General features: G+C 49.4%; 1 protein-coding gene across 9 annotated transcripts; it reads right to left on the minus strand.

Moving 5' to 3' along the window:
* Positions 1–77,542: 77,542 nt before the first annotated feature.
* SEPTIN9 (septin 9) lies at positions 77,543–221,780 on the minus strand. Of its 9 annotated transcripts, none has more exons than XM_033002224.2 (12): positions 221,634–221,780; positions 195,807–195,863; positions 137,587–138,246; positions 98,000–98,191; positions 93,872–94,000; positions 93,370–93,451; positions 92,407–92,544; positions 85,729–85,846; positions 83,201–83,296; positions 82,224–82,320; positions 80,622–80,673; positions 77,543–79,749 (listed from the first exon to the last, which is right to left on the minus strand). In XM_033002224.2, the coding sequence occupies exons 1-12, from the start codon at positions 221,653–221,655 to the stop codon at positions 79,614–79,616; spliced, it is 1,779 nt and encodes a 592-aa protein (XP_032858115.2). In that variant the 5' UTR covers positions 221,656–221,780; the 3' UTR covers positions 77,543–79,613. The 9 variants fall into 9 exon arrangements, with proteins under 9 accessions (XP_032858115.2, XP_032858117.2, XP_042658414.1 ...); XM_033002226.2 differs by lacking the exon at positions 221,634–221,780 and adding an exon at positions 206,370–206,400; XM_042802480.1 differs by lacking the exons at positions 195,807–195,863; positions 221,634–221,780 and adding an exon at positions 182,187–182,964.
* Positions 221,781–251,677: the final 29,897 nt, after the last annotated feature.

Genomic DNA, 251,677 nt, shown 5'->3' on the forward strand with positions numbered 1-251,677 from the left:
TATGGGGGAGGGAAGTATAACAAACCACATTTTTCAGCCAACCACACAGGGACTCTCTAGGCCAGCTGGTAAAGAAACTTAAACACAAGAGGCAGGAAAATTAGCTTGGAAATATAAGAACCTTTTCACCAAAACAGGATTCATTTTTAGAATCAGCTGCTGCCTATTTTTTTCTCTTTGTACCTTAAAAACAAAGTATCAGGTATCTGGTATTACAGAATTTCTCATTCAATATAGCAAAGTCCACGGGTCAGATATCTATATATTTATAACTCTCTTTTCCTAGTGAAGCGACCAGGCCAAATTTGCATGGGAAGAAAACACACCAAGTTTCTGTGAAATGGGAAGTACTAGAATTTGAATGCTCAGCTCAACTCAAGAGGAATAGCGCGGTTATCTTCAAGGTCACCCACAACAGCCCAGCACCGCACAGACACTCCTGAGGCAAGATATTCCCCCCAACTCGAAGCTTCTTTAGGCTAAATTTTGAAGTTCTCTAGGGTCACTGGACACTGAACTGGGAGCAAGAGCTGTTTGTTGAGACACTGCTGGCCACAGTGGGTGTCTGAGGTCCAAATTTAGGTATCTGACTTGGATGATTTAAATTTGACAGAGAGAATACCCCCCACTGTGCTAATTTTGGAGGTTCTTTGCCTAAATCCCCTGGGCAATGCTTCTTTGCCTCTTTGTGGTCCATTCCTTTGAAAAGATGCTGCCTAAGAATAAGGCTGCAAGTTTTGAATATGCAAAGCAGGAATATTCCCCATCAGATATTCTTTTGCTTTATTCATATGATTGAAACTCTTGCTATGGTTCTTGCAAATCCAAGGAAATGTGTTTACAGTCTCATCAACTGAAAAGAATTGGATTCCCACGTTGCGGCTCAGGGGATTTTCTGGGGTTTCTATCAAACACAGTGACTCTGGCAGTAGAAGACTACTTTAATAAGCACCTATATTGCAGTTTCATATTAGAATACACAATTAAAACCAGACGAGATAAAAAATACACAAGCTTTCACTCTCCCTTCAGGAGAAACTCCAGAAATCTGGGGAGTGGGGGAAAACCGATTCCTCCCAACAACCCTAAGTTCTCTCCTGTGTTTCTTTTGCCCTTGATGCTGTGAAGCTTTCATCCCCAGCCCTGAAAGACCTCTCTGGTTACACACGCCAAGGTACGGGAGAGGCTGGCAGAGGAGAAGGGAGCTCTGCAGCAGCACTGCATCTTCACTGCAGCCTCGATCTTCACTCACACTGGGAGTGAAGCAGAAAAGGGAGAGGAGCAACCTCTTGCTCTCCAGACACCATAGACCGGTGTTACAAACACCTTTCTGAGGGATAAAGTTAATGCACAAAGCAGCTGCTTGGAGCACACGGCTTCCTCATCCCGAGCATTTCCCCTCCTGCTGCAGTACTGGCACAAGCAGGAGACACATTAGAGGCTTGGCAGGTGCCAGCCTGTGCAGGGCACAAGTCGTCAGCTTTCCCCAGTACCGTGAGCACTTGTCTTACAAAATGTAGGCAGTCGGTGGCACGCAGCACAGATGAGGTACGCATGGCACAGGACCGGGCAGCTGAGCCCATTTAACACGTTTCATCTTTTGGCAATGTCTCCCCCCTCTCCCTTGACTGGGGACAATGAGCTCTGGACTCATGGCCCTGAAGATATGCCAGGAGGATCCAGGCATTGGTTAAGCTGCAAATGCACTAGTGATTGCACACGCCTTACCTACGTGAGACACAATTCAAAATGTGGCTACGTAAGTTCGGCCTGGGACAACCTGATTTTTCCTACATGCACTATTCCTTTGGCCAACAAACCTATTTGTGTCATTACCAATCAACATCCCCAAGCGAGGTAGCATATGTTCAGTGAGGATGGCTGGGAAAAATATGAGTGCCGGGACTAAATAAGGACCAACTTGGCACTGTAAATATCCTGCAAAGATGTTGAGTTTTGCTTCCAGTTGCCTTACAGCAGAGAAGTGGGAGCCTCACACCCTCCTCCCTGACCAGCACCAGGGGATCTTGTTATTCCCAGCCAAGAACCACCTTGGGCTTTTCAGCCTCAACATACATGATATAGGTCCTCTGGCCTTACACAAGAATTTCATGCTCAGTCAGGGAATTTAGACAACCCACTAGGAACATCCCCTCCAAACACACACCACTACTTTGGGAGCTTTCCTCTCTTTCTGCTTTATAGCCTGTAAACAGATCAGGCTTTTTCTGGTGATACAAAACCACAACTATAGTTGTGTGATAGAGGAGCTGCTCTCAGAACAAACGTAACTCAGCCTAAAACGTAGTTTCAGTGACTTTCATCTACAAATCACGAACTACTTTTAGGTGGCAGGTAACAGTCACCCCTTTGATGCAGGGGCCTGCAGCACGCAGAGATGCTCGAATCACCACTGTTGGGAAGGGCAGAGCTGGAGCTCAGGTTTCACAGCTCTCAGTGCATCCAGCTCCTGTTTGCTTTTCACTTTCTCTGTTCCCAAGTCATAAACAGAGGCGGCATTTTTGACAGGTATATCAAGCTCTTGCTGGGTTCACTCTTTCCATTTAAGGAGTCATTGGCAGCAATTCACCCATCTCTAATTCAAAGCAGCAGCTTGTTTGCTACCCGCTACGTGCTGCCTCTGTTCTCATGCAGAGAGCCCCAGCTCAACACTGCCCACGACAGGGTGGGCTTCTGAGCACAGGCAGCGACCCTGGCAGAAGAAACAGCGTTGGGATAAGGAGAGATGCTCACACTGAGATGTAGCCATGGCAACATGCTTTTGCAGAGCAGGAGGCATATCTGCCAAGGCTCAGAGATTTGCCATTTGATCGCATGGATTTCCATGCTCTGGATGCGATCACATCACACAAAATCCAGGTCAGGCTTGATGCCTTGAATAATTCTTTACCCTCAGGGGCACAGAACTGATGTAGGGAGCTGCGTCTCATGAAGGATATGGTAGGATTAAACAGATTATCTTTTTGGCCAAAAACAAAGGTGAGCTGTGCAAATGAAGAGACGCCCAGTTCTGCTTTTGTTGCACAGGAGGCAGTGGGGAACCGGCAGAACCTCAGAGCTGTGTGTGGAAATCTGCACTTCCCAGGGAGAAGATAAAGCAAAAGTCTCTAGATCCAGGGTACGATCCTTCAAACTGAAAATCCCCATCTTCCGCTTCACCTTGTCACTGTTATCCAAAGATAGGAGTCACCACTTTCCAAACTCACAACAGTCACAGCATCAGTTTCTAGCTTTTCACTCAAGGCTGCCTCTGAACAACCCATCTGGGCTGGGCAGGCTCCCGGCAGGCGTTTGTCAAACCATGGGTGCAGACCTTCCCCTGGTCTCCAGCACTTGCCAACAGCCACAGAGGTGACAGCGCTGGCAGCCCAGTGCCCACCCAGCAGCAGTCCTCCAGCTCTGGGGAGCCGGCATCCTCACCCTGCGTGCAGAGTCCCTCCTGCAGCCCTCTGCAAAGACAGGAACCAGCAAAAGAGCAGAGCTACGGCATGGCAGAGAAACAGCCTGCACCAGCACACGTTGGGATGGCAAGGAGAACATGAAGCTCTAAGAGGAAAAGGCAAGGTGAAAGAGAAAGAGAGAAACCACAAACTCTTCAAGGCTTCAGGAGATTTGTGGCAAAGCCTGGGATGAAAATATTCTCTCTTGGGTTCTGCCACTGAACCAGACCTGCAGATTGGCAAGGGCTATATTTACTCTGATATGTGTCTGTGCAAATCATGAAAGCCAGGTCTGAAGCCCAGAAAGAACAGGCAGCTTGAGAGCAAACAGCACAGAGCAAGCAAAGGATGTGCCAAGGATTTTGATCTGAGCAAGTCTGCAAAAGCTGCTGCGAACTCCATGAGCCTCTTTGGGTTGGTGGAGAGAAAAAAGGGGGAAGGAAGAGCCAGAGCTCTGTGTGGCATGGCTCAACCTTCTTTGCTCTGATGTAGTCTCCATCACCTGATCCTGGGAAAGGACAGTGATGGAAGAAACCACAGCTCTACTGACTGGCTCTACACTGTCTGTGATCATGTGTGCATGGAGGTCTCTATAGGGGGAAGGGCAAGTATAAAGAAAAACATCAAACTCAGGTGAAAGTGGGAGTCTCATCTGAGTCAGAACTCAGCTGTGTTGGGAAAAAAAAAAAAAAAAAAAATAGAACCAAAGGCTTATTTCACATCTTGAAGATATTTTTCTCACTTTTATGCTAGCAAACCTGAAACCCCTAGAAATCTAGATGTTCTTCACCTGGTACCTTTTAAAGAGCATACCCTCCCCTCCATAGCTCCAGGGCTTTAACCTTTTGAAAACAACAGATCCCGAGACATTGAAGGGAAAAGCCAGCAAATCAGAGATCATCCTCCATTAGAGCAGGAACTGGGCAGGAGGGGGGATTTATCCCAGAAATATGAGTCCTTTGTAGAGGTTTAATTCACTCCCATGTCAGGTCCTTTCCTTCCCGCTCTCCCCACCCCAAGATCCCTCTGAACCAGTCTTCCTGTCCCTTGCTTTTCACCTCTGTATGTTTGAGCACGAGATAAACATGCCCTAATTATTTTCCTCTTGCACAGCTGAGCCCTGCAGCCCTTCATTTCCTTACCTGAATGCTCTCACTTCAAGTGGGTTATATACGACAAAGCCTTTCGAGTATATTTGCAGTGCGGCAGAACTCGGGTGTCACACAAGCATCTGAAAACCCTCTTTTCCCCGGCACAGGCTGATAGAGGACATGAATTACTTGGACTTCTTACAGTCTAGAGGGCCAAAAGACTATGGGAGGGAAGAAACAGGATCACAGATCCTTCTGCTGACAGACAAATAGCATGAATACCTCTCTGGTTGATAGAGATTAAAACTTGTCTCCAGTTTTGTGCTCAGTTGTGCAGCAGATGAAGAGCTTGATTGCATTGCAACTGCCTTAACCATAATATCCTCCATCTCAGCAGGCATTTTGCTGGCAGCTTCTGAAAAGGGCAGGGAGCAGTGGGAACAGCCATTGTCTGTCCCATGGGGTGACCCTAGGAGAGGGCGGCTTCTGCTCCGAACCAAGACAAAATCAACACGCTGCTGGGCAGTGCAAGGGAAGCTGGTGCTTTTGCTGCATTTGTTATGCCATTTTCAGCACACTTTTACAAGTGCGGAGATCTGAAGTCTCCCATCATGACTGCTGCCTCCTTGTACCAAGCACAGACCGCCAGCACAAAGCTCCACCAGGCAGACACCATCCCCGCTTTCACGTACAAATACCAAGTGCGGCATGTAGATAGAAAGAGGCATTGAAGGTCAAAGGACACCCAAACCTTTCTTTTTGCAGCTAAAGTATAGTAGAAAAAAACATCACCTAGAATATCCGCTTGAATACAGGTCTTTGAACCACTTCTATACCAGTACTAGGTACAGAGCTCAAAGAGATGGGACATATTGGTCAACACAGAGTAACTGTCTTTCAAAATGTTCTGACCCTCGGGAGGCCTCAATAGCAGTTAACAGTCTTGTCACCTTACATGTCATAGGAACACGCAAACCTTTCACAGTGATTCCCCAAGTCCTCCCTTTCCTTAGAGAGTCCTGTTTCAAGATGACTTCTTCATGAGGTCAAGAAATACAACCCCAAAAAGCACAGAAGCTGCAAAGGTCCTGCGTTAATGATGCTAATAATAGCAATATCACACCAGGGGCATTACCAAGAGATTAATTTCATAACACAGACCAAGTGACAGAGGTCACCATGACTTTTGGCCACGGGGTAAGGTCAGCTGGAGTGCCTGGTTTGGGACCACATTAGCATAGAGAGCAGTGCTGGCATGAGGGCTGTGGGGCAATGTAGGAGGGAGCTGGTCAGCAGAGATGTTGGAAGTTCACTGGCAGCTGACCCTACAACCCAGCCAGACATTCTGCTGCTCCCCATCCTGTAACACAGCAGCACGGAAGCATCTCAACCCTAATTCTGCTTCCAGAGCTCCCTTTCCATGCCATGTCTCTCCCAACTCTGTGCAGATTTTGCAGTGTGGCTTGTAAGATCAAAAAGGTTGGCTGGGCTTCGACCCAGCCCCCCTCTCTGCTTTGAACTTCTAATTATTTTGCTAATTCTGAGTCTAGCACTAAGATGCTCTGAGCACACCTAAAACCTTCCCCACAAAAATCAAGCTGCAAAATGTCTCCCAGGATCTAATCCCCAATGAGAAATATTCTAACCTTTCCCAGTAACCAAGAGCAGAGCTTGTCTAGTCATTTGCAATTAAGTTCCTGAGCTAATGAAGCTGCTCTAAAAAAAAAAAAAAAAAGAAAGAAAACAGGAGAAAAAGAAAAAACCCAACAACCTCAGGTCAGTCTAATTAAGAAATGTTGTACCTTGCAATCCCAGTGTATCTTGTGGCAAACAGCTGTGCATGCTTTCAGCTTTGACAGCAGAAAAGGTGTGATTATTTATTTATTACATGAATGCAGAGAAGCTTCAGGAGTATGAGATGCCTATGCTGTAAGGGAGCTGGAAGTATAGAGAAAAGAAATGACATTCAGCTGGAACCTGTAATTATGAGAGGGGACATTGACCATATAAAATGCAATTTTGTAATGAATACTTATGCATTAGTTTTTCTTTGAGATTAAAAGTACACAATCGAATCAAGGCCAAAGTGGAGCTTGCCCTCAAGGAAAGACAGTTTGGAAGATAAAAGCAATTATGTCATTGCCATTTGCAATGCTACAGAAAGTGGCTGAGGAAACCTCATGAAAAAAAGTCTTAGAGAAAAAACTGTTTGGAAACAATTTTGTTCCTGATTTGAGTCTCTCCCCTTGTTAAGGGAAGGGATCTTTGCTGCTAGCTATGGGCTCACGTAAACAGGAGCTTGCCAGCTAACATCTGCTCCCAACGCGCGTTACCTATCTTACATCAGCAAACACCCATCTTCCCTCTGCTTTTGTTTCGATTGAATAAGATTTATGCTGCAAGAACTAGATCTGATCTGCAAGAGCAAAATTTTAATTAAGTGCCTCACCAGGAAAAAAAAGCAACACCTAATTTTAGGAGCCAGTCCACCACACTCTCCTATTTCCCTACTTTCTTCCATCCCTCTGCCCGTGTCTCCGTGCTGCCTTAGCTCACAGCCCTTCGGGACTCTGCCTGCCTGTACAGAGCGCTGCACGACGGGATCCCAAATTTCCCAAGCATCCATCAAGCCACTGGTAGGTGTCAGCGGCGGCTGAAATGCTGACTCCCTGAGCTTGGTGGTCTTTACCCAACAAGCAAGGAATGACAAGGTGTTAAGCAACAGAAATTGTATTTAAGCCTATCTTTCTTTTTTAGCCAATTAGATCAATTTTACAATCTGCAGAAGACACCAAGGTTAGAGGGTAGCTGCCAGCACTGCTCGGGCACAGCTCATCTTGATCGGTTATTAAAATTCTGCTTGTTAGCTGGTGAGAAGAGTCGCATCCAAAGTGACCTCACGCTGCCGAGAAACCCATTGAATCATCTCCATGGCTGAACGGAGCATTTGCACAGAGTCTCAATACCAAAAAAAAAAAAAAAAAAAGAAAACAGAAAACCCCCGAAATGAAAACATCCCAGAAAAAAACTCAAATCTTTTCTGGATTATTCTAGAGATTATTTTATACTAGAGATTATCTATGGCCATAGTTAATGGAGGGGCACTGTTGGGTTCACAGCTACAGCTTCCCAGGAGCAAACACCAGATCCTCAGCGGGAGGCTCGGTTTGCAGCAAGCCATCACTGCCTGGCTGAGCAAGGGCTTCACTGCAGCAGGCACAGTGTCCAGCTCAAATAAGCCTCCCCAAAACAGCCGACACACATAACCACCCTGTAACAACAGAATGACGAGCACAGACTATGCACATTGGACTCATGAGATTGACTGACACTAATGACCAACCTCCGAACTCACTTGAACAGTGGGAAAAAGCCCCATACCACATCTCTGATCATCATAACCTTCAACCCTGAGCTATCCTACAGCCTGAGAGCTCAGCAAAACCCCTGAAGTTACTGATCAGCAAGGATGCACAAAGGGACTTGAGAGGGAGGGAGGAGACAAATTGCAGGGAGAAGATAGACTCCCAAAACCAGCACATCATGAGGGTTGAGGGATGGAGGAAAAAATAAAATTTATAAAGAAGTGAAGCAGCCAAATGTGGGAAAAAGGAGGGAAGAGTGGGGGAAAAAAAAAAGATCTCGAGAGCATCCACTTAAGATTTGAATTGCCTGGCTTTGTCTCTGCTTTATACAATGGAAACGTACAGTAGCAACAGACAGATGCTGAGAGCTGGTTTGCTTCTCATCTGCAATTCCAAACACCCTGTCAGGAACAAATATTTGAAAAGACATCTATCCAACCATTAACGTATCTAGTGGGGCAATTTTTTTTTCTTTTCTTTTTTTTTTTTTTTAAAGAAAAATAATTCTGCATTCATCACAAAGATGATCACGCAGAGGGATGCCAACAGAACCACCAGAGGGATAAGCAAAGTTTCAGGTCTTTTTTTAGGGCTGAAGACAGCTCGCTATCGAGTTGAGAAGGTGCAGCTGGTTAAGTAGTTGCAGTAGAGGGAAAGGGGAAAAAAAAATAAAAAAAATCAGACAGCTGTATTTTTAACTGATCATGTGCTTGCTTCTGTTTCGTAAGATTTATTCCCTCATTAATCACTGCCCTCCCTTCATTCATGTTAAATATAAAAATGATTAGGAAAGATCCTCATCATGGTTAAAAAAATAATTAGCTGCTACATCATGTTGCACACATTCAGACAGAAAGGAGTGATTAAATTAGGAATATTAAAACCCCATTAATCTGTGCTCAACTTAAGCTCTGCTTGTTCATCTCACTGTGGCACTTATTATTTCTGACACTGAAAGATATTTGAATTACTAGCTGAAACAAGGTCACTATCAGAAAGATGTCAGGTCAGCAATTAGTCAAAGGTGGGAGAAGCTACCAGAACTGAGCTGTGCTTGACATGCCACGAATGTGTCAAGAAGTCTCCCCTCCCCAGTGTCACTTGGATGAGCAGGTCAGCGCCGGGACCCCACCGGCGGGCGGCTGCGGATCAGCCCTGCTGTTGCCTCCCCGCTTGTCCCAGGGCTGCCACATCCCCCGGGCACCACCTTAACTCCTAAGGTTGCCCCAAACCCCTGCGCTCCAGCCTTTGGGAGGAAGGCTGGGGCAATGGGTACAATTTGAAGCCCACATCTGGAGCTGCGCCCCGTGCCCGGGCTGAAGGCTGAGCTCAGCGCGGCGGCGGGCGGCCGGGCAGCCCAACAGCAGCCCCCCGGCACGAGGGCTGGCAGGGCACGGGCTGTGACGGGAAGGACGGAATCAATGCGAGGAGAACAAAGCTTTAAATCTATGCCAATAGCATTGATTTCAATATAATTAACTAGCTTGTTCACCACTTGCACTAATGCCTGTGGGCAGGAGCACTTATTGTTCACATAACAAAGCGCTCTGAGATGTTTTCTCCCTTTCAAGAAGCTAATAACCTCACTTCTATTTTGGCTTATGAAGCAAAAGCAGCAAGCCCGGCATGAGAGAGATGGTGACAGATGCAATAGAAAGACCCAGAAAAAAATACCTCCTCCGGGGGTATGTGTGCAAGCATACAGTCATTTGATGGCAACCAGAGAAGATAGCCACAGATCTGTGTGGTTCATGGACTTGTATTTAAGAAGTGGTTTGGAGGAAAGGCCACTGCACAGAACTGGCATTCACTGCAAGTGAATCCTCATCATTTGCCTGCCGTTGTTGAGGCGGGAACATAACGTGAGCCAGATCCCATATGGGCAGTTAACCCCTATGTTGAAGTTCTCCAGTGCTTCCAGTCTCCAGTGCTTCCAGATCCCCATTCAAAGAGCAATAAACCACATTTGCTCAGTGCCCAGGATAGGGCAGTCCACATTTACCACAGAACTGCAATAGCAATAACTGCAAATTTTATATTCAAATTCAAGAACAACAAAAAAAAAGTAGTGGTTTTTTTAAATAGAACTACTGGCTGAAGTTTGTGGAGAGCCCCAGCAATGTTGCATGGGGACCTGTAGACTACAACAGGGGGTCTCTCTCATTGCTGCAGGTCCTATTCACCATTCCCACCATGCTGAGCAAAACCCTTTACGACTTGTTACTGGGAGCCAGATGTTTTCTGCCACCACATAAAGGAAGATGCAAGCACAGGAGGACAAAAAGAAAGCTGACAAGTGAGTCACATCTTACAGACAAGTTCCTAGGCTGCTTTTCCAGCCACAGGTGGACTCAGGTGCTTGGTGGTTGATACCTTTGATATATTTGCTACGTTTGCTCTCATTAAGGGGAAAAAAAAAAGCAGCACACAAACAGAAATTTTCATCCACAGATCTCCAAAAGTCTTTCCTAAGCACAATGTTCAAGTATACAAACTATTTACTGTATACTTCATTCAGCACTGACAAAACCACCTCTGAGCCTCTTTAAAAAGGAAACAGATAATAAACCAGCTAACAAGCCTGCACTCTAATTGACAGCACAGAAAGGAGGAAAAGATGCTGCATCTACTTGCAACTGCAGGAAGAACTTTAGAGAAGCAGTATATAATTAATCGAGTTGGGATTTCACTAAGATCCCCTGGTCTTGTGAAAAATGCCATAAGACATTTAATGACCACAGGTGTGGGGAATCTTGGGTTTACATCTCATTTGAAACTGAGAATGCAGAATATAAAGTGTTCTAACACCACCCCCAAACCACACACAAATTATTCTTTCCACTTTTCTGTTTGCCTTTGGACAACCCTGCAGCACTCCCTCCATGAGCTGTGGGATCTCCTTTTGAATGGGATGAACAAAACTGCACCTTGTGACCACTCCAATAACTACTCAGGGGAAAAATTAGCTGAATATGAATCTCTCTACCATCTCACTGCTACTTCCTTTTAGAAGAATGCATCTGGGATGGGAAAAAAGGAAAAAGTCAAAGCAACAAAAATGTCTTTGCTAAAATATTTATTTACTATCAATACTTTAGTATGTGTTTTGTTTAGGCAGCAGCCACAACACACCAGCAAGACATCCTGACTTCACCCACCACGGGTGAGATTTTCAGCTAGACACAATAGCAGCTTATTGTTACCCTTGAAGGCAAGCAGAGGTTTGCCATTGACTTCACCAAGAAAAGAACTGAGCCAGCAAAATGCTTTCAGAAATCCTCCCTACTAATAATAGTGTAGACACTACGGGGCGGCAAAGTATTTAACAGGCAAGATCTGCTATACCTTTTACTTCATTTGAAATGACTTTGAGGCTCACCTATATGAAAAAGAAATCCAATGTGGCTATTACAGACCCATAGCAATCCTTAATCATCAACATCAGGGAGCTTTATTTAAGAAGTAAGGAAAACTAGGAGCAAACCCTGGGAACTCCCACTGAAATACAGTGGCTGGTAAGGTGGGTGGCCAGCAGAAGCAGAGATTTGCTTGGTGACTGAAATTACTGTGCCAGCATGGCCCTACCCTTTGCCCAACGCAGTCTTAATGACAGAGCAATGACTACATTTAAAAGCATATTTTTATTCTAAATGTTGGTTGGAGATGAGGGAGCTGGACAGAGTGAATCTGTAGCTTTAGGTGTTCATTCATTTGGCACCTCTACATCTGGTAATTTGGGAACTATGTTGTGTGCGCATCATTGATCCTGTTGCACAATTACTTATTATTTTTTTTCAAATACAAATATAATATTCTAAATACCAATAACTGGGAAGACTAAGAACATATCCAAATGATGGGAGTTATTTCAGCCACTGAGAAGCAAGCAAGCACTCCCCTGCCCCAAGTACTGTGGAATTAAGACACTCATAAATCCTTGCCCAGCAAGCCCTGGAGAAATAAAAGAGGCTTTAAATATAATCTAGCCTACCACTTCATATAGCAAGGGAAGCAGCAGAACTGAAGGTAAGCAGAGATCAGCAGAAGAAAGGACAAACATAATTGCTGGAGTCAAACAGAGAAAATTGCAGGTAAATGCCAGCTAGCTGTGATTCCAAAAAACTTCCCCAAAGCCTGAAGTGGCTCCATGGTTAACACCCAGCTCTGTGCGGCCGCAGCCACGTGTGGTGAGGGAAAGGGACTGCTGACACGTAGGTCAAGCAGAGCTGTAAAAGGCATCGCTAAATGCACGATAGCTTGTTAATCGGAGCCGTGCCATTGAGACTCCATTGCTGGATAAGCTTTTATACAGCTTTGACACTTCAAAATGGTGTTAGGAAATGCAGAGCTTGCCAGCTCTTTAGGACTTCAGCCAGCACAATGAATGGCATTTGTAGTACCTCTTCCAACTTGCTGGCACAACATTTTGCCACACGTTCACACGTGCGCCCCGTGGCAGAGACTCACAAGCAGAGACCTGGAAGAGAGGAGACTCAAAATGACAGATCTGGCAGGGAGGAAATTCAGCCGGAATGGACTTCTAAAAGGAAAAATAATAATAAAAAAAATTAAATCCACCAACAGCTGCACCAGTGTAACTCATCCTTTTGCTTCCCAGTCCAGGTCTGTACCAACAGTAGTGGTTCCCATTGCTTCTGGGCAGCATTTGCTGTCTCAGCAGCTCAGAGCGGGTATTTTGGGGCAGGGAAGGGCAATCCAAGAGCAGTCACATCGCAAGAACTTCGTGTTGCCAAGGAAACAGCTTACTTGGTAATGGAAGCATCATTCTGGGGTTATTTTTCTCTCCTCATTGGTTTTGTATCCCCATAGCATCAGCTAACTTAATCAAGCCCCAGACACAGGATATAAAGCAACCTGCAGCAAACCAGCAGAGCCCAAGACAGAGCAAGCAAGAAGCAAAGGGTGCACACCAGTACTAGAGCCACCAGGCAGAGATGAGCAAGGTTTTTTTCTTTGATACATGGAGAACTGCCAAACATTGTTATTAAATGAATCCTCAATAAGCAATAAACAAAACCAGGCTGTATCTTCAACAACCAAGACACCAATTCCCAAATCCAGCTCCCTACAACCAAATAAACCCCGTGCCCTCTCCTCTTGCCAATCTGCCACCCCTCAGCGAAGGGAGAGGCCGTTCAGGACCCTTCCCAGCACTTCCCCATTCCTGTTGCCCCATGCTAAAAATGACACTGCCACGTTCACACTGCTCTGAACATCCTTATGTTTAATCACGATGCTATTACCTGTCATGGTTGCAAAGGCCACGTTGAAAGTGGAGGACGAGTCTTGCAGCCCTCGAGTGAGGGAGCAAACCACACTCACCACCTTGAGCAAGGTTTAATCAGACACGGGAGTGATAGGCAATGCAGAGAGGAGCCTGCACACTCCTCACCAGTTCAGCACAAGCTCCCACGGTTGCGGCCTGGGGCAACATCTGAGAGAGACAGACAGCATTCATTTTCAGTTCATTGAAGATAACACAAAACCTAAGGAACTTGACACTAAGCTTCAATAAAGGACAACCCAGTGCAAGAAGTCCTCTCCTGGGAGTTACCTGGGCTGGGAACTGTACAGTATACTGCGTGAGAATGGGAAGACAAGCAGCATCTTTGTCTTGGTGAGCAGGGCTTGCTTAACTTACTCTGCTGGCAGGGCCTAAAAAAGTATAATTTCTGCATTTTTCCCTGCTCCCAGACTGATCCCAGTAAAGTTTCCCATCCACTGGACTGTAAGGAGCTCCTCACAGGGATGATATCCCACAGGGCAGAAGCCAGCCAGCCCCTTGGTGACCCAAGTGCTTCAAACCTTCTTGGACATGCATGTGATCAAGCAGTGACCCTCGGATAAAAAAATAAATCTGAGAAGATAAGAGAACAGGTAAAATTCACCAATGCTTTCTAACATCTTCCTTGGTGGAGAACATCTCTCAGATAGCATGATGCATATCAAGAGGAAAGCCAATCTCATAGGGGACCCCTTCAAAAGCAAACTTCAGACGTGTTATGTGCTGCTGGCCCCCACTGCCAGAACAGGGACCAAGTGGGCAGACCACTGCAATCAGAAACTTTCCGTTTTAATGATTCTGAAATTGTCAGACCGAGAGTTGTTTAAACTGGAGTTATTTTTCATGTGGGTCAAGATTTGGGGGATTTCCAGAGCATTTCAGCTGAGGCTTCTCTAAGCAAAAAAGAGACAAAGTTTTACAAGCTCAGCTTGCCACTCCTACACACGTCGGTAAGCGAGCCATGGCTACAGTGGTACTTGGCCCAGTCCAGTTCCCAAACTGCTCCAGCCTGCCCGTCTCCCCCTCTGAGCCTCCGCAGAGCACCCTGCGGGGAGGGAGCTGGATGTGACCTGCTGCAGCAGAGGGGTTGCTGCTCCCCAAAGTTTGCAGAGCTGGATGCCTGCAGGCAGTGGTACGAGGCTGCATTATCCGTGAGCTCCCAGCTGTTTTCAGGCCACCAAATGGCTCCAGTTTCCTTGGAGGGAGGAGGAGGAGACAGTCTGGGATGGAGGAGAAAGTTTTGAGCTTTCTTCCTACCTTTAAGTTATGTAAAATAATTTCTCATGGCTAATTTCAATGCAGTCAACTCCTCCAATGAAGTGGCTCAAACCACAGGGAGCAACACCAGAGGGGATATTGCAGCCCTTCCTCCAACTTAGGGGTAACTCAGGAGCTTGCAATTACCAAAGTAACAAAGCTTTGGTGTTTCCACCCCCCCCCCAGGGCTCACCACAAATATCTCACTGCAGGGACCCCCACCCGGGGAAGGAGCCGCTTTGGGGGGGTGACCACATCCTGGGTGGTGCAGAGCCTGGGCACCAGTAGCTGCAACAACAGGGAGGGAATGGGGGGCGTGTGGCCAAGTCACCCCCAGCACCACAGGATGGGGCAAAAAGCCTTTTCCGGGAAAAGCCACCCTCCCGTCTCCTATCAACCCCAGCACGGGGCAAGCAGCACGAGCAGGCTCCAACCTCTCCTCGCCAACTCCATTCCTTCACACAATCAACATGCAAAATTTGCACTGCTGCCATGGCTCGGGTCCTCTACAGGTGCAGAGGGCGTGCAGACCTCCCAGTAAAGCCCAAACAGTGCAAATCTGCCCTGCCACCACAGCAAAGTAATTTCTCCTCCCTGATGTGTTTTATTATCCAACAGAAGGAAACCCATATTTTTGAAAATTGAATTACACTTTCTTGAATATTAAGAGAAAAAGTTATTCCCTTCACTGAGCCACATTAATAACATCCCTGTTCTACAGCTTGCAGGGAGGGAACAAACTACATTTTCTCATGGTGACTTTCAGTTCTCAAGCTGAGACCCAGAGCGTTGATCTGCTACTCGCAGTGACAGCAAACTGCTTGAGGAGGCTGCATCAAAACAGCCAGAGAGGAGGCACCCAGGGCACGTGGAAAATGTCAGATTTTTAGAAGCAAGACAGAATCTGGAGAACATCTTTTGAACCAGTGGCATCAGGACACTTGTACCCAGGGACTCTGGTCACAGATTCAACTTTTAAAGAAATGAGTAAACAAACAGAAGAAACCCTCGCCTTATCTTCCCAATGCAATTTTGAGTTTTTACCAAGGAAAAAGGGTCTTTGTCTTTACTTGGTGCAAGAGCTTTTACCAGGCAAATGGGTAGTATAAAAAGGATTTTTCTTGCAACAAGGACAACACCTCTTCCCCCTCGCCCCTTATATATTTGGATTAAGTATCTTAAAACAAATCATCTTTCAGAATTTCATCTTGATTTCAGAGTTTTCATACATCTGCTTTCTGGCAGAGGAGGCAACTCACCACCACATCTTATTAAGGAAATTGGGCCTTCACAGAGAGGTCTTTATCTTTTTTTTTTTTTTTCTTTTTTCCTATGGCCTAAATTTCTTACATCACAACTTTTATTAAACCCCAGCATGGTGCAGATCACAGTCATAATTCTTTTTCCCCCACCTTCCCACCACAAATCCATTCAAAGTGAGTGACATTTGCAAAGTGTATTTTCACAGCCCTCCGTAATCCCTTCAGAATATTAAGACTGCATTACTTTGTCTTTGGTTACATTAACTTCAATTTTCCTTATGAGTAAGTATTTGGCTAAAAATTAATATAGTGAAGTTGAAAAGAATCTTATGATAGGAAAAAGACTAATTTCATCTCTGGCTGCTCAGATACCAGAGTACACTGGGGTTAATGTAATTAACTTACAATTTTAGCCTAGGTTGTGTACATACACTGAATCTCCCTGCTGGAAACAAGATTAGATTTTATTACACTATATATCCTGGTTATCTTCACCATGCCTCCAATATTACTTCCCTCAATGACTTCAAGGCTCTCTGCTGCAATGAAAATGCAGAACCATCTGGTATTGAGCCCATGCAGTTTATTTAAGGATTTAATTAAATGCTCTAAATGGAGAGCTTCTTTGAATTAACATTTTAAATGTGACTTATTGCAGGTTTAATATTGTCTTAATGCCAACCTGGGAAACTCCATAGCCAAGTTGTTGACGTTTAAATTGAATTCATTTGGGTGGCTCCAGGGGGACTCATTAATTAATCTAAACAACTAATGGGGATTGGTTCTGACTTTTGATGAAGATTATTTACAGAGACAATTTGCAGTGAATAAAGAGTCACAGTAGGCAAATGTTTAATTGAATTAAAAAAAAAAAAAAGGACATCTCATTGTGTTCCATATCAAGGATGCATCTTGCAAGTAAGCTTTGAAATACCAAGAAAGGAATGATTGCTTGAAGCTTCCTAGCTGCAACACTAATAACAAAGAGAATGGGTAATTACATTTGTCTGTGTAATTTGCAGCTTGTAAGAGGACAACAGGTCTGTCTGGTTTACTGTACACATACAGGAAATATTCTGTATTATGAAGACCAAGTTGCCCCACTCTTACTCACATACCAGGGAAGGGCATTTTCCAACCAATCATTGGCTGGAAAAAGAGAGCCAACTCCTCTTACTTGCAGTTGTTCTGGGTTTTTGCAAATGTAATGATCTCAGTAGAGCTGTTTTAATTTACAGCAACTTAACCTGTAACATCCAATCTTCTTTTATTCTTTGATTATATCAACTTTGGAATCTATTATTTGCACCTCTGAGTGCTCCATGAGCCCTGTGTGCACTAACATCTAGTTAGGTGGTTAGTTTTCAGTAAGCCACAGTAGCAAAACAGTACCTGCTTCCCTGTGTATCTGCACTCATTAAAGCAAATCATCCTGTAGCATTTTTCCACTGTTATTATCATTATCCCATTTCATCTTGAAGTTACCAGTAACACCAGGGGTTGCCACCAAAGCAAGGAAACCCGATCTGCTAAACACTGTGCACACTCCCATTCACAGCTCCTGCCCTGCAGCCCCAGCTCCTGAGGGCACAAACACCTCTAAATATCTGTGATTTCAACCCTGAATTCTTGAAGAGCAGTTGTGTGTTTAAAACAAAGCACACATGTTACTGGCAAGCATTCCAAGGAAGCGCAGCAGACCAAGGAGCAAGACAGAGAGGTAGATGACGGGGTAAAGATGTCAACAGCAGGTTGAGGCTCTTTTGCCTGATGCACCCTCTCCTATGTGATTTCTACTCTTGCTTTTTATGGATTGTCCTTAACCTAAAGCCAAAATGATTTTAGATTTAAAAACACAGCATTGAAGGGCAAGAGAGATGAAGGACAAAGAAAAAGGAGGACACTGAGAAGAAAAAGCATCATGCCACAAGTGCTACATTTCTATAGTGTGGCCATTAACCGTGCAGAGAACTTTGATGGAAAAATCATCCAGCACCTTAAACATTCACATAATTGGGAAACATATCAACTACCAAAGATACCCAGTGGAGACCAGAGCAGCACACACTGACTCTTCTCTTCACAGCAGTGTGACTGCCCCTCCCTCAAAGGGGTACCAGTTACCTGGGAGACACACATCGCTTGGTCTGCTTTAATCCAGCCACGAAGGACCCCAGCTGTGGTCAGATCTCTCAAGGAGCCTCATTCACACAAAACAGGCCATATCTCAGAGCGGGCATCTAAAAGCCATGAAGCAGGCAGTGGCCATCCAATGCTACTGATTTTATCACCCACAAAAGTCAGTCCAAACGTTCAATGTTTTGAACTCGTGTGCTGCGTCCAGCTCTAACCACCAACTGCACGTCAGCCAGCGCACTCCCTTTCTCCACGACTGGGGCATGACAGGAGCCCTGCTCCATGCTAGCATTGCTCAGATGGTTAAACCACCGCTGAGGACTGTTATCAGGGGGTGTAGACAAGACAAAACCGCTGTGAACGTGTTTCACCTCATGCCAAAGGCAAGGCTGAACCCAGGCTGGGCTCATGGTGCTGAGTAGAACTGTACGAGGCAAGGCCACCGTCTTCTCCACGTGCCCCGGTCTGCCTTGCAGGAGCCCAACCAGAGCCCAGGACTGAGCCCACACTCTCCTCTAATCTCTCTGTCATATTTGCATTTTATTTTCAAAAATATCACAACCTGTCTTATCTGAATCAAAGAGGTTCCAAACTTCTTTTCTTTCAAAGGCTGGACACATCCTGCATGCTAATTTAGGCGGCAATTGAGGGGGAGGGTACATTAAGAAAATGCACATAGCCATTAAGCCAGGGAGACTAAAGCATCCTGCCTCGATCAGCACTGCTGGATACTGTCTAGAGCATTGCCAGCTGCTCTCAGATACCTATAGTGGAGCTCTTTTATGCAAACACCTCTAGTAACAGCTTTTGTGGATCTGACAGAGTGGTTAAAAATTAGGCATTCAGTGGGTATCCAGTGGAGAGACATTGTACAGCACATCTGAAGAGGGGAGTAACACTCAAAAAGGAAATTCTGAATTGTCTGAAGGGGAAAGGCTGCTCAGGCAGGCAGGATGGATCCCGGCAGCAGATCAAGCTGTGCTGTGAGTATCACCCATGTCGTCCCTCCCCATCTCCCCAGGGATCCCAGCTCCCATGAACGTGGATTCACAGACGGAAGACAGTGACATCGCAGAAGAAGCAACCGAGGTGGATATTCACTGCAAATGGGAGGATGAAGGGATTATGGTGTTTTCCCCATCAACTCTCAAAATTTCCTACAGAACCTCTTCTGCTTTTTATTTTTTTTAATCATCAACTCACTCAGGGCTCTCTCAAGGTGAGGTAGATGTTTAATGTATTTTATTTTCCCCAGGATTGCTCGCTCACAGTGTGAAAAGTGTCAGTTATTTTGGGAAACCTGAAATCAAGTGGGCGAGCAAAGGAATTATTCATGAGGGCACCATCAGGAGGAAGGTTACCTCCTTCACCCTGACTGGAGGCTGATAGCTCAGCCATCATTTCAGGCTCAAAATGAAGAGGCACAAGTTTCTGCCCCCTTGAACCTGGATGAGGTATTAGGAGCTGAAATTACAGGGAAAGGCACAGCTGGTCTATCACCAGAGCAGCAAGGGGAGCTATGGCAACACTTGAGGGTCCTTTCAGCCCTGTGCATCTAAGTCTTAGTAAAAATCATGCACACATTGCAACATTCATTAGGTTTGAGCACCTACAAGGACATAAAGCTGGTGCTTGCTTAGTCTGCAGGGCTGTGTCCTGCTTTAAACGCCTGCCCTCCCTTCCCAGAACAGGCACCCTCCCATTTCACCCCTGAGAGCCAACGTTTCTCTCATGCTGATGAGGTGGAGAAGCGTGGCTTAAAGCAATTCTTGTCTTCTAAAGCTTCTCTTAGATGTAATGCTATTTTTCTACTTGGAGCAACCAACTCGTCTGCACCTGCCTGTGAAAACGGTGCTCATTACAGATAACCTTCTTAATAAAAGGTGCTAAGTTTGACATGCACAGGACAAACACAAGAGCTTTATTAAACAACTTCTCTTTCCAAGGCCTTTAAGAAAACAGTCCTTTAACAGCACCGCCTCACCTCAGCTCTTTCATTACACAAAAGCTACACTAAAAGCCATTAAACCATAATTTCTGGCTTGCAGCACTGACAAACCAGAGGGTTTGGCTCAATTCATGATAGCAAGGTCAATGATGGCAGAGAAGTCACCTACCCCGCTGAGGCAGCTGGCTGTAGAGGGGTCACTGGAATAAATGAAACATTATTTGAGCAAAAATGGTTCAGATTTTATTTACTTTTTTTAACGGAAATCCTGGATCTTCTAGGGCCATCCTTACTTCAGTAATGATTTCTGATGTTCATTGCATTTTCTTTTGAAAAGCCTTGTTGCTGTTGGGAATACCAGATGCTCTGGCTATGCTGCTATTTCCTAGGGACAACCTTCACATATTTTGTTTGATTTTTCTACTTCGTCTATCATCAAACCAAAATGTCTCACCCAAACTTCCATGGACTCCTGCGGGCTTTGGTACCAACCTTTAAAAGCAACTGCTAAGGGGTAACCATGCTGTTCCTGCCCAGGGAAGGAACCAAATAGCCAAGACGGAGAGCTGATAGATTTGGGATTGCCAATTAGATTACTGCAAAATACATATCTAAATAATATACATATATATTTAATATTTTTATGTATAAATAGATCAAGAATGTATATGCACACACAAACTACTTAAAAAACCTAAAATCTCCCCCAGTGATGCTGTGAAAAACCCTAGTATGCAGCGTATTCTAACTGAAGGCTGGTGAAACAAAAATGCATGTGTAGAAACAAACTTTGACAGAACAGCTAAAGGGCCTTCTAGGGAAGAAGAGCTGATTAAAAACAGTAAACTAAATTTGGAAGCAAGGTGATAGAAACTGGTACATGGAAATGCATTTTCTTCCTTATTCTCCTTTACACTCCTCTGTTATAAATAAGGCTGTTCTGACAAAAAAAAAAAAAAAAAGTTGTAACGTTGAAATGTTGGACAGCAAAACTATCACCTTTGTCGCTGTTTGGATTAAAATGCATCTTTCTCCATCCCACTTGCAAATTGAATATAAACAGTAAAAACCAAACATATAAACAAAAGCTACATGAAGAGCCTGTAACAGAATATGATCCTGAACCTGAGTTTCAAGTAAAGCTGAGCTTGGGTTTTATACCTGGGACCAGCATCAAAAACATCATCCCTGTCTGACTACCTCTGTCATAGTTCATCTCAGCAATGATAAAGATGAATTCTTGCCAACCAGGGTACACATTTTTCTTTTGTAAAGCAGAAGACATCAACATAATCAGTCTCAAGAAGCATGGTTTAGTTTTGGATTAAACAAAGCTAAAAGACTGACCTTCTGTCTATCACCAAGATCTTGATTGTCTTTGGTATTAAATTCACAGGAAGAAGCTTCCATGTCCTGAGGGGAGGGAAATATAGAAAATTTAATTTGTTATTCCCAAATTTTATATTCATGTTTATTCCAACAGTATTTACACAGCACATAGAAAGATAGCTTCAACTTTGTGCTCAGTGTTTCTGGCAGGTCAGGTGCAGGAGGGACCAGAAATGAAGAAATAAAAGTTTCCAGTTTTATAACTGCTATGGATATACGGCAAAAGACTGTCCCCTATGAATGGGATGGCTAAGTGTTTGGAAACACAGAGAAAAAGCCTTCAAAAAATAAACAAATTACATTCCTGTCTAAACTTTACCTTAAAAAAAAGAAAAAGAAGACTACAAAATTTGAGGTATCTGCCACCTTCTGTAGCAAGAAGTGGGACGTTTTTTCTTAAAACTTTTAAAATCTGACATTTCTTCAAAGCTTGTGTAGCTGTTAACAGCTAAGGATGCTCTGCAGTTCTGCAGCCTCCATTCTCCCAAAGCCTTCCCCCTCACCCTATCCATTCCCCTGTTAGTGCCAATATCCCTATTTTAGCGAGATGCCAGCACATACAGAAAGAGCTATTTTGCCTGAAGACCCCAGCAGGTAACAGCAGACTCTAGAGCAGAGCCTGGAGCTGCAGAAAAGCCACCCCATCTCTGCTAGAAAATCCTTGAAGCTTTGAGGAAAAAAACAAAGGTGACAGCAGGAAGGCTCCAGAAAAGGCATGGGGAATCGAGTCCACTATAGCAACAATATCTCTGTAAATTGTTCTCCTGGTGAAAAGCCAGTATGGTGCTAAAAACCACAGTCTTACATTGTTACCCAGAGCATGAAATAACGTCCCCATTGAGGGCTGCAGGCTCGTAAAGCATAACTGAGAGTCATGAATGAGATTTCCAAAGGTACCCGAATGCTTTTCAATAAGGCTGAACTCCTAAATTATTGAGGTACTTTAGAAAAATCCCACTTCATAGAAGTAAATCCACAAGATATCAGTAACCCCATCAGTCCTCATGGACTTTGTGGTTACAGAATAAACGCCCTAACAAAACATCAGCTGGTAAATTACTGTGTGATTGCTGATGCCTGAGGATAATGTCAGGAGGGTGGCCAGGCTCTCCTCACTTAATTCTTCATTTTGCCTTTGAAAATATCAGCAAGCTGCTCCAGAGTCAGCTTAGCTTCCTCAAAATTTGTGTAATGCTTATATTTGTTGGACATATTCCTCAGGCAGAGCAAAGAAAGCTACTAAAAGAACATGAGGCAGGCTTTCAAAAATAACAAATCTGTCAAAAATATTGTTTCTACAGTCTGCACATGTTTTCCTTCACTGTGCACGTGGATGGACATCTATTTTGTAGACAGTCGATACAGGCTGCGGCAGGAGGCAGCTGCACACATTCAGGGTTTGGGCAGAGGATTTCCCCTTGATCTCCTGGTAAATAAAGTTTAATGTGATAGAAGATAAGTCTTGGCTGTTTATATTCAGAGTATCTAACAGTAAGAGAATTGCTATATGTCAACTGAGGTACCTTAAATACCAGATTAACACACAAGCAACAAAAACTCTGAATTAGATGTCAGGGTGTAAGAGACAAGGCTGGCTCAGCTCTGCCTTGGCCAAAAGCTAGGAAATCCAGACCCAAAGTCCTGTTTCATGCACACAAGAACTGGTAAAATTAGGTCTGTGCTTATGTTGTTTAGTAACTAAATTATCATCCACTCCCTTTTCAGCCTTCTGTGCTGAACTACCCAGGGCAGCAAATTAAGGGAAAGGGAACATGCAAAGTGGAAATTCATCAGCATTTGTTTCTGGAGAAGACGACCGAAAGATGGGAAAACAGAATTAGAAAGATGCAGCTCTGAAAGACAAAGCATACCAAGACAAATGCCCGTTACTCAGCACAGTGTTCTACTGCTTTCTTAGCAACACACGTCACTTGGATTAATTTTCTGAAAGAAAACAGACTGTCTCGACAGCAGCCTGATGGTCTCAGCAATTCGCTTTACAATTACTCACTAAACTACCTTGATTTAATTATTCAAGAAGAATCTCACTGCCACTGATAACTACTTAATTAAAAACACAACTTTAGAGCAATAAGAGAGTCGCATTATATTGCATTTGAAATAGATTTCTTGCTGAAAACACGCGCAGTTCATTTTAACTGGCTTAATGTGCCAATATATTTAGAGTCCCAAGGATTTTAAGAATGGCTCAAGCAACAGTGATCATCCAGGGGCTGCAAACAACACTCATAAGCTTGTTCTCCTTCGGAGCAATTCCAGTAAAATCAAATTAAGAAAAGCGTCACTGCAACAGAGCTAGTCTAGAGCATAAGCAAGCTTTACGCACAGGGAAGTCAGCAGCTGAGAGGTCAGGACAAGCTCCTGCCCCGCTCAGGTCTGGCTGCCCCTTTCCCCAGCACCTCACCGCCCTCTGCCCCTGCAGCCAGACGCCCACGGGTGAAGTCGCACATCCCCAGCTGGGGCTGCCCTTTGCATTCCCACCAGCAGAGGAGGATCCACCCTGGTCCCAGCTGGGGCAAATACCGGTGATTTCACCTCTCTCAGCCCCTGCTGTGACCTCTTCTCTCTGGTATTGCTCTGTTACACGCCAAAGATGGGAAACTTGTGCTCATTCTGTAAAAGCGCCCTTGGCCCTGACAGCTCTTCAGCCCTGCCTTCAGCTCAAAGCACTGCAAAGGCACAGACATCAAGTGTCCAGGCTGTCCGACTCCCATGCCTGAACCTCAGCCCTGAAAGTCCCCAGGCTCTCCCCCGACAGCATCATCTGCCTCTGCCCCAGCCCCTGTGCACGGCGGGGACACCCAGGCTTTTCCTCTGTGCCCCCCATGTCAGCGTGGTGGGAGCAGCTCAGATCCTCCAGGTTGGAGGTCTCTGACTGAGAGCAGCTGCCTGTAAGAAATTCTAATTTTTTTGTGAATCTTAGCATTTTAATGGGTATCAAGGATGGGTATCCTTGCAAGAGTCAAGAGCAGTCTTTGATAACTTGGGTTTTTTTAACCTGTGACAGAAGGGGTTGTGAATTAATTAGCTCAATTGCCAGGGTGATAGAGACAGAGACAGCCTTTGAGGGACAGAGCTGCTGGTTTTCCGTGGTGAGACAGGGCGGGGGCAAGCAGGGGTAACTGTGTACACTGGCACAACCCATGCAGCGCTTTCTGAGAGCACCGGCTAGATTTAGACTGTGCCAAATGATGTAGGAAAGCCTCCCAAATTACGAGCATGCCATTTCCTATTTAGTTGGTTAAAGGATCTCTCCTTCCCCTTAGCAATGAGGTACTGGCTCTTTCAGTTTTAATACAGTTTCAGTACAGCTGAAACTATATATGTATTTATATACGAAAAAAATTAAATGACTGCCTTCTTGAATATTATCTTCCTGGTTTATTGTGTGCCCTCTCTCCCCTTCTCTTTCCAGAGAGACCAACCATCACATGAAAATGCTTTTCATCATCTGCAAAATTTGATGCCCAAAATAGCCCCACGGTTGCCCTAGCAACTAGCATTTATTCCCCCTCCCCCAGCATCCCCCCCTTTGCATATTGCTGCATATTTCTATCATCTCTTTCCAGGCACAGTTCATAAACACGGCTGCATAATAAAGAATGTTATCACCAATGACTTACAGCCCAGCTGCTGCAAATAAGATATGAAGTGGCAGGGAAATACAATTTCATGCAGCTAGGACAACAGATTGATTGGGTGCCCTTCAAATTTGATGCCACTTCTTTAAGTCTGTCCAAATTCAAAAAAAAAAAAAAAAGTTAGTTTCCCCACCTCCCCATCTTTCCATGGTAGCAACAGACAATAAAAGTAGGAGATAATTCACTAGGACACTCATTATGTCTGCAGCAACCTTGCCCTGAGAGATTGACAATTTTAAGAGATGTGCTTCTTTCCTCTGCCACCTCCTCTACTTTTTCCCCAGCCACCCTTCTTCATCAAAAGTCTTATTCCTCCAGTTTAGTTGCCTGTTTAATTTAATTATATTCCCTTTCAAATTATTATTTCTGTTTGGATTACTAGCCAGAAGGTTGCTATAGACAGAGACAAGCAAGCCCCTTAATTTCATTACCACGATCTCAAAAATTTTATCCTTATTTTTATTTAGTTTTGGCAGAACAATATGGAAAGCCTCCCTCCCCTAGCACTTCTATCAAAGAACACCCCAGCAAGGACAAAAAGAGGTGTGCTTTTAAATTCTTCTTCCCCCTGTCACTTCTGATGATTTTCAGGGATACGGGGATCTGCTTTGGAGGCTGACCCGGGCGTGCAGAGATCGCCCTGTGATCCGTGGTGCCAAAGTGCAACACAGGCCGACCTGTGCCGTGCAGATGCAGGCAGGGTGCTCCTGCTCGTGGGAGAGCGAGCACCTCTGGGTGCAGGCAGAGGCAACCCCAGCACATCGCTGCAGCCCAGGGTTTCTCTCCTGTACTCACTTCTCCTTTCCGTCCCCTTCTGCCCCCCTCACTGCTAATAGCTGTTTACTGAACTCTTCTACACCCTCGGGTGTTGCCCAGGGCAAGCTTGTGGTGCCTGTTTCTTTGAGGCACTGATCCTTCCTCCCTCCCACTCAGGGGCAAGTGGCATCCCAGGTGGGCTATTCCTTTCATGGAAAGGATGCATGGAGCAGTGCTGGCAAGGATGGGGTCATTCTGTAACGAGGATCCTGGCACTGACCTCAGACACTGCAACTGTCGGTAGAAAAGCAGGACACAAGATGCGTAATGGGTACACAGAGATCTCACCGTTTAGAAATTCGCAGCAAAAGAAAATCCAGTTTATTCCAATTTAATGAAGAGAAGAGAGACCCATCATATGTGTTGTGCAGCCTCTGGCTCTAAATCATCTCTAGGATTAGTTAACACTAATTAATCACAAACATCCAAATCAGCCACAGAGGGAAGAAATCAATCCCTGCAGAAGCTGTTCTCTTATTGCTCAACAGCAGCAATAACACCAAAATTTCCCACAGAGTCCTGAACTAACTCATATGTGTCTGGAGACAACACGAAGGTTGTCATCTCTTCAGCATCTCCAGTGAGCATTTCTCATAGCCAGAGATTGCAATTGCCAGGCTGACCTGCTATCAGCTCTTCCTGCCCAAGAGCCTGAAGATTTGGGGATGGGTTGCTCCTTGACCTGATTGTATTCAGTGTGTGACCTGCAAGATCCAGGTTGCTTCTCAGTTCATCCTTTCCCATCTGTATGTTGCAATAATGAATCTAAACCAAGGTTTCAAATGCAAACAGCTCTGATTTGTGCAATGAACTGGATCTGAATTCTGGCAGTTTGCATCTGTTGGTCGTAGAATATTGTGATGCTTAAGTGTGAAGGACATTTATCAGGTCTTCAGATGGAAAACATGAAAGCAGTTCGGAATAGGATTGTTATTATTGTTGTTGTTGTTATTATTATCATTATCACTATTATTATTGAGAGATGAGGTTTTAAACCCGAAACTGCAGGTCAGGAAAAGTTAAAATCATTTTCCATCCTGAAATACGTTCAACAATGGAAAACTGAAGCCAGCATTAAAACAATATTCATGGCTCACACAGAAGAATGTGTTTAGAAGTAGTAGTAGAAGATACCACAACAAAGTTGGTGTATTTTGTTTTGTTTTTCTTTTTTTTTTTTGGTGGTAGTTCTAGTAGGAAAAAAAGTAGAGATGAGGAGAAGCAGAAAATGTGTAATATGAGAAGGAAGGATTTTTACAAACTAATTTCTACCATCTCTTCCGAGGCATGAGCAGTTCTTTAATCTAAGGGTCATTTCTGTGTCATTTTTCTGCCCTAAGTGGAAGCCAAGTTCAAGAGGACTATGCTTCCTTTAATTTCCTTTGGATTCAAGTACTTAGATACAGAATCCCATTTATCTTTCTTGACTCAAATAAATAAATTAAAAAAAAAAAAAAAAACAACCCACCAACTTTGTGTGTCCTATAAATACCCCATAATATACAGGATCCAACATCACTTTTTTTTTTTTTGCACCTAAAACCTTAAACCCTACTGACACCATAAAACATCAGTGTTACCCATCCCATGATTGTTTCCCATAATCTAGAAGAACATTAAAAAAGAAAAATTGTACTGAAAAATGACATCTTATCTATTTCCTCCCTTCCTGCTACCACTCCATGTTTTTGTCATTGCAGGTCAGACACCTGCTCCCCACGTTATAATCTCTGGATGTGATAAATGCGCATAGGCAGTGATTACGAGTGGCCGTATTCACTTGGTGTCAATCCGGAAAGTGGCACATTCGCTCAGTTGTCATTCTTTGCCCTGCCAACAAGGCCAAAAAGCAGGGAAAAAAAGGCAAAAAAAAAAAAAAAAAAAAAGGAACTGAAAGGAACTGACAGTTTTTCTCTCCCTCCTTGTCCCTGGAGGAGAGAGCTACTGCCAGGCCCAGATGTTACATAAACCCCCGTGCTGGAGAGGGGACGCTGCAACTATGAGCACTCTTACAAGTTCTTATGAGACTGGGGGATAAGGAGGATAATTTACATGAGCTGGGATCTCCTGGATTTGGCCATGACCTCCGCATCACTATGGATATATTTAACATAGCAAGACAAATAGGCAGTGAGCCAAATTGCAACATAACCTGGCAAAGCCCAGTTTAATCATCGTTGCACCAGCAACGGGCAGCCCCCTGATTGATCGACCTTTCCTGCTGCTGGGCTGTATCACATCCTCATTTAAGCAGACCTTGGGCCACCCTGTCAGAGTTGAACAGGTCAAGGAAGAAAAGCCTCGTTTGGCTTTTCCCTGCCCTGTCATTGCAGCCTATGGCTGCATCCTGCTTCCAAAGGAGTGGCTGCAGTAAATACATTGAACGTTCCCTCTGGAACAAGCACAGCCCATATTCTGCATGTTATAGTCTTACCATTGACCTTCGTCCTTCCTTTTGGGACTCCTTTTGGTGATTGAATCCTTCAGTGGCCACTGAAACCTGTGCTATGCCACATGGGCTCTACCCTGCACATCCCCTGTAGTGCTTATGTCCAGCCTTAAAACACAACGTATTTTACGGCACCTCAGAGGTACCTGGTGAGCCTCTGCCCAGGTAGGGGAGCCCTGCAGTCACTGTCTGTAAAGCGGATTCCATTTTTCTTACTACTCTCCAACATCTTCCCCTATAGCTCAGGTACTGCTCTCAAGCAGATATTAAAGAATTCACACCTTCTCTACTAAATTACATCAGGGCAGTGGTGGGGCCACAGAAAGGCTCAGAGCTGAGGCAGGAGCCAGACTCCCAGCCCAGCTGTAACCCCTGCGGGACGCCGTCCTTTCTCCTTTCTGGCAATGCTCTGTATCAACCCCAGCTCCTCGGGCAAAGCCTGTGCAACACCATGCTTCCAGAAAACACAATGCTGGGGCCGATGACAATGCAGGGAGAGACAAAGTCAGTACTTTAGGGAGTGGTTTTCAACAAGGAATGCTGTCTTATGCTACTTATGTTATTTCCAGCCACAGTATTCAAAGTGAAAAAGCTGTTATACAGATGCAGCTGTAGAATCTACAATCTTGCAGGCCATGGAGGAAACTAAAATGAAAAGCCACGCTCCTGCCCTAGCTAGTGTGATCACAGGCAAGTTGTGTCATACCCTCCTTTTGTAAAGGCACACTTAGGAACAGAGAAGAAATAAGAGAAGATTTAGCTATCCCATTCCACAGAATGGGTCCCCAGGGCAGATGGGATATAGGCACTAGCTAAAAGGACCACCATTTACCATGAAAAGGTCACAGTGTGCCACTTCACAACCAAAAATTACTCTTTAAGAAGAAGCAACACCCACACTTAGTTCAAATTTGTTTAAGGTAATGCAAATACCAAAAACAGCTCATGGGGAAAAGTGCAGAGGATGCTTCATAAGGTACAGGTAAAACCCTTTTGGCTTTCAGAGGTAACACTCCCAGTTTTGTAACACAACAATGGTCCAAAATATTCTGTATTTCACATGAATGGTTAATCTGCCCCTTTCGTGAGGGTCTGGTTGTACTGCAGTAGGATAGACGACAACACAAAAGTGCATCACAGACCTTGTCTGAAGCATGTGGCTTCCTAGACTTTGCCGTCTAGTTGAAGGAGGCATTGTTCATTGGGCAAGTAGTATTTATCTTGCTACAACACACACTTTTGTTGCAACAGCCTGCCCACACAACAGTTTTAGGTAGGTGGGGAAGACTTATAGGATTATACTGATGTCAGGAAATGGCATCTTTATGCTGAAGCACACTTTCTGGAACAAGCCTAGGGTTAATGATGCTAAGCACAGTGGGACAGAGAAATAAAAGCAGTTTACTACATTAGAAATCAAGTATTTTAATTAATTCTAAGTGGAAATAGCTGGAAACAAAAGCCATGCCCAGATGGTAGATATAAGGAAGGGTAGAAATACACTATGGAGATCAGGCTTCAACACTAAGATACAGGAACCCAGAAGCACTGATGACCACCTCTGTTCACAACAACCCCTCCGTCCTCCAAGTTGGAGATGGGTACTGGCACCTCTGCATGGTTTTGTTTTAGCAAGTAGGCAAGTACAGAGCGATATGGCATGCCTGAGCACAGGGTGAGTGGAGCCTCCCCAGGGCCAACAGACCTTTAACACATCCTTTTTGCATTTGAATTAGCAAAGTAGGAGTGAAGCCCTTATCGCAGCATCTGCCAGCTCCCCAGATCACTCCATCACTTTACCGGTGGGGAGGACACATCCCAGGAACCGCCTTTAGAGTCCTCAATTATGCTATGGCTCCACAGTGCAATTATTCATAAATATTTATACACACACACACACCCTTTGTTCTGCTTTTGTGTGACATAGAGGGGAATTTTGGCTCTGTTCACTCTCCCTCACCTGGATTTGCTCTGCCCTTCCTGCTGGATACAAGGGATTTGATTGAATTAACTTAATTGGCAAATGTATTGTTCAGACAGCTGTGACAGAAATGACTTCGTGCATTAGTCAGAAGGTTAAGTAGCTCATGGCAGCTCCCAACACCTTTTTTGCTGCCAGACACCTCTGTACCAACTCTGAATCATTGTGTTTCACAGCAGGTTTAGAGGTCAGATCTGCTGTGTTGTACATCACGTTTGGGTGCGGAGAGGCAGCATGGTCAGAAATGCCTACACGTCTGGCTACCTGCCACACTCCCAGCCATTTGCCATGCCAGGTGCATTGGAAATTGTATCTGCATGGCATTTTTCTCAAAAATAGGGCAAGCCTGTGTCTGGAAATCAGCCCTGCCATGCAGGCCAGTGTTTCTGCCTTGTCTTTTTCTTACATATTATGGTTGAACTTGGCCTGTCTTGCAGACCTCAAAGCCCTGCAGGAAGGCTCTGCATGCCCATGCCCTGCTCTGGTGATGCTCTGTGGTGCTGATACCCTCACCCCATCACCTCACTCTTGCAGCCTGAGTTCCTCCCACGTAACTTGCCATTAGACCACAGTCACCCAGGGATCCCTCCACAGAAAACAGAGCAAGAAACATCTCCAGACACACATCCAGGTCAGGATGACTTGTCCTTGGGCAGACCTTCCTCTCTCCCATCTGACTCTCCAGTAGCTGAGCTGATGAGACTCATAATTTCAGCGCCTCAGCTAAATGCCTAAAATGGACTAGTCAGCAGCCCTTTTCCTTCTCCCTTGAACTGTTGCCTGTTACTTACTGCGTTTTGCACAAATCACATAAGTTTACAGCTTGGAAACCCATTATATGCATGTGATCTTCCATGACAGTGTCAATACCTTGGCCTCTTGTGGATTCCTGCGACTAGAACAAAAGCCAAGAAGAGGTAAGTCAGCAGTCCAGGGAAGCAAAAGGGGAACTTGATAGCTGGGAATGCTGTGAGATAGGCCAGGACATAAAATGGGAAAGATATTTTTCACTCTTCTTCTCATGGGCTGCACCACTCAAGGTGGAGCCAGGCCCTGCTGTACGACATTGCTATATATGCACAAAAGCTGTTGCTAATCCAGTGGAAACAGGCTGTCACCTTGGGTCACTGACAGCAGCAGTGGCTGCACTACAGAGGCTGAAGGACACTTCCAGCACACGGGTAAGGCAAGCGACGCTTTGGGATGTAACTGCTGCCTGTACCACAGCTCGGGATTAAAGCATCTCCTCTGCTCACAGCCCTGGGGGCCCGCAGCCTTCACTGTTCTCCAACACTCCCTCCAGTCACTGGCAGCAGACACGGCCAAGCGTGGGTGATGTAAAGCCAGGTGTCCCCAGCCATGACCTGGGCAGGCTCACATCCCCACGTGACACAGGCAATGCCTGAAGCCCCACAGATCTGCAGTGACTTTGTGGGTGCAAGGAAAGACAGCGTCATTAATCCTGATGTCACCCAAGAAGTGGCTCTGTCCCAGCCATGACCTTCACTGAATACTGCCAGCACTCAGTCGAGACTGAATTGCCCTTTCATGCATGGAGGACATCACCTCTAGATCACCGGCAAGGCAAAGTGCAGGAGAAGCCCATATTTGCCACTGCTTTGCACCCTGAGCACCCTCTGGACAGGCAGTCGTCCATCACCCAGGGCAGGCAGGACAACACTTCCGCATCACCATGGGCATTTGAAAAACACATTTAAAGCTTATTCTCTGCATATACAGTCATAGAAAGAATGGGAAATTTTCATAACGATTTTGATTTTCACTAACTGAAGCCCATGTAAATCTCTGCTTTTTATGAATCTCACTTACATTTCGTGCCTGACTTGCACATAAAACTTCCACAGATTTACACAAGCTAACTCCATAAGTCATCCCCTTCCCAATCGGGCCCTATATCTTGATGACCTTTTAGAAACCAATGACTGCTTTCCTGTTGTTATCCATAATTGGAAAAGCACTGGAGATAAGAAAATTTATAGCAATGAGTGATCTACCTGCGAGAGACAATAAAGAACGCTGGGCGGTGAAAGAACAGGGAAGAAAAATCCCACACACAGAGATGCGCAGGCGCACAGGCACACACAGACACACACTCAGCTCAAGCTGAACTTTCCCTGTTTTTACTAAACCTCTCAGCTCCCCAGTCCTTGAGCCCTTGACTCCCCTGACCATGCAGCTTCCACTCCGCAGGACAGATGCACCTCTGCCAAGCATCTGCTCTGACTTCAATTTTCTTGGAATTTACTTGCAAACCTTTTGGTTTAATGTGAATGAAGCAATATATAGGAACTTGCCTTTGCTCCTAAAGTGAATAATCCCACCACACACCACGGCTCTCTAGGAAAGCAAGCCAGGACTGTACTGTATATACTGCTATAGGTATAACTCACAGGGAGACAGGCTGGATAGACCTCAGTGCTCATCACACACGCACATGGATTTGGGGTCAATCACAAAGACACATTAATCACCTCACCATCATTCACGGTGATCTCTGCCAGTGGGAATCATTCCACACGACAGGATCACTGAACTGCTCCTGGACATCTAAAGACCCATTCCCAGAGTGAATCTTATTTTGTTTTGAAACAAAGGCAGAAGGTCTTGTGCTGCCACATTCCTTCTCTGGGACTGAACCAACAAATTGAGATGCAGCACTCCTATTTGTAAGAAATGGGAGTTGTCTGTAAGGCAGCGGTCCCGATCTTGGTTGTACCCAAGAAATCCAGGACATGCCAAAACTCAAGAAGGGAAACAGTTCCAGTCACATCTACTTTCAAGTCAGAGTAACCCAGATGACATTCTTGTCTATAGGAGGAGCTGTGAAGGAAAAAAAGTGTTTTTTAGTTCAAGGGTAAGAAAACATACACCAGCAGTATTAATAAGTCTGAGCATGGAGGGGCTGTCTAAGGTTTGCAAAGCAGAGGGATGAAAATCTACATGCAAATAACGTGTCCAACCTTACAGTAAAGATTGCTTTCAACTTTCCTGCAAGAGCAGGAGGCTCCTACAAGAAGCAGCCGAGACTCAGGAGCACTACAGGGGACAAAAGTAGGGATTCCTTAATTAGATATAACACACATGCAAGTAGCCTTCAGGAAATTATCTAGCCCTTTCAGGTCTCCATGTCTTCTGATGAAAAGTGGCAATAAAGGGGCAGTACTCCTATTGAGGGAGCAGTTTCAGATAGTTGGACAAGGGTAGAAAGAAGCTTATCCAAGAGCTTGAGGGTGGGAAGGCTCTATAGAGGGATCTGGACAAGCTGGATCGACGGGCTGAGGCCAATAGTATGATCTTCAACAAGGCTCAGTGCCAGGTCCTGCTCTTGGGTCACAATAACCCCGTGCAATGCTACCGGCGTGAGGAAGAGTGGCTGGAAAGCTGAATATGAGCCAGCAGTGTGCCCAGGTAGCCAAGAAGGCCAACAGCATCCTGGCTTGAATCGAAATAGTGTGGCCAGCAGAACTAGGGCAGTGATCGTGCCCCCGTACTCGGCCCAGGTGAGGCCACACCTCAAATACTGGGTTCAGTCTGGGGCTCCTCACTACAAGAAAGACATTGAGGTGCTGGACCATGTCCAAAGGGGGGCAACAAAGCTGGTGAAAGGTCTGGAGCACAAGTCTTATGAGGAGCAGCTGAGGGAACTGGGGTTGTTTAGTCTGGAGAAAAGGAGGCTCAGGGGAGACCTTATCGCTCCCTACAACTGAGAGGAGGTTGTAGCGAGGTGAGTGTCGGTCTCTTCTCCCAAGTAGCAAGCGATAGGTCAAGAGGAAATGGCCTCAAGTTGAGCCAGGGGAGGTTTAGATTGGATATTAGGAAAAATTTTTTCACCAAAAGGGTTGTCAAACATTGGAACAGGCTGCCCAGGGAAGCGGTTGAGTCATCATCCCTGGAGATATTTAAAAGATGTGTAGATGTGGTGCTTAGGGACATGGTTTAGTGGTGGGCTTGGCAGTGTCAGATTAACAATTGGATTCTATGATCTTAATGGTCTTTTCCAACTTAAACAATTCTATAATTCTATAATGAGATTTGATAGCACAGTAAAAAAAAGTGACTTTCAAAACCACCATTCTCACTGAAGACATGCAGATGTAAGCAATCTGCACCCACTCCGATTGCTGTACAAGCATTTTTACGCACCCCTGAAGCCTGCCCTGGCTTAAAATGGATCCCAGTCACAGGTCCATACCTTAGTTCAGCTTTCTTTTTTTTTGCAGTCAGATTACGCAGAGCTATCTGTAATAATTAACTCTCAAGGGCAAAGTTACAGTAAAACCAGTAAGAGCGAGCTGCTCAGAACCAGGGAAAAAAAAAAAAAAACCAAACAAAAAAAACACAAACAAACAAAACAAAACAAAAAAAAAAAAAACAAAACAAAAAAAAACCAAACCAAAACCAACCAACCAACCAACCCCAAAAAACTTCAAACAAATTTCTGGCAGGGGCTGGGATGAGGAAAGGCAAACAGAAAGCAGCAGTTGTCATTGAGGAAACCCTGGCAGCTCTCCCTTACCAACACTCAACCCTTGCAAATAAAGATCTCTGCAGCTTCAGCGAAGGGTTTTGTGTGCAATGTGAGGCTGCTCCAGGTGTACCCCATTTACAGATTTTGAACTGGCTCCTGGTAAGCTCTGCCCAAGGCTTTTTTAGGGAAATGAGGTGGTGCCATCTCAGCTCAGGGCTGAACACCCCACCTTGCTGGGGTCTTCTCCAGTTCTGCTGAATTCAGTCTATGCTGAGGATATTTCCTGCAGACATCCGTATTTTCGGGTTATTCATTATGAATTGATTAGTTCATCCCACAGTCACCCCGATCATATTCTTCCTATGTACTAACATCTCAATGAATGAGCAGTCAAGTAGAAAATGAATGCATTAGTGCCTGATTGTATTACTAAGCTCTTGTATATGCTAACTAATGCAGCAGGGTTTAATTCAGGCAAATAAACAGGTAGCTACAGAGTTAAACAGCACAAGTATCCAAACAAGAGTAAAACATCAAAAAAACTCTTAATACCTCTTGGATTTAGCATTCAAATTAGCTTTGGACATGAGCATTCGTTTGAGAAGAATTCTTTTGTCTGGGTATAGATACATTTTCCTGCTAGTATTTTCCTAGTTATGATACTGAACTAGCCACTTTCATCCTTGCCAGGGTAGAATTGATTACAAACCACCTAGTTAATTAAAACAACAACCTGCATTCAGAGCTGCTTTTTAGCAAGAACTAAGCTCAGAAAATTATTTTTTGTAACGCCATTGGTACTGCTATTTGCAATTCAATATGCAAGATAAATTTCTCTGTTGGGAACAGAGAAATGCAACTCTTTTTTTTTCTTCTTTCAAAAAAATAATCACCCACTGTATGAGATAATTTCCTATTTCCATTCACAAGCAACTACAATTGTATATATGAAAAAGAAAAGATCAGAGAAAGCCCACTCATCTCAAAAGAAATGGGTACATTTTCTAAGCAGGTTGGCCAGTTAGGAACTTTGTTCTTGTTACACTGACTTACTGCATAATACAGAGAATAGCAACTCTCTGGATCACAATGTATTCATCAAAACTTTATGAGCAATAGATGAAAAAGTCTGGAAAATTTCCACATAGGCCAAGATTCAAGTTGGACTCCTGTCCTGGGTTGAGTGAATGGTGGAGTTTTTTTGGTGGCAGGGGAGGGGGCTATCGGGGAGGCCCCCTGTGAGAAGCTTCTCGAAGCTCCCCCAGCTCCACGTCAGCTCCACTTCTGTTTGGGAAATTGAGCCAATCGGCTGCGCCTCTGCGATAACGTATTTAAGAAGGGACGTGGTGACGGGCAGTGGGACTTGTGAGGAGGAGTTGCTGCAGCTGCGTGAACACCAAGGTCAGTGGAGGAATGGAGGAAGAAAGGAGGGGGGAGGTGTGCCGGAGCAGAGACCCCCCTGTATCCTGTGGTGAGACGGCAGGGCGGCCCCCCCCGCCACCCATGAAGATCTATGGTGGAGCAGACATTGGTTTATGGCCTGTGGCTCCTGCTCAGATGATCAAGGTGTCTGTGCCCGAAGAAGGCCGGGGTCTCATGGGAAAAGGTAGCCCCGCTGCTGTAATTCAGTGCTGGGAGGATTGCAGCATGCGGGGGTGTCCCACGCCGGAGCAGCTCGGGAAGGGCTGCAGCCGTGGGAGAGAATCCAGTCGGAGGAATTTAGTGACCCATGACGGAGCAGCGTGGGGAATGCTGCAGCCCATGGGAGGAATTCAAGTCGGAGAAAGTTTGTGGAGGACTGTCTCCTGTGAGAAGGGGACCACGATGGAGCAGGAGGAACAAATTTCGGACACTCCCCTCACCGAAGATAAGGCAAGTGGCAGCGCTGACTGCACCCCCCATTCCCTGCCCCTGCGCCACTGGGGGAGGAGGTAGAGATATCGGGAGCAGAGCTGAGCCCGGGAAGAAGGGAGGGGTGGGGGGAAGGTGTTCTCAAGATGTGGTAATGCTTCTCACTGTCCTACTCTGTTATGTGTTGTTAGTGTCTGTAATAAATGTATGTTCTTTTTTTCTTCCCCTAACGAGTCTGCCTTTTGCTCGTGACAATAAAGGGGAATTTTTCCCCATCCCAGTCCTATCTCGAACCCCAAGCCTGGCTCTCTGTCCCTTCTCATTGCCGGAGGGGAAGGGAGAGAGAGGTGCTGCATTGTGGTTGGCTGCCAACCAGGCCTAAACCACAACTCCCTTGTTTACAACAGATGAGTATTTCTGCAGACACGTAAAGCCATGTAGTCTGAGCACACCCGCCACTACTGCATTCAGTGGGCACTGGGCACACAGACCTACTCATGCTCCTCAAATTTACAAGGATATTTATTCAGTGAGTTTTCATAAGGATTGACAGACAGGCTCAGGTTGTGCAAGCAGCCAGCATCTGAATAGGTCCATGTTATACCTCATATCAGGCAGTTATTAAAATGTAACAGGGGCAGTATTGAAAAAAAAAATAGTTCTTCCTTCTTAGCAAGAAAAGGATCAGCTACAACACCAAAGATGCTGTGATACTGTTCGTCCAAGGCTTGGGCAGCATCCGCTTTCACAAAAATGTGGGCACTGACCCCTCTAGAGCCCATCAGGTTGACAATTCAGAAGAGCAACGGCTGTGTCCAGCATGACCTGAATACAGCAACGTGATTCAGATGTGAGGCTGCTGGCTTATTGGCTTGCACAAAAATCCCTAAGAAATCCCTACTGGATTTTACTCCTCTTGACATTTTTTCTAAAAGAGAAAGCAATATGCAGCAACATTGCCGAGAGGCCCTGGGCAGGGCGAGCTGCTCCATTAGAATGCTTTTGGACCCCTGCACTGCAGAGGCCCCAGATGCCTGCAAATCCAAACCAGCCTGCGGTGCAGGATGGCTGAGCCATGGTACCATGAGCTGTAGCTGGGCCAGCAAAGAGCCCTGCAGAACCAACCCTCGTGCATCCTCATCCTCCTGTGCTCCTTGCACAAGAAGCCAAGCATGGCACAAGCCACACGTGTGTGACATCCCTCTGTTACTGACCCGATGCCAAATCCCTTTTGAGAGCAAAGGCCTCTAACAGGGGACTTTGGCTCCTCCTTTAACTCAAAGATAGATAGTTTTTCCAGATGTCACCTGAGAGAGATTTTAATTTCCCATCTCTGCTAAGCCTCTAATGGACTGGACTTGCCTTGACTGAGTGAAGGTGGCCAGACCCCTATGGCCAAAGACTTGTCCCCTTTCACAAACAGTAGGACATAGTGGAACTGAGAGCTCAAACCCACTAAGCAGAGTCTAAATTAGAGCCTGCAAGAGATGCCCGTAACAACCTAAGTGGAGAAGACTGACTCATTCCCTTGTTTTCCCCAAGCACAGACTGTATCTGTTTGGCAATAGACCAAGGAAAATGACAGTATAAACTGCCAGATCCCAGCAAATCTCTTCTTTTGCTGCCTCTGATTTTCATTTCCAAGAGACAGAGTTGGCTTTGTTGCTATCCCACCATAGAACAAGCCTCATTCTCAGGTCTAAATTTGGCTTCCCCCATCTTCTTAATAGGCGATGTGACAGAGGAATTAGTCTTGTACAATGTTACAAAAACTGTCTCCAAGAGTCAGTCCTCTACACTCTTTTGGGGGTCTCCTTTATCAGTAGAAGGACAAACAGGCTTTGCATCATGCTGCTGGGGAGCACAGTTAAGGATTGCTGAGGGTTTGCCATAAGTTCCCTCCCACCACATGGGAGTTCTGCTAGCGGCACCCGGCTTGAAGGGAAGGTTTAGCACTTGAAGTATTTCACAGGTGAGAGTCCTAACAGAGGCATGAGAGACAAAAGACTGCCAGAAATGCTGTATTCATCAGCCAATCAGTATTCATGGAAGAGATATGCAGGTTTAAGAAAATATATAGCAATAGTCAGCACTTAAGTGCAGATGAAAGTGGCTGGGCTCCGACTCCCAGGAGAGCTTTGTGGGAGCAGTGAGAGCAGTTGCAGTGCAGACTCCCCTGAGGATCTTCAGAACTAAAATTGGAAGATTTGCCCCAGGAAAGGACTCCAGAGCTGCTGCTGCCTCAGTGCCTGGGGCAGAACTAATCCAGAAGCCTGAGTGTTAGGTTGGGCCAGAGGAAGAGTCAGAAACTCACCCTCATTCCTGCAGCATCTGTTAGTCCTGATGTAAGGCCAGCAGAAATCTTGGTTTTGCAATTTGGGCATGTTTCCACTAAGAACCACAGTGAGACCATTCACTCTTTTTATACAGCCCACCAAAGAGTCATTTACTGATAATGACCAAACTTGGTTTCATCTTGAAAACCTTTAATAGACTCCCGTATATTACTGAGGTTTTAATGGAGCTAGTAGAAAAACAGAAAAAGTAACACACACACACAGAGTGTGGAGAAGCTGAGCTTTGTTTTCTGTGTTCAGAATAAGCCACTACTTTGAATTTTCCCTAGATATTTTCTATACTTCACATACTTCTCCCATTCACTCAGCGAAGTTTATATTTATTATTTCATATTTTCCATGTTATCTCTTCTATTTTCCTTCATTTCCCCTCCCTTCTTTCTACAGCCATAGAAGAAAAAAAAAAAAGAAAAAGAATACAAGAAAACAGAAAAACAAATGGTGATGACCCCATTAGCCATTCTCAAAGGACTGACTACTCCTCCCCATGAGTCTTGCCCTCTTGCTCTGTCATTTACAAGGGCAAAGAGCTTGAGGAGGCAGCATGCATGAGCCCCAGGCAGAGCAAAAAACATAGTTCATGAGCTGTGTGACAAGTAAGTGATGGCATTTGATATGACATGATTGGGAGAGTCATCTGGTCTTTCCAAAGAAAGAATTAGAAGCTGGACATGTATAACTAGAAGTGGGTCAGCAAACCAGTTCATTTGCCTTCCCTTGAGAGATGCCATTCTCCCTTTCTGGTTGAGGAGGGCAACAAGAAGGGGGGTCTCCAGGCCTCTCTGAACACTGATGGGTCCAAGGTAAGGAGAGGACAGGGCCCTCCAAGTGCCCCTCAACATAAGTAGATGAGGACAGAAACAATGGTTTAGCCATCTTAGAAATATTTTGCTCACACAGATACAACCAACAGTACCTACCTGGTAACTCTATAGTCCCAAGACCTGTTCTGTACAAACAGGATAAGCCTTTCAGTAGGAATTATCTTCTTGACATTAGATAGGTGTTCCTGACCCAGAGGAACAAACTCCCTCGAGAACAGTGATAAGACCTCTCCAACTACCGGGAACGGCTAGGTTATCAAATGTTTATGGTAATCAAATGAGAAGGTGATTATATTCAACCCCAATGGGTTAACATGAGTATCAGGCAACATGGGCACAAGTACTCATGATTATGAGCTCCTGGATTAATAAAGCCGATTAGATATAAACACAGGCATCAGTAGCAAATGAAACTAGGACCTCTGTTCCCAAACATAAATCTACCAGTTGAGTGAATTTGATCTAAACACTGTAAGAAGCAGGTATTAAAGCAAAACTGCTTTAGATAGAGAAACAAATTTGACAAACACATGGTTTGCTCAACACGTGCAACTGAGTAGATCTCTAGTTTCACCCCGTGCCTCCTTATGGAAAGGAAAAGCTATGAGGCTTTCACTCTCGCAAGTGTAGCACTAAGTTTTGGAGGTAAAATGCCTAGGAGGAAACCCTTATAGCAATTAGAAGTTAGGTTTTACATGACATGAAGTAATAGCGAGCTAGACTGTTTATAACATAAGGAAAGCCTTGTCTTGCTTCACTAGGGACCTAGGTACATGAGCCAGATAACTTGTAAAATCTGCCAGAATTGTCCAAGTAGTTCAGAAAAGGAACATAGAGCTGTTAAAAGTCATGAGACTAACAGGCCTGAGGACAGATGCTTTGCATTAATCGACAAGAGAAAAAAAAAAATTAAAAAAGACAGTATGGCCTGAGAAACAAAAGACTCCCCAACACTATTTGGTTTAAACTGTACAAAATAGCTCTGCTAGTGTACACACACGTGTCCAGCCCTGAAGGTATTGGGAGCAACAGAATCCACTATAGAGCTCTGTACACAACTTCCTAAGGTTTTTAGTCATTACATGTTCAGTTGTATCTGGGAAAAGTCCTCCTGATGACCCATCCCCTGGATCCAAAAAATACTCCTGCCTTGTCTTTCCATTGCTCAAAGTAAGAAGTCTACAAGCATTACTCTAATAAAGTAGCTGTATATTGTTCAAAACAGGTAAAGGTCTTCAACTGATTTAATTTTTTGTTGCCAGTCATATTTAGTCTCCAGAGCTACTTTTCACAACCTGTAGGAGCTCATAGGCTTGGAAGAACTATCACAAAGCTGAAGAGAAATACAGGGCGTGCAATGTCTTCTCTGGATTTTGTACCAAGCACTGTTGGAATAAAATACTTTGCTCGGGCAAGAGCTGGAAAGAAGTAGAGACACAAAGCAGGAAGATGATTTACTATTTTGTCAAACAAGATCAACTCATTGCCTCCAAAAGAAAGAGTTGAGACCTCCTGTTATGGGCAGCAAGCCCAGTTAATGTCACAAAACCCACAGGTGAACCATTAACACATACACCCATCTTGTACTCTCTAGGGAGATATCCTCTCCCATCTAGGGAGGCGTTCCTAATCCTTCCACCACAAAACAAGACAATGTAACTCCATAAAACACACAGCCAGAATGCCTTCCATCAGTGAACCAGCCTTCAGCTGAACCCCTTCCATGAGGTGGTCTCGGGCCCGTTGAAGGCAGCACAAAGGCCCCATGAGGATGGCCATGACAACAGCAGAGTGGAAAGCCCGAAAAGCAATGGATGCTTACACTGTATTTGTGGCAGTGGAGGAACATTGCTGCTGTGTTATCTGTGCCAAAATCAGGATCTGAGGCAGTCCAGGTACCTTCAAACTCCTTGCCCCATGGTGCTTCCAACACTCACTGGTTGGCCAGTGAGCAAACACTGGGGAACCTGTCAGCCAGGGCCACGCTCCCAGGTCACAACAGAAGATATTTTCCAGCTTTCCAGCCCCACAGCATCAGCCTGAACTGACTGGCAGTCTTCAAAGTACAGTGCTTTCTGCTCCTCCCTGTACAAGGGCATGCCCAGACAGCCTGTAAAAACACAGGGCTGGAGCTGGGCAAAGGGGCCAGTAGTTTGGGGTGGGGGAAAGGAGGGGGGAAGTTGTTGGGGTTTTGGGGGGTTTGTTTTGGTTTGGTTTTGAGTTTTTAATTTTTTTGAGGAGCTGCAGTGTCATCTTGTTTTATTTTCTGACATTGCAGGCTGCTGGCAGGATGACTTGGTTGCCAGGGAAACTGCTGGGAAGGTGCACAGGGCTGCTGCCCGCATCCAGGCACCAGAAACACCCGCCACCAGCAAGGCTGCCCGCTGCTGCTGGCCTGGCCGTGCCCACACCGGCACCATGCCAGGCCAGGGTGGCAGGGGCAGAACCAGCAGCAAGCCAAGCAAGCATCTGGTCCCACACCACCCAGAACAGGGACTAATGCAAGGCTCCCAAGCCACAGAGAGAACCCTACACAAGGGCCATGATGTACAGCCAGCCCTCAGCCACCAGCAAGGACGGGTTAGCACAGTGCCTAATGGAGGCTCTATTTTTGTTATTTTTTATTTTTAAATCACTGCCATTAGAAGAATTGTTATGGTTGGCAATTTGCAATAATCAATTTGAAATCACAGTTTGATTAGTTAATGCACTTTGTGCTGCTCTCTCCTCCTAATTTGATTGGGAGGAGAGGGGGATTTTCTGTTCTGTGACTATTACGGCTCTCACAATACATGCGTGCAGCAAACACGTCCCTGCTCCTCAGCGGTCCCCGGGGGGCTGTGCCAGGCTGCAGCAGCACTGTGTGCCCTGTGGCATGTCCCAGCCAGGTACAGGCTGAGTGTCCCCTGCCCTCTCCAGGCAGCCAAAAGGCCACCATCCTTCCCTGCACACCCTGAGGGATCAGCCAGCTCCAGCTTTGCACAAAAGGTTGCAGTCAGGTGAGTGGCCAAGTAGGCTCTGGAGCACGAAGAGAAGCTGAGCATCAGCTTTGGAAATATCTGTAATACACAATAACATCTGAAATAAACGCTGGGCAGGCACTGATCTTCACTCTCGCGTGTAATATATGACTAACCTGAAGGTTCTCACTTCAGTGCCTACACGTGATTCCCAGCTGCCACCAACAGCAGACAGAGCAACAAAGCTGGAAGAGCACTTACGGGAAGGAAAAGAAGGAAATGCATTTTTCTCTCTCTTTCATGATATATTCAGATGCCAAATCTCTTTATAATTCATATTTTTTTCCATGAAACTTGCCCAACCTGCTAAAGCAATGCAGGCATCAGCAATCAGCTCTCTGTTAGAAGAGTGATCACTCAGTCCAGGCAGGCTGTTAATGCAGACACAGGTGTGCCCGTGTTAATGTACATCTCCTTTCCAGGGCATCCCATGGCCTTGCTGGTATTCCACACCGAGTTGTGTCTCAGGTTGGCTCCACAGCTCAGGTTCCTTCACAAGCCCCAAGTCCCAGCAGGATGATGCTAACGTTGAATATCTGAACAGCCAACACCCAGCCTCGGGAAAGGCCAAATCTGGAGTTGCAAAGCACCCAACAGCTGTAACTAAGAGAGAAGGCAGATCCCAGAGCCAAGAGGAAATTTGGAAGAGCTGTGGCTCACAAGGACTTGGGCAGTTGTAATCCTCCCAGCTTCAGAAAGAGCTGCAATGGCCTCTGTGAAAAGGCCTTTCCACCTTAAAAATGACACCATCCTGACAGAACATATCTTTCCCACCCCCTCCAAAATAAACCACCTCTGAAAAAAGTGATTTCTGTTTTAGAAGAAAGAAATGATGTGCAAACAAGCCTTCTTCAGACTTGCATGCCTCAAATTGGAGAGGGGATACCCCAGAACATGCAGGGGAAACTGCTGGTTCTATTAACATGTAAGAAATGCTGAGTTGCCTCCGTGGTTGGCAGGGTTATAAACCCCAAACCAGACTGATGAACTGAGTGGTTACCAGAGAGTCAGGGGGGATATTTCCATCCATTACCCTTTACTACACCACCACCAAGGTGACTTGAGAGTTGTCAGGGCCTGGAGGATCCCGAATCTCTCCTTGCCATAGGAAATGCTGTAACTTCTAAAAAGTCAACTGGGGCCACCCTGCTGGGTGCTATTTTCTCTCCCTGTCACTCATGTTGTCTCTTGTAGCTCTTCATTTCTGCTCCTTCCTTTCCCTTCCTGCTCACGCTATTCCCGCACTAGGCAGCTTCCTCCACCCACCTCTCCCCATCCCCAAATCTCTGCATTTAATGCTCTGTTCCCATCTCCTCAGTTATTCTCAGCACCATGTACCAAAGATACACCCAGCAGAAAGACTGTGACACTCTCCTCTGCTGCCCTAAGTGAGCAAGCTTATATATGTTGCATTAAAGGAGGAGGAGAAAAACCAACAAATCCATCTTTTAAAAGACTTTATACATCCCACCTGCTTGCAGAGCATCCTTGGGAGAAATCTGGATTGTTGCAATTGACATTACCTGGTGCAGTAATTAGAAGCTGTATTTACAGCCTTGCTACCATTTTAGTGCTGTTTTGCATCTGTTGTACTTTCACTTAGAGAGTAAATGTAGTGGGGAACATCTGTTTTCTACTACTAGCTCATGCAACATTCCCCGGCCAGTAATTTCCCCTCTGTTACAGGGGGCTGTAATTATTTCAATTACCCTTGCAGGGACATCTCCCTGCAGCAACAGGTACCAGTCCTGGCCCAGCTTTTTGAGCAGATTGGACGTCTGAGGTGACTTCACTGGCACCTAATCACTTCATACACCCTTACAGCCCCTCTTACACCATGGCTTTTTCATTTGCTTTCTCTCCAAAACCCAACCATTGGCCCATTGCTGATAGGGTTGGTCAACTCACAAATAGGGAAGAAGATAAAGCAGAGGTATTTAATTCCTTTTTCACCTCTATCTGTAACACCAACATGTACCCTGGGATATCTGGAACCCCAGGTTGGAGAATCTTGACTGGGGGAGTGATAAGATCCCAGCTGGCTTTGAACTTGTACATGATTTGCTGCTGCAACTGAATGCACGTAAGATGATGGGGCCTGATGAGATCCATCACAGAGTCTTAAGAGAGTTGATTGATGTTACTGTGAGAGCTCTCAGTTATCTATCAGTGGTCTGGGAAGCCGAAGAGGTCCCAGTAAACTGGGAGCTAGCTGATGTTATCCCAGTTTTCAAGAAGGGCAAAAAAGAAGACCCTGGTAATTATAGGCCTGTCAGTCTCACTTTGGTGCCTGGTGAAATCATGGAGATTATTCTAGGAGTTATTGAAAAACACTTGAAAGACAATGCAGTCACTGGGCAAAGCCAACATCTATTCATGAAGGGACAGTCATGCCTTTCACTACCTTAATATCCCTTTATAACAAAATTACCCACCTAGTGGACAAAGGAAAGGCTGTGGGTACAGGCTTTTTGGATTTCACCAAAGCTTTTGAGAGTGTCTCACGGTAACATTCTGGACAAAATGCCCAGCATACAGCTATAGACACGTACACAATACAATAGGCTGAAGGGTCAGGCTCAACCAGCTGTAGTAAATGGGGTAACGTCTGGCTGGTGGCCAGTCAGTAGTGTTCTTCTCCAAAGCTCAATTTTAGAGCCCATTCTCTTCAGTGTTTTTATCACTGAGCTGGACACAGAAGTTGAACACACACTAAGTAAGCTTGCCAACGATACTAAATTAAGAGGTGCAGTTGGTTGCCTCGAGGGTAGAGAGGCCTTACAGAGAGATCTTGATACATTACAGCTCCGAGCGATCACCAACTGTATGAAATTTAACGAGAACTAGTGCCAGATTCTGCATCCGGGACTGTGTAAACCCAGAGGTATGTATAGATTGAGGGACAAAAGGCTGGAGTGCAACCCTGCAGAAAGGGACTGGAGAGTTTTGGTTGGTGGGAAGCTCAGTGAGTCAGTGTGCCCCAGCAGCCAAAAGGACCAACTGTGTCCTGGGGTGTCTTAAGCACAGTATAGCTAACCAGCCAAAAGAAGTGATTGTCAAACTATACCCAGCATTGGGGAGGCCTCACCTGCTGTGTACAGATAAGAAGAATAGAAAAATATTAGAATGTGTCCAAAGGAAGGCAAAGATGGTGAAAGGACTAGAGGGCATGATTTATGAAGAGTAGCTGAACATACTTGGTTTGTTCAGCTTGGAGAAGAGCAGACTAAAGGGTGATCTCATTGCTGTCTACAACTTCCTTACAGGGGAGAGTGGAGAGGAAGATGCTGATCTTTGGTGTCTGGCAAGAGGATGCAAGGGAATGGCTTAAACCTGCATCAGGAGAAGTTCATATTGTCTACAATGAAAAACCTCTTCACTGAGAGGTCGGTCAAGCACTGGAACAAGTTCCCCAGGGAAGTAATCACGGCCCCAAGCCTGTCAGCATCAAAGCAGAACTTGCACAACGTTTTTAGATATATGGTTTAACTTTTAGGTTGCCCCATGTGGAACCAGAAATTGGACTCTGCGATCCTTGTGGGCCCCTTCAAGCTCCAGATTCTCTATGATTCTCTTCTCCCACCTAGCTTAGTAGTGCACTGGCAATTCCCTCTAAACGAAGCAACATTACTTGCTGTTATTGCACCGCACTGAAGGAGAATGTTTGAAGCAGAAAATCACTGGTTGTTTCTGGACACACATCTATAGCTCTATAGACTTTTTTCAAAAAAAAAATTTTACCCAGTCTGACTCTACACCCAAGCCAATGTTAGCAACATCCGCATATTCAGCATTTGCCACGAGAGGGCTCCCCCCTGCCAGAGCCGCAGGCAGCAGCCTGGCAGCTGCCCCCTCCCACCCCCTGTTCTTGCAAATTATCTAAATATTAGAGGGTTTGCTGAAAAAAACCCACGTTTCTGAAATGCCATACCCAAACCTGTCTGTAATTTGGATCTAAATCCACGATCTCATTTTACTGTCTCATTCTGAGTCCCCTCGACCACCCCACCCCACCCCCAAGTATATCACCTACAGAATGTGTAAAATGGGGAAATTTCATTCACAGAGCTGTAATAGCTTTCACAAAGGAAACAGGATATCATCAAAACTATTTTACAAGAGAAAAACTGCAGAACAGAGAAGGGAAGTGGTGAACTCCTGTCTGACCAAGCTCATACGATGGTTTCTAGCAGCCTCGGAGGTGAAACCAAGGTCTCCCATCCCTGTCCAGTGCCTGAGCTCAGCTCTACAGCTGATGCTTTCTCAGGAACTGAGCTGGAGGCTAATGCTGTGCCCTTTATCTTCTCATCCTCTTTCTCTACAGTTCCCAGAAGAGCATCCTTCAGCCTAGCCCAGTAACTTGTCTGGATTAGAAAAATGGCTTGAATGCAGCCAAAAAGCATTTTAAATCACTGCACTGATACAGGTATGGACACAGTCCTCCTCATTCTGGTTTTAGATATTTCAAGTAGTACTGAATCAAGCTAAACGAGCACAAGAGCATCTGCTTGCCCAGGGTAATTAGAGTTGTGTAGTCATAGCAGGATTGATTTTCTCAAAGCAGAGCTCAGACAGCATGCTGGTGAGACAGAGTGGGAGAGCCGGCTGGTAGCTGTGGCTGGGGAGAGCAGAGGAGGTGACAGCCTGAGGTTGCACTCCCAGCAGGGAGATGGTATCACAGATCAGAATGGTTATCGCAGATCTAAAAGGTCAGGCTTAGGCTGCATCTGCAAAACTAGATGCTTCTCCAGCACCTGCCCCAGCTCGCAATGGGTCTTCTCCAGACGAGGCACCTCTCACTTCCGTGACAGCTCAGCTCAGAACTGCCCTTGTCAATCCTGCAACACCACAGTGAGGAAATCTGGCTGCAAAGGGCTCTGTGGACAACTTAAGCATCAAAGCAGATGCAAAAAGACCTTCCTGCAGCTCTAGAGCTTGCTTTCTACATAGCCCAGGGAGACTGCCGCCAGATCCTTACCCAATTTTGAATCACTACCCCAGTCTGTTTTTCCCAGTCAAACCAAGCTTCTCCAGGTTGGTGCTGCCTCCCCACCTCTGCACATCAGCACTGAGCACAACAGCTTTCTGTTTCTGGGGCTCTCTAGGCAATACCAGACCACAAATAACTGTTAGTATACAGCAGCAGCTTGAAAATACACCAGGAAAACCATTCTGCTCAGTAGTATGTTTAAGGAGGAGAGCTAGGGCTACGCAGGGTTTTTTTACCACAAAGCCAACAGAAGGCTCTTAGTTTATTTAGGTCAATTAACTTCAGCTTTCAAATTAAGTTCTCATCTCATTTTACAGACAAGATGTAAGCAAAGCATAAAAAGGGTCAGCTGAGGAGAGTACAGCCCAGGATTTCTAGACTGTTAAGTAATTTAAACTCAAAGGGTATAAACAAAATTGATATCAGAGAAGAGTGCACAGAACACCTAACTACATCTGTGGCTTCATGCACTTGTTTTTCCTTTGCTCTGTGCACCTAACTTCCACGCCAGAAAAAGGTAGAAAAAAAGAGTCTAGATAAAGAGCTGTGCAGAGGAAGCCATTTGTGGTACACAGCAACACATTTTATTGGTCTCACACACCCGGGAATGATGCTCCATATTCTTGAGTGCCATCTACTGGCATTTTTATCTCTTTGCTATATATTAAAGCCAACCCCAGTGTTAAAAGAGCAGTCAGGTTGCAGTCAAGCACTTGAAAAATGCCAGAATCTGGACTATATAGATAACCCAAGCCCAGTCCCCCTGCATAGATGCATCGCAACACACATTGGAATAATATGCTCATGGACCACTTTTTCTGCAGGAAAAAGCCCCCTTTCGTACACCAGATGGATAGTGCTCTCCTAATGAGCAGCTATTCAATATTTTTCTTTATCCTCATCATTCAATATGTAGCCCTGTGTCCCGTGCATGGCATGCTGTTGAAGTCCTGGTCTAAATAATGAGCTATTAATTTTCTCCTGGGCTTTCACAGCATTTATTATCATAGTATCTGAGTGGTTTGCAAACATTAATTTGTCTTACAGCAGCCCTGCGAGGAAAGGTGGAATTATTCTTGTACAGATGGGGAACTGAGGCACGTCCAAATTAAAATTAGAAAGGTACCATGTGGTTGGGTGCTCAATTTGAGAGGCAAAAAGGACCCACTTTTCAGAGCTTTGCAAGTCAAAGCTTTCGGTGTTTAGGGCACTGCCCCGACAGCCTCCATAGTCAGCTACAAGCCCACAGCTTTCCCAGTCCCATCTGCCACAGCAGCTGGGAACCCAGCAGTGCTGGGGTTCATTTGAGATGAAGTTTCTCTGCATCTTATCTAGTGAGTCTGCTGCAGTCATCCAGGCTGCCTTACTAACTACAGAGACAGCTGCCCAGGAGCAATGCTTCCCTCTGGGATGGTCATCTCTCATCACAGACTGCAGAGATAACCTAAATAACTGCTTCAATTTGGGGCAGCTAAAATTACATACTTACTATGGATCATCCCCAAAACCGTCTCTTCCTCATAACACAACCCACAACGAAACGCTTCCTCACACACCACTGGCAAGCAGAAGACTTAGGAAAGAAAACCAGAAATCACGGCAGAAACTTGCCAAAGGAAAAGAGAACAAGAGCATCAGAGAGTGGGGGTCCTGCCACCAATGAATAGTAGTGCCTGTTGATTCAGAAGAGCCCATAAATACAGCACTGTGGAAGACAGCAAAAACCTCATTCATATTCCCTGCCCAGCTGGTGCAGAGAAAAACCTCTCTCACCTCCAAATCCAGTGGGCAGCACAACCCAGCCCACATAAGCAGTTACACCAACCCCAGCCCAAGGGTGCCAGGACACGCACCAGTGCGGTCCATCTGTCACAGCAGCTCTCTCTGAAGCTTCAGGAGAAGCAAGAGAACCCCAAAATACAATGAGCAAGTCATGGATGAGGACAATGGAAAGGATAAATCCCTTCATGACACCCATTTTCCCCACACAGCCCTGCCATCAGGCTGCAGTCTCCACAGCCACCCAGGAAAGGAAGAGCTCACAATCAGCGACTGCCCGGGAGCGCGGAGCTCAGTGAGGTGCTCCACATCCCCACAGCCTTTTCGGCAGGGACAGAGCTTCAGTTCCCCTGCACTGGGGCTGGTGCATCATGTCAGCCCGGTGCTCTGCAAAACCAGCCATCCATTCCGCCTTGACAGGGGGATTTTCCAGCCCTCAATCACAATTTTCAGTCTTCTCTGCACACCCAGAATTGCAAGACCGTTTTGGGGAGCAGAAATCATTATTTTGCCCTGTATTTGAAGGAGGAAGCACTACTCATTTGCATCATGACAATATTATATTTCCTTATTACTTTCCATCCTTTCCTGTCCCTTACTCCTCCTAAGACCTTATTTGCATTTTTGATCAGACCCATACACTGAGAAAATGCCTTCAGGGAGCTGGCTGTAACAGTGCTGAGGTCTTTTTCCTGGGCTGAATCAATTAATTTACACCTCTGGGAATAAAATGAATTTTTTCCTGCAATGTGTACAATTACTCCCAGTTTTCATTGGTAAGAGAGGGGGAGAATGAGGCTTTGAAATGCAAAGTCATATGTGCAAATCATCATCTCCAGCCGCTAAAGCTTCACCCACATGATGCGATCCCAGGTGAGGCAGCGTCTTACCTGTGCAGGAAGGATCGCTGCCTCTTCCTCACCAACCTGCCCACACCCAGCCATCCAGGCTCATCCTCACCCCGGGTTCCTGGTGCTCAGCGACAGTCCTGCCAGAGGAGATGCACAGAATGGTTCAGTAAGAGACCAAATTACCCCGTGCCTTCCTAAAGCACAGCAGCATCCCGTAACCCCGGTTGCATGGCTTGTGTTCCCCGCACAAGGCTCTCTCCGATTAGTCCCCATTAGCCCCTCTGCCCAAGCCCATTTCTATTTTTAAACTTCCATCTCACATCTCCAGCCTGCAAGGCTCTTATCCATATCCTCAACACGAAGAACAGGAGTAGTAAAACCTAGCATGGGGACTGCCTGCGAGTTTTCAGTCTAATTTGCTGATTTGAGGTTCTTCAGTCCAACTTCCTCCTGTATTGTTACGTTTAGACCTGTTTTCTTTTTTCTTGAGTGTTTAAACATGGACAAAATCTGTCCCTCACTGGCAGCTGAGAATACATCTTCTTTCTCACGTAACACTGGAAATATTGTCTCTCAACAGGAGAGGAGGAAAAGCCTGGAACCTCTGTAGCCTTCTAGAACTTCTAGGCGGCAACCAGTGGTGGATCTACCCCTAAGAAGCTCCTTGTAGGTATTTTAGTTTAAACACTTGTCCAGGCCTGACCAGCAATCTGGTCTTGCCTTGCACAAGAGCTGAACCAGCTCCTCTCCTTACAGCCCATGCACACAGAAGGCAACGGTGCTTTTAGAAATGGCCAGATTAGTTAAGAGTATTCCACAACAGGTTTGATAATCTTCCAATGGGAATGCTGCAGATTAACCACACACACTGTCCCTTTCTTCCTCAACTCCTTGCTATTTCAGGTCCTCTCATTCCCTCGTCCCTGTGCTCTCTATCATTTCTATCTCACATCGCTTTCCGCATTTTCCTGACTCTTTTTGCCAGCAGAGTCACAGAGGGTTTTGAAGGCTCCTTCCTAATTTCTGCCTGTGCTTCCCATCCCTTCCAGTGGAACAGCTCATCTCCCAGCACTGACCCTTCTCAGATACACCAACACCTTCCTCCCACCCGCTCCAGGGCATGGGAAGCTTTTACCACCACACACAGCCAGATGAAGCACGTAGGGTGGAGCTGCCAAAGGCAAGGGCCATCATGAAACATTAACATAAAACTCAGCAAATTGGATTCAGGAGACCCCCACCGGTTTGGTTAATTTTATCTCTTATAATTACTAAAGTGTTGACACTCACTAGGTTTGGCCACTGGCAAACAGACCTCAAGAAAGCATGTCCTGCAAAAGCATTGACCTGGGACGTCAGATAACCCTGGCTGATAAACTTTGGGGTTTTCTGATACAGCCAAAGCTGAGAAAGTATCCAGGAGCTTCCCTTCCCCTCCTGGTTCAAGGCTCAGAGAAGCTTTTCAGGAGTTTGCAGGATTCCTGTAATTCACCACAGAGGTGGAAGATCTTTTCTGCACTGCTGGCACTGTCCTGCCCAGGGGCTGCAAAGGCAGCACCCACTGCTGCATGCCTCAGTTTCCCTCTCTCAAGACATATGAACAATTACAGCCATCCCTTCAAGAGGCTGTGATGTCTCCAACCTCAAGTGAAACAACTTAAAAATCAAGTTCTCCTCTTCAGACAAACTCCTTGCAAAACACCTAGGTTGAACTCTGTAGAAAATAGTTAATTAATCTCTCTTGCTACGGCCTAATTCTCTTTTCAACACGTGGCTGTCACTTCCCTGTCATCACAGCTGATTTACAATGGGGTTTAATTAAATCCTCCGTACATTATTCAGCATTCTCTGAAGACAACACCAAAGCAGCCAAGGGTATTTAAAATGTCACCTGCTGAGACGTATCATCTCCTCCTAAATAAATATGACAGTGATCAAACTTTGGCTAATTACAGTGACTTCGTTATTTGTTTGTATGTTTTAATATTTAATTGCTTTCGTGTTCATCCAATTACAAAGCAACAGCAAATAGAAATTAACTTTTTATCAGCGTGTTCCCAGCCCAGCTAATCAGCACTTCAAAGGCCAGACACAATAGGAGGCCATCCAACCTGAGAGAGCTTTACAATATATTCTCTGCTGAATGGACCGTTCTATTAAATTAAGGGAGAATTGTGTTTGTCAGTGTATTCCCAGCTCCCACCCAGATTCCCTTTATGTGGCCGTTTATGGGCCTTGTTGTAGCATCCTTGCAGCAGGATAGTAAATCGTTTGTATTGCTCCTGCCCTCATTCCGAGGGTGCTGCTTTCTGCTCTGCAACTGCCCAAGGTAACAGTGGGTTGCTCCATGTCAGCAAAAAATACTGGGAAATCGCTTTCCTTTGGTAGCTCGTGCCTTGCTGTTGAACAGAGGGGAGCACCCGCACATCTTGCTGCCTTGCACATTGAGGCAAAGGCAGCATCGCACCAAGTGTCCCGTCCAAAATCACCTGCTCAGGCTAACAGGCACAGAAGTTAAAACTGACTTTTCCCCCCACACACATCTGAAGTTCTCGGTGCTGTGAGCACCAGTTCAATTGCAGCAGATGCTGGAGTGCTCGCAAGCCATGGGTCTGCCTAAAACTTTATTTTCATCCTCATTCACATGTGCCTGTTGCAATTAGGCTCAGCTTTGCAATGGGAGCTGTTGCATGAACTCCTGTCCTTGCTGACTCTGGGACATCTGCACCCATTTTAGTAACTACTAGGGGAAAACAGCATGAAAAGCCTGAAGATACACAGCCGATATAAACAGCATTATTTCTGCCAGAGCAACAATCTTGCCAGTGACCAGCAAACTATTTACATTGTCAGAAATCTGATGTAGAAAACAAAAGGTTAAGTGTAGCTGCTTTCACTGCACAGATCTCCTAAGCAGAAGCTTCCTGCAGACAAAGTGATTTAGGGTCAAAGAAAACAGATAAATAGCACATATGCCAAACATCAGAGGAGAAATACCACCAGACAAGCACATGCATAAATGACCCACATTAAGGAGAACTGATCTGCATTGTGTTTGTCCTGCAGTTCATTGTATTGTTCCGTTATTATCACTCCAAAAAGCCAAGCCTTTTGGTTGCCACAGTGAAAGCCTACACAAGAGATCAGGTATTGTGCCACAAATGAATGAGATTATTAGAAAGTAGTCTACATAAAAATTATAATAAAGCACAACCTCCTTGTTTTAAATATTCAAGCAAAGCTATGCATATATAAACCCAGGCCAGGCAGCAGAGCTTTCCCTTGGAAGCATACACAAATTCTCATGTTATGATCCAACCTTGCCTTGTAATGTTTTGGATTTCATAAGAAGTTTATCCTCTTTGTGCATACATAGAAAGAAAAACACTTGCACAACTGAAGATTAGACAAATTGGGAGGTTCCTTGCTACATGTGCCACTGTTCCTTAAGTGAGTTGTGTTCAACTCTCCAAGCAGCGAGTGAAAATCTCAAAGAGCCAAGTGCAACCACAGGTCTTTCACACAGATGCTAGGAGATGTCACAGTGCCTATCATACCTTGATTTTACCTATCTACCCAGATCTATTACAGTAAGAACATACAAAAAATATAAGATGACCTATTTCTCCAAACTACATCGCAGGAGTAAGAGCTCATCTTTGTCCCTGAAGCATCATTTTTCTGAAAAGGCTGCTGTGACACAACATTATACAAAAGTTCTCACAGTGTGAGAAAAAAGTTTATTTGGGGAGTGAGAGAATGGTACTTTTATCAGATGGATTTAATTTTTCTTTAAAACACACAAGAACAACTCTGGTTTTTTCCCTACTGAGAAAAAACTTTGTTTAATTTTAGGCTTATCTCATAAATATTAAATGAACAAAGAAATATGTTTGAAATATTTTTATTTTATTGAAATTAAATATTTAATTTGACCCAAAACTTTTTCAGATTATTTTTTTTAATCTTTGAGACTGGTTTCATTTGAGAACTCAAGAACTGCAGAGTTTTTCATGCAAACAGGAGATCAGGTTTCTGCCTAGCTTACATAAGGTCTCATTCACCATACTAACTCACTACAGGTTTTGTTCTCTTAATTTTTCTCCTCCAGAGTTATATGGTTCATTAAAAAGATATGGAAATACTGAGCTTGCACTAAGAATGAAGCAGAAATAACTTTGATGGGGTTTGAAACAGCTGAGTGATCAGTGCAGCAGGGGTGAGGGAAAGCTTTGGGGTTGGGAAGAAGAGAACTGAGAAGAAATGTAGGAATACACATATAAAGAAAAACAGATACTTTCCACTTTGATGAAAAATCTGAGCATTTTGAAGTCTATGCACAAAGACTTCAGCAAACTTGGCTGCCAGTGACACGAGAAAGGCAGCAAATAAAAGCAAAACACCGCCAAAGTTCAAGTTAGAAAGATATGTTTGGCATCACAGAAAAGTCACTTGTCAAAAGTAAGGAGACAGGAAGAATTGGTCAGAGGGCTTAAAAACATTTCATTCCAGAAACTCCTGAGATACAGATTTTTCAATAAGGCAACAAAAAGGAAGAAAACACCTTCTTTTTCCTGGCCAGTAGCAACAATGCCCAAAGCACTGCTCTTATCCCACAGGAATGATGGGGCCAGAGGCTTCAAAGTACCACAGTGGCCCTACCTGATGTCAGTGTGGGGTTTTCCACTGGGAAAAAATACATCGGTTCATTCCTAGTGAAATGCTGTTTTGAATCACTTCAGTACCTCTTGACTTAAAAAAAAATATTGGAGAAAGTCCTGAAGTCATGATTGTATCACCTTCCAACATGCAGCTTTTCCTCCCCCAGCTTGGAGTGAATTTGTATCCTCAAGCTTAAGCTGATTGCATTTGTCCAACTCCAACCGAAACACAAAACCCCAGGCTCAGCTACCAAAACCAGCTTGGACAATATCAAAGGTTTCAGCTGGCAGAGCCTGTTCACTTTGTAAATCACTGGAATTTGGAATTATGATTTACCATCCTCATCTGGGCCAAGAACAGTACTGATATTATTATTACTGTATCTAAATCTTGAATTTTTTCCAGGGTGCCAAAGTTCTCTCCCACTCGGTTTTACTGCTTAGTTTCTGCATTTTTAAATTCTGTGATATATTGGGTGACTGAGTCCAGGGCATACATCCAGACTTCTAAATCTGTCATGTCATCAAAACTCAAGAAATAACTCCATGCTGGGGACAGCATGAAAAACATCAGACCTCATCCCAGCTTCCTATTTCTCTGGTCCCAGGTTCTTATTACTGAGTTGTTAAGTTTTAAATTGGGTATTTCATATAAAAGTCCTAGATCCCACAGTTGGAAAGTTACAAGAGACTCTGAACTTTCATCCCAAAGAATCAAGTTTCTAACCTTCATGGCTGCAGAGGAATATTTCAAAAAGCAACACTGAAGGCTGCAAATTCAGGAGGAAAAAAAAAAAATTATGGTGGTAAAAAAAATAATCCAGTGGGAAACTATAAATAAAATACCAATAGATGTTTTGGCCAGCATCACTGAAATGTTTAGTGTGAAGGTTCCTGAGCAATTATGCCAGGACACATGGGATGAGCACTGGGGTTTGGAAGCTCCTGGTCATGCAGCAGGAAGAAGCAGCTCGATGCATGATGGCATGAGACAAATTGAAAATGGGGTTGTGGAGAAAAACTGACAGATAGTACCCTTCCATCTCATGTATAAACCAAACTGACTTGCTACTCCTGTACTTCCAATCCCTTTTTAATCCCATTCAGGTTTCTTAGTCAAGCCAACAGAGTAAGGGCAGGAAACTTGCTTTGTCCAGTTGCAGAAGCCTAGGAGAGTTTTTCAGGTCCTTTCAGCCTTACATGTATGTACCTGTTTCTGCTATACACACCTGCAGCTGCCCAGAAATTGCTGCCCTAGCATAGTCCTTGGTTTATCTCCTTCAGAAGAGGGGAATTTCTGCTTCCCTCCACCTCTTGGTGGACTCACAGCTACTCAAGTGCCTCCATGGGCAGATCTGTCATGTCTTCCAGGACAAGCTGAGCTCCTGGATGAAGACAACAAGGGTAGGGTGGATCACTGTAAAAACCTATCGATATGTACGTTGCCTGCAAGACACGGCACAAAGGCCAAATCCTGGGAGACAGTAAGTGACCTCAGCAGCAACTGCACACAAGCTAAAGCTCAAAGGAGACCCAGGAGCATTGGGCACCTCCAGGTTGCCACCAGCACCCTCCAGCATCAGGCTCTAATGGGGCCTTGTGCAACACCAAAGCTTTTTCAGAAGCAAATGCTCCCGGAAAACCACAGACCAAAACGCAGACAGGGACAGATCAACTTCCAACACACACAAAATATAAAAAAATCAGAGCAAGCAGTTTGCACACATGCATTGCATTTGCAATTCTGATTTTCTAATAGGAAATGGATCCCAACTGGGGGAGGGGTAGACAGGAAATATTACAGCAATGTTATTTTGTTACACTAATTACCAATAATGGCACATACTAGGCTACCAACCACAGCCAATTCATTTTGAAAGCTATATAATAATGTTTAGGATAAGGAATTAATTTTTATAGCCACTGAAGTAGATTTACTTGTTCTGTAATGCAGATTTATTACAAATTAAATTTCCCAACTCCAGAGGTTGACTTGGAAAGGCTCAACAGGACTCGAGGGGAGACAAACCTGTTGCAAGGAGGGAATTTCTACAGCATCAAGGCTCATATCTTCAGGTCAGAGAGTGTTCAGATCATTACTAGTCCTTTAGCATGCACATGTTTGGATATACCCAAATTTAAGGGCAAACTCAGCCCCACAGCGTGAATACAAGTAGGACCAGTGGGTGACTTTCATTGAATCCACTGATTTTTGAAAGGTTGTTTTTTGGGGGGTTTACTGTAAGGTTTTAAAGCTAAAATTTCAGTACTACAGGTTTTGGCTTGGTTGTATTTTTTTTTTTGTTGTTGTTTGTTTGTTTGGTTTTTTTTTGGTTTGGTTTTATTTTTTCTCCAGTGTAAAGAGAACTCCATAAAAGATTCATAAAGGGAAAACTTTGAAGTATAGTCAAGAAGATGCACTCATTAATTTACAGAAACATCTCTGGTATCAATCACTGAATATGAAGCAATTCAGATTCTTTTCCACTTCCATGCAGAAGCAGTGTTGTGAGGCTGGAACTGATGTACACAGAGCTGAAAGCAAGGCTGGGCCTGAACAGGGCAAGTCCATCCTTAGCAGGACTTCAGACACAGTCCAGAACTTCACCATTTCTAATTAGGACTGATATTAAAACTTGAGTCCAAACGTGCTGCTGTTTATGAAATGATTGAGATAATTTCAAGTTTCTTCACTCTCTTGCCCATCAGCACCCGTAGCTAGAGCCATCGCTATCTGGATGGGAAGTCTGAGACCTTTTCCTGCAGGTGCGTAAGCTGGGCTGAGTTTGAAAGAATTTCCATTGGAACCTCAGACCCTGGAGGTCTGGGTGGCTGCAGCTAGGCAAATGAGGACAGGAACCAAAGGGACAGCTGGGATGAGCTCTGGATCCTCCTGAGGGAGAGGACATATCTGTTCTTTTCTGCATCCAGGGAAGAACAGTCACCATGCACCCAAGTACTCGGGGACCCTAAGAACAAACACAGGGTGGGTACAGCGGATGGTGGGAACAGAGACTCAGCTTGTGGGATCCGTTTCTTTCAGCTGAGCAGGGAATTTTTTGGTTTCTCAGGTTTCAGCAGAAGGCTTTGGAGCCAGCACAGGGAGCCCAGGCTGGGACAGAGCCAGCACACGTAGCCAGATAGAGTTACACACATCCATATGCACCACACCAAGGGACTTCTGATGGGACCCTGCAGTTGGACCTTCATCCCTGATGAAAACCAGTGGGAAATATTTCTAACACCTAGACAGCCCTGTGATGCACTCGGACAAATACCCATGGATGGGGACCCACCAGGATGCCTTTCAGGGCACAGGACAAGGACTAGCCTGTGTGCAGCTCCTCCTAATCTACATCTTGGAAAAGGGGCCCCAGCCTGCCAATCCAGCACTTGACATTGCTACCTTCTTAGGAAAAACAAACAAACAAACAAACAAACAAAACACACACACACACAAAAAACACCAAAACCAAACAACAATACAACACACTTATTCAGCTTAAGTTTTCCAATAGCTCCAGTGACAACTGGCAGTCCAGCATAGCAGCCAAGGCAGGCAAGAGGGGCTTGCAGTGGGTTTTAAACATCAGCTCTGAACCATCTGATCTGTGTAGGCACCAAACAAAAACCTACTTAAATTCCTTAGGAGAAAGAAGAACTGAGCTGGAGTTGCTCCAGATCCTCTCCTGGCTCAAAACAGCTCCTGGCCATATCCCCATGGGCCTCACGCACAGACACACACATGTAACACAGCAAAGATAATTTGACTGATACTGTTTTCGTGTTGCTTTTTAATGACTCTTCTTGAGATCCAACTGAATTAGGTTTCATCCTGGGAGGAAGATACAGAGGGAGGAGAGTCATTAACTTATCCCTAATGCCCGGTGAGGAAGAGGAGGAAGGAGGAGGGGTTTCCTATACTAATTCTGCACAAGGTGATCTCCCACCGATGCTTTCCTGTGCTCCAGGATAAATGACACTTTCCTAGTTCTTTCCCCACTGCAAACAAACAGACAGGGAACCTGCACCATGCAGCTTGCACTGCCCTATTCATCACAGTGTCCCAACTGTAGGTAGCAGTGATTACAGCTAATTATTGGCAATTACCACCACCAAGCTGGTAGGTGTGTTTCCCCAATAACTTTCATCAGCTCCAAAGCTCTTTGAGGGCATCTCCATGCAGAAAGGCTGGAGCAAATCATTTCCCCTCTGTCCAGCAGTCAGATTCTCCCAAAAAGCTGTAGCCATCAGGTATCGCTGTGCAACCACTAAAAATAACCAGGAAAATTATCCCCAACCCTGTGAGCCCGTAGCGTCAGCAACACGCCGGGTCTGCCCTCTTTGTAAGGCTGGTTGACAGGGAACATCTCTGCTTGGAATGACTCTTCTCTCTCCCTTTTCTCCTCAAAAAGCTTATCCTGCGATCAAGCCTGCATCCCCCGGCCCCTCCTCCAAACACATAATTCAATTCATACAAAAAACCCCACACAACAGAAAAGCGCATGTACAGTCAATGCTTTTCCCGCATATAAAGTAACACGGCAGCGGGTTGAGGGATGGACCCTTTGAGAAATTCGTATGCCAGCCTTCCCACTATAGTAATTTCATTCTGTCTTTGTAATTGTCTGATATTACATTGTTCTCTGCCAGAAGATTAATTAGCTAGTCTTACCCTCCAACATACCATCCCTCTGCAACCCTCAAGGAAGCTGGAGTGGTGCCAAGTCGCACGGATTTGCTATTCTGGCTGGCAGCTGCTACTGTCGCTGCAAAAAAAAAAGCCTCCTTTTGTCCCCGAACAGCAGTTGCTGTGCCAACTGACCCCCACGTCCCCGGCCCTCCCAAAGCCACCGCCAAGGAGGTGGCCAAGTTTCAATGCCGCGGGCTGAGCAGGGGGGGGAAAGGGGTAGGGCGGGAGAGAAGAGAAATGGAAATTAAAAAAAAAAAATGGAGGAAAAACAACCCACACACCCAACCCCGACCGCCCCCCACATCCCAACTCTCCGCCTGGCATAATTACTCACGCTCGTTAAGCATGGCTGCATTGCGTATGCGAGTCACACGGGACGGGCGCGCGTCGTGCTGCCGGAGTGCCAACGCCGCGGTCCCGTCTAGCGGTGGGAAGGGCGCGGGCAAGACGGCATCCCGCATCCCCGCCGCCGGCCGCCCTCACGCCCCGGCCTGCCGGCAGCCTGCGCCGGGGAGGAGAGGGCAGGAGGAAGCATCGCCGGCCATGTCGGCAGCCGGTGGGGGGGGAACTGCCACCCCGACCGGGGCTGCGTGCCGCAGCCGCTCTTGGCAAGGAGCCCGGCCCGGCACCGCGGTGGATCTGCTGCTTTTGTTCTCCCTCCATCTTCCCTTCCCTCCTCACACGGACGCTCTGGGCCTCTCCGTCTTACCTTAAGCGCGGTGCCCAGGCAAGATGGGATCTACGAGTACGAGAGCGCACGTACCCATGGTCACCACCACACCGGGAAACGAGCTGTGGGGGCCCATGGGGTTTCCTTGGGGCTTTTGTAGAGGGAAGAGAAGTTCAAAGGTGGGGAGATAAAAATCCATAAAAAAATAAAGGCACCCACCTAAACTCCAATGTATGCCACAAAACTGATGCCAACAAGCACATCAGCTTTCTTTCCGGACAGCCCTCAAGAAGTTGTATTCTCCTCCTAAAAGCACCATGGCAGCTAATATTTTCTGGTTTATTTGCTGGTTTGCCCCAGCAGCGTTGCAGGGCCGCCCTGGCTGGTTCTCCAGCCACGGTCCCCGTCAGCGCCGCGGCACAGGGTCACACGGATGTTTTCAGCAGAGGAGGCACCACAGGTGCCAGCCAACGGGTTGTGTTTAAGGCAAAAAACTGAAAGAAAAGGAGACCAGAAGCCCTGCAACGCTGATAGTGACAGCTATAAGCAGAGAAGGGTGTCCTGGAGCCTCTACAGCCTGATGCGGCTTAGCCACAGCATCCGGCCTCCTCCTCCCCATCACTGAGAACCCAGGACAGACCAAACCCAGCTGCCTTGCCTCCTGTCCCTCCACAACCTTGAAAAAAGGCCAATTTGTTATTTTATTTTGTATTTTTTTTTTCGGTTGTGTTTTTTTATGTTGTTGGGGTTTTTTTTTGTTTTTTTTTTTTTTTAATTTGGGCAGCTGTTGTAGCAGACCACCTTTCCTGACAAGCACACACAACCCAGCTTCACAGGGACTGGCACAGGGACACGGGGCTGCGTTTGCTGGGCACAAGAAGCCAGTTTGAAACCACTGTTACAGGGCTGCGGGAAACAACCCCATATTGTCACGGGGGCTAATTAAGCTCCTCCACTAAGACAGCGGATCTAGACCATCTCAGCACCCGCCTTTGCCAGTAGCCCCCCTCCTCGGGTGCTACGGAAACGGGAATTAAGCAGTGATGAATGCAGTATTAATTAATTAAGAGGAGGCACACACGAAGGGGGTGGGAGGCAGGGGGTCTTTGCACTGTGGAAATTACCCGAGAAGGGGCCGCTGTAAATTTGCTTCTTATTATTTTTGCTCACCAGAAGGCACCAGGAAGGACCTGCACGCCCAGGCAGCGAGACCGACCCGCTGGCACCCCCAGCACTAGAGCCACCCGTCCTCCATCAGAAATGCACGGGGGAAGGGGATATCTCAAAAAAGTGACGAGGGAGCAGAAGAGGCGCCCGCGGCTCCGCGCCGCCATCTTCTTCCACTGCAGAGGCCAAATACGAAATCAATTTTGCACACTCCGAAATGGCTGTTCAGGAAGGTTTTTGCACTGGAGAGGTTAATGGGGAAGCTCAAAGCAGCTGACGCCAGGGGGGATGCTACTTTTTGGTTTGCATATCAATATTGTTTACGCACATGATTAGCTAACATATTAAGCTTCTTAAACAAGAAAAGATGGCAAAGCACATTGTTTAGCTTTAATTTGCATTCCTCACTATCTCCTTCACCATATACCACACAGAGAAGAGGAAGAACTTGTCCATCTTTACAGACAGCTGGGTTTTGGAGAAGGGAAACAAATGGTTAAACCCCCATAAGTTACTGTGGTGCCCAGTGCTGTTTGGCACATCCAGCCTCCCCATGGGGCTGCACATCAGCAAAAAGCTAGTCCCCATCGTGCAAAACCCTGGGGCAGCTCAGCCTGCTCCGAGATGAATTTTGGGTGGGTACTCAGCAGCCCAGGTTGGCCAGACCCTGACCCTGGGACAAGATCTCCATGGGAAACCCGATTTGCCAAGCCTGGCTTGGCCGGTGGCACGGGGAGCGGGTGAGCTGTGGGCTGCAGAGCCGTGGGAAGCGCTCAGCTCGTGACCCTCCTCTTCCTGTGGGCTGGCCGTGATTCCCAGAGTCTGTTTTCTGTCTTGAGGCTGGAGACAGTCACCATTGAGATGGTTATGGCTTTGTTTCACCAACAGCAAGGTCAGAGAAATTAAACTGCCGACCACATTGGGACCTCCCTGGGCTAACAGAACATGTACTGTAATACCCTGCTCCAGAGGCGTTCTGGGCATCTCAGGGACACCCTTGCCAGACATCTTAAATCCAGGATCTAACTATTTCCTCCCATCACACACACACACACTCCTGGGACCACGACCCAAAGGTATGGCTGTGCTTCCAGCCACTCCATAGACTGATCCCTGGTTTTGGCCCTTGGGCTCCACGCATTCCTGCCCCCCAGGTTATGCTGTTCCAGCATTTAATGTAGCCACCAAACAGGTTTCAGTCAGAGCTTCTCCTCCATGCAAGCTTCCTCCTGAATGAGCTCAGTGGGATCACAGGCTACAAGGTGTTTTACAGGATCCCCTTTAAACACTGGGCTGCACACTCAGGACCTTGTGCTATTTCTCCAACTCAACGTCTACATTGCAGATCTGAGTCCCACATCAACTGCCTCTTGGACCAGATTTTTGGGATCCTCCAAGGTCAACTTCCCTGTGCATTTCCAAATACACTGACTATGCTCTTCCAACTCACTGTCCTTCTCTGCCATGATTTTAAAACCACACTTCTCCTTTATTCCTTTTTCCCTGCTACAGGGATAATCCATCCGTCGCTAGGCATCACAGCAGCCGCTGCACCAGCAAACTGGCTGTTATTCTCTCCCTCGACTTCCTCTCTAACTCTCACCACCCAGGGTGTGTTATTTATATAACATCTCTTAACATTGACTTTTTCAACACAACTTTTTCTTTAATTACTTGCATTTAAAATAAAAATGCCAACCTCTGTGAGTGACTGCCCTCATTACAGTTCCAGTCCTCTAATTAATATCTGTTAGCTTTGGCTTATACACCAGGATGCCTAAATCCAAATTACACAAGACTGCCAAGTTACTTGGCAAACAGAAATGCTTGCCTCGAAGAAAGAATCATGTTATCCAACTTGCTTCTATGCAATCTTACCATAACCCTTACTTTCCTAGTCTTCGGCTTCATAGAAGGAAAGTTCATCCAGCTCAAAAGAGATTGTTAAGAAATCAAAGAGGAAACCTGGAAGAAAGCAAAGAGAAAGAAAAATAGATCTCCAAAAGAAAGAGAAACACCATCAAGTGCAAGGCACACTTTCTACCTGCTTTCTTATACTCACACAGGCCAGATGGGAAAGATTGAGTCTGTTTAAGAAAAAAATCTCCCGGTAGCTCCTGAGCAGGCTCTTCCAGAGCACACACACACACTTCTCGGGCCCATAGCGAAGGAAAGTGAGCTGACTACAACACACCTCAATCACATCGGTAATCACCTTCCTTTATGGTGTTACGTTACTATAATGCATGTCAGAAAAGCCTGTACATGTGAAAATAAAGCCAGAAGCCTCAGGAGTGCTTAATTAACATGGTGACAAATAAAAGAGGCATACCAGGGTGTACAAAAGAACTGGCAGGGTAGAAAGGTGAGTACAGCACTCCTATAAGCGCCCGAGTGTCAGTACATTCAGCCCATCTGAAGGCAGCAGGTTTAGAACTGATTAAAAAAGGAAAAGCCTTATGTAAACTTAATGCATAATTAACCTGAGAAACACACTCACAGGAGACATTGAGTTCATGAGAGCATTAGAGCCACAAAAACAACTCCAGTGGTATATGAAGGATGAGAACATCCACAGTTAAATTATTTGAATACTCATCTAACACAAAGGATAAAACCTTCTGTACCCTAACCAGAACAAACCTCCCCTCCAGGCAGATTATAGCAGGTTTCTTACATCTTACTCCAAAGCATTTGATACCAATGGCCAGAAAAAAGGACCTGAGCTAGTCAAACCCCTCTCTGAGGCTTTCTGTCCATGTCAGATCTCTAGCAGAGATTATAGGAGGGACATTCCTGCCCTGTGTACATCTGAGTGGGACACAGAGCTCTGCATGAGATACCCTTAGCTGTCTTTGCATTTAGGTGAGAAAACCAGCCCTTACAGGAATGATTCATCCCACACCAAGTACAATCAGGTGAGTTGACCTTGTGAGGTGTCAGTCCCAGGGGGACCCAGCCCCACAAGTTGTCCTGGGCAGTACATGCAGATGGTAGATGCCTTGGGGTACTCACCAAGCTGTGCTTGTGACAAACCCCATGAAACCAGTGAGATGGAGGGGCTTCGGGTATTTTTAAGCCCTTCAAAGTCTGGACAAGGATACATAGAAGTCTCACCCCCCCAAATCACACCAACCCCTTCTACAACCCTCTCAAAGCCCTGTGCTTTCCTTTGTTCCTTCCCTAATTTAACATCACTGTCAAAGCTTCATGGTGCAGAGGCACCTTTCAGACCCACCCAGCTTTCCTGACTGGTATTTGGGATTCCAAAGTCCCAAAGATCTTCCTGATGCCAATTAAAATAAAAAAAGGAAAGCCTTCCATTTGCCAAGGTCTGTAAGTGAAACACCCACAGGCCTTGCCCTTCTCTCCATTCCTGGCATGCTTACAACCATAGCAGCTGTTTCACATTTCCCACTTTTTAAAACTCATGTTAAATCAAGGTCTCTCTTGCCAAAATCCAGCAAGACACAGGCTTCATGAAACATTTCAGAGAGACCAAGAGCTGCCTTTCTCCAGGCTGCCCCTCTCTCAGAAAATCACGATATGAATTCTTGAGGCTCCCTTTGGAGAAAGCCAACAATGATACCTGTAGCACATGTTCAGCCAGTCAACAGTGGCTCTGCACATCCAGTTCTGTTCTCACTGCTCTGCACCCAAACGTCCCACGTGCACAGCGTCTGCTTGGGATCACTACAGCATCTCAGAGGCGTTTGTTGTAATGGACTCACCCAGGATGAGCCCTTGCACAATAACTCTGATGATTCCAGAACAGAAACTAGGGGCACCGCCAGCAGCACCAAAGTCTCTGCAGGACAGTGCCAGACACTGTCTTCTTGTTCCAAGCAATTCAAAATAATAAAACAGGATTCCCAAGCAGTTAATTTTGCTGCTAATTTCATGATATTTTGATACAATAACTTTGGGTTCCTTGTATTTGCAGAAAGCAAGTATTTTAGGGCTTCACTTGCTGAGGTGCCTCTCTGCCTCTTCAAGAGATAAAAAGGCTCACTTGAGAAGGAGGGGTGCTATCAGACTGCCAGACTCCAGGACAAATGAAAACACCTGGTGTCACAGAGCTCAAACACAACAGCAGCAACAACACCACTGAACATGTTCAGGGCCAGGTGAAATCAAGCCTGATCCAAGCTCATCTTTATGTTGGGTTCATCCCACTGCACGGCACACACCTGCCTGCTGCAACAGGACAAGGCAGGCAGGCTCCCCCACTTTCCTCAAAGGCCTCAAGGACTGGATTATTTCAGCTATTCAATGCATTTACACCCTCAGCTCCATGAGTAGGGCAGGCATACAGACAAGATGCTGGAGCTCAGCATGGAAGGCAGTAGCCTTGCAGGTGTAGGACCTGGCACGGGGAGCGGGGGGACCGACAGGACTTGGGCGGTAAAAGCCCAGGGAGCCCCTGGCTCATGGACCTGCAGTGATTATGGCAGTCAGGGCATGTCCTTAAAAGCCTCCAGGAAAGCCAGGTTTCCATCTGCTGTCATTGACACGTGGAATCTGTACTTTTGCTGCAGAAAATGAAAGCCTGGAGCGACCTGGTCCTTCAAACTGGCAAGTGTGCAAAGTCCTGCAAAAACAGGGCACTCTTCACACATTTCAGCCTTGCTTCCTTCATCCTCTTACACAGGGCCTCCTGTTACATTTAAAGAGGGTTTGTGGGGTAGATGTCATCCAGACATCTACCACAAGTACCATGGAAGAGCCCTAACAAGCATAACATCCAATGTCCCTCCATTTTACTGAAAGGAAAAACTGACTGCTGGTGGCAGCCCAGAGCCTGAGATGCAGGTCTCCCCACCTGCCAAATAACAAGGAAAAAAACTCCTTCCCCAGCTCACAGAGGTGCTATAACTCATATCTGACATCTGGAACATTCCTTGGCAACCCCTGGTAAAACCATTAGCACTGGAGGAGATGCAGGGCCACACTCTGCCGCCTCACCTTGCCCACACACAGACAGTTACTGCCACCAGCTCCCTCAACATATGAGACATAAAATAAAATTTAACTTTCATTTGCTTTATGTTGCTTTTGAAAGGACATCTTACATGCTTGCTGGACAGGGAAAGATACACTGTCATCAGGTCACTGTGAAGATCTGATTCCCTAGAGGGATATTTCTTCCCTTTTTTTTTTTTAAAAAAAAAAGTAACATTGCAAAGACACTTGGAGACATTTTTCCTTGTTCACAGGAAACAAGAAAAACTTGCAGTGTCAGGTTTATTGAATGACATTTCTGTGTCATTCATCTTTAGAACTCAGAAACAAGCAAGAAAAAAAAAGACAGTAAGTAATATTTTACATTTTGCATCAAGCTGGCCTCCTACTGAATGACTGATTCCCCAGACCCCAGGCCATTCTAGGCATTTCACATCTGCCCACAGGTATACCTGAGCCTTAGTAACTCCCCATGAGATGGTCTGTCACCCAGCCCCTGCCAGACCCTCACCAGCTTGCTCCAGACTAGTTTCAGCATGTTGAACCCTTGTCATTGGAAACCTCTGTGGATCTCTGGTCATTTCCCTGGTTTCATCTATGCTGGTGTATTCCTTTGGTGGAGATCTGTACCTTCCGCTCATAGACCTCTTGATCCACCTGCACAGCATTTCTGGCACAAGTGCTGATGTCCCCAAGCACCCCGTTGGAAAAAGCCTATCCCTCTCCAGGGCTCTGGTCCTGAAAGCACCCTGATTGTCCAGATCATCTCCACCTGGACATGCAACTGCCAAAGAAAACTGACATCCCAACTTTGGAGAGCTTCCAGAAATCAGCTGCTCCTGACTTGAGCAAACACAAGGAGCACAGAAATCTCACCCAAATGACAAACATCCATTTTCCTGTCTCAGCAGCAGCACTCCAGGCTTCTCCCCAGGTTTAAGACCAGCTCCCTCTAAACATCTCTGCCCTTCTCCCCTCCTTTCTTTTTGTGCCCATGGAGCCTGCCCTGCTTTTACGGATAATTTCCCCTGGACCTGTTGATTCCTCATCCATCTAACTTAAGTTTACCTTATCCAGGTTGCAGCCAAGACTCAGTGTCAGTGACTGCCCATGTTGATGGCAGATCATTTGTTTCAGTAACCCCATGCTGCCAGCCCTGCACTGAATTTCCTCCCAGTGTCAGTTCAGCACAGAAGAAAAAATTCAGCACCCCATGTTCAAAACAGGGTTTGGTGGGTGACCCATGCATGTAAGAAGTCCTGTAGGATGACAGGGAGTTGAGAGCAGCAGCTGGACACTGGGCTTGGCATAGATGGCACTGCCCAGGAGATGAAGGTGTTTTGTGTTCACCCCTGCCTGGAGATGGTCATTCTCATTTACAGCCCTAAACACAGCACTTGTCCTCCTGAGCATCCTACTGCCGTTGTAAGTTAAGGACCAGGTTGGTCCAGCTCAGGGCCATGCTGCAGCTGTTCTTTCAGAGGCATTTCACACCCGGAGCTTTGGCAAAACCTTCTGCTCCGTGCACCCCCTCCGGGCTGTGCCTGTCAGCCAGCCCCACAGCAGAGCACCCAGCAGGGAACTGGAGGGAGGGCTTGGGCCAGGGTCTCTCATCCATGTATAAACAGAAGCACTGCTAAAGCAGCCTCCCATCAAACGGGAACCTGCCCATCCACTGGGCCCTCATTCCTTCATCAGAGGGTCTTAAGCTTGCTGAGATCAAGGGCCCTTTCATTGCTCCTTCCTGAAAGCAGGAAGAAAGCTGCAGATATACTATGAGCACTTAGGAGGAAAAACATTACAGCATCTAAAGGCACTTTAAATGATTTAGATACAAACTTGCCTGTAATAAGACATCTATTTTGGTTAATCTCTTAGTTGCAAATCTTGAAACTCTTGAACCTGCCTCAGGCTACTGTCAGCAGTACTTCATTTAACACTGCTTATTGGGAATAACTGCTATTTCCCACTGTAACCTCCAAACCTCTTAAAGTCTCTCTTATTGCTTTGCCCAAATATACTTGCCTTGAGGATACAGAGGGTTTTTTCTCACTAAGAACTGTTAAAATGATTTGAACAAGCTGAATCAGAAGAGACCGTTTCCCAGGCGAAGCGGCCAAGACTCAAAATATCATCCCCACGATATTTAGAGAGTGATTATTTTTTTGAGCATTTACTTGGGTTATGAAATCAAACGGCTGTGCTTTGATCACTCCTCACGAGCAAAGGAGTCCAAGGGATGGGGTGTGTTCATCCCACAGGAAAGCCACTTGGGGCCAGCCAGCCCTGCCTGCGCCCGGGGGAAGAGATCACCACCCCTGCCCACACCGGGGATGGGGAGACCATCACCGCTGCACCACACCTGTGGCCAAAGCTCTCTGCAGAGCCTGGGGGGGTTTAACACTAGTGCAGCACTCCAGTTTTAAGCTCGACCACATTTTTATTTGAAGAGGATGCAGAGCCCTAGCGCTCACCCATCCCAGCTTGGCTCTGCTCAGCACTGCGGGCAGTTGGACCCTAGATGTACTATATTGATGGGTTCCAACCCCAATAAGTGATGGGAAATGCAGTAACCCTCACACAGGGAGCAGCATTAAGCAAGGGCCCATTTGTTCCCAAGCAGCAGCCACGTGTCCCAGGTAAGAGCAGCAGCAGCAGCAAACAGAAGTATTTTAAACTACCATATGGGATTTTCCAGCCCAGTCCTGTGTCTGAGACAAGCAGTCATCTCTGCAGGTTTGCAGACCCCATCAGTAGTGCAACTTCAGTTACCATCTTCTCTCTGCTCAGTGAGAAAAGGCCTGGCCACTGAGTGTCATAGAATCACAGAACACAAGATTGGAAGGGACCTCAAGGATCAACTGGTCCAACCTTTCTCAGCCTAGACAAGATGGCCCAGAACCCTGTCCAGCTGAACCTTAAAAGTGTCTGATGTTGGGGAAAAGTAGTTTTGACCCACATGGTGCAGGACACAGAGAAATGAGGGACCGTGAGCCTAAAGAAAAGGTCTCACACCTCTGGCTCAGAGCACGCACAGACCTGATTTAGGATCAGCTTCTATTCCCACCAACATGCCTAAGTACTCCAGCATTAAGGGATCACAGCTCACAGGGGCTTAGAGACACGCTCTCCCATCCATCTGCACCAGGCTTTGCACAGACATTTTGACATTAAAAAAATAAAATAAAATTCAGTATGAAATATGTATATATAAGCTGTGCTTAAATAAAACCATAGCTGTCTAGGCTCTGGCTGCTAAAGGACTCTGTCTACCATATACATACACCTTGGTGTAGTAGGAATGAAAACCACCACTTAAGCCAGTCTGCCAACTATAACCAGTGCAGTAACAATCAGGATGCTGTCTGCAAAGCTCAATTGGTATCAGTATCAGAGGGCTCAGCTTTGGCACACCACGGTCCCTGAAAAGTTACAGAGGTCTAAACTGTCTTTCCAGCCAGCGCGCAAAGCCTCTTTTTCCCCCACGTCTCCCTGTTCTCTACTGCTCTGGATCTAACCCTTAGTCTGAACTCAGGTTGTGGATAAGAAATATCCCACTAGATTTAAAACAAACACCTTTTTCCCCTTCCCCCCTAAATATTCCACTTTGCATAATCAAAACCAAGCACTCAAAAACCACTTCATCCCTACTTGAGGCAAAGCACATACAGCAAGGTGCAGCCCTGGGCTTTTAGAGAAAGGTGGCCCATAGTGCACAAAGTTACATTTATATTTAAAGCAGAATAAGAACTCACTGAATCTACTTTTTCACACACTCCAGTTGCCAGCAGGACAGAGCCACCTCAGGAGCTCTGGCTCACAGCAGCCCCAAGGCAACGCTTCCCACCCAAGGTGCTCTCAGCCCCATCACTTCTGATGGCAAACAGCTGTGGCTTTTAAGCCCTCGGGAGAGTTTAGGGGTGGAGCACCTGCACCAGCAGCTGATAGCACTTACTGCTCTACAATTAAGCTAATTTTGCACCAGGAGGGGAGACAACTGTGCAACCTCTCATCAGGTCACCTTCAGTTCCCGGGTCCTTGTGCCATGACAATAAGATGCCGGCAAGTCCGGGTGCTTGTGGCAGCACCCAGAGGTGCCTCAGCACCCACCCCAGCATTCCCATGCCGGCAGCTGGAGCAGGGAAGCATCACAGTGGCCCCTTGCCATGGCACAACTACTATTTTTGTGCTCTGTCCCTCCAGCAAACCTTGCACAGCCCAGTGTGCTTTATGGCAATGCACCAGCGCTTGCTTTTCTGTGCTCCGAAAGCCCACGTTGCATGTACACCAAAGCTGGCATTTATGATCTAGCACGCTGGCCTGGCTGACAACAGCAAAAATACTTGTTTGAATCAGCAATCCTGTACAGAATCCTGTAGCAAGAAGCACTAAGAATGTGGTGTGCTCTGCTGAAAATGAGAGAGGTACCAGGTTGAGGTAGGGTTAGGTGGCAAGACCAGAGCCTCCAAACTGGTGGGAAGTGTCCCAGCTACAGCTGCTGGCACGACCTCAAATCTGCTCACTCCTCCTCCACGCCAGGCTGCAGAAGTGCTCAGAAAAGGAATCATCAAGCGTCTGCTCCGCCTCTTTTCCCCCCACAGGGCTGAAAATGGGTTCAGTGCCTCCTTTTGCACATGCCAGTGGAGATGAGCCATTGCAGCCAGCTCTGGGGGAAGGAGCACAGAGGGACACGGCGGGTGCTGGCAGGACAGGGGTTTCTTTTTGGGTGTAGAAGGCACCTCCAAGGGGCCACCCCTGGTCTTACCTTCACCCAGAGATGGATCCCTCCGAGGCAGCTATGCTCAACATCCATAAATCTTTATAGCAAGACAGACGGTCATTAGAGATGCTCCTTCAACCTCCTTCCAAATGCTTTGTACTTTCATCCATCAGTCGGCTTTCTCCTCCGCTAGATAAGCTCCCTTCCATTTCGGAGAATTTCAGAAGTCATTTGCAGACATCTCAGCTTGCTCAATAATTTTGTTCCTTATTAAATATCGTTAATGATAGGGTGTTAGACTCTCAGCCATACATCCACTTTCTGTTCTAGTATAAATTTTAATCTATCTTCCCTCTTCCTTCTATTCAAGTCTTTTTTTAAAAAAAAAAATACGGGAATAAAAAGGAAAGCACCAAATAATTGAAAGGAGCAGCTAAAAACAGAAGGCAAGGAAAGCTGAAGAAAGTTATGATGATTGAAAAGTTCAATAAAACTGGAGGAAAGAAGGAAAAATTCCAATTTTTAATGAAATGGATGATGAAAAAGACCTTTTTCAGCTAAGTATTTTTAATATGAAAAATGTCAACAGGCTGTAATTATGATGCAGGCCTATTGCACTATCCTGTGCTGTTTCTCATTTGTGTAGATAAATTGGGCCCACAGTTCTGCCTAGCTAAGTACTTTGTGAGAAAACCCCGTTCAAAATTCCCTCAGTGCGCCGGGGCTGTGCTATTGCACTGTGCTGAACGGCTGCATCAGTCGTCACTGGCACACGGCAGCAGATCCCTTTGGCGAGAGCTGTTTTCCAACCCCAGATCGGGCTCCCACCTCCATGGGCCATTCCAGAAACATCATCCCACTCCACTTTCCTTGATTTATCTGGCTAGAGGTGCATTTTCTCCTTTCCGTTCATCCTCATGCTAAATCTTTTCAGCTGATGCTCTCAAAGCCTAACCCATAAAGTGTCGAAACCAATAAAATTGTTTGTGGGGAAAAAGTTTTCTGAAGAGAGCAAGCATAAAAGATGGTGGTTTACAGAAAGCTATGATCAGCAAATGGGAGGTTGGAGTTGAAATGTTCATGCAGATGAAGCTTGAATGGTCTATTCTCACCATAATAATGAGCACATACATGATTAATGAAAATATTTATCCTCGTAACCCACTGCAGCAAGTTAATATTTAATCCAAAGTCCACGTGAAAACCCAGCCTCTCCTGATTCTTCACCTACATCCTTGTTTCCTTGGAAATCTCCGAACTCTGCAAACTGACCCAAGATTTGGCTATTTGGGGCTAAGAACCACGCTTTCTTTTTCTGGCTTTCTGCATAAGTACCACACCTTTTGATCCCATAACCGCCGTCACTTGGGACCTACAAGGTTTCTTAGCTAATCCTGGAGGCTCGGTGCTTTGTAACTCATCTCACTTTGATATTCAAGGCAAAGCTGGACAGCCCTCACATGAAAAGACAGCCTTCCCTTTCTTCCCAAGCTTAATTTCATCTGCAAATTAAACATATTGAGACAGATATTTATAGAGGAATGCCCCGATCCTCCCAGGAGGGCCGTGGAGTCTCCAATGTGTAATTTTGCTTTAGGAATATGATTTTAATCTTGACTTTCTTCTGAGGCTGATGGCAGAAGAGGAGAAAGGCAGGAAGGGGGATCGCTGGCAGCTGTGCTCTCCAAGAGCTCCTCTGCTCCCCCACAATCCAAGCCTAGGGCTAGCGCAGTATAAAATGGTGTGGATGTACACAAGGGGACTAAGCCTCTTTCTGCTTCCCTGTCATTGTGCTCTGCAAAGCTATTTCAGGACATGGTTCTTAAAAGTCTACAATTTTTACTTTTAAAAAAATGGAGTCTGTCAACCTTGATAGCAAGCACTTTCATCTGTGACTTATCAAAAAAAAAAAAAAAAAAGCCAACACGCCACCTCTAAAAATGGTGTACAGATTAAAATAACTGCTAAACCCTGGGTCTTGATGATTCTTCGTGACAAGGAGCTCACACACAGTCAGCCATGTCCCTGTATCACAGCCTCTCCATCCCACACTTTCATTGTGGGTAGTCCCCAGCGCTTAAAAAAACTACAAAAAAAAAGTGTTTTGGCCTATGTGGTTTTCACCAAAGCCCCAGAGGGGAGGATAAAGGACAAAAGGTATCAGTCATCCTATGGCCTGACTCGCTCTCCTGAAATCAGGTCTTGCTGCTATCGCTCAGAGCCATGGTGGATCAGTGATTCCTGCCTGCTGTTGACACTACAAAAGCCCTCCAAAAGGTCAGTCTTCCATCCCACAGCCCGGCTGATCCCGTGGGATTCTGGTGGTGAAAAATCTGCAGGAGCAGGGAGGTTTCTGCAGGGCAGCCTGCAAAAAACCGCATCCGCTCTCCTGGAGCTGTTGCAGGCAAGCGAAGTGGGCACCGAGCGCCGGCTTCTTGCCACGGGCTGCTGGGGACGGCATGCTGGGGACCCCTTACCCTGGGCGCAGGGGGGCCACCCCCATCAGCCCTGTAGAGCCCCTGTAAATCTCTGTGAGCCTCATCTCCTTCCTGCGGGAGGCACAGCCAGTGCACGTGCCTGCACAGAACCACCCAGGCTGAGCCCCGACGGGTAAAGCTACAAACTCCTTCACACAGCAATGGCCTTTCTTCTGTGTTCTAGCTAAATATTTTCTTGTTTTCACCTTCTTGATAAAGAATGACTTCCTGCTATTCTTCTTTGGCCCAATATCACTCACTTAAACCTCCACTGCGTTGCACGCACACGTCTACAATAAATTTTGGTGCTGGGAACCCCACTAAAAGGCTCTGGCTTGGTGTATTGGTTTGTTAGTCTAGAGTTTGTCGTCACGACTGAAATGTGTCATGCTGCCATTTATAAGGGTTTGGTCAGGGTGCCCAGGCCCATCACTGCCAGCCCCCAGGCAGGGCTGGGCACGTGGTGCCACTCTACAGGGTTATTTGTGATGGGAATAGTTCAGGGGAGGGAAACTAGGCGAGAAGATGGTTTCAATAGTAATAAGAGGAGGAACTTTGGTACATTACTGCATGCTATGAGCTATGTCTTTAAGCTTCAGTAAACTTTTGGAGTCCCTGGGAAGCTGGTAATGTGCTTTTGAAGGAAGCATGACTTACAGAATTGCAGTTTTTAGCTTAGCTGGGTAATGTTAATGAGAAAATATCGTGGGCTGCGGGTGGAAGTCGCCTGAATCCTGTAAGTTAGGAATAAATTATTCTGTTCTCCTAAATGAAGCAATGCAGTGCAATACTGCTCTTAAATCAGGCTGATGGTGAGAATTATTTATTCATTTGTATAGGACCAGACACAAGCTCAGCCAAAATAAATGCAAACTAAACCGTAGCAAAGAGTTACGAACTCTGACTTTCTGTGGGCACGGAAGAAAAGTTTTTGCTGTGGTTTTGAGAAGGAGCAGGCAGGCTGGGGCCAGCGCCCTGTGCAATGGAGGTGGCGCGAGGAGGTGGCACAGGGGTGGAGATGGAGGGACAAATCTTCCTTTCCGCTGGAGCCGCAGCGAAGATGATCAAAAAACCCCAGGCTTTCAACTGCAGTGCAGCAGCTTCACAGTAATTAAAGCTTGAGATCACCAGCTCTGCCTATGCCTGCTGCAGCCTGGCTTGCACATCAAAAGGAGATGTTTCCCATGAGGACAGGTCCCATGTCACCAAATTCAGGGTTTGATGCGCACTATGGGCCAGTGCGTAAGAGTGATGATCCAGAAAAGTCTCTTAACAGCAGCTCATATTGAGCAGACGATGACGCATCCCCCCTCGGGTACCCCGGGCTTGTGGTGACAGGGTGGTGCCCTGTTTTTTGGGTAGCACAGGCTCATCCAAAGGGACCATCTATGGAGCAGGATGGTGGCCCTTTGGGGCAGAGCGGGCTCCCAGCTCCAAGGGCTTGGGCTCTGCGGGTACCACGCAGCCGCAGCTTCCCCTCCTGCCAGCACCTGGCCTCCTACCCAGAGAGGATTTATTCCTCCCTGAACGGGTCTCCAATGACGTTATTAATCAGGGAGATGGACGAGTACAACACAGTTTATTGTGCGCTGTGGATGAGTGATAAGTCTGGGCGCCGATGGCTGGGATAGCAATCAGGAGAGGGCAAGCGAAAGGAAGAAGAGGGAAGAGCAGCATTGTGGGTAAATATATGTGCTTCTGGTGGTGATTACCCTCCAAGTAATTAGTTTTTAAATCAGGCAGACATTTCAGGAACTACTCACTATGAGCTGCTTTAATTATTTATACTCCCTTTTATTCTTATTATTTATAGTCATCCTCTTTGGATGGCGATGCTCTCTGGGTCGGGCTGGTCAGGTGGAACTGGGACCCACCTCCAGCCCAGCCCAGCCGAGCAGCCATCTCCCCCAAGTCTGCCAGGCACCCCGAGAGCCCGGCTGTGCAGGGGGGTCCTCCTCTCCCTCCCACAGCCAGGCGAGGGGCAGCGAGCGCCCGTCATCGCTGTGGAAAGCCCTACTCCGATCGGTAATTAAACTCTCACTCATCTTCATTTCCCTCATTTGTTAAAGTGAGGCCACTCAATAAGCCATTACTGCAAGGCCCTTTCTGTCAGCTACACTGTCGTTAGGCAAATTTCCCTTTGAGACAGCTCAGGAGGGTGCAGGCAGGGGAAGCAGCCCCTTGCCTGCCTCCTCCTCTGCCCAAACCCTCCTCATGCCCCCTCCCAGCTCACTCCTGCCCTACAGCCAAGGCTCTGGGGAAGGAGGGCTGGATTTTGCAATGGCAAACCCCTCCTCCAGCTGGGATTTTTCCCATGGTACCACAGAAACCCCTGCTCCATCAGAGCATCTGGCGTTGCTGCTCTCCCTTCACTAACCCCACCTCTCCGGAGCTGGGTAACATCTGGAAGCCATTCCCCACGCCAGGCCCATGAACAGACCTCCGACCTGCTGAGCTCCTCCTCTGGGCTAAACAAAAGCTGCCCTTATTGCTGAGCTCGGGAATTTTGCCTGCCTTCCCCTCGCCCCAACCACAACCCATTTCTCAATCTGTCACCGGGAGAGCATCTGCCTGGAGAGTCCCAGAGCATCCTCTGCCCCATCTCCCTCCATGGGCACAGCCAGATGCTGACACTGAGGAAAGCTGCAAAAAAAACAGACACCAGTGCAAGAAAAAACACCATGTGGGGAAAAGCTGCTGCAGATATATCCAGAAGCAAAGCCCATGGTCCATGTTTGTAATTAGTACAACTACATGTTGGTTTTTTCCCCCCTCCTAAGAGCTTTTGCTCTGGGTCTGGCTCTGGTTACAACAGCGAGAACACCTTGATCTCGCTGCTTCTCCCCAACAGGCATTTGGTAGAGAAGAGCTGTGAGGGTGAGGAGAGTCTGAGCTAAAGCAACCACAAAACTGCAGTATAGCACAAAACCCCCAGAGGTATTGCTAGGGCTGAGTTTAGCCCTGGGGCAAAGCGGAGCCCATCAACAAACTTTACAGCACACCTCACTGGATGCCATACAAGATGAGCTGATTCACTGCTCTGAAACCCAGGTGCCAGCAGAAAAGCAGAAGGAAAATGTCCATAAGCCTGTCCTGTGCTCTACACACCCACAGGAACCCAACCCAACCCAACCTGCCTTCTGTCCTGTTGGGTTTTTCATACAGTTCCAGAACCACAGAATCCCAGAGGGGTTGAGGTTGGAAAGGACTTCTGGAGGTCATCTGGTCCAACACCCTGTTCAGGCAGGGTCACCTAGAGCTGGTTGCCCAAGATCGTGTCTGGATGGCTTTTGAGTTCAACTGACCTGGGGAGTTAACATACAATAGACATGTAAGACATGGATTAAAGCACCAGACTCTACCAGACACTGGATGGTGTCTTGTCTGTGACACCAGTGAGAAATGTGGTTTTCAGGAAGGCAAATCCTCAAAGCAGAGCCAACTTCCGAGGGCATCCCAAGGGCAACACTGCAGCCATGAAAGGTTTTGAACACCATCTGCCTGCGGAGCCAAAGCCACATTTGTGTGAAAAGCAAGCTGCTGCTTGCCCTTGAACTAGGAGCAACCCACTTCTTCATAAAAACAGCAGCAACTGCAGCGGGAACAGCTTCACCACAACAGCAGATGAAGGGGACCACCCGCCTCCCTCGGGATTTGCAAAGAGACAGAGGCCACGCTGGCTCAGTCCCCAGGGTGCTCAGCACCAGCAGCTCCAGCATTTTGTAGGGTACCTGGGGCAGATATCTGAGGTAGGAAGAGCTAAGGGGGTTAGGAATAAGTAAAACATTCACCCCAAAGTGAGCAGAGCACAGCAGCACTGGAACTGGACTCTCCCACCACCCGCAGGGTCCACATAGCAATGATCACACCATGGCTGGGAACAGACACTTCCAAACAAGCCTCCTTCTATTTGCATTCGAAACATTTATTTTGGGAAATACATATTAAACACTATTATTTATACAAAAATGGACTAAATTTGTCATAATGCTTATAACCCCCAAAAGGCCGTTTTAATAGATCTGGATGAACGTTTTTTTATTGTATTATTTTCTTTTTTTTTCTTCCAAAAAATAATCAGGTTACAAAGGAGAAAGCGGCGTGTCTTGCTTGGCCCAGCTTGAGATATCGACTAGAGGAAAAAAAAAAGTTTAAGATGACATTTGCAAAAGTGCCTCGCACGAGATTTTCTCCCCTTTCATAGTTTTTTAACGCTTGAAATATATATATTTTTTTCAGTTAATACACTTTTTTTTGGTTTTGTTTTTGCTAAAATATAGCAAGTCAGCAAGTAGATAGCTGTCCTTCCCCAACAGCTCCGCTGTGCTGTTGCGGGGGGGGAATATGAATTAAGGGGGAGAGAGGATTCTCCTTGTGATGCACCCCCCCCGCACGCACCCCTCTGTCTATCGGTGGGGGGACATTTGTGGGGAGCCCCTGCAAACCCTCCGCTGAGCAACATCACCTGGGCATCCCCACCAAGATGAGAGCAACCTCCTCCTTCCTCCTGGTCACCTGTGCTGGAGAAGGCGGCTGTCCCCCCGTGGAGAGCATTGGGTGGGCTCTGCAGGCACCTTCCAGTGCTAGAGGATGGGACGCGCTGCCATTTCAGCACGTGCCTCCCCACCAAAAAGTGATTTGCAGAAAGTTTTATCCCTTAGAGAGGATATGGAGACTGACGGACAACAGAAAGCCAAGCGGAGCTGGGGCGGGGGGGGGGCAGGAATGCAGAGCTGTGCTCCAGAGCCACCCGCTCCCGTGTCAAGGTGTTATTTAACTGACCCCCTTGCAGGGTCTTATTTACTTGAAAGAGGAGGCGTAGGGGGGTGCCGTGGGGTGCAGCACCCACAAACACCACACCAGCTCTCCCCATGGCTGCCGGGCTCGGTCTGCACACACACAGTCCCCTTGCACAGGGACTAGAAAAACAGAGGAGCGTGTTACACGTACACGTCACACAGGGGATCCAAAAAAATAAAAAAATATAATTAAAAAATACCCAACAGCCTCCTCTGACGTAGGGAACAGCCCAAGAACCACAAGGGCCAGACAGGACAACCCTCCGCCTTCCACCACCGCTTTGCAGAGACGTTCCACTCTCAGCCCCCTTTGGACATACTCCAAGCGGAAAAAAACCCACCCAACTGAATGAAAAATAAATATACAAGTGTTCCCAGGATATCAGCCACATCTATGGTCCAAGGGAGAGGGAAAAGGAGTCTCTACAAAGTATCGCAGGCCTTCTGCAGGCTGCAAAGACAGACAAGGCAAGCCCTCCCTCCCCTCTCCCACACTATTGCAAGGTAACAGTCTGAAAAGGCACTTCTCCCAAAGCAGGTCGCTCTGCCTGGCCGGGGGTCGGTGACAGGCGAGGTGACACCTAAACACTCCCAGTTTATTGCATGTAGGCAAGGTATAGGGGTTGGTTTGGGGGCTGGTGGGTCCTGGAGGGCTGCAGAGGGCTCGGAGGAGGCAGCAGGAGACAAGGATGGCACCGTCTTGCTCTCTTCATACCACCGTACCTTCCTCCTGGAGGCTACATTCACCTGGAGGAACCCTTGCCTTCGACGGACGGAGAAGAGCCTCTGCACAGAGGGGCAGGCAGGGCTCCCGGGGGCGCCCCAACCCTGCCAGCCCCACGGATCTGCTCCCCTGAGCTCAGCTGTCGGGCCAGCGTGGGGGGCCAGCAAGAGCCTGACCTCAGCCGGGGGAGGGGGGACGGTCCCCAGCCCAGGGACACGGGGCCGGGGGCTGAGAAGAAATCTCGTGCCACAAAGCCGGGGTTGGGGGGGATGAGCGGTCACCCCGCTCCGCACGACAGAGATGGCGTCTGGTTATTTGGTCAGTTAACATTGGCAGGGGGCTTGGGGGGGGGCGGGGGAAAAGGGACAGTGGCAGAGGATTTATATAAAAATAAAGGGGGAAGAGGGGAGAAATAGCGAGCGTGAGCGAGCAAGGTCCTGGCTACGGAGCGAGACGGTTACATTTCATTAGCCACCAGCTCTTTGTCGGTCACGCCGTTGGAGAGCGAGCTCTGGCCCTCGTTCAGCCTCTTGACCCTGTAGGCTTCGAAGTGGATGTTGCTGGTAATATCCTTGATGTTCTGCATGTGTGTCCTGCGGGAAAGGGAGATGGGGGGGGGGGATCGCACCTCGCTGGGCGCAGGCTCGGCCAGCCCAGCCCCTGCTTTCCAACACCCCCTCCAGCCCAAACTTCCCCTCCTGCTTTACTCGTTAACAGTATCTTTAGAGTGCAGGAGGGAAGCAAAGGCAATTATGGGCAGCCAAGATCAGAAGCCTTCACTGGTACCAACAGCCTCTGCGTGGGTATGCGGGAGCCCTGGCTGTGTAACACCCATCTGGGAAGACCCCGGCCCTGCAAGTCCCTGGGATCAGTTTTTGCAGCCCCGCACAACTATCTGCCAGCAACAGCTGAGGTGTGCAGAGTTTATCTTACAGCCAGATTTAGGAGGAGCCCAATGTCCCCCTCCAGCAAGCCAAGGGGGCTCAGCCTCCTCCTCCCCTACAGCAGGGATGCCTTCTTCGAGAGGGACTGGCCATCACCAGACCCACCGGTGGCACAATCCTGGGATGCAGGAGGGTGATGTCTTCGGACTGGGGGCAGGACCTGGGGCTGGTGAGGGATCACTAAGGCCAAAAGGCTTTCCAGCTGCTTACAGGCAAGCTGGAGCCACACTGCACGCTGTCAGTAATCTTGGAGCTTGTCCTGACCCACCCACTGCTCCTCTCCTCCCTGAATTCAGCACCACAGCTGAGAAAAGCCCCCTGAAGCCATGTCCCATTGAGTGGGGCCACCCATCGCAGAGGGGTGCAGCGGTGCAGAGGGCTGGGAGGGGAGGGAGGGAGGGATAGATGGATGGATGAGCAGAGCAAAGCAGCAGCTGCTTCAAATTGGGCTGGGCTCTCCCCTTTCTTTTGATGCCACCTGGTGACCGAAGGCTACAGGGACAGGGCACAGTCCTACCGACCTGATGAGGAGGTCCCGCAGGTAGGCGAACTCACAGTGTGTCGTGTTCTCCACTGGTAGGAAGAGAGAGAAACCCATCAGCATGCACCCACGGCGTGAGTATGGCAACCACTCGGGGTACTGAGGGCCCTATGGGGCTTCACTAGCGTGTGGAGGGCTGAGATGGGGACTCACCCCCCGGAGCTATAAGGTACAGGACTCAAGAATCCTTTTTGCTGCTGTAAGGCCAGTGATTTACCCAGGTACCTGTCCCAGCTCAGCATAACCAACTGGCTGGTGAGGTGTGACTGAGCATTCCCAGTCCCTTCCCACCATCTCCCACCAAATGAGGGAGCTCCCAGCAGTACCTCCCACTGTGCCCCCCGCTTTGGATCAACACAAGCTTAAGTAGGTCCCAAACAAGGCAGGGAAAGGGACAGGGTGAGCTTCGAAGCAAGCGCCGGGCATGGCTCCACAGAGGTGTTTCATCTATAGCTTCACCAGAAGCATCCTGCAACACCCCGGACACATCCGTGGCTGTGCTGCTCAGGCTGCTGGTGCTGCGGAAGGACACGATCTCTTGCTGACAAAGGCTACTGCTGCCTGAACAGGGCTTGGAGCAAGCAGGAGTGTTTGCAGGAGGGAAAAATCAAGGGGTGTTGCTCTACCACAATTGGTCTGATGGCTCGGTTTACAGGCATTTGAATTTAAACGATCAGCACCCATTTTTTGATTTTTTTTTTTTCACCCAAACAGGCTTGAACTTAATGCAGAAATAGCAAGACAACAAAATAACACTGTTCTGCAAAGGCTGCCCATGGTCATGGCTGGGTCCTGGTGTCGCCACATGCTGAAGGCAGATGCCACATGAGCGGTTTAACGAGCCCCATTAAACTCAGTACTTCCAAGGACAGAGCACAAGAGGGCAGCAGAGCTTTAAAATACAGTGATTTTCCTGGCATCTTTGTTAAGCCATCCCTCCTCAACACAGGATTCCTATTAAAAAGACTCATAAATGAGAGAAACCTATGAAATAAAGAGGATGAAGATAAGATGGGTGGCACTGGAGATGTGCCACTTGGCTGTCAGGGACAGGGAAATGTGTAGATACACTGGAGCCAGGAGCCTTCATCTAGCCTTTAAACCATGATTTAAAATGGGGGATAAAAAAGGAAGATGCTGATGGGCTGAAGATGGAAGAAGGAAGAGATCCCACAAGGGCACCAGCCAAATGCATGGTGGAGGGTGCAGAGACTGACAGATGCCAGGGGAAAGACTCTAATCTGGGCTCGAGACACAGAGGTGTCACCACTGCACTTGCGTGCCCTCAAATCCAGCCATCAGGCATTTAACTGTGCAACCAGCAGAAGCCAGCCCACAAGAAACCCAGCAGTGTCCTCTCCAGCACTCAGCAGCCCCCTGAACCGCACAAAGACCCAGGAACTCAGCACACGAGCACTGGCCAAGGTGTTTTCAGCCCCCAAACACCAGGAAAGTGATTTTCTTTGGAAGGGCAGGGAAGCACTGTTATACACCTCAATTTATACTGCTGGTTTTGGACCTCACCACCTTCCGTCAGGGCAAGGAGCTGGGCTCAAGAGGGAGGGAAACAAGGCCAAGGTACCTTCAATGGTGCCCCACTTGGTCTTCCTTCCAAGGATCCTTCTTCCATTAACCTGGTACTCCTGGTCACTGCCCACCACTGCAAATGGTATCATTTCCTAAGGAAATAAAAAAAAAAAAAAAAAAAAAAAAAAGGCTACGTTTCCCTCCTGAAAACTGGTCAGGAAATCAAGCTGGCAAGCAAAGTCATACGTCAAGCTGTTTTCAGAAGAGTTTCATGGGATGAGCTGGACTTTCCTTGATGCTCCAGAGCAGCATGGCCTGCCAGGGACTGTGGGCAGTCCAGGGCCCGGGCAGCAGCACCTCTCACACATGTGCCCAGCCCAAAACCAGATGAAAACCAGCCCAAAACCAGTCTAAGCTTAGCACCTTATTGTCAGGCACCAGTGTACAGCCAGGGCAAAAGCATCGTGATGTTTCCCTGGGAATTTCCCCCAGCATCTGGTAACCCGTGGCTCAGTCATTTCCTAATCCAAAGTGGTATCTTTGTACTTAAGAAGACTTTTTTTCTTCCTTGCATTTGTCCAATCCACTTTATTGAGCCAAAAGATTGTTAGCTACTTTCTGTAACAAGGAACTGACAGCCACGAAAGCAGGGCAGCCTACGGGCAGATCCCCTCCTGGTCCTGGGAAGGCTGCTGCCCTAGCCAGGGATGCACAGCCACCAGCACTCCCCGTGCCCGGGGCAGGGCAAGGGGCCATGGGACCCCCCTGCTCGCTGGCTGCTGAGGAATAGAGCTGGGGGAAGGAGCAGTGACATGGACAGGGGAGGCCACCTTCCTCAGGTGTCTTCCTCCTGCTCTTTCTGTCCCTGGTCTGAGCTCTGGCAGGGTCCTTGGTCCCGGGCAGACCCCGTGGACAGGGGCACAGCAGCTTTGGAAATAGAGTCCCTTTGCAAGACACCCCCCAGGACATCACCAGCCCCTGGAGCTGCAGGGCCCAGCCAGGCACACCCAACCCACAACCCCACGCACTAACCCTGAATTTCTCATTCACTAGCCGATCTTCAGAGTCTTCATCAAACTCCTTTTGAGGATAGACGTCAATCCCATTGGCGAGAAGATCAGCCATTATCTAGGAGGGGAGAGCAGAGGAACACGTAAAGGAGACACAGGCAGAGGAGCTGCACTCCCACCACGGCGGCTGCTCCCAGCCGACCCAAGAGGCTCTCGTGAGCAATGCCCAGCAGCAGCATCTTCCCTCTCCATCCTAAACGCTGCCCACCTGGGGGTGAGAGACCTGTGTTTAACTGCTACACACCTACCAAGCACTTGCCCTGGAATCTCTGCAAGAACCTGGTTGCCAAGACACAGTTCAGGCTGAAAGTAAGATGAAGTTATATGAGCTGGGCGTTGCTTTGGGACTGAAAAAGACAATAAGACGATACAAGCTGCACCAAGCAATGGGGAACATAGCTGTCACGCATGTAACCCAAAGTTAAGAAGCTGCTTCCTGGTGTTTGCTTACGCTCCTTGGAAAAGGAGTCACAGCAGCACTTGATCGGAGGGGACAGGGACACAGACAGCTTGGAAGAACAGCCTCTAAGGACACTGCCTCCATGCAAGGTGAAGAGATGCTGAAATCTAATTCCTGGGTGGAGGCTCAGCTCACGGGGAGCAGAGGATCGGCCTTCACCAACAACGCTGCAAACCCAAACCCAGTCTGTGCGCCCACTCCCATTTCTTCCTGTGGCAACCAACTCCTCCACATCAGCCCTACACAGCGGGTTGGCAAAGGATCCAGCCCAGGGAAACCCCCCAGCCAGCCTCCCACCCCCCAGCCAAACCCACTCACTATTTTTAGCAGAAGAACCCAACAAAGCCAACTCCACAGGGCAGTAGAGCCCATTTGTCTAACTCAGTGCAGTGCTGGCATCAACCTAGGTAGCCTGCAGCCAGGCTGGTGCTTCATCATCACCTGCCCACCCCATCCAAACCCAAAAACCTATTGCTTCTCCGAACCAGAGCCAGCCACACCCCCAGATGCAGACGGGGCTCTGGTTTTTGGAAGCACGCACACGGGTGTGCTGAAGCAAAGGGAAAAGGTCCCAGCCTGCGCCCACCGGGACTAATTACCCACCCTCTCATTTGCACCAGCGGATCTGGAGCCATGAGCTTAAGGTGGGCGAGCCCCTTGCAGAAAGGGCACTGCAAACACACCACGTGGCTATGTGTTCTCCTTCCATCTGGAAGGATTTGGGGGGTCTGGTTACAATCAGGAATGCAATTAGAAATAGGGCAAGCTCATCCTGCACAGAGCTGGTGCAGAGCAGGCGAGCCAGGTGGTCTCCCCACGGTCTTTCATTCCACAAGGATGGTAGCAGCAGCTAAGAGTGCCCAAGTGACATTTTAGGTCCCAGACTGACTTTGTAGTCCCGGAGCCAGCCAGCCACCTGCAGACACACGGATGTGTGCACTCCTAACCCCTGAATGCAGCCAGCAGTCTGCAAAAGCCACCGCAGAGAGCAGATGTGGCACCATGGACTCACACCCCCATCCTCCCGCACCGGCTCCTCGCAGATCTCCATGCAGACAGGCTGACACGCCGGTCAAGCCAGCCAGGATCACCCCTCGGCTCCATTTCCAGCCATCCTCTAGCTCACTGCACAGGGAACTGGTTGCAGAGCCTGGATTCAGCCCCCAAAACCAGACTGGATATTTTAGTGCCTGATCCTGACCATCAAGAACTGGGAAGACACCGATGTGGGAAAGGGTGGCTCATCCTGTTCTGCATGGAGGCATCAAACAACCCCCGGGCTAGTGTGCCATCCTCTCCATAACCAGTGAGGGTTGCCCCTAAAACTGCACTTTTGGTGAGACCCCCTTTCCCTTAGCTTCATTCAGACTCACAGACCAGCGACCTTGGTGGCTTGCTTACTTCTGCAGGGAATGCTGCGGCCATCACGCCTGCAGCCACATCCATCAGCTACACAAATGGATTTACAGCCCCTTACTGAACCCCGAAACGGGGCATCTCCACCTCTTAGCAGCACCGGGCGTGCATGCACGGAGGAAAGCCCATGCCTGACTGTGGATTCAAACAGCCCTTCCTCAGCTCCCCAGCTCCCGACCAAGGGAATTTCATGCCTTGCTTCCCCCATAAATCTTGCTTAGCTGAGCTCAGGAAACCCACACTTTTTTTTTTTTTTTTTTTTTTTGCCTGGTCCTTGTATCAGTGCATGGTGCTACACAGGAAGGGTTTTCCAGTCTCTATGTGCAGCACCATCTACATCCCAAATTAACAGAAACCAGCCTGAATATAACGACAACAATAACAAAGGAGGCAGGAGAAACAGACCCTGAGACTTAGAGCTCGAAACTTATCCTGCACTGACAAAGATCCAAGAGAAACACAAGGAACTGCTTGGAGCACAGGCCTTTCCCCCGGCCACGTGGGATCGCTCAGAGCTGCAGCCGGAGGAATGCGCTGGGCTCCCGGCCAGGCACTCGCCTTCCCAGCCCTGCCGGGGGGGGAAGGGGGCAGGAGGGGATGGGGCAGCCCCTTACCCTTTGTTTGAAGTAGTCCCTCTCCTCCAGCGTTAACGTGTCGGCTTTTGCAATCACGGGGACGATGTTGACCACTTTGCTCAGGCGTTTCATGAACTCGATGTCTAGCGGTCGGAGCCTGAAAAATACAGCAGAAAAAAAAGGGGATTCATGCACTGATAGTGAGGTGGGGGCTGCTGCAACCCCCCCACTGGCAGAGAGGGGGCTTTCAAAGACTAGACACAGAAAAGGAATGGCTTGCTTTCAGATAGGACAAATAAAGACATTTTATTAAAAGCACGACAGCACGCGTCCGTCTCAGAGGTGGTTTGCAGACAAACACTTAAAACGTTTCCCTTTCAAAGCGCCCTGCTATCGCCTGCAGACCCTTGCAAAGCCCTGTGAAGTGGGAGAGGGCTTTTATCTTGGCATGGATGCTCAGCCACGGAGGACTGCAGGAACTTGCCCAAAGCTACGCGTGCCCTTGGCAAAGCTGGGATAAGAGCCCACCTGTGATGTACAAATCAAACGGGGGAGAGACCATGGCACAACAACTCCTCCAACTCTGCCCAAGCTGTCACCCACCAAACAGGGACAGCCCAACATGGAAATGGCCACAGGTGACTATTCCTGCTCCCACTCCCTCCCACGCTGAGCGCCAGCCCGCTGTCGTGCACGAGCCAGGATCCCATCTCACATCCAACAGGTGGGATTAAAAAAGGCTCTGCTAATTCTCCAGGGGCTCACACATCATAGAAGAGATGCTGCTTCTTCTAGAGGGCAAAAATGTCAGAAAATCTCTACGACAAAAGTCTTCAACAGAGGAAAGCTGCCGAGATTGCATAACCCAAATGATCAGCCCCTCGGGAAATCCCTCCCTGCTAAACGCTCCTACTGACAGCGCTGATGTGACCTCTGGTGTCATGCTACTCCACGTCCAAGGGTGCCTGGCCACGACCTTCCCTTGTTCCTCAGTCACCCCTGAAGGTGTTTTTACTGCTGGGGGTTCCCAAGCCAGCCAGAGGAAAGCCCTCCTTGGGACACCCCCACTTGCTGCAAGTCCCCCTCAGTGGCTCTGGAGGTGATGGGGACACACGCCCATGGAGGACAGTTGAGCAGATGTTGCCTTGCTAAAGTAAACCTGGAGGTCCCAGGGGAGACCAGGGTGCAGGAACACCTTCAGAGTGCTCATGCACTAAGGAGCCTGTTTGAAATGACCGCTTGCCAAAAGCACACAGAGACAGGGCAGGAAGGTCAGTGCCAGAGCCCCAGAAATGAAGGGACACCTCTGCCACTCATACATCCTCATGACCCGCAGTGGTGGCATGTGCCAGCAGGATGAGATCCAACTCATCTTTGGTGAAACTGGGACAGAAAGAGGTGAAGGCACCTTTCAGAGCAGCCATAGGCTTCAGGGGCAGGGCTGGGGCCAAGAATGAGACCTACCCAAGGGCAGACCAGCCCTGTTGCCACAAACCAGAGTCCCATGGCAACAGGGAAGGAACCAAAATAAATGGGATGGTGATTTAAAATGCCCAGGTGCAAGCAAGCACCCAGCAGAACCCTGTGTGAGGGAACGCAGAGCAGAGCACTCGGGGAGAACACGGCTCAAGCCAAACCTCACCATGGTCTTCTTAGGCTCTACAAAGGGCTCAGAGACACCCCCCCCCCCCCCCCCCCCCCCCCCCGACCCAGCACAGCTCCTGCAAACCCAGTAAAGAGTCACACAAGTGCACAGGGAAAGGGGCTGACCCTGTTCCTCAGCACTCACCAGGCAGCGTCCTCATCCCGTGAGGCCACCCCTGCCCAGCTCCAGTGCCAAGGGAGGGATGTGCAGCCCCGGAGAGACCCGCTCAGCTTCTGCTGATCCAAAAATGGCAGCTCGAGATTGCTCTGGCACAGCCAGCACGGGTGACCCAGCCGAGCCCTTCCCTGGTCAAACCCGCTCCCCTCTCAGGGATCGGGGCTGGACTGCGGCAGTGGATCTTCTGCCCCCACGCCAATGGCATGCACAGCCCAGAACACGTCATTAGCATGCAGACAAATGAGTTCCTAACACAAACTCAGCAGTCACAGATCACCCTGGGCCCCAGGAAAGAAAGAGTTTGGGTATTTAAGAATAAAAAAAAAAAAAAAAAAAAAAAAAGAGAAAGAAACGCAAGGAAACCCCCATGGACACATCTAAGCAGACTTGCTGCTGGCAAACATTGTTTGGAGCTCTGCATAATGTATTTCCCAGACCTCCAAGGAAGTAATGCAGTTATGCTCCTTTCCCAGCAGACTTCTTTCCCCTCCTCTCTTTGCTATTTTTCAAACCATTTTTCCCTTTTAAAAGCCTCTTCCCTACTGAGACTGCGTTCTTGCCTCTTTCATCAGCTTTTCTTTCAGAGTGAAGACCAGGATGCATATGTAGCCGATGCAGATGAATTTACAATCAGCCAGACATCTGAGTTTCAGCTCGACTGACACATAAGAGCCCCGTTACTGAGCCCCCACCGATACCCAGAGGATGCTGGCAGTGAGCCTGAGAGCAGGAGGCAGAGCCAGAGCCAGCCCACAGCCCTGCCCGTGGCCACCAGCACCCGTGCAGGCGCAGTGACCATGTCCCACGCCAGTCTACACCCAAAGCCAGAAGAGCCCAAGGCACCTTAGACACAACTTTCCACTCCGATGGGCTTCTGCAAGTGCTTCGTCCATGAAGGTCACCTCCCATGGGCACCTTCCCGCACCATCCTGGAGAACAGGAGGAGAACCAAGGGACTCCCCAGAAAAGCAAACTGTTTGTTTTTAGGGTATTTTTCACATTTCTAGATATTCTACTAATTCCTGCTGGGTAGCTCCAAAAAACCTTAAGTATTTAAAAGAAAGTGATTTTTTTCACTAAGAACAAGACCTATCGCTAGACACCACGTTCATGCGAAGACACCAAAGGAGAATAAATGGCTTAAGGCGATCACGAGTCAAAGAGCTTGGTTTGTACTCATAGCCCTGTACAGACCAAGGCAGACACGGCCAAGGTCGTGATGGGGCAAGCCCAGACCTAATTCCTCAAACTCCTGCAAGGTGCAGCCTGGGACAGCAGGGACTTCTGCTGGCACATGCAGGGACCAGTTTTGGTGTTTAACCACCACCACCCCATGGCAAGCCACAGGCACAGCAGCGCCGGCCTCCGCCAGGTATGTGAACTTTGTTCACCCACACAAAACACCAACACCAGCACCTGGTGAGGATTAGCAGCGAAACCCTTATATACACAAATACGCAAAACAGCAAGCGAGAGCAAGTTACATCATTTCAGGTGCACGTAATCTGCTCCAAGCCGATCAAGAAAGAGAGAGTAGAGCTCAAGAAGAAAAAGCATCTGTTTTCTTTCCCTTCCCCAAATGGTCCCTGATATTATTAACATGCAACTAGACACATACACAGTTTGGGCTTTGCTGGGAGGAGTTCTAAGCTCTAAGGGGAGTGGATGGGCTGGAGCAGGAGCTGCCAGAAAGGCTCCAGCCCACCCCAGCCAGTGCTGGGTGCTGCCCCGTCCCCTCTTGCTACGGGGCTGGAGAAAGCAGTGCAGCTGGGTTCACAGTATCACAGCTGGGCGCACGTTATTTCTGCCTTGCCCGCAGCCACCATGCATGGACAGGATCTAAGCAGAGGCTCCTTCCTGTTGGCTCCCTTGAAATGTCATTATAGGAATCAAAATTCACGGCGAGCTGCAAAGTTATTTCCTTTTGGTTGTGCCCCAGATCAAACTAGCAGCAAGAATCCGAGTCGTGCATTAAGCAAACACCAGTGAGCACCCAGCAGCCGCCCAGCCCCAGGACCCATCAGCCTGCTCCAGGGACTGGGTGGGCACCCAAGAGGGGCAGCTAGCAGGGAAAAGTGGCAGTGGGTGGCAGTCTGTCAGTCAACAGCTCTGGGACAGGCAGAAAAGGGGCTGCCGAGGCCAGGGTGGTGTTTCAGAGTGCTGTTTCAGAGCCAAGCGGTGCTTCACAGGGGTCACAGCTGAGATATTTATTGGGTGGCAAAGAGCCGGGCTTGTGCGGCTGCAGCCAAAAGCCCCTGCCAGCACGTTACTTAGCCTTTGCAAACAGGGTTTTACGGGAGTGTTACAAGAAGGACAGGGTGTGTGCAAACTAGATGGGTTGCAAAGCCTGCTCTGAACTCCCTGCAAAGGGAGACAGCAGCGAAGACTTCTCTGCTGATTAACCCTTGAGCTGCCCAGATGGGAGGGCCAGACTGAAACAGAGCCAAGCAATCCTCCACTCCAGTCTCTGAACTGGTATACCTGGCTAACTTTGCCTTTTTTTTCCCCCGCTCTCTCCTTTATATTTAAGAAAAAAGCAAGCTCCCACCCAAAGACCTGGCCGGCTTAACCCCGGCTGCCTGCAGCATCCACATGCCAGGGAAGGGATGCTGAGCCCTGTGCTGTGCCCATCCCCGTGAGCAGGGAGGGACAGACAGACACGAGTGGCCACTGCTCTGACTGCGTCGCACAGTGAAGGCAGCAGCTCCCCAACAGCAATGCAAACAAGCCCCGTGCAAGCACTATCCCAGGACGGATGGCACTAAGCATCCCAGGACGGCAAGTGGCACAGGGAGCACCCGGACGGTGACACGTGGGCATGGTGGGGTCCTCGGCAGGTGGGTGCAGATGTCCCTAGTGCAGGTCCCTGAAGCATGACGAGCCACTGCCCTTGCCAGCAGTGCTCCCCAGGGCATCCCGGAGAAGCCAGAGGCACCGCAGCAAGCACCTCGCTGCCCTTCCCACACCCTTCTGGAAGAGACCACGGGCCGCCGGCCTCGGCGGGGACACAAACCTGCACTCAGCCTCGTGTGACAACCCCGTAACACAGCCTCCCAAACCTCTGTCCTCCAACAGGAGCATTATCCTCTGCTACCAGCGCTGCTGCAGCAGCTCCACCCAGCAGAAGGGGTGGCCACGCCAGCCATCTGCATCCCCCAGACCACGGGCACCACTGGGGAAAGCCCATCTGTGATGACGAGAAACGTAACTTGGGCTTCACAAGGGAGCAGAAAGGGAAACCCAATGCCTGCTCGAGCTCTCAGAGAAGCAAGATTTCCCACCAACTTCTCCCTCCTGGTGCATATTGTCCCCCTTCACTCATCTCCGTCCTGTGGCAGGAGGGGATGTGCGAGCCAGAGGCCGGCTCTGACACCGGGGCAGGAAAGCGCAGCCCCCGGGCCACGGCCAGGGAGCGAGTGCTGGCCCAGCCGGGCTATCAGGCTACGGGGAAGGAGGATCAGCGCAAGGCTCAGCAACAACGGCCTCCAACCACCGGGCTGGCTCGGATATTGGAAACACATGTTTGCTGGAGAGAAAGAAAAAAAGCAGCTGAATATCCACACAATTGCTGTTAGCCGGCGGGTGAGAGAAACCAGAGCGCACGGCTGGAGAGGCTCCGGCGGGGGACACGGGGACGGGGCTCCACGCCACCACGGCCCACGAAGGGCAGCTGCCACCACCCAAAATCTGCAACCTCTGTGCAGGTCAAACACCCGCAGGCTCTAAGCACTGGGTGTGCTTTTAAGATTTACACACCCAAAGTGATGAGGAAAAGCTCGAGCGTAGCTAATGCTGCAACACTCCGACCTGCCGAGGCGGGGTCTGCAGATCGGGGCCGAGATAAGCAGGATCAACATGGTAGACTGGCCTAAAAATGTCACCTCCTTTTGAAATGTCTTCTGCTTTATCTTATTAAATCATAAATGTTTTGTCGGCCCCTCTGCTCCCAATTGACAGCTGGTTACACAAGAAGAGCATAGCTGGCCCATGCAGTCATTTTATTCCAGTGAAGGATGCATTTTTGGTCTACCCACTGACAGAAGCAAAACAAAGCCTTTTCTATTGGAATAAATCTCTACATGGGGAAGAGGAAAAGGCTGACATTAATACAGTGCTGGCAGTTTAAGTTTACTTTTGAAAACAGACCCAAAAAAATCCCCACGCAGACAGAGCCAGAAGTGGAAGGAACTGACACAAATCAAAAGGAAACTTAAGACTCATTTTATGTTGTGATACCTAAAGTCACATTTTTCAAGACACTTTAAGTGCCCCAGATTTTCACTGCAGGCTACGTGCCTAGGAAAAAAAAAACAAGAAAAAAAGTAGAGCAAGATCTGGGCCTTTGATACTGGTGCTTGAGAACTGCCAGAGCCAGGAGAGCTCTGTGCTGAATAAACTGCATCCCACTTGCAGACTAGTCAAACAACCTACAAAATACCCTTAAAGGGTGAGGGGTGTTCACTCCCTCTGTGGCATGAGGAAAACCAGCTTCTCCCCTTACAAAGGCAGGGGCCCAGCAAAAAAAAAATACTGTTCTGTTTGCAAAGGCAGCCTTTCTATCCAAGCTGAGAACTCAGTGACTGGTGTCCATCCTTGGTCAAGCAAGCAAGGTGACCAAAGCAAAGCAAGCAGCTAACCAGAGCTCAGGGAGGCTTCGATGGCCCCTTGGAGGAGAATCACCACGTTTCTCTGGGGTACTGCAGCTCTGCTGTGTTACTGCGTGGGCTGTGGATGCTAGAGCCCTAGGAAGGACAGCTTCACGCTGTCCTCAAGCTCCTCAAGTCCCCAGGAAACACGGGTGGATCCCAAGGATGACCCTGACCGCTGAGCTGCCTGAGACCGAACGCAGGAGAGGGAAGCCCCGAGGGTTTGAGTGAGGAGGGCAGGGTACGTACGAGTGGCCAGTGGCTGGGATGAAGTATATACAGCAGTGCACCCGCGTGTCAGGGATCCGCTTCTTCCGGTTAATGTTGATTTCCTCCTGTAGGTACTTCTCGTACTGGTCGTTGATGAACTTCATGATGGGCTGCCAGCTGCAGAGAGAGAGGAACACGGGACAATGGGTTTGCGTGAGGGATCTGGACCACCCTGAACCTCCCGCCTGGCCTGACGGTGTGAAGCGGAGCCCGCCGAGCCGGGGATGCTCGGCATCTTACGGAATCCCATCAAACAAACAAACAAAACAAAACTCATTCACACGGGGAACATTTAGTTCCTGTCAGCTCCCATTCGTACAGCAAGTGTGGGTGGCAGGGAAATCACAAACCTCACGCATTCACCGCTTGGGAACTCCACACTCTGCAGCAGGAGGGGATTTACTGGCTGGTTTAGAGAAGCAAGTGCCTAAAAAGTCCTCCCTTCTCTCCTCCTGGAGCCGGCTGCTGAGCAGGGCAGGGCCTGGACTGTCCCCTGGCTCCTTGCATGGTGTCATAGCACAGGAGCGAGAGCAGCAGCAAACCCCACAAGCCCAGCTCGTGGTGAGGAGAAAGCACCTGCCGTGGGCCCGAACAGCCATCCCGCAGAGCCAGCCACTGTCCCGGGGACTCCCGGCAGAGTTCAGCCTTCAGAGCCACACGAGGAAGGTCTGGGGACAGGCCATGCTGGCACACGGCTGCTCCCGGCCGCAAACAAAGGTTGTCTCATGCCCAGAACAGCAGGATGTTTGTGGGCTCTCACAGGGTCCAGGATCAGCCCTGGGGAGCACGGCACCGCGCTGCCACCCACAACAACCCTCTCCCCTGCTCCCCGCAGAGCACGGGCGGCACAGGACTGGGCTATGGCCCTCGGCACCAGCTCCGGGTCAGGACGCCCCAGGACTCGGCTGCCTCCCCTCTGCACTGGTCCCCAGGTCAGCTCACCAGTTCTCGTTGTTGATGTGGTCTCCAAAGCCCGGGGTGTCGATGACCGTCAGCTTCATGCGAACCCCTTTCTCTTCAATCTCTGAAACGGAGAGCAAAGCCGGCGCGTGAGACAAGCGTGGACGGGCGCTCTGGCCAAGCCCCCTCTCCGAAAAGCAGCTGGAGGGCTGGAGCTTTTTCCCAGGGGAGAAATGCACCTTCACAGCTGCTAACAGACACAGATCAGCCCTCCGAAAGGATGCAGCACCGCATCTGCCCTGAAATGCCACCCCTCCCATGGCCACCTCACTTGTTCCCTTCCACCATATTTAAGTCACTGCTGGCAGATAAAGGAAAAACAGACGTTTTCTCAGCCCTGCAAGCATCTCTGGATGGTAAAAGCCCCTTTGGAGAGATGAGAGTGGAGGATTAGTGGAGGCCCACAACCCCTGCAAGCCCCCAGAGACACAAGGCAGAGCAGGACCAAATGCCAAAGCACCAGGTGGGATCTGTAGAGTCTCACCATGAGTGATGGATTTGATTTCAATGGTCTTGGGGATCCGCTCTTCAGAAGTCGGCTGTACAGATTTCCGGCTGATTTTGGATTTGAAGAGGGTGTTGATTAACGTGGATTTCCCCAAGCCGCTCTGACCTGGAAAAGAGCAGGATAAACCACAGTCAGCACTCACTCGTTTCCGGGCTGTTTTTTCAGGGGCCAAGGATGCTGACAAACTCAGCCTGCACCAGATCTGTGGGAGGGAGGTAAGAGGGGCAGCTGCTTCCCCGCAGCCTCCCCGGCCCCAGGAGCTCATGTCCATCCTAGGCAGGACGATGCTGTGGGCAGCAAGCACCTTCCCTGGCTCCAAAGCAGCCGGCTGGTTGGGAGTGAGCAGGTCAAGAGCTGGTTCCTTGCATCCAGCTGGTATCACAGCAACCCCGAGGACAGGCAGACACCGACGGGGATGTTTTAAGGGCTGCAGTGACACTCAGCAGTCCTGAATAAGGGCACAGGGACCAGAGAACCCCAGGAAGGAGCATCCTGACACGTCTGTGCCTTTACCCTCTTGCAGCCTCCCCTGTCTAGCTCCACAGGGAAGACTTAGGAGCAGCTTGGCAAGCCCTTAGCTGGACAGGATTAACAGCAGCAACAGTTTTCCAAACCTCAGCCCTGCAGCATCCGCTGTGGCTTCCCCACCGGACTTGCTTTTGCAATCGGACCAGCTGGCTTCCACAGATCCCTTTATGCAGGTCCCAGGAAGCACACCAGATTCCACAGCTTCAGAAAAAAACAGCTTTTAGAGAGAAGCATTTTCATGCTTTATGTCCCAGAGCTGAGGCTGATCTGTGTGGAAAGGGCACCAGCAGCTCTTGACTTTCCAGACCAGTTGTCTCAGGAGCTCGGAAAACAATTTTTCCAGAGTGAAGAAAACAGAGCAACTCCTCAAAACCCAGGGAGCAGACGCTTGGCTGCAGAGCAGATGTTCGTGCCCCCGGCGATCCCTGCAGAGCTTCTGCACACCCCATGGGGGCCCCTTGGGCCCTGTTCTGCTGAGCCATGTCGCAGCCAGCTATCGTGGCATCACCGCCGGCATGTCCCTCGCACTGCAGAGTACCTCTAAGCACAGTCAGAAGGGGTGTTGCCTGTGTCTTCCAGGGCCCTGACGCGTCCAGGCTGCCAAGGGCACCTAATGCTAAGTCAACAGTATGGCCACCCAGCACATCAGCACTGGGCATCACCTCCTGGCCAGCCCGCTCCCTGATCAAACAGCAATTTAAAGCTGAGTTTGCAACGCTACTGATGGCACGCTGCAACCCGGCGCAGGAAAACTCTGTTTGCCAACCACTATCACAGCTGGGTTGTAGAAGAAACATGTGGACCAGGCTGAGCTCAGGTGCTCCCGGTCCTCTGTTGCCTGAAAACATGCAGGGCCAAGCACAAACGGGTCTGGAGTTGCGAATGCAGAGAGCCAAAGCAAAACTCTTGTTGCATTGCTCATCGTTAAACGGAGCATCGTGGGGAGAGGGGGCAAGCGGGGCGACATGCTGCTGGAGCTCCTGGCAGTCGGTCTCTGCGTTTGTGCCTGTCCGAGCTGCCAGAGCCACGCTGCCTGGAAAAGGGACCAGAGCTGAGAGCCGGCAGTGGCTGCGGGTGCGATGTCCCCCTCTGCACCGTGGCCGCAGGCTGAGCTCGCCGAGCGACGGATGCGGCTGCACCCCGGGGACCCGACGGCCCCGGCGGCCGAGCACAGGGCAGACCCGCTCCCACACCCCCTCGTTTGCAGCCCAGCGCTTTTCCCTGAGCTGGAATCAGGCAGGGAAGGCACGGCTGAGCCTCACTGTGCCCAGCCAGCTCTCCTCTCCTTCCAGCTGCTCTGCACCAAAAACTGAACACAAAAGATGTGCTTGGTTTTTTATTTTTTTTTTTTTTTAAGCTTAGACCATTCTTCTCATCTCCACAGCCTTAAAGGACACGGGGTGAAGCTAACCTCAGCCTGAAGCCCCCTCTCAGAGCTTCAGTTGGGCTGGTGAAACCCTGGGACACAGGGCAGAGGATTTTCAAAACGCCCCATCACAAGGACATGGTGCGGGCAGTGACCCCCCCACCAGCAGCGGTGCTCAATTCCCACCCCCCGTGCAGGAGAAGTCACCTCCCTCCCCCTCATGTCCCACCAGTAAAACAGGGATTGCAATGATTTCAATACAAGGACTCACAGCTTAGATTGGATGGGAATAAAGGAGCTAAACTAATCCCGAGAAGCCCAAGCATCCCCCACAGAAACGCAGCAGGACGAGGGCTGGCTGCTGCCCCCCAGCCTCTGCAGAGCCCCCCCCTCCCCAAGGGCACCCCGCGAGGTGCTGCTCCTCCTGCATCCCTCCCCGCGTCTTCTGGGAGAGCCAGAGCTTGACTTGTTTACGCTGCCACGAATTCCCCAGCTGGTAAACAGTCAGCCCAGAGCCTGCCAAGGGTAGAACAATGTTTTCCAGCCGCGCTGCAGCACAGGCTTTCATACCACACACAGCGCTGCCAAGGCGAAGCCGGGCCCTTTCCTGAACATCCCTCCACATCTGCAAAGCAGAAAGCCGAGCCGCTGCCGCGGCACAGCCTGCTTGCGGAGGGATGGGTGCCTCCTCTGTCAGGGAAACGGGGGCTCAGCTCACGCAATCTCGCTTGCGGACTCTCAGGATCGGTGCTGCGATCCCCTTGTCCTGGGAGTGCTGCTCCGCTGGCAGCAAGGAGCTGGGTTTGGTAAAATCCTTGCAAGAACTGGTTCTGCAGTGACCGGGTTTACAGTGATCAACCAGCCCAGGCAGCCCTCCCCATAGATGAATTTGTGTATGAAAATATCAAAATGAGAAAGGCAGAGCATCAGCAGAGTTTACTGAGAAGCTACAGCACACCGGTATCTTTTACAAAATTAGCAAACTCTGGATCAGGCCCTCCCATTACACCAGGAAGCCCCCCAGGACTGCGGGGGGGCTCCTACCCCATGGGCATCCCTGCACAACTCCTTGCAGAAGGAGGCGGGATGGTGAGATCGCACCATGGGCCATGGCCTGAGATTTACTTTTCTCATCCCCTCGCACTTCCCCTGGGAGATTCGGGCAGGGAGAGCTGCTGCCTGCACAGCCCGGCCCAGGGAGCACAGTCCAGCTCACATGAGGGGCTCCGCGGGACCAGGCCTGACACTGATAGCTGGAAAAAAGCAGAAAAGGCTCATTTCTTTTCCCTTTTCCCCCTTGCTCAGTGTCCCACAGTGCTCGGCCAGCTCTCTGGCTATTCCCAGCATAGTGAGTGGCTGGTGCAGTCCCTGGCACTGGGAGCCCAGAAGCTGCAGCTGAATCAGCCACGATGCAGCCAGTGGCCTTTAACTGCAATAAACCTCCTTTGTCCCATCCACCCTGCAGCCTCGGAAAGCTAACGAACAGGAGCTTGCAGATAGCAGAATTTGGACACACAACCTTCCAGCCCTCCCTCCCTGAAGGTGGACACCCTCTGGGACACTCATTTCCCCCTGTGCCACACTGCAGGTCCCCAAAGGAGCCACCGGTAGCAAAGTCACTCAAGCTGACCAACCCAGCTATGCAAACCCCTCTTGCTGGTCTTTATTCCCACCGGTAAATCATACGTGGCATTTCTTCCCTGGTACTTGTAGCATGGTTGACTGAGCTGAACAGAACGATACAAGAAAACTCAGAAGCAGGAATTTTACCCAAATTACTGGAAATACTAGTAAAGATTAGCGCTCTGGTATACTAGCAGCAGTGCAACCCCTTGAGCTCTAACGTGCTCTCTGCTCAAACCAGTGCAAGGCTCCTGGGAGAACAAGCAAAGGAGCTCTCTGCAAGGCTTCAGTGAGTCCTGACACCCCTCAAGGTGTTCCCCTCTGGGATGTGCCTGTGGGTAATGCACCCTGAGACGTGGGAAGATGCGCAGGACCGCAGGTCACACCACATTGACAGCTTTAACGAGAGCTGAATTCAAGCCAGCTCCTCGGGAGCAGGGTTTGCTGACTCCTAAGGCAAAGACCCCAATGCTGAGCCCAAGCTGCTGCTCCCAAAGAGGCTCCAGAGAGGACAAACATCGTTGCAGAAGAACAAAAAACAACTCGTTGAGCACGTTGCGGGCAGCTGGCGTGCGGGGAGAACTCACCCACGACCATGATGTTGAACTCGAACCCCTGCTTCATGGCTTTCCGTCTCATCTGCTCCAGGATGGCGTCTATCCCCACGTAGCCGAAGTCCGCAGCCGGTTTCTCCGGCCGCGTCGGCATCGCCTGCTTGGGGCCGGCATCCCGTGGAGCGTCCGTCATGCCGGGTGCGTGGCTGGGAACTGCCTCTGGACCTGCGGAGGCAAAGAGAGGCTGGTCAGGGGTGGCAGGCAGCGCCGAGCACCCCGGGGATGCTGCTCCTGGCAGCGAAGGAAAGGAGCTGCCTGTTGCATCCAAAGCTGGAATAAAGCACGTGCGGCACTGGGGCACCGGGCGGCTAAGAGGGAGGAGGCAAATGGGATCTTCTTTCACCTGTAATTACATTAAATTTGGGATTCCCCTTCTTAACTTACTGGATTCACCTTGATCCCTGCCCACATCGCCAAGCCTGCCGCAGCAAAGGGATGCTGCTATGGTGGGAGCAGGCACACCGGGTCCACGAGTAGCCGATCTACCGCCACGGAGTGGGACCCAGCACTGAGAAAGTCCTTGGCACAAGCCTGCGAGTCTGTTTAGTGAGTGACGAAGGCTTTTAGCAGCACAGCCCTGTGCCCAGGTGCTGCTGTTAAAGGCTTGCAGAGCTACACAGCCCGCCCACTCCTCTGTACCACTGTAATTACAGCCCTACGCAGATTGCTGGTGCAAATGCCTTGCGGCCACGTTTCAGGGAGCTGGATGGCTTTGCAGACACAGAAAAGTCCTCGGCATCTACTGACACGTGCCCTCCTCGAGCTCCAGCTGACGCAGCACAGAGGCTGCTGGCTCCTGCTCACAGAAAACCCCAAACCCAATGCACGTGCATCAAAATGGGTCGTGCCAGACAACACCCACGCAGCCACGAAGCTTTCGCGACCCTGCTCTAATTCTGCCAGTAGCTGCCTGAGGAACCCAAACCCTCCAGCTTCCTGCGGACAAAGCGCTCGTCTCTCCTGCAAGATGGCTCCAGGTTAGCAAAGCATTTCAGGGGAAGCAAATCTACACCTTCTTCCTCATTTAACACCTTCATAACGAAAATCAGGTTACCATCCATTCCTCCAGACACCAGGCAGGAGCATCTGCCACCAGGAAGGACAAACTGCCCCGATGTGCTATGGGGGGATGCAGTCTGCTCCCACTCCAGCTGCTCCGTGTCGCCCACTGCAGATATAGCAAATATCCTGAAGGCAGAGCATGCGCAAGGTCCTCGCAAGCTCCTGGACATGTCAGCCACGCAGGGCAAGCTCCTCCAACACAGGCACAGAGCGGGAGGTTTTAGCAAAACACACCTCTGAGAGCCCTCCCATCCCCAGGAGGCTGCTGCTCAGTGCCTGGGTCCTTGCAACCACCAGCCTAAGCAAGCATTTCACTTTTGTTAAGCTTTTTGCAGCAACTATTTATTATTTACTACTATTAATAAAAACATTATTATTTGCAAGGGACTTCTTGCAAAGTCCTCATCCTCATTCCTTCAAACAGGAATATGGCTCTCGGCTCATCTCCTTACCCCACTGTTATTTCTGGCCTTTGATGAGGCGCTGCCTGGTTTTCTCTCCCTTCCTCCCTCTGAAGGGATTTGTCTGTAGGAACGTGGCTGGTCCAGAGGGTCTCCTCCAAACAAAAGTCCATCATCCCTTCTCCTCTGGTAAGGGGCAGGAGCCACGGGGTCTGCAAGGTGGAAGTGCCCATCTCCTGGGAGCACAGCGCACTTCCACACGCTCAAAATAGGCCAAGCAGAAAAAATATATAAAAATAATAAAAAGCAAACCCAAAACTCATCCCAAAGACTGTTTGGGTCACTTTGAACAATTTTTTCCAACCCTCAATCCTGGGCTGTGCAGACCAGCATTACTCACAGAGCTGCTAGAGAGCAAACACGCCGTAGTTTACACCCACGGTAGCAGCACACACCTCCCGGGGCACGCAAACATTCAGGCTCTTGCACAGCTGGCGACGTGCTGCCACGCTGCCCCTTGCAAAGCCAGCTGGCCTGGCGAGCCCAAGGTCCCGCCGCAGATCCCAAATTAGCCCTATTCCAAAACAGCAAGGCTGAAAGTGGAAAAAAAAATCGCTACATACCACTAGGAAAAAAAAAAAAAAAAAAAAAAAAAAAAAGACTCTATCACGTGGAAAATATGCTGCCACCGGCAGCAACGCTGGGTTATGCAATGGTTTTAACTCCTGCAAGCACTGCTTGCACACATGGGAGCGAGCCCGAAGCGCGCTGGCCCCGTGGGACGGGACGGCAGCCTGGGAAATTGGTGCAGGTAAAGCCCAGCAGCACGCACAGAGAAATTAAGAAATTAAACAGCTGGAGCAAAAAGCCACCCTCCACTTGCTACAGAGGCCAGGAGCACCTCCAGCACATCCTGGCTGCTGCTCGTCTATACAGCTCCGCTAACGCGCAGCCAGCGGCGTGCAAAGGGGCTGACCCTGGGCAGGGGGACGTGCAGGCAAAGGGGTCCCCGGCACGGGGAGCAGACAGTATGGGCTGCCTCACCACGCTGCCTCCGGTGCGAGGAGGGCTTGGGGCTCCCCAGCCCCCAGCAAGACAAAAGCCACAGGAAGCGGGGGGCGAAGGCAGGTGGGGGGTTTGTCACCGCGGAGCACGCAGGCGCGCTGCCACCCGGGATGTGCTCGAGCAGCACAGCCGGCAGCACAGCCCAGGCTGCTTCGGCTCGCCTGCAGGGAACAGGTGATTTAAAGGATGTTTTCTTCTAGCACCTGGCTCCTGTTTGGGCAAAAAATAAAATAAAAATGAATATATTGCAACTGGGAGTGTCTGCAGGACAGCAGGGAAGTAAAGACACAAATGCCCCAGCAGACTCCCAAAGGAAATGCTGCCACCCAGACCTTCACTTTTCTTTTTAGCTTCCCAGCACTAAGCTGGTCTTTTCTTAGCAAGGAGTCCAGCACCCCACTTGGCACCAAGGGGTTTGTGCCAGCAGAGGCAGGATGCGGCCAAGCCGCAGGAGCACTCCGCAGCACAGGCACAGCGGGATGCTGTGCCAGGTGGCAGGGAGCACTCCCGCCAGACACTTGTCTAAAATAGAAAGATCCTAGAAATAAATTGGAGCAGAAGCGGTGGCTGCCCGGGACGCGCCGCGGGCAGATCCTGTACTTGTCTGACCCGTTGTGCTCTCTGCAGGGACCGTGCCAAACCTGCGGCGCTCTCGGTGCCAGCGTCGCCGAGCCGACCCTTCCAGAGCACGGCAAGGAGGGATGGATTCATAAACACTCAATACTCTCAGAAATCCCTGACCGCCACCGAGTCCCTGGCACGAGCAGGATCAGACCTCGGGCACTGCTGCTTCACGTGTGCCACCGTAACGCGGCCGCTTGTCCCCGCTGCGGCGGGGGAGGCTGGGGAAGCGACGGGCTGCTCGCTTTGCTCATGGGGGCAGAGCCCGGAGCCTGCAGCTCCCTCCGGCTCGCGTGTTCCTGGATAAACACGAAGCATGCGGGAACACGTGCTCGTGCCGTAATTAGACCTCCTCTGCCAGGGAAACCCTCTCCACGTGGGCACGGGAGATGCTGAGACCTTCAGGGCAGCGCTGCACCGAGCGGGAACAGACCCGCGGCTCCAGCCTGGGCGCCAGGCTGACTCAGGACAGCTGCTCCAAAGTTGATTTTGCCAAAGACTCCGGGCTGTTGTGCTGTAATTGATGCACGTCAGACATGAGCCAAACCCAACATCTGCGAAGCAGCAGATGAAAGGCACCCCACGGAGAGGGGAGCCCCAGGGAGCCCCCCCGGGAGCCCCCCGCTCCTCCAGCCAGCTGGACGCCGTGCGCGGGCGGCCGTGGGATGGGCTTTGCGAAACGCTGCTGGCGAGGGGCTGCCAGCAAACCGAGGGCTTAGAAATGCTGCACTGATGCCACGCGACTGCAACAACCCGGGTCGGCTGCGGGCAGGGGATGCAAAGGCAGGCTGTGGGCTCGCCCAAAACCCTGAACCCTGGGGCTGGCAGTCTTCATCGAGGATTTGGGAAAGGGATCTGTAGGAGGCTGGTATTTCCACTGCAGATAGATAAAGGTTAAATAACCCTTGCAGAGCCTGAACCGGGAATGCCTTGTGTACCCCAGCTCCCAGCTAGACCCAGCAGCTCTGTGCTACGCTCCATCGATGCACGGGGAGTGGGATGCTGGTGATCTGGGAGGGCAGAGCTGATCCTGGAGCGGGGCTGATCCTGGACCTGGTGCTCAGCAGCTTCACGGAGCCACCGGAGAGAGGCCAGGAGGCTGCAACTCCGCTACTGCTGCCCATCACCAGACCCAAACCATTCACACACCATACGGATGCACGGGCAATCAATGGAGAAATGCGAACGCTTGCTGGTAAATCAAAGAAACACCCGTCGGATGCAGGGAGCGACAAGTATTTGCTACCTTTTGGTGATTCTGCAGCTGGTTCTGCAGAGCTACAAGCACCCAGAAGGCCAGGACGCTGCGGTGGGGATAACTCCCCTTCCCTTCATGCAGTGGAGACTGGAAGCACTGCGGGCTTCCAGATTTGTTGGATGGGTTGATGTGAACACAGAGAGAAGATTCACAGCAGCAAACAGCAGTATATCAGGGTGTGAAAACACAACTGCTCCCCAGGGAGCTTGAGCATCCACAGATGTTTTCGAGGGAGAAGTGTGGACCAACTAACCTTTCAATTTTTGGGAGCAGCAAGCTTACAGAATTGCGCCTGTAGGGTGTAACAGACGTTTTTAGAACCAAGGAGTGAATTTATAGTTCCTGGTTAACTACAGCCAGCCGGTGGGACTGCAGCACACACAGCCTCCAGGGCCTCTCTCCTTTGCACACTGAGTTGGTGACCACGAGCTATGGAAACAAATCCAACGTGTGGAGGAGGTGGCAAAGCCACAGCTTTCTCCTCTGAGGGGACAGGAGGAGTTGGGAGGGATGGAGGCAGCAAAGCCAGGGTTGGATGTAAACTCAGCGTGGCCCAGGCACCACTGCTTTCTTTGGCTGCCCCATCAGAGCCACCACGGGATCGCCCAGTGCTGAACGCAGCAGGTCTGTGCTGGTGCCACAGGGATGCGTGGGTACCAGGGAATGTGAGGCACGGCTCAGTCCAAAACTGGGGGGACAGCCAGCACCCCGGAGGAGGGCTCAGCCTGGTGTGCAGAGCCACGGCCACAGAACTTGCAGCACCAAACTGTAACTAAAGGATGTTTCTGTTATTCAATTGCAATCATCTGCGCTCAGCTGGCACAGCCACACCTGAGCTGAAGCCTGTCCCTCGCATCCCTGGGCACCAGGCTATGGTTTCAGGCTGGCCGCCAGCCCAGGTCCACCTACCAACTGGTTATGTTTCCTCTTGGCTTGCATTTCCACCTGAGTGCCAACAGGCACGACCTAGAAACAGCAGAGGATGCTTAACTACACTTCATTAGACCAAATCCGCTCAACAGCTGTCACAGAGGTGGCCAGATACCTCCTGAGCATGCAAGACGCTCCACGCTTGAAGCCTTTTGCTCATGCGGGGGGATAAATCCATTTTCAGAGGCAGCGGTTCCTGCTCTGGAGCGAGCACTCCGGTAGGTGACCAGGCAGGGCCACAGCGCCGAGCCACGGGCACGAGCCACGGGCACACACCACAGGCACACACCATGGGCACACACCATGGGCACACACCATGGGCACACACCATGGGCACACACCATGGGCACACACCACGGGCACGAGCCATGGGCACACACCACCGGCACGAGCCACAGGCATGAGCCACAGGCATGAGCCACAGGCATGAGCCACGGGCACACACCACAGGCACACACCACGGGCACACACCGTGCCCCACGCACAGCTGCGCTGGTCGCGCTGTCCCCGCTCACCACGTGCGTTTCCGTCCTCGCTCATCGCGCTTCGCTTCCCCTCCCCGCTCCGGAAGAAACGGTCCTCCGTAGCTCACCCCCTCCAAACCTCACCCCCCCCCCCAGCTCACCCCTCGATTACTCTTTCATTTACAAGAGATGGATGCTCCAGGGCTCCCCTTCTTGGCTTAACCCTCCGGCTGCCGCAGGCTCCGGCCATGGGCGTTTCTGGGCTGGGCTGCAGCGAGCTCATCCCAGAGGCTGAACCGCGATGCCGGCTCTGCCGGGGCGCAACCTCGAGCGCTCGCAAGCTGCAGCCTGCGAGCTCAAGCGGGAGCCCCCCACCCCACCTCGGCGCACCCCAGGTTTGGGGTGAGGCCGACCACCGCCCTTCCCCGGCTCAGACACGTGCCGGCCCGTGCAGCGCGGCCGGCAGTCCTACATCCTCATTTCGCCAAGCACGTGAGGCAGCCGCTCTAAACCGCAAAGAGTTGTTCACGCTCTTCTCCCATCCGCCCACCAGAGTTTGAAAGGCAGGAGATGGTCACAAATAACCCCAAGTCTTGCCTGCCCCAGTCTCGGGCACGCGGAGGTCACTGGCCACGCAGCCCCAGTGGGTTGCCCTCCCCCGGCGGTGGGGAGAGCTGACCCCGAGAGCAGCCCTGCCTCGCTGGGGACAGCCCCGGCCGTCGCAGGGGAACTCACCAAAGCCAGAAAAAGCTACTCCATCCACCAGCCCCAAAACACCGGCGGCCAGCGCAGCCCTCGCTCCCCGCAGACAGGCTCGGGGTGCCCGAACCAAGGGGGGGGGGGGTGGTTCTGAGGAGTCACACAAAGCTGATTGTCTGGTGGGTTTGGGGTCGGGACCCCCTCCCAACCCCCTGTCCACCCTGGGGGATGGTGGTCAGCACAGGGGGGGAACGTGAGACCCTTCCCAGCCCCTGGGCAAGAGAAAGGACCTCTCGCCCTTGTCAGCCCTTGTCACCGCTTCTCCGCAGAGCTCTGTGCTCTGAAAACAAAGGGGCAGGCAGCGCTCCACCCCAAACCCCGCTTGCCCAAACGGCGTCGCGGGGGGAAGGCGGCCGGCCGCAGGCCCCGCACCGGCACCTGGCACGGCTGCTGTGCCCGGAGCGCGGGCTGAGCCCCCCTCCGGCCCGAGCTCCCGGCTTCTGCAGCTACAGCGCTAAAAATAATAATAAAAACAAGTGGCACCAAGGCTGCCAGCACCCCGAGATACAGTGCTCAAGGTGGGACTTATATCCTCGGGTTTTTAGTTTAACTTTTTAAAAATTTATTTATTTATTTTTAAAAATTATTATTATTATTTTGTCTTTTTTTCTTTTTGCTTTGTTTCTTGAAGGGTCTTTTTTTTTTTTTTCTTTTGTGTTGTTTGGTTGTTTTCTGCTTTTTTTGTTTTGTTTTTTAGGTTTTTGGCTTTTTTTTGCTTGTTTTCGTTTTTTTTTTTTTTTTTGTTTTTTTTTTTTTTTAAAAACAAAGGGCAACCGCGTCCCAGCCGCCCCGAGAGCCCCTTTACGGGGGGCGGCGGCGGCAGCGCGGGAGGTGCCCCCCGGACACAGCCGCTATTCATCCCCGGACAATGCCGGCAGCGCGGCCAGGCGGCCGCCGAACAACGGCCCCTCTTGTGGGGCGCAGGGGGAGAGGGGCCGGGCGGGGGCTGCGGGACGAGCCCCCCCCGGCCCCCCCCACCCCAGCACACCTCCTCCCCCGCGCTCGGCTGCCCGTGCCCGGGACCCTCCGTGGGAACTGGCGGGACCCCCCCCCCCCCCCCCCCCGCCCCCTCCCCTCCCCTCCGCGCTCTCAGGCTTTCCCCCAGAATAATTCACCCCCCCAAAAAGCACTTCCCCCACCAGCCCCCCCCCCCCCCCCCCCCCCAATCTCCGCTGCCCCCCGCCTCCGCGGAGCCCCCGCCCCCAGGCACCGGCGACTCACCCGCGGCGGCGGCGGCGGCTCCGGCAGCCAGCGGCTCCCCGCCTCCTCCCCCATCGCCCTTCCTCCTCCCCCTCCTCCTCCTCTTCCATCACCCTGCCTCCTCCCCCACTGCCCTCCTCCCCGGCCCGGGGGGATGGAGCCTCTTCCCGGGAAGTTTATTTCGCCCCAGGGCGGTTTCCATCCCCCAGCCGCTACTGGCCTGTCCCGGGGAGGAGCGGGGGCGGGGGGGCTCGTAGAGGTTAAGGGGGGGTGGGGGGGGGGAAGGTTTTGGGGGCGATGCTCAGCAGCATGTCCCACCCCGTCCCTCCACCCGCGGTCACTCCCGGGCCCACGCAGGAGGTGCGGGGCAGCGGAAGGGGGGTGGGTCGGTGCTGGGGGCTTCCCCAGGCAAAGAGCGAGGCTGGGACAAACTCAGCCCCTGCGCTGCCCCATCCCCTGCAGACCCCCGTCCATCCCCCTGCTCCGGGGAGGGAGGGAGAGGAGCACAGCCCTTTCGGCACTCCCCGTTGAAACTTGCTTTTTGCTTTCAAGCATCCTGAAATCCCCCCAGCAGAGACCAAAACCAGTCTCCAGTGGGTGTTAAGGCCGCTGACCGGGGGCTCACTTTGCTCTGGAGCTGTTTGAAGACCCCTGGGCTGCATCTCGCATCTGCTGGGGATGAGATGGCAGCCTACATCCACCACCCTGGCTGCTTTTTAAAATCATGCCGATTAAGCCAAATAAAAATTTTATCTGTCTCCACAGGCCCTTCCTGCCTTCTATCTTGATTACCAGAGCTTCATCACCACCTCTCCCCCGCCGGCGGAAAAAAAGGGCCCCAGCCACAGGAGGGAAGCCGCCGTGTCCGTGGGGCCAGGCAGGTGGGCTGTGCCACCCCCTCGTGTGGGTTGAAGTCCCCCCCCGGTGCTGGTCGGTGGTGACAGTGGGAAGCCGTGGGCAGGGGGGCACGGGGAGCCCAGCAACGCCTGCACCTCCCGGGCTGCAGAGCCGGGAGCAGAAGGGGCTCTCCCTCCCTTCACAGCCACGATGCAAAGCCAACCTGCCTCTTTCAGACCCCTGGTTCTGACATGTTACTTCGACCTATCCTACGATCTCAGGATATTTTTTTCCCCCCAGCTCAGATCTGCGCTCCCAGAGAAAGCTGTGCAGGCCACAAAAGGGTTAAGACCGATTTGCACATTTGCAGCTCTCAATACCCAAAGGACTCCGTTTCCCATGCACAGCCCCCAAGCCAGGGGTTAGTACTTGTCCATCCTTTTTGACCCGTTACCAGCATCACCGGCCGCTGTCACACTCCAGCTCCGAGGCAAACCCTCCCGCCCTGCCCGCGGCTCTCACATGGCTCTCACCTTCCTTCTCCCCTTCCGGAACAGCGGCAGCTCTTCCTCCACCCGGCGCAGCCGTCCCACGCCGGGCTGGCAGCATCCCCTCCCCGCGATGCCCGGCAAGGCTGGCATGGGCTGCCCTGGAAGCGATGGGTGCTCGGGCAGGGGGGGGCGAGACTCGTGTCCCAGCAAGTGCCACAAATACCAATTTCCGAGAAACCTCCACCCCAGCACCCGTGCAGGAAACCCACCCTCAATCTGCTTACGCTTGCAGCTGTGCGTAGCTTTCTGATGGATTACACCACTTTTTATGACTTAATAAAGCTTTAACCCCTATCAATGGGCATTAGTGTTTCAATCTCCCTAATCTCCAGGAAAATCCAACGCTAGATGCCAAACTGCGTTTGCCCAAGTAGCAGCTGGGTCTGTTTGCAAGTCCCTCCAGCCTCGCGTTAGCTAGAAAAAGGCAGGAGCAGAGCCAGAAAGCAGCACAGCCCGGCTCTGCAAAGCTTGGCCGTGCTCGCTCAGGTGTGTGCTTGCATGGGGAATAAGGGGAGAGACCTCAGGTGCACGTGGACTTCGCAGTTGCGATCCACTCCTCATGTCCCTGCCATTAAATTAACCACATCTATACCGCCGTGCAGGTGTTAAGCATCCAGCACAGGGTTCGCTTGCCCAAACAAGACTGGCACCAAAGGGGCAAACACAGGATGCTCAGCCACTTGAACCAACACCTCCTTCCTTCGTGCTATTTTTTCACATTGAAACCATGTTTTAGTCTTGCCTGTAAAGGGGGAAAAAAGTCAACCCCATAGAAAAGTTCCTCCTTCGGTCACTGAAGCTCTGCAAAGAGATTTGGAGCAGGATGGGAGCTCACACTGTACAAGTTGTGTTTCAGATTAATTCTTAGAAAATATTTTGTTTCAACTCAGATCTCATCCTTCCCAGAAACAACCCCAAGGCGGGGGAGCAAGCACCTCAGAAGGACAATAAAGTGGCATCCTTGGTCTGAAAGCAAGCACGTACAACAGGCTTTGGTAACCATGCTTGTCTTCATGAAGGCTCTTGGGTGACTTTGGGGCTGTTTGCAGAGACAGCACTCACAGAGTAACAAACAGACACCTCTGGGATTTGTTACTGCAGGAGCATCTCTCTGTTCCTGCAAGGAGAGCAGGGCCCTGCCGTACTTGTTCTCCCACCGCTCGTTTGTGGCTGCACGAGCTCGCTCTGCAAACAGGCAGGACAGACCTGCGGAGGAAGGAAGCAGCCTTACGCCTACGGTGCAGATGAACAGAAGGATTAAGTGACTCGCCCAGGGTCACACAGAAAACTTACAACAGAGCCAGGAACTGGATCCAAATCCCCTACTCAAGTTTTAAAATCACAAAGTCATTGTTGTTATCTTTAAAAAAAAAAAATCATCAGAGTTAGGAGCAATTCTAGTGAGGCACTCTTGCTGTCGTAAGTCGTACCAAGGGATTTGAACTATCTACAGATCCAGTTCTCAGTCTTGCAACTAATTCAAAATAATAAGGAAGGTTCTTGCCTGCCTTACACAGCTCTATCTGTACTATTTTATCTGACACCTTTGCGGGTGAAAGCAGGTCCCCATGTCACAGGCTCACTGCACAGGGCTGTGGGGATGAGCCCCGGCGTTAGCGCAGGGCTGGTAGGGCTCAGTGGAGAGAAGGTGGCCCAGCACTGATGCTCAGGAAAGGCTGGGAGGCAGCAGGAGGTGCAGATCACCAGCCACGGTTCCCACACTACCTGGGTTTTGGGGAAAATCCCAACCACCATCCTTTACCTTGCACCAGAAAACCCCCAACACCGGGGCTGTTCCCCAGCCACCCCAGCAGCGCCGCAGCTCTCCCTGCGCCGGGCAATGCTCTGCCCTCGGCCAGCACGTACCCCGACCCCAACCATAGGTCCCCAGCTGCGAGGAATAACGGAGATCTGCAAAGACAGCTTCACCAGGATTAATCAGCCTGCAGGGGAGACCTGCAGGGCTGCCAACAAACATATTTCACCCCAAGCTGCCCAACTCTAAGAAAACATCAAATCCCTTAAGCACAGGGAGCACGAGCAGGACATCTTCTCTCGCAGGAATGCTGAAGGGACATTTCCAATTTGTACTTTACCGCACTGATCCCCAGTTAAAAGTGCACTGTTAGGGCTTAGTGTATCATTTTTATTGTTTTAATAGTGCAGCTATGCTGACCACCTGCAAGTCCCCAATGACTTTGACGGATAGCTGGAAATCCTGCCAGATATATTTATAATCTCAGATCAATAGCAGAATGAAAAGCACATCCAGAGACCTTGGTAAAGCACCAGCAAGCTCAGTGGAACACAGCATTGACTGAGAAAAGGATGTGGGCTTGCAGACTGCAAGACCAAAATATGTTTTTATAAACACTGAAAGAGATACCATCGCTTCTAGCAAGTGAAGAAGGGACCCCGCATTACCAGGAACATCTAAAACCAACACCAACACTTTTCTAAGAGCCTGGCTGCAGCTCTGCAGGTGTTACCACCCGGGAAGGGCTCTGGCAGGTAGCCACCGTGGTCCCTTCTGAACGTGCAGGGTAACTCTCCAGAAGGTCTGTAATGGTAAGGTATGCAAAACAATGATATTTTCTCCCTTCTGGCTGTATTGGACTCCCAAGTCTATAGATGATGCTGGTTTTTCTTTTAAGCTATCTAGCTTTTGGCATTGAGCAGCCTCTCTGAGCAGCCCATTTCCAAGAGACAGCTCTGCAGGTATCACACCGGATCCTTCATAAAAGGCATTATTTGGTGGCTTAAATCTCCTTAGACAGAGACAGCAGTGGAGCAGCAGATGCCACAGGGTGCAGGCGCTGCCGGGAGCATCCCGGGACCCTGCAGGCTCCATCACACAGAGCAGGGACATCCTGAGCCACCACAGGCAGCAGCCACCATCAACCCCTCCAGGCCCTGGCCAGGAGCAGGCAGCAGAGCCTGCCAGCATCATTGAACCATGGCCGCTTCACTGAAACCCTGTGTTACACAGGGTGCCAGGACCGTTCCTGTTCCCACTGCACCAAAACCCGGGGGATCCTCCAGCCAGACACCTCCAGCCTGTTCCCATTCTTCATGAGGGAAAGAAGGAAGGAGTTATTTCACATGCTGCCATCAGCCAGCATGTGTAGCGGGCACCATGTCCTTGGTGTGAGTCACCCACTCCCCAGGGAGGCCGTGCCTCGATTCCCAGCATCGCATCCCTCTCCCCAGGGAGGCCGTGCCTCCATTCCCAGCATCACATCCCTCTCCCCAGGGAGGCCGTGCCTCCATTCCCGGTGTTGCACCCCAGCAGTGCCCCTGCAGCAGCCTCCCTTCCTCCAGCACATTTCTCCTGCAGAAGATCTGCGGGGTCTGCTCACTTGAGCAGGGAAGGCAGGAGGTTCCTCGGCACGCCTGAGCAATCCATCATTTTCTAGAAAGGAATGGGCTTTGCTAGGAAGCCACTTCAGGGTCACAAATATTTGGAAAAAGCAAGGAAAAAAACATTCCTTCCAACATCCTTCCCCCTTGCAGGGGTCACTGGTTTGGCTCCTGACGTGCTGGTTTGGACAGACACAAAGCACACTCAGCATCTTCCAGGCAACTCCCCCCCCGCCGCAGCTCTCGGCACAGGTTTTGCTCAGCAGGGACCAGGCTGCCTTGGCACCGAAACGCTGCGGCTCAAGAGTCCCCAGGACAGCTCTGCAGATGGCACAGCTCAGCCCTGCCAGAGGGAACGCACCTTGCTCCTTTGGCTGCTGCCAAAGTTTAAAAACTCTATTTTGCTCCAGAGCAGCATCTCCCCTCTAGATGGGAGATACTCAGGCAGTGGCAAGGGGATGTCCAGGCAGTGACATCCCCGGGGGTCACAGCATCCACCCAATGTGGACCGAGCTGCAAAGTGGGTGCTGGGGTGTCCCAAGGGTCCCTGCAGACCTTCTGTACATACAGGCTCATCGCAGGCAGCACGACGGTCTGTGCAAGCTGCTCATAAAGGGCCTTTCTCTGTCCTTTGTGTGCTTCCTCTTTTAAACCTATAAATTCCCTTTGGAGGCAAAGAAGAAAGAATTTAGGGCACCCTAACCTTGAAAAGAAGGAAAACTCCATTCAAGCTGCCAAGCTGCCGGGCTGTCTCCTGCAGTTTAATTAATAGCAACCCATCCCCAGCAAGCTGCTTGCAGTGCCAGCTGTCTCCTCTGATGGAGGTGCTTTTCTACAAATAATAGTGCTTTGTATTTTGATGGGGAAAGGTCAGAAGGATGGGGGGAGGGAAATGCATTGCTTCCCCGCAGACCCCGGCGCCAGGAGTAAGTCCAACTCAGTCCCCATCTGCTCCTGGGGTCAGATCTGGGAGATGGTAGCACCTCTCCAGCAGCCTCAGGGCGATCAGGTCCTAACACTCAGCAAAGCACCAGGAAAATTCAGACCTGTGGTCTGCAAGCCCACTGCTGCCAGGAGGCCTGGCGAGCTCCTGGTGCTGCTTTGACGTGGTCCAGGACCTCCCGTGGGGAAATCCCTGCTCTGCTCTTATCAGGAGCTGCCCTGATAACAGCACAGGATCTGCGCTGCAGGGAGCCGGCGCCGGGTGCCCCTGCCAGCTCTGCTGGGTCACCAGAAAGAGACAGTCCTTGCTGCCATTTGGCTTTTGCATAAATAAATAAGCCAAGCCGAGGCTGAGAGCAATGTGGATGAATCCAAGGTGCTGCAGTAATGCAGCACAGTAGAGGAAAAAAGGCGAAATGAACCCAGGCCCTGGGTGTGCGGCACGAGACGCCGACAGCCACCAGTCCCCGGGGCACGGCCATGAGATCACCTTTATTTCTGCTTGGCCATGGCAGATCAGAGCCAAGCACTAATCCAAGCCACCTCCTCAGACCCTGGGCAAGGGAGCCAGGGCTTCCCTGGAGCCACATGGGTGCTTTCTGCCTGTAATCACCCTGCTGCTGGCTGGTAATTAAGTCCTCCAGACAAACGAGGCTCCTGCCTGCAGCCCAGTGCCAGCGCCTGGCTGGGCGCCGCTGCCCCAGGCAGCACCACTGACACCATGGTTGCTCTCTGAAAAGCACACAAGTAGCTCTCCCGCTTTTGCCAGCTGGTTCAGCCTGTGCTCGCTGTGACTTTTGTCCCCTCCGTGTCCCACCCATGTCCCTCTGTGCCATCCAGGCAGCCTAGGGCTGCCCCAGCACCGAGAGGCCTCTGGTGCCAGTGCAGGACTAGGGCATTTCTCCCCTTCTACCAGTTTATCTGGGGGAATAGAGAGAGAGAAAAAATGCTGAAGAAAGGCAGCAGAAAGCAGTGTTAGGACAGGTCCCTGTCCCACAGACATACACGCCAACACAGCCCCCAGGCACCAAGGGTTTGCCACTTCAGGCCCCGGCTGAAGGGAGAGGACTCAGCCCACAGTGCCCCCAATTCCACCCACGGCCGCTCGAGGAAAAGGTCCCCGTTGCTTAGCAAAGGGCCATTAATCGCCAGGATTGTGTGGGATGAGAAAGGGTTAACCCGCTGCAGCTGGGCCAGAAATACCGTCCAGGACAAAGAGAGATTTCATGTCACCCGCATCCGCCGAGTGCAGGAGAAGAGGCCTTAATCTGATTCCCAAAGAAAATGTGGCTTTTACAGCCCTGCTTGCCCGGGCCCCTCCGGCAACTTTTGCATCCACAGCAAGCGCTAATGCAGTTTGGGAGAGGGCCAGAAAATGGGAAGAGAAATGACTTTTCCGCAAGTTTGTGAGAAGGGAGAGCCAGGTGCAGGCGGCTGGACCCAGGCAGTGTCCCTGCAGCGGGACACCGGGACGTGGACATGGCCTGGCAAGGTCTGATGGCCCCAAAAGCACCCCCAGAGCAGCCAGACCTCAGCATCGGTTCTCCTGTGATTTATCAGGGACTGGAGAAAGCATCACTGCCAAATTCCCACTGGGTGATGCTCGACTGCACCCCACCACAGCAATCACTGATGGCAATGAGGGTGCAACGGGGAGGGACCTGCGAGCATCCCGACACTGCCTGGCATTTTGGGGACCACATCTCGGGATGACGAAGGTGAGACAGCATGAGCCAGAGAGCTTCAGGGTGTTAACAGCAGAGCTCTGCCTCTTCCCCGCAAGGACGGGGACCCCAGGGAACAAAACCAGGGACGCTGCTGGGAAGCAGATGGTGCTCACGCCCACTACGGATGCGGATGAACAGCCTGTGCCTTCGTCTCCCAGCCGACACCCAGGCACACGTCCCATGGTGCCACGTCCCTCCCCGTGACCCCGACAGCTACTCCCCTGCAGCAAATGGGGTTGGCCAGCCTGGCCCCTTTGCCACAGCTCCTTCCCACCTCCCCAGCCCCACACCTGCCTGTTACCTTGAAACGCCATTGCCCACTCCCCACGGGATTTTTGGACAGGAACTCCTAAGATCCCACTGAGCCATACTTGCAAGATTAACTCTTTTGGTCCAGTTTTTGCTATCATTTTTTAATGAACGAGCTAGCTTTACCATACACTTCTCCACAAAGCACCTACCAAAGTTGAGAGATAAATGAAATATAGTGGCATTCCGACATAAAGTCACAACACCCATTGGGCATCACCCCAGGAGAATTGCCCTTCCCTTTCCCAGCCCAGCCCTTCCCGTGTACCAGAGCAAAGCTCAGACACATTACCCAAGGATCAACATCTCCAGTGCAGGTTTCGCCTAGCCCCAGTGTAGCTTCGACAGGGCTGGATGCAGCATCACAGCCAGGCGGAAATCACAGCATTTAAAACCACAGGCTATAAAAATTCCACCGTGCTTGGAGAGGGGAAGTCTGGATTCCCCATGGAGAGGTGTCCAGGAACTGCCGCTGCAGGGTTATTAGCCACCACGCCATTAGACCCCGCCGCATCTGCATGCCTCGAGCTATGGCTAACATATATTCGTGAGAATATACATGCTTAATGGCTGTGAGGTCAAACACATTCAATACACCACCATCGAGCTACCCACAGGCCTCACAGCCACACGGGCATTTTGCTCTCAACATGAAAAATCATGGACTGCAACTACAAAAGCCTGGAAGGGGTCACAGCTCTGGGGGCTGTCACAGTTCTCTGTGTGCTCCAAACATATTTTTTCTATCCTCACATGTCCTTATCTGCACTCAGGATGCCCTTACGGCAGGGCTGTAAGCAGGGCACACACCCTGGGCCAGCTGCACCCCTCCTGGATGCTGCATCCTACAATCTGGAATCACACCTGGATGGGGCAATGGCTCTTAAGGGTTCACATGTAATCACAATTCTTGGGTTTTGGTTTTTTTTTTTTTTTTAACAGGGTGGTGCCTGAGCCACCACTCATCTCAAAACCAAAGCTCAACCAAGCATTGCCTGCACATGCAAATCTCCCATCACCGGCCCCAGGCCCACCTATCTCGCAGGGGAATTCAGTCAAACCCACCAACAGCCGTTAGCACCAGCGAACCCAGGACCCTCAGCCAGCGCATCTCCGACAGCGGCGTAAAATCTCTCCCCGCCCGAGAGCTGCACCACGGGCCTGGCTCCATCCGCAGCAGGAGCAATTCAATAAAATTAAGCAGCTTGCTTAACACAAGGATACGCAACCCCAAACTTGCCTGGTGCTGTAGTAGGATGTTCCTGTGCTCCTCTGGTCTCTGTGTTCGTGCAAGTTCACCCCTGAAAGCAGCGGGAGTGAGCCCAACGTGCCGTGCAGGACACGCAGCTGCTCAGCTCACCGAGGGCTGGACGTCCATGGCTCCAAAGAGGGGTTTGGGGGTGCAATGGAGTGACCTGCGATTTATGGAAGGGCAGACACAAGGCTCTGTCAGTGCTCTCAGGCCCTGAACTATGAAATCTCTGAGAAACCCTATATAAACAGCTCAGTGTACGCCAAAAGCCGCAGCATGGGGCAGCAGTATCGGCCCCATCGGAGCCCAGCTGCTCCCCCGGCCCCGAGAGCTCCTCATCCAGCCGGAGATAGTCTTGGCCCCGAATATGTCAGCCCAGATCCATCCTGGATGCTTCTTCCCTGAATGAAGTGTCGCCGCACCAGGGATGGATATAAAAAGCCTGGTTTGAAATCCTCTGGCATGAAGCCTTTCCTTCGCAGGGGCTGCCTGCGGGCAGGACCAGCGGGTCGCTGCACAGCCAGGAGTGGAACACCCCCCACCCCCCCCGGCTGTCTCCGAGGGGTGTAAAGGTGCTGGGTGACCGTGGGTCACTGGGGTACAAGAAAAGAGCGATTCCTGCAGGCACACACCGCACACAGCCCGGGCTGCCCCTGCCCGGCTATGGCATGTGAGAAAAAACGTGCCCTTAGCAAGTCCAGAGGGTTCCCACCCTTAAACACGTATGTTCCCAATCTTCCACAATCGCTGTGCAAACAGCCGTCACGACTGGCGAGAGAATGAGGAGGTGCCAAAAAAAAAAAAAAAAAAAGCAAGGGGAAAAAGGGAGGGAGGAGAAAAAAAAAAAAAAAAAAAAAAAAAAAAAAAAAAGCAAACTTCCCAGCTGGGACAGTTTGCATAGCTACAATGCTGCGACACAGCAAAAAAAAAAAAAAAAAAAAAGAAAAAAAAACCTGCGGGCGGAGACTGCATGCAGGACACCCACGCGAGACCGGAGCGCGGCGTGACCCCGGCCCCGCGGAGCGCCCGCCTCCTCCCGAGCCCCGGCCCCGGCTTCTCCTCCTCCCGCCGCAGGATCGGTCCCTGCGACCCCCCCTGGGACCCCCCGCTCTCCGGGTACCCCCCCCCCCACCCCCGGGACCCCCCGCCCTGAGCCCACGCACTCACCCGGGCGGCCTCAGCTCCCGCGCGGGGCCGGGGCCGGAGGCGGGAGGGAGGGAGGGGGTTGGACGGGGCTGGTTCAAAAGAGCCAATTAAAGAGAAAAGCCGGGGGAGACGCTCTCGGGGCGGGGGGAGGCGAAGCCCGCTCCTCGGGGGCTGTCCCACGCGTGGGCATCCGCGGCGCTGCTGAGGACAGCGAGCGGCCGGCACCCCCCCACACCCCGCCGCGGGGCCGGGGGGGGAGAGCCCAAACATCTTTCCCCCCTTCGAAGGGATCAGACCTCCCCTAGCAGGCAGCTGGGCATCCTCATCGCCTCTTTTTTTTTTTTTTTTTTTTTTTCTTTGGGGGGGGGGGGGGTCCCCAAGCTCTGGGTGCCTCCAGAGCACCCCACAGTGCGCGCCCCTGTGCAGGTGGGGGTTGGTGCCCTGGGCACAAGCTGCAGCTCAGGTCTGGGGGCTGCAGGGGTGGGGTGGGGGCAGGACGGGTGGGAGGAGGGGGAGAGCAGGAGGCTGCTTTTGGGGAGCACTTCCCACACGGGCACCGAGAGCTACAGAACAGGGCTGGGGAGAGGAGGATTCCCCACTGCCTCCGTGCCCTGCACCACCCTCCAAGCGCTCACAAGGATGCTCAGGAGATGGGATTTCCCCAGTGCTCATCAGGACAAGGGGCCATCAAACACCAGGAGGTTCCTTCCCCATCAGTTCACAACCAACCTTCAGAGCAGAAACCGTGGAGAAGCACGGCCACGGGCTGTCAGCCCTCCCTTACGTCACCAGACACGCTCCCCACGATGCTACAGAAATGTGTTTCCCAGGGCAAGTAATGCAAGAGCATCTCCGTGCAGCCAGCAAAGCCACTACAGCCACACATCTGCCAGGCAGGCGAGGCTGCAGCAGCCCCTTCCCGCTGCCCGTGCAGGTGCAGACACCCAGACCCGGCCCCCCTGGCTGGGGCAGGGCTCCCCAAATCCGCACGGACCCTCTCACAGGCAGCGCTCTCAGCCTTGCCCGGCGCCACCAGCAGCCAGGGTCCCTTTTTGGTGCAGGGCTGGGGGCAGGCTGCCTGCAGCAGGGTCTCAGCGCGCTGGGAGCTGACACGCCGGGGAGCCCCCATCGCCGGGATCACGGCGGGGTCGCTGCCGCCCCGTTTCACCTCCAGGACCCGGCACCGGCTGCGGTGACTCCCCTCTCCCACTCCCTGCCTGCTCCGGCCCTGGTGCTGAGACGCGGCCCAGCACGCCCCCATCCCATGGTGAACTTGAGTGGGTGGCACAGCCAGCTCTGCCTCCTCCCTGAGCACAGGCCCTGACAAAGCATTCCCCTGAGCCGACGCCTGCATCATGCCCCTGCTATTTTCCCCTTGCTAAGCCACGGGTCTGTTTTTCCCCTCCTTACCCTCCCACCTCCCTTGCGCTCATTGCACAGCCAGGGCTCCGGCTTGCCCGCTGCTCAACTCCCCTCTGGCACGGCTGTGAGAGCCCAGCACAGCCCTTGCCGCAGATTTTTTATTCCCCGAGGCTGAGGAGAGCTCAGGCAGAGAGACTTACTCAACCAAGGATTACGAGGAGGACAACGCACGCTGCCCGGCGTCTGCAAGAGCCAAGGATGCTTCAGCACCTATTTCAGCTGCCGCCCCAGCGAATCTCCCCCCAGCTTCTGAAAAGTTTTGCTCAATTCCCTTCGTAAAGGTCTTGCAAAGCAAATCCCTCCTGGCTCTCTGCCTCCCCCAGCACCAGACATGAAAAGCACTCGAGTTTCTCCCCGGGTAACGCGGGTAAAAGCCTCCAACATCAAAGGCACCACACAAGAGTTATCCCCCCTCCCCGCCCCTCCCATGCAGCAGTGCTGGGGCTGCCTCCCTTGAAAGCGTGGCAGCCCGGGTGGTTAAGGCACCAACTGCACTCGAGACATAGTTTTGATTTTCTTCTGTCTTTTTTTTTCTTGTTGTTGGTTTGTTTTTTGTTTTTGTTTTTTTTTTTTTTTTATTATTATTTATTTAAATTCAGCCACAAACTGAAGAACTCAGGGCAAATCTGAGCCGGGCTCTCCTTTGGGGGCAACATGAATAGCCTGGTGCTGATGGGGGTTTGCCCACTGTCTGGCGTGCGGTCACCCGAGGAAAAGGGGAATAAAAATATTCCCTGTGCCAGTCCTTTCTGCTTGTTACCCAACATTAAAGGAAGCCACTAAGTGTCCCGGAGCAAAAACACAAGCACCCTCCGAGGGAGCAGATTCACACGCGTTTCTCAGCAGCCTCTGCAACTCCGTTCCTCCATCTGCAAAGCAGAAACAACATCTCTCCCCCTTTGTGAAGCACTTTGATATCTCTACAGCAAAGCAGGGCAAGGGAGGGGTGTTTACCTTCCCGGAAACAGGGAGCAGCATTTACACCCAAAACAACAACTGCCTCAGCACAAAATACCAGGGGAGAGGGAGCAGTTGCAGACGCAGCAGGAACGGCTGTGGATTCAGAAGACAAGAAGGACTAGAAAATAGCTTCAAACACCACAGGGATTTCAAAAAGTCATAGGACCACATGCTTTCTTGGCCCATTTAAGAGTGTTCTTCATCCCTTCATCCCACACAGCAGTTGCTCCTGCCAGATCACTGCCTGCCTGGGCTGCTAGGTTAATTTTATTGCTGGAACATTGAAATAACCTTCATTTGCAGGGGGGAGGTGGGAGGGCTCTGCCGTTTAACACTTGGCCGCGTTCATGCTGTGATTAATATCACCCGATGCACAGATACCAGATGTTCTCAGGGCAGGCTGGAGCGTATCCTAAATTGCACCAAGATGGAATTTTTGGGCAATTTTAAGGGAGTGCTGAGGGCAGGCACTAATGGGAGAGTAGAGATTTACATAGATACGCAAAAAAAAAAAAAAAAAAGAAGCCCTTGGGGTTATGGTACCGGTCATAACCCCTGGGCTGGTTGCAATGTCATGGGCTGCACTTCTTATAATCAACAGCTTGTCATTTTTGGTGCAATTACTCCAATTCCTGTTCTCCAGTGAGTCATAAGCCTCTGATTTACATGTGTTCACAGCAAAAAAGACTTCAGTTTTGCCTCTGCCCCTACTGCTCCCCCAGAGCTTCAGCTCCAGGAGGGAATTGCTGGTCCAGGAACAGCAAACACTTGTAAGGTTTGACCTCTCCACGCTGCTTCCCTGGGGTCCCCCTGCAAGCCCACTCCAAAGCAAACCCCCTCAGCCAAGCACCTCACTCCATCTGCAGCTTCTCCCCACCCCTACGGGTCTGCCTGCTGGGAGAAGCACCCCGGGGTCACCTATGTGGGTGTCTGTTTAGTTAAAACCAAATATTATCACGTTGGAGATGGGGTCATGCCAGCTTTTTGGAGGCTACGCACTGCCCTGCCATACAGCTCACCTCGATCAGGGTGACTTCTCCTGGCTCACTGCGTGACCCAACCCCACACTTGCTGTAGGACAGGGAGCACCTCCCCGTGCCATGGCCACGGAGCAGCACTTGCAGTGAAGTCTCTCTGCAGCTCACTGCGGCTCCGCGAGCACGGAGGGGCTCAACTGGCAAATACTGAGATCCAAGTCAGGAGGGAATTTCCTGGAGCACCTTCAGCATGGTAGAACTGTGTGATGCCCCCAAACCTCTCCCTGGGATTTCAGAGATCTCTCTTTCTTCCTGCTGATCCCACACATGGGCGATGGCTGACGTCCTCAGAAAATTAATTCAGGCAGTCCCAGGATCTGCTGGTTTTCTCTTTCCTTCTTTGCTCAGGTTTGGGAGCTTGGAGCTGAGGTTTGGGTCATTCTCAGGTTCCCCAAACCAAGTCATCCCCACACTTAACCACACAGAGGTGTCCAGGCTGCAGTTCAACACATCACTTTGACAGTGCTGGGTGCTGCTGATTATGTGACTGGTGGCAATCACTAACACTGGTGTCACCAGGGCTCATACCATAGGAAACAAAAAAAAATTAGAAATTAGTGCTGGCTGTGCCTTCTGCCATAGGCATGAAAAGAAGCAATGAAAAAGAACATTTCCCCTCCCTGAAACTCCATTGCTCCCCGCTGCCAGAGTCCGACGTGCTTCCTGCAGCAGGGAAACCATGGGAGCGTGTCCATGCCCGTGTGTCCGGGCAGGACCTGCAGTGACTGTGGGCGTGAGAAATCCCGCATCCCACAGGGCTGCCTTTTTGTTTCTAATGAAACAGTAAGGCCTGGCTGACACCTAAAGCCTGGTTTGGGTGGTTTGTGAGAGCAGGAAGGAAGGGTAATCTCTCTGCAGGCTCCCAGTCCTTCCTATAAAGGACTTCACGCAAGTGAAGTCTCTCTCTGTCTCTCCTCCAGGTTTTCCCACCACAGAATCGTGTTGTGCATACAAAACCGTTGCTGAATTGTGAATTTACACCCAGAAACCAAAAGTAAAAGATCTCTGTTATTCACTTCTTTGAGCAAAGGTTAAATCCAACCAAATACATCAGCTTTCGCGGACAGGACGAGTGTTTGGCAGCCAGCAGGAAGGAACGGGAACGTGGGAATTCCTCCTACGACTTGGCAGCGGGCTCTTCCCCCAGCACGGGAACCCTCTGGGGTCTGCTCAGCCTCCGCCAAGTTAAGAAAGCCCCTCATTCAAGTGTTCAGTAATCTCACAGGACATCCTGCAGCGCAGGGAGGAGTTTGGATGAGTGGCTGGATGGATTCAAGCTGCCTAATTGCTGGAAAGAGAAATAGGAAAGGTGGGGCGGCAGGCCTGGAGCTGAGATGTCCTAACCTGCTGTTTGGAGAAACACCTCTCTTCCTACTGAATACAGAAGGTGTCTACAGCAAATTAGCTACCAAGTCAGCCACGTTAAGCTGTAACATGAGGTCTCCTTGCAATGGGCTCCATCATGACATGAAGGAAGACACACTAATATTTCCAAGTCCCTCCTTTTATATCTAGAGGTATTAAAAAGCAGCAGGCCAGGGGAACAAGCGCGTGATGGCCCACAGTCTATGGATGGTCCTCTCCTGGAAAAGGCTCTCCTCAGCGGGTGTTTCTGCCCCTGCCCACACGCACGTGGCGAGGGGATGTGCCTGGCCCAGCCCCTGCCAGCAGCGGCACTCAAGCAAACTGCAGCAAGCCCAGCTCTGCTGAAGGACAGCTGGGTTTCGGGTGCAGCCACTGAAGGTGTTGGACATGCAATGCAAGCTTCTACGCCAGGTCCAAAACACCCGTGCTGGGCGTCATCCAGCACCACCCCACAACATGCCCTGAGGCTCTCTAAAGACTATTAATGCCACTTAACTCCATCGGAGCTCCCAGCCTGTCTGACATGCCATCCGCCCCCCTTCTACCCTTGCCCCAGTCACCCCCGTCATCCCACTCCCCATGACAAGGCACATCTTGGATTTTGATGCTCTTGCTGTATCAGGGTGATGGGGCAGTGCTGTGGTCAGAGACACAGAAGAGCCAAGACATACATCCTAAAAGGTACTTAGGCACCTAATTCCAATTAGGCTGTAATGCTCCCCAAGAGGTTTCAGTACCAATATCTAAGAGATGTTTAGAGGCAGACCTGTACCACAGTCATAGCAAGTGGGGAACAAAGAATCCACCATCACCACTCCACCCTACACAGCATTACGTATACGTAAACTGAGATGAGCACTCAGGACGGAGAGCATGGTGTCCACATAGGTGCAACAGAGGCCAGGAAGGCAGATGGTTGCCTTTTCTGCGGAAATAAGCCAAATAAGCTCTCAATGGATCATCAGGAACAATCACAGGAGCTGCTGGGGAGACAGTCACCTCTAAGAAAGCAGAGCTTGGCTTTAGGTGTGAATAAAATAAATATTTATTCAGATCTTCCATGCACGCTTGGCATGTGTTTTGAGTTTGGGGTTCATTTGTACCTGCTTGGCTCTGTTACACCTAATCCCTAGCTTTATAGCACCCACAGACCTAACATCATAACAGCAGATCATACTTTCTGGTCCAGTGGAAGGAAATCCTTTCATGGGATGTAGTCAGAGCAACTCTCCTGGACACAAACCTGCAGGACACCAACAGTCCCCTCAGACTTGTCAACATTTCCTACAAGGACTGGAGAAGGTGGCTAGGGGACGCTCCAGCCTGCAACTCCCCTGGGTGCCCCGCGAGTGCCTGAGGAGGGGGGGCAGCACCTGCTGACCCACACACATGTCCCTGGCTCCGATGCACCCCGCACTGCGCTCCCCACCAGCTTCCTAAACCCTCACCTCAACACGGCCAGCACAAAGCGGTCACTGAGCTGAGCCCCATCATGTCACCCCACAAAACCAGAACAGCCCCGTAGCGAGCCCAGCGCTGCTCAGAGCCACCCCCCTCCCCAGGCTGCGATCCGCAGATAAAGGCAGTGGCTTTGTTCTGCAACGCTCGCAGCCTCTTAAAGGTCACAGGCCTTGTTAGGTTTGAGGTTTTCGGTTCTGCAGGATACAGCTCTTGTTTCTGAAACTTTCTTGTAGCTGAGAGCAGAGAGAGCTGCTGACTTCAGTGTGTCCCGGGGGACCCAGCTTCCCCTACATCCCCGCAGCACTGGGAGCACTCTTGGGGCACCGACCACCAACCATGTTCTTGGTCCTGAAGGAAAAGCATCACTGAGGCTCCAAGACAGACCCCAGATCCAGAGTTTAGGATCATTCACGCAAGGGCTGGGGTGCAAACTTATTTTTTGGGTGAAGACCAATGGGGAAACCAGATGTGCCTCCAACCTCACCAAGGGACCCAAGGAAAGCCACATCCTGCCAAGACACTGGACAACTCAAGCCCCTCCAACCCCTGTTATAAATCAGCTCCATCATGCAAGCAGAGGGAATTTTAGGAAACAGTCCTGCCGGAGAGAAGGGATGGGAAAAGAAGCCGCTGCAATGCTTCTGTGGTCTTTTATGGCCTTGGTAACTTGTTCGCTGTCAAGACGTCCACCCAAATGATGCATTAAATGCCCTGTCTCCAGCAAAGGGCCCCTGTGAGTAGCAGAGAGGTGACACACCAGGTATTGCTGTGTCTACCAGAAGAGTCGAAACCCCCACAGCACAGCATCCCTCCTCCACCCTGTGTGCTGGTGAATAGGGACCAGCAGCCACACCCCACCAGACTCTTCCTAGAGCCTCAGCACACAGAGCCCAGAGCTTCTGGAAAGCATCCTTAAAAAAACAGCCTTCCGGGTTGCCAGGACTGGGAAACAGGTAAAGCCTAAGGTACGAGAAGCAGGAATATAAAGTCAAGGCATGAAAATGTCTGTTTCTTCTCTTTTCATCTCACAGGTTTTGTGTTTGAGGACTGGAGAGGGGAAACTTCTGACAGCTTGGCCAGGTCAAGCTCACTTGGTCTTTGCCCTTTCGGGGGCAAAGGCTGGGTGCTGCGTTTAGCCCGCAGGGGCTGCAGGCAGGTCCAGCACAGCCCCACTCTACCCAATGTGTTCTTGCTCTCCCCATCCCACCCTTCTCCCCGCATGGGGCAGTGCACACAATGTCCGGACAAAGCAGGATCCCAGGGACTCACGGAGACTTGCTATAACTCACACTCCTTGGGCCCCAAATTGCCCATTCATTTCAGATTTAAAACAAGCTGAGTGATCAACTTTGGCCTCCCTAAGGACCTGTCGTCCGGCGAGACAAGCGCTGCCCTCTGCCCCGCGTGAAGCCTTTCAATGAGCCGTTTCCAAACCTCTTCCCAAACCTTTCCATGCCTCTCCCACTGCTGCAGCCCGGAGGCTCCGCGTCCCTCTGCGGGAGCCGTGGGAAGGAGGGCACGTCCCACGCGGGGATGCGCTGGCCCGCAGTAGCACAGAGGGAAGGGCTGGGAGGGGGTCCCCGGGGGTCAGCCAACAAGAAGAATAAAATAAATCAACCACGCAGCCGTTTACCCAGCGGCATTCGCTCCTTCCTGCAGACCCACACTGTCGCGGCAGCTGCTGAGCAGAAGCTGAGGGCTCTACAACACTTCTGTGGAAGGATGTTTCCTTTTCCAACGAATTTGCCCCCCATCCGCCCTCCCTGAGGACACCTGGAGCCCCATGGACCCAAGGATACTGTGTGGCTAATTGCTTCACCAGCTCCATCTGCAGGGTTTTGCTCCAGGACAGGACGAGCAGGGCAGCAGTGGGCTTCAACCCAGCACCATTTGCGACAGCAAAACCTTTTCATCCCCTCCCTCTTCTGCGTGACCACCCTCCTGGTCCCTGCACAGTGTTGCAGCCATGCAGGCAAATGGGGAAGACTCTGAGGCAAATAACTGTATTTCTGCCCTAAAACATCCATAGCATCTGCCTCTCTGGTCCTGCAGCCCCAAGGCAGCCCATCCAGCCCACTACTCCACTCCTGCCCCCATGAAGCAATGCCAGGACCAGGGGTGGCTCCCCCACCCAGAGCTTTAACCAGCCCCAGCACGTTGTGCAAGAGCAGTGGGCACCACTGATGTATTACTGTGCTGCACACACAGCCTTCAGCCAGCTGTAACTACTTTGGGGATTTAAATCAGCCTCATCTTCCCCTCCCCCAAATTTGCCGACCAAAGCTTTCCCGGAGAAAAGCACCCCATGGAAAAACCTGGGAAAACAAACAGGGTGTGCCCAGCCAAAACCCTAGCCCCAAGGGCTCGGGGTTTAGTGGAGTTATGTGCCACAGCGTAAGGCCAGCATGGGCAATCTGCACTGCTGACTACCCAGGCACAGAGCTGCTTGCTGAGGATGGAACTTACCCCCTCCTGATCCTTGCTCCTGCAGAGCGGCCAGGGCTCCCACTGCCCCATGTGAAATGGTGCAGGAAAAGAAGGGGTCAAGGAGGGAAAGCCAGGGACAAGGATGTTCCGAGCACAGCATAATGCTCCATTCATGGGGAAACCCGCCCGAGAGGGCACCCACACACGCTGCTTCTGCTCCTGGAGCTGGAACAACGCCTCCCAGAGTGACTCAGGCCTCAGCACGGGCAGAAGATGTCTAATTTTAATTCCATTATGAGCAATTTTATGATTCTTAGTGATGGATAGGAGGAAGTCAGTGCGAGTGAGCTCAGACCAGCCCAAGGTGCTGCAGAGAAAAGCTCTGAACCGTACCGCGCTTGCTCTGCCTGCAGTCCTGCAGCTCCCACCTCATTCCTCCACTGCAGTTGTGGGCTCCCAGCCGCACGGCATGTTTATTTTTCAGCCAACTGATAACATTTTGAATAAAATTACCTAAATCTCCATGCTCCAACTAACAAATTGGGGTTTGGAGAAGCGTTCCTTAACAGGGCAGTAATCCCCAGCAAACTGAATTACATCTGAAGATGCAACACCCATCAGAGAGCTCCAAGTAAGGATCACCCCGCTCTGCAGAGCTGCTGCCCTCCCCTCCTCGTGCCACCTGCACACAAATACTCTCATTTCTCTTCTACCCTTGTGCATCTCTGTCCTGGACAGCCAGCCAGCCGGCTGCTATTCCCTGCCTGGCCAGGTAGATGGTGCTCAGCCAGCATGAAGTGGGAAATCATCCGGGCTGGAAGAACTAAATTGCTTCTGATTAAGCCAACAACTCAACGTGGTTTCCACTGACACACGCGGAAGGTCTTGTTCCAGCCCCAAACAAATGGGACCGACTCAGATCCTGATCATCTATTTTAGATTTTTGCTTTTCACTTCAGGCTGGAAGGTGGCAGATAAAATGGTAGCAAACATTTCATCAAACTCAGTGCTTTCCCAACTCTCATTTTCTACTGGAAATTCACTCTGCTGATGCTTTGCCCCCCCCCCCCCCCCCCCCTTTGACCAGTTCTCCCCACACGCTTCCCACAAAACCAAAACACTGCAAAGCCCAGTGGAGCAGGGAACAATTTGCCCATTTTCCCCCTACAAAGTCGGGGCTGGGGGGGTCTGGGGGGGCACTGGCGGGGCCCCTCGTCCTGCCGGAAGCCGCCAGGCGCAGGCAGCGGGGGGGGGGGTACAGGCTTTCCATCACACCACCCCAGGGTTGCTCTCCTCTGCCGTGCCGGATGTAGGATGTCTAATATTTCTCCAGTTCTGTTTTAACATTCACACCATCTTGGGAGCAGGAAGTTTAAGCCATTTCCTGCAAGGCACTGCTCTGCCCTTCAAATATTTTCAGCCTTGGTGCAAACTGTTTTAAAACCAAACCTGGCAGCTGAAAGTGCGAAATCAGAGGAGGGGCTTGTTGAGGGAAAATTCAGTTTGCAAAACCTATCCAGTCCCCACTGCTGCTGAGCAGCAAAATAAATATTGCCGCAGGCAATAAAAGAGAAAAATTAATTTTGCATGTCTAAAAATGAGAAGGAAAAGCAGAAACTTGAAACAATGTTCTCTGTGTCCCTCTCAAGGGACGCAGCACTGTTCCCCAGCAGAAAGCCACAGCCACGTCCCCCCTTGTTTTTGCAGCCCACCATTTGAGGCTTTCCCAGCTTTGCTCTTTCAGTGGAGCCCAAATGATGGCTTTGGTTTGCTTGCTCTTCAAACGACTGTCTCACAGACCATTTGTCCCACAAACGGGCTGAAATAACCCCAAAGAGACCCTTCCCTCTGCTCCTCAGAGCAATTTTGGAACGTGCCAGGCCAGAGCTGGAAAGCCCACAAGACCCAGGTCAGCAGAGCTCAGCCCCACACCCACGTCACACTCTCAGCAAGGAGCAGCCACTGCTCAGCACCATCCTTTCTCCCCACTCTCCAAAGTCACACGTACAGAAGGGTCTAGCCCTGTGCAGCATCCCAGAGCCCCTTTTCCAGAGAGGACCCTGGCCACGCTGCCCTGGGGTTTTTGGACAGAGAAAGACCGAGACTGAAGACTTCTGGATGGAGCCTGTGCTGAGCAGGAGCAGCCAGGAAGAAGAGGGAGGTAACGCTCTTTTTTCTGCTTGCTCAGACACAGGCGACAGCACAAGCCCAGGGATCTCCTCTGCTACTGCAATGGCTTCGTGGAGGAGATGCAGCACGAACCGGGCTGGGAGCCACGGGGCCAGGAAGGCAGCAGAGCCATGCTCTCCTCTTGCATCTTCCTCCTCTGCTCCTCTTCTTCATAACCCATGCTCCTTACTACTTTCCTCTCTAACCAAACAGGGATTGAAATAAAGAGCTGGTTTTACTGCACTGTCTGATCTTCAGAGATGTGCCCAGGCATCCTCAGGGAGGGGATGGGTGGTGATGGAGAGCCCTGGGGGAAGAGCAGGGCACACTGCTGCTGATGACACCAGGACTAGCTTCAGCTCCAACATGAGAAAAGAAGACAAATCCCCCAGGGTCCAATGCAAACATGGGCTCTGGGGAAGGTGCTGGATGATGGTGGCCAAGGAGGGAGGCAGACGGATGGCAGCACATCGCCTGCTGCTGTCCCTGGCTGCTCCAGCCCAGGTGTCACACGTGAGCACTGGTTATCTCCTCCCAGCCCTTCTCCAGGTGACAAGCACAGACATGCAGCCTTGCTACAGGGAAATAAAGCCAAGCCCCAGGGCCCATGAAAAGGCCTCTGCTTCCCCGAGCTCCCACCCACAGAGCTGCTCCTTTGCAAGATTTTTCTGCCCAGGAACTGAAGCTACGAAGCAAAGAGGAAACCCCAGAGCTCCTTCAGGGCCCTGCAGGAACCCTTCACCTCCCAACCTCAGGGTGTGCATTCTTGGGCTGTAAGTAAACTTTTATTTACTACACAGAGTAGGGCAAGGGGGACCGTTTCCCTGAGGGATGGTGGGAGGAACATCAGCGTTATGGCGGGATCTCAGATTTCATCTGACTCCACGACGACGCAACTCCTGGAGACTTCAGTAGGAGCCACACGGGGCATGACAATACTTCTCCTGTGGCCACATCCCACCCAAGTCCTGCTTGTCGCACCGTTTCCAGTCTAAACTGGAATTTCTCTAGGGCACAGCTCTGCCCAGCCAGCCCATGCCCAGGACCACCAGGTTTGGAGTGAGCATGGCTGGAGCAAATTCACCTCCCACATCCCACAGAGCAACATACAACCGAGGCCCATTCTCTGCAGATGAACCGTGATGGATATAATGCTGCCCTCCAGGACCACCCGCCTCTCCCTGCTCCCAACACTGATGTGCTGTGTTACTATGGTCTCCATCACATTTCAGAGCACCAAATTACCTCGGGCATCATCCTCAGCATTCAACTGCATCCTCTCATCTTCTCCAAGGCCACCAAAATGGGTGGACAGGGGACCTCTGGGGCGGCGTGACCCCAAGGAGGGCCTCGGCAGCCTGTGAACTTGGCTTCCCACTTCCACCCTCTTTATCTGCACAGTGGGCTGCAGGAGGAAGTGAGTTCAGCCAGAGTTTGTCTAAACAATTATGTTTTATCAGAAAAGCTGCTCAGATCTACTCCTTTTTCCCAGGACAAATCTGGACAACTCCAAGGTAATCTCCATTCTCCTTCCAATCTGCACAAGATGGAAGCAAGAGAGGAGGACGTGAGGCAAAGAGCATTCAAACCCCCTGCCAGTGCCTGCTCCACCTCCCTCAGTGTCAGCAGTTTCCATCGTTCATAAATCAGGAGGCAGCATCCACCCCCACATCTGCTCCCCACACATCCAATGTTTGCCTTCCAAATCCTTTTTTCCTCTCCAAACAACAGTTTTTTTCAAATTTAGGAGAAAGTAGACTGAAGAGCAGAGTAGACTGGAGATGGTTTTGATACAGAAACTATTTGATGCCCTCCCTCTCCTCCCAGATTGCTGAGGACCTCTCTCTTTGTAAAGCCACTCCAGTAAGCTGAGCAGAGCAGTTTTTCCCATCCTGCACAACCCTACTGCACCTCTGCGACCAGAACCACCAATTTCCTTATAACTAGCTGAAACTCGAAGAAGAAGGGACTCGGTGTAAGGACTGAACCTGAGGCAACTTGCCACATTCACCAGCTCCTTGTTACAAAAGGAGAAACTGGAGCGGGTAGAGGAATTCACCCAGGATGATGAGCAAGTGAACAGCAAAGGCAGGATCCTGACCAAGCTCTCCTGCATCCAACCCTTTGTCATCTTCCCCATGTTTGCCTGGCTTTCAGTCTCTGAAATTATTTCCATTACAGATGGGAGCGAGTTACCAGTGAACGCCCCAGGTACATCCCACGTGTGATGAACAGCAACCTCTACACCGCAACATCACGAACCTGTGCATTCGTAGCTTCACAGACTGCAACCAGGAACTCAACCCGTATTTCCATGTACCAGAGCAGCACTGCCTCCCAGATCAGAGCAAATAGCAAGCAGAGTAAACAAGAATTCCCATCCAGAGTCATAACATGCAGGGGAAGCAAACACAGGCAGGGGCTCCAGCCCAGGCTGGGTAGGGCAATACCTGTGATGTCCCTCCAGATCTACCTGTCAGACATGAAATATGCCCCAGGTGCATTCATGCTGGAGTTGAAAGCAATGCCCTACAATTTCAGACTTGTGAGCTACCATACAGTTGTAACTGAGAAAGCTCCTTTCAAGAGTTTATGTATCATTAACTTTTATCACAGCCCTCTCCTCTTAGGCACCATACCCTTTTGAATTTCCATCTAATCTTCCTTCCCCGAGCTCTCCCCAAACCGAGCTTTTCTTTGAGAAAGGTAAGGAATGTCTGTCCCACTCCGTGCACAGCAAAGAAGGAGGACAGGGGACAAAACAGAGTCATCATAAAAAGTTAAAGTACTATCGATAAGCATCAAAGACAGTCTGACCCATGCGCTTAAGTAAATGATTGTCCACAGCGACCTGTTTGCAGAACAACTTTGACACAAGGAGACCAGGTTTGCTGGGGGCTGTCAAGCACTACTGATAACAAGGGATTAGTTGCACAGTTCTGTCCTGCTGCAACATCCCTTTTCACCTCCATCTCTTTGACTCTGGAAATAATATAGAAGAGTAAAATTTGTCTCACACAAATGGAGACATCTCCAGCTGAACTGGCTGCATAGGCTCTCTTTACATTCAGCAGAGGAAAAATAAACCCTCTGAGGACACAATTCACACCAGCCTAAGGGAGACATCCAGATGATTAGCTCAAGAGCAGACATCTCAAGCGAGACAAGGTGAACTCCACGCAGTACATATGGATTAATCCATGTGCAAGGGACCCACTGGGAGCATTCCCTGCAAAGGTCTTGCTCACAGATGGACAAAGGTTGAATTCACAAAGAGACAAAAGGAGGTAGGTGCTCAGGTCCCACTAAATATTTTTTGACCCCTTGGAAACACTAGCCAGGGACTCTGCTAGAGCTGCAAAGGGTCTGCAGATCCAGAATTTAGAGAACACCCAGAGGCTGGTAAGGCCACTCAACTCTGACAGAACCTGGACACTGCCTTCTGGGTTGAAAAGCTAAACATAAATCCAAGGCTATGCTCATATTTGCTAGTACCATCAACAATCTTTGAACTTCAAGGTGTTGAAAGATGCTTCGTTTCAGTCATTCTTCATCCTTGTACAAACTGCCTTTGCTATGCAAAAACCAACCCACTGCTTCCACATACAAGAAACTGCAGACAATACAAGTCAAGGAAGAGCCAAGTAACTGAAAATCCCCACGCTGTCACTCCTGAGCTGGCACAGCAAGCTTAGATGGCTTGTTAAAATTACTTGCTTTTCATAAATCCATAAACATCTGCAAAGTTTTGTCATTTGCAAAATGTTTTGGACCAGACCCTTCAGTCTAGCTTTGTCTCTCGATATGTCCGGTACTATCTTAATGCCAAGATAAAACAAAACAATTCAAGAGAGCGAAATATTTATGTATGTGACCCAACAGAAATCCAGGGAACTTCTATGCAGAGACACGTTCAGAAGACCAATGAAATAAATTGCCCAAATTCAACTAACTTGAAGGAAAGCTGCCCTCTCCCTAAGTCACTCATTTAAAACCTGTAACAGATGTAAGAAAAATTGGGCCCAAAGAAGTCAGAGCACAGGCTGCAATCCAAGACCAGCTGCTTCTTCCATTTATAGCCACATTCACTTCAGCTTCGTCACAGCATCTTGGTCAACACAAAAGTGTCTGTGGGCCTGTTTGTTTGCTGGAAGAGTAAAGAACACAACTGGCTTGCTGTCAAGTTATCTCTTTTGCTCACAACGATGTTTGATCTTCTCAAAACAAAGTTATCTCTCTATAATCTCAATTCAGTTCCTCAAGTCCTCTTACACAGTTTATAGAGTTGGCACCATACCCAGCCTATGGTGTCCCTTCAACTACTGGCCAACAGAAACATCTCAGGCAGGGACAGAGGTCTAGAAATAGTTTAGAAGCAAATGATTTCTTAGCTACAGAAGGTTCATCACCATTGCCATTGCTTCCCTCCCCCAGCAGACAGCAGAGAAGTCACAAAATGAGTGGCCAGGCCTTACTGCAGGAGATCAAAGCAAACTCTTTGTTTTATCTTGGTCAAGATAACGGATTTTATTTGCCTTATCAGCCTGTAGGATGATTAACCTAAATGTGAGAAAGTTTGAAGATGCCAAGGGAGTTGCTGGGCGGGGAGCACGTTCCCCAGCATGACTGCCATGGGCTCCAGACACGCAGATACCACAAGATAAACAGGGAAAGTCTTGGGTCTGGTCCGTACACGCCACTCACATCCAGGGCTGCATCTCCCATCGCCTTCCAGCATCGCTTGTACGAACGCGAATCCAACGGCAGGCAGGAGCGCTCACCCCCGTCCCTCAGCGCAGCAGAGGCACCTCTCCGCCCCGGGGCTGTCTGGAAGGCAGCAGCTGCCCCGGTTTGAGTGCATGGAGGTGCAGAGCCAGGAGGGTCCTGCAGCTGCCCCGGGCTCACACCCCAACACAACGAGCAGAGACCCCACGAGCCTGCGGAGAACCAGCATTGCAGGTGCCGAGCAGCTGGTCGCTTCTGCCTGGAACAGGAGGGTTTGACTTCTACCGAGACACGTTCAGCCTTAGATGCTTCCTGCAAGGTTCAGGAAGCGATGACATTGATGCACAGCCTAGTCCACAGACCCAACCTGGCAATGGAAGAGACCTGCCAGGTCATTAAGCCCAGGACCAGGAGGACCCTGCAGCTCAGCATCCACACGTTCACCCTCTCCTGGTCTCAGACGATGCAAGGCAGGGAAGGGAAGTGGGAACCATAATGTTTCCTATGGGAAACTTCCTTTGCATAATGAATCTCTACTGGGGAGATCACTGCTTTTCTTCCAGGCCCCCAGGGACTTCCAATAGGGCAAACGAATTCTCTCTGTGATTGTACCTGGGCCTGGCTGCCGGCGCTGGAGACCAGGGACAGGCAGGCTCACTGCCCAGGGCATATCCTGAGCCCATGCGGGACCGTGATGGCATCCATATATGCTGTGTCCACACAGGCACAAAGAAGGGGACATGTAAATGCCAATGTGACCAGAGCTGAACACGATGTAATGAGTTTGGGAACAGCATTTCTGCGGGGCAAAGATACGTAGCAAAAGTACCATCACACCTGCATCACCTTGGCCTCCTTCCTGACATCCTCAGTGCCCAAAATACATCCCAAAAGGAACTAAAGTGTGCCGGCCACTCCCTGCACAGCCAGGGGCAGAGCAGACAGTCCCCCTCACTGTCCCCTCCCCTGCGGGCAGGAGGTCGGGCACGTGGCCTCCTGGATCAGGCAGCATCTCTGCCATGGGACACGATCGTCACCCCCACACACACTCCTTCATTCCAAGTCACTGGCTCTGCAGGTCTCCATTTTTCCATATTATCTCATTTTTGGCATCTGAGTTCACAAACTCGGGACTCTGTTTCCCACTCAGCCCCTCCATTTGGCATCTTGGGCTGTAGGCACTTTGTCGTTAAAAATAACAGCAACGACAGAAAAAAAGACTACCCGTAATCTAGTCCAAATGTATCAGCTGGTTTTAAGGAAATGTTTCCCTACAGCTCTAATCTCTTTGTACAGTTAAATTGCTGTGCAGCTTGGGGAGCTGGAAATGATTACTCACTGCATCTCCACTCAGCCCTGGCCCCTTCATTGCGGGGAGTGTTGCTGTGTTAATAGTCGTCCAAATCCTTCTAACCCTCAGCTCCAGTAAGGCAGCCCAGCCCCGTGCTCGGCGTCACCCTTGCAGGACATCACAGAAGAAAAGTCACCCCAAGGCTCGGGTGGTTTTACTTCTCCATCCCTGGGTGTCCACGGCAGGATGGAGGCTTGAGGCTGGCCAGAGGCGGGGGGCACTGGGCTGCAGCCCCCACCGTGGCTTCCCCAGCGCGCAGCAACAGGTCCCTGTTTTTTGGGTACTGTCTTTGCAAGGAGCTCAGGGGATCTGAAAGTTTTCCCCTTTTTTTTTTTTTTTTGTGTATTTTTTTTCTTTTAGCTCAACTCTAAGGGAGCCTCTAAAATAGCAAGTTCTAAAGAAAAGGCTTTCCATAGGGGTCCAAGGCTGGAGAAAAGAGTGAAAAAGTTGAATTGCTTCACTCTCTTGATGTCATCCTGTTTGTTCTGCAGCAAAATAGGAGGGGGGACTCTGCTGCTTCTTAAGAGGTGCCTGGCACCCTGCCTGGCTGTCCCAAAAGGGGGCAGACAGAGACAGGACAAAAACTTCAGAAAAGCTGGAAGCTCAGAGATGGTTCAGACTGTTTTGCCCATCACCACGGTGGGACACAGCTATTGCAGAGGAAGGTCAAGTCCCTGTTTTAGACGAATGTTCCCGTTACTCATTGTATCTGCCTTGCTTTATCTAAATAAGCTCCAGAGCATCCTTGCAAGAGAGGACCACAGGGAAGGAGAACTGTGGCCCTATCAGTGGGGGCCAAGAGCAGGAAAATGGGCTAAGGGCAGGAGCAGGCAGCAGGGCCGCGGTGGAAAGCCAGCTTTGCTGGCAGTATGCTGTCCCCGGGGCCCTGGGCAACGTGGCCACAGCAGGTTGTGCAGAGGCAAAAAGGATCATCAGATCAAACCGGCTTTCACTTTTCATCTGGGGTTGCTTCTAATCCATCACCTGAGATCCCAGAACTGAGCCTTCACCCCACATACAAGCAGGTTCAGATTTGGGGGGGAGCATAGATGAAGTATTAAATCAAAGTGGAAAACATTAACTTTTCTGGGATAAAAGAACGTCTTCCCACCTCTGACCCCAGCCACCATCAAGGCATGAAGAACAACAGAAGAACAAGACATTCAACCACGCATGCAAAATGCCAGCATCAGTGATGGGAGGCACCAGTGGAAGGGGACACTGAGGCAGGAGGACACAGCAGGATTAGCCACGATGGACTCGACGAGGCTCTTCCAGAGGATTCTCCTGCCCTGCGTCCAGTTTGGGAGGAGCCATCAAGATCCCTCATTTGTGAAGGGCCAGCAGATGTCTCTGGATGAAGTTTTGCTGCTCCCACAATGATTCCTCTTTTCCTCCCCTGGGCAGCCTCACTCAGCCACAGTGGAAAGGAGACCAGCGGGGCTTCCCCCCTGCCCAGGGCCATGAGGAGACATCCCAGGCAAAGCCACTGCTCTTGAACAAGCCAGGGAGGAAGAGGAAGGTCAGAAGCAGGAGGTGATGGGAGCTGAGCAAGCCAGCACCCCACTGACTGCAACGCCAGCAAAGGTCAACTGAAGCAGGACCCAGTTGCCAGGCAAAGGCAGCAGGACGGCAGCCCGGGCAGCTCCCCACCTCAGCCCCTCCACCATGCCGGCTCTACAGCATGGTGCTATGGTGAAGAACCACCCCCAGCCCCCCCAGGCATCACACCCCCCCCTCAGACCTGCCCCGCTGGCACAGGAGAGGAATGGGGCTCGGCCACCAGCTCCAGCCTGGGCCAGCACCCCAGGGCTGGGGGTGAACTGCTGCCCACGGCAGGAGCTCAAGAGAGGTTAACACCACCCACGGACGGTCATATTTGGATATCTGGATTTAGTAACTCCTGCATAGTGAAGACAAACTCCTGAAGTGTCCAAGGCTACAGGTTCAGAAACAGCACTTCCCCTCACCTTTTTTTTTCCTGTTTATTTTTAATTGCTTGTGCCTCTTTCTGCCCTCTGCATATTCACCCCTTGCTCCACCCACGGCACAACTCTGCTCAGATTTCTCTGGATGACTCCAACTATAGCAATGCACATCGCCTGGTCCTCCCATCACATTTCCTTGTCTCAGCTGGGGAACACCAGCCACCTTGGGGACACAAAGTCCAGCCTTGCTCAGGATGCCAGTGCAGTGGTACATCGCACCCGTGATGCACACCCATGTCCCATTTCCCTATCACCAATGGCCCAACTCAACGCTAAGCCCGCAGAAGCACAGCCAGAGCTCCCCAGGGAGTGCAGGAGAGCGTGAGGGCTCAGAGAGGGAAAAGAGGGATGGGGAGGAATATTTCTTGTTCTTCTGCCCCACGAAGACATGTCCTGCCCTGCTCCCACCTTGAGAACCACGGCTCCAGAGCAGGCTCAGCCCACACCACCAGCCATACCACCCTAATGAAGTTCAGCACTGTAATTACTCCTTTCCTTTGTGGTTTGCTCTGAACTGCTGAGCTCTGGGCGATTGCCCTTCTCCTCCGACCGGCCTCTTCCTGCACAACACGCTCTCCTGCATACCTTCGGCAGCGAGACGAGGGGTTAAGGGCAAGGCAGCTGGGTCCCCGCAGTGGGGGGAAGGCAAGTCCCAGCACACAGGGCTGAGGGCAGCTGGAAGCAGGGAGCTGATCCCTGCTCAGCTGCTTGTGCTGGAGAGCCACCGAGCAATGGGACTGAGGGGGGGCCAGTGCCACGGGAGCATCTCCCGGGTGCCCCAAACCCTGGGAGAAGCAAGAGGGAACAGGACTTCATCCACATGTTGTCTCTGCCGCAGACATCAGAGAGCCAATGTTTTCACCTGGGGGGCTGTGGTGGGGCCAGAGCTGCAGCGGAGCAGGTGAGCATAAGCAATGTGCCTGCACCCCTCCACAGGGCTCCCTGAGGGCCCCCAGGAAGCCTCCCCCCAAAACTCCTCCATGTGCTTACAGCAGCGACAAGGAGATGCCATCTGCCTGCCCAGCATCACCCCAGGGTGGGTGCTGTGGACACCAAGAGCAGGAGCACCCTGAAATGGGGTCCTGCACAAAAGCAGCCCAGGACAACCTCAAGTCACAGCGATGGAGGAGGTTGGAGACCACCAGGAAGGGGACACAGGCTCTGGCAGCAACTCTGGGCTGTAGGTCCATTCTGACATGGAGGGAGAGGGAGCCAGAGCCGCCTCCACCCCTACAGATTCATCTCCTGGCTCTTCTTGGAGGCATTTAGACTGAAAGCCCCTTTTGTACCAGGACCAAGGGCTGGCTCACTCTGCAAGGCAGACCCCAGACAGCTGGGCTCTTGCATAAAACTCAGCCCCAGCAGCTGTCCTGGGCTTCTGGAGTCCCTTTTGATGCAAAGAGCCCTCCCTTTCCCCCTGCACCAGGCAGCTGGGGGATTCTGCAGGTTAGATGGTTTTCTGCTCTTAAAGTGCCCAACCACCCACAGTTCAGACCTTGGGAAGCTCAGAACAGCCCAAACGCAGCAGGACGAGGCTAGGCACCCACCCAGGGGAGAAGATGGGTCTCCTGGGCACCACACACGTGGCAGCTGGGGACAGAGAGACCCAAGGGGAGGCTCAGGCTGAACCCCACCACTGGGCTGGGCGTCAGAGCTCAGCCATGCCCAGCTGGAGATGGGCCAACCTGCTACTCGCTGGGGGTGCTGGTCCGCTCTTTAAAACCCAGCTCAGAAAAGCCACATCTCAACCATACACAAGCACAGTGAGAGAAACCTGCACCAGTCTTATGGGTTCGATATCGGCTCCACCACTGACTCCTGATTCGATTTTAGACCATGCACACACACCAAAATCTGGCCTCTCCGCAGATCCGGCCACTGTCCTGTGACAGCAGGGCTGCACCCAGGGAGAGGAGATGGAGCAGGAGATCATCCCACGGTGGGGCTGGACAAGGGCATGTGGTCCAGCTCCGGGGCCAGGCACAGACCTCCCAGGTCCTGGCTTGGCCACCACACGCCATCCCACAACCCCTGGAGAGAGGCACAGGGTGGGGTGGGGAGGTGGTGTCCTCCAACCGACCGCTGCATCCCTCGCAGGAGAGAGCTCATGGGTAATGGGGAATGGAAAAATAATTAACAGGCCAGAAGAAAAAAAAAAAATAATCTCCAAAATATAAGGGAGAATAAATGATGGCTAGCGGGGGAGGGAAGCTAGCTTTAATATGGGATTAATCGAAAACAAGATAGAGCTAATATAAGCCAGGGCTCCAGTTTAATAGTGGCTCTGGTCCATGATGTTATTAGACTTTGGGTCCAAGGCCAAAAAAACGCTGACTCCTGCTAATGAAGAGGCGGTTTCTGTCCCACAACCATAAGCAACAACACTAAGCAACAAGTCATCGCAACGTTTCCACAACCACAGCCTCTCCAGCACCTCAGGATCCTGCACAGGCGGGTGGGTCCCCACACAGGGCCTGAGCTGGCAGAACTGTCATTTTCTGCAAGCACCCAGGCTTTTCACATTTGCTATTTTCTCACAGGCTTGATAGCAGTTTTTATTCAACCTGACAACTCTTTCCGCCAGGATAAACCCACAGAGAACAGACACATCTGAGCACAGATCCAACACCAGCCTCGAAAGGCATCGCCGCCAGAGCCGAAAGAGCAGCACACAACACGCAGCATCCCCGCGTGGGCTCAGCCCGCAGCGAGGGACGAAGGCGGGCAGCAGCCAGCATCTCACCCAAGCAGCTGCCCGGGGCTGGACTCACCTTCTTCTCTCTTTGGTGGGCTCTCCATCAGCGCCGGCTGCGGCTTTGGCTCTGCCTGGGGGGGCTGGGTGGCCAGGGGAGGCTCCGAGCTCTCCGCTTGCCGTGCCGCTGGGGCTGGGACCTCGGCAGCCTTCGCTACCTGAATTTCCACGCGCTTGGTGGCCGTGTCGGGCACAGGAGCATTGGCCGTCTCGGCTCTTCGCTGGGGCATCTCGGGGATCTTTGATGCCGGCGCCTCCACCCTCCGGAGACCCGGCTCCTGGGGCTTGCCGAGGGTGATCTCAGTCCTCCTTGGGGTGGGCTCGGGGGGTTTGTGCCCCAGCACATCTGCTCTTTTGAGGCCAAACCTTGACAACCCTGAGGTGGAGTTCTCCACCTGCTTGGATGAGATGTCAATGGAGATTTCTGTTCTTCTGGACACCGGCTCGGGCAGTTTGGGTCCAGAGAGCTCCACTCTCCTTAGAGGGGGCTTGGGTGATCTTTGGCCTGTGGGGTCTGCATGTCGGGCAGATGGCTCCGAATTCCTGGCGCCAAGTTCCTGAAACTTCTGCGTGGAGCTGGACACAGTGGACCTGAGGAGGGGATTTGGGGTCCGTCTTTGTGGGGTGGAGGAATTTGAAGACTGATCTACCTCCTCGACCTCAAAAGATCTTTTCAGAGCTGAAAAACATGAAAAGGAGTTCAGAATTTAGTTACAATCCACCTGAACATCTCAAGAGACACTTACAGATGCCACCTGAGGTTCATAACCCCATTTCTGCTCCTTCACCTGAGGGTTTATAATCCCATTTGAAGCAGGTGGGGACTGAGGGCTAGCCTCTGCCTATTCAGACAAACCCAGTAACTAACTGGGACCAGAGCTAGGAAATTCAACCTCAGAGTAGAAACGATGCCCGCGTCACCCTCCATCCCACCCACAGCCCACACACACCCACGGGGGAGCAGAGGGCCCCATCGTGGCACGGCAGAAAGCAGCATGGCACAGGACTCGGGGGCAGCCAGCGATCCAACTCCCAACACCTCCCTTTCCCTCTCACATCCGAAGGATGTGCAGATAAACACAGGCTTCTCGGTGAGCGCTGCCAGCAAAATCCAAATTGGGAACGGGAAAAAAAATCCCAGGGGAGCACCAAACCCATACAAATGCAGCAAGAAAACCAAAAGTGGCAGCCACAAAAGCTGATATCCTTAAACACAAATCTGGAGATCACCCGAGCCAAAGACTGAAGTGCTGTGAAAACACTGACATGAGACCCTGATACAAGGAAGGGGCCAACTCGAAGGCCTTAGGGACATCCTAAAATCTAAACATCGTCCTCCTGTTTTACCAATGAAGAATTTAGGAGGCGAAGAGAGACAGATGCAACATCAAACTGAAAGTTCGGATGTATGCTTGCAGAGGCAGCAGTCCCGCCTTCACCGAGCCCCATCTGTCCCCGCACTCTCAGCTGCAGCAGAGGCACAGGTCACCCCCGCGCAGCGCAGCGCCACTCGGACAAGTGCCCGTCGTTCAGCTCTGCCCGTCACACCGGTCCCCCTCAGCACGCAGAGCTCCCTGGCCGGGCAGGCTGTGTAAGAATGAAACCCCCAAGCCCCTCGTGCCAGGAGCGTGTCTAAGGAAATCCAATAGACGCTGATGTCAGACCCTCAGCTCGGGGACACAAAGCATTGCCGAAGGAAGCCTGCACCCACGGAGCGATGCTCCCATCCCAGCCACAGCCAGTAGCTGCCTGACCATGTCCTTGCTCATGCCTGCACATCCATGTGTCCCGCACACAGCCCTTCCCACCCCACTCCAGCCAGTCCTCTTTAAAGAAATAGATGCCCTTAAGCCCATCAGACCCCTTGCTCCACACAGGAGCCAGCCAGGTGGAAACGAAAAGTGGAAATGAAAGGCTGAACTTCACAGGAAGGGGGAGGAAATGCAGAGAATTGCTGCTGGATCCCATCCAAGCGCCATGGGGTGCCCATACACAGCACCCAGGCAGGCACAGGGTCAGGGCAGGATGAGGCACAGCCCTGGGGTCCCAAAGGAGTCGCCACGAGGCGAGGCTGAGCCAGCGTGGTGACAGCCACTCTGCTAACGACCAGCACAAGCATCAGTAACGAGTCCACCCATCCTTTACATCAACAGGATAACATCAATGAGATTTAGCCTTTAAAAACTTGGGCTTCAGATCACACAGGACACCAGAAGCCGGGGGAGAGACTAGAGCACAGCCTTCCCTCATCCTGGGATGTCCACCCACCCGTGGTGTGGAGCTGGAGAACAGCCACCACGCGGGAAGCACCTCCTCTGCTCCGCAGGGCTGCTCCGACCCCCCGGGTTAGGGCCAGAGGGCCTGGGGACCTGGGGACCCTCCATCCCTCAGACATATCTGCTCGCCGGAGAGGAGCCATCTGGCGCGGCTGGGCCCAGCCGGCGGGACAGGGGGGGCCGTCCACGTGGCAGCCACCCCGGCTCTGCTCCGCCGGCGGGTTGCAAAAACGGCTGCTGCCACCCGCCACCCCCCTGCTCCAGGCAGGGCAGGCAGCAGGGCTGGGGACAGCGACGGCCCCGTCCCGCAGCAGCACCTCCGAGGGGTCCCAAAGGAGGTGGTGAGGAGAGCGAGACCCCCGGAGCTCGGCTCGCATATTGGACAAGCCACGCATCGGGGAGGCACGCAGGGCTTAAAGCGTTAGGATACAGGCTTTGGGCTGCCTTCCCATTTTGGGGGGGAATACCCAAAAACTGCTGAACATGAATACCAAGCTGCCAAACCAGCCAGAAAGGGCGCTGCAGGGGCTGGGACCGGGAGCCTCCCCAGGATGCTCTGTATTAGTGACCTGGCAAAAAACCCCTCCTGGCAGCCCCTCTGTGCTCAGAGGCAGACAGACAGACACAGGCACGGACACACAACCATGTCCCCCAGTTGCGGTTCAGATTCCAGCATGGGAGCTTCTGGGAAGCGATGGGTGCCTGAGGCGGGCTCCCGGTGGGCAGGGTGGGATGCACAGGGCACAGGGCACTTCACCCTCAGTATTAACCTGACAGAAACAGCCCCACGGCCACTTTATGGCTCTGAAGAGAGGAAAGCACCAAAGCACAACACATAACATCCACCATATAAACCCCAGGAAGGGCACTTAGTGACAAAATGGTCTGTCCTGCATCTCAAAAATATCCAGACGTTGGTAGAAGGTGGGAGGGAGGCAGTAAAGAAAAATAAAGACCTTTTTCCTCCATTGATCTGCCCTGTTTTCTGAATCCCACAGAGACCTCCCAGCCATGACACGACTCGCAGAGGCGAGATGCTCTCTGCAGCAGTCCCTGCCCTGTGGTCTGTGCTTGGCACTTCCCATGCACTGCAGGTTTGTGTCTGAGCCTCAGTTCTCAGCACCCCCAGAACAATTAATCCGAGAGAAGTCCCACACTTCAGAGCTGTTCCAACGTGTCCGTAACTCTCAGGTCTCCAAAACTGAGCTGGAGTTCAAACTCTGCAGCACAGATTTTTCTATCATTTTCCTTCTCAATCACACCCTTAATCCAGAAAATATCATTTTAGTTAGTTTTTCCCCAAAATCACAAGTTTAAAACAATGCACCAGTCAAGCCCAGTTTGCATGTTGCAGGAAAACAAAGGGAGTGGAAGGGACAAGGTGACAGAGAGCTTTTCTCCAGCCTCAACAAAAGCCAGGCGGGCAAGAGCAACAGAGGACACAGCCCGGCCAGGCACTGCCAGATCCCTGGTGGACAGGACCTCAGTTTGCCCACATCAGGCTTTTCAAACCTGCTCGCCACTCCTCCAGCCAGCCAGCTCAGCCTCCATTTATTCCCTTCAACAAAGCAGCCTAATAACCTCATGACAGACGTGTCTGGAGGAATGGTTTGAAAGTAAATACTCTCAAGGCACTCGATAGCAAAGAAAACACTGGCAAGCATCTTTCCTTAATGAACATCCCTGTGGAAATTTCTCAATACCAAATGGTTTGGGGCTTTTTTTTGACCCAATAACAAGCTTTGAGTAGACACAGGCCTGCTGACCTCCAGGGTTCATTGCATGAACCACCTCCATCATGCCAGCTCCTTTGAGCCCCCCTGCCACTTGCTACTGCCAAAGAAATGGTGGCATCTCACCCGACGGCAGTGCTGGAGCTGCTGCTCATGGCCTTTTCTTTTGACTTCAGATCTCTCAAAGTGCCCCAAGCCCAGGGCTAACCTGCCCAATGCCACCAGAATGGTCTTTCTGGAGCAGAGCCATTCCCTGCCCTTATCAGACGGCTGGACTGAATGTAACATGCGAAAATGGCCTTTTTCCAGGTCTTTCTGGGCCCTGCTGCAGAAACAAGAAAAAGGTCAAAGCCCAGACACAAAGGGGCTCAAAAAGCTTTAAGGAAGAATTGCAAAACCGCGATTACAGCCACAGAAGAGTCAAGCCATCCAAATAAAGCTCCCATGCCGGTGCTGCAGTCCTGATAGGCAGTAAGGGGGGGTACCGAGGGGCTGGGCAAGGAACTGTCACCCCAAGGGAGGGTTAGAAATGGCTCGGCAGTTTCTGACAGCAAAATCATGAGGACCCCCAGGTCCCGGTGGCATTCCTTCTTCAGCAGAGCCACTGATTTGCCTGGGGACAGCCTGAGAGCTTTCCCACCCATGGCTCTCTGTGGGATGGGATGTCTACCTCGTCTCTGGTTGCACAGGGATTTTGGTACCCAGCTTGTCCTGCCAACACATTTGGCCACTGCCTTGAGTCCAACATCGACAGGAGAAGGTCAAACACCCCAGGCACAAGAAAGGAGAGGGCCTGTGACCAACAGGGTTTGTGTTTCCACCCCTCAGATGGAGACCCACTGCCATGAACATGATCCTCAGGGATGCCACCCTCAGAAATGGTGACCCTCGGTGGGACAGAGCACAGCTGCAGCTCCCCTGCTCCTTGCACAGAGAAGAGAGAAGGACCTCAGGAAGCAAAACAACTCTCAAAAAAAGGAGAAGCAGCTTAAAAATAGCTTGTCCTGCTCAGAGCCAAAAAGGAAAGTAAACAGCCTCTGCTCCAGATGACCCTCCTCCTGGCTTCCTGGGGGGAAGCTGGTGTGCTCGGTACAACAGGAGCTGAAGGCAGGGCAGTGCTGCGGGGCCCCACACCCCACTCCCACCCGCACGGTGCGGGGGTCCCACGCTGGCAATCGTGGCTAATGCTCGGGGTGCCTGTAGAGCTCCAGGGCCCCACGTCCCTGACACCCTGGGCCAAGGTGTCCTTGCCCCGAGCAGGGGCCGGGATGGCCGTGCTCCAGGGTTATCCTCACTATATTTTCCAGGGGATTTTTGGCGCTAGCAGGGCTTTCCCAGCCCCACCAGCAGCATCTCATCTGCTGGCCAGTGTCAGAGGCAGCTGGCAGGGAAAGAGGTGGAGGTGCCGAGCATCACCCTTCCTCCTCTTCCTCTAGAGGTGTGTGCTTGGTGGGGTGTGAGCACAAAACAGCATTAGCATTGACGTGCGCTTCCTTTTAACTCATTCCAAACTAATTCAGGCAGCTCTGGCTCAATCCACCATTGCTAAAGGCAGCGACTCCCCTCCCACAGCAGGAAAAAACCAAAATCCCCTAAAATGAGATTTCAAAGTGCTTCCTTTCAGACGCAACCTCTGCCCCTGCCAGCCTCTGCCCACAACCACCATCCACTCACTGCAGAGCCCCTTTGGGTACCAGACCCTTGCAAACCCCTCGAGGTAGCAGCGTTTTGCTCAGCATCACACAGCCATGGCCCCACTCTGCAGGGCCAACTTTAAAAAATACCAATATTAACCCTGGCAGATGAGGGAGGCACAGGCTTTCTGAGATAGTACTGGCTGCAGGCAGCTCTGCTGGCTGTGCACCACAGCAGCAGCTCCTGCAAACCTGTAGTCTTGCCCCAAACATGGTCCCTAGCAGCCAGGCACTTCGGGGCAAGAAATGCACACCTTCACCCAAAGCCCAAAACGCTTCCCAAACAAGCACAGGGCCTGAAAAGTAGCAAAATATTTATGTGTCTTTCTATTTTGTGCTGTGGTGCTGCAGATGTCTGCACAGTGTGGCCACTGCGTCCTCCCCGTCACCCCACAGCCAGGCACCAGTAGGTCACATGCCACTAGTTAAAGCTGCTCTTTAGGAATCTTGCAAATTGGGAAGAGAGGGCAGAGGTCTGGTTCAAATCCCAGTAGCACATACGACAGCCAAGATTTTTCCAGAGAAGTCACAAGCCAATGGCACGGCTGAGGCCTCCTATCTACACACTTCTCTCCCGGAGGGCAAGTCCCTCCTTGGGGGTCCCCGCCAAGGCAAGGGTGCCCAGGTGCCATGAAGGGCTCTGGCTCCTGCCCAAGGGCTCCACATCTCCCAGTGGGAAGCACCAGGGTCACCCAGCACACCGTCCACTGCGGCTGCAGTGGGCTGACCCTGGCTAGTCGCCCACCAAAGCCGCTCTGTCACTGCCCTCCTCAGCTGGACAGAGGAGAGAAAATATAACGGAAGGCTCGTGGGTCGAGATAAAGACAGGGAGATCACTCTGCAATTGCCATCACAGGCTAAACAGACTCAGCTTGGGGAAATGAGTTTAATTTATTACCAATTAAATCAGAGCAAGATAATGAGAAATAAAAAAAAAAAACAAAACAAAACAAAAAAACCCACAAATCTTAAAAACAACTTCCTCTCACCCCTCCCTTCTTCCTGGGCTTAACTTTGCTCCCAATTTATCTCCCTGCTCAGCCCCAGCAGCACAGGGGGATGGGGAATGGGGGTTGCAGTCAGTTCATCACCCGTTGTCTCTGCTGCTCCTTCCTCCTCAGAGGGAAGGCTCCTCACACTCTCCCCTGATCCAGTGTGGGGTCCCTCCCATGGGAGACGGTCCTCCATGAACTTCTCCAACGTGAGTCCTTCCCACCAGCTGCAGCTCTTCAGGAACTGCTCCAGCGTGGGTCCCCTGTGGGGTCACCAGTCCTGCCAGCAGACCTGCCCCAGTGTGGGCTTCCCACGGGGTCACAGCCTCCTTTGGGCCCCCACTTGCTCCAGCGTGGGGTCTCCCTGGGCTGCAGGTGGAATCTGCTCCACTGCAGAGCTCCATGGGTGCAGGGCACAGCCTGCCTCACCATGGTCTTCATCACAGGCTGCACGGGAATCTCTGCTCTGGCACCTGGGGCACCTCCTCCCCCCCCTCCTTCACTGCCCTTGGTGCCTGCAGAGCTGTTGCTCTCACATATTCTCGCTCCTCTCTCCAGCTACAATTGCTGTCTCGCAGCAACTTTTCCCCCTTCTTAAAATGTGTTCTCTCAGAGGTGCTACCACCGTCGCCGATGGGCTCGGGCTCGGCCAGCGGCAGGTCCCTCTTGGAGCCGGCTGGCACTGGCTCCTTCGGACATGGGGGAAGTTTCTGGCAACTCCTCACAGAAGCCGCCCCTGTGGCCCCCCGGCTACCAAAACCTTGCCACACAAACCCAATACAGCGGCTCATCCCACCCCACCGCCCAGCTCTGGGCACCCCACGGGATCCAGGGCAGGTCAGTGAGGGAACATCTGCTCCTTTTTTCTTCTCTTTTTAAACAGAATACCCAAGTAACAGTCAAGGGGATGCTTTATACAAGGAAACCTCTATGCACAGAGCTCGGGAGGAGACCAAAATAAACAGCGAGGGATGCTGGCTCCTCCAGGAACCGCTTCGCAACCGGAGCCTCGGACTCTGTCACAGCCACAGTGCCCAACTGCTTCCCATTAAACATCCTCTGCCCCTCATGTGGTCTCTGTAACCCAGGGGTTAGGTTTGCTTGCTTGCTTAAGCACGGAAATCTTTTCTTGGGTTTTTTGACACATAAGAGCCTTATGGGACTAGGGCAGCCAGGCGCCCCGTTATTTCACACGATACAATGGTACCGTTTGAGAGCGCTGACTTTCTCTAAACTGCTACCAGATGGTCACCTCCTGTTCCCGGGGAGGAAAGAGGGGGAGGCTGCAGGTCTCATCTTTCAAGGAGCCCTTGGAAACCCAACACAGCATTAACCGCTCACGGCCCTTAAAGCTTCCCAGACCCCTGTCACCAGGCAGCAGGATGCTCACGGCGGTTTTCTGGCCCAGCTCAAGTGCAAAGAGCATGCTTGCCCGTGTTCCCGCAGGGCCACCTGGGTTTGGCTTACCCAAACCTACCATCCGTGATGCCACTGAAAAGCTGCCACCATTCGTAACAGAGGTGAATGCGTTTTAGCGAACTAAAGGCTCCATTACAGGGACAAGTAGGATGTATTTCATGTATCTACAGGGTGCATATACACTGTATATTAAACCTAAAGGTCCTGCAGCAGAAGGGGAAGGGAGCTGCACCCCAGCTGCAGGGCCAGAGCAGGATATCTCTATGCCATCCTCCCCAATGACAAGGTGCTCCCAACCACACCAAGCCCCACAGTGGGGTCAAAAACATGGGGCTGAGATGGGGAATTCACTGGCAGTGCAGGCAGCAAGCGATGCTACACACGCTGGCAGGACTTTGCAACTACACTAACAGCTTCAAAACAGCCCGAGAAATTTGGATCCCCTCTTAGATGTAGAGAAATGAAGGCAGGAAACTTTAAAAGCACCTTTCCCAAAACTACTAGTCATCTAACATAAGAGAGAAGTGAGGGTTGCTGGCTTCCCTCAGCTTCACCCATTTCTTTTACCAATAAACCAACCTTGTTGCAATACATACATAAAACCACGTATATATATAAATATATATATATAACGACAATCTGTTATTGTAACATGACTCTCACACTATCCTGGGTCAAGTTATGAATGGTTTATGTATATATAAATCCTTTTTCTGACTTTATAAACAGCATTCAAAAGAAGATGCAATAGATTGCAAGGTCTGTCAAAAATCACATGTAGAAGGTAACACTGGCAACATGCTGCCAACATGCAATGCCTTCCTAAACTGTGCAAATAGTACCAAGAGCTGAGTTATGGAGGAAATCTGGGGAGAAACGCAAGTTCAAGCCTCTGACATTAACCAAAGCTTTTCAAGCAACATTTCACTCACATGCAGTAAGCTACAAAACAGTCTAGCCCGCTGCAGCAAACCTCTCATTTACCAAAAATGAACATGAAAAAGCAAAGTTGAGTCTAAGAATAGAAAAAAAATAAAATCCACACTCAGATTAATTCAAAATCCCAGCTTTCCAGTCCCTATAATGCAGTTCTAGAAAGGTTTTAGCTTTGATTCTCCATTACACTTTGGTTTATATAACCATTAACCCTCAGCAAAATTCTTCCAGATCAGACCAGTATATTTTACATCCCTTGTATTCATTTCATACTTGTACAGAAAATTACATAAAATACAGGGTATCCAGCCCAGCAGATTGCATTACTGGCTCTACAACAGGCTCTCTGCAGCTTTTGCCTCCTGTCTGTGCTCCAGTTTCCTTTCATAAGGGGAGGAGGAAGGAGAGAAATAAATCTTCTCTGTGCCTCCCAGGGGACTAGAGATTTGATTTGGTTTACCAATATTTCTAAAACACCTTAAAATTATTATCCGGAAGGCAAAAGTATGATGCAGATGGTCTTGCAGACCCCAGACTGCCCTGTGGTACCAGCTTCTCTACCACACAGGGTTTAGGAAGCCCTAAGCACCCAGACACCATCCCCTTGAGTCACGACTCCCAACTCCCACGCAGGGGACATGGAGAGTGACTCAGGTGGGAGACCAGCCTGGGTGGCAGGGACTGGGTGATTAAATCTTAAGTGATTAAGTTTCAGCTTGAGAAGACAGTCTGATGGGTGATGTTGCAACATGCTGGTTAAAAAGCTACAGAAAAGGATAAAAGAGTCTAAAGGAGGGACCCAGAAGCCACTCAGGCCCGCAGGGCTGCCCGTGCTGCCGCTGACTGCTGGTGCCACTGCAGCCAGCTCTGGAGTCTCTGTTGGAGGGGACACCCAGCACCGCAATGCGAACACTTGTCCCAACGTCCTGGAGGCTGGCAGAGAGCAGGACTCTCTTTATCCTCCCTGGTAAACTAAACACTCTTTTTTTTAAAAAAAAAAAAAAAAAAAAAAAATCAATTTTTTTCACTTTTCCCCATATTTGCACTTCCAATGACCAGATGAAAGCAAGACTGAAATCCCAACCCCAGTCTTCACCATGCTCCTTCCCTCCCGAACCAGTCCAGCAGACCAGTGCCAGCATCACGCTGTGTGCTGATGGCCTCACCATTAACCCCTGCCATGCTGGAGAGCACCCAACTCACCAGGAGCAAGGGGCCATACAATTCCGTGATGCTGACTCAAACTGCCACCTCTGCTGCCGGGAGGATGGCAGCCCAGAGGGATGCGGTCACGGTGTCACCTGCCCTGCAGACCACAGGAGGCTGCCCGACATCGGCGCTGCCTACACCCACCCCAACCTGCCCTAACTTGGGTGCCAGCAACAGGGCACCTGCAGCAGCACTGGGAGGATGCAGGGGGACAGACCACCCTGACACTCATGATGTCTCATCTTTTAGCATGCAAACCATCCAAGAGCCAGCTTGGACGGACCCTGCACCTGCTCTGAAGGTGTCCCCAGGAGACCCGAGTGCTGAGCTCCATCCAGCAGCCTCACAAAAGCAATCACGGTAAAAGCCTGAGTCACAGCCATCAGAAGGTATGAGCTGTCATTAATCTGGGGACAGCTTTTCAGAATAAGTTGAAGGTAACAATAAACCCCTTCCTTGTCCAAGGGCTACTCCTTGGACAGCAGGGAAGGGAGTGAGGCAGGCTCTCCTGCACCAGCACCTGCACAGCAGTGGGGTGCAAACTGCCAATGTCTCCATGAGTAAAGCAGAGGGGTGCCAGGACCAAATGATACCCTGCAGGTATCAAATGAGAGGTGGCCAGGATACAACCCTGTGCTGAAGGGCACGACAGCCCACCTCTGTCCCACAAAGAGTTGCCTTGATGGACCCTGACCCCCACCAAACAGGCACATCCCCATCAGGAACTGAACTCAGACCCATCGACTCACTTCACAGGCTTCAAACAAGCTTAACCAGGATTTAGGATCATTTGACTTGTTGCCTCCATGTCCCACCTCTACAGACCAAGAAAGTGCCAGAGCTCACTGCAGCAGGAGGAGGGAGGAAGTCTGGGAGAAGGAAAGAACCTCTATAATGGTCCTGCAGAAAGACATTGCCTTAAATATCAAATATCAGTCAGAAACATGAATATCTGGAGTGATTACGGGCTCTGAAGTCTCCGTTATTGTCTTTGGATTTATGACAAGTGCCAGTCTGGGCTTTTGCAGCTGCTGTCTGGGTCCTGCCTCCTGGGAAAGCAGGCTGAGCAGCTCCCTGCAAGGAAGGCCTGCAAAACAGAAATTAAACCAGCACCCAGACAGAGAGGCCACAGGACACCCAGAGGTGCCAGGACTCCCACTTAGCAGCAGTTTTCTGGCATGTATTGGCCAAGAGATATAGACACAGTCACTCAAATTTATTAGGCACGACCAGTGTGCTCTAGAGGTGCTTCCTACTCACTCCACTGCTACAAGCCACCAACAGACAATGAGCAAAGAGTAAAGCAGGAGAATGATTATATTTTAGGTGAGCCCCTTGCTAAGGGAAGGGTGCTACCAAGCTCCCAGAGACTGGTGAGTACTTGGAAGAGCCAGCATGGTGTACATGCTCCAAACCTTGACCTACCTCCAGTCACCAGCAGTACACCTGCACAGCCAAAGTAGGTGCCCTGGCCCCAGTGTAAAGACACATCCTCTCTCCGTCCCTTCCCACCCAGACACTTTTGAAAGGTTTCTTTATGATTAGCGGAACACCGTGCTCACTTTGCCCAAGACTGATCTCAAATGGACAGCAAGAGCTCACCCCTACCAGCCAACACTGGAAACCCTGCATGCTGACACAGAGCCAAGGACACTCTGCTCCATGCTGCAGTGGTGGCCCATCCCCAAGGACACGCAGCCCAGCCCTCCTTGCATAAGACGACTATAAACAACGACCCTTGGATGATCCTACATCCTAACTGGGGCCAGAGGCTATCCCCAGAGCCCAGCTCACGTGGATGGAGAGATCCATGTCCTGTTCTTCCTTTTCCCACTCCCTCTCAACCTTTTTATTCCCAAGGAACTAAATATACATAGGGAAAAAAACATCCCGCAACAGCAGGTCTCCGCTGCTGTAACAAGGCAGATGCCGTTTTTCCACTCTGCACACGAAAGGCCAGTTCTACAGGGGAAGATACAAATTCTGCTGGGGAAGACACAACTTCTGCCTTCTCACAGGCACCTTCCCCCAGCTTCTGCCTCTCCCACCGCATGCTGATTTGGCAGAAAACTCCCATCCACCCCATCCTTTTGTCTCTGATTCAGAAACGTGCATAGGAAGACTGGAAAAAGAGAAAACTCTCTGAAGCACTCATAAAGCTCGTCTTTGAGGATATCAGAGGTGACGGGCTGTCTTGGAGCGGCACGCTACATCAGTCAGCTGGGAGAGCTGCACTGGCTGTACCCACGCTGGGCTGGTGGTGAAGAATATCAGAAGAGACTAGTTGCAGTGAAATTTTTTGGGGACAGCACAGGAAATCCAACAATTGACGTTCAGGAGCTTTGCTTCACTCCTAGGGTTGAGATGATCCAAGATACAATCCGAAAGATCTTTTTGCATTTCCTTTTCCAGGCATTGAACCTCTGCACACGTGGGACCGTTAGTCACACACCCAGACTCCCAGCCCACTCCCATGCACGTAAGCCCAGGCGGGCACTCATCCTGCAAAGCCTCCGGCAAGGCTTGCGGGAGACAGCCGGAATCCAAGTGAGATGCTTACACAAACACAAAGCACATCCCCTCGCTGGGGCTTTTCACCGTACTGAATTCAAGCCCCATCACCCACATAACATTGCGACCATCCCTCTGGCGCGTTCCTGCTAATATTAGCAGCAGGGTTGAGTCCTGCAGCACGCAGGCAGCAGCTGCTCCCCGTGGCAGCAGGCACGCCAGCCCTCAGCAGCCCGGGGGAAGCACCACGGCCACGTGTCCCACAGACATCCCGGGCATTTGCTCAAGTAAATTTTAAGGACAAGCCCACAAGATCCATGCACATAAAAAAGCCTATTTCTAATATGGTCCCCTCCCGAAAACAACCTGGCTGATGGTTTTTTGTCTTTATTGACCCTTAAAGCCAGGATGTAACTTAGCACAACTCAATACCTTATCGAGACAAAACCTGTGGCTGAAATACTAGAAATGTCCTGTATCGGGTGGTGCAAGAAGTATGTGTCTGTAGGGAAGGTTTCCAATAGTGAGGAAAAAAAAAAAAAAAAATATCCCATAGAAGCCTTTCTATCAGCACTGACATGTCCTGGCAGGGCTGGAGCTCGCTGCCCTCAGTGCCCAGCTCCACGCAGCACACGACCACGCAGAGCACAGCGCTGCCAAGGCTTGCCCACCAGCGAGCACACGCTTCCCGAGGGAGCTGGGCTACGGGGAATGGGTAAATTGGGGATTAAGAACCATCAGCAAAGGCTGTCTCATGGTTTCTGCCAAAGCGAAGCTGCAAGCCTGTGTCCCCCCCAGGCTCTAGCTCCAGATATCACACTGAACTCCCCACACCACCCTGCTGCTCCACGCACTTACAGCCCCACTCAGCATTTACCATCATTCACAGCCTGCGCCCACTATGACATTTTGTGTTTCAACATTATCAGGAAACGAATCTGGTATTGACTGACAGCACTGGCAACGGCAAAGAGCGCTCAGCATCACTGCTGCCCACTCACCATCAGTGACTGCCAGCAAAAATGCACCTCAGTTACCGCTGGCACTCTGCTTGGCAGCAGCCAAATCCCATCAGGATAAGGGGCTGGAGCAGATCTCTTCTGTCTTACTACCAGGGATTAGCTCAGGCGTGCACAGTGCTTTAAATCCTTAGCAGGAAGACGAGTACCACATCGCAGAGTTATCTCTGGGCGTCATCATGACCAACCAAAGCTGCAAGCAGCAACATCCACCCCTCTCCGCCATGGAACACCACGGACACCGACACTCCCGCATCACGCAACCTGAACAGGATCAGGATGGTGTGGGGTTTACATAATGTTAACGCACTGCACAAGCACCCCACCACCCAGATTGATTTATTGCTACAGGTTCCCTTCCCTGTCTCTCAGAGGTCTGCGTCTGAGGCTCTGGGAGCTGAGCGACCCGCAGCCCCCTCTGAGGCAGCGGTGAGCGGGGAAGTGCTGCCACAACCACGGCTGAACCCGCCACACTTCCAAAAACCTGCCAAAATCTATAAACCCAGGAGCAGAACTATTATGCTCTGTAAATCCTGTCAAACCACAGACCTAACCATGCTCTCCCCAATCAGAAACAAGGAAGCTCTCGTCAGTCACACAAGCAGGATTAGTGCCTTCCCCGCAGGACCTGCTGGGGAGGTGTGAGGTGGACACACGTACTGCTGCCTGGATGTGACCATCCCCATCGCATCACCCAGTGCGAGGAAGAAGGCACTCTGCTGTGCTGTATTTCTCTCACACACGTTGCTTTGATTTGGAAACTAAACTGGAATTGAGTATCTCGTACTCCTTCCACCTCCCAAGGGGCCCCTGCACCCTCCTCTGGCTCCCGCCGGCTGGCAGCCCCCCACCTCCTGCAACCCAGCAGGTGCAAGAAACCCCTCGGTCCTACGCCAGGGAGGGATGCTACCAGGAAAGCAGGCAGGAACAACCAGGGTGATTGGGAAGAGCAGGCAGCCTGTGACCAGCAAGAACAAAGAGGGCTCTGGCTGCTCGGTGATCTGGTGTTTCTGCTCCCTGGTATTTTTGGCTGATCTTTCCTGCTTGGCCACGGCCTGCCTGGGGCTGAGATACCCACCCAGCAGACACGAACACTACATCTCCTGCCCTACAGGCTAGAGATTAATTGCCTTGTTCTTGGGAAGCTGCTATGCAACTCAGAAAAATAATTAAATTGTGAAACAGTAGCCCGGATCCCTGCTCAAGGGCAAGGCCAGACCTTTTGGCTGCAGATGCACAGAGCTTTCCCCAGCCTCTCCCTCCGCACAGGCAGGAACTATAAAGCGCTCCATGGTCGCACTGCCGAGCGGCTGGGTGCCACCAAGGAGCACACACAGCCCGAACAAGCAGCCCCGGGGGCTCACAGCAGAGCCTTTATCATATCCAAGTAGGGAATTACTCATTCTTCAGAGATTTAAATGCAATTGAGGCAGGCGAGAGGAAAAGCTGTAATTACATCAGCACTCGGGAGCCCTGCGGTGGGGAAGCTCACAAGTCCCCAAAGGACAGTTACAAAGACTCTGTTGAACCCCGAGTGCCAAACTGGTGGTGTATTTGGGTCGCCCTCTGTATCCCAACACTTGCTAGTCCCAATTTTCCCAAGAGACCTGATTTCCCTCAGCCTCCTGCTAAGCCAACTTCAGCTGAAGAAAGCCCAGGGACTGGAAGAAGTGTCCACGAGCGTGGCTAAACCTTACGGCGACGGCTGCAGAGATCTCAGTTCTGCCACCAGTTTCCTGCCTGACCTGGAAGAGGATCCCTTGTGCTCTCAGCTTCCTCAGCTCCCCAGCAGGAAAACCACCACCGCGCTCCTTCCCGAAGGCAAGGCTGGATTCACCAGGAGGCGGTGAAGCCGTCTCAGCCTATAGCCATACACGCACGGCCCCTGGATAAGCTTTCAGCACGGCCCCCAGATCTCCACTATTTCTTGGTGGTTTGGTTTGTTTTTTTTTTTTTTTTTCTTCTTCTAGAAACCGCTGCACGGAGCTCAGTTTGGGTTGCTGCCAGGATGTGAGAGTGCGGAGGGACAGAGCTGCTCTTCCAAAACTCTGCTTGGGAAGATGAGCTCCCCCAAACCGATCTCTCAACGCCTGCTTCAGATGAAACCCCCACCCTTCTGCCTGTCTTTAACTCTCATACCCATCTGGCAGTCAGCACGCTTCTCCGCTAGCTTTTTTTCTTGTCTGAAAAAGCCAGTATACTGGGCAAGAGCCACAGACCCCCGGGGAGAAGGCATCCCCGTCCGCACGCCAAGGGGATTGCAAGGAGATACTCCATCGGAGAGCCGGGCCATGCTCCCGGGCAGCTGGAGCTCTGCCACGGGACAACTGCAAAGCTTTCCAGGGCGGGCAGCTCCCGCTATGGACATATTTGAAACCAGGGTTCGTTATCCACCTCCCAGCTACTCTAGGGCTGTGGTTGTATCCGCGATCCGGGAGTCGACAGAAGGGCCGGATTTCATAGGCTTTTCTTCGTGTCAGGCGTGCGTTTGAAGCTAAAACTCTACATAAACCAACCATGGGAAAGGCAGGAAAGGGAAAACATCCCGTAAGAGCCTGCCTTGGCAGATAACGCCAGGGCGCAACCGCTCCGAACAAAAGACACCGCAGCCCGGCGGCGGCTCCGGCGCTGGGCACCCCGCTCCCTCCCGCCCGGCCCCCCCGCGACCGCGGCCGGGGGTGTGTGTGCATGGGGGGGCTCATCCCCGCTCCACACACACCCACACCCCCCCCACACACACACCCCCCTCCAGCCCAGCGCGGTGCCTGCGAGGGGCGCGGGCGGCTCCGCGCTGCCCAGCGCGGCACGGCGGCAACTTCTCCCGCTTTTTTCCCGGTTTAGCCCCAAAAGCAGCCACCCCCCCACACACCCCCACCCCACCCCCCCCCCCCCGCCATATCTGCAGCCACCCACCTTCGAAGTCGGAGATGATGCCCTCCAGGTGGGCGTTGACGGCCGGGTCGGCCATGGCGGGGCGCGGGGCGCTGCCCCCCGGCTCTGCGGGGCGCGGGCGGGCGGGTGAGCGCAGCCGCCGCCGCCTCCGGCCGAGTGAATGGCGGAGGGCGAGCGGCTGCGGCCGCCCCCCGCGCCGGCGGGCAGCCTGCCATGCCGCCCGGCCCGGCCCAGCCCGGCCCAGCCCAGCCCGGCCCGGCCCGGCCCGGCCCCCTCGCCGCGCACTGGCTGCTCCCCACGCCCGTCACGCCGCTCCCCCCCCCCCCCTCAAACACTCCGTGGCGCCGGCCCCTCCGTGGAGCGGCTGGGTGGGGATCCCCGCACCGCCCCGGGTGGGTGGGAAGGGGCACCCGCGGAGTGGGCAGACAGCATCTCGTAGGCTCGAGTTTGTCCCGCATCCCCCCCCCACGGGGGACGAGGACGGCACAAAGCGGGGGCTGAAACCCCCGCGCCTGCTCAGCACGAAGCCCGTGGGAAGAGGTAACAGCCCACGGATGCCCCACGAAACGGGGAGGACCAGCCCAGACGCGTGGGTCACAACCACTGATGTCCCCGAGCGCCGATAACCCCCCTTTGCTTTCCAACTCGCCCTTGTTTGGACGGGAGCAACTCGGCCACCCTCCTCTAGTTTTATCATTTCTCAAAATCAAACCAGAGCACTCGCTAGCCGAGCTAGCCCCTTGCTACCAAATCCAAGCCGCTCTGGAAAACCACCACCGATGCAGCAGAAGAGGCTGCAAAACCTGCCCCAAAGCCGGCTGTGCTGGGCCCCGCAGCTCAGCTCCTCTCCGGCCGGAGCCAGTGAGGCAAATGCCAGCCCCGGGCACCCACGCCAGCCCCTTCCACAGCACTGCTGCCTTCCCTCCGCCTCGCACCCTCGTGGTTTGTGCATCCCTCTGCTCCTTATCTGATGTTTCTCCCTTCCCGTGTTGATTCAGATCCTGCCCTCCTGACCTTCTTTTTATCCTCCCCGCCCTGCATTTTAGTAGCATCATTTAAAAGTGATGATACCCACTGAAATGTGTCCAGGCACATCAACAGGAAAAGGAGAACTAATGGGCTGGGGTTTTAGTCCACTTTGGGTGAACCATAAAAAAAAAAAAATTATGCAAAGCAGCAGTACTGTTCTGTTCCTGCAGAAAGTACATGCTTCATCACTTATGTCACACTTTTAATTTTACATTTCCAAAGTCTGCTAACACCGCAGACTCCCCAAGAGTGTATGTGAACCAGAAAATGAAACCGACAGCACCAATTTCCCAGAGTCAAGAAGTTCCAGGTTTTCCATACTGTTAATAGCTTGAGGTTTTAATCCAAGGAAAGGTATTACTTTAAAACATGAGAACTGCTTAAATAGTCTTGAGAATGCACTTTTAAAATAGAAGTGTGGTATTTTAAGGTAGATACGGTGGTTTTCCTCCCCCTTTCAGAGGCAGCAGCACCCAGCTGTTTCATTTCTTGCACCCCTAGTGATGTCAGAAACCAAGATATCACAACAGTGCAGAAAGGAACAGGCTCTGCACCTCTGCGCAGTCGGCAATACGGAAATATAAACACCCCTCCGTGTGGCACACTGTCCATAAAGCCACCAGTGCCCGTCGCCCCAGCCGCCCGAACACCAGTACCCGTTCCCAGTGTCTCGGAGGAGAACAGGAACCAGCGTGGACCTGCGGCTCTCGCACCCGGGTGTGGGGTCCCTGCCGCCCCCACGGCCACGCACGCTCTGCAGGGAGCGGTGCCCACTGCCACGCTTCACAGCATCAGCTGCTGGCTGACCCGCACCCCTGGCATTGATTTTTGGAAAGAAGGTGGCTTTATTTCCCTCTTCCCAAGTGGTCATATGCGGGTCACATCCGCAATCCATTTCAAGCAGGTAAAAATGTCTCTGACGGTAATTAACCTTAGTTACTGACTGAGAAAAAAGCTACTTTGTTAAAAACTGTCGGGGACTCCCTTGCTGGAGGAACACAGCCTAGATTAGCCTTTCACAAAGGCTGTTAAACTCCTAACTGCCCCCTACACTCTCTTGGCAAAGTTGTATAATGTCTTTAAAGGCAGGAAGAAATGAACTAAGCAAGACAAACTAAAAGTCAGTTAAAAAAAAAAAAAAATAAATAAGCAATAGGGTCAATCTGAGGAAAGACAGAGCACGTTTTTTGATGTTCAGAATCTGCCCCCTTGCAAACCCCATAAGATTCAGTGTCAGACCCACTGCTCGGAGGTTGGTGGCACTCTCCAAACCAAGTCACATGGGGATCAGTGTGGCACTGTGATGGGGACTCTGTTTTTGAGGTCAACTAGAAGCAAGAAGTAAACGCCTAGAAAAAACCCTGTTTGACAAATTGTGAGTAGTGAGTGTCACAATGAGATCCACCGGCCTCATGAAGCTGGTGAAGAAGCTCAAAGCTGTTCAGCAGAAGAGTTTGAGGCAGTTTGGTTTAGTCCCAGCTCCCTGGGTCACTCCGCATTTCCTAAGCAAAGACAACATTATCATCCTGGATCTAATAAAGGTTTAGCAAATCAACAGGCCTAGAGGAGAGCCCCAAAAAGTGTGATATAAAATATCTGGACTATAAATAGGAGTTCATTTTCATTAAAACCAGCTGGTTAATATTGCACCTATGTGCACCTAAGGCACGAGAGGGGGAGAGGAAGATGGAAAGCTACAGCAGCTAAAGAATAACAAGAATATCCAGAGCTCTAATAGTAAATATTTAAAGCAGAAAGGTATGTAAACAACTCACCCCACAGCACATAACCCAAGCGCCTGCTAGTAGAGGAAGGAGCAAGCTTTCCTCCAGAGAGACAAGCCCATCCTCCTCTCTCCTGGAGACACTTTCTTGCACCTCTGTCTGATTCAGCCACGGTCAGAGGCAAGGCTTTACCAGAGCGTAAGACGCACAAAATCATTCACTTGTCCAGCCTGCACAGAACAACTAAACACCATTTCATCTGGTTTTCTACCTGCACTCTGAACCCAAAAGCTTGTGTTTAGCTAAACACTTCTTCTAGAAAGGCAGGCAACCCGGGGAAGCTGAGCACGCATCCCAGAGGGATGAAGAATCCACCACCTCCCCTGGAATTTGTTTCTGGAGCTCCCCACCAGCACAGCACAAGCGTGTGTCGTACTGCGCATCCAGAGGCAGTTTTGGCACAGGCCCTACTTTTCCCTTGTCTGGAAGATCAAGGAGATTAAGGACCCTGAGTCTTCTCCTGATGAAAGATCTCCCACACTGATCACATCACCTACGTTGCCTTTGATAAACTAATCAGGTTCTACTCCTTCTGTCCTTTGTGTCATGTATTCTTTAGTCCCTTAGTCACTCATTTGACTTTCCTGCTCATTTCTCCCAATATTTCACAAGTGCTTATCACTGGATTTTTATTTTTATTTTAATAAAGAGAGAGAACTCACTTTTCAAAAGAAAGAGAGCAGATCACACCTCTGCTGTTTCTTGCTGCTCCCCTTGCTTATACAACCAAGGGGCTCACTAAATGTTTTTATTGTATCAGAGGACTCACCTCGAGCTCCTGGTCAGCTGAGACTTTCAGGATATTTTACACAGGAATCGCTGTCCAAGACAATCCCTGTTCTGCAAACCACTGGCTGCAGGAGGGTTTCATGTAAATTACTTTCCTTGCTGTGTTACATTACAATGAAAATATTTCTTGTTTCCCTACTAACCCAGGGCACTGAGGGCACTGACTGCCCAGCCTTTTTTCCTTCACCATCACTCTGCTCTTCAGATGAGCAATAAGCTTCCTGCAAAGTTGTTTTGTTGGCCTAGAAGTGATTTCCTGCCCCTGAAAAAGTAGTCTGTAAAATCTGCTGATCACTTAGTTATAGACACCAAGCTAAAAGTAGCTTGATGCCATGATAGCCAGGAGATGCAAGAGACTTTGACTCTTGTTGGCTGGGTATCTTCTCCCTGGGCTCTCCTGCCCTCCAAGGCAGTGATGTACCTCGAGGGCTTCTCCACACCACAGCACAACCTCCTCCAGAAGAAGCCAGTGCCGATCACTGCCTCTGCCCTGACATAGCTGTGGGGGGAACCACGATTCAGAGCAGACCTAGGAAGTCACTTCAAGGAGGAAAAAAATGTAAGAGAGAAAAAAAAACCAAGGAGACGGCAGATATCAGTGTTAGAAGATCCCTTATCAAGACAGGCTAAGGCAGAAAAGGGACTTTCCTATCCACATGCATTTTGAACAGCACCGTACAGTTTCCTTGCAAGCTGCTAAGAATGCAGTTTTTCAGGCAGATTTTCTTCCACCCACAAGTCAAGGTTTCTCTGAATCCGCACAGCTCTTATCAGTCTCATAATCTGCTGCAGTCATGAGCGTCAGGCTCGGTTAGACAAGGTGGCATGAGTCATTGTGGCTACTTGAATCTTAAATTATCTTGTACACAAAAGCAGGTAATTCATCCACAGTATCTTCCCTTTCCTCCTCCTATTTTAATTAGAAAACAAAACCCTTTATTGATTCTGGCCTCTTCTATAAAATACTTTGAGACTTACTAACCAAAAGTACTATGCAGGAGCAGGTAAATATTATTATTAACCACCTAATGTTTTTATTGCAAGTCCAAATATCTTTCTTGCTGCTGATCACAGATGAAACATCCTTCCCAGCCCTTCTGGGTAGGTGCAGTGTGCGGGTGGAGGCTCTTGCACCACGCGACGCCAACCCCCAACATCCGCGGCAGTCCAGCATCCCCACAGCATCGCTTCAAGCCGAAGCACAGGGCAGCGCCGGCTGCACCACCCACTCGGCTGTTGTCAGACGGGCAGCACCAACGCAGGGTAACAGGTAAAAACAGAGGTATAACAGCCCGGACAAGGCAGATTTTGAAGGTGAAGGAATGGCTAGTCACATCTCTTCTTTCTAAGCCAAAAATAGGCTGTGGCAATTACCTTCCTTCCCACTCCTCTGCTCCCTGCACGTTCCGAGTTCTTGTACTTCTGCCCCAAAAACATTTCTGCTTCCAAATCCACCAGGAAGAGGTGCAATGATCTCCATATTACAAGTTGGGAAACTGAGGCATGTAACAGCCACCACTCAGAAATGGGGAGCTGGCAAGGGATAATCCCAGACGCAGCTGCGGTGGGGAGCAGTGCCGGATCCAGCCCCCAGCTCCTGGGGAAGTGCCAGCGGTACTGGCTGGGACACTGGAAGGAAAACCAGAGACACGGTTCCCTTCACCTCTGCCCACACTTTCATGTCGATGACGGCATGGATCCAGCGCTGTTGATTACGCAGGAATTGTCAGAAAAAAAAGGCTCTTTCTCAAGACTTTCGGCTCTTCCTGCTTCCAAAGAAGTAGGAAATACAGCGAGGATGGCCGCACTTCAGTGCTAGTCACACTTCCCTTCCTTTATAAGGAAACTAAGATCATGGGAAAAGTTTAAAAAATTCAAAATAGGTTTGCTGATTTGAGATTTCTGGATAATTGATTTTCTTGATAAAAGAAATGTGGCTAGAACTCATCCCTTAGCACCACAGAGCTACACAGCCCCTGTTACAAACGCAGAGCCAGGCTACTGCAGAGAAAGAGTCGAATAACTTTGAAGACTGGATAACAGAAATACAGTGAAATCTGGAGGAATGACAGAAGGTCAGTACCTAAAGGGCTTTTAATAAAGCCTTTGCTCATGAAAAGCGCATCAGGGCAAAGGACCTCGCTGCACCTGTGGGTCTCAGCATGACCGTGGGCCACCGGTGTCATGCAGTTAAAGTGAGTGCACTCCTAAAATTTAGTAAATTAGTTACTTTCAGCAGCAAATCAGTAAAAGCGAGCAGAAATTAAGGTGGAGAGGGGATGGGACTGCTAGAATCATCACACACAGATGCGCCCCAGGGGAGAGCTGCTGTGGGCAAAGATTGCTGTTGCCAAGGGAACAAAAAAACCCCATAATCCAAGCCCAAACATGGTTATGGTATAAGCAAGTCAATACGAGCTGGAAACGAGAAGAAGATTTTAACGGCTAACGATGGGAGATATAAAGCGACTGCTGTGAAATCAAGAGGGCAAAAAGCCAAACAGGTTTCAAGGTGGGGCCCAGCTGCTCATCGGAAATAAAAAGCGACATGGGCAAGGAGACAGTCCCCGAGCCTACAGCTTCTCCGATATTCACTGCACAAACAGGGGAAACCACAAGCCTGGTGTTCTGGGACAACCTGGGAGCTGAGAGGCCCCATCAGAGCTGGGCAGGGGAAAGAACAACACAAGGTCCCTGCAGCCTCTTCTCCCCCACCTCAGCAGGGAGGCAGCTGTGAAGAAGATCAAGGCTTAACTTCGTCTTAGGTTTAACTCCATGAAGTCAGTGTGCAGAGTAGGTACCAGATTGTTCTTGAAGAGGACAAGGGGATACATCACAGGTGGTCACACCGAGCAAGGCAAGCAGGGGACCAAGACCCATCCTCTCACCCTGCCAATCTGAAAACAGAGCGGAGTCTTTCCTGCACCCCACATGTGCAAATTCTTGGTGGTCCCCAACACCTCCCCTGCCTCTGTGGGGCCTGATGAAGTCACCTTGGGATTACACCAGTGCAAAAACGGGATTCAAACCAGGCACCAGGTCCCACTGCCTGCCAGCAGGAAGGGTGCTGTGGGTTAGCACCCGCTACGCTCGGCTCCAGCAGCACAGGGCTGGGCTGGGCGGGCACAGCTCTGCCCCCACAAACACCCTCCTAAGCACTCGTCAACTCCGACAAACAATTTGCCCGTTTGCCCAGTGATCTGTATGCGCGGGCTGAGCTCGCTGCAGGCCCCACCAACCTCATGCTGGTGCCAGGACCCAGCTTGAAGCATTTCACACCGAGCCGGCGGTTCCGGCTATTGTGCGTGCCGAGAGCCTGGAAAGGGAAACGCCGTCCCGAGCTCGGGCCAGGCACATCACCCCAGTCCCAGCCCAGTGCACATCCAGCCGTCCCAGTGCTCCCGGGAGGGCAGGGGGGCTGGGGGGTCCCCACCGCACCGGAGGAGCGGGCTGGCAGCCCCTGTGTCTGGGAAGGGAAGGGAAGCACAACTCCCTGGTGTTGATTAAACAGCGGGGGATGCTTGCAGGGGAAGGAAATGGAAAGAGGATCAGGAACTGCATCTGCCTGAACCTCATGCAGTTAAAACAAACTCAGTCCCATGCCCTTGTTCTTCTCATTTAGTTTCAGGTCAGACTTTCCTAAGAAACTGGGAGGTGCAGTTTAGGATCCAAGCAGAAAAACTACTTAATTATTTTAATTATGTAAAAAAAATATTCATTATTAATTACTGCATTTTAATAGTAAGACCAAATATGCACAAAAACCAGCATTGCATGACAGCACAGATGTTTTAATAGAAACAAGAGGCTTCAGAAACCTTGCTCATCCTCTAATGAGTTTAACACACACATGGCACAGCACGTTTCCATTGCAAAGCCTTCCCGTGCGGCTGGGGGTGCATGTGACTCCAGAAGAAACTGCAGTGCCTGGACCTTGAGGTAGGGAAGACCTCGCCCCTGATTTTCACCATGTGCACACTTATGGTAATTGCAGGGAGAAAAAGGGGAGGCAAGGGTCAGTCAGAACACTGAACCCCTTGAAAAGAGGCCATTTCCATTACTGCAAACTTCCCAGCAGTCTCTAATTAGGGAGAATTTGCAGGAATAAATAATCTGGCAGCGCTAAGCGCATGCACTTTGCTTCCAGATGTGCATGTCTCATTTTCACGTGGTGTCCGAGGCAGGGCTGGAAACTCCATCCCCACACAAGGGGAGGAGGAGGCAGGCACAGCGTGGGCTCCCCATGCTGAGTCCACCCCTAAGGGGGCAAATCCTGCTCCATCCTGCCTCCCCACGCACATCCCAGCTGCCTTGGGCACTGCCCTTCACCCCTCCGGTGCTCACCCATCACATGGGGCCACCGAACCCCCACGGGACCCTCCTGTCCCCACTGCAGAGCAGGGCATGAGCCGAGAAAGAGGTTTTTACAGCCACTGCCTCTCCTGCACTCTCAGCTGTCTGCTCACGACCTTTTCAACCCAAAACTTTCCAGTCATAAATATACCAGCTCATGGCAGGAAACTTGCTTTTCTTATACTTCTCCCCTGCTTCTGAGAGAGCCATTTCCAGCAGCTCATGCTCCCTGCGCCAGCCCCCAGTTGTTTCTCCCTGCTCCTCTGAGATATTTCAGGCATGCAACAAAATCTGTTGCAGCACAAAGATCCTAAAACTCCCCATAAAGGCTCAGGAAGTGCCACGAGCTGCAGGTCAGGTCTCAGGAGCAGCCGTGCCTCCTGATCTCCCTGCTTGCCATCAAAGTTTTTATTATTATTATTTCTCTTTGACATAAACCAGCTTGATAAGAACAATTCCCAGATGGAACCACAGCCCCACACCCACTTGGCTTCCTCCAGGCAGCATGGACACAGCACAGGAGCTCACCACACAGCGGGAGACAGACACGAGGGCAGGAGGAAAGGAAGGAGAGGAAGAATGAACACAATTTTCCTTTCCTTTTAAAGGCTTTGGCAAACGCCAGTGAAACCACCAGCAGGGATGATGAGGTGTGGTGGTCATCATCTGCACAGCACCGAGCACCACCGCAAGTGGACAGGCATCGCTGCCAAAATCCGTGGGCTGTGCGCTCCTGCCTCCGTGCAGATGGGAATTTGGGTGCCCCTGGCATCACCCGGTGATGGTCTGGCCGGGAGAACCATGCCCTCAGCTCCACCGCCTGCACTGCCGCTGCCTGCAAGAGCTTGGCAGGTCCAACACAGGCAGATATGTAAAATTAGGTGAGATCGGTGCCATTAACAAACTCCTGGGCTTGGGGAGTGAAAACGGGAAAGAGATGGGCCAGCCTGGACCCATGGAGGGACCAGCTGCCTTCAGTGAGGGCAGGGTCTGCCTTGACTTTTACATCTCATTAAATTGTCCTCTCAAAAAGTTTATTACAACTCTTTCAGACTTACACAAAAGACACAAACAAGGCGATCCCCCCACTGACCAGATCCCAGTATAACCAGGCGGGCTCCAGGGTCCCAGCTAGCTGAGCTGTACTGAGCAGCACTAAAGCAGCAACCCCGAGCTGCCTGTTCAAGGGGTCTACCCCGAATAACAGGAGGGAGCCGAGGTGCTCAGGCTCCAGTCGCCTCTCCTGCTGGAAAAACGGGGCAAGGCAAAAGGGACCACAAAGCCCCCTCTAAGCGGGTCCTCCAGCAGCACACCAGCCTTTGCTCCCGCCTTCATCTCTCAGATACACAGCGCTGCTAACACAGAGCCTCTTCTACAGATGTAGAAGTTGCACAATTGATTTAAAAATCCGGATTAAAAAACCCCACCCCTAATTCAACATGCAAGCTTTTAGGGGAATTTTCTTTGACTTCCTCTCCCTTTCATGTGCTCAGACACTTCTGCCTGCCCCAGCTCTCGCCTGTGCACAGCCCGGTGCCTGCGGGCTCCCCACCACAGGGCACTTGTTTCTACAGAGATTAAATCATTACTGCAGAAGGGACCTGATGCTGTCACCACTACCCTCAGTCTCACCCTGTCTGATAGAAGAGACTGTCAACACCAAGCCTCATCCAGAATAAAACAACACTTGGGTTTCCCCCCCATCCACGCCTGCCCCAGCACAGATTTCCAAGAGCCATCTCTTGGCACGAGCCACAGCCAGCACACGCGGCTGGGGGACGCTGGGGATTTCAACCTCTAGAAACAAAAGAGGATCCAAAAAAAAAAAAAAATTAAAAAAAAAAAAAATCAGTTGGGAGATGTGCTGCAACCAGGCCAAAAGCAGGGGCCATCCAGCGTTTGCCCTAAATGGGAAAGGGGCCCGTGAGCACGCCGGGGGCAGAGCACGAGCCACGGAAAGAGACGGCACCAAGCCAGGCGGGAGAGGAGGAGATTTCCAGCGAGCAGTATGAGGGGGAGAGAAACTCCCCACTGGCAATCCTCCCAACAAACAGGACAGTAAAATACTGGAGACAGGCTGAGTTTGAGAGTCCTGGAACAGGGTGAAACTCAGACACTTCAGCAGCATCTGCACTGCCATCAGCTGTGGGACACAGCCCTTCCCCAGGTGGTTGTACTAAGCATCTTGCTGCAGGCTGCCAAGCAATTAGCTCTGCCACTTTGGTTTCTAAATGAGGACTGAAAAGTCCTAATGTCCTGAATGAGCAGAGCTGGATCTGCCTCCCTCGCAGTGACAGGCAGGGCTGGGTTATGTCCACTCACACGCAGTCTGTGCTCTGCACCCACAACCCATGCTGCAAAGCCCAGCAGGGAAAGGGGAACAGAGCAAATTCCCCTTCTAATGAGATGTGGCCGTTGCCATCTCACCAAGCCACACCACAGTGAGAATTTCATATGGTGCTTGTTTGCCATTATTGCTTCTGCCATCTCCAGACTCCAGGCACGCTGTCTCCCCTCGCCACCCCACCTTGCGCACTCTGGTGAGCTCAGCCTCACAGTGCTGACTTTTTGTTAATACTTCATCGTAATTTGCAGCACTAGTGCCTATAACCACCACACCAGGTCAGGGAGGGTCGGACTAAATGTTCCACCAACAGAATTAAACTGCCACTTGTTTAAAATAAGTTAAAATAAGGTAGAAACAAAATGTGAAATGTTTTTCCTTATAAAGGAATGACAGGAGCAAAGTGCTGCGTGCATTAAGCATCAGCCTTTCTCGTTCAGCAGGGACTGGCAGTGTCTATAAACTCAAGGGATATTGTTATTCCCAGACAAGTAATCACAGCCATGTTTATGTTAACACAAGGGAATAAACTGACAGACCTGAGCGTGATCTTTACATACCTTCCCTCTCTCTCCTGCCTCCAGAAAAATCCCCCTGCACCACAGTACCCCCAATTTGGTTGGTTTAATGACCAAATGACATTCCTGAGAGTCGAATAAAACTGCCCTGCTGCCCCAATCCAGTGCCCGGGGCCCAGGGGAGCTCTCCTCTGCAGAAACACATGCCATGACATATCAACAACACCCTTCTGCAAGAAGGACCCTTAATCACCCTGCAGACACACGCCGTGGCCACCAGCTCTGGCCCTCCAGCCGCAGGTCTGCACATCTCCTGCCAGGGGCATCTCATCTGCAGCTCCACCTCCACTTCTGCAGGTGGTTTCCAAACAAGTCTTCTCCGTGATGCTTGCTTGCAACTTGGGAGAGCGCTGCCTGCCAGCTGGAGGACAGACAGCTATTTCATATGCTGTAGAGAAGCGCTAATGGCCCAGAGCAGTGCTGGGTGCTCGCTCAGAGCCAAGGATGGTGACCCGATGCAGAAGAAGAGCTGGGCTGTCCCTCTCCTCACCATCCCCTGCACAGCCCAGATACCCAGTGAGGTTTGCAAGCATGGTGGCAGAGGCATGCTCTTGTGCGTGTCTGGGGAGCCAGGCATGGCAGAAGTAGCTAGAGGCTGATTTGCACATACACAGTCAATTACTTGGAGAAAGAGGTGCCCACTTGGTCGCTTGCCAGTCTGCAGACAGATTTAAGACACACGGGAATTGAACCTCCGGTCCAGATATCACTGTGGCCAAACAGGCCACCTCCTTTACTGGCCTCTGGGAGAGCCCCTGGCAGCACAATAAAAGGAGTATTTAGTAAAGCTACAGACTCGCTTGAAAAAACATGAGGACGATGAGCCATTTTGCAGCCAAGCTTCATATAAACACATTGATAATGATGTTAGCATCAGAGCTGGAGATGAATAGGGCTGCACGGCAACAGCAAGCCTCTCTGTCTGCCTTAAGAAAGCCCCTTTCTTGCAATGCACATGTTTAATCCATGATCTGCATCTGCTGCCAGCCACATTCATACCAAAATCTGCTCACCTCATCTATCTTCTATATATCCATGGATTTAGGTGAGCCAGGAGTGCAGGCAGAATTGAAGGGCTCGCTCACAAATTCCACTCTGTTCTGTGCTGTCCTGCTCTTTGGTGAAACCTCCATCCTGTCTTCATTAAACACCTTCTTCAGTTTAACACACAGATGGGGGCCAGGGCTATCGCACACCTACAGTGCCCTCACGCCAGACGTTGCTAAAAGCTTCAGTGTTTCACAGCTTTGATGAGGCCCCTCTGAAACAAACTCCTGGACACAAAGCCCCATCTCCGCTCCCTATCCAGGGGCCACATGTGCACCCCACTGTCTCTCAAGGCAGAGAGGCTGAGGAACATCCTAACACTGAAAGCCAATGTCACCTCTTGCTCACAGAGACCCTCCTGCACCACGTCCCCTCTGCACCCCTCGGAGAGGGGCTGTCCCAGCTCTGTCCTGTGGGCAAAGAACAGCCTCACCAGCCACGCCAAGCTGCTCATTAGCTGAGAAACGAACACACCAGCAACAGCATCAGATTGTCCTCAGGCTGCTGAGGAGTTTGGGACACTCGGATCCACTTTTAGTCACGTCAGTGCTGTCCCAGAATAAAGCCTGCATGCTCATCTCTAACAGATCTGTCTTGATTTGGCTGTTGCTTTGATTTGCAACGCTCAGCAGCTTTGCTGATTGCTTGAGAAAATGCAGGTTTGTGTAGCTCCTTGTCTCTGAACTCAGTCAACCGTGCATTGCCTACAGTCCCTTCACAACTGCACAAGAACACAGACACCAAGCACTCGTCCTGGCAGAGAAGAAGACAATGTCAGCAGAAGTCAAACTCCTGTAAGGGCACTTGTGAAAACACTTTGCTGTGTTCAAAGAAACAACCCTTCCTCCTCAGTTATTACCACCACCCTACATCATTTACACATGCTGACCGGATACAACGTGCCATGATTTTCATGGTCATTCCTGTGTAATAATAAATGTTTTATTAAAACTATGGAGCAAGCACTCCACACCATAATGAATATTCATGCTGCCTTCCACAGCAATGAACTGGGATCCCAGCACAGTACAAGCTCTGCAAAGCCTTCCCTACCCTCTTGCAAGGCACAAAAGCGTGGGAGTTGAACAAGGATCAGTATTATCCACTAAACCACAGGATGAGCTTTGCAGGAACTGGTAGGCTGGATTGCTTCCAGCTGCTAAAGGAGGCAAATAGTCCAGCCCAGTTCTTTCATGCCAGATATGTTGAGCATCTGTGGACTTGCGAACGTGAAGACAACCCATCCCCGTTCTGAGAACCAGGCGGTCTCCCTCTGCACACTCCTAGCGATGTGTGTTACTCAGAGGCAGAGTGGTACTATCGAACAATTCTCTTTATTTTCCTGAATTAGGCATTAAAAAAGCATTTTGAACACAGTGCTTTCCTTCTATTGTCTAGCAAACTTCTAGCTGATAAAGAGAAGAGCTGGAAAAACTCTAGGAAGGATGACAAAGGAATAAAGTGAAATAAAACCTTCATCTTATAAGGAAACAGCCACAGCCTCTCCACACCAAGGCACAGCCAGAGTTTGCCCGGGAAAGTCTGACTGGAGTTTACATGCCACAGCAGAGGATAGTTAGTGGGGGATGAACTGGGCATCCTCCAGGGAGAAACAGCCCAAGCCAGACACAGTTCTGGATGTCCCACACTGTCTGGGGCTTCCTGAAAAGTTTCCCATCCCAAAGATGAGGACCTCATTGCATCCCATTACCACTCCTGAATTTTACATGATGATAACTCTATCTTTCAGCCACATCCAAAGAGAGACTGGATGTCTACCTTTCTTCTATCGCAAGGGCTTTCCCAGCCCACACCAGTCACCAGAGGATGAATTTCCAGCCCCAGCAGTTAGACTTGTTAGGCATTTACAGGCTGTACTCTGTCTGCACTTCCCTTAGGTGCTTCTTCTGAGGGAGCTGTGCACCTCTCCTGGAGCTGCAGCACTGGAAGGTCCCACAGGAGCAGCCACAGCATCAACCATTGAGTGTCCCAGAGCTCAGTTCTGAGGACAACAACATCTCCCAGCCTGGCAATGAAAGAGCCCCACTACGTGTTATCTGTGCTTTTGCTTCCTTTCCCCTCTGACCTTCACACCCAGAGCTGGGAGCTCCTTGCAGCCAAGCCTGCTTGGAGCAAGCACTTTCTCAGCTTGAGAGCCAAGAAAAGCCCCCATGGATTACAGTCTGTTGCTACATTTGCTGTCAAAAAAGCACACTGTCAGAAATCACTAGAAGGGCAGAGGCCTGTTATTTATGACACAGATTTATGGCAATTTTCCTTCCCCAGGGCCCTTGGAAATCTCAAAGTGCTCTGGGTCCACGGCAAGCCCATGAAACACAGCACCTCAAAGCCCGCGTCCTGCTTCTCCACTTTCATGCTCCACCCAGCCCGCCGAAGCTCTCAGAGGTGTGGCATCCCCCTTTGCCTGCCAGCATGGAGATAAACCTCAACTCCTACGCCTTCCTAGAGAGAAAAAGCTGATTGTGGTGCAGTGGATGTGCAGGTCCAGCTCCTGCAGCATCCTGAACCGATGGAAAATCGCGTCTGCAGGAGGGGATTAGGAAGGCACAGGGAGGTGAAAGACTTCAGGTGAAGCCACACAAGCAAGTCAAAACTCCTGAGGATGTCCTTTGTTGTGCAGGTACCCCAACCCTGTGGGCTTGAGCCTCTTGCTGTGTCTGAACCAGCTCCCAGCAACTTCTTCAGCAGCGGCAGGCGCTGGGCTGACCCGAAGCCCAGCACGCACCCCGCAGCGGGATCCCGATGGCTTTGCTCTGCCCGAGGTGGCTCCCATCCCTCCCCGACGTCACAGGGCTGCCGAAGCTTCTGGTGCAGCTCTGCATCTTGCAAGGGACTGTCAGCAATTTGCAGATCACATGTCCTGGCCCCATCTATAAAACAGGGATGTTTATATAACCCCAGGAAAACGCCGAGCGCAGCAGGATTGCGAGGGAATATGCTTTCAGCTGCTGGAGATGGTGGAGCTCTGACAGCCCACGTCAGTTGAGAATCTGCCCTTAACTCTTAATACTAAAAGGGCAACTTCCTATTTAATGGAAAACAGCAAAGTCCTTGCAACGTAAGATACTTTTGTTCACAGCAGATACAGCTGATGAGCAAGGCATTAAATCCAAATGGCCACTTCCAGCGTTTCCTGAGACCAGCTCCTCGCAGAGCAAATTCTGCATCTGTGCTGGAAAACATCAGGTTTGTTGGTGGGTTTTTTTGGTTTGGTTTTGTTTTGTTTTGTTTTGTTTTTTTTCTAAAAAGGAGTTTCTTTTCCAAGCCAGGAGAAGGACTGAAAACCAGCTTGGCTTTATTGTTTAAATCCACACAATATGAATGAGAAGGCTATGAAGGGGTTATTTTTTATGATGAATCTGACATAACTGCTTTAAAAAAACCTCATTTGTGAGCAGCAGTCTGCCTCAGAAAGCAGCTTTACAGATACTGGAAGCCCTTGACATAAATCCATTTTCCTAAAGACAAGAAAAATACTTAAACCATCCAAATGACGATGAAGAGGCAAGTCAGGGACCTGAGAGCCAAGATCTAAAGCAATCAGAGGGAAACAAGTGACAGTCACTGGGAGCTGAGGACCTCAGCCAGGCAGAGGTGGGAACAGCAGAGGTACATGAGCTTCTAATGGAGGTGATGCCTCCAAGCCTCATGCACCATCTTAGTCATCCTCACACATATTACCACTGTCTATACATCCCACAGACACTGCTGACCTACATAGTTTAATGCAATTCCTATTTACTGTTTAAGCAGAGAAGAAAGCATGAGAGACAGTTCAATTAACTCAAACAGCTTCTCCCAGACGGCCAGAGGCAATCAGGGAACAGTCCTGCTGCTGCCGGTTCTTCCCAGCCACACAGGACCGTGCACCGGTTCCTGAAGGGATACAGGTATTGTAGTTGGGCAAAGCAGCAACATGAATTTCAACTCAAAACACAACATGAACTTCTGCTAAAGTTCAGACAACTTCTGCCCCCTAAAGCTATCTTTGGTTTTACACTGCCGTGCCCTCCAGACTTTAAGCCAGCAGCAGTGTAATTTCATGGTAAAAGCTTACACTTCGGATACATTTGTATGTCAACAGCTAGCACTTTTTATTTCATGGGAAAATCTGTCAGCAGAATGTCCTGAGCGCAACCAAGGTGCCTTTGAACAGTACGTCCGACAGAACCGGATTTCCCATGATTTATGTTGTGCAATGCTCACTGCTGCCAGGGCACAGAGGGGCTCCCACCAGAAACAGGGCGCTGGCGGCCACCGAGACAACACGCAGCCTTGTGCAAGAGAGAGTTTATCAAACAAAAGGAGTAAGTGATTCGATTTTGATGGCTACTTAGTGCTGTATGATGAACCCTTTCAATGCAAAAAAAATGGGAGCCATGCTGTCTGCCTGTTGTTTAGATTCACAGAGGGATCTACATCACTCTGTGGGTAACCAGCTGCAAAACAAACTTCTTCTTGCTATGCACAGGGTCTGGCAGATGCACAAAGCTGGGGCGAGCAGGCAAGCTTGAGCTTCACCAGAGATGGAGCAGGATCCGGATCTCTGCTGGCCTGCAAGAGGAAACGCCATACAGAGCGAGAGGAGGGGGAGGAAGGCAACAAGCCAAGAAAGGGAGAGCTCAGACTGAGTCCCCACCCCTGCTGCTGCAAACCCTCCCAATACCCCTCCTCCTGCCTCTCAGGTCCTTTTCTCCAAATTACTCCATCTTTTCTTCCCCCAGCTCACCAGCACTCCCATCCACACGGTTACCTCACAGTCCTTCAGCCCCTACGACTAAACCACCTCTGCATCACCCGCTGTTGCACATCCCCTCCTTCTGCCCTGCCGTCCCCTGTGCCCCCGCCTGGCACCTTCTCACCTCTGTACAGGGCAAGATGAAGTTTCCTCCCCAGCTGCAGACAAAGGACCCTCTCTCTGAGTAGCCTCGAGATGGAGGGGGGGGCTGTGTAGCAACAACAGAAGCGCACGGAAGACACCAGAAGTGCCCCTTAACCAATTTGGGTATCAACTATGAGATAAAAGGCCAATTTTAGCACCGCAGCTTCTGTACAGCCCTGGGTGCATGTGTGCATCTGCGCCAAGTGAAGAGAAATGCCGTGATGTACCTCCTGCCGTATCAATTTGGAGCAAGGCTGGGAGCAGGCACCCAAAACCCCGTACCTCAGCCAACGCCGAGGGCATTACTCAAGATCCAGCAGCATCCTCTGTGTTCTCACAGCACAAACAGCAAATAGCCCGAGTACAGAGACCAGCACCACAAGTAACACCAGTCTGATGGAAAAAAACAATGAGCAAAGGGGACAGAGCCCTGAAGCACAACCTGCACTTAAATAGGCCACTCCAGTGGGTGTCCCAAGGGGTGAAGAGGTATGAGAAGAAGACCCAGGAACAGCCTTTCTGGATGGAAATGCTGCCCACGGTGCTTAGCTCTTGCTGCACAGGGGAGCGGGGAGGGGAGGGTTTCCTGGTTCATGGCCAATACTGCTGTTCCTCTTATGGAGGATATGCCTTCCCCAGGGCGTGTTTCAACCGAGAGCATGAAACACACAACTTCCACAGTTCACTTTCCCTCTCCACCCACTGGGAATTCTTAACATTTTCTGCGAAAAAAAACACCCCAAAATACAACCAACCAACTGCTCACCGACCATGGCAGCTTCCACCAGGGCCCCCTTTCCCTCAGAGCAGCTGTCAATACAGACATCAACCAGCCCTTTTCAGGCAGCTGAAGCTGAGTTTGATCAGTTCTCTACTTGAATGGAGTGAAGAATGCAAGAGAGGAAAGAAATGGTAAATATTTTAGGTGCCGAAGACCACCCCACCCCTTCCTGGCCCAACAGTTCATCTGCTCTCCAGGTTGCCTGCTTTGCCTCTATTCTGATAAATGAGTGAACACTTACTTGAACACGAGCCCTCCTGGTGAGTGTTTCTGGAGCGGCAGCTCCAGTCTTGTTGCTCCAAGTCCCACTGACCTCATGGAGCCAAGAGAAGCCACAGGGGAGATGGAAAGCAATAAAGCAAAACTGCTAAATGCTTCAGGGTTGGGCTGGGGGAATCGGGGGGACAAACCGGGGGAAATGGCAGGCCTATACCAGGAGACAATCTCCAGTGGAAGAGGGGGCAATGTTTAGAGATTTCAGCTGAAGGTCACAGCAGGGAAAGATAAGTGGGGTTACCTGCCCTTCCATCTCCCTGGTGAACAGAAGAGCTCAGACGGCTCTTACTGATGAATGAAGCAGAGAACAGACACGTAAACTGGTGTTTGGTGATGCTCTAGATGTGAACATAGTACCAGCAGGTGATTTTGCACTGCTCAGCAGCTGAATCCCTCTGGACAAAGCTCTGCCACGCATGTGCTAACTGAGGGACGGACGCCACGGCCCAGGAATAAATCACATATTTTTGCTCTTTGGCCCATGCTCCCCAACAGAAATGGATCCGGTGAAAATTATTTGTTTCTCCAGCCTGATGTTCAGCTACTCACAGCCCCACATCTCAGATTAGCACCAGCCACTGCCTCCACCCCTCAGGGAGCCTCATCCCAGCACTCTACAGGGGTGCCAGCACCTCAAAGAGGTCAAATTCCCAGCTTTATCATGACAAATCCCTCGCAGCTGTCTAGCAGGGGATTCTGAAGCGCCTATGAAAAGCGGAAAGTATCTACCTCATTTTCCATATAGGAAGTTAGAGCACACGTGTTAAAAGATTTACGCAAGGATACAAAGCAATTTAGTGGAAGAACAGGAAAAAAACTCCAACAGCCCAGCTTCTAATTGCCACGAGATCATCCCCTCCTGGTGCAGCTTAAATCCCCACTCACTGGTAAATAAAAGCTGTGCCAAAAAGCAGATCTGTTCAGGATAGGGGCACCCAGATGCTTTTAGAAAGGTAGTGAGAACTATCTACACATTTTTGACGAATAAAATCCCTCCATATACACACATATCTGAATTTACTATCCTCTGCTGCAAACCTTAGCAGTATTTGACTTTTTAATAGCAAATCACAGCCACAGTCCTGCAGGGTTGGAGGTGCAATCCAGGCCAGCAGGCACAGGGAGCTCCCGGGGGACCCGCAACTGCCGGGGCTGGGCTGAGGGATGCGACCACGGCAGAGGTTTTGGAGTTGGGGGACCCCGGGAGCCCCACAGCACCCCCTGCACCCCCTGCCCCAGGAGAGCCCCCCCCAGCCCGCAGCAGCCTTCGGTGTGCAGGAGCACGGTGCTCAGCCCAGCATGGCCACTCCCTGAGGCTGCGCATCCCTGCCCTCCCCCAGGGACTGGGGGGGCCACCAGCTGCAGGTCAGCCCTGGAGGGCCCACGAGCATCTCATTCCCAGCCCTGATGTACCTCTGGGGATGATGAAGATGAGTCACTGAGAGTGAAAGACTCAAAGTGATATAGGACTGAACCCTTTGGGGATGATGATATCCACCCCTAGCCCACTGGAAACCAGGGACCAAGAGTGCTGGGGTACAGCTAATGATAACCTCACTTGAAATGCAAGAAGACCCCCTCTGGGATCTTGCAAAGTCAATCCAGGGACCTCAGTCCCAGCAGTATGTGCTTCTTGGAGGCATTCAGGTGCTTAGTGAAGCCAACCAAGATGCTTCTTATGCAGGGATCCCCTCCACATACGTGCTAAAAAAGCAGCAAGTTTACAGGGTATAGGTTCACAAAGGCCAGCTAAAGCAGTTAAAAAAGCCTCTTGTCTCTTCTTTACAGGTGGTGTAGTCAAGGAAAGAGGTCTCTGGACTGGGAAGTGGGAGATCTGGTGCTGATCACTTGTGCAGCCCCAGGCAATTCACTCCGTCTCTGTACAAACCATCAGGACCTTGTCTCTAGGTACACTCACAGGAGTCATCACTCAAAAACCCTGACCAGAGCTGGGGTCCCTACAGCGCTGTCACAGCAACATGAGTAACAGAGCAGTCCGCATAAAACACCCCTAGGCAAAAGAAAGCACCAGGTCAAGGACAAACCTCCCAAATCAGGACTCCCAGCCATCCAGGCAGCAGGGTACCAGCAGTACGATTCTCTGCATTTCCAGCACTGCTTAGATGAGATGATCTTGAAAGCTCGTTGCTTATAGACTGGGTAGAGCCAGGGACCTGCTGGTACAACTGCTCATGGACTGATCAGCACCAGGTGCTTCTGTGGAAGGTGCAGAGATACAGACCCTCACACAGGACCCTGATCTCAAATAGGGACCTGCCCAAAAAGTCCAAGTGAACATCTCGGAGACAGCGAAACAGAGGGAGCCCACAACTTGCTGTAGCTCACACAAGGCAGTGGCACAGGGACAAAATCTCAGACCCAGGCACCACTGTGCAGCTCTGCCCAACGTGCCTGCTCTCACCAGTCTGATGGCAACATAGAAATGGGCCCTGGGCTCAAAGCCTGGCTCCAAGTCCTGATCGAGGCTTCACAACCTCCAGTTTCACACCACAACTCCCCAGGAGCTGCCTTCCAGCTCCCTAGGTGTCCCTCAAAGCAAGCATCCCTGCCAAGCATTCAGGTTTTCAACTCTTTCCATTTATCCCCCGAAACCACCCAGATGGACTCAAACACACACTGCCCTTGATAAAGGCTCTGGCTTCATCAGGGATGCTCAGCCACCGTGAGCCCCTCCATCCCGTGTACGCTGGGCAGGCTTGGTGCTCCCTGTCACTGCAAGGGATCAGGCGCTCAGAAAACACCCAGCACCCACCAAGCACATACCCCCAGCCCCAAACCCCTCCATGTCAGCCTCCCTCCTCATCAGCAAGGTCTTGCCTGTGTCCCCAAAGCCCCTGCTCCAGCATCATGACCAAGAACTTGAAGCATGTAGCCCTGGAAAGAAAAAGTATCTGAAACTAATGAAAAAAAAAGCATGTCCTGCACTCACAGGGAAGGAAAGGAGAGCGGGTTACATGCAGGCAAGCAAGTGGGCTGCCAGCAAGGGGGTGCCACAGGCGTGTACAGATGCTGCACCAGTTTGGGAAGCCACAGAGAGAGAGGCCAGCATGGGGGGAAATCAGGGAGAGAGTAATTTCTGAATATATGGACCAATGCCTTTATTAGCAGCCACACCAGAGAGTGCTCATTCTGTGCTTTGACCCCACTTCTCCAAACCCAATGGGATTTTGACGAATCAACATTTCAGATATTAAAAGCATTACAATACAAGTATTTCTCTGCTCCAGTGCACCAGAGATCAAACTTTGTTGTCTTGATGACACAGTTTAATTTTCCAGATCAGACAGCCAGGAGTGAAATGCACACAAACCTTTATTTCCACAGCCTCAAGCTACAACCTTCCTGCCAGTTCGTGGTCAAAGCTGCAACCTGGAGATATTGCAGAGTTAATGGCAGGCTCCCCCACAAATTCTGCATCCAAGCAACCATGCTTACCACTTTCCAAATTGGTTTCACCAGAAACCAGAATTTGCTTGAAGAACAACTGCTTTAGTTTATAAGGTATCTAGTAATGATGTAATCACAAAATTAATACCTGCTTATGTAGCATCAACTTCACATGGACAAGGAAAAAAAAAATAAAATAAAAAAAAAATCTTCATTTTGTTACAAGACAGACATTTTTTACAGTGAGAACAATCAATCACCAGAACAACCTCTCCAGGGACACAGTAGAGTCCCCATCACTGGAACTTTTCAAGATGTGATTGGACATAGTACTAGATCACCTCTTCTAGGCTCCCTTTCCCACGGAAGGCTGGGCCAGGTGATCTTCTGAGGTCCCTTCCAACCTGAGCTGTTCTGTGATTCTGTGAAAAAAATGCACTTACAGGTTTACTGTGTGATTATTGCTTGTAAAACTAATGCATTTTATTCACTTGTAAAATCATACCCATTCTCCCCAAACCACAAAACAGAGCTGTTTATAAGTCTCTAACAACACTCTTGGCATCAGCATCCCATCACTCTTCTGAATGTGACACTGAAGGGCTGTTTCACTTCACCTGCCACTCAAACAGCAGCTCCATCCCACAGCAGGGGCTCACGGTCCTCCTGTGCGGGGGATGCGGTACCCCAGTGCTAGCACAGGACAAACAAATACAACAGCAGCAGCCTGAAGTTCTAGAGGAGAGGCAGGGGATGTGCTGTATCCCACTCAGAGATGACCAAGGGCAAATTAATTTTCAGTGTTGGTGCTTAGGAAGGAAGCTGCCCTTGCAAATAGAAGCTGTTGGGAAGAAGCAGTGGGCATAGCCCAAGAAACTCAGTGTAAAGGGGTCATTGTACACAGACATTGGTAAAGCATGTATGTAAAGGATGCTGTCTCCCTCAGCTGTTCAGAGTAGTCATCAAGCACTAGTAGTTTGAGAGGAACAGCTTCAGATCCCACGCACACACCCATTTTAAGGACTTACAACTCCCTTTGCTGCAGTGTCAGAACAGCTTCAAGTTTCCAGCTGCACTTCTGAGCTTCCCCAGGCAGGCAGGCGCTGCTGCGATCCCCCCTTCGCCTATGCAGAGCTTCTGCAGAGACTCAAACACCAGATCCTTACCTAAAATCAAAGAGTAATGGGAGCACAAACGCCTTTTCCGAAGGAAGTACAGAAAATCTGAGGCAAGGCAAGAAATTTCACCTAAATCTTCTCCAGTATATGACTGCTCCTAAAATGGGACTCGCTGCCCATTGGGACCCTCCCTGCTGCCCGCAGGGTCTGGCCACAGAGCCCTGAGCTCGACTACAGCACTCACAGCACGGGGCATCACTGCTCTCTAAAAGATTATTCTGTCCATTAGTTACAGCTGCAAGTACCGCATGGAGAAGCCAACAGGACATAGATATTGTGCTTCTGAGATCATTAAGGCAACAGAAGACGTGTGTTGACCCAGACATACTTCCCTAACTACGTACTTGCTCCTACTCAGCATTATGGTATGCTGGACCTTGGAAGCGCCCTGACTTGCATGAGAAATGTCCTCCCTCACCCCAGCAGCATGGGAATCTCTCTGCTGGGAGGCTCCGAGTCATCCAGCAAAGCACAAAGCAGGAGGGCAGGCAGCAAAGATGCTCCTGCCCTGGGGTTAGCCAGGTTCAACAGAGCACTGTCAAGAAGCCGTTACCTGGTGCTGTCAGGCAAGAGAGGAGTTGTGCCCCACAATGGGTTTGTATTTAATGGGGATAAGGAGAAATTCCAGCAGATTTAAGAGCAGACATCAGGAAATGGATAATGCTTCATACCTTGACATGCCTCAGACAACTGCGGGAATGCATCCGCTGGCCAGGCAGGAGCCGGCAGCCAAGAGCGGGCTGGGAGCAGCACGGAGCACACTGGAAGCACAAACCTCTGCAGAGGCAACTCTGCAGCCTCGTGGAACCCAACCCCCTCCCTGACAGAGGGCCTGCGTGGACCTACTATTAAATGAGCCAAAACCCGCAGTCACAACAGGTTACTACAGAACAACTAGGATGAAGGTAAATGCTTGAACAAGGAATTTGGGTGAGGAAAGCTGCAGGTAGTTTTTGCAGTTCATAGCACACAAGCCCACTGCCTCAGGGGATAGGGCATCGTACACTGCAGCAAGCCACAGGGGTCAGCACCAGGGAGGGACGTGAGCAGTGGGACACTGACAGCAGAAGGGACGGCTAAGGACAGACAAATAGCCATCAGCAAAGACAGGAAGGTGTCTCTGGGTGCCAGGGCCGGGTGAATGCGGTGGAATCTGACAGGAGGTAGAACCACCCAGACTGTAAATGCCCAATCTGGTGTCCCATGTGTGTGATGTGCTGCAAGCCAGATGAAAAAGAAAAATGTCTGGTAAAAGAAGGTGTGTAGCTGTGAGAAGACCACTAAAAACAAACATGTCAGGCTTTTATCTGCCATTTCCTAGAAACAACAGGGACACCAAGAAACCTGAGAGAGAAAAGATAGCCGGAGTGATCAGAAGCAACTCCAACCCCTCTGCCCTGCTACATGGATTTTAAAGATTAACTTCTATAAAAAAAAAATATGAAGAAACAAGCAAAGCACATTGCCTCCCAACAACCCTCCACACCTCCAGCATTCACATACAAGGTCACTACTTTCTTTTCCTGCTCCTCAGTCCAGGCACATGGTGCTTCCCAGGTGGCTCTCAGGACCACTGAAGATGCTCCATTTTGCTGCATTTAGTCTGAGCACAGCCCCTGCAAGCCACATGCTGCAAACAGGGCCTGACTCCTTGCTGCTCAGATCATTTAGGTGCATAGTATGATGTATAAAACCATGTTAAACTCTGTACAAATACACACACACAAACATATCCATAGTGGATATATAACTGAAAGATTAAGAATGATCACCAGTGGGTTAATAAACAACTCATCGTCCTTTCTGGAGTTCAGCAGGCTGTGTGCACCTACAGTATTCCCAGCTGCCTGCTGCTGGGCCCTGCCTAACACACGCCACTCATCCCAGTCAGGTGTTACAAACACCTATTCATCATCATTTGTTAATTCAAAATGAGATTTCACAGTGCAATTTCAAAGGTGACATTAATAATTTACCTGGGAGATCTGACCCAATCCCAGTTGCACCCATCCTGTCACTCCATCATTGCAGCAACCAAAACCCCACTGCTTGGGGTGCTGCAGGCCTTTCCTTTTCTTTTAAGGAGAGGTAAGAGGCTCCACAGCATTAACAATTAAGGCTTTATAGAAAGATCTGGGCTAGTCAAAGCAGACAGCTGCTAGGGAAGGACAGGAGAGCCATCTCCAGGCCACTGCCACCAAAGCAATCTGGCAAGGCAGAGAGAAGGGGCAGATGTGAAGAACACAGCAGCCCCAGAGCACAGCTCCTCAGCCCCAAAACCATTGGAGAAGGATGCCTGGAAACAAATTAATGTAGAACTAAGGCTTTTCATGCGGTATTAGGTTGCAGAAATGTGTGAAAGATGGTTTAACCAGATTAGAAGGGACCAGGAGGTTATATGAGACCGTGCTTCTTACATCAGCACCCGCAGGCACCACCTGAGACCGGTACCTTGTGCAGAGACCAAGAGAGACCCTCGCTGCCAGCGAACCAGGCACAGACCTCCAGCACCACCTCGCACCCTCGGTGCCTCCCCCTGAAGCACGAGGTGCCTGTCATCCTCAGAGGCAGGCCCCTGGATCGGGGACACCGCTCTGCGCAAGGAAGCCTGAGCTCTCCCTGGGCAGAGGACACCCCGTGGGACATGTCGAGCTCCAGCAGCTGTGGGAAAGCAGCCCTCAAAGAAGCCAGACCCAATTCCCACCCGCCCTGGGGTGCCCTCGCCCCATCCGGCAGCCCCACACTCAGCTCAGGAGTCAGCTCTTCCCACCCACAGCAGAGTATTAATTAAAAGCATGTTTAGGGCCAGAACAGCGACTGGGACATGGCCCCCAGTGCGGCACAGATCTGCTTTCATCTGAGTCATCTTTCGGTTAGTCACCGAAGCCAGAGCCCCGGCTGTCCTGCTGCCTGCACGGGGGGAGCCTGGGGCAGGCTGAGCTCTGCCCCCCACTCCTCTCCTCCCCGGCACGGCCGTGCCAGCGCCCACGGCCCCGCCAGACCCTCGGAGCACATCGGCCGGCACAGCCCACTCGTGTGCCACAGCGGCGGGACCAGGGTGAGCCGTGCAGCTCACCCTGCGAACCCTTGCTGCACCACAGACCTGGGAGCCAACAGCGCGACTTGCTCATATCATTTTTGTGCCCAGAATCTTCTTGAGCACAGTTTTTCTCTGTCCCCACGCAGGGGTTTAACATTCCCTCCGACACTGCCCCAGCTGAGCAGCTTTCCCTGCCTACACTGACCCCTCCAAGCAGGGACCTGCGAAGAAGACCATCTATTCCCACTCCCTATATTTCATGCCGGAGCCACGTATCAGAAACACTACTGAGATGGCCTGCAGGGCTCTGGGGTCCCACGCAGCACACAACCCACTCGTGATTGAGCAAGTGCAGAGCAGCTGCATTCACCACCCCACACCAAACCCCCAGGCACAACCGCCTTAGGTGAAGGCACACACCACGCTTACTTAAGCCTGGCCCAGGCCACCAAGCACAGCCACGTGCCCTGCCTGATGCCCCTGCCCCCCTGCCTGCAGCTCAGCCCCATCTGAACCCCCCTCAGAAAAGCCAGTTCCAGCAGAGGTCAGTGAAACGCGTACGTACTTGGATGTCAGCACTTTCCAAACGTGCTCCCAAGGGTTAGCAAGAGCTCTTGCATTTTTGCACAGGGGTCTTCGTGCCCACGGGGTCCCTGGGTGCTGCGCGCTCTGGGAGCGGGTGACAGCCAGCCCAGGCACGAGGGCTCTGTGCTCCTTGCAGCCGCTGAACAAGATGCGCAGCTCGAGGCTGAGAGAAACCCACCTCGGACGCTTTTCTGGAACGGACCGCGTCATTAGGGAGTCCCCTTTCTCACCAGCAACCCTTTGCAAAGCCCCCACTGCCTCTGCGCAGAGGGAGGGACCCAGCACTGCACCGAGGATGGAACAGGAGGTGTGGAAGGCCAAACCACAGCGGGACCAAGCTGTCCCTGCCTAGCAGAGGCCTGCACACGGCAGCAGAGGCTCTCCAGCCCAAAGCCCTGTGCCGCTGAAACACCCACCAGGCTCTGAGTTACGAGCAGCTCTCAGGAATGCTTTGAAGTGGCTCGAACCGGAGGAGAAAGCACGAGCAAGAGAGATGGAGACAGGGACAAGAAGGTTCCATCTATGCTTTTCCAGAGGCAGTGGGGGAGCAGAGGGTGCTCCTGCAGGTAAGTCCTCGTCCAGGGGCACGGGGTGCTCTCAGCACATCCCCGGATGGGGCCCAGTGGGTCTGGTGTGGGCCAGCCATGGGAGCAGCTTTCTCTGGCCACAGTTTCACTCCACCCTGGCTTCGGCGTTTCCTCTCATCCCTGTGGTTTCCCTCCCAGCACCGATGCCCAGCAGCCGGCTGGGAACGCCCAGGAGAAGAGGCCTCGTGCCTCCCCGGGGCCGCCGCGCCGGTGGAGGGCAAGCTGTGCCATGCCACGGGGGGCAGGAGACCCACCGCTGGGCTGCAGCACATCATCGGGTGGGCCAGCTTTGGCACAGACATCCCCTCCCTCGCTTTCCCTTTTTGATCCCGGCCGTCCTGCTCATGCATGCAGAGAGCGAGCCTCGTGGGTGACGCCACACCGCCTGCCCCTCTCTCCCAGCTGCTGGAAGCAAACAGTTCCCGTGGCGGCCATCCCAGCAGCAGCTCGGCGCAACGCCGCTCCCCAACAGCTCGACATACCCGGGAGCAGTTTTTGGAACCGCTTGGACGTGCACCATTAGGTGGGATTCACAGGGAAGCTGGGGAATTAAATGGAGTTATTCATTCCTGCACTTACTCCCCCCCCCCCCCCCCATCCTCCCCCCCCACCAAACACCCCCACGCGTGGCCAGCAAGGTGAAGCACACGCCGGGTGGCCGGCCACCAGTTCCAGCGTTGTGCAGGGAATGGCCGTGGGACACGCAGGCAGCTCCTGCCCGGCCAGGCAGGCAGGATGGGAGGGCAAAAGCTGGGGGAAGATACTTTGGCAAGCAGAGAAAGCTCAACCACAACACACACACACACACAAACACTCAGGAGCCAACCTTCAGAGCAGAAACGTGTCTCCATGCCAAGAGCTCGGCTATTTTCCTCCCTCTTCCCGGCTCGCAGCTCTGAGCTAACAGGCTCAGCATTCATCCCCCCGCGCCGTGCGGCACATGGGAGCAGAGGGGGGGGAGAGAGAGACTCAAATGAAATCCAGACCTAGAAAGCAGTTTCTTTTTTTCCCCTCGCTTCCCCCTTCGTCCCCCTCCCCCGCTTCTGCTGGAACCACCTTCTGTCTAGAGGGCTCAGGAGGATGGGGAAAAAAAAAAAATGCAAAAAGGAAGCATTGCAAAAAAAAAAAAAAAAAAATAGAGGAATGGGCTGAAATCCACCCGGAGCATGGCAGTTTCTCTTCTTAAAATGCAGAAGCTGCTGGAAAGGTAGGAGGGCAGAGGCAGAATATAACATATTAAAAGATCAATAGCCTACCTGAAATCCGGTCCCTCTCCATTACTACAGGATATATTTAGCATCCGCGTGTCACGGCCGTCCCTTTTTTCGGTGGCGTCCCCTTCTTTCCCCCACTCTCCCTCCCTCCTTGCCTTGCCTCCTCCTCCTCCTCTTCCAAAAAAAGCTCTTTGTCTGGTCTAATTTCTTCAATCTGTTGCAATCATGAATGCATCCAAATTACCACATTTCCATGTGCTGATCATATGTTTGTGCTCCAAACTGAAGTAGCTTTGTCTCTTTGAAATGAAAAGGAAGAGTAAGAGAGGAAAAGAAAGGAGGAAGAAAAAAGAAAAAGGGGGTGCATGACCCAAAAAATCCCGTAACTCCCTGAAATACTCCACCAGGCGCAGGAAAACTGAAAATCCCAAGTCCTCTGTAAAACAGTCTTAAAGCTACAGCATGCGAGTGTCCAGGGGAACGCTCCAGCCTCCACAGCTCCCTCTTAATATCCACCAGGAGATGCTTAAGGAACTTGGCTCCTCGCAATAACAGAGCGAACGACTCATCCAGCTTCTCAAATCTCTCTTCCCTTCCCCAGTCTTATTTTCCTGCTATTTCCTCTATCCCCTCCTCCTTCCTTGTCTCCAGCATTTTAAAAGAGCGCAGATCCTGCGCGTTCCCCACCCTGCCAGGTCTGAAGTTTCGATTCATGCATAAACTATTCAGCTGATGAAGGCTGACTTCATTCCAAGCACAGCATCATGGGCTGCTGCTGCTACCAGGCAGGACCCGAGCGCCACACATGTTTACTCGCCCTGTGCAACCCGCCCGAGAGCTTCGCCGCCAGCCCTGGCACCGAGCCCCCGCTTTGCCCTCCTCCCCACTGCAAAGCGGCAGCAAGGGGAGGATTTCTACAGCCAGCCCGAAAGCGATAGCGAAAGTCTCTGCCCTGGGCAGAAGTTCTTGGTCTTCTCCTTAGTCCCACGGTGGAGCAGAGGTGGGATTTAAGAGCAGTTTTCCTTCCCCGCGATGCCCAGGCAGGGCAGGGGGGTGCAGAGGGAGCGGAGCAGCCCTGCAGAGCCCGTCGCCAGATGTTGCTCTCCCCGGCCGGGGTGGAGGGATGCGCGGCTGCAGCGAAGGGCTGGCCCGCTCGGAAACTTCCACTTGGCCGGCGGCCAGGGCAGGCAGCGGGGACGCCGTGTTAGCAGCTCCGCCGAGGCGGTGCCTGCGCTGCCCGCGGGCACAGCGCTGCCCCGGCCACCCCGCACGACCCTCCCGTGTCCTCCGCCGCCCAGTCCCACTGACAGCATGGAGCTGGAGTCGCCCAGCCGGACGCGAGGACACAGGCTCTGTCCCCAGAGCTGGCAAAGGAGCCAGTCGCGGCCCCGCAGCCCGGGGCTGGGACGGCAGATGCCAGCAGGGAAGGCCAAGTGTGCTGGCAGGAGCCTCGCGTGCTCGGCACCATACACATGACACTTTTAGCCCCCAGATGCTTACAGGTGACGTGGAAAATCACAAGGGGGATAGCTGTGACAGAGCCTGGCACCTTCCCCCCATAATACCAGCAGAAGGACAAATTGTTGGCCTGGATGAATAAACTTCCAAGGAAAGAGTCCAGGTGTTAGAGCCACTGCTGGGACCTTTGGGCAGCCTGGACCTCCACTGCATTGCTTTTCAATATTGCGTGTTTCCCCCATACCAGAGCTGATGGAGCATCACTGTCACCAAACCAGAGGGAGGAACACAGCTAACAGCAAGTGGTGGGGTCAGTCCAGCACCCCCAGGCAGCAGCAGCCGCTGCACAACAGACAGCAGAAAGCTGGTGGGAGGCAGCCCTGAACGGACCATTCCTTAGGGAAGTTTCTCTCTAATCCCCAGCAGATTATTCCCTGCGCAGGGATGTTGAGATTCCTTCCCAAATTCCTCTTCGTTCACTATTAAAGCTCTGCATGTTCCTGCTGCCAGTGCCAAAGGCATTAGAGAAGGGACAATAAGCAATGTTTTCCCATGAGCAATCTGAAACTATGTTTCCTGCCCAAGACCTCAAAGGTGCCAAACACAAAGCAAGGGCCCAAGAGAGCTGCACAGCCCCATGCAGCACAAAATCCACTCCACTGCCTCCACCAAGCAGCCTTTATTGCCAAGCTCCTTACACAGGAGAGGAAAGGAAAAGCTCAAGGGAAGCATGGAGAAAGGAAGAAGGTGAATGGAAAGGAAGAAGGGATGGGGGCAGCACACACATTTCAGCCTGTAGACTTTAACCCATCAAGACCCAAGTGATTAGGAAGGACAAAGCAAAGGCATCATTTTTCACAGATCTGATCACCATGAGGCACTCAAGAAAATGAGTTCAAATGATTATTAATGCAATTGAACTTTAAATTCATAAAACCTCCAGGTAGATGCTCTCATTCAAACTTCAAGTCCCCAAGAAAATTTTAATGGATTCACTTTAAAGGTCAGTCATGTGTCTCCTTTTGCAGCCGTGCTCACACAGCGCTCCTGCCACTGCCACAGGTAGAAGTGGCACCGGCGTGTCTGTGTTTGAGGGAGGGGGTGCTCAGCCACACCGTGCCCATGATGCCAGCATCGGGGTTTTCTCCCTTCAAAGGTGCAGTTCCAGGACTGGGGCCCCCCACTGTCCTTGGTTTTTGAGAAGCTCATGCTGTGCCTCTTTAAATGGGTATTTAGTCATCTACGCATTGTATAAGTCTATATAAAGATAATATGTATTGTATTTTCTAATACTACTCTCAAAAGAGTTGAGGGGGAAGCCAAGCACATCTAGGGTTTGGGAAGGGGACAGAGAAGACTCACCCCTGGCTGGGGCTGTCTTCTCAGAGTTCAAGGCCCCCCAGGGCTGTCTTTTGGCAAAGCCACGAGGAGAGGCAAGAGGCAGGAGCAACTTTTAGGAAACCACCACTCTCTGCCATAAAGACAAACTCAGTTTCCATTTGCAAACAAGAAGCTGAAACAAAGCAGGAGCCCTGCTCCGCCACCACCCCGTGCTTGCCGAGGCTGGCACAGGGGTGCACACGCTTTCCCTCGCCCCACCTCGCAGGTTTAAACATTACCACGGGTGGCAGCCAGCAGGAACCACTGCCAGGTGCAGAGAAAGCTAGGAAGGAAATCATAAGAAAGTAAACCAAACCCTGCTCCAGGCTCACTTTGAATTTTATCTCTCTCACACCTTTCCTAGGCTAGCCCAGCAACGCCCAAGCCCTTTGCTAAGCATAAACTGCTTGTTGTGCACAAACATGTATATAAGCAGGGAAGGTGCTGTGAAGACAGCACAAGCTCACCCCCAATCGTGGACATGCCACAGAGCTCAGGACATCAGTGGGCAGCCAGGAGGGGAGTTAGGACTATTGACACTGTCACTAGCAGCAGCCACCATGGTACAGACACCTGAAGATAGATATTCAGGTAGATCCTATTTGCAATTCCTTGTCTGCCTCTCTAGGTTTATGCTGTGATTAAGATCCTGCGGCATTTCATCCAACAGAGGAGTTATTTGCTTTTCTACCTAGCTCTCATTTGCAGTCCCAGTCACAGCCGACCACTTCCACCAGGCTTTTTGCAAACCAGCCAGGTATCACCCTGTAACCCCAGCCCTGCTGCTGAGTGAGCTAGAAAGGATGAACGCTGCAAGTCCGTGCAGGGATCAGAGGTTCAAGCTGCATTGACAAAGGTGCCGGGAAGCAGCGAAAGCAGCCAAAGACCTCCAGGGCTTGGAGAGGCAGGAAAAATGGGGATTCAACTGGTTCTTTCACAAGCTCAGCTACATGCAGCACTGGCAAGCTGAGAGGAGAGTACAGAGGAGAGAACAGTGCAGCAGAGCAGAGCATACCTAAATCAAATGATGTTCAATGAAGCATTTTCACATGAGGAAATACAGGTCCAAACTCAAACAGTGCAACCAAGTGTTACTCCATTATATTCCCTCTATGACACTTACCCCCAGGCTGGACCCAGCCAGCAGATGACAGTATCTGAGCCTCTGCTGACTGCTCCAAGAACCTTTCATTTACATTTATATGAGCTTTGAGGATGGGGTAGAAAGAAAGCGCTGGCTAACATTCTCATTTTCATTTGAAAGAAAAAACAAAACAACAACAAAACCAACAAACCAAGGAGATTCCCCTCTTTCCAAGGGAGGTACTTATCCTCTGACTGCAGCTGCCCTGCTCTTTGACAGATTGTTTCTTTGCCTCCCTACTCCTCCATCCCCCTTCTCCCAGCTGGGCAGATGTGGAACTGCCCTGCCCTGGTCCGCAGCTCCTAGCTGCTCCACATTTGCTGCCAAGCACTATTTTGAGCCTCTCCATTTATTTCTTATGAGAACCTGCATTTGTTCAACACAGGGGAACACAGATCCTCCCAAGCCAAAGATCATGCCCAGGACAGAGCACATCATCACCCAGAAGCATGTAAGACAGCTACAGCAGAGGATTGCATCTCCCCTCCTGCCCCAAGCCCACGCAGCCCCTTGAGATGATGCCTACACAAGTCTCCCTGGGTCCTGTCCCATCCCACCGAGGGATGTATCTTTAAGCAAAGCCCCTGTTAGAGCTCTCCTCCATTCTGGCTCTCCACTTCTCTGCCTGAAAGCCTCAAACCGCTGGAAATCCCTCACATATCCTCCCTGGGCTTTCTGCTCACTCTTTAACACTCATGCGCTGAAGTATTAATAGCAGCTGGCAGCACGGAGCAAAAGGCGAGGCAGGCGGACTGGACGCTCACCCTTCCAGGACAGCACAGGGAGTCTCAGATAAATATTAACTCTTCCACAATCCTCTGCTTGTTTTCCTTCCTGAACTTCTCCCTACCATCAGTCTTGCCCTCTCAACACTATCTTCTACAACTCACTCCTTGAGTCCCCAAAATGGGGGTGGGGGCGTTACTCCCTACCCGAAGGTCTGTGGTCATTGTTCACCAAGCACTTGCTGCGAAGGGGCAGGGCTCCCAATGGCACTGATGTATTTTCTCTTCTTCTGAACACTGGCCATTTGCTCTGCAGCCTCCTGCCTCCGGAGCAGGTCACTGCACCAGCTCCTACCTGGCAGAAGGAGCCATGGAGGAGCAAAGTCTTCACGAGAGTTACCACTTGGGTTTCACAAGCAGGCAGATTAAAGGAAGGAAGATTGAACCAAGCCCTGGAAACACCTTTGGGCTGCCCTTCTTTTTTTCTGGGTTTATTTAATAAGGCAAGACACACATTGCATTACAGATCGCTCCCCTCCACCATCCGTAGGAGAGCGTGCCCCAAGGAGCCCTGGGGCCACCCCAGCTGCAGCACAGCGAGCCCAGCTCCCTGCACATCACCAGCAGCAATTGGGTGAAAAAGCTGCACAATTTCTAGGCACTTTACACATGGGCAGGCCAGGCTTGAAGCAGCTCCTCTGGTGTGGAGGGGACACCTCACCTGAGGACGAACCGCCCGAGATATTGGTTTCACCTTCCATAGGTGAATCCCTAAACACAGGGATTTTCAAAATATTGCTCTCTACTGGGGCAGCCACAGGCAAGGGGCTCTCTCCGCATGGATTTCACCGTGTTACTGTACTGCAACGCAACAGAGATGCTGCCTTGGTGTGATGCAGCAAGAGGATACCACCTTTGGCTTACCTTGCATTAAGTTCCCATTGCTGAAGAAAGGCTGATCCACTGAAGGGAAGAAAATGCTCCAGAATTGGGCAGCAGACCCTATTTCCATTTAGCAGCAGAACCATCCTGGACACTTTTCTGAGCATTCTAACATGCTTTTGATCAGAAATTAAACTACAAAAAATAGAAACCAAGTCAATCAGGAATGCCTCTTGCTACTGGTGCTTTTCTTGGACCTCACTCATTGCTTCCATGGCTACCAAAATTTCGGCAGAGACACTTCACATTTCGCAGGTCAGCCCTGATCATCTACAGTGCTTTATCTGCTAACCCAGCTGCAGAGTTGCCTTACAAATATGTCATCTCTATGCAACAAAGGGCATGAAAGGCTGCGCTCTCATTTCTTTTGCAGTCCTAGACACAAGATAAATATAGCAAGGAGTAAATCGGTGTTCTCTGCCTAAGGTACAATTAGGGGTTTTGGTAAACACTAGCCACCGCCGGATGTGCCGGCCTCGGAGGCACAGAGGATGCCTGTGGTGGGCAGCTGGGGCTCGGGAATTTGCCTCTGCCCATGTGATGAGGGACACCAGACTTTGAGGGGAAGAGGGAAAGTTGAGCAGCCACGAGCTGGTCTGCCAACATGCCCAAGAGCAATTTGCAAACTGACGTTTCAGCACCAAAAAGATGAAGAAAACAAACACCACGGAGAGATGCATGTATTCAACCAAGAGAAATGTGACCACACACAGCTGCTTAGGTAACCAGCACTGCATGAGCTAGCACATAGGGGCCGGGTCAAGACACAGCAGCCCTCCCTCCTCCTTTGGTTCATTTTTCCCCTGTTCCTAAGGGGAAGGGTGCCAGACACCGAACCCCCACACACTTCCACAGCTACCCCACTCCTCTTGTGCCTGTTGACACCCTGGCTGGAAGCATGTCCTTTCACTCCCGGCCCCAGGAGGGTTCCTCCCTGCCAGCTCCATCAGCTCCTGCCCAGGCACCTCAGGTCAGGCACGTCCTGGCATGGCCATGCCCCACACAGGACACGGGCTGGCAGAGGTGATAAACATACTTCTCTTTCCCAGGGCACTGTGCTCTCCTCTGGAGGTCTGTGGTTTGTCTTTTTTTTTTTTTTTTTTTTTTTTTCCCCCTCCATCCTTTACAATGCGATGAGACAAATGAGATAAAACCACATGCCACTGCCATTCCCCTTCCCTGCCCTCCCACCTCCTCTCTGCTGCAGCTGATGTGTGAGTCTCATGAAAGGGCATTAGAAGCTTACTCCAGAGACACCTGGTCCCAAGGCAATAAATAACCTCAATCAAGGACTACTACTCCTGTCCTGGAGGAGTTACACTCTGCACTTCTATATCCCCTTTGCTCAGGAGAACCCTGTGGACCCTGTCAGCATTCATCAACAAACCTATATCACACTTCAGTGAGGAAGATGATTATCTTAAAACACAGTCAGCAGCTAAAGCCTCCAAACATTACAGAGCATTAAACCCCTGGTTATCCCTGAACTACTGATTTATATTTCATTGTTATTGGTTTCCTCACAACAGAGTCCATAGTGTCAGGTGCTGTTTGAAGAAAGCATCAAGAGATCTACCTACTTGCCTGTGATGTCCAGTAGCCTTTTGGAACTAAAAGACTACACATAAGACTAGAGATGAATCACGACTTTTGTAAAGGAACAGGATGACAAGCCAGTGCTCAGCGCACCCCCTCAATAGCAAGCAGGCCCAGGGCACCTATCACTACTCCTTAATTTTGTAGCTGTGCACACAAGAGCCTACGCTCCCTCATTCACTGTAAGCAATGCACAGCAATGCTTGAAGCACGTGGGAGCCCCGCAGGACTCTCCCGGGCAGCTTGGAGTCCACGTGTCTGTATTATGCAAACACAGACCTCGCGTGTCCGTGCAGGAAATCAAGCACCTGAATCAAGAGCAGCCTTTTCGCTTTAACTTCTTGTTGCCTGGAGTTGGGATTTCCTGCAGAGCCACAATCATGGAGCTGTGTTACTGCAGAAGGGACTCTCCGGGCTGGCTGCCGACCAAGCTTCACCCTTTGCTACTTCGCCTTCATGATGAGAAAGTCCAAGAGGACACATGTCAAATGAGGGCTTGTCACTAGGGAGCCCGAGGGGAGCAAGCAGTGCATGTGCGTGGGGATGCTGTTTGGCACGGAGATCCACGCAGCTGGGGTGACCAGTGTGGTGCTAAAAACAAAGGGGAATAGAGACTGCCCAAAGAAATTCATATGACCTCATCTAGGGACACATCCAAAGCCATGAGGCCGCAACCACAAGTCTCTAGTTAACCCCTCTGTTGCTCTGTCAAGGTGAAAGGCACAGTCTGTGCTAAAAACATCATAGTGCAAAGAGATGTTGCGCATCCCCATGGCTTCCAGCCAGACCAGAAGCACTGCACTCACAGCCTGGATCCCAGTATGGCAATGGGAAAATGAAAAAGGATGCAGTAAAGGTTAGGATAAACGGAAGGTCTGGACTAAGGTTTACAGGAGGGACTAGCAAAATCAGCTTGCTCAGATACCACTATTACATGTAGAGGGATATGCTGTGTACTGGGGTTACCCATGTCTGAGCTGCAGATGTGCAATGCTTCTGGCAGAATTTCCCTGGGGCGGGGGGGGAGAAACAACTTGAAAATCTAATGGCTTTTATACCACTCTGGATTAGCTTACATAACAGTAATCATGTATGCTCGACTAGAGAGCCCCTGGCTTTTGGCATTTTTTTTGTTTATTTCCACTATTCTGGTTAACCTGCAACCTCACATCAACCAATTTCTGAAGCTTTTCTCTTACAGACAAGAGGAAAGATGGTCCCCAGGGCAAAGTACTAAATCAAGACATGGAAACAGCAAGAGCTATTGCTGTGTCAACTTTTAACTTACTGCATGAATTTGGAGCATCCCAAATTAGCGAATGCTGCTGAAATCCTGTTGAAGCTATGATGTCAATTTAAGCTGTTCCCACAGCTATGTGGGTTCAGCTCTTCCACCCGCCCAGCCATACATCCTTCCATTTCAGTGTCCATGCGGAAGGATCCCTAGATTCACAGGCAATGCCAAAGGCACATGTTTCAACTCCTCTGCTGCTCTATTTCCCTCAACTATGAAATGGGAACATCAGTAATTATTAAAGGGAAAAAGGAAGGCTTAAGCAGGGAAAAGTAAAATGGAACAAGAATTATCTGGGCATGTCTTGTTGAAATTTTTACATAAAGCTGTATTCTCTCCATTTTTATTAATCTCAGCTACCAGCTCCTACAGAGACCTCCTGGGTGCCCTGGGCAGCGTGGCAGTGCAGTGTCATCGTGGGTAAATGGGGTCTGTCCCAGTTTAACCCCAGCTAGCAGCTCAAACCGCCCTCCTGCCCCGGGATGGGGGAGAGAATCAGTAGAGTAAAATAAGTGAAGAAACTCGTGGGTTGAGATAAAGGCAGTTTAACAGGTAAAGCAAAAGCCACACAGAAGCAAAGCACAGCAAGGGATTCCCTCCCCACGGCCCAGGGCGGGCAGGCTCAGCCCTCCCCAGGACAGCCGGGCTCCATCACGCGTGACGGTGACTGGGGAGGACAAACGCCGTCACTCCGAGCGTCCCCCCTTCCTCCCCCTTCCCCCAGCTCTATGTGCTGAGCATGGCACCGTGTGGGCTGGGATGGCCCCGGGGTCGGTTGGGGTCAGCTGTCCCCGCCGGGTCCCCTCCCAGCTCCTTGTGCCCCCCCAGCCGCTCGCTGCTGGGGTGGGCTGAGAGGCAGAAAAGGCCTCGGCTCTGTGTGAGCCCTGCTCAGCACTGACTGGAGCATCCCGGTGTTAGCACCACTGTTTCCAGCACAAATCCCAAACGTAGCCCCGTACCAGCTACTAGAAAGAAAATTAACTCTATCCCAGCCAAAACCAGCGCATGGTCCTCAAGTTTGTGCCCAGAGCAAAAGCTCATGGGCTCACACCATGACCAGCATCTTTGAATCATCCCACTTGTCCTACATCTCCAGCCCACACTTATCCACTCACTGTGGCTTCTGGCACCTTTGTCTACCACTGTCAACCTAAACAGAGGACAAGGGGCTCAAGCTGGTGCAAACACCAAACATCCTGGCATGGGATTCCCTCCACTTTATACCCAAGGGAAGCGTTCAGACAGTACAAGACAAACTGCCCTGATGAAGGTTTCATGACATCAGTGAGTGCCCCCTGCTAATGCAACCCAGAGAGCTGGCCCTGAGCTTCATGCCTCTCTAAATTATGCCCTACGCTTCCAAAAAGCACCGAGACAAGTTGTGGTTGATCCTCGGCCAACTGCTGATGATGCAGAAGTGGGGCCACTAGCGCCCTGTCTTTTTTGGATGGAAAAGCTGTGCCTGCCCCGGACTGCAGCTGGCCCTGGCAGCCTGCCCCTGCTCCACGCGGGCCGGCTCCAGCGGCCACGCAGCCAGACAAAGGCTGAAACAGGAAAGCTGAGGCACCTGCTCCCCTCCCTCCCCTCTGGGACCTCGATGAACAAAGCACCTGACCCACCAACAGCACTGGTGCAGGAGCAGTTCTGCTGCAACGCAACTGGAAGACATCCTCCTCCCTGCCTTCACCTACACAGGAAAAACATGCTGGTTTAGCTAAATCAGTAAACTGTATCTTTTTCTGGACCCTCCTGCATTACCCCTGCCAGGGAAGTTCCTTCCTCTTCGCAAAAATTGAATTGTAGGCTGGAAACAAATCAAAGTACAAAGCACAGCTGGCTGCCTGAGAGGAATACGATGCCGATTTCTTCCACTCCAACTGCTCTGGGGCTGTTTTCTGGCCGTCTGGGGACCACATCGCTGCTCCAGATGGCAAATGTCAGCAAATATTTCTCACTTTCAAATTCACCAGGTATAGTTGTAGGAAAATGAAGCGGGAGTAACTTCCCTGACACGCCATTCCTAACTGCAAAAATATTGCCCTAAGCTATGCACATCAGGTTGACGGTGGCAATTTAGAGGCTGCAATCCTGAACTCTGATGGAGCCTTTTATAAAGGGCTTCTTCCCACTCCTCTCCTCTTTCTCTGTCCATGCCCAATTGCATGTTGAACAGAGCCTCCAAACCACTCACAGGACTCAACTTCATGGGCACGGTCCCACATCCTAATTGAGAGGGGACAGTGCCAAGCTCCAGACATCTTCCTTGTCCTTCAAGTCCTCGAGCCAAGATCCTCCCAGCTCCTGCTATCAGGCTGCACCCCAGGCCGGTGCTCCTGCCCACGGTGAGCCACAGCCCGAGCCAGCCCTCCGCTGAGCTGCGGGGGGTGAGGACTGACACGACCACCAATGCTGTGGAAAGAGGGAGCCAGTGGGGAGCCCAGCTCCACATGTCTTCTACCGAACAGGCCCTGGTTCGGCTTAGCTCAGCATCCCCAGGGTGCTGGACACCAGAAGTTGCTTCCGCACCCATAACTGTGGCATCTCTTCATATAGCCAGAGCCCCGTTACAGCTGTGAGACCCTTGAACGCTGTCTTAACCCGGCACCTTCCCCTTCCCAGGGCATTCCTCAGGCATGTACGATAGGAACTCCACTTTTGCAACCAAAGAAAAACAAACTGAGTCAAAGCGCAGGATTCACATATCCCTAAATGTAGCTACCTAAAGAAATTATGGCCCCCTATAATCCAATGGGCATATGGGTTCCTCCAGAAAGCTTATTCTTCCCATTCTGAAGTGCTCTCAGACACTTTCTGATAGCCTCCATCTCTCTCCATTGACCAGCCTAGAGTAGTCCCACCTCACTGCCTCACCCAGGCCTATGCAGCAGGCCTGTACCAAACGAAAACTGCAGCTCCAAAGCCCTGGAATTGTTGCTCACTGAGCAATGCTGGATGTCAGTGCCATATGATCACTTTCAAAGGAACAAGAAAAATCAAGAGCAGTCACGGAATAAGGTTTCCAAGAGAGGTCAACATCAGATCTCCAGGTTCCTGCCACCACTGCATGCCCCAAGGCAACACGAGGCGTGTAGATGACTGTAGCTGTCTAGATCCCATGAGCTGGTGGCTACAGAAATGCATGTCATCCCTTTCTCTGTTTAGGGTGGCAAAAAGCCCAAAGCAACCCCCTTCTGAAACGCTTCACTTGCAACCGCTGCTCAGTCATCCCAACCCCAATTTATCTTTTACAGGAATAAAAGCTTCTGGGTGCAAGGCCAGATGTTGCAGAGGGGAAAGTTTGGACCCGAAACAAGGGGAAATTGAGTTGCAGTTATATGGAGTCATAAATATTTACTGCAATGTAAACTGGAGCACTCAGCTGCTCATTTGATTTTAGCTTGAAAAAAAAATATTAAAATTTAAAACATCTCTCACCAAAAAGGTGGAAAAGTATATAATTAGAGTCTAAAGAAAACAAGCTTGAACAAATGCGCTGTGTCTTTTAATTTAGATTCTGTACACTCCAGTTACTTTTGGAGCTGTACCAATTCCCTTTTCTGTCTCCTCGGACATATATACATGAAAACACACGGTGCCAGGGCTGAGACTGCAACTTTGGTTTTGCACATGCAGAAGGTAAACATGTACTTCAGCTCAGAACTACCAGCTCCTGCGCTGGTGGCCGAGTTTTGAAGCACCAGCTTTAAAATGCAGCTCAGTGGTTCTGGACTGAACGATCGCTGCCGTGAAGCTTCAGCACCCAGACCAATACTGCGACTCCATAATAAATTATCACTCTCAATGCATTTTTCCTACCATTTGGCATTAGTTTGGGAGTCAGCAGCCTACTCTGACCATATTTACATCCTCCCACCAATACATCCCAACATTAGGGCTGGAGCTGGGGACAGCGCACAGAAGCTCCAGATGCAAAGCAGCAAGTGTCCCAGCAGCAGGACAGCGTCACGCTGTGCCATGTCCCCTGTCATCCTTGTCTGTGCCATGACGTGAATACCTGTCCCTGTGCTTATCACTAGCACTCGATGAGGGCCAGGCCAGCAGTGTCACAGCTCTCGGTGTTTAACCACACGCTTAACTGGACGTCTGTGACTAATCCCCATTCCATATGTGCTCATGCCTTGGTACAGCAGAGTGCTGAAGTCACCGCTCCGGGAAGGCATCCCGAGGGTGGCTTTCTCCTCCCACCCACACAGAGGGGAAAGCTGAAAACAGCTGTTTTGATAAGTACATCTGGGAGCTGAGACAGGATATGGGGGCTGAGAAGATGAAATGAAATAGCAAATCAAGTCTGGAGGGAGCAACTGTGAGTGAGAGACCAAGGGGATGGGAATGGATGAAAGCCCTGAACCAAGCATGGCCAAATCAGGGTGTCCGGAGAGGCTGACTGCAGCAAGCAACAGAGACAACGGTCAGCATCCTGGAGAAAATGAGGAGCACTAGGGACACGTCTCTGTTCCTGGGTAGTTCCAACCTGTGCCACACACATGCAAACACAGCACATGGGCTTGGGTACTCACAAGCATCGAGACCTCTGCTACTGCTTTCCCAAGGCTGGAAAACACTTTTTATAAGAAAGAAACCCTCCCACCTGCTTCCTTCCGAATCAGAAACAGCTTCAGAAACATTAAACTGCAATTAGGAGTGTAAATTTAGTCACAAGCACATATAATCCATAAATCTCCACATCCAATAAAAAATAATAGCTAAGGAGAGTACGAAGGAGCTGCTAATTACTAAAGCTGTATTTCAACCTCAGGCCATTCCTGCTTTCTGTTGCCCTGTGTTAGACCCCTTGAATTGAGATGGGGTTTTTTAATTATTCTCTCTGGATCCATTATTCAGTAAGAAATTAATCTTTTATTTTATATTGCTCTTTTTTAAAATATATATACACTGCTCTCTTTTTTAATATATATTGCTCTTGCTCTACAGCATAGAGCACTCTGCAATTATTATCAGCCAGATTTGCCTTTCAAACCATGGCCAGTGGACAAGAAGCAAGAGATGCGATTTCTGAGAGTTACCTCTTGCGTTCTCTCCATTTTTTTAATATTTTTTTATTGGATGATGAAGTTTCAAAGAGAGAAATTCATGCAACTTACTTGGACTTGTCTGGTCACTCAGTCTCTGAAGTCTCCCACTGGAAGTCCGGCTAATTCCTAAAGCAAGAAGAAGGTCTGAATGGGCCAAGGGACTTCACGTGAATACAGTATGTGGAGCAATCTCCCTACTATGACCCTACATCTAGCAAGGTATATTTTCTGTTGGAAATCTGCTATGCACAATCATCTCTGCAATTGAAGGAATGTTATGTCAGAAAAACACCTGAGGAGAGACTTCCACCTTTCCCTCAAGGTGTCAAACATTATTATTCAAACATATCAAGCCCACAAATGTATTTTGGGTTTCCAGAAACAGAGAGAACTTTTGAAATCATTAAGTGCGACACACATATTCACCTCTCTCTCCAGGATATTTTATACTAGAGCCAAGTACAGCACTTCCAGAGAGAGGTTTCCTCACTGAGAGAGGAAAGCACAGGAATTTAAGGAGCAGCACATGTCCTGCACTGGCAGAGAGCTCGGCAAACAGGCTGCTGCAAAGACACCACTTCCCAGGGGTGCTTGGCCCCTCGGCTACAAGGACAGCAGTGGCTCCAGTGTGTGACACTGCAGGAAGGAAAGGGATGACTACTTTCTGGTTAGATTGCTCCAGCATCCCAGGAACACATCATGTATGAGGACCCTGCCGTGGGGTCAGACCAGCCAGAACATGGGACGAATTGCCTGCTCTGGGCAGATGTTAAACCAGAACACAGCGATCCAGATGTTGGGCTAATACTGCTCCATCTTTTTAAAGAAAAGGTATTCATCATACTCATTGGGGTAGCACATGGTTAATTCACATGCACTGTGCTGGAGAAAGATATGTGGACATCTTAACCTACCCTACATCATACATTACTTTGGAAGACAAAACCCAGATACAGCCATCTCCCCCATTCCCATACCCCTTTCAGAAAGCACCTGGGAACTCCCAGACATCTGCCTGCCCCCCAGACCTCAGGCAGGCCAGTGGGACCTGCTGGCTACAGTAACCTTTCTAATCCATCAGCAACTCATTTAATTTCTCTGCTGTCCCAGCTATTTGTAAAGCGGGGATTGCCATAACACTCATTTCCCAGGTATGCTGGAAAACTCAGCAAGAACCAGAATTCACCTGAACAAGCCCTTGGTTGAAACCTAGCCATATGCAGAAACCATATGCTGATTAATGCCCCAGTTTCCTCTTTTCTTAGCACAATAAAAGCAGACACAATAAATGCAGTGAACCACCTCGTGTGGAATGCTATACTCTGAAACTACTACAAATGCTATGACGTCCTGACACGGGGATTCCCAGAAGGTCTGGCAGGTCCTTGGCCCCTGTGGGTCCTGCTGGAGGAACAACAGCTCCAAGGTGGTGCCCATCATCGCGACACCAGATGCTGGAGCTGTTTTGCTCCAGAAAGAAGCCACAGAGGCTCCTCAGCTCAGTGCAAACCCCATCTGAGCGCACCAATATTTTGAATCAGGACTTCTCCCCTGCAAACACGTGAGAAACTCTCAGATATTGGAGGTGATGCTGTTGTTCAATTGTATTATTTAAACTATCTTCTCACCATCTACCAGATCTGTTGGACAATAAGGAAAGGGATTAAACCAGCACTAATTTATGCTGCAGAAAACCCTTAAACCGTGATTTATAACATAGCCACAGCATTACAAGCCTTGTCAGCTGCAAGACTGCATCATACAAATATACATGTGTATATATATATAAAAAGGCAGGAAAACTTTCATACCAGTGAGCCCTGGGATGGAGGGAGGGAAGGGAAAAGAGCTGCCTGGCAACTCAACATGGAAAAAGTGTCTCATGCTCAGAACCCTCTGCTTATATATATGCATATGTCTCTGCATTTTCTCTCTGCCTTTCCTCTTCTAATACAGAAAGCCTCTGTGCCTACAACGCTATGTGGCTGAACCACAGCCCATCCCAGGGAACCAGCGGTGCTGCCTGACCGTGGTGGCACACGGAGAACCGCCAGCCAGCACCACCGGGAGCCTTCCCCGCCCTCGGCTCTGCCCCCCCAGAGCACCCTCAGCCAAAGTGCCAAAAATAGAGCCGGGACTGTCCACCCGCATGCGTGATCTGTCTTCGAGGGCCTGATCTCCATTGCAACAGGGCAGACTGCTGCTACACACATCACTCAGCATGCAGTTTCCATTACTGACAGCAAGAGAAGGGCTGAAGTTTCTAGGAGCTTGTGCACTATAACCAGCACCATAAATTTTAAACATACTATTTTTTCTATTAAACCCAGACCCTGATTTTTTTTTTTTTATTAACTATTTTCTCCCCGCTAAATGTCTACTGCTTCTTTGGACACTAGCAAGAATGAAAAGGCATATTTCCTCTGCTCAACAGAGTTTTAAATAGCACTTCTTCAGAGAAGCTGCAAGAGCACTCGAGTCCTGGCTCAGCTCCTTGAAGAGAACAAACACCTTTGCTTTGTCTGCATGCAGGCAAGGTGCAGTGTTGAAATCTGGCTTTCATAATTGCTCGAAAAACAGAGAAGAAGTCCCTTATGGGTGGCATGCTGAAGAACGCAGATACGCAGCCATGCTGAGCTAGTTAAATACATCCTTTTATGTTCAAAGACTTCATTCAGTCTGCGGCAAAGCAGGACGGAAGCAGAGCAAGGAGCTTACAAGCTTGGACAGGATCGCACATAGGAAATAGGCTTTATTCCCTTTAGCAACGACTCCAGTGGAAAAACACACAGAGGACTTGGAGCATCCAATGCAGCACAGCCATCAGAGCATCCATGCCCAGGCTGAGCCTGTACCTTTTATGCAAAAGTTTCTGAGAATTTGCTTATCTGTTCTGTCTCGAAGGTTTTATCTGGGAATCTGTAATTACTATTCACACTCTTTTTAAACAGGTAAACCCAAAGGTGGACAAGCTGAATTGATTTGGTCAGTATTAGAGACAGCATTAGAGGGAAGTTTTTCTGACAGCTGTTGCTTCAACTCCTGTTAGCAACAATAATAGTACATAATAATGCTGTTAATACCCTTTCAACAAAAGGGAAAATAAGGTGCAAACAAGAAATTCATACAGGCTGCCCAACACCTTAACAGCAAATCTGGAAAGAGGAGGGAGTCCTATGGAGTCCAAGCCAATCTTGCTATCTGTGATGTCCCACTGCCCCTCCACTGAGGGAGGACCCAGACACAGTCCTGGAAAGCAGATAAACAGCAGGGATAGCTAGCAGCTTGGCAAGACAAGATGATCTGTCAAAAAAAAAAAAAAAAAAAAAAAAGCAACAGCTAAAAATACTAAAAAAATGCTGCTCTGAACACACTGCCAGGAAGACGGCAGTGTGGGCAGGACCAGAGAGCATCGGCATGCCGAGAGTGTTCTGGGGTTACCTCTATTTATAGCATGGAAGTAGCAGGCTGAGCCCCGGGTTTGAGCTGTGGGGCTGTGAAATTAAAATCAAAGGTTTCCACCCCAGACACAGTGTCTATGAGCCTTCCCTCTTAACGCAGTTCAAATGCCCTCAAGCCGTGCTATAAATTCATTGTAGTACACTGGACTAAGAAACATAATGAAATATGCTTTATTTAGCTGAAATTAGGAATGCTTCCCCACATCCCTGGCAGGATGACTTCAAAATGGACGAGTCCAACACTTAAAAATCAGTCAATCCAAGAACAGTTCATTCAACCCAGCGGATATGTCGCAGCAGGACAAAGTTATAACATTTGCAGAGCTTAACCTCACCTTGGCTTACTGGCTGAGCAATATTTTTTCACTTTTTATAATCAACAACTAATTCCCTCCAGATCCACAGGCTGGGACCATATGGCACAGCAGAAAGGCAGCAGCACCGAAGGACACTGGGCTTCACTGGGGTCTCCTTCGCAACTGCTGCAGCCAAGAATCACTCCAAACGGGTTGTGTCAGCGCAAGCGAGATCCCAGCCAGGCTCACGTTTAAATCACTCCCTCCAGAAAATATTGGGCCAAATGTTCTACTATTTCGTGCTTCCTGCAGCTGATGATATAACACACCATAGATGTAAAGCATTCAAGTATTGAAATGGGAGCATCTTCTAGACACTTGCCCTGATGCAGAGGATGCAGACATGGTGCAGGGCATCAGGGAGACTGAATCCAGCCCATGTGCAGAAACCGTCTTTGCTATGGTGTGACTTTTCTAGCTGACTTTATTGAATCTGAACCTAGAGCTAACAAGGGAATGGCCAGAGGTGTTCACCTCCAATAGTCAACATGTACATTCTCCAGAGCACGTCAGAGCTTTTGCATGATACACCCCAAAATTTTTATGGATGCATGTAATAGTAACAAGACAGGCCACTTGAGATTTATTTTCTCTTCACAGTAAGTGATCCATGCCACTACACTCATATGATGTGAAAATCAAAAGAACAAATGAGCAAGTTCCATTATCAATAGAAACCACAGGGTGAAGACAAACAATGGAGGATGCAACCCAGGAATTGCACTCTCTATACAGTCCAGTAAAAACAAAAAACAAACAAACAAAAGAACCCAAACCAAACAAAGGTCGTGTTGGAAAGGGATGGCCAAAACCAGCGGGAGACATCCCACACTGTGCTGGAGTCAGCAAAGCGGCACCAGATCATCTGAGCAGCCAGCGTGATCCTTGCTTCTGTTAAATGTATTTACTAGTGGGTCAGATAATTCAGCTTCCTTCCTCACCCAGAACAAACACAGCAGGGCACCCAGACAGCCATGGAGACGTCTCCATCCAAGACCAGTTTCCTCCTGGGGATGTTTCCACACTTCCAGCTCCCCAGAACTCTCTCCTAGGGCATACAGGTCTGGGCCGAGTCATGGAGCCATCCCTAGGCTTCACCCACTTTGGAACTGGGGTGGTGGGAGACCCCTCAGCAGAACAACACTTTGGAGGTGTCTACAGCACCTACACAACTCTGGCAGCTTTTAAAGCCGAGGCTGAAAGAGTCTGCTCCCTCCAGGGCAGGATCTGCCCCAGGCTGCGCACTGCAGAGGCACTCAGCCCCACCTCCCCCAATCCATCCCGCCTTTGCTACCTCCTCAGGCCACCCTGCTGCTGGCGAGGGAGGATGTGAGGTGACAGCCAGGATGTCCCTTCGCTTGCCCTGCAGCAGATGCAAAGCTGGCACATGTACCAGGGCAGACTGCTGGGACAGGGTTCTCCACTCCCTTTTAGGACGGGCACGTCCATCGCAACACTCTTGGGACCATCTGTTCAGGGCCATACAGGGTGTGAAATCTATCTCCTTTTACCTGCTTCACAGGTACTATCCAGAGAGTGGGCATGAGAACTGCCTTGACTGGCAGCTGTATTTCATCCTGCTTCACACAGACAAGCTCTAAAAGCTCCCCAGATAAAATGGCTGGAGAAGACTTCACCAGTAACGAGGCCTGGAGCTGTTAACAGAAGGAGGATAACCCGCACACAGCCCGATCCACGCTGCACAACCACTGCCTCAGGGGCTTCTCCAACATACCTGTCCAGCTGCTGGAGATTGAGCTGCAAAGTTTTAATGCTGACATTCACCATGGCCTTCAGAGGTCAAGCCCTGCACACAGAGCCGTGGGTGACACTGGAGACAGAGGGGCTCTGGGGGAGTTGAGGGCTGTAAGGGAGACACATCTGTTTGCAGAGTAGCAAAGGAAGAAAAATCTATTGCTTCAAGCCTGGGTCCAATGAACCACACAATTACAACTTCGCTTCCATTAACTTGAAATCCACTTGCAACATTAACCTCAAAAGGAATATGTTTAAAAAAAAAATAAAGAGGAAAATATCCATGTTCATTTCCAGCACTAATCAGAAACATGCCCCAAAAAATAAAAGACATTTTTCCAGATTCTGTGTAATAGACACTCTTTACAAAGAAGCTGAGCACAGCTAGAAAAAAAAAAAAAAAAACCTTCAACCCATGTACATAGTTTCATTCCAGATCAAATATCTCTGGCAGCAAACTGAGCTTTCACTGGGATGGAGGGATGCTGTTCCCAAGGGGCACCAATTACAGACTCAGGAGCGAACCACTACCTTCTCCAACACAGCTACCACCACATGGGTGCACCAACAAGCTGTATGTGTCTAGGTTGAAGGCTATAAGCATAGACCATACAGCCTAAAACACCACCAGCCATTTCACTCATATGGGAACTGGATATTATCAGAGTGGGGCCAGACAACACTGCTAATCAGCACAGCACTATTAACACAAGTGGTGCCATAAGTTCACACATAGAAAGAATCCTGCCTGAAGCTGCATTACAGATAACCCTCAAGGAAACCACAGGGAAATTGGCACTAACAAGATGTATATATTCCTACCACATCGTTATATTTCTGGCAGGTGCCAAACATTCTAACCCTAAGAAAATGCTCCAAAAGCTTGTGCTAATGATAAGAGGCAGCAAGAATTAAGCCTCAATTTTTCTGATGTTAGGAAAGCTTCCCCAGGTCCAGTAGTAGCCTGCCCAGAGCTCCGGGCTGTAGCAAAGGGCTAAATTAAGTAGAAGGATCGGTCTTGCACATGGTGGTAGAAGATGACAGGAGACCTAGCACTTTAATCTTGGCTCAAGTTCAGGCTTTGATTCAAGATTTTAACTCAAATTAAACCGCAATAATTCTCAGGGAATCAACTGATGCATCCACAAAGCTCAAGGCCAGAAAATCACCTTGACTGACCTGCAAAACCCATACCACATATTTCTAACCAGTCATCATGAATTCAAGCTTGTGCTTGAATGAAGTCTTGTCTTTTCAAAGACATTGAGATTGAATGTCAAGATTAAAACGTTGGAGTGACCCCAAGTGCTTTGGCAAGTTGCTCAATAGTTAAAATGACCTTCAAACAGCACAGAGACAGTGCCTCTTCCCCATGCATTTATTCCAAGGTGAGCAAACACAATCCTCAGATACTCACTTGATAAAAATAACAAGATCATTTCACCACTCTTTGTGATCATCTGTTCTTTACTGCCCACAAATTCCTCACAGCTGATAGTCATACAAAGATAGGCTGGACAATCATGAAAGCACAAAAAAAAAATTAGCACAAGCAGTTTTTCATACGAAAAAGTATGTTAGTCATCATCTGTGATCCTTCTGGTTAGAGTGTTTCAGTAATTCGGCCGGGCAGCAGAAGGGATGCCACGTCACCACACTGACACATCAGATGACTTGTACAAATGAGTATTTATAATGAAAGTATCCACACAAATTTGAAGACACTGGAAAAATGGGTCTTTTGTATGTATTGTCAGTTTTGCTGGTTTATGTGATTCTTTTACTTAGCAGCAGGAGGGAAGGGAAAAGAATTTATAAAGGAACAGAAAACTGTTCTTGTGAAGCTATACTGATTGGGAATGGACCTGGTAACTACTCTCGAGTCTAAAAATCACTCCCAGTTCATTGTTGAAGCTAACCAGATTTCCAAAGAGACCTTGTCCCACTGAATTTACCCTGTCTTCACCACACTCCTCATTTGCTCATACTCCTTAGCTTCTGAAACCCAAGAGAGAGCAGCAAGACCCAAGAACTACAACAAACAGTGTCCTCATGGCATTTTTGCTAAATGAGGGAATTTTGCAAGAAAATTTCACAGAGCTTGCAAAGCCATCATGAGAGCAGAGTGGATCTGGTCCCATTTGTTTCTGCAGAACCTGCAGCATCCCAGCAGAGATGGGAAGGATGGAAGGTATCTGAACTCATCCAAGTTACAGCCCTGTCCAAAGAAGGAAATAATCAAACTCTTATATCAACCAGCTGCCACAAGAGCTTCAGCAAGCTAGAAATGTGTTAGTTAATGATTAACATTAACAGCACTAGAGTCCCCAGGAGCCTGAATGGACAAGGGAGAAGGCTTAGCACGCAGAGCACCATGCAAACAAAGAACAAAACAAATGATCACTGCTCATCATTCACCTTCCAAAAACCCCCAAACATTTACAGCATCCAGACACACGAGTGCACCTAACTTTCTCAGGTTCATCTGGCAATGGCCATGGATTAGTTGGAGAAAACAACTGTCAGATTTGAAGGAGGGGAAAGGAATTTTAAAACTGCAATGTGGTATTTCCATATGGATCAAATACTCCCAAGCCACCCCGCGGCTCTCCTTCCCACTTCCCGCAGGCCCATAACACTGTGGCTCTGACCACACAGGAGAACTCCTGGTGCAAACTTCCCAGCCCAGCATCTGGCTCTCTGCTGCACCCTGACACTATGCACAGCTTTAGCACACTAAGAAGCAATGTGTTACTTCTGATTAAAAAAAATAAAATCATCCTTATTTAGATTTTAAATCAATTCCTTGCTGCCTTCTTGTAACCTCAAAGCAATCTAAATTTTGTTTTTCAGCCACAGCATTTGCTCTGTGACTGCTCACTGCTTCCCTGCTCTTGTTTCAGGCACACACAACTCCCAACCTCGAGTTTCAGAGGATCCTCCCGCAACAAACGTCACTGGATTTATCATTGTAGCCCTGCAAGCCTGGGGCTGCCATCAGGATGTAATACAGACCCCTTCTATTTGCCAGGCTCTGAAAGGCAAATGTTGATTTTTCCCAGAGAGGGATGGGGGTGTATAAAGGAGAAGAAATGAGAACAAAGAGGCCAGCGGCTCACTAGCCAAAGGGCTGCGGACGACAAAGGACAGAGGTCAAGGGTTCTCCTGAGCCTGGGTGACCCACGGGCTGCTCGGCATCGGCGGGCCAGTGCCTGTGGCTAACAGGACACCAGAGCAGACCTGGCCACTTTGGAGTCCCCAGCCTTAGTGAGTAACTCATTCACAGCTGGGGGAGACAAGGGGCAACCTTTCCTTTTGAGATCAGGGACAGATTCTGAAGACACTGTAAAGGGAAAAACTCTGCCAGGGATTTTACTTGGATGCTAACATGCAAGTCCAAATCTCATGGCAGAGTTGTGACAAAGTGCCCTTTTCCTCCACGCAGTACAAGAGATGCTCCACTGCAACCACGTAACACCCAGACAAAGGAACCAGAGACAGGTAAAGCAGCAGCCAAGGGACCACAGTCATTAAATCCCATTCCTGCCCTAGCCAGAAACTCAGACAATTACACAGGGTCAAGATTCACAAACCATCTGGCCCCTTGATGGAGAACAGGTAATCTTGGACAAGCATTAAGCTCAAGCAGACGATAGCCACTCTTCCCTCTGCATCGAACATCCACACAAATGTACTCTGGGCTACAAACACTACCTGGAGCCCTTCCACCCCAGCAGCTCTGCTGTGGAAGCAGCTTGAACACACACACACACACACTTTGCAATCATGTGTTCATACAATGATGAGTCTGCATCACTTTGGTAGGAGCCCTGTTGATAACTCTGATATTACACAGAATTGCCTTAAAGTCAGAAAGCCCAAGAGCCAAGCTGTGGTTCAGAAATCAGCTCCTTGTGTAGCCCTACACAACACATTTAAGATCAGAATCACAGCTGCCCCCTTGGGACATCAGACATCCGCATTCTAACATTTCTCTTTAACCCCAACTCCAGTTGTACCTCGATTTTCCGCTCATTCGAGGCTAACCTGCCCTAGGAAGACGCTGCGGTGGGCGGCCAGGGAGGACCCACTCGGCTGCGGAGGAGTCGGGAACCGCTCGGCTGCCATCCCAGCTCTACCACGACTTCCTGCACAGAAACTTCCCCCACCGCATATCCTTTTCTCTGCCTGTGAAATGAGGTGTCAAACACTTCCCTAGCTTGTAGGAGCAGGAGGAATATATTATTTAATGTCTTTTATGTTTTAGCTGTACTGTAAAGAATAATTCAGGCACTATCTGTAGATTGCTAAGACAATGTCCGCTACCCTTAAACATCAGGGAAGAGGGGAAGTTAAAATCGGAGACTACAATGAAGCCCTGGACCCAGACAATTGAGGGTTTTCTCCTATTAAGTCTGCCCCAGAAGTAGCCAAGGCAATCCAGCTTCATAAGCTAGTAACATTCTTTGAATGTTTTTCCTTGTATCTTACAATTATATTTAATAGTGGCTGCAGCAGGGAAATAGAAATAGAAGAGAACTTCAGCCAATTTTTATGATGTATTTGAGAGCCTAATGTTGCAAATCAGCTTACTCTAGAGTTTCCATAAGTGCCTTTACAAACTGTAGTATAACTCCACCTCTGTCTTAAGAGATGCAGCACTTACAGTCCTCTTTTCCATCTCCAAGTCAGACACCCACAAAAAGACCAACTACAGTCCCAGTCAGCTATACAAGGAGCTTAAGTCTGTATCTGTAAGGGGTCAGCAGTCAATGCTGAGATGAATTTTTCCTGTGAGTTTCCACTCTCCCCCATGTGAAGCATTTAAAGGCATTTAATGGAGGACTAGGTTCTCAGAAGTACCCATTGTCCATGCTGAGCCTCAGACTACATCTGTTGTGTCCTGCTGCTGTACATCAGAGGAGTAAGGTACCCACCACAAAAATCACTAAATTAATTTAAAACCAAGACGTAGAATCAATGCATAAGTGCCAATATCTTATTGGCTTATCCTTTTAAATCTTTGTAAGGGAGAAAATAATTCTAGAACCAACACCTACCTTTCTGCCAAGACATGCTCTCCAACAGTCAGGTCTACAGAGAAGCAGCAGGAAAATTAAGTATAGGTTCATTTAAATAAGCCCCAGCTGTAGGAAACACCTCTACTTGATACTACTCCATGATTACACAGTCTTCTTCCCAACTACCAAGCAGTCCCAATGCAACTCATTCCTCTAATGGGTTTTTGCAGCTGCCAGCAAGGGAAAGGGAAAGGTAAAGCACCTGGCACCACCAAACAGCTCAGCCCTGGCAAAGGGCAGAGTGAAATCACTCCTGGCACAGGTGAAAACCATTTCAAGTCATGGAGCAGTGCCTGCAGCCTCTAAGGAAGCTTTTCTCTCCTAAAAGAGGGCTCACACAGGAGACACAAAGCCTATTCTGTAGGTCTGGCTGAAAGGCTGCATTGTACGTGGAACATGGCACGCTCGATGTAATGGAGCCAGGCAGCAGAGGTCCGGGCCCAATCCAGAACCCCTCCCTTGAGTCACTCACCCCAACAATACAAATGTTCAGCCTCCACTATGAAAATCCTTGCAACCGAAAGGGAAATTGCTGCTATTTCTGTAACAAATACACTCATATGCACAGGACTGATATCTACTTCATGCTGGTGTGGATTCTCCCTGGAAAACTCAGCCTCCATGCACCAACCCCAGCACCACTGAGCCCTGCTAAGCAGCAGCATGAGAGAGGATTCCCAACGTGGTGAAGCTTAGGGACTTGCACCTTATGCCATAAGTAATGAACCACACTGTGGGCGACCTGCACAGTGCACGCACAGGCTGCTGCCAGCCAAACCTGAAAGGTTTTTCTCTGTCTGAAGGCTTGGGTCTCTCCTGATGACCTCTACACCACTGTCAGCGTTTATTACACAAGCTGACCTTTCACAAATGGCATCTTTCACAGTCAGAGGACTCCAAAACTCCTTGTCCAGCAGGGATCCATGGCACTACCATGTCCCTCTAACCCAAACCTGCCCCAATCCTTTGTATTCCCTGTGGGAGCATTGCCCAGGCAGGAACCTCCCCCTCCCCTGTTCCCTGTCCAGAGCTGTGGGATCAACAAGGGGCCAAAAGGAGGATGCTCTGGGGGGTGTCAAAATTCCAGCCTTATCTCCAGAGGCTGAGATCACTGGTAGAAAATGTTTCTGTGTTGTCTCAGAAAGCTTCCTACTGGCACCCTTCTTCCTCTCCACGAAAGCACCTCTTTGTGAGCAGTTTTGGAGCCAGAAAAGAATGTTCACTGGTACAGACTAAATGTATTTACCATTTCTGAGACATCAGATCTGTACTGATGCCTGTCCTTAGCATGACCCATCTGTTCCTCAACTAGCTGTGTCCTGAGCAGGTCAGGGGGAGCAGCCCCAGCTGCACGGAGGGATGCTGGCACTTCTTTAAAGAGCTGCTGGTACACAAAGCAGTCACTCGCTGCACCACTGCTCTTTGCTGCAGGCTGGTGGCCACATGCTTTAGTGTCTGTGGAGGAAGGATGCCAACTACTTAGGATCATAACCAGAGGTCTACAAAGGCCTGGGTTTGACTCCTTGCTCTGCCACATCTACCTAGGAGCCTCAGGGCAGCACCAGCCTGAGTGTTTGCATATTAAACATCTGTGAAGGAGCCCCAGGCACCCTCCATAGTCAGAGGAGACAGGCTCTGTAGCGGGTGAGTCACCTCCATCCTGAAATGGAGGTGGAAGATAGGGTGATTCATCTAACAGCCCCTGGCTGGAAAGAGGCTGCAGGGACCAGCTCTGATTCAGAGATGCTTTTAAATGGCTCAATTCAGGCAAAATTAAATTTCACCTTGTTTCTTCCAAGGCCTCAGTCCTGTGTAATATGGAGTATTAGCTCTCCTAGCTTTAAGATCAATGTCTGAAAGCCTGAAGACACTTACAGGAATAGGAAGCACTTTGGTTATCTGCATAGTCATTAGACAAGGAGCAGGAGTCAGGATATCTGATTATGTCCCAACCTGGTCACACAAACAGAATGAAGCAACTTGTTTCTCTGCAGCTGTTTCCTCAGCAATAAAGTGGCATAAGCATAATTCCCCACAGGCACTTGGGAAGGCTTTGGGAGAACAGGAGAAAAGACCATGTTTATACACAAAGTGCATCTCCCAGAGGAGCCCGAAGCCCCTCTGTAGGGCTCTGCCCTGGTGATAAGACCACAGAGCAAGGTCACTGCCAGGTAGACCCATGTTCCAGGAGAAGGTGAGAAACAACCATGTCCCTCTTCAGAGGGATCTGTCACTCTTCATGTCCTAAGTTTTCTGTGTGTAAACAAAGCACTGACCACCTTCAGGGCTCCTGGGCATCTGTCACCATTGATTTATTCCATAAAAAAAGTGAAATTAAAAAAACCCCACAGCTGAAGCTGTTGAATCTTGCGAAGATTATGATTACAGGATTTGAGAAGCAGAGGAGGCTGTTAAGCCCCCAAAGTAGAGGTGTCTACTTGATTTATAGTCTTATTTTGCCCATAATCTATAGACAACAGGGGTTGGATGCTTCCAGGGTGTTCTGAGGGATTATACCAAGGTAGTTTTTAATCCAGAGCCTGACATCCCAGCTGTGTTTTGGCCTAAGGATACACCATTCATTTACCATCAGAAATAGGAAACAGAGAGGTTATAAAAAATGAAGATGATCCCAAGTGGGAATGAAATGCTAGTATGTTAGAGAATATTAGAATTTAAATGAATTCTGATACACTGGAAATGGACAACACACAAACAAAAAACCCAAATAAGATGCAATGTGATTCAGCAAGGACCAGTGCAGAGGTCTAATCTACACACTAGTCTCCCTCAAATCAGTGGTTGCAGCAGGTTCCTACAAAAGATCCATATCTTACATGGGCTGAACTGCCAGATTTTATCATCAGCTACAGGAATAACTTAGGGTGACAAGTACTCCAGGCAGGTGCTTGCAGGAAGGTGGGATGGAGCTGACTGCAAATAGAGGTGTGGAAGGCAGACTGTCAGAGCTGTGGAAATAAGGCCGCTATCAGCATCCAGGCTCAGCCCCAGGAGGAGTTCACCTCATAGATGATGAGAATGAGAGCCATTCCCTTTGCAAACCTCTAACGTCACGCACTGAATCCTCAATGTAAAAAGCCACCAGCAGCCCTAGTTCAAGCGTTTGTTTGCACTTACCATGTCCTTAAGTTTCCCTCCTGTGTAAGAAGCCAGGCCAGATGGGCTACATGAAAAAAGTCAGAAAACCTGACCACACATGGCCAGCCTTGCAGCTAGCAGGCTGCTCCCATCAGATCTGCACGGCTGACTGCTTCAGCCTGTCCTGTTCCCACAACCCTATGAGTACCGAGGGAGCAACACAGCCTCGTGGAAACACCCCGGCATCCTCCACTCAACAGGCTTAACAGGAGGTCCTCCAGGCTGTGTTAATAAGCCATGGTTTTGCCTTGAAACTGTGAGTACCTTACAATAGGACAAGGTGCTGCACACCATCTGCTGCAGCTCCACGTGACAGCCAGGTATTTGCTTAAAGAGAAATGCAAACAAACCCACCTTGGAAAGCTTCATGCTCTCTTAGGAATTCAAACAAGGTCATCTCCAGACAGAAAGCAGGAGAGCATGGAACAGTCCTGGGTAAAGCAGCAGCCCTGGCAGCCCACGGCCAGCAGAGAGGAGGTGGTGAGGAAGAAGGAGAAAAGCCACAACTCATCAGCAGGTATCTGAGCAGCCTACTCTCCAAACACAGTCACAGTTATTGCTGTACTGAGCACAAGACAAGTATTTTTAACACCACGCCTTCAACTTTTCTGATCCACTGTTCTCCACCCACTGACACCTTTTGTAACAAACCATGTAGGTTTAAGAAGAATATGCAACTTCTGTTCCTGGATGCTCCTGACTTAAGAAACCAGTGTGATTTTTCCACAGTGGTTGTCATTTCTGCTGTCTAGCCGAGAAGTTAAAACCCCACATGTATTGAGCTGTGCTAAAGAAGGCACCATTCCCATGTATAGTGGCCTGGGGTCTGTCTGGCAAGTTCAAAGAGAGCCTGGTCAGTGCCCTCTACCTGTGCTGTGATTATGCAAGGAAAGCTCTTTAGACAAAACTATAAACTGTTTATGGCTCCTATGCTGTTAATGGGAAAGGTGAATTCCTATGCAGATGTCCAGCCTCGCTGTGAAGTGTTCACAGAGTGGAAATAATCAATAAATATTTCCTTCTGTAATCATGAGAACTCATGCTACCTTATCAGGCTATTTATAACAAAGAAATGCAATTGTAAAATAATTCAAGCGTTACTTGTATAGCTTTTAACTTCTCAGAGACTATCCCAGCTGTCTTCCAGCATCCATCCCAGTACGCCCTAGTACAGCTTCTGGATATTCTAATACATCCTAGCACATACCTCTCTGAAGATATTCTTTCCTGTCTCTATGTTTTCTCTTGCATCCTTACAAGACTGATGCTTTCTACTTTTCCTGCCCCAGAGCTGCCCAGGTTTGGCCCAGAAGCACATGGGACCTGGTTACCTCCTGTCCCCATCTTCCTCACCTTCAATGCATGCTGGGAGAGAGCTGCAGAAATGCTCAAAATATCTTCTGGGGTGTCTGAGGAGGAAACACACTCAGTTTATCAGTGAAGTCATTTCCTTCACTGCATCTCTGCCCCTTCCCTGAGCCCAGCAGCACTGCGGGCCGGGCGCTGGGTCTGCATCCTCTTCTCCTGCCTTTCCAGGCCAGCATGCCCATGGTCCTGCATCTCCACGTTCCTGTACTGGTCTTCGCCCATCAATCTCCACCAGTGTACATGTTCTGCCAGCACAGCTTCTGTTTACCCATCCGCTGACCCACAGGAAACGTTGCTCACCCCTGCTATGCCTCTTAGGAGCAGTCTGTGCATCAGGTGGAGGGGCTCGGGACACAGAAACATCTCAGCTGGGCTAGGAATGAGGACACTGCTTATTTTTACCTAGGACTAAGGTCAGGTTTTGCTCATAGCTCACCAGGGTCTGTGTGACTATGCCCTGGACCAACCTTCCAGCTCCTTGCTTCCGTGTCCAGAGCCACTAACCCTTCTTCTGTGTTACAAACTGTGCCAACAGCAGCCCACAAACTGTTTTCCAAGGAACAGCAGCAGCCTATAAAAGGGTTTAATGCACATGCCTGCAATAATAACCACCCTATACATTGACATGGGAGTCTTTTCTGGCTTATATCCATTCCCAGGGGCTCCCATACTTATATTCACAGCCCAAAAGACACAAAAGGCTCAGTAAGATCTGAACATTAATCCAGACACATATTATGAAACAACTTTTTAATACTCCCTCTCCACCACAGCTCAAGCACAAGGCTCTTACTTTTCCCACAATGATCTCAAAAAACTTAGCAAAGCCAAACACACACAAGAAAACCCCTGCAGCCACAGACATCCTCCTCCTCTCCCCACCACATACACTGTCCGAAAAGCCTGACATATATTTTAAAACATCAATGCCTGATGCTGACTTCCTAGAGAGCAGCTGGTCTGTGAAGGAGCACATGGAGCAGAGCAGGTCTGCCACGGAGGCAGGTTTGAAACCTCCACAGATGGATCAAACTTGCATGGGATGAGCTCATCCTTCCCAACATTGACTCATCACTCCCAACATTAACTGCAGGAATCAGCTGTCAGATTATTTCACATCACTGTTGGGAGGTTTATCTGACAAAAACCCACTCCAGGAAATAAATCATAGCCTTGTGCTGCAGCTGCCAAGCAGGACAGGAGAGACCACCCAAGCCATGACATCCCCTGACAACCCGCAGCACCAACAGCCTTTCTGGGCTCAGATGTGGGACTTGCCAACGGAAGCATCTCACTTGTCAGTACAGCAATTTGAGAAAGCGTTTACAGATGCAGATGTAGTTGAATGACAATTAACGTCAAAGGGTAATTAACTATAGTAATGTTAGTCCTTCAGGCTGCGTAAGTCTGAACTCTTCAGTAAACAGTCAACAGTTCAGAGTCATAACCTATCTTCTAAAAAAAAAAAATCAAAAATGAAAGAAGTATTTGAAATCCCATGGTAGGATATGGTGGTTTTGGTACAGCTTGGGCGCAACTCAAACTCTTGTTTCTCAGTATTATGCTCAATTTGATAAAACATGGTCTCCAACACATGGAGGCAAGACACCAAAGGGGGAAAAACACTTTAATGCAGCAGATAAGACTGCAAGAGCACATAATAAATGTCTGAATTTAAATATTTCCCGGTGCTTCTAGCAATTGACCTTAGGTAAAATTCATACAGCACTTGTGACTCCTTTTACCACTAGAACATTGAAAATCAGCAAGGTTGGAAGCCTTCCCCAAAGCAAACCAGAGGACAGGGAGGATTGTGGCATTCCAGGACTGGACTGATAACAACATCAACTTTCAGTACTTCAGATTAAATTCTATGCAGGCAATGAATTATGCTTCATCCTTATTTCTACTGATTTACAAATATATATATTGCTTTTAATTTTAAAAAGTAATTGAAAGTCATATTGAATGGAAGATGGAAATTGAATATTAAGAGAGCAAAGCAGCTGGTGGCTGACCCACTCCGGTCACAGACCTGGGCAGGCTGGGACCCCCCCACCAGCTGAGTTGGTGGGCAACACTCTCTGTTCTGCAGCCCAGAGCTGTACCTTTCCTGCACACAAAACAAAGGCTCCAGCCTCCTTAACTCACAGCTTTTCATCAACCTTAAACTCACTTGAACAAACCCCTGCCACCTCCCATGGTCTATCATGTGCAAGTCCTTTGTCCTGACTTGTAACACACCAAGATTTGTTATTCCTCTCAGCAACTTTTATTTGTACATGTCCAGACACTTACAACTCAGCCACTGAGTCATTCAACAACAGCTCTCAGCAGTAATTGCTGAGGGCATCTTGTCCTTGTTTCCTTTGTTTATTCTGTCCATTATATAAAGCTATAGGCAATCCCCATTCCCTTGATAACATCAAAAACAAAGCAAACTCGCACCCAGGGGCTGCTCTTGAGATCAGGACTCCAACTTGCTCTCCAAGTAGTGCACTCAGAGTTTCCCTGGCATCACCGCCACAGCCTGAAAAGGGATGTGAGTCCAGATGAGCTGAGGGGACATCTGAGTGTCAGTGACCCTCTGTGTCCCCAGAAGCTGCTTTGGGTTTAGCCCCACAAGTCCCTGGGGAGAGCTGCTGGGTGCTGAGCTCTTCCCAAAAGGAGCTGGTTCCTCTGCAGGTCATCCCTAGGCAAGCATTCTCTCCCCTGGGAACCGGAGCCCAAGCTCCATTATTCCCTCAGTCCCCAGAATGGCAATACTCCCATATCAGGAAATTATGGACTTTCTTGAGCATTACTGTGACCTTTTTATTTTCCATTATGCTTTTAGTTGTCTCCTCCCCCTACACTCCTTCTCTAAACAAATCTCAGAGCTGCGCAAAGTGTTTCCTGTAAATAATACTCATCCGGCATGGACAAAGGAAAAAAAAAAAATTAAAAGCCCTTTTGCTGCTAGTTACAGCTTGCAATCGTCCCTCCAGTTTAACTTGCATCTGCTCAACCTGGGAGCCTCAAAGGCAGCACAGTGGTTGAGGGAAATGGAGGGGACAGTTATATGCTCTGGGCATGAGATTTGAGCCTGCCCTACCTGAAATTAGAAGTTCAGGTTGGGGAAATAATTGATACTGTGTTTCAGACTGCTGTAGTGCAATGGTCAATGTAAAGCTTGAGCAAGAATTTCACAATGAGCCCCTTTCTGCACAGCACACCCCGCTGTTTTAACAAATGTAGCAGCACTGGACAAAAATTTTCCTTTCCCAACCCTCTGGTGCCATCCCACACTGATGCTATCCTCTGCTCTAGAGATGTCTGAATCCCACTGAGCCCTGCAAGAGGTTATTTTGTGCATATGACAGTGGAAGCTGCCTTACAAGCACAAAGTCAGAATTCCCTTCCAGGCTTCTCTAGTGATAGACTGAGTGCCCATCTCACAGCAGCTGCAAGAGAGGCATTTGCAAGCCTGCACTGTCACCCGAACGATGAGTTACACAGAAAGAAGCAACTTCCCAGGCAGTCATGAACCACCCCCCTTAAACATAAACCTTTTCAAGGGTGGTTTGAGCTGTCCCTGTCACTGATAAGTCATTGCAGGCCAGTGTGGGAATGGACTGACTCACCAGTGACTGTGCTGCCTCTCCCACCGCACCGCTGCGCTTCCCGCAGGGAATGGGGGCTGCACGAGCACGACGGCTCTTCCTGAGAACACCGGGACAGGCAGAAAGAGAAACTCCCTGGAATGTTGTTAAACACACTGGCACGGCCAGTTAGCATCACACAGGGCCTGGTGAATCCCACCCTCTCCTGCATGGCACCAGGGAGCTTACAAAAAACAAGCAGAGGCTTGGCACATCTATCCAACAGGTTACATCTTCACAAACTGCTGTGATACAAAGTCCTCTCCTCCTCCACAGACTTTTCCCCAGATTTGGATCCCATCTTATGCTGAGAAACCCAAGACATCTCTTGTCTAAGAGGGGACAGGTTAGCCTCGCACAAAAAGCCCCACTCGCTATCTGGCAACCAAGAGTGAGAGGATAACTCCCTGCAACATCTCCCTGTTCCACATGGCACCACTTCTCCTTGCTCACCCCAGGTGGGCATGGGAAGACAATCAATGTTTTGGGGAAGCAGATAATAACCCTGTTGGGCGCCATGTGGCTTTTTGTTATTTTCTGCACGTCTGCATGTTGCGGTTTCTTATTTGGCTTTCCCCACAGGCCGGATTCCCTTGCTTCTCCAAACTATTTCTGAACAGATGTTGGGATGTTTTGCTACCTGTAGCAGAGCTCTACCACTGTCTGCACACGCCAGCCAAACCTGGCAACAGCAGAGCACTCAACCAAACCCATCACACACTGATCCTGCCCTCCCAGCACAGCGTGGCACTGCTAAAGGAGAAATTTTTCGTAACAAGATTACATCAATCATCACGAGCCATCAGAAACATGTGACAGTAGATTGCGTTGACATTTATGGCAATATATTCTGTCAGCATGCGAGTCAAATATAACAATCGTGCTTTTTGATTGGACATCTCACGGTCCCACCTCATTTTTCGCAGAGGTAAGTTTGCCAGGACTGATGCCAGCTGCTATCAACAACTCTTGATATCTGCTAAACCACAGAAACAGGCTGTGAGGCCCTGAAGGCAGCTGAGAATGGCCTGTCAGAGGATCAGGGTGCTTTCTTCCAAAGGAGACTCCAACTTAGGACTCTAGGAAAATTTCAGGCTTTACTGCCACAAGAGAGAACAGGCACATTAGAAATCTAATTCTCTAAAGCATACACTTTTTTCATTTTAAAGGTAATCAAAAGAATTGTTAACAGTTTTTAGCTGTTAACCACACAGTGCAGACCTGGGCAATGCTGCCTCTCGGCCACTGCGTTGTCTTGGGAGCACAGTCTGCAACACTGCCCTGCTCACACAGCCTTTGGCTCTGCCACCCATAACACAATAGTCATCGAGAAATTTGGAGGTTGGGGGAGGGAAGGACATGCATATTTTCACCCTGCACCCCCACAGCACTCAGGGAAATGGTACCTATATTCCCTCTGGGCATCTCTAAACATTGCTATAGCTCAAACAACAAACCAGCAGCAGCAGCCAGCAGGAACATCAAAGGCCACGTCCAACTGTGTATGCAGCGATGGGGAAGTGACTCAGGCAGGGATGAAGCAGGGAACAGCATGATGTGATAGATGGAGTGATAAAAAAATAAATGAAGGGGGTTGGGAAAAAAAAAACACCAGGCAGAATGTGTGACTGCAAGCAGGCACCACTGCTGCTGACCATGGTTAGGAAAGTGTGCTAGGCATGGGCTAGTCAGAGATGCATCTCCCCGAAACAATGAGCAAGTGTTTGCCACGCAGGGACTGCATCGTGTTTGTTCTCTCTTTTCTCTGGGGGTTTAAAGCAAGGACAGAGGGCCACGGACATTTGGTATCAACCAGCTGTCACATGGATCCAAACGATGCAGGTCATCCATACAGCTGGTCAAGCCAACCTGCAGAGCTTTCAGCATCCTGAAAAAAAGACGCAAAGCCCTTTCTCTGTGCACCAGCCTCCTGCTAGTCTTGGATTATCAAGAAACAAGTTCACTTGTAGTCCTTTTTATTTTCCTTCCCACTACTTCAATAACACAGGATATCACAATGCCAACACAAAACCACGTCGTGCAAAACTTCCACAGTCTCAGGCAAGGGACTAGTGTTCCTGAGGCCGTTCACCCCACGGGGGCACAGCCAGCACCACCATTCCTCTTTTTCCCCTCTACTCCTGGGCTCCAAACCTCTCTAACTCTTTTCCTTCCCCAGCACTGGCTTTAGATATGCTTCAGCTCTGCTCTGCCCCAGATGGGAAAGGAAAGAAGCCCAGGCTGGGCTTCACTGCTCTGCCTAATTGCAGAGTCCTGGAAGAGGGAGAAGGCAGGGATGTGGCAGCGAAAGAGCTGAAATGGCATCCTCTGAGCAAGGTGAGAGATAGGAGTCAATTGCAAGCAACATGACAAGCCAGCCCAGAAACTTTTGCCTTCAATAAAAGCATAGAGATGCAAACAGCAGCTCAATAACCAACATGCTGGGATCTGCAGGACGCTGCTCCCCCACCAGTGGCTCCAGTGGTAGTTCTGTCCCACCAAGCAGTGAGGACGCAGGATGAAACAAACTCTGGCAATTTTTCTGGTCCTGCTACTCTGCAGAAGCCTTCCTGAAGGCTGACGCAGTCACTTAAAGCACCACAAGCATTACACAGCTGTGCCAGTGGCTGCTGTGCCTCTTCATCAACCAGTTTGTTACTGCAAAGTGCTTCGCTCTTCATCCACACTGGTTAAACACTTGCTTGCAACGGAGACAACCAGGGACATGCTTCAGCACATCAGGCACAGGCAGGGCTGTTTCACATAGAGATAACAAGTGGAAATGGGGCAACGGATGGCTCATCCGAGCTGGTGGAGGCATTCCTTGCAGTGAATTCAGGTTCCGAGCAATAGGTTTGAACAGCCACAAACTGAGGAGATCCAGCTTCTTGCGGCTGACTGCAAATCCTCAGTACAATCATTTATTATTTTTTTAAATGATAGTTTGTTGGCCCAGCAATAAAGGTTTTGGGGAATAAGAGCTAGCTGTGGGTTTGAGCTGAAAAAATGGCTTTTTTATTTTTATATATTTCAAAACAAACTATTTTGAATTTCTGTTCAAAATGACAATCTGAGATTAGATGAATGTTTTTGTTGGATCCAAGCAATATTTTTTCCTTGATACTGCAGTTTGGCCAGTGAACTAAATTAAAAAAAAAAAAAAAAAAAAAAAAAAAACAGTCTGAACAACACTGTTCATTTTTCCATGGCTTAGACAAACACAATGCCAGCTAGCTGACAGGAGATGGGGTCCGGTTCAGGAGAGAACAATAGGGCTCTGCAAACACGGGGTCATCTCAGCCCCACCCAACAACTTTTATGACAGTGAAGCTAAAAGCCATTGAGGGAATTGTGCTGGGCCTCTCTCGCACAGTATCATCCTGAAAAAGATTGAGTCTCAGTTTTTCCAGACCATTTCAGAAGGGTGGCTGTAGCCAGAGACGTACCGAGGCCCCCGCAACAGGCAGAGCCCATCCAGCCACAGCTCTTGATGCTTGTTTGAGGGGGGGACAAGTCCACCCACAGCTTCTTCACTGCACTTTGACAAACTCCTTCATTTACAGCCCCTGCTGCAGTGCACGTCCCTGTGCTATTGCAGCTGCACAGTGCAGCTCTTGCTCACCCCCAGCGAGAGCTCGCTTGCTTTTCTTCTTCACCGGTTGACTGTACTGGAGCACAAACAGGGAGCCCTTTGGCAGGGCACAGACCCAACTTGCCCCTCTAACACCTGTAACTGCTGCTGCCTTGGACCAGAGCTGCGGGTGTTCAGCATCTGCAGGACACCATGTGGCGTTGGCACCAAAGCTCCACGATGGGTCTGGGACACTATAAACAAACCCATCAGAGGGTAGAGCTCTTTCCCCAAGGCTTCCCAATCTAGATAATGCAAACAACTCCAAGCTGACATATAGTCTATTGCCCATGTTTTATAGAGAATCATTCTGTGAGTCACAATATAAGAAAAAAGTGTTCCCAAATACTAACATGAGGATCAGATCACAATTCTCCATTACTCCTGCAGTTTTTCCTATAGCCTTAGGGAGAAATAACTCCTCATATATGAACTAAGTGCCTAAGCAATAAATTAGGAGTCCGCAGTTTAGGTGAGGCTGGGTCACACATAACCGCTATGGATAATTCTGAAGGTACTGTAATTAGGGCAATCCTTATTGCACATCTTACACAAACCTGAAACTGCAAACAGTCCTTGGCCAAAACAATTTGCACCATCCCTGAAAATGCCTATAAATCATCATATCATTTAGCATGAATCCTGTCTATTGCTTCTTTGGCGATGCAATTGTGCTTGAGTAATGGAAAATGAGAATCAAAAAATCCTTAAAAAAATAGTATTCCAGGACAAGTAAAACATCTCAGAAAAAACTCTCCTTGCCTTAAGCATCTGAAATAATAGACTTCCCTAAAGCAAACATGTAAGAGCTGGCTTCAATAGCGGTTATTGCTCATTTTTAACTTGCCATGCAAAATCCCCTTTTCACCCTCTCCCCTCCTCCTACCACTGCTGCCAGGAAGTTCCAGAGGAAAAAAAAAAAAAAAAGCGCTACTGGGCTGAGCTGCTACAGCACAAAGGTCTGAGCCTCTCTGCTGGTAAGAGGTAAAGCATCCAAAGGCAAACTCTTTATCCCAACCACACCTACGTGGCACGTGCTCAAAAGTCATAGCAGATGGGTAATGATTTCCTCCAAAGTACTTTAGAAAAGGTAAATCTTGCCTGGGGTGGGGACAGCCTGCTAACAGGAGAGCACTAGAGCCGTGTTGCTGCGTTCACAGAGGAGGATGGAGCTGGAGCATCAGCCCTGTGAAGTCAAGCGAGATCCTCCAGCTGGGTTCAGCGGGACCTGGTCCACAGAGCAGATCCAGAATATACTGGAGAGGAGCAAACAAGGCCAGCAAGGGATTCTCCCTAGCCTCAAAAAGTGTTTAGAAGATGCTTATTGTTTCCTTTTGTCATCATTTGCAGGAGTTTCTCAGCCAGGCACTGTGTTTCCAGCCTGTCAGGGGTTGTCAGCAACATGCTTGAGAAGTGCAGTTTTTGCTGCTGAGAGGTTACTTTGTCACCTCACCAATTTCTCTGGCAGTAGAAAACTCAGAGGTTCTGCAGCGCTCTGCACATCTTACTCAAGTCTTGAAGAAGCCATCTGGATTCCCTGTGAAATTCCCCAAAGCAAGTTACCATTACTGTTCCCTGATTTGTAAAACCACCAGATTTATGGAACAAGGAGGGCTGGCGCTGCCCCGCACCGAGGTGGCAGCTCTCCAAAGGCAGGCTCCCCGGTGCGGTGGGTGATTCATCGGGAGCCTTTCTGCCCGATGAATCAGCAAGAGGCAAGGCCCCAGCACAGCACGGCCAGAAGCTGCAACACTGAAAGGAAAGCCTTTGCAACATGCCAACAAGAGCTGCCTGTGCTTTTTGTAATATTAGTGGTGGTCATAGTGCAATTATCCAGTTGCTTCAATTTAGTATATCCTGGCTAATGTAATACTTCTTTTCCCTTAAATACCTGCACCTTACCAAGGGAAATCGCAAAGCAAATTCCAAAATACAACTGCAGACCCTTCTGAATTAAAGGTACTAACCAGATGTCAACAACCTCAACTGCAACACCAAGTGAAAAGGTAGATTTGGACACTGACCAGAGACACATCAGTCATGTCAGGGGCTTTGCAGTGCCACAGCTCCATTCCAGCATGATCCACCCAAAGCAAGCAAAGCAATTAAGGACCACTTGGACTCATATGCAAGAAGTCATAACATCAAGTCACACAGTACTGACAGCTTTTTCTTATGACAGCCAGTTATCTCCAGACTTGTTCTTGCACCTCTCCTGTCTGCTCCAGGGCTGCTTTAGCCACTGTCTGCACCTCAGGAGACTTGTACATGTAACAGGTTTCCCTACACACAATGCACAAGCATTAATACTCACTTTAATCCATTACAATGTGCTAATAATTATGCTTAGGGTTTCTCAAGTTCCCGGCATCCAAGCCCTAATAAAACCTCCCTGGCAGTCCATTTAGTGACACTAATGAGAGAAATGTGCAAGCAAGAAACATTACTGATTCATTTTAACCATAAACAGGTAGCAGCATCACACAGGGAATGTTCTGAGTGAAGACAAACCCACGGCTCCTGTGACTTAGGAGCCCAGGCAGAGTCCAGCTGGCCGTGACGTGGCTCCAGTGCCTCTCAGCAGGGCAGCTGTCCCCAATGCCCCAGCCAGGCCTGGGACTCGGGACGTTAGGAGGAGGCCAGCACGATGACACCGTTTCCCCGCAGTGGCCAGGGCAGAACTGGGCTTACAGAGCACAGGGTGAGGGGCTGGTACCCGGAGCCAAGCAGAAATCAGCTGCAGAGCAAAGTCCTACACATGGAGGAGCTGCCAGAGGCACCCGAGCTCTACAGAGTGAGCAGCAGACCTCTTGTAGGAGACGTGTCCGCTCTATCGTGCACCAGCCACTTCTTGGGACGGCTGGCAGGATTTCACAGAAAGCTCAGAGAAATTACAACAGTCATGGTTGCTGGCTCTCGTGTTAGCTGGGGAGGAAGGAGCCCCTGGGAGCCTGTGAGGGCAGAGGGCACAAAGCCCTCTTCCCATGGGGCAGTCGGAAAAGCCAGGATGTGGAGCAGGGAGAGGACAGTCCCGCAGCATTAGGGGATCCTAGCTCTTCCACCCTCCCATCTGGAAACCCCTCCAGCCCCGAAGGCAGCCGCTGTCACACTTGATGCCACAGTCCTTGTTCGAATTCCAAGCTGCCGTTTGGCACCGGAGCTCACCTCATGCTGCCACAGGTGCCTTCTGAACAACAAGCTCCATCTCACCAGCGCCAAGTTTTGCCTGGAACAAGCTGCTTCCCGGGATTTGCTTTCCTTTTAAGACTTTTCCACTGATCAACAGTGTTTGTTTATACACAGTGAAACAGCTGCTCACTCCACTACAGAGCCACTCGGAGGGAGAAGGGTTTGTGCAAGTTGTACTTTGGGGGTTTTTTAAGCCTTTCTTGTAGAGGCATGAGAAGCGAGAGGAGAGAGGCAGCGGGGCGGTTGCTTGCTCACCTGAATACGAGGATTTCTTCATGCCGTCGCGTCGGGCTGTGGCATAGGCGCAGGAGCGAGGCGTCGGGGCGAGCGGGCACGATCCTTGGGTTGGCGTGGGCACGATGGGGACGCACACGCTGCCACCGCATCCACGCGCGCGGCTCCAGCCGAGGGGCAGCCCCGCTCTCCGATCAATTAGCACACACCTTTCCTAATCTCCCACACGGTGACGGGCTGTTCCAACTCTCCTGGCACTGGCAGGGGTAGAGCAGGGCTCAGCCTCCCCGGAAGCTGCACATTATCCCTTTGGAAAACAAACGGTCCCTGGGGATTACTCCTTCCAGCTCCCAGCCCTGGAAATCCCAGCGTATTTAGCCGGTGCTGCAGAGGGAAGGGAGGGAATTTCATGCCTCCAGCCCGGCACACCCCACAGCTTTGATTCAGCCCTTTGCTGCCGGAGCGGCTCAGGTCAGCGCTGCTCTCAAGTCAGGCAGTTTCTAGTTCAAAGTGCATTACTGGCCCGTCAGCACCCTGCGGTGTAAACACCTCTTTCCTCTTCAAACCCACACTTAAAGGACTCATTCAAGGCTGTAAATTGAGCAAAGTGTTTATGCAGGCGTACCACAGGGGAAGAGCTACGAGCAAGCAGTTACTCATGGCTTGGGGGGATGCAGAGAGCCACATACCCCACAACCAGCTCCCCAAAGCACTGGGATCTGGCATCTCCCCCAGGTTACTGGCGGAAAGGAATAGTAAAATGGAGCCTCCTGGTGTGCCTCAGCACATGGGTCTCTCAGGAGAGAAGATCTGCTCCTGATCACTCCCCTGTGAAAGGCACATTGAACAATTAGTTACGCAAATGCAATAAGCTGGGGGCATTATGAACACAGACAGGAAGAAAAAGCAAATTAAGACTAGCTATGACTAAAGGCACAGTGAAGCACAGGAGCCTGAACTCCTGGAGGAAGGACTGGGCTGATCACTGGAAAGATTTCCACAGCCTGCTCAGGCGAGTCACCCACGCGAAGGTGTGGAGCACAAGTCCCTTCCACATGAGAAAATTCCACCAGCTCCAAGGCATGATTTCAGTGGGAAGGGCTTTCTGTTTAGCCTTAGACATTTCCATGGTAGGAGAAAAACTGTTCTGGCCCCCAGCCCTAACCCTGGCATTGCACGAGGACAGAGAGTAGATAAAATGAATTAAAATTATACGGTCCCATCAGTATTTGTTACCATTTGTCAGCCATAGATTATCGCTTCTGTAGCAGATATGAAAAAAAAAATGATTGAGCCTCTCTCAGGCTTTAGTGCAAAACTTGAAGAGCTAGCCGAAGTCGCTGGGGGACTTGGTGCTAAGCAGTCAGACTGCACTGGATCATCTCAGGAGCACTCACACATGCCCAGGTTTGTAGCAGCAACAACTCTACCCACTTCCACACAGCTATGCTGCCTTACTGTTATGCAGTGGGCTCCAGCAGGGAAATGCGAGTAAAATACTTCATCAAGAAAACTTTGGAACCACCAAAGCTTTGTTCCTTAAGTAAACATACATCTAAGCCCACAGTAACAATATATTACTCCTTTCACTGCTGCTTTTGAAATCATCAGTCACAATTTACAGAGAAGAAACAATAGCACAATGACTTGCCCCACCTTGTACATCAAGTAACGGTAAAGTCAGGAGCAGGACCCACTCCCGAACACTAATCCCCCCACTCTGCTCCTGCCTGCATCTCTCGGATGGGCACAACTACTATTAATGCTCACTCGTAGGGATGCACTTTACAGAAGATCAAAAGACAACTTTCTGTTGTTCTTGCATATGGGTATATGTGCATGTGTGCCTGATTAAGTGTATGATTACATGTGCACATGTGTGCAATTAAGTGTATGGTTCCGCATGTGTGCGTGATTACGTGTGCAAAGTGTGCCTGCGCCTTTGCGGGGCTGCTGGTGAGCAGCGCTTTCAGAGCCGTGGCTGGGGTACAGCCATCTGATCAGCTTGACTGCACAAAGATAAACAGCAAATTGTGGAGCAGGCTTTCTACCGCAGGGCCAAACAAACACGATGAGAGAGAAAATGGCTGAAGGGATTTTTTTCTGAAATACTGTCTGACAAAGAATCCTTTTCTTTGGCTGCCCAGTCTCAGAATTACCAAGAGAATCAGTCGCTTGGCTCAGAAGAGCAGGTTAATGTTTAATACAATGCAGAGCCCCCAGGCTTCAAATAGGTAAGTCATTTATAGCTTTTTTTTTTTTCTTCCCCTCTTTTGTAAGATTAGTGAGAGAATTTATTGTTCCTGAAAGTGAGGGATTCAGGCTGCTGGCTCGGCCCAGCTGCAGCACAGGCAGGCACTGCATGAGCCTCATGCATCCAGCCGGGCCAGATCTGGCTTGCCACACACACCCGTCCCGTGCCAGCCCCGGCCGTCCCCCCTCCGCCAGACACATCCACCCTGGTGCTCCTGTGCCAGTGCGGTGCTGGCAGAGATGCAGACCTGGCCTCTTTTCCGAGGGGCTGTGTCAACCTCATTTGTCTCCATGTCGTGATGCCCAACTCCACGCACACAGCAGTGATCTTTTTCGAGGGATGAGCTTGGGCAGGCTCCTCAGTGCCCAGTGGCACCTGCACCCACTGAGGCTCCAGATGCTACACCTCCTGAGTCTGACCCAGCTTGTGATGCCCTTGCAGCTGGCTCTTCATGGCTTGGTCTATAACACGTGTTGTAGTTTCATGGCAGGCAAGAAAGGCATTTTCTGTAAGTGGTATGTGCTGTCTCTCCCCCAGCAGCATCCTCCAGGCAAGCACGTTCCCCAGCATGTGCAGGTCCTGCACAGAGATATGCAATCTCCCAAATTAAACATAATACAGAGATCAGAGGATCAAGAGACAAGCACCACCAGGTATGTACCGTGGGCTGGAGCAGGGAGCCAGAGGTCCAGGAAAGGGTCAAGGTGAGGGAGAGACTGGCAGAGGTAACAGCACCAAGTAATTCATGATGTAGTGAGGAGGAAATTATAGAAATAAAGAAGGGGTGAGCCCCTAGGTAAAAAACTACAATCTCGTGGACTAACATGAAGCTAGACGTTAGGGTAGTCTGAGCTGTGTAATTGCATCATTCACCCTCTCAGACCAAGTTTCTCATCTTACAAGAGGGGAAGAAAGTTGATTTTTCCCCAGGACAGATGTGGGGAGGCCATGAATTATTCAGTGCTGCCCTGGGACTTGAAGACATTGCCTGGTAGGCAAAAGTGGCTGTTCTGGGACAGAGCAGAGCTCCCCAGGTGACCAGCAACAAGTATAAGCAGGAATTTACACTGCAAAGACCTGCCAGTGAGCAGCAGAGTAGGCCTGAGCCTCTTCTCAGGGGAACAGTATCTCTGACTGATTTAGAGGTGGAAAGTCAGGTGTCAGAACTATAAACCACACACATAACCCTCTTCAGCTCTGATTGTTTCACATATGATCCTCCAGGTTCCATTTTCCCGACCAATTGCTCTTTTGTGGCTGCAAGGCCAGAGAGAGGATGCAAAGTTTTCCTCCCTGCTCTGTACCAGCAACCCATCCTGCCCAGTGAAGGGAAGCAGCTGCCAAACTGGGCACGAGGTGAGCGGTAGCAATGCACCCTGGCCAGAGAGACTGCTATGAGATCACTGAAAAAGCCCTGCAAAACTCAGCTTGGAGAGCCCCTGGATTCAAAGGAAAGGAAGCAGGAGAGGCAGGAGACGATACAGAAGATGAGACCTTGTGGCTTTTGACTGAGAAAGGCCTACTTTCACTGCCCAGGCAGGCACAAAGGGTGGCTTTTGGTGCTGCTGCATGAGCAGTGGGGCCTGACTCACCCTGCGTATTTAACAGCTTGTCAGCAGAAAGGGGCCAGGCAGTTCAGTCAGCCCACTGCACCCACTCACTGCAGCTGGAAGAGCTCTGCCAGCGCGCTGGATGCTGGCAGCCCAGCTCAAGGCAAAGTTCCGTCCATGCTCTGTGCCCTTTGCAGCGCACAGTCCCTCTTGTTGGTGCCCGGGACAGCAAGATGCTTGTGAAGGACAGGAGCAAATCAATCAGCACTGGACATTTGCAGCACTGGCATAAACCTGCCCTCCTTTTTGCCATCTTCTTGAGAAAGTTACAATATTATGGCACATGTGATGGTTCTCCCTTTTCCTTGGAACCCTAACAGAGCGCTTGCTCACACAATGCTCTGGTTGTGACATAGTTAATCCTTACAATGCCCTGGTTACTTAAGTTCATCATTATCCTCATTTAGTTATTAAAAAAAAAATAAACACAGATTTATTATTTTTAATGACTCTGGGAAAGGGTTGCCTAAGCTGGGATTAAAACTCTGCTGTCTAACTTGTTAACTACCTAACTTTATAGCTGCAGGAATGTTGGGTCTGCCAGCTCCGAGCTCAGTGGAGTCTGCCTTATAACAACACACCAGCCTAGCTCTTGGAGAGAAAGATAGAAATCAGTTTAGTTATCAAAGTTTCTGATAGCATTCCTGGATAATACAGACTTTACTGAGAACAGCATGAAAAGGTCTCAAGGACTGGTCGGCAGTGATCTGGAACTGCTTTCCCCAGCACTTGGATGTTAATTCTGCTGAATTCACAAGGAGCCTCCAAGCCCTGACTTCATCAGTAGGCACATATAAATCCTGTGGCTGCTCCGATGCAGCAGCCTGGAACTTAAGCTTGCGATGAGGAAATAAGGGATAAGTGTATGAAATGCACTTGGGGTGACCTGTGATTCATAAGCAACAAACCCACTAAATCGTGGAGATGGGGCAGTCAGATGTACATGGGAGGAGGTCAGGTCCACGTAAATGGAGAATCTCCTACTTGAAATTGTGGCTGAGATCTCAGTTAAATCCGTGTAACTCAACAAGGTCCATTTACCTGTCCTCAGTGTCACAGGGACAGTGTGTTCACTGAGGAGTCCCTTCTGTACCCAAACACACGCGCAAACCTATTTGCCAAACCCAGGCAGACTAAATGCAAAGAACAGCCATCGCAAACCATCACCACAGCTAAGATTTGCCATATTCCAGTTCTGAGCCACATTTTTCCTGCCAGTAGTCAGGATGTAACGCAGCTCTCCCCTTTCCTGATCCACAGTAGTAAGACACAGATGTTCAGCCTCTCAGCATCAATTCACAATGCTCAAATGCAGGAGGCAAGGCAGCTGTGTTGATCTAAAGCCTCATACATTACCCTCTGCTTTTTCCAGGGACTGATTCACTTAGCTGTGACACAGCACAGCAAGCAACAGCCAGACTCTCTGTGGTCTTAAGTGCATATGTTTAAGAGGTAAATAATTTAGTGGTGTGTTTCCCAACCCCTTTCCATGTGATTCCATCTGACAACGAAGCACCAAAGACCCACAGCATTACAGTATCGTCATATATGGTCTGATGGTCATGCTGTTCGCTTTGGGCTGATGGTTATGGTGAGGAAGCAAATAACTTAATGAAGCAATTACTCATATCAGATCAGCAGGTTTTGTTCTTTTCTTCTGCCTTAATTATGAGGAACCAGGAAGAGTGTCCAATTACTCAAGGCAGAATTTCATTACCAAACAAGATAACATCTGCTCAACCACAAGGTACATCAGATGGCCATTTTCATAGAACAGGCTGTCTCATGGCTAGGGAAGGGAATACTTCAACCTGAAATTAAAGTTGAAGAGTGTGTGAACAGACAATAAAATAAAAATTAAAAACAGTAGTCAGTGCCCATTCAAGAGAAGAAAAATGCCTGAATTTAAGAGAAGTCTGAATGAAAGGTCATAAGTGTAGCCCTGGTCTCTGAAAACAGCTCTTCAAGGTGCTTCATGAGCTGACCCACATGAATACCCCTCCTTAAGAATCACTGTAAAGTCCTTGGGCTGTTTTCTGAAATGCCAGCTAAGCACTTCTGAAACTAGCTGAAAGTTTGAAAAACAAAACCAGGTCAAAGTCAAACTCCCAGACACCTCAAAGCTTAATCCATTTTTTCACAAATATACAGCCCTGTTCTATGGCTTTTACCGTCTGAGTTTTAGTTGAAGCTACAGGAATGAAGCAACAACCCTAGTTTTACATCGGTTGTGTCCTTCCAAAGTGCTACAGAAGAGATCTGAATCTTACTTGCCACAGAGCAAGAGTATCACTGCTTTTTATCCAAGTGTCATACATAAGCCAGGGCAGGGTTTTACCCCAGTGCCTGCCCCTGGTCAGGCTGGATTATCACCTACATTTTCACAAGTGCAATTTAGAGAAGCGAACATACATCCCTGGAGAGGGAGGAAAGGTAGAATGGAGGCAGAGTGCTGGAGCTCTGAAAAGCCAGGCTTACTGGTCCGGCTGCACTGGAGGGAGGCACAGAAAGTGTGGGGCTAAACTTCTGCAGGGGAGAGTGTCCACATACCACCCGATTCTGACCCCTCCTCAGCAGCAGCAGCCAGTCTGGCTGCAGATTTGAGCATGTGCCAAGCAAACAGCCAGGCACAATTCTTCTGCTGTTGTTGCAACTGATTATGTTTGGAGACATCCGTGGGTACTTGGGGAACAGTACAATCATGCTTAAAGCTATGCTTAACTGTCTGCCTGCCATGATTTCTAAATCCTTTACTGAATGCAACTTCCAGTCCTGCAAGCGTGAATCAGAGCATATTCTTAAGTGCATGAACTTACATGTTTGCTTCCCATAATTGCAAGAGTGTAAGAGGCACAAGGTGCCCCTTCCCCCTCACAGCTCTTAAGGGAAAGGCAAGAGGGGGCTCTGCCTGTTGCTTAGAGGGAAGACACTGGACTGGTGCCATGGGGCCTGCTAGAACTGGAAAAGGGGAGCAAGGAACTGGAAAAAAGAATCAACAACAATAAAAGAGCCCACAGAAAATGTGGATAAAGGAAAACCACAGAAGGATCAACAAGAGTCTGCCTATAATCACTACCAAAGCAATTACAGAATTAGAGAAGATTTATAACAGACTGAAGAGCTGGATACTTGGCACGTGAAATGGAAAAGCTCTAAGGAGGGAATTCTGTATGCTGGCACCAGGCTCAGGAGCCACAAGTGATGCAGCCTCAGCAGTTCTGTCCTATACAGATCAAACTGAGCAGCATTTGGATGCCTTTTCTTGTACCTCTCAGCTTCCAGCTTTAATTTGGTCCAGCTATCGATTCCAAGTTTTAAAAACCAAAACAAACAAAATTTATTTATGCAGAATGTTGAAAAAAATATGAGAAGTGATTAATAATAGCCACTGTTTCCTTAATGCTATAACACAGCACAGCTTCTAGCCAGCATTGGCAGCTTTTCTGGGAGGAAATTACTATTATCCAACTTTACAGGTGGGGAAACTGAGACACAAAAGGGCTACAGAAAGCAGCTGGTTTAACTCAGATCTAGAGTTATAATCCTGGACTATTAGTATACATATAACTCTCAGTATTCCTGGAAACTGGTGCAGATTTATCTGTGATACACTGTCACCCAGCATTAGACACCACTTATGTCTCTGTCTTGCTTGCTAAGGACGTAATTCCACTGTTTTTTTATCTTTTCTTAAACTGGCACATCTTTGTTTCTTATTGTTCTTTATCTTCCTTCTGTACAGTTTACTCCAGATTTTATAAAGAAGATTTTGCCATCAATTACCAGCAACTAAAATACCTGCACAAGACTTAGGGCAGTGGGCAGACCAGCCTCTCAAAACCACTACACTCACTTCCAATCAACTCATATGTTAACAAGCCCTAAGACTGGAAATCCAAGATTTCCAAATTAGTGGGGTACAAATACTTTTTGAAAGCCCCAGAAAGTCCCAGGGAATTTTTTCTATTGACAGCAAAAGGAGCAAATATAACAGACAGAGGAGCTGCAACAGGCAGTAGCTTTAAAAGGTAAAAATCATCTTCGTCCATAGCTCAGCAGTGCCAGTAATGAAGCAGCCGTGGCTGCCTTCACACCCAGCTCAAAGCTGATCAATCAAAATGAATCATCACTTGAGAGACAAGCAAAGAGGTAATTTAAACACTGAAACAAGTCTGCTGCAGTTCAGCAGGTAACAGCATGACTGGGCTAACATACCCACCTCAAAGAGGGACTTAAAAACAGGCTTAGAAGGGAGGGTGGAGGGAGCACGTCTCAGAGCTATGGTTAGCTAGAGGCTTGCCCTGCCTGCATCCTCTGAGTCCCCACAACGGACAGTCCAGTCTTGCTGCTGGGGAAGCACGTTAGAGCCTGAATATGTATTTTCACCCTAGCCATTTCTTGAAAATATCATAAGCTTTACAAACTATGGCACTGTTTTAGCGCTGACACACTTTGCAGGCAGTTCCTGTAATGGCAGCACCATCAGTAAAGTGGGTAAATAGTCACGCTGTGCAAAGCTGCCTTCCTTCTTACTGAGAAAGGCACCAGAATAGCATTAAGGGCAACTAAGAAAAGAGAGCTGGAGTTTGATTCCAATTCTGTACAAACTGACAGGAAGTGCAAAATTATGTGGGGAAACTACCGCCCGAAAATAATGAGGACTCTGGTCTCATTGCAGCCCAGACCCTTAGCCCTGCCAAAACAAGCCAGGCAGCATTAGAGGCTCATGATCACTGTCCGTGTTTTAGTGTGGTTTGGGGCTTTAAAGAGTCAGCTAGGGCTCTAGCTAGAGCATGAATGGTTTCCTAATAGAAATGATTTCAGAGTCTGGAGCGGTTTCAGGAGGAGCCTGCTGAGCTGGCTAGTGCCAGGAACTAGGTGAACGTAGCAGCAAGGAATGCTTTCTCCTTCCTCATCCCCCTGCGCCTCTCGGCTGCTCCCGAGACGGGGCTGAGCTGAATGAATTGGAGAAAGTCAGTTGTCATCCAGAAACCCCAGGGGGGATTCTGGCCTCCATTTCCACACAGGCTGCAAAGGGAAACTCAGCGGAGTAGTTGGAGAAACGGTCACCTGCTGGCAGGGTCGCACACGAACAAACCCTCATCTCACCCGTGGCCAAAGGAAAACAGCTCTGCTCCAAGGAGGAGGAAGAACCAGGAACTATAAATGGGATATTGTATAAGCCCTGGTGCAAAAGCCTTCCTGCTGTTGTTACATTTTAATAACTCATATTTCCGAGAGGAGCGGGGCCGAGCGCTGCCTGCCGTGACTGCGAACAATGGCACCAGCCAGACCCCGCGGAGGTTTCTCATTCATTGCTCGCCCAGCGAGCTCCCAGCCTGGCCCGCGGCCCCACTCTCCTCCCAGGCTCGGCAGTCTGGCACAGCCGCCGCCTTCACGCAATTGTTTCCCTGCCTGACAGATTAATTTTCGCTCAGGTTTTTGTTATTGTCTTGCCCTCTCGCGGCTGGCCCCAAGATCAGACACTCCCCCACGGACCGATGCGCTAACACAGTGCCTGATAAACCTTGTGGTCACTGTCTGCAACAGGGTGAGAGCTTTAATCTATTTAACTTCACCGCCAGTATTGCACACTGCTCCTTTTCCGATGAGGTCATTCAGTGTACTGAAGTCAACAACAAATGTTACTTTTTTACCTTTGCTTTTCTTTCCCTATTAAGATAAAAGGTACAAAAAGTAACTAGATGCACACACCGCAATGGCCTTTAGCTATCACCTTTCTGAACGGAGTACATCTGAATTCTGAGGATGAACACGTTCTTGGTGTGGAAAACAGTAAAAAGGAACCGTTTAACTAAGCTGCTCAGAGATGCAGCTTCAGGATACCTCACATTTCAATATTTACTCACTGATCTGAGCCCCAACGGATTCAGTTCTCCTTTCCTCCCCCTTCAGGCAATTCGTGAGTAGCAAAGAAAAAAATAATCTGCTAGGTAAATAATTCTTTCTGAAGCACTCATCAAATTCTGATCTCGCCAAGATACATCTACAGCCATCTGCTGTAGCAAACACTGCGTGTCTTATCGGTGCTACTTGGTCTTTGTGGCCGCAGGAGTTTTCCCAAAGAGTCAGACCTAAGGTTGTTCATTCTGACCTGAAATACAGGCTTTTGTGCAAAATTTTTAGCAGTCACCAGATGGAGCTATTGCTGATATTATTTCCATTTCTATAGGCATTTAGATCATGAAGAAATATGGGAAAGTCAGCTAGCAGTGTGGAGTCTGTCTTTACAGAGGTTGAGCATAAATCAGCCCAGTCACTGCCTACAAATCTCTGAACAGAGTAATTTTCTAGCCACTATGTTCAGCCTATGCACAAGCAAAAGAATACATGGTATAAACATATTGCTTCTTCCACTAAAGCCAAAGCTATTACTAGCAGCATATGACCAGTGCCTCATACCTCACCATGCTGATTCAAATATTATAAGCCACTAATACCCATGTCCTTTCAGCAACATGGTAGCAAACCATTCCCATACGTTTTCGAGAAGCATATTTCATATTTGTCTTGCTGCTGAACCATGCCCATTTCATTGACACTTCAACTTATCTAACCACAAAAGCAGCTTGGCAAATTACAAATTACACTGTTTAGACAACTAACATTTCTGGAAGAGCATATCTCTTCCAAGAAACCACGAGCACTTGCAAACCTGTCTTTTTACAGAGAGGAAGAAAGCCATTGCAAAAGCAGTGCATGCGGCTGCCAGTTATAATTGAAATAATTTTAATAATTCATGCCTCATTACCTTGCCACATGGCAGTTCAAAGACTATCTCCTAATCCTTTAACCCTTTTCTCCTGTGTCCTTTGGTTTGGTTTCTCAGTTTAATCAGTGAAGAAACAAAATGGGGAATGTTCATCAGCACTTGCCCATGGGAACAAAATGCAAGGGATGCTGATGAGTTTAAGATCTTAATCCCCTTCCTCCCGCTCTCCTAGTTTTCCTGATTTGATCCATCGATGCCAGCTGAAACAGCAAAGAAATTAGTAAACTATCATTATATACCCCAAACTATTGGCTGAAGATGAAATTGCTTTATGGTGTGTCTAGGTACTGTACCACAAAGGGCAAGCGGGACTCTTTATTTAGCAGTTTTATATGGCCGGTTAAGAATTGGCTGGAAGCTGCAGATTTCGCATTGTGTCATTTATCCTGGGAGAGCTCTTAAGCTTTTCCCAGCACTGAATTTTCCTCTGGATAGTCAGTCCCACGGCTGCACCCTTTCTTGTTAGGCAGAATTAACTTTTGTAAGTCGTAGGAACAGAGCAGTTTAATTTTTTAATGGTTTTCAAGCCTTCTTGTTGCCTCTTTGGCCATTTAGGTAGATAACACCTGATATCTGTTTAATATTTCTGTCCTGCATGGGGAGATTGCAAACAAGAAAGGAAGGTGTAAAACTATTTATGGATACAAGTATGGTCCTGTTCACTTATGAAAAGGAAGTAACCTTGTAAAAACACATTCATTTTAAGCACAGTGTATATTTACACACAGGGGGTGTTCCTCCTTCAGAAGTTTAACTTGTGTGTATGAAGAAGACCAAACCATGTAGATGCAAACATGCATCAACATGTGCAAAATAATAGAACTAGTATAAAATTTCAACACCAGAAATGCCAACAACAAAGACTATAATTTATAACTAGTTACTCAATATGTTCCAGTAAGCAGATGCTTAGAGCTGTAGATAAACCCACTGATAGCCTAGTGAGTGCTGTAATGTAAGAAACTTTGCAATCTCTGTGCTATTACCACCTCACCTACAGCACACTTTACGCAGCCTACTGCAGGCTGCTTATTTGCAGAGCCATGTGCCCCCCAGCACAGCATAAACCCTGTCTCATCAGCATCTAGCCAGCATACATGTTCCTCTGTGCCCCAGGTCCCATCTGCATCTCCAAAAAGGCACTGGGAAGACTTCAGAAGAGCTGATGGCACAGAAGGTGACAGTGCCCTCAGTCTCCAGCAGAAGGAAGCATATGTGCCTACTGGTTTTGACGTAGCAGAGTCTCCTGAGAAACAAATCTGTCAGCTGGCAGCAGAGCCAGAGCAGGGTCACCTTGGTGAACTTTTCAAATACAGAACTCAAGCCTCAGGTGATGGAAACCTGCACAGCTCTAGTGACATTGGAAGAGGAGATTTATACCAGCTGACCGATGGTATTGTAAGCCTATCACTAAGGTTTGTCTGTTGAGCATACACAGCTGTTTCCACGTCCTTGCTGCACTAGGTAGAGGGTGACTGACCTGCCTACTCTCTCTTTCTATGAAGTGCTTATCAGAGGAATTGCTGTGCCTATGGATGGCCTGGATTTGAGTGGGTGGAGAGTCCCTTGTGCCTTTTCCCAGGATGGATGAATGCCTAGCAAAGTGCTTTTTACAGGGAATTTATTAGGCTGCCTGAGCAGCACTCCAGAAGCTGCATATTACCTTTGAAGCTCTAAAATAAGATCTATTGACATATCTCTCTACCTGCAGGGTGAGGACAAAGGTGATTAAACACAGGTTTCTTTCATGAATAAAGCTCTGAGCTAAAGCATTCTCTCTTCAACTGATAGGGAAAAGACAAATATAGTGTGACTTAAAAGAGCTGTTTTGGTAATGTGCTGCCCACAGGCAGGATGCTCCGTTGAAGAAGCCATTTCAACCTTTAGACCCCATCCGATACGTCATGCTCCCCTTCTCAAATGTTACAGAACCAAAATGTTCATGTGGGTATTTGCCTTCAGAATACTAACAACAATTCTTAAGTTTCTCTTTATCACTACTCACAATAACAAGCACTGCCCAGTGACAAAAATTAAGATTTTTCAAGCAGCATCAAGTTGGATTTTCCAGTTTGTAGGAGAGCACAAGTAAAGGTCATAGTCATCATTACAACTGTTTCCTTATTCAAAGCAGAGTGCTTTACGGTAGAGTTTGGCCCCACTTCTAATCAGCATTCGGTACTGGAGAGCTTGGGGCTCTTCTGGTCTGGGCAAAGGGCCAGAAAGTGAATGAACAGAAAATGTAAGCAAAGTCCACTCTAATTTCACTGAGCAAACCAGGTGAAATACAAAAATAAGTCAATTAAAACACAAAGCTCTAATTCAGCTTTATAGCATTCTTTCCACTGTAACAACATTAGCAATTAGTTACAGTAAAACAGGCGAGACAACTGATCTTTATTTTGGTTGATTCCTTTTAAGAAGGGTGCAAATTGTGCCTCAGAGAAACTGCTGCCAACATGTAGCATAACTAGTACAAAAGATCAAAAAGAAGCTGTGGATCATGGAACAGATCAGAGAAGTCCATCTCCTGATTCACAGGGAGGTGCCAAAGCCCTGTTCTGAATTACTATGGAAGATTATGTGCTCCCAAATTCATCCTCTCTCTCAAAGCTGGCTGCTGATCCCTTCTCACAGTTCCCAGGTTCACTGCACCCTTCGGCCTTCATCTAGCTAGCTTTTTATAGCTGAGTCTCTTCTAGCTCTTCCCTTCCAAAACCATGTTGAAGTTTTTTAAAGGATCCTAAGCATTATCCAGTTCACCACAGAAAAAGCTGACCATTTCTCTCCTCTCTCCCTGGCTATCCCAGCCAGCTACACTGCCAACTTCCAACACATCCTGACCATATATTTAGTCTGCAGTAATTTGCTTTGCATTGTCTCATGTGGGTTCCAAGTGCAGGGATTACATATCCAGTGAGGCATCCAGCACTCTGTAAAAGCCTGGAGTTTCAGAGGTTTGACTCATCATGCTGCAGCTGCCAGAGTTTGAGAGACTACTTGGTCCAGGGCACCACTGAGAGTCAGAGGAGCCCAGTGGCAGCTCAGGGAGATAATCCCAAATCCACATCTGTCTGTACTGACAGAGTATAGAGTAGACTGAGAGTTACCAAACTTGTTCAAGGAGGGGATCAGTGCTGTGGACACACTGAGGGCTCTTGGCAGTCCTACTTGATGCCTTCTGAAATGAATGCCCCAAACAGGGCACAATCATTGTCACTTCATGGCACAGAGTCTGAGGCATGGTAGAGTCACCAGAGTCCTTAAGATGGCAAAAAAAGACACCCAGCAAGAATACATTTCCAACTCAGGCTCCTTCCCTGCCTTTAGTTTATAAGGAAAGATTAGGTTGGGGTATGTGATTGGACAGAAAATGGTTGGAGGCTAACGGCTCCTGATGTCAGACAAAAATGTCACTGATGTTGGACACCTTTTCCTAAGGACTCCAACCCTTTTGTTCACCTTTAAAGGAGCCAAAGCTTGCCTGTAACTGAACAGCTGACAATTATTTCCAAAATACTCTTATTCTGCACAAGAACCAACCAGAGTCCCCAGTCTAAGCACGGAGCTAGACCTGTTAGACCAAAGCAGATCAAGGGACTTGGAGAATCACCTGCAGTGACCCAGCACAGAGTAGATGTGCACCAAGGCTTGAGAGGAGGCCAGGGAGTGGTGAGAGGCTGGCAGGCTGGGGAGGTGCTGGAGCAGCAATGTTTCACACACTTACTTCATGGCAACAGATAGGATTTAACAAAAACCTCCAAAGCTGAGTGTAAGTCACTTCCCAAGAAGCAGTGATTCAGGGGCTGTTTGGACTGACCTCCATCAGCTCTCCAAGTTGGAGATACAAACGGGCTGGAATTCAGAAGCAGAGCTATCACTGCCCTCTGATCCTTAAGACTTACACCCTGGGACCAGCACACTGCAGGTGAGACTGGCCTGGGGAAAGCAAGATCTGATGTGCAGGAACAGGATGTGCTTATCCTGAAGGTAGCTCTTCTCTCAACACTGCTCCACACACTGTCAGGAATCATAATCCCCGCCTGGGGCAGAAACAGTTTCTTTCGCTCTATGCTTGTCAAGCATTTGAAGGTGGTGCAGTCAGCAATGGGAATTCAGTCATTTGTGCACCACAGGTGCAAGATGGGTCCTAGTCATTTCTACAGCATCTACAAGGGAGACATGGCAAAAGCTTGCACCTTTGAAATTATGTAAGTGAAGGGGCCTTCATAAGGGTCTTGGTCATATAAGGAAACCCTGAAATAATTGCTGTTGGTCAGATTAAATGGTTCTGCAGTTTCCCAGGCAGAAGGTCTGCTCCAAGATGAACAGTAGCTCAGAAGCAGCATGTCCTAGTGCCCACCCAGCTCCAGAGCACCCTCCAGAACTGGATCACAATGTCAAGCAGGAGCAAAGCTAACGCTACCATGTCAGAAGAAAACGAAACATGATTATTTTCTCCCTAGAGCACATTCCCCTATAAACCTGCCCCCTACAAGACACTGGTAGACAAATTCCTGAGGAAATATCACCCTCTTGCGTCCAAATTGAAGCTAGCAAGACATGCTTCCAAAAGAGTAAAATAAAGCAACTCGTCCGTATTGCAAAAGCTGCACAGTAGCCGTTTGGCTCATTGTTCTTGAATTTAGAGAAGTGGTCTTCAGGCTGTGAACAAGGGGCTTAGAGGCAAAGGGTAGAGGACCTGCTCCCCAGAGCACCTGCAAAAGATGGCAAAGGAATGTACACTGCTGTTACCAGTTTAAATTCAATAGTCAAATATCAGCCCCACTTGAAAATATTTATGAGTCTACAAGTTATAAAAGGTGAAAAGCACGGATTCCATTAAAACACAAGTCAAATAGCATGGAAATTAATTAACCTCGTATACTAGCCTAGCATTGAGAGATCTTCATGGTTGACACTTGCTCCTACCATCAGACTGCTCTGCATGAACCATGAATGCAGGAAAGGATCAGTGCAGAGAAATGAAATACTAATAGTTCTGTTGTCACCAGTGCTCTGCTACAGTTAAACTTTTACCACAATCTTTTTAGCTTGCTGTGTCTCCCACCTGTGACATTTCTGTGTTTGCTTCTACGAAAGAGACACTTTCTGTGCTCCCAGAGCTGCACACGACAGGGTATGAGCTGCACAAGATAAAAATGCAAAGGGGGTTTTGCCAAAGTGCAGTTGTGTGACCTATCCTTGGTTTAAACTGTGCTCTTGCTTTTAATTGGGATGCTAATCTGCCACTCAGCTCTCACTTCAGACATGACCTGTCATCACTAACCACAATTTCATATTTCTTCACATTCTTACTCCATCCTTAACCCTTAGAAAAAACTGCCTGCAAGCCTGACTTAAGGTAAACCTGTTTTCTTTTGAGAAAGCGTTCCCCTAGCAGGCCCGGGGCTGTTTCTCATGGGCTTTGCAGGACAGTGTTGTCTCTCCAGCAACAACTGCAGCCAGAGAGACACACCTTCTTCAGGTTCTTTGGTAACACTGGTGTTGTTCACCCATATCTCACACTATCATTAAGGCTTCTGCATGTGAGTTTGTGGTGTTTTTTGTTTTGTTTTGTTTTTTTGTTTTTCCTTTTGTCTATGGACGTTTCTATAAGCTTATTGTATCACTCATAGCACTAAGTATGATAATAACTCTTCAGGGAGAGTTACTGCATCTTCCAATCTGTTTGGCTGCTCCATTTGGTTTAGTCTGCTCACTAACAGCCAGTGTGAAAATATTTCCTGCTCTCCCATCCAGGATAGCTTGCTTATTCCAGGAATGTACAAGATGCCATCTGCATTTCACTTCCACTTGGCCTATTTCTGTCCATCTCCTGCAACTGCTTACAAAGCAACAAACACAAGCAGTTTAGCTTGGAAAAAAAAAAATGATAAATAGCAATAAAATAGCCTACTGCAGAAGTGAGATCTATAATGTGTATGTTATTTAGATTTAATCAGAATGTTAATATGCATTAAATGGTATTCGAGATTTTCACATTTATTTAATACAAGGGGATTTGCATATCTACCACAGAGTTTTTAATCCTTGATAAATGTGTAGAATAATCAATTATTCAATGAACATACAAGAGTTCGCTGATTAAATCTCAATTATAAAGACAAGTCTTACCCACTCTATTTACTATGACTGTTCTCCCAGCATTGCCTAATTAAGCCATATTTGATTATGGGGTGAAAAACATTTATTGCAGATATTGTGGCTCTGTAATTGATGGCATATCTGTGGCCTGGCTGTTAAGCCCTAATAAATACATTTTAAACAGCTAATTATTTAATTAACAACAGTCTCTTCCAATCTCAGTGTAAGGCATAGTGAAGTCCTTTCATGAAAGCGCTAATAGAAATCAAACCACTGGAAGCTGCTTCATTGTTTTCACCCCTCTTCCCCACATGCCAGTGTTGCTGGGATGCTCTCAGCTCCCCTGTCAGTGCTCTGAAAAGAGACTTGGCTGCAGGGGCTGGGATCCACCAGTCCAAACTTATCTGCAGTGCAGACATCTAAATCTGAACCGATTGTCTCTCCATCACAGTCCATGGAGAGGAAGAGACTGTAGCAGGGGGTGCTGTGTTTTCTTCTGTAAGAGACCTCCAGGTCCTTGGGATCTTTTGCTGCAGCCATCCTGCTATTTCTGCACTTTAAAAGCAGCCTCAGAGGTACACATCTCCATTGTAGACACCTGAAGGTCAGCAAGATGAAGCCTGCCTAAAGTATACTTTTATCACTTGTTTAATGATGTTTTTTGAACTCTCTACTTCCTCATTGATTTCTCTAAATGTTGGCAAAACATTCTAGGTCAAGCTGTTTCTAGTTAATAACTGGCCTGTGGCATAAGAAGCAGCTGTGTGCTCTTCCCCACCTCCAGTTAGCATAAATCAAGACACACAAAAGCATGGAGCTTTTGTAACTTTTCCATGGCAGGAGCCCTTTTCCATGAAGAAGCTTTGGCAACTTTTGGACATCACCACATCAGATGTGTCTTAAAGTTAGGTTCACCCCTCAAAAGAGAAACTTGAAATGTTGCTAAAAAGCAAATACCTCTGCAGTGTGCCCAAAATTTGTTTTCCTCCATGAGAATTTAACTCTTCTTCCTTGCTGAGACCCTTATAGCAGAAAAGCTACCACAAACAACTATAGAGAATGGAAAGGAAATGATCTGCACAAACTCCTCCTACATCTACACACATATCCACAACAGCTCCCAAACAAATATACACACAGGGTAGACATCTATAAGGAGAGATTTAATGACAGCTGCTGCAGTTCAACAGCTCTGTCTCTCCAGTGCTTGTCTGCAAGGTTTGTAGTTTAGTCTACTAAGCTATGGCCTTTTGCTTATGCTTTAAAACAAGCATTTCTCTAGTAGTTTTCATTTTCTTCAGATCAAAACATTCAACTTACTCTAACCACCCAATGTTAAAAACATTTTACTAGCTCATATCTTTTTTAATCTGTTTGCTAATGCAAAACCAGTGGGGTACAGTGGCAACAGACTCCAATATAAGCACATGAAGCTAGAAACTTTTTGCTAAGAACTAAGGAAACAACCCAAGAGCTTCTTAGAACAGCCTGTAAAGCAAGTCTGCCTGCCCTTCCCAGGTGGGGATTCCTCATAGCAAGTGATCTTTGAAAATACCAGAATTTAATTACCCATCTGTTTCCTATCAGAGAATTTTGTGCTTCAGGTTTTTTTTTTTTTTTTTTTTTTCTTTCCTCTAGAAGCCAGAAATTGTGAATTGTGAATGTTTGCAGAAAACATCTGAAAAGGAGGATGTCAAGTACCATCCCCACTCCCAGCCAAAGCCGGTCTACGTCCTCTGGAAGCAGCCTGCCCAGGCTGCATTCAAAACAGAGGCTGTTTCTCTCATATGGTATTTTAGGTAACAAGCATCTGCAACCCTAATATAACACAGTCCTACTCTAGCAAACTCAGTACAGAGGAAGCTGTGCAGACATCTATACATCACTCACCCAAAGATACTGTTCCAACCACATTGGTTCCTCTTGTTGTTCTTTGTGACAAAGGAGAGCACAAGAGAGGTAACATAGTCTAAGGCACTTGTATATATGGATGCTGTAACTGTTTCTCTATGTCAAACATCCTGGTTTGTTTGCTAATGAGTAATCAAGCATGACAGGTGAGTTAACCTCGTCAGGAACTCTCTATGCCCCTTTATAAAATGGGCCAAAAGTAATAGTATCATCACATTCTCAATAAATTTGGGGACATCTGTTGTCTGCTCCTAAATCCAAGTTTTATGGCAGCAAAAAGCACACTTGCCTTTCAGAGGATGGGAAACATCATTAGGCTCTTTAAGCAGCAAGTCAGGTGTTTCACAGTCTCTGAAAAATGAGGAACTGTCACCTATCAAAACAAAATTTTGATATACTGGTATATCAGTACTGAATAATAATAGTTTAAAACCCAGTTTGAATGGGCTCAATATTGTCTGTCTCAAAGAATTACTCAAAAGAGAACACTTATACTTTTGTCCTGGGAGACTACGTGGAAGCAGCAGCAATCTATTACACACTGGGGTTAAATGCAGGCCCTTTAGGGTAAGGTAAATATTGAAAAGAAATATCTACCTGCATCATCCACCCATGGCTGACGGTCAAATTGCAGAGATTTCTCTGGAATGGGTTCATCTGTTTTCAGCTGTAAGGTTATTTTTTTCTGGGAGGAAGACTCCAAGTTAAAGATCTATCATTAAGACTAATCTTCAAAAGATTTTTAATGAAGCAGAAATCCTAAATGTAGCAAATTATAAGGAGGCTTCCGTTTTATCCCTGGTTTCTAAATCCTGTAGGCAACATGAAAGTCACTGAAATACTTCTGAGCCTGAATAATGCAAAACATACAGATGAAAAATCTTCCTCTGATGAATATTTGATAGGAATAGGCTCAGGATGGAAGGTTCAGAACACACCTGCACACCCACATATGTCTGTATGTACATGCAGAAATCTTTAGAGATTTAGACACTACAGTTGACATGTAAGAGCACAACTGTCAGCTTCTGTTTCCATTGCCCAGCTGGGCAGCACATCCCCGCTTCTCACTGTAACATTCACTGGTAGGTCCCTCAACCCTGTTTGTGTATCAAGCCCCTCCACATGCTGCATTTACCCGCTCTGTCTTAAACTGCTTTAGGAATTATGTTTTCTTTCTAAGCACAAATTGCATATCAGTAATCTCTCTCTCATAATAACTCTCTTGTGTTGCTACCAGCTCTACTCAAGATTTATTACAAGTCTCTCTCCTCAGGCAGCAGTACCTTCAAGGTCCCCTGATCTGGGCCAAACCTTTCAACTAATACTACTCTAAGAACAGGGTAGTTTTGTTTGCCTGCCACTCAGTTACATTCTGTATTTTGAGCATAGCTCAATATCAGATCAGACAAGTTACAAGGAAATTAAACTCCAGCAGAGACTTTATGAATTTTGCCACCAGCAGGAGCCTGCAGGAAGAGGCTGGGCAAGCACTTAACTCCTGGGATGGTCTAGACCTAGATATAGCTACTTATTTTTTGCAGTAGAGATGAGCTTTCAGAATCCTTTCTAGCTCTACACTTCTATCAGCTCTGATCTTTGCTGGCCCTAGCCCATTATTTCTGCTTTAGCACCCTTTAAGATGCCTCTTCCCATGCTTTAGTAACACCCTATGTCTTTTTCCATTCTCTTAAAAGGACATAATTTTAACAAGCCAGAGGGTTGCCTCCCTCATTAATGGAGATGCCCAGAGGGGTGGCAAGTGGTGTCTCAAGCCAAGCACAGGAACAGATATTAATAAAAACCTCCATACTATTACACAGTTAAACACCAACATGTGATCAGGGGGTTTCCTGTTAAGTATTGATGCCAACTCCTATTATAATATCCACCATTTAAAGTGTTTTAAGCATGCTTTCAGAGATATGAAAAAAAATCAAAAAGTAAAATCATTTGAGACCACCAAGCATTAGGTACAGATTTCCTTCTAATAGCCTCTGGTATTTCCTTTTCCTCCAGCTGTAAAGAATCTCACAGTAATGACCCATCTCCTCCTTTCTCTTCAGCTGGCCAGGCTTTTTGACAGTGTTAAAGGTAGATTTGACTGCAATTTGATGTAGTAAATTAAAGCACCTCTGAGCTAATACTTGTTGATCTTGTGGTTCTTGAAGACACATCCTGTTCTGTTGCAAAGGAAACTAATAATACACAGAAGTAAGGAGGAAAAGACCAAAGAATAAAAATGCAGTTTCCAATGCTTACAAACTAAACTTGCTGCTGAGTATATATGTTGCCAGCACAAATATTATTGTGAATTAATTGTGAAAAAATTCACAATTCGGGACCTAGCTGCTCAGGCACTGCATGTACCTGCCTTTTTGATCACAGGTTTGCAGCATAGTTGAAAAGGGTAAAATTATATGAGGGACTAATTTAGACACCTGTTAGATAAAGGACAGTCACAGAGAAAGCATTGTATCAGGGAGAGGATGACAGCTGAGATGCAAGATGAAAGTCGCTGCATCTAAGACAGCAACCAAGATAGCAGAACTACAAAAGGTTATAATGTCCCCTGATTTGCTTGCTAGTTTGGTTGAGACCACTTCCAGAGCAAGCACAATGCTTGCTCATAGCAGTGCTGGCTGCTGGATTTGCTGCAGACAACAGGAAAGTACAGCACCTTATCCCAACCAACGCTACTCTGGTACACCTTCCTCAGAACAGAATGGCACCTTCACTCATTGTCTTTTCCAAACACCTCAAGGACTGCAGCTAGAAACTGCTCTTGCTCTTTCCAGGATGTCTTTGCACTGACAATTATCACAATTATTTCAGCTTCAAAAATTCATTGTATACCCGCCAACATAAGTTGAAGTTTCATACATTTAACACAGCAGGTTAGCGCACAGAGCTGAGTTGTTTTTCTGAGACTGAACCTCTGTTGGAATATAGCAAGAGTGCTTCATGCACCACTATAATCAGAATTTTTCTCGTAACCACCACAGCACGTCCAAGAAGTTAGCCATTGTCTACCAGTACTTCTAACCTAAAGCTATGGGATCTGTGATTACTAGAAAGCCATACAAAGCCAAAAAAGGAAAGGTATGACAAGATTAAAGAACATTTTTCTACATTTTTTTATAGCACAACTTTAGAACCAAGAAAACACTACACCACTTACCTGACAAATCCTGGCTGATAAGCTTAGACAAATCAGCCTCCTCACCTTCTGCTCCTCTGTTTTATACTGTGAATCCCTGTGTACCTAAGGAAGCCTCAGCTGCACCTTGATACCTGTCCATCCAAACTGCAGGAAACCTGAAGTGGGTGATTAGTTTCCTGTCTCCTGCTGGTCTGCAATGGCCTCTATACCCAGCTGTGTAAGGCAAGGAAATCAGAGTCACTTCAAGGAGAATATATGTATAGCTGCACATGTTTAAAATTTACTATGAAAAAGTTACTTTAAACAGCAAATAAGCTTTCAACTAGCAAAGGACCTTTCAGAACTGATAATATATTCTCCAAGCAGACATAAATAATCTGCAGGTTGGTCCATAGATGACTCAGGCAGAAGAGTGTTCCAAGAAACTCTTTCATATGAGCATATTAGCATGAACTCGGGGATGATCAACCAGCTGGGCCACCTAACAGCTGACAGAATTCAATAGCAGATCATAAGTGTCATGTCACAGCTCAGAGTGACTGGTACAATCTACTGTCAGAAGTCCAGGCCTGGCAGTCAGAAAGCAAAGCAGATCAATGCACAAGGGTAGCTGCAGAAAAGTAGTTGCACAGATTTTAAATGAACTGACTGTTGGGTAACAATTTCCAACCCAAATTGTTGATCTATGGAGTCTTGGGCTCATACCTGGAAGTGCCCAGTACTGCAGTTAATATCTCTACTTTCCCTATAACCCTTCAAACACAATAGTTGAACATCTTTGAACCTAGGAGACAGATAACTATTTATGTAGGAGTATGATTTTTCCCTTCAGCAGTTTTCAATCGCTAAAATAGCTCTACTTAAATTAAAAAAAAAAAAAAAACAAACAAACAACACAAAACAAAAAACAACACAAAAATTCTTGTTGAGTCTCTGTTTCTTAAGCAGCTTCTTTGTTAATACTCCAGACTGTGGTGGTTCCCTCTCCACACTTTGCCTCTGTAAGGCCGGGAGCTCGTGATTCTACATTGTGTTGGGTGCATCTACACAGCAGTTGAGATACACAGCTTTAACCTAGCAAGCTAAGGCACTGACAACAACATAGCTTAGGCATGCTGGAGCTCAGAGCATCCCAGATGCCAGTGGATTTATTCAGGATCTATACAAGTGCCATGCCTTGTGAAAGGCAGCGCTGTTGCATCAGTAGTTGAGCATTGTTAACAGGTATGTGTATATGAACTCCACACTGAGGTACCGAGCTACTTTGCAATAGCTTGCCTGTGATACCCAGACAAGCCCTAAGCATGATAATGTCTCGGAAGTGGTCTAACTGTGGGCAGAGTATCTAAGCACAGAAGGAAGTTGGGGCTGCAAGAACCAGAGTGCTGCTAGTATCTGATCAAGCAATACACAGAGATGAACAAGTATAACATAGAAATGCCCAAATGAAGTGAAGCAGTGTGTGAGCTGATAGGCTCTTTCTCTCGGCAGGATATGTAAGTGGTCATAAATATCATATGCCAAATCTCCACTCTAATGTCAGAGGTGCTATTTGAGATAAATAAACCACAGCAAAAGAGAAAATCTCAGATCATATAATTTGTGACTGACGGTCTGTCAGAGTCACTGCCTGATAATATGTTTTGGTGACAGAGATGTTACAGTCATCAGCCACTTACAATGGGGCACATGCCAAAAGTTCTGCCGAAAAAAAAAATGTGGGCATGGTATAAAATCATGAGGTACTTTCTCTTAGGTCTCTTAGGCCAGGAAGTAAATGTAATCGATGAAAAATCAAACCCTTTAAATGTGAAGCAATGAGAGTGATGCCAGCTCACAGAGGAACAGGTTTGATCATCACATTACCTGCCTCTAATTCATTCCATAGAATAACAGAACAGAAATAAGAAGGACGTGTTTATGTTGGCGGGCTTGCATGATACACAGGAATGAAAACTGCTTTACCGCCTGACTCAGCCTATGACTTGCTGCATGGCCTTGGTCCAGTGGCATCAGCTGTCTAGTGGCTCAGCCTCTCTTCTTTAAAATGGATAAAGCAGAAGATGGAGTTAATTAGTGAATGCACAATACTCCAAGCAGCTCAACCCCTTTTCAAATACTGGCTATTGCCAGTAGGACTGCAGCTCTGCCCAGATTGTAGGAGCTATCAGAGCTGAACATGGTGTTGGTAAACCTGTGAGGCACATTCATGTGTTCACGCAGTTCTTTATTATGATCTGACTCCTGTGCTTGACATATGCTTAGTAAACCACAAGGAGAATATTGTCAACTCAGGCTGATCTTCGGACAACAAGGAACTGTTCCCACTGACTAACCTAACGGCCACAGCCAGCTGTAATACAGACCATAATGTGGGAGAGTGCCAGTGAGGGATTGCAGCCAGGTTACTTGCTGATGACAGTTCAGACAAGGACTAGTGAGGCTGTGTTCGGTGAGCTTATGCGCCTGAGTTTTTCTGTTCTGCAGAAGCAGTGTGACAGCCCTTCCTGGCACACACAAACCGCAGTCTTCTGCCAGAATGTTGTCACCAGCCCATCTCTCAGGACCACTGAGCAGCCCACTCTGTAGCAGTGCTGAGTGGCAGTTAGAAACAAAACACCTCAAACACCCCTGCAGCAGCCAGACTTCTGTATCTTTACCACAAAGACCAGAATTTTTTTCTTGAGGCATGAGAGCAGCCTAAGAGAAGCTAGTTGAAGAAAGCATTATGATTATTTCTGCCTCTCTTTTGTTTCACTGAAGTGGTGCCCTCAGGCCCAAGTGTTAGAGCTTGCCATTGAATAACTAACATTGAAAGAACAGCCCACCTTTGCCTCCAGCCAAGTGCACCAAGACTATTTGCTAACTTGCCAGGATCATAATGGTAAGATTTACCAACAGAAGACCAAGGAAGACAACAGACATCCTTTCAAGGATGGATCCCTCCTGGTTCACCTAATTCTGAACAAGTATAAAAGCTGCAAAGCTTCAGGCCAGACTGTTCATTTGAGTTTCTCTGTGAGCTGAAAACCTCCTAGAAACACTCTTCTATTTCCTGTTTTGGCTAAGACGGAGATATTATTATCTATTTCTGCATGCAACAACTTTATTTTCAAAACAGCCTCTGCAAGAGAGGAGCATACAGCTCTGTGAGGAAGGCCTGTTTTTAGTTTTAGCCTTGACAGTCATTAGAAACTGTAGTTTCTTCACTCACGGTTTGTACACACATACATACATACACAGTTTCTTGCTAATGGCTTTTTTGAAACCTTGAACTGCTTTTCTTTTTTGAAGGAAAGAGTTTTGAGTCCAAAAGCTGTGAGAGTTTAGCCACTGACTGCCACCACTTTCTGGAGACTCTCTACAAAAGTTTGCACTATGAGCATTATAGTGCATGAGCATGAAAGTAGCAGAGAAATCCACAGGGATGCTTCAAAGTGTTTCTTAAATAAGTTTATTTCGCAGAAGTCACAGACATTTGGCAAAATGTCATCTCATCACCTACCCTTAAAAAACAGATGAGAACACAGCTATATACATTAAATGTCACTCACCCACAAGCTTGCTGTCCACTAAGTCTCTGATCAAAGATAATGTCATGCAGATACAAACCATGAGCAGTAAACTGGCCTGTGTGGTTTCTCAGAGAGCTTGTCTAAGAGTTGTAAAGCAATATGCATAGAGTACCCCAAAAGCCAAAGCTCTCTTTTTTTCTGTCATCTCGAAGCAGAGTAATAAATTCTGACATCTGAGGATGAAATGATTACTGCTGTTGATAAAGCATTACTTGTACAAGTAGCCGAAGAGTAAGCTTTTACAACTTGTACAAGAAAGGGATGCATAATTTAGCCCTCCATGTCTTAATGGATTTGTGGATTTGATACTGGCTCCTGACCCCCCAGATCTCAGCCAGAGCCCTTGAAGAAACAAACATGTAGTTTTCCACTGTGTTGAGGAGAGGGACCAAATGTCTCAGGGTGGCATGAACTGCTGAGAGAAATGAACTTAAAGTCTTTACCCAAGAGTTACTAATTACTGTTATTAATTCACAGAAAGAATGAGACACCATATTCTACTTGGCATCTGCAATGTTTAGATATTATTCTCTTTATACTCAGGAGCATGAGAGTGTAGCAGACCATTTCTAATACATCAGGTGGATATCTTCTCTGGGGACATGGACATGTTCTTTGGGGAGAGTTTCAGAAATATGCCATCCAGTTGTTGCAAATACCACACAAAAAGCAAAATAATAGTGAAGTAGTTGCACAGGAGGGAATTAGCACCACGCAGAGAGTTCATTCAGCCCTACTAGCAGTTTATTTATATATAGTGGAGTCTCCTGTCCTCAAGACGGACAGATAATCTACTTGTACAAAACAGCTGATAACAATGTAAAATTCTAATGTTAGGAAAAAGTGTTTTATTCACTCTGATCAATATTCAGGCTGGTTGCTTTATTTCACCTTCTTGAATGAAAAAATTGTGATCTCTTAATATTAAGCCATTTCTCTGCATGTGAGGATATTGTAGTCAAGGTAGGATACATGCTCTGGATATATGAGAGAGTTGAGATCAGTAATGCAGTAATGTACTATCAGTGATTTAACAAAAAGTAAGTTAAAACCTATTAAGATTTTAAGTAGAATTTGGAAGATTTCTTGCATGCTGCGCATAGCCAGTATCCAGTCATTACTGATGCATTCAAAACAGTGTTAAAAATAATGCATGACAACACAAATACTCTTAAAATTAGATGTCAAGCAGAAGAAGAATTAACCATATTAACCAATGACATCAGATTAAAAAAATGGCACCGAGAAGGTATTTTCAGCACTTCAGAGCTCTAAACTGTGTGAAAATCAAACCTGTGAACTACCAGAAAAAAATGCTTGTTTTCAATTTGACTGCAAGCTGGCTGCTAATACATGATTGCAAGCTGAGTGTTACAAGACATTCAAAAAGAAACTAACTGCCTTGAAAAACAAGTGCTTATAAAAGACTGTATACCCTGAATAAAAATATTTTTTTCACTAACACAAGGACCTTGAGAAATCATCAGTCAGTAGCTTGTCTTCACCAGAGCCAGCAATGCTGGACAGATTTTGGTCATATCCTCCAAATAATAGCAGAAGGTGTTCTGCGTGAGTTATTGACTGGAAGAATGATCACCAGCAGCAACCAGTGACAGACAAGTGGAAGAAACTAACTCCAGGCAACTCTACCAATTTAGGCTTTAGAAATATGTCATGTAGCATTTAAAACTGCTAGAAGCATATAAACATCTGTTTGCAGGATAGTAACTGGAAATAATCCAGTGTCTTATGATACATCACAAGCCACAATAAGAGAAGAACCTGCTTCTATCCCATATAGAGTCCTCCTGCAAAAAGCTTTGTGGCTCAACTCAGCTTATCAACCTCCTTGGCATTTGAGTTCAAGCACATAGTTGTCAGATGTGCCTTAGTAAAAGGATTAAAATGCTTTCCTCAGCTAAATTTTACTGAGTCTATGGGCTCCTTCAGCGGTAAGCTACATATAGTGGCTGGTCTCTCCAGTTTTGCAAATAACAAAAACTTATTTCTGATGAGCCCTGCCCTTCCCAAGAGCTCAGCCCAGGCCACTCCATATAGACCTGTGTCACTTCGGACATAGCATGTACCTTGCTGTCATGTTTTCTCTGCTTTTGACATACTGTCCTTGCTCAGCTGCCTCAGGTTACTCCAACCCCAACAGCAGAGCTGCAGTTCTGCTCTCCCACCTGAGGCTGCTTTGCTCCCAGCTGCAATTTCTGTCATTTAGCCCTTGAAAATGGGACTGGGTACCTTGCTGATACCATGATACCATTCTCACTGCTGTGGGTCCTGGCCCAGTCTGAGCGCCCTATACTGCACTCCCCACCTCCCCTTGAAGATCTTTTCCCTCCCCTGTTCAGGGACAGGAGACAGAAAAACAGAAAAGACAATAGGATAAGTTCAGAGCAATTCAGTCTTCAACTCTGAAGATTAAAACTTCAGATTGCCTGCTTTCCAGGGTAGCTCTGAGACCACGCTGCATCTCAGGACCTCACCGACCTTCTTGAACAGCCAAACACTCAACCCCTTCTTCTGACACTGTTGAGCTAATTTCCCCAGCAGTTCTCTTTGAGCAGATCATTCACCACTGCTTGGGTTAACTGTGGGGTTGATTCTCTTCCCCTGGACACAGATATGACTAATGAAATATCTCACCATATGTCATTTTCCTCAGTGAGGTTTTGCTTTTTTTTATTATTTATTTACACCAAGCCAAAGAAACCACCTCTACTACTGTTTCCTTTCACAGCTTGTTTTTCTACACAACTGTGGTCATGTTTGCACAGTAGTATTGCTACAGAAAGCTGATCTTAAATGCCAGTTTACTCATCTCGAACCTCCATACATTGTCTCTCTGGGACTATTGCCGTTTTTTACTAAACCTGCACCTTTTTTCAAAAATGAAAATGTGACAAAAAGTGATCGACTATGAGCATTTTAGTTGCTAGATAGGTATCTAATTTGTTAGATACTATTGTCTAATTCCCTGACTCTATATACACCCTGGAGCTGGGCCTGTCCAGAGACAAAGACAGAAATGGTCTAAATGCTGCAGGGGACATTTAGACTTGGTCTGCTTGGTCTTGCTGCTGTCCCTGCACTCTGTGAAGGGGCAGCACTGCCTTGCCCGGGAAGGGGTGTGATGTGCATGGAGGTAGCTTGGCGCCGGGGCCTGCCCCAGCAAGGGGGGATATTGTGGTGACAACATGGCAGCGGGCTGCCCCTGTCGGCCCCTCCTGCAGTGGGTCAGCACAGCCCCAGGCCTTCAGCCACCACCAAGGCTCTGGTGGGAGGGTGTCCCTGTTCCATCCTGTGAGGAAAGCTGATCCTCCCTGAACAGTGCCCTGGGAGCTGCTTTAGGGCACGCGGGAGAGGGTGCTGGGGTGCAACTCTCTTAGCAAGGGGCTGCAAAGCCTTCATCATCCCTCAGGGTCTGCTCTGGTCCAGTCCCCGCCGAGTGAGGACCTTCCACCGGACCCTGATACAGACAGCATTGCATCCCCCCCCCCGGGGATCTCCCGGGGAAAGCCCTGCACATCGAAGGGGGCAGAGGGGCTGGCAGTGCTCCCAGGGCATGCAGCTGAGGGCCTGCCCACGCCATGGGCACCACAGGGCCTCCCGTAGCCACGGCAATGGGGACGTGGGCCCTGCTCGCCCAGGGTGTGGCGAGAGGGATGTGGAACCCCCGAGAGGGGACACGGGACCCTGATGGAGCTGCGCTTGTGAGGATGTTAAACAGGGTCCACAGTGGTGAGGTGACATCTCCTGCTCCAGATTTAACAAACCCCATGGCCCCCAGTTATAGTAACTGGGTGCGAGGTGCCATTCGAAGGGCAGACCAAGCTCCGCCAGTGCCATCTGTTGCTCACCTGTCTCCATCTGACATTTTTAGCACTTCAGGAATCTTATCTTAGCCTCTATGAAAGGATTGCATCGAATATACATCATCTGAAGTGCTCTTTGGTGTTTTCTTCAGTGATTATTTTTAAAACTAAAAAAACCTCACATGTGGATTATGTAAATAGAGTGGAAAATAATTACTGTGTTGTCTACTGAGGTGCTGTTAGGAGCAAGTTATACTGCATTTTGCAAGAAGCCTTTGAATCATTATTTAAAAAAAAACCTGACAAAACTAAAATAAACAGTCCGTTCAATAACTAGCATTAATTTGCAAGATGTATGAAATAGTCTTTAATACATGTACAAAAATTTTGAGCAACTGTACAAAGCCTTAGTCACAAGCATAATTTTATTCAGGTACAGGTATGTTAAGATTGCAGGGTCCGCAAGCCACAGAGACCCATCCCTCCACCAGCCACCCCAGTGAGCAGATTTCTCCCTTGGGCCTGGTACTCAGCATTTAACGAGTGACATTTGGAGGCAAATGGGCTCTCCCCAGTGGCAGGCTTGGCTTGGCTTGGCAAGCTGAGATCTCGGCAGAGCTCACCTCACAGAGGGAGGATCCTCTGTGCCTGGCTACGCTCTGGGTACACGCTCTCATCAACAGCAAACCAGCCCTGATCCCTCAAAAAACTAAATAAATGCAACAACAAAGAAAAATTCTCGTCTCAGCCTGTCCTCAGAAACCACAAGCTAACCCCATCAATCCTGCCTCGTAACAGGGCAATTTGATATTCCTCTGGGCATGCAA

Source organism: Tyto alba, unplaced genomic scaffold, assembly GCF_018691265.1.
Source record: "Tyto alba isolate M040663 unplaced genomic scaffold, T.alba_DEE_v4.0 Super-Scaffold_39, whole genome shotgun sequence".
NCBI classification, from domain to species: Eukaryota; Metazoa; Chordata; class Aves; order Strigiformes; family Tytonidae; genus Tyto; species Tyto alba.

Excerpts from the sequence above, each read along its gene's own strand:
- SEPTIN9 (XM_042802478.1), bottom strand. The coding sequence starts at position 181,850 with ATGAATGCTGAGCCTGTTAGCTCAGAGCTGCGAGCCGGGAAGAGGGAG. Across the intron at positions 83,297-85,728 it reads GGGACTACTTCAAACAAAGG|ATAATGGCTGATCTTCTCGC; the intron begins GTAAGGGGCTGC and ends CTCCCCTCCTAG. Across the intron at positions 80,674-82,223 it reads CAAGTGGGGCACCATTGAAG|TGGAGAACACGACACACTGT; the intron begins GTACCTTGGCCT and ends TCTTCCTACCAG.